The 288,358-nt window shown below is 41.4% G+C and overlaps 5 protein-coding genes, 1 long non-coding RNA gene and 1 pseudogene across 16 annotated transcripts in view; 4 read left to right on the top strand and 3 right to left on the bottom strand.

The window, feature by feature from the left end:
* Nucleotides 1-4,574: 4,574 nt before the first annotated feature.
* RIPPLY3 (ripply transcriptional repressor 3) lies at nucleotides 4,575-9,477 on the top strand. The gene is made up of 4 exons (XM_087817827.1): nucleotides 4,575-4,678; nucleotides 5,564-5,630; nucleotides 7,916-7,983; nucleotides 9,165-9,477. The coding sequence occupies exons 1-4, from the start codon at nucleotides 4,575-4,577 to the stop codon at nucleotides 9,475-9,477; spliced, it is 552 nt and encodes a 183-aa protein (XP_087673953.1).
* Nucleotides 9,478-28,384: 18,907 nt separating this feature from the next.
* Nucleotides 28,385-34,355, bottom strand: PIGP (phosphatidylinositol glycan anchor biosynthesis class P). Of its 3 annotated transcripts, none has more exons than XM_087818408.1 (5): nucleotides 34,207-34,355; nucleotides 33,579-33,683; nucleotides 31,091-31,163; nucleotides 29,692-29,810; nucleotides 28,385-28,627 (listed from the first exon to the last, which is right to left on the bottom strand). In XM_087818408.1, the coding sequence occupies exons 2-5, from the start codon at nucleotides 33,658-33,660 to the stop codon at nucleotides 28,497-28,499; spliced, it is 405 nt and encodes a 134-aa protein (XP_087674534.1). In that variant the 5' UTR covers nucleotides 33,661-33,683; nucleotides 34,207-34,355; the 3' UTR covers nucleotides 28,385-28,496. The 3 variants fall into 3 exon arrangements, with proteins under 3 accessions (XP_087674534.1, XP_087674533.1, XP_016076184.2); XM_087818407.1 differs by having other exon boundaries at nucleotides 34,130-34,355; XM_016220698.2 differs by lacking the exon at nucleotides 34,207-34,355 and adding an exon at nucleotides 33,825-33,862.
* A 183-nt stretch (nucleotides 34,356-34,538) lies between these two features.
* Nucleotides 34,539-130,665, top strand: TTC3 (tetratricopeptide repeat domain 3). 6 transcript variants are annotated; one of them, XM_087818406.1, is made up of 46 exons: nucleotides 34,623-34,705; nucleotides 46,885-47,039; nucleotides 47,976-48,018; nucleotides 48,337-48,487; nucleotides 48,934-49,021; nucleotides 49,888-49,941; nucleotides 50,899-51,019; nucleotides 52,738-52,823; nucleotides 53,840-53,934; nucleotides 55,034-55,096; nucleotides 65,583-65,637; nucleotides 73,967-74,129; nucleotides 74,963-75,008; nucleotides 78,446-78,566; nucleotides 79,661-79,724; nucleotides 81,932-81,989; nucleotides 82,303-82,387; nucleotides 82,663-82,797; nucleotides 83,433-83,513; nucleotides 85,383-85,495; nucleotides 87,632-87,752; nucleotides 89,843-89,965; nucleotides 90,721-90,822; nucleotides 92,419-92,511; nucleotides 93,176-93,240; nucleotides 94,249-94,385; nucleotides 96,193-96,519; nucleotides 97,937-98,188; nucleotides 100,915-100,961; nucleotides 101,865-101,921; nucleotides 102,832-102,905; nucleotides 104,500-104,664; nucleotides 106,331-107,396; nucleotides 108,355-108,420; nucleotides 109,481-109,630; nucleotides 113,578-113,717; nucleotides 116,744-116,812; nucleotides 117,773-117,869; nucleotides 118,172-118,272; nucleotides 120,264-120,354; nucleotides 120,783-120,884; nucleotides 124,007-124,377; nucleotides 125,847-125,973; nucleotides 126,146-126,280; nucleotides 127,797-127,889; nucleotides 129,182-130,665. In XM_087818406.1, exons 2-46 carry the CDS (start codon nucleotides 46,896-46,898, stop codon nucleotides 129,254-129,256), a joined length of 6,012 nt encoding a protein of 2,003 aa, XP_087674532.1. In that variant the 5' UTR covers nucleotides 34,623-34,705; nucleotides 46,885-46,895; the 3' UTR covers nucleotides 129,257-130,665. The 6 variants fall into 6 exon arrangements, with proteins under 6 accessions (XP_087674531.1, XP_087674530.1, XP_087674532.1 ...); XM_016220677.2 differs by lacking the exon at nucleotides 126,146-126,280; XM_087818404.1 differs by lacking the exons at nucleotides 34,623-34,705; nucleotides 127,797-127,889; nucleotides 129,182-130,665 and adding an exon at nucleotides 34,542-34,596 and having other exon boundaries at nucleotides 126,146-126,382.
* An 18,236-nt stretch (nucleotides 130,666-148,901) lies between these two features.
* Nucleotides 148,902-179,805, bottom strand: VPS26C (VPS26 endosomal protein sorting factor C). Of its 2 annotated transcripts, XM_016220710.2 has the most exons (8): nucleotides 179,553-179,724; nucleotides 163,438-163,581; nucleotides 161,864-162,013; nucleotides 157,155-157,235; nucleotides 154,956-155,030; nucleotides 151,163-151,313; nucleotides 150,799-150,951; nucleotides 148,902-149,353 (listed from the first exon to the last, which is right to left on the bottom strand). In XM_016220710.2, exons 1-8 carry the CDS (start codon nucleotides 179,607-179,609, stop codon nucleotides 149,271-149,273), a joined length of 894 nt encoding a protein of 297 aa, XP_016076196.2. In that variant the 5' UTR covers nucleotides 179,610-179,724; the 3' UTR covers nucleotides 148,902-149,270. The 2 variants fall into 2 exon arrangements, with proteins under 2 accessions (XP_016076196.2, XP_016076200.2); XM_016220714.2 differs by lacking the exon at nucleotides 161,864-162,013 and having other exon boundaries at nucleotides 179,553-179,805.
* Nucleotides 179,806-179,967: 162 nt separating this feature from the next.
* On the top strand, nucleotides 179,968-196,039 carry LOC107543247 (uncharacterized). The gene is made up of 3 exons (XR_015714699.1): nucleotides 179,968-180,022; nucleotides 187,860-188,014; nucleotides 194,058-196,039. It is a non-coding gene; the product is annotated as an uncharacterized LOC107543247 (long non-coding RNA).
* A 17,629-nt stretch (nucleotides 196,040-213,668) lies between these two features.
* LOC107543517 (large ribosomal subunit protein uL30 pseudogene) lies at nucleotides 213,669-214,198 on the bottom strand (annotated as a pseudogene).
* Nucleotides 214,199-227,176: 12,978 nt separating this feature from the next.
* The window catches only part of DYRK1A (dual specificity tyrosine phosphorylation regulated kinase 1A), a 124,725-nt gene continuing 63,543 nt past the window's right edge, over nucleotides 227,177-288,358 (top strand). For all 3 annotated transcript variants that reach the window (XM_087818412.1, XM_087818410.1, XM_087818411.1), the window contains exons 1-2: nucleotides 227,177-227,284; nucleotides 267,628-267,713. Coding sequence is in view for 2 of the 3 variants with exons in the window: in XM_087818410.1 (XP_087674536.1) it covers nucleotides 267,704-267,713 (10 nt within the window). In the remaining variant the exon portion in view is untranslated. The remainder of the gene's footprint in view (nucleotides 227,285-267,627; nucleotides 267,714-288,358) is intronic.

Genomic DNA, 288,358 nt, shown 5'->3' on the forward strand with positions numbered 1-288,358 from the left:
GGAGATCTGCAGTTGCAGAGAGCAGTTTGGTTAGAAACGTTTACAGCAACCCCTCTTTCACACCTTGAATACAAATTTCATATTGGAAAGGTTTATTTCCAAAAGCAAATTCAGGCCTTAAAGTAATTATTCAAAACCAAATATGTGTAAATCTAGCAATTTGACTTCTGAGTATATACTCAAAAGTACTGAAAGCAGGGACTTATATGAGTGCTGTTCATAACAGCTCTATTCACAGGAGGCAGAAAGTAAAAGCAACCCTAGTGTCCCTCAACAGATGAATGGATAAACAAAACGTGGTACATGCACACAGCGGAATATTAGTCAGCCTTGAAAAGGAAGGCAATTCTGGTCCATGTACAACATGAATGAACCTTGAGGACATTATGCTAAGTGAAATTAGCCATTCACAAAAAAACAAATACTGTATATTTTACTTATATGAGGTCCCTAGAATAATCAAATTCATAGAACAGAAAGTAAAATAGAGGTGACCAGGGGCGGAGGGAGGGAGAAATGGGGGTTGTTTGTTGGGTACAGTCCAGTTTAGGGAGATGGGAAAGTTCTGAAGGTGGATGGTGGTGAGGGCTGCACAACCAGGTGAATGTACTTAATTCCCCGACCTGTACACGTGAAACTACTTCAAAACGGTTAAAATGGAAATTTTATTGTTTGTATCATACCACAATTTTTAAAAATAAAAATAAGTTAACAAAAATTTTATTGATGGATTTTAGAGAGCGAGAGAAACATGGATTTGTTGTTCCACTTATTTATGCATTCGTTGTTTGATTCTTGTATGTGCCCTGACCCAGGATCGAACCCGCAACCTTGGTATATTGGGACGATACTCTAACCAACTGAACTACCTGGCCAGGGCAAAATAAATTCTTCAAAAAAAAAAATCTTTGTTGATTTCAGGGAGAGGGAGGGAGGGAGAGAGAGAGACAGAAACATCAATGATGAGAGAGTCATTGACCCGCTGCCTCCTGCTGGGGATCAAGCCCACAACCCGGGCCTGTGCCCTGACCGGGAATCAAACCATCTCCTGGATCCCAGGTCGATGTTCAACCGCTGAGCCACTCCGGCCGGGCCAAAATAAATTCTTAAAAAACAAAATACCACCCTGGGCTGTGTAGTCAGTTGGTTGGGCGTCGCCCCGTACACCAAGAGGTTGCGGGTTCAATTCCCGGTCAGGCCACATGCCTGGGTTTCAGGCTCAATGCCCGGTGTGGGGCATGCAGGAGGCAACTGGGCGATGTTGTGCTCTCACATCAATCTCTCTTCCTCTCTCTCTAAAAATAAAAAATAAACAACAAGAACCAAAATAAAAATGTATCTTATTCCCATGGATCAAATGCACTTTTTTCATCTATAAAAAGTCTTTCAGCAAATAACAATAGCAACAGCCATAACAACATCTTGTAGCCTCTGACTCAGCTCTGGGAGCCTGCAGGGTGCTCGGGGGAGCGGGTAACAGGAAGCAGGGTCTGCCTAACCCAAGGAAAGGAAATGGGCTTCCCTGCTTGTCTTCAGCAGTGTTTATGTAAAAATATTCTGCCCTCGGAGATGTTTTGACTTTTGGGATCCTTCTCCTAGGCAAGCCGGAAACCCTGAGAGTTAACAATCTCTACTCTTTGTTTCTAAGCAATGACTGAGAGTCAGCATAAGAAAAAGAATTTTTAATTAAAGGGAGCAGAGCAAGACATAGAACCTCAATTGTATCTGTTTCCCACATCACCTCCCAGGCAGGAATGCACACACTTGAGGTTATGCGGTTTTTCCCAGCTTATAAAGCATGGGCCTAATGAAAAGTTCCTTAAGATTTCTATACCCTTTGCCAAATTACTTCCTCTCATAAAGATCTTCCTTGGACCCCAAAATGTTTAAGATTAAAATGTAATTATAACACAAAAGTCCACTGAATTCCCAACTGTCTCAACAACAGTGTGTTTCTTTTATTGCATTTCAATTATTCTAACTGCAGAAAGAACTCTGGAAAAGAAGACCCCACAATACTTTTATTCTATATTGCCAACAAATTTATTTTTCATTAAATTCATTTTCACCAAAAACACACATAGTTAATGATGTTCGTGATGGTTTGTGGAGTTAGACTACAACAACTCCTTGAGTGTAGAGCATCTACATAAATTATTTGGGACTCTTCTGTAAAGGAGACGTGCCTCTTCCCCCCACTTACTCATTTCTTCAATATTTATTGATATCAGTAAGAGCGCATTGATATTCAGTTTACGCTTTGGGTTAAATCCATGCTACTTTACTTTGTTGCTCAGATTGTCCCAGTTTTGGCCATTGTGACCTTACACGTACTTGGCAGAAGAAAACAAAACACACAAACAAAAAGACGAAACTGAACGTACAGCTGCTGCGTTGGGTTCTTTCCCCCTTTAAATTTATTCTGAGTGGCATCCAGTTTCCAAAGCCCACGCACCCGAGGGACATCAGTGCTGACTCTCTAACGAGATGGGGACTTTGTCTGATGTCTCTGAACCCGTTTCTTCATCTGTAAAATGAAGATCATGCCTGTTCACGGGGCTGAGGTGAGGATGACATGGATAGTTTATATTAATAATATGTGGCCCACAAAGGGACGGATGACTCCAGTTATATGAAGAAGCTGGGAGTCCAGTCCAGAGAGACGGAAAGTAGACTGCTGGCTACCAGGGGCAGGGGGGAGGGGGAATGGGTGTGGAGTTTCCAAAGTTCTGGAAATGGACGGTGGTGATAGTTGCAAACAACGTAGGTGTACTTCATGCCGCTGAGCTGTATTTGAAAACGGTCAGTTTTATGTTATGTATATTTTACCACAATAAAAAAGAAATGTATGCTTGTTGTTGAAAAGTTAGAAAACATGTTTTGCTTTACCTTGAATAATCCCAGTACTCAGTGGCCGCTCGTTTTGACACATGCATCCTCTGCGTACATTTTGGCTCCTACTCATACAATTTTGTTCTTCTAACGTCGTATCATGTATATTTTCCCACGCTGTCCAAAACTCAGTAAACGCTTTTATTCGTTGCATGATAGCCCACCATTATTTATTACCAATCATTGCCATATTTTTAGATGAATTTTTCAACATTATAAATAGCGCTATAATGAACACCTCTCTGTGATTAAATACATCTTGTTCCCACTTCAAAATACATCTTTTGGGGTATACTTTTTGGTATAGATAAGGAAGTAGAATTACTGGGTCCAGAGGCGACCATTTTTAAGGCACAGGGCATAAGCTGTCCCACCTCCTCAGAAAGGGATGCTGATTACATTGTCCCCAGCTACCTGGAAGACACTCATTTCTAGGCACCGGCACGGGCGGTCCGCTCTTCCTTCATAAAATCTTTCCCACCTGGGTGGAGTAAATACAGTATCTCATTGTGGCAATGTTGCCTCTGCGTGAGTGTCTTTTAAAGTCATTTGTATAAAATTTTACGTAGAAAGGTTATTATCTTCCCCCCTCTTTGCCTTTAGTTAAATTTATTTACTGTCCGAATCCGTTGCTCGTCAAAGAAACAGTGGAAAATGTTAATGTTTTAAGTTTTTCTTTTTTTAACCCATTAATTTAAATGACATCAGGTGAGCTTCCGTTAGCGGCCGCAGGGTGCGTGGGGCGCTGAGCTCGGAGGGAGGGCCCGAGGCCAAGCGCCCGGCCCTGGGCGCCAGCGCTGCGCCCCCGACCCGACCCGACCCGACCCGACGCCGCGCTCCCGCGCCCCGGGGGAGCCCGCGGCCGGGGGAGGGCCGCCCCCTGCCGTCTAAGCCGGGACGCGGGCTGACCCGAGGAAAACCCACATTCTTTCCCCAGGCGCCCAGGGGTGGGAAGGGTGCTCTGCGCATCCGGCTCTCCTCTCCTCCGCTTTCCCCCCTCCCAGTTCGAGCGACGCCGTCGGGGCGCCCCGGGCGCCCGCGGTCCACACCGAAGGCAGCAGCCCTCAAAACCCCGAGGCCGCTTTAAAGTGGTGGAACTGAGATTCCCCTAAATCTGGGGCCCAAGATGCTCGCGCAGGAACCAGAACCCCGAGGCCTTCGGGGAACCCCACAGGGGTGGGAAGACGTCGGAGACCCTCTTCTCCCACACCTGGCGGGGGAGGACCCTCCGCGAGCACCCACCACCCCCAACCCCGGCGGGGGGGGCCCCGACGGAAACGCCCCCGCCCCGCCCCCACGTGTCCTCCTCCCCGAGTTTCCCGTCTCACTTCCCGCCGTCCCCTCCCGGAGTTTCCTCGTCCCCGCGCCTGGCGACCCTCCCTGGGTTTCCTTTGTCCCCTCCCCACACAAGCCCCGGGCTTTCCGAGCCCCCTCCTGGATACCCACCTCCCCACCCCCGTCTGGTCGCGCGCTCCCTTCAGGACCTTCTCTTGTCCCCTCCCCCTCTCCGGCTTCCCCTCTACCCTCCCGGAGCATCTCCCGCGCCCTCCCCGCCCCCTCCCGGTTTCCCGTGTCCCCTCCCCTCTCCACCCCCGTTTTTAAACCTGGCGCCCTCGCTTGAACGGTTACAGGCGCGGCCGAGTCGCTGGCGCCGCTGGAGGGGCGCAGGCTCCGCGGGCACCATGAGACCCGAGGCGGCGGCTGGAGCCCCGGAGGCGCGGGGTCGCGTCTGTCACTGCCCCGCGGATGGTCCCCGGAGGCCGCCGTCACCGCGCGGCCCCGAGAGGTGAGGGAGGCCCCGCGGCCCGGCTGGGCGCGCGCGAGGCGCACGGCGCGTGGTGGCCGGGAGCGCGATGCTCCGGCGCTCAGTCCCCGAATCCACCGCGACGCCAGGCACGGTCCTTAGCCGGAGGCTGGGGCGCGGAGTCGTCTCCGCTCCCGCGCACAGTCCTGACGCGCGGAGGTCCAGGAGGTTTCCGCAAGGGCAGGGGCCACCGCTTCCGTATATAGATCTGAAATTTACAGGGCTGGGAACGTTGGTGTCGCCGGGCCCCCGCGACGAGCTTTGCAGGGGGATCCTCTCACGTTGACTGTCACCGTCTTGGTGACAGTCTTTGTTTTCGCTGTGTTTGGGGCTCAACGATCGCTGCCCCATGCACCAGCCCTTTTCAAAGTAGTACATTTTAAGGAAATAAAATAAGCCGGGAATTGTGGAAGGGGCTGGGTGGCCAGGCGGCCAGAGGGGAGAAACCCATTCCCCCTTTGTGCATCGTAGAACTCTGCAGAACCATCTCTGTGGAGTCAAGATCCTTCAGTAATCGAGGTGGTGCGGTTGGTATTAGCAACAAAGTAGCCAGTATGGGAGGGAATCTGAATTGAAGAGCCGACCCAGGTCTGGAGAAAAAAATCTTCAACTAATGTGTCCCCTGATAATTGTATGGGATTTGGGACTTCTCAAAGCCCGGTGATGGCAGTGAACTGGGAATGAGGCAGGAGGAAAAAACACACATCGCATTGTGTATCCACAGACGAGAACATGAGAGGACATTCTGGGGGTCCAGTGACTCCTTTTTCAGGCACACAGTAGAAATGATAAGAATGGTAACTCTTACGACATAATTTTAAAAGAGCAGAAGATGCTGGATTTCACTCCTGGTCCCTTCCGTTCCAGCCCCACACCGTGGAGACCTTGGATCCTGACACCCCGAGATGCTGGGCAGACCAGAACTAGAAGCCGGGTAAGGTGAAGTGTGGGCATTGTAGGTACCCATCAGTTCACCCAGAAAAAGGCACCATCTCGGCCTACGCCTCCCCTCGTCATCTAAGGTAGAAGTGGTCTGGAGTAGGAGCCTGGTGAGCGATGTTGATCAGACCTGAGTCACAGTGGATTGGGCTCCTGCTTGCTTCTTTCTTAAAAAGCAAAGTCACTCCAGTATAGCTGTTTCCTGAGCATTGTAAGAGATTTTTTTCCAAGTTACTTCCCCCTCCCACACACCCTTCCTGCAAATCAACAGGTAGAGAGAAGAAAGGAGAAGGCTGCCTCCGTGTCCCCTTGCCCTAGAAGAAAGCCGAGCGTGCCATTAGCACTGGACGGGTGCCACAGTGCAAATAAGGGTAGAGATCAGTCTGGGGTGCCCAGAAGGTGTGGTTAAAAGCCGGAACGCTGTCTGGCCCTTTCTGAAGCACTTTCAACCCTGTCTGCAAGCACTCGTCAGGTAACTCCTGTTGGCTGAGCAAATACACTCCGGTGGAGGGCTTTGTGGACCAAGATTAATGGCCACCACTATTCTTTTGTTTCCTCCAGTGATAACTAAATTGCTTTATACTTAACGAAGTAATGACTTGCTTTCTTGGAATTTACCTTTCCTTGTTATAGTTTAAAATATAAATGGATGGCTTTTTTTTTTTTTTTTAATGCTGAAGTTAATTAGGCTAGAAAAGACCAGGTATTTAATGTACATAACACATGTGGCATATGGCTTAGTGAGCAGTTATTTGTAGTATGGTAAGAAACTCAGGTGCAGGAAAACAGACTTAGACTACTGTATTAAATTAGTGTGAATAGTGGGAGTTTTAATTCAGTTACTATTTAAAGAATGAAGCAAGAAAAAATCAAATTAACAAGGGATAGGGATCTGATTTTGTAGCCCAAATTATTATTAAATACATGCGATATCTAAATAATGAAAAAAATTCCTTCTTTTTCATTCAATTTAAGTTCTTAAACATAAGACTTAAAAGTCCTTGGGAGAGAGAGAATATAGAAGTTTACAATTATGCACTTTTCTTTTAAAGGAAATGTATATGGAGCCTATCAGTCGTGAGAATAAAAATACTATAAGCGTACTTCCTAATGTAAGCCTGGCAGGTGGGTTTTTTATCCCTAGTGTGATGAGAAGGCCATTGGTAAGAAAAGAGAAGATTGCAGGAAAAAATGTTATGTTGTAGCAACTTTCTAGTTGATCGTCAGCATGGCTTACTGGATAAAGGAGTTGTGTCCATGGATTTTTTTTTTTTTTTAATGTGTCTTTTTTGATTTCAGAGAGAGGAAGGGAGAGAGGGAGAGAGAGAGAGAAACATCAATGATGAGAGAGTCATTGATCAGCCGCCTCCTACACGCCCCCCACGGGGGATAGAGCCCGCAACCTGGGCATGTGCCCCAACCGGGAACCGCAATCTCCTGGATCATAGGTCAATGCTCAGTCGCTGAGCCACGCAGGCCAGGCTCCATGGATTTTTTTGGGGGGGAGGGGAAGGGTGGGTGTTCCGTGGGCTGCAGCGCTCGCTGCCCTACTTTCCCCGGGCCAGCTCTTTGCAGAGCTCAGTTGGTGGGGCGCAGCGGCCAGCGGCGGGCAGGTGTCCCGCGCTGTTCCCCAAACCCCAGCCACGCGAGTGCGGGAAGGGAACGCTTCTTGCTCAACAGCGCCCTCTCCCGACAGAGCAGGATAATTCCTCGGCTCCAGAGCCCTGTTGTCCGTTTCTAGAGAAATTCCAGGGAAGGCTTCGAGAAAGCCCTGCCCTGAGTGGAGTCACCCTCACCCATCTGCTGCCCCTAAGTCCCCTTGGGACCTGTCTCCCTCCCCTGCCTGGGAAAAATGAATGACAGCCTAAACCTTTGTTGGCCTCTGTTCCATTTCCCTCCTGGCCACTTGCAAAGGAGGCAATTTCCTGGAAGGAGACGTCAGGACTGTGTTCTTCTGGTCCCCTCCTCTCATCTCCCAGGCCTCCCACCCCTTTGCTGGAGTCAGAGACATGTGTGTCTCTCCCCATTAGCTTTAAACGCCTGAACAGAGGGACTGTGTGGGACTCACCTGTCTATCTTTGAATCCCTCACAGTGCCCTGGACATTACTGAAAACAGTAAGAGGAAGACGGGCTTACCTAGTACTGCTAAGGTGGTTAAACTGTCTCCAAAATCGCTACTGATACTAACAAGTGCAGGCGACTTAGATTTTGTTTTTTTTTAAATTTCAGGATGCGACTTCAGAGGCTCCTTGACTGTGTGTTTGTGTCTGTTTTTACAGCTTGAGCCTGGGGGTGACCGACAAACTTCTGGATCAAAGGGGGCCTTTGGGTTTCAGCATCCTGTAAGGTAACATAACTTCACAGCGAGAAATGCACGATTTCCTTTTAATATAAGCATTAATACACTTTTGTGCCTTCTACTGCGTACGTTTTTAACAAAGTGGAAAAAAATTCAGTATTCTCCAATATTATTTAGTTACTATTATCCCAAGGAACTTTAAGGATATTTTGTGGGATTTCTGTGATCCATTCATTTATTCATTGTTTCATTTGCAAGTTGGAATTGGCCTCTCTTTCCTTCATACCTTTTTAAAAATATATATATATGTTTTTATTGATTTCAGAGAGAGGAAGGGAGAGGGGGAGGGAGAGAGAGAGAGAGAGAGAGAGAGAGAGGGAAACATCAATGATGAGAGAGTCATTGATCAGCTGCCTCCTGCACGCCCCCAACTGGGCATCGAGCCTGAAACCCGGGCATGTGCCCTGACTGGGAATGGAACCCCGATCGCCTGGTTCGTAGGTTGACTCTCAACCACTGAGCCATGACAGCCAGGCCATACCCTTGGTTTAATACCTCTTATTACATATTATGTCTTCTGTTAAATTTAATTGAATATGAATTGTATAAGCATATCTATTTATATTTATATTATCAAAAGGTCCCCAGAGTGGAGTCTTTCTTTCATTCTCCTTTCCCCTTCCCCTTCCACTTTCACTTTCTCTCTCTTCCTTCTGACAAATAGCCATTTTCTATTCTGGAAAAGTCAGGGACCCATCCATATTGCTTCTCTATGGCAACATTCAGAAAGATTAGCTGCTTTTCATCCAGACCAAGGTTTCAGAGTCAAGTTTCCTCTAGATCCCCAAGGGCCGCAGCTCTCCCCATGCTTGGGGGCCTCCCCTGCATAGGACCAGGATGGGTCAGGCCATCATCAGGGTGAGCCTCTTAGTCTTGAATGAAAACTCAGTGTCTTCACTTACTTTTACCTCCATGGGAGCGCACCCTCTTCCCCAAATAGGTTTGCTCTCCCAGCTTATAGCTCGCTTCTGTACCAGTGTGGGGTCCCCTAGCGGGTCCCACCCTCTGCCCACAGTTGCGTTCCGGTGACTGTACCAGACGCTGCGTGCAGCGGAGGCAGAAGCAGAGAGGGAGGTGGGGAGTTAGCTGCTTGTAGGGAGAAGGACCCTCCAGGTGGAGTTCAGGACCGGTTCGCGCTGGCTAATGCTTATTTGTTTCTTAAATGTTAGACTTTACTTGCCCATTTCAAAGCGCCAGGAGTACCTGCAGAGTTCTGGGGAGAGGGTGCTGGCCAGCTTCCCGGTGCAAGCCACCATCCACTTCTACAACGATGAATCCGACTCAGAGGATGGAGGGCCCGAGGAGGAAGCCCGGCTCCTTCCCCGGGAGGCCGAAGGCCCGGGAACCGGCCCCGGCCCCCGCGGCGGAGACCCGCAGGCACGCTGGGCACCGGCATCTGCAGGGCACGGGCGCCCCAGCGGGCAGGGCCGGCTCCCGCTCGGGGACTGTCCGGGGGGCGCCCAGTGCTCCTCATCCAAATAAGCGGGGTGTCCCTCCCGCCACCCCTGCCTCACACGCACTCTTGGAGACAGCTGTGCCTGGACACTCTGCGTGTCCCCCGGGTGCACAGGGGGGCAGGGGCTGCCTGGCTGTCTCTGGCCAGCACTCCACTCATGGCGAGATCTCACAGCTTTCCCTTTCCTTGTGGGGACTCTTCCTCGGGGCACTCATGCGTGCCCCTGAGAAAGGCTTCTAGGCCCGAGAGAAGGTTTGTGTCAACACGGGTTCTTATCAGGGAGGGCGACTTCCAGAGCACAGTCAGCAGGGTCACTCTGCCGGTCAAGTGACAGACACTCCGACAGAGGTCAATAACCCACCCAGGCCTCTCTCAACCCGAGACCCCTTGTTGAGCTGTTTGTGCTTTTGTAAAAAAGATATTGGCCAATGTGGTTGCTTAGTGGCATTCTGAAAAAGTTATTTATGACAACAGACAAAACACAATAAAATTCCTGTAAGAATCATGGAGATAAAAAGATACAGATTTTTAGGAGACATTTCTGGATAAAAATCTTCAGGACTGCTGTCTAAGGGCTGTGTGTATGCAGAAAGAGGGGAGCTTTAACTCGAGTTGGGGACTGCTTTGGGCTTGTTACTTGAATAGAATAACATTGCTTTCAAAGTATTGAATGTAAAATTATTTTAACTTTTTTATATTTGAATGACCAAATGAGTGTATTCCTCAAGGTATTTTACTTAACTATCTTACATGTGGTTTTCTTTCTATATATAGTACATCATATAAGATTCTACTTGAAATAAATATTTTGAAAGAAAAAAATGTTTGATAATAGTCTTTTTTGTTTAAGACATTTTTAGATTTAATTAGTTCCTACATTAGTTGTTAAAAGTTTACCAGGATGTTTTTATATTTAACTCTTTAAATGATGTATTTTTTCAAGAATGCAGAAAAAGTCTAACAAAGGAAACAAAATGGTTTACAACTTCAATGCTCAGATAATGCATTAATATTTAAAAAATAGAAGGACTACTTGCAAATATTTTAACAGTCCAAATAATATAGAAAAATATACATTGCAAAGTAAACATCACCCTCTCCTGTACTCCCCTTTCTTATCCAAAGGTAACCAACATCAATTGCTTTCATTGCTCTACCTTTTAAAAAATTAAATTTTCCTTTTTGGTCTTCTTTTTTCTTTTAAAAAAAACTTGTTATTTTTGGTTTATTTTAATCTTTTTAAAAGTATGTATTTTATTGTTTCTTTTAGTTGTTTAAAGTACTTTTTTTCCTAACTTTAAAACAATTTTACTTGGGTTTATTTCAAAAAGGATGTCAGATGGCCTCCTATTTGCTTGGGTTTTAGCAGGAAAATTCTAGAAGTCTTATTCTTACTTTCCTATCATGTGAAGCTTGGGATGAAATGGAAGTCATCATAGTTGCCTTTGTTCAGTTGTCTTAATAAATCAGTTTTACTGATAAAAAAGATCTGGCCCAATCACGTTTACAATTAAGAAACCAAGCCTAGTCTGCATGCTGATGGCACCAGAATTTTAAATGTGCTGCATGGTACACGTTCCTTAAATTACTTAGATTTGGCCAGTTTAGTGCAAATAAGGAAACCAAGGCACTTTAGAATGGCCAGTGCGGGGATCCCAGGTACTGCAGATGTGGTATTTGTGAGGGAGCCGGTGAGCTCGGGGCTCCTCCACTCTCACGGCTTTTGTGGTTTGCTGGGTTGGCTACACACAGGCCCAAACCTGCACAAGCCGCACACAATTTTTGTTGTTGCTGTTAATCTTCACCCCAGGATATTTTTTCCACTGATTTTTAGAGAAAGTGGAAGGGAGTGAGAGAGAGAGAAACACTGATGTGCGAGAGACACATCAACTGGTTAGTTCCCGCACACGCCCTGACCAGGGCCTTGGCCGGAATTGAACCATGAATCCTTCAGTCTGAGGGCTGATGCTCTAACCACTGAGCCAAACCAGCCAGGGCTAATTCTTAAATTCTTAATAAAGTTTTTCCATTACTTTATTTTGGACCTTGAACTGTCAACTGAAGTCACAGAGGTTTTATTGTTTGTTTGAGCAACTTGTTCTTATCACTTTTTTTTTTCTGTGCTAGGAAGATATTTCTAAACAAGAGGAAAATTGCCCTTATCAAACACCAGGGGGAGAATTTCCTACTTTCCTGCAGGGCGTGAATCACTCCTGCATGACTCATTTTTGCAGAATTGGCCGGAGAAAGACAAAGGCAGAAATAGGTGCTCTTTTATGATGATCATGAAAACGGTGGATGCTTATACCTTAGCAGTTGCTGGGTAAATCTAAAATACAACATTATTTTAATATTCTATTATATCATTACATAGTAATCCTTACAAGCAGATTTCATTTTATAGTTGCAGATATTTCAAAAAGATGCTCAACGTCCTTAGTCCTTACAGAAATGCAAATTAAAACCACAGTGAGACACTGTCATGCACCTACTAGAATGATTACCATTTTTTTTTTATATATATCTTTATTGATTTCAGAGAAAGGAAAGAAGAGCAAGAGAGAGAGATAGAAACATCAATGATGAGAGACTCATTGATCGAGCCCGCAACCCGGGCCTGTGCCCTGACCGGGAATCGAACCCCGATCGCCTGGATCCTAGGTCTACGCTCAACTGCTGAGCCATGCCTGGCCGGGCAGAATGGTTACAATTTTAAAAGACAGGTGATAACAGGATTGGCAGGGATGTGGAGAAACCGGAACATCACTGGTGTGAATGTAAAATGCTAAAGAGTTTGGAAAAGGGTTTGCTGTTTCATTAAAAAATTAAACAAAAAATTTACCATACAACCCAGCAGTTCTACTCCTAGGACTCTCCCCAGGAGAAATGAAAACATTTGTTCACAAAAAGACATACACAAATGTTCACAGCAGCTTGATTCAAAATAACCGCACAGTGGAAACAATCCAAATGGGCATCAACTGGTAAATGGATGAATAGAATGTGGTCTACCCATGCAATGGGATATATTCAGCAATAAAATGGGGTGAAATGAAGTATTATTACATGCTAAAACATGAATGGACCTTGAAAACAAGCTAAGTGAGTGAAGCCGGAAGCAACAGACTACAAGGTGAGATTCCATTTATATGAAATGTCAACAAAAGGCAAGTTGATAGCAACAGAAAGCAGAACCGTGGTTGCTTTGTGCTGGGAGTGGGGGCAGGGATTAACTGTAAATGGGCCCAAGGAAACCTTGGGGTGATGGACATGTTCTAAAACTGGATGGTGGTGATTGTCATACAATTCTATAAACTTACTAAGTCACTGAATCACACAGTTCCAATGGGTAAATATATGGTATATAAATTACACCACAACACAAGCTGTTTTAAAAGCTTAAATTCTTCTGTTAAAACAATATCTGTAGCCCTTGCCGGGTAGCTCAGTCTGTTAGAGCATCGTTCCAATACGCCAAGGTTGAGGGTTCAATCCCCAGTCAGGGCACATACAAGAAGCAGTCAATGAATGCATAAATAAGTGGAACAACAAATCGAAGTCTCTCTTTCCCTCCCTTCCTCTCTTCCCCCCTCTCTCTCAAATATGGCAAAAAACCCCAACAACCCACAATATGTGTATCTTTCTGTTTAGCCACTGAGTCACTACAGGAATAATACAATCTTTTTGTGGCATGACAAAAACTTAAAATTTAAAAGCAACCCGAAGGAAAAAGTTCCAGAGAAATCCTTTGGTTTCTTCCCTGACACTCGTAGTTTCTGACTCTCCTGGGTCTATGAAGGGTCCGTCTTGTGCGCACTTGCAGTGACCTCTGAGACATCCATCCATCACAGAAGGGGACCAGGTGTACTTTTAGGATAATGACTTCAGTTCCAAAGTAACACATGAAGGGAAGGCCAATTGCTGTAATCCAGGTCATCACTAGGCTTGACATTTTTGTGAACATCTTACATTAATTACTCTGCATCCCAAGATTATGTTGTTAAACAATGTGGTAGGGCCAATACCCCGGTTTGGGTTAGGTGTAAGTAAGGCTCAGGGCTTCAGTTACTCACAGTACCAAAAAACAGTGGTCACCAACTGTCATAGCCGGGGCTCTCTCCAGTTACATCAAACACTACAAGGCAAACTAGGAAGTTTCATGTAGCTTTCCACAATATACCCGTCCATAACAATTGTTACAGCTGCCATTGATACCATTAAAAGAGATTTAAACAAATTTATTCAAAAATACATTTCTTATTGACACACAGCAGATACAGAAAAGTGAGCAAACCATAAGTGCTTGATGAATTTTAAAAGATAACATAGTCTCATACACCCGAAACTAATATAATGCTGTATGTCAACTATACTTCAATTAAAAAAAAAAAAAAAAAAAGAGAAAGGGAGGAGAGAGAGAGGGAGAGAGAGAGAAGGTACTGCGCCTTTTGAAAAACCAGCCAGCTTAACAAACAGCTTACGATCACCCCGGAAGCCCCTCTCATGCCCCCCACTTACCACACCCACTCTCTTCCCCAAGGACAACCACTGTTTTGACTTCTAATACTGTGCATTCATTTTGCCCAGTTTTGAACTTTACATAAATGGAATCATACAGTGTGTGCTCATTTGTGTCTGGTTCTTTCATTCAACAGTGTGTACGTAAGTCACCGACTGTTCTATGGTATTCTATTGTAGGAATATATTCCTGTTTATTTTTCCATTCTGTGGCTGATGGGCATTTGGACTGCTTCCAGTTTTGGGCTATTATGAAGAATGCTCTACGAACATTTTTGAATATGCCTTTTGTGCACGTGTGTGTACATTTCTGTCGAGCAGATAACTAGGAGTGGTTGCTAGGCCACAGGGTATGTGTATGGTTAGCTTTAGTATAAATCATTTTATTTTGCTAAAATCTAGAAAGCCACTTGAAGTGATTTAACAGTAAACATACCTAAATGCAGAAATTTCCTAAATATAAACACACATTCATTCTTCTTCAGAGCTGACTTGTGCAAACACTGTCGTAGGCAGGACAATTGAATATCAGTCACAGAGTTGCTGGAGTGTGATGTCTCACAAACATAACTTCTGAAGACACCACTGCCTGTGGGTTACGATGTGAACTTCCTGGCACTCATTCCTGTAAGCTGCCGGGGCCAAGTCTGGATGAGTGTGGCTGGGTTTTGATCCAAAAGAAAGCATTAAGTTTGTTCAATTTGTTCAATTTCCCCCTACGGTCTGGAGATCAATCTAGTTGTTGTTTTGTTGTTTTAACCAGTTTTCATCCATCCATGCCGCCACTCATTTTTTTAAAAGTGGCTTTATTGAAATAGAATTCACACACACTGTAATTCACTCATTTAAAGAGTACAATTCAAGGAGCCAGAAACACACAATGGAACAAAGATAGTCTCTTCAATAAGTGGTGCTGGGAAAACTGGAAAGCCACATGCAAAAGAATGAAACTGGAATACAGTTTGTACCCATGTACAAAAATTAATTCAAAATGGATCAAAAACCTAAATATAAAACCAGAAACAATAAGTGACATAGAAGAAAACATAGGTACCAAAGTTATGGGTCTTGGTTGTAGAGAACATTTTATGAACTTGACCCCAAAGTCAAGGGAAGTAAAGGCAAAAATAAATGAATGAGACTGTATCAGACTAAAAAGGTTCTGCACAGCAAAAGAAACTGACAATAAAACAAACAGGCAGCCAACCAGATGGGAGGTGATATTTGCAAACAGTAGCTCCGACAAAGGTTTAATTTCCAAAATATATGAAGAACTCATAAAACTCGACACCAAACAAACAACCCAATCAAAAAGTGGGCAGAGGACCTGGACAGACACCTCTCCCAAGAAGACATATAAACAGGCAATAGATATATGAAAAGATGTCCAACCTCACTAGCAATTAGGGAAATGCAAATCAAAACTACTATGAGATACCCCCTCACACCTGTTAGAGTGGCTGTCCTCAGCAAGTAACAAATGTTGGCGAGGCTGTGGAGAGAAGGGAGCCCTCATTCACTGCTGGTGGGCATGCAGACTGGTACAACCACCATGGAAAGCAGTCTGGCGATTCCTCAAAAAATTAAGATTAGGGCTACCATACAACCCAGCAATCCCTCTCCTGGGTTATACCCAGAAAACTAGAAAACATGGATTCTCAAAGATATGTGCACCCCTTTGTTCACTGCAGCATTGTTCACTGGGGCCAAGACATGGAGACAACCAAAGTGCGCTGCGATAGAGGACTGAGGAAAGATGTGGGACATGTGCACAGTGGAATACTACTCAGCCATGAGAAAGGGGGAAATGCTGCCATTTGTGACAATATGGATGGGCCTTGAGAATATTATGCTAAGTGAAATAAGTCAGTCAGAAAAAGCTAAGAACCATATGATCTCACTCATATGTGGGATATAAAACTGAAACTCGTGGACACAAACAGCAGTGTGGGGGCTGCGAGAGAGAAGGGGGTGGAGGGTGAAGGGGGCCTAATATATGGTGATGGGGGAATATTTAACTTTGGGTGGTGGGCACACAGTACAATATACAGATCTTGTAACATAGAAACCCATCCCTGAAACCTATATGATCATATTAACTAATGTCACCCCAATAAATTTAATTAAAAAAAAATAAATGTGCAGAAAAACAAACCCAAAATGAAGTGTACAATTCCGTGTTTTTAGTATATTCACAGATATGTGCAACCATTACCACAGTCAGTTTTAAAACATTTTATCATCTCAAAAAGAAATAGCACACTCTTATCTATCAACCCCCCACTCTCCCTCACCAGCCCTAAGCAGCCCCAAATCTACGTTTGGCCTCCATAGATGTCCCTATTCTAGACTTTCATGTGAATGGAATCATAATACGTGGACTTTTGTAACTGGCTTCTTTCACTTAGTACACTGTTTTCAAGGTTCATCTGGGTTTTAACATGTACACCTACTTGATTCCTTTTTATGGCTGAATAATACTCCCTTGTGTGGATAGGCTCACTTTGTTTATCCCTTTATTTGTTCATGATCACTTGGGTCGTTTCTCTAGGTGGCTTCTCAAAGTTCATCGTCGCCTCGCCACCCTGTTGTTCCTCAACATGAGACCGTCCTCTCCCAGAGTGGCACAGACTCAGCGAGAGGTCTGTTGTGGTATGCTTACTTGGCTTTTGCCAAAGAAAAGCATCCTGGCGGGAAATCTGTTTAATAAACTCAGAAGATTCTAATGCTTACTTAAGTTTGATAACCCTGTCTTAGATTTATTATTTATTATATGGATATAATTTGAAATTTTACAGCTTTCCTACCTGATGATGGGAGGAGTTCCTGAGAGAGAAGCTGTACTGATAAAAGCCTTTCAGTTTCCATTGTTCGGACTGTTTTCCCTGAAGGAAATACTGAAGATTACAAACAAAGAACACAGCTATTTTCTTATATAACCTCCAGTATCCAGCTCTCGCAATGTTATTTTAGTTGAAGTATATGAATAAAATCTGTCCTCACACAAATACATAGTTGGAAAGTAGAGGGCATTCTAATAGAGAAGAAAAAAAAAAGAAAGAAAAGCATCCTGGCCCAACATGAGAAGCTCTGTGAATTCCTTTTCTAATTGTTGAATCCTAAATAGAAAAAAATGGCACCTATCCCCTCGGTTAAAGAACTGATAAAACCATGACCCTTTCTCCCCCTTCCATTTGCTCTTCTGCTAGCTCTTTGAAATAAAAATAAAGTAGGAGATGCATGGAAGTTTCCCTTAATCGGCCAAGAAAATGAGTACAATTATTTTCTGCACACGAGCGAAAGGCACGAAGCTCATGGTCATGTGTTTCCTTTGCCGATTATTTTACTCACCTAGAGTATTTTCTGGATGATCTGACCTTTGCCAAGCACGTCACTTCAGAAAAAAACCCATCACCTTAGGCTTTTTTATCTTTATCTCATACATTCACCAAACTATTTAAAATGTGGTGAGAAGATAACAGTAGATACAGTAAAAGTAACAAAAAAATCTCAAAAGAGTTTCTAAATAGTCAAGGCGTGCAGGAGTGGTGGCCCTGCCAGGGGATGTGCTAGAGGACGCTGAGGGAGGGACCCCACAACCATGGATTCGCCTGAGGGAGGCCCCCAAAGGGGGAACAAGAACGTGCCCTTTTGTCTCCAGGTGAATGAGCGTTTCTCCCAGGTCAGCTTTAGTGTCCCTGTTCTTTCCTACTGTCACCCCCCAGACTGACGTCAGTGGGGAGGACAGGGAGGATCTGGAACCAGAGAGGGGTGCAGGTTACAGCTGCTCCCACATCAGGCAGGGGTGGCGCCTCCAGGACAGGAGGAGGGGGCTGGGCAGTGAGTGTTAGGCTGAGCGGGGACACCAGGGTAGGAAGAAAACGACCCAGTAATCAATTAAAACCAGCACAGACTTAAATTTCATACCGTGCTGACCCAGCACACTGGTGGCTAAGTTTACCCGGCTGTGACCACAGCGAAGTTGCGGGGGGCCCGCTTGTCCCGAGGCCCTGGAGACTGAGACGGAACCAGAGCACCTGGAGGCTGAGCCTGGAGGGCTGGGACGTGCAGACTGCCTTTCTTTGCTCATCTGTGCCAGTTCCCCTTGTCACTGTCCCTTTGCCCTCTGCTCTGGGGACGCAGCCACCTTCCCTCCTGGAAGCTCCACTCCACACCCAGGGCTGCAGAGGAGGAAGTCCAGCTCCCAGCTCCCCGCTGCCTTCTGTCCTGTCTGGGAACCAAACAGCAGGAGGAACCATGCGACGTGGCAGGTATTTGACCATTGGACCAAAATGGCACTTTCACATGGGTCAACCTAAACACTGGCCTTTTATTCTTCAAACATCTTACAGCTAATTGTGATAGGAAGATAAACAGAATAAACAAATGAAAATATTGGGCACATAATAGATTCCCTAGAGCTTGTGCAGGATAGTTTCCCGGCCGGGTCTGCCTTTCCCAGGGCCCCTTATCAATGCTGAGTTTTGAGGACATCTCTGAAGGTTCCCGGACAGCTCTGCTCAGGCTGCAGCAGGGCAGGCCGCCCGTGGACTTCCCCTCCTGCACCCTCGCTCCTCTGCCAGCCCCTCTCTCCTGCCCGCTCCTCTGCCAGCCCCTCTCTCCTGCCCGCACCTCTGCCTGCCCTCTTCTCTCCTGCCCACACCTCTGCCTGCCCTCTTCTCTCCTGCCCGCTCCTCTGCCAGCCCCTTCTCTCCTGCCCACACCTCTGCCTGCCCTCTTCTCTCCTGCCCGCTCCTCTGCCAGCCCCTTCTCTCCTGCCCGCTCCTCTGCCAGCCCCTTCTCTCCTGCCCGCTCCTCTGCCAGCCCTCTTCTCTCCTGCCCGCTCCTCTGCCAGCCCCTTCTCTCCTGCCCGCTCCTCTGCCAGCCCCTTCTCTCCTGCCCGCTCCTCTGCCAGCCCTTTCTCTCCTGCACGCTCCTCTGCCAGCCCCTTCTCTCCTGCCCGCTCCTCTGCCAGCCCCTTCTCTCCTGCCCGCTCCTCTGCCAGCCCCTTCTCTCTCCTGCCCGCACCTCTGCCAGCCCCTTCTCTCCTGCCCGCTCCTCTGCCAGCCCCTCTCTCCTGCCCGCTCCTCTGCCTGCCCCCTTCTCTCCTGCCCGCTCCTCTGCCAGCCCCTTCTCTCCTGCCCGCTCCTCTGCCAGCCCCTTCTCTCCTGCCCGCTGCCTTTTCATTCGGCAGCTGCCTCTTTGTCCTGCCCTGGCCCCGCCCCCACAGGAAAGAGTCCTCACTGCAAGCCTTCCTGTCTGACCCTGCGGTCACCTCTTCCCCGTGCTGTGGGGGCCCCTGGGTGCAGCCCCCTCCCCTTGCCCATTTCTCTCTGTCCTGTGTGTTTTGCCCACAACATATCTCCTGGTCAGGCTGATAAGTCCAGGAAAGTTCAGTTCCCTTATCTCCAGTGTGGGTTCATGACTGAGCCTGCTCTCTCTTGAAGTCACCTGTCTCCAAACAGCAGCGGCGAATCTTTGGAAGCCCACCAGGCTTGACTCAGGGCCCCCAGTGTCCTTTGGCCACCACCTGCCCCACCCGGGCCCTGCAGATTCTGTCTGTTTCAGTCCTGACTCCCCGCTGGCCTCTCTCTGGGACCCTGTGTCCAGGTTTAGGTACCACTCGCTAGCAGAGAACTGATGACCCCAGCCCAGTCCACCTAAACCTGACTCCCTGCAGGTTCTCTGAATCCTTCCTCAGGGAGCTCCGCACCCCTACCCAGGTCGTGTCAGCAGACCTCAGGCTTCCAGAGTTTCCACCCAGGGTCCTCACCGGGAGTCTGGTCAGAGACCAGAGGGGCCACAGTGAGAGCCTGGGGCCGGCTGAGCCGCGCTGCTGTGGATGAAACCAGCTGCTGCACTGCAGCGCCGCATCCCGCCTCTCCTGACCTCCACGGGCCTGGCCAGCGAGAGTGCTGCCCCCTCACCCCTGGGCCCCTGCTGGGCCCCATGATGCCTGCAGACTTCACCCCTGCACCCAGCCACTTGGCCAACAGCGACCAAGCCAGGCAAACTGCCCAGCAGACCCCTCTTTGCTACACAATCTTTACTAGTGACTGGTTGTTCCTGCAACCACTCAAGTCATTCAGTAGAAAGGTATGTAACACCTACTACCTCCCAGGTACCATTCTAGCCTTAGGGACATGTGAATAAGACAGATAAGGTCTCTCCTCCAGGCAGCTTACAGTCTAGTGGGGACAAACCAGTGATTATCACAGTGGGGTCTGTGGACTAGGGCTGGGCCACAACCTGTGTGTCACCAGGCTGAGCACAAGGCAGCGCAGAAGTTGAGAGAAGTGTTTCTAAGCTCCTATAGCAATTTGACAGAGTGACTTTATGTTTGTTGAGTTTAGAGGGGGGAAAAAGAAAGAAAAAAGAAATCAGGCTTCTGCTGTTTGTCTTTTTTCCCATCTCATTTTTCTAATAATCCATTTTTATGATATTTTGAAAAAGCACAGATCTATAATGGATTGGAAACTTAGAAAAACCCATCCTCCACCTTAGGAACTCTGAGAAGCATTGTTCTAAACTACAGATTGCAACCTGTGCCATTAAAAACACGGAGAACTGGGACAAACCTGTTCTAAGGAGGGTGGTGTTTGATGCACCTGGAGCGCAAGGAAGAACCAGTCATGCAAAAAGTGAGGAAGGAGCTTCCCAGGCAAGGGAACAGCCTGTGCAAAGGCCCTGAGGTGAGCGAGAAGCTTGAGGGCTGACAGAAAGGAAGCCAGCAGAGCTGGAGCCCAAGGAGCAAGGGGGCGTGGTGGCAGGGTGGGAAGGCAGGCAGAGGCTGGATCCTGGGGGTGCATTCTGAGGGCAAGGGGAAGACACTGAAACACTCTAAATGGACACATGTGGCATCAGCATTTCCTATTTGCCCCTTTCTGGTAACACAGGCAAAGGGCAACCTCATCCTGGACTCTCTGGGAGGGCTTTCTTGTAGGATCCAGAAGGACATTGTGACAGCAGTACCTCAACTAAAGTCCAATCCAGAGACAGGGGTTTTCAAGATCAGCTTTCCTGTAAAGGACCAGCACGCAAACCCCTTTAAAGAAACCTCTGTGCCCTGGGCACTTACTGACAGACAAGATATTGCTGAGATGGAATTTGACTGAAAGAAAGATTTCCTCAAAGATAATATATTTTGTAACTAGGGGAAAAAGCTAAAAATGGAAAAGAGAATTCATAATTTTTCTGAGAAATAAGAGTAGGGACTGGATAATAAAGTTGGTTGATCTGGCCTTTTATCAACAACTGAGCAATGATGGGTGCTTTTGACAATGACGCTAAGGCTCTACACATTTCTGAAGTATCTTGTTAATTTTTAAAAGGGAATTACATGATTGAAACATAATTTTAGAACTGGTTTTTCTGTATTCTCTTTTTAACAATGTGGTAAGCTGCAATTGAGGCCTATTTAACAGGGTGGTCTATAAGTCTTCAATAACTTGCATATGCCTATAATCAGATCACTGTGTATCTTCTCCTTGCATTCTGCTGCTTACAACAGAAGAGCTCGCTGGCCACTTTCATTGAGGCTGAAAGTCTTTATATATCATAGAAAGTTGCTGCAAATTGTTCATGAAACATGCCTTAGGCAGGTTTAATTTTTCAACCAGCCCCATAATTATTTTTATTCTGGCAAAATAATTACTTTGCATATGAAGGGAATTTTCTGAAGGGGTTTGAAGTGATTTCTGCCTCCAGGGGCTGCTAGGAAGCTCTTGATGCAAGTTTGTATATTAAATAAGTCTCAGTAAATTCCTGCTAGCTACCCAAACCATTCTTAATGTCTTTGAACTTGTTATTCTGAAAATGATCGTGGAGGATCCACTATCACTTTCTTGAATAACTAAAGCTTACTATGCATATTAGATAAAGAGGTTATCAATTCATGATGTTGAGTAGCTAGCAGTCATGCTTTGCTGGTGAAAAAGTGTAAAACTGAGTCTACCTTCCAGGGCAACTTGGCAATAGGTAATGAGTGCTTTTAGAAATTTTATATCCCTAACCCTTCTAGAAATATTTCCTAAAGATATAATCAGAAATAAGGACAAATATTTTTATACAAGAATATTTGTTATAATAATATTTATAAAAACGAAAACTTAGAGTCATCCTACAATCCAATGACAGGAAATTTGTGAAATTATGGTACAGCTATATAATTTTATACAGTTGTTAAATGCTCACTATATAACGTTATTTGAAAAATAAGGCAAAATTATATTTACCGTGTGACTTTGTTGTTGTTGTTAAACACACATGCTTAGAAGGGCTTATATAAAACTGTTAAGATTATCTTGGGGTGATGGATTATAGTAATTTTATCTTTTGTTGTTTTCTATAGTTTTAAAATGCTCTACAATGCATTTGTATTACTTTAAAAATAAGTGATACTTATTAAAAACAACAATGAAAATATTAAAACATCAGTCCTTATAGACCATTTTATATTCATTATTAATGTAGATTTAAAATTCTATAATCATGAAATAACATTAGCCACAATCTTATAGGCTTTTAATCAAGGGTATTTCTGAAACTTTCTATTATTGATCCACAGAATGTGTGGTTGATGGACTCACCAATACCTTTCAATCACATAGTTATTTGGCTCAAGGCATTTTCATGATTTATCCAACGGGAAAAATCTGATTTAGCCCAATGCACGAATCTTATTGGTGACAAGAAGCTCCTGATATGGATGCACTGGAGAAGTGAAAACCAGGGCAAATTTGGGATTTACCTTCACTGAAACCATTTTCTTTGAGGGATTGGGTATCTGATCTGATTTCATTTCCGTCAGATCTTTGAACAAATCACTACACAGGTATGTTTGGGAGAGAAGGGGTTAAGTCTAGGTGCAGTGCTTGATTTAAGATTTGTTTTGGAATCACTTATCTCTTGGGTTGCTGACAGCAATAAACATTTTTTAAATACCTAAAGGAATGAAAGTAGATTGTCTTCCAGTAAGAACGTGGCAGATGAAACCTGGTTATTTTTCTGTCTTCATTCAGATGAATGTTTGAGTTAAAAAAGAAAAAACAACCCAAACCAAAACAAAACAGATCAAAGTTACCTTTTAAATTTGTCATGCATCTGTACCTGGTGTGTGGCCCTCTCTAACTGCCAAGATGACCTAAGAAAGATATTTATTTTGTAAAATAAAGTTCAAAAAGGCAAAGCCATCATTGACTTAGACCAAACACCCAATAACTCCTGCAGATGGATGGTCAATAGGCATTGACATACATTCCTTATTTTGACCAGGAAGGGATAGAGTTATTCTCAAGGTTAAGTAAAGGTCATCTCTCTCTGCCAACTGCCACTCAGTGGTGATGGAAAAGCAAAGGCTGAGGTTGGGTGCCTGGAAATTTCACTTAAGAAACAAATGGCCCCAGTCTGTCTGTTCACTCAGGTCATTTCTGTTAGTTTTCCCATAATTGTACTAGATCAGTAGTCAAGTGAAACGACAGATTCATCACTGATAGAATCTCTGTCCCCGGCTGACAATTCTTTAATTTGTGTGCCTTTGTGGCCAGAGCCATTATTTCTAATTGCCTTTTGATCCTGAGGCAGGTCATCTATCTTTCAAAACATTAAATTTAATCTTTATGTTAGATGCTGATGGGGAATTTGTTCTGGAGTAACTATTGGACTAGTTTCACAAACTTTAGTAACTTCGGAAAAAAAAAATCTTAAAACACTCATCAGAATGGAAAGTAGAAAGCAAATAATGATGTCTTTCTAGTAACATAAGGTTGTTACAAGATGTCCAGTGATAATTCTGATTATTTAGGTCCTTCAGTGATTTGACTCCTTAAAATATGAAAAGTTTGCATCTTCCAAACAATTTAATTGTAAACATTTCTGATGACTTCAGACAGGAGCCTCTGAACTTTTTTCCATTCACCAATTATATAACTAGCTCCTCTGTACTAGGAACTGGGGACCAAAGATGAATCAGGGTTTTCCAGGGAAACAGAAGCACTAGGATCTATAAAGATAGCTGAGAGATTTAGTATGGATTTACTGGCTCATGTGATTATGGAGGCCAAGAAGAGCCACATCCTGTCATCTCTAAGCTGGAGAATAAAGAAGCAGCAGGTATAACTCAGTCTGAGTCCGAGGGTCTGAGCAGGAGCTTCAATCCCAGGTCAGGCCCTTCCACTGCCTCTGTTCTATCTGGGCCTTTAGCCAGTTGGACTGGATGACGCCCACCCCACTCTGGGAGAGCAGACCTTGCTTACACTGCCGACTGATTCAAATGCTAACACCCTCACTGGCACACCCAGAAATCATGTTTCACCAGCTCTCTGGGCATCCCTTAGCCCAGTCAAGCTGACACATAAAACTAATCATCACACCAGTATAAGGGTAGTACCCAATGCTAGTGAGCTATAGGGAGTGTCTAAATTGATAGAACCTTTTTAGAGATCAGTCTGGAATCATATATTAAGTGTCTTAAAAATGTTCAAGTCCTTTGATCCTGTAATAATTCCAATGTAAGGAACTTATCTCAGGAACACAATTTCACAAAGATGATTTTACCCATAAAGGTGTTCGCTGTCTTGATTATTTAAAGCCAGGGAAAGCAGACAGCTGAAGTAGCCAGTGAAAGGGAACCATCATCTTTTTCCTCATGTTTCTGTCTCAGTGATTGAAACCTTCTGCCTTCTTGGGGAAGGAGTGGGGGAGACACTTCAACCATTCTCTCTACCCCATACTCCTTACACTCAGGGGAGACATGTGTCTTATCAGATGGGTGAAAATGGGCAAAGGTGACTGACTGCACATGAGTTGTCTGCTATCTGCCTGGACCTCCCAGGCTGCAGCCCACCACAATCTCTGTGCATGCAGCTGGTGGGGCCAAGTCTCTAGATCAGCAGGCACAGGCTCCTTATGCCAGATTTAGGGAAGAGAGCCTGGTTTTGGCTTCCAGAGCATACCACCCATGGTGCATTAACTGAGAAGAGTTTGTGCTAGAAACCAGTGTAAGAGAGCCGAACGGGGCCTCTTGAAGCCGCCTCAGCAGCTGACGGAGGCTGACTCACAGCTGCTTCTAATATTCGGGAGCCATGGAAACAGGCTTTACAACTCAAGTGGGTCATCCTGGCTGAGTATGGTGAGATCAGTGTGACATCTGAGTCACTGTGAGGCTTGGTGTCATCCAACCCTCGCCATGTGACACTGTGACTATGATGTATACATGCAGAGCTTGGGCACTGTTGCAGAAAAAGCCTGAGGCAGATATTTTATTATTGAATAGGGTTTCCCCTGTATCATGTGAAACAGATATAAATCTTGGCCCACGCACACACTTGTTTGAGAATAATAAATGCATTTTCTATAACGCCATCAGTTTTGATTTCATGGCTCCTTTGGTCCCTGAGGTTTCCATCACATCTCTGGCACAGTGGGAATTCTGTGGTGACAAGGTATGGAGAGAGAGAACATTTGGTCCTCGATCATGAGCCCGTACAGGTGACCACTGAGAAATCAGCTATCTGGGGCCCATTCAGATTTGTGGCTATCTCAAAGCGCTGTCCTTTGAAAAACGAGCTTCTGTCATGTTTTGACTTAGACTATCCTGATTAGAAAAGGTGGGATAAGAAAATTCCTGCCCATTCCAAAGTAATAAATAGCACCCCAGTTAACCCAAGGAGTGTTATGCGGAGTTGCTGAGAATCTTGACAACTGCCCCAGCCCCACCCACCTGTATGCCAGGAAGAAAAATAAAAAAACTTTCCATTTTCTGCCTCCTTTGCCCCCACGTCCCATCCAGTCTGCACGTTGGGGACTGGCTAGTGTAGGGTCTGTGCTGTCCAATGCTCTGCCTTCTGAGACAACCGCTGTAGTGGTTTCGTGGGACTTTCTAAGTTCTGTGGGCATGCGGCTGGTAATATATTGTGTGTCCTAGTGACTCTTTGAAAAAGTGGGACATACAAGAAATTTTGGGTTGGATCCATTTGCTTAGGGAGTGACACCCGTTCTAAGAGCCTAGGCAGCAGCTTCTTGAGGAAACCCAGGCACCTGACTGAGATGCTTCTGACTCAAACAGAGCAGGTCAAGAAATTAGGGGGGGCAGAATTTTGAATTTGAATTCTGTTGGCTTTTCACTTAGGTGAGTTCACATTCTCACTGAGAATCTAATGAGTTAATACTACTATTCCAATGTTTATCACCATAGATTGGTTTTTCCTGATTTTGAACTTTCTATAACTAGAATCAGATGGTAGAGAATCTTTTATGTTTGACTCTTCCCCTGACATTATATCTGGTACTCATTCGTGTTGTTAGGTAGAGCAGTAATTCATTATTGTTTGCAGCTCTGTGTAGTTTTCACAGAATAAACTGACCACAATTTATTTCCCATTCTATCCCTGACGGAGTTGACTGTTTTTAAGTGTGGTGATGTGTTCTTACTGTAAAATAATACAGGACCTGGGACACACTAGGGAACAGGAACAGCAGAGTCATGTCACCTATCTCATGCTTACTGAGCAGACATATGGCTATTGAAATGGAAGTCCTAGTTTTCCCAACTATTTACAATTATTGGCCCTGGCTGGGTAGCTCATTTGGTCAGAGTGTCGTCCCTTTACACCAAGGTGACAGGTTTGATCCATTGTCAGGGCACATACAAGAATTAACCAGTGACTGCATAAATAAGTGGAACAACAAATGATGTTTCTGTCTTTCTCCCCCCTCCCTTCTTCTCTCTCTAAAAATCAATAAATAAAATAATTAATTTCTTTTTCTTACAGGAGGTGTAGTTAAGTTTGCATATGTTAAAATGTGTGACTCCACTCATTTAGGGTGTCAAAAGTTAGAAGGCCTTGAATACTAGGTGAGTTTAGATTTGGTCCTGCTGGTCAAATGTGAGTGTACTCTTGCAAAGGTATCTGTGATTTGTTTTTTAAAACTTATTTCTATCTAAGCTTCTTACTCTTACATGAGACACATCCAGGTATTTATAGGTAATGTCCCTCTGATTCATGTAACAAGTCTTCCAACCCCCTCAATGCACTTCTCCAAATACTGTCTGATTCAGTAAAAGGCACAACCATCTACTCAGTTCCTTATCCAAAAAAACCTAGGAATAACCCTTGATTGCTTCTCTCAGTAGCCTCTTCACCCTGCACAACCAGATCCATCTAGCCAGTCCGTCACCTGTCTCCACAAAGGCTGCAAAGCTGGCCACTCCTCCCAGCCCCATGCTACCACTCTGCTCTAAGGGGCGTTTCCTGCCTGCACTAATACAACAGCCTCCTGACTGGTTGCCTTACCTCCACACTCTTGTCCATCCCTCAATACCCTTTCATCCACCGGCTTTTTAAAGTCATAAATCAGCCTATGTCATTCCTTTTCTTTCTTTTTTTGAAAAATAAATAGATCTTTATTGATTTCAGAGAGAGGAAGGGAGAGGGAGAGAGAGACAGAAACATCAATGATGATAGTCACTGATTGGTTGCCTCCTGCACACCCCCTACTGGGGATGGAGCCCACAACCTGGGCATGTCCCCTGCAGGAATCGAACTGCAATCTCCTGGATCCTAGGTCAATCCCCAGCTGGCTGTCATTCCTTTCCTTAAGGCTCCCAATAGCTTAGTATCTTAAGTGTCTCAAATTCGTCTCATCACACTTCAACCTAGACTCCCTATAATGGCCAACTTAGCCATTCTGGGTCAGGGCTGGGTCTCTCTAGGCCCACCCCAGACCACCTGCCCTCCAGCAGCATGCTCCAGGCCCCCTGCAGGCCTTCTGTCTTTAGGACACACCCAGCTCCTTTCCACTTGAAAGTTTGTGCCCTAGCTGCTTGGAAGGTCACCCTGCCCCGCCAGTCTTTATATGACTGGCTTCTGTTCTCACTAATCAAATCTCAGCCTCAGCTGCTTCTCACTGAGCAGCCTACCTGACCACTCAATCTAAAGCAGTCACTTTCTAGAACATTATACTATCTTAATTCTCTGCATAACACCCATCACAAAGAATATTTTCTTATTTATTTGCTTGGTCTATCTCCATCTGCCTCTGAAATGTAGGCTCTTTGAGAATCTTACTGCAGCATCCCACTGCCCAGAAAAATACCTGGTCCATAGTGAACACTGAATAAATATTTGTGTCGTAGACGTGAATCTGATGGCAAGGACACATACAGTAGGTGAACCCTTCCCCCAAATCGGAGTCTGAATTCTGGGTCTCTAAGAACAAACAGCAGAAAAGACACAATTGCTCTTTGAAAATGACAACAGGAATGACTCTCTGGAGGAACTTTCTGCTTCTACTGATCCTTATATTTTAAAACGTCTACTATATGGTAATGCAGTGTTTTATTTACCCTGTCCATTAATAACTAATATTTGAGAACATTTACAATATTAATGGAGCTTAATCTAAGAGAAGTTCAACTTTCATTTTTCAAAGTATTTTAATATCAGGTATTAATAAGAGAGATAATTATGGTCAAAATTATTATGTTGAAACTTTAATAATAAACGTTTGATGGCAATGTACACACAGTTCAGCTTTTGGTGTAAGGCTCTTTGGCTGTAAGAAAGAACATCTGGTTTACTTCACTAATAGGAATATCTCTTAGTGCTGGGATGGCCTCTTCTTGGTATTTCTTCTGCTGCTGATTTTTAGCATAGTTATCTGCAAGAAGAGGGCACAGGCTCTGATTCCCCACAATTCCTCCTACCGTCCCTGTGGTTTATGGAGACCCACTATATATAACTTATTAGGCTAGTGCTCGGATAATGACAAATACCACATTCAAATATAATTAAAAGATTACTTGAATTCTCTCTTTAGAAGAAATGTCCCAGTTAGAATAGAAATTAGCAAAGTACTTTTTCACATCTCTAAGTTGGATAAGAAATTAATATTTCGTTCATCGGTATGATGATGATTAAAGTCTCATTTGCCCATTTTTCATAGGAACAGAATTCTATTCAGGCTTAGACAACATATTTAAATCAACACCCAAAAACTATTAAGTCATTTGGTACAATCATTCATACCAACGTAACACTTTTCCCTCTCTGCACAAATTGTTATTTCCAGTCAAGAATACGGGGAATACGATAGGTTATCAGAAAAAAATATAAAAATACTATAATTGATTTTCAAAATACATTGTATAGGCTCACAGAAAAAGGTTTTAAAAACTTAAAAATCATACTTGGAAACTTAAGAAGTACTCCACTTCCTACAATCTAAGAAAGCTTAGGAGTCTGCTTAATTTATTTCGATATTTAGACTTGGGAAAAAAAACTTTAAAAAAAAAAGCAAACTGCAAAAATGTGCCGTGGGTCATCTATCCCCTTACTAGAGTCAGGTATATACAGGGATCCTGAGGACAACCCCACCCCAAAGTCCCTCCTTTTGGACAAGCCCTGGAAAGACCTATGTGCCACCCTTCCATCAACACTGCCTGTTTAGGATAAAGAAGTTTCTATCAGGCAAAGTTGAGGAACATATTATACTTGTGGTTTTTATGGGAAAATACACCTGTTAACTAGTGCTATGAACAGCATATTTATCAGAACTTATTTCCCATGTAAACATGCCTGTGGGGTAACTGCATTACTTCTCCTAAGTTCTTTTTACTGTGCTGAGGTGTCATTATTGCAGCCTGTTCTTGGTTACTTTTCTTGATAAAAGCACCAATATCCTACTCCTCTGCCCCCCAGCACTTCCCATGGGTATAAATTTACCTGTGATTGTATGAATGGAGTTGAGCGGTGAGGTACTCATCATGTTTACTCCAAATAAGAGTACATACCCGATTACTATAGTAATGAGGAGGTAGACGGGCAATGCAACTGCCCAATACCTGCAGGAGAGAAAGCTCAGTAGGTAACAGACTTCCCCAAAAGTTGTAACTCTTACAAATAATTTAATTTTATTAAAGTAATACATGTACATAAAAGACAGTCAAACAGTTCTACAAGGCCTGTAATGAAAAGCTGCAACCTGCATCTGGCCCATCCCAACCCTGGAACCTTATCTCCTAAAAGGGGTGTTTGTGCCTCAGCTATTTCTTCTGGTATTTACCTCTACATCTGTACACAAGGTACTCATATTATAATTGCTTGTGTTTTTTCCAACTTTCAGACATTTTCTCTGCACTTCCTAACACGGAGATGAGCAACTGAGCTCTTTCACTCTCTCACCTTCCTCTTGTCCTTAGTATACTTACTTCACAATTTCTGGTCATATTCAGGTTTTTAATATTGTGAGTGTATAAATAATGCTTGCAACTGAGCACCTTGGTAGTATTATATGTTTTCTGATACAATTCTTTGCTTTTCCTGGAAGTAGAATTTCATCTTTTTGTGTGTTTGCTTATGTTCCATGCACGTATCAGTCCTCGATTCTCCAACACGACTCCAATATGCTTCTCAATGCAGCTTAGCACATTGGGTGACTGCAGGTTTGAACTGGGTGCATTGTTTCTTTAGACATTTTTTTCCTACTGTTTTCTCTTTCTGGAACTTCTAAGAGGTAAGGTTTTTTTCATCGTTACACTTTCCTCATTTTTTCTCTATGTTCCATTTTGCGTCTTTTGTTCTACTTTCTGGAGATTACCTCTGGTTTATCTTCTAACCCATCAATTAAAATTTCTATTTTTGCTATATTTATAATTTCCAAAAACAGTAGTAATTTTCTGTAAACATTCCGTTTTTTATAGCATTCTGTTCTTGTTTCATAGTTATCTGGTTCTGTTCCTTCCATAGCTCCATTCCCTTCAAGTTCCCTTTTCTTTCTTTTGCATTTTAGAGGCTTTTAAAAAATGTCTGATAAGTTATGGTTGTCCACTCACATTTAAAAATGAAGTGCTAACAAGGTAATTGGAAGCACTGTATATATGTGGGCCAGGATGGCCAACTGGCAAGTCTCACTGTAGGAGACTTGGACATTTCACTGGGGGACCTCCGGATGTCAGAGATTACAGACCCTTTCCCCTGAGCTGAGCTTTAAATTTCTATATGCCTATTTATGGATTTTAAGAAAATAAATACTTAAAATTTGAGTAGTCTTAAGGAAAAAATCTGATCCTTCAAAACAGCATTAATATACTCTTATTTTATTTAAGCAATATATAAAACTTACTTTTGAGGCCAATAGGTTAAGCTTAAGGCGTTTAGCCAAGACTCAGGAACAAAAGCCCACATGAGATACAGTACTGTAAAGAAAGAAGGAAAGGTCAGTGAGCATGTATCTCATCTACTGAGGGTCACATCAAACAAAAAGCTGTCGTGAAGCTTCCCCGATTCACTCAGAAATGATTTTTCCCTCCTTTCAATATCTGAAGGGAGGGAGGTTTAGAAGACGTCATGAGGATGGGGCCCCCGTGATGGGATTGGTGTCCTTTTAAGAAAGAGACCAGAGCTTCCCTATGTTCTCTCTCTCTCTCCACTATGTGAGGACAGGGAGAAGGTGGCTGTCTGCAAGCCAGGAGGAGGGACTTCACCAAGAACCAAACCATCCTGGCATCCTGATCTTGCACTTCCAGCTTCCAGGCTGTGAGAAAAAAATGTTTACTATTTAAGCCACCAGTCTATGGTATTTTGTTAGAGCAGCCTGAGCAGGCTAAGACAATTACCTTATTTTTAAATCAGGGACTATTTTAATGTAGAGAGAATTATGACACCCTCCTGCACCTCCCACCTAGATTTATCATAACTGTTGGGTACTGACCTGTGACCTTCTCTATCTACTTTCTGCCTCGCTTTCTTAGGCTTCAACCTTCCTAACCTCCATCTGTTCCCTGAACCCACAGGCATGCTTCTTCCTAAGGGCTTCTATACTGGCTATTCTGTGCCTGGGAGGCTCTTTCTCCAGGTCACCACATGGCTAATTCGCACTTTTCACGCCTGTGCTTAACCCTCACCACACAGTGGGACACTTCCAGGCTGCTGTACTTCAAACAGCAGTCTCCTTCCACTTTGCATCCTTCCTTGCTTAATTTCTCCCCACGGTACATTACCACCAGACACTGCGTATGTTACATTTACTTCATTTGTCCGCTGGCTTTCTTGCCCCACTAGAATGAAAACTCTATGAAAGCAGATTTTGGCTGCTTGTTCCTCCTTTGCCCATAGCAGTGCTCTCAAAAAAATCGTTGAATTAAATTTTGTTGTGGGTATTATTGAGTTTAAGTCTTAAAGTTATTGCTTTTATTATTTATTTGTATAGTTTCTAATCCTCCAAATATACTATAGAACACAAATTTTAAAAAGTGATATTGATTATGATAATAATAGTAACAGCAGCTAACATTTATTAGCAGTTATTGTCCCTATGCATTGTTTTAAGTGCTCTGCATAAATTATGGCAATTGATCCTCACAACAGCTGTAAGAGGCAGCAAAGTGAAGCCAACACAGTGTCTGGGTTCTTTTTTTTTCTTCTTTTTTTAAATTAATTAATTTTTTAAAAAAATTTTATTTTTGTTTAAAGTATTACAGATGTCCCTTTTTCTCCCCAATGACCAGTTCTCCCCCGCCCCCCGTTCCTTCCCCTTCCCCAGTCTATGCTAAGTGAAATAAGCCAGGCAGTGAAAGAAAAATATCACATGATCTCACTTATATGTGGAATCTAAAGTGTCTGGGTTCTGATCCTAGCTCTATCAGTTACTGGCTGCATGACCTTGGGCACGTTATGTAAACCCATGTCTCAGTATTCTCGCCAGTAAAATGGGAACAATAACAACATCTACATCACAGGATTTTCTCGTGAACGATAAGCACTGGATAACATTATCACCAGGTTTTTACACATGAAGAACCTGAAGGCCCAAAGAGGTTAAGCAAACAGCTAATCTGTGGAAGAGTTGACCTCTGAACTCAAGTTATAACTTCACTCCATAGACTCCCCTACCCAACAGCTTGGCTGGTTCTACTGATGCAATTAAAATTCACACCCCCACCTCCCTACTTTGCACAAAAATCCTAAAAAGTTGGATCATGGGTACCCAATTTTCTCCCTCTTGTCCCCTCATAATTCTCAAATCCTTTCGGGGAAAAGATGTAGGGCCTGCTGTGTGACTTGGGCGATTAGTGTCTCTGTGAGCATCAGTTTCTTTATCTGCACAATGGGATGTTACAGGGATTGAGTGAGATCCATGATGTAAAGCACACCTGACTTCTCCAGCCTAATTCCCTTCACTCCCCAGCTCCCACAGCTAGCACAGCAGCCTCTCCCAAATCCTCACTGCAGGCCTTCCCACTTCCTCCTCCTTACTGCTGGGAAGAAAGCTACCTGATGTCCCAGTCTGTCTCTCCACGGGGCTCTCAGGGCACATCACACTGAGTATTAATTGTAGATTGACTTGTCCGTCTTGTCCATAAGACCATGACCACTGGGACCAAGTTTTATTCACTTTGCAATCCTGCCTGGTGTTGTATAAGTCTTTTAGGCTAGTACCTCACATATAGAACACTCTGAACAAACATGAGTCCCCTTCACATTTTCCTAAAAAGAGCTATAGGTAGAAAGAATGACGGTTCATGTGTCACGTTCTAATAACAAATGCAATAATTTCCTTGTCCTTGAACACCAGAAAAAGGCCGCGGCCATCCATCAGGAAAAGTACTTACTGAAGCCAAATTGGGAGCTTAAGAAAAGAACAAAGCCATAAATCGCTCTTTCTGGCAATGGCGACGGTGAATTTTCCACCATGTTCCCTGTGGATTTGAGACAATCTGTGGGAAGGAAACACAATCACCGTTAGCGACGGACTCCCCTCATTGGTCTGTTGTAAGCTCGTCGCTCTGCTGCGGGCACAGCCTCTGCGGCGTTTTTTGCAGCCCACATCACTGCGAACTGCCATCCCGCGCACACACCTCCAGCCCACGCCCGCTGGCACGCGAGCACACCAGCACCCGCGCCCGGCCCGCACGCGCACGCCGGCCGCCAACCCTCGCGTGCGCACGCGCACAGGCGCCAGAGCGCGCACACCCCGCGGCGGAGGGGGCGGGGGGCGGGGGGCGGGGGGCGGCCGGGGAAGGAGGGGAGGGAAGAGACTGACGCCCCTCCATCTCGGCAGGCGTCGCCTCCCTGCCGGAAGGGACGAGCTGGGCAGCGCGGCGGCCAGGGCCCCCGCGGCCTCCCCGAGTCAGGGCCGAGGTGCCCAGGACCCAGCACTTGCCCTCTCGGATGGCGGGGGAACGGGAGCTACTGTGTCACATTCTCGGTCAAGGTGGCCCTCGACCTTCAAGCACCCACTTGGGCCCCTCCTGACAGCTTGGCCGCTTCAGCGCGGAGTCCCCTGCGCAAGCGCCGACCGGGGAGCCGCAGCGGAGCGAGAGAAGAAAAATCGAGCGAGAAGCCGAGGGGCGACAGCGCCCCCCGCCTGGGCGCAGGCGCACCAGCACCCCCGTCGGGCAGGGGCTCGCGAGCGCCGGGGGTCCGCCGAATCGCTCGCTCGCTCGCAGCTGCGGAAGAGGGGGCGGCGCGGCGCGACTGCGCATGTGCGCTGTGGCCCACGTGACGCTCCGCCGCCTGCGCTGCCGCCCGCTCCAGCCCGCGCTGGCTGACGTGGAGAGCCCGAGGCGGCCGCGGCGGCGGCGGTGGCGTCGGCGGCCCGCGTCCGAGGCTCGCGGGCAGCGGGCCCGGGTGAGTGCACACCTGGCGCGTGGCAGGGCTCCTGGATGTGTCACCTTGTCCCGCTGCAGCCGAGATGCCCGGGGAGAGGGGCCCTCCACACCCCCTCCGTGGGTGTGTGGTGAGTGTGGGTGTGTGTGCGTCGCTCGCTGTGGTGCCTGTGGTGTGTCTGCGTGGGATGGGGGTGCCCGTGGGGGTGGGGCCGCGGTTGTCGCCACAGTGGGTGTGTCCCTTTTGTCTGGCGCCCCCCCTTATGCAAGAGTGGGTCCCTCCGAGTGTCTGTCTGAGGGTGGGAGTAGCCCCTTTGTGTGCGCATCTCGTTGGCCGCCGCGCACCCTCGTCTTGAGTTGACACCGCCTGCGAGGCGAGGGGTTTGCGGCCTCAGCGCGCGGGCACGCGCCCGTGTGTTGTCTTCCGGCCCCTTTGTGTCCGCGCGGGTTCTTCCCAGTGACGGCGTGGGCGTCCCGGGCCAGTGTGAGTAGCCCTTCTTCGTGTCACTGCCCCTCTCCGAGGGGTGCGCGTCCCCTGCGCGCGTGGCCGCATCTCCTACAGTGGTGACCCCTCCCCCGCCTGCAGCGTCGCCCCCCCCCCGTGCGCGTGCCGCGCCTGGGTCCTGTCGAGTGCGTGATCAGTGTGCGGGTGTTTGTGAGCGTTCGTGCACGCCCCGTCCTCAGTTTTGTGCATCCTACGTCTGCGCCACCTGTTTTCCTGAGACAGTCAGCGGAGACGGGGCGGTCCCCTCCCGTCCCCAATGAGGGGCGCGGGGGAGGGAAATTAATCTTGCGCTCCCCCCGCCGTTGTTAACGTGGTGGTTTGGGCTGGGCGGGGGGCAGCGGCGGGTCTAGCCAGCTGCTGCGTAGTGTTTATGACGACCGGTGTGGCCTGTTGAGCCAGCCTGTTTGTAAGGGGGGCCAGGGACCAAAAATCGGGCTGAGGCTTAGGTGAATTTGGGCTGGTGTCAGTGCGTGCCTTTTCCAGAGGCGCCCTAAATGCCGAGGCCCTTCGATTGCAGACTTTTTCCAAATTTTACAAAATCAGTACATTCTAGCCGATCCTGGCGTTCTCAGTAATACCTGACGGCTCATTCAGTGTTTTATGGCGTACACATAAATTATGTCTCTTGATTCTGCCCAACATCCTGGCGAGGGAAACAAGATACATGTTTTACAGATTTTACATCTCCTCCGGGAGCAGCTTCCTCATAGTTACAGCTCTAGCTAGGACATTTTTTTATTATAAGAAATTTGCATTTTATCCTAAGGGAAATGGGACGCACAGGGAAAGAAACTTCAAATCCATTAGGGACCTAACTACTATTGTGCAAAGGTTCGTGTTCTGCACTGAAGGGCTGCATTTGGGTGTGTTTCTCTGTTCTTTTGCTTGATTGTCTTATTCTTGCCTAATTTTTCTTTTTAATTTCTGGCATATTTCATATATGCAATACTAAGGGGAATCTAACCAATCCATGACTCAGATTTACAGATGTAATAATTTTGTCAAATTTACTTCAGATCCTTTTTTTCTTTAAAGAAATAAAATTTTAGGTATTGGAGGTGGTCTCAGTTCCTCCCCCTCCTTCCCTAGAGGTAGCCACCATGTTTAGGTTTGTGTATATCATTCCCTTGCATATTTTATATTTGGATGACAGTGAACCTATAATCATGTAGTGTTGTGTTTTAAAACTTTAATGGTATGAAAAAATGTCTTTTTGCAACTTGCTTTTTTTCAAAAAGCATTACATTTTGATACTGATAAATAAATTGGAAAATTGTGTTATCTTTGGTTTGTTCATTTTAATTGCTGGTATAGAATACCATTGTATGAATATACCATTATTTATTGATCCATTTCTCTATTGATGGACTTTGAGGTTGTTTCTGGTTTTTGACTCTAAAAACAAACCCGCAATAAACATCTTTGTACTTGTTTGCTTGTGCACAAATTTGGAAATTTCTCTAGGAAATACACCCAGTAGTAGATTTGCTGGATAGTAGGATATGTGCATCTTCAACTTAAACAAGTATCACAAGCTCTCAAAATGGTTGTACTAATTTTGACTCTATCACTGGTATTGAGTGAGGACATTCATTTTCTCACATCCTTGCTAACAGTTTATGTTATCAGACTTTTACATTTTTGCTTTCTTTTTACTGATCAGCTTCCTTATAACTTTGGCTTTATGCTAAATTTGGCTTTTGCTCTAGTCGGGTGTCAGCCTATGGGGCTTATCTCTCACAACTAACTGGCTCATGTGATCCTTATAAGATTAATCACAATAAACATTTATTTTGTACCTAATGTATGTCAGTTCCTGTGGTTGATGTAAAGGTAGTAATTTCCATGATATATGTACCTCTCTAGTGGCAGGTGAGGTGATTTAATGAAATACTTTTTTTATATGATCAATTGTTTTTAGAAATCTTTTTTTTTTATTTAATGTAATATTTGATAAATTCAAAATATATGTAACCTATTTAAGTTGTGAAGAAAACAATAAAATGAATACCTCTTAAGCCACTCATTCCAAGAAACAAAATGACCAGCATTGAATGTGCTCACCTCCAGAGTGACTACTCTCCTGAATTGTGTGTCATTCATTGCTTTTTGAAAATAATTTTATCAGATATGTATACATCCCTCAACAATGTATGATTTCTGATGTTTTTGAGTTAAAAAAAGAGACTACTGGATACAGTTTACCTGGACTTGCTTATTTCACTCAATGTTATGTTTCTAAGGGTCACTGGTACCAAGTATAGATTTAAATCTTTAATTTTCTTTGCTGTGTAATATTCCAAGGGTGAATATAACACAGTGTATGCATTCTTCTGTTGATGGACATTTTGGTTCTAGTTTTGCTATTAATGAAGATTCTCGTACATATCTTCTGATACACAGTATGCAAGAATTTCTCTAATTTTCCCACTGGGTATATTACTCCCAGGGGAATGATGAAGATTTTCCTAGGGATTATAAGTGATGTTTATGAATCAGCTTACAGATAAAAGTTTCATGTGTAGTCTTCCAAAATTGGTAATGCTTGAGGCCCATCATAGAGGCCTCCCTCCTTCTAGTTCTAGTTTTCCACCTTCCCTTTCACAGTAGCACACTTCTACCTTAGATAAGGAAGGCATACCACTCACCCACATGGAATCTTCCTAGGACATTGCCTCAAGTGGGAAAACTCCACAGAAAACAAAGGGGACAATTTAAAATACAATGTTTAATGTTAGGGAAATCTTTCAATTCAGACACTTCCCATCTCAAGAACGGCATTCCAAAAATATTTAACTTTATATTTAATTGTCAGTATATATAATTTTAAAAAATCAAATCTGCTATAATAATTATAACAATTTAAACCAATGATAATGTCACTTATTTTAAAATGTCACTGTGATACTCCAGAAATTCATCCTTTGCAATTATTTAAATTTAGGCTAAAATTCAGTGTATTTTAAAGGGTGAAGAGTATGTAATTTTTACAAGCATCTTGGTGATGTCAGTAAAAAGGGTTGGATTAACCGCTGGTAAGCTATTTGCTAGAAGTAGAATTGCTGGGTTATGGGTTATGAATGTTCAACTTACAAAATGATACCAAATTGTTTTCTGAAGTGTTTGTACCAGCTTATACTTTGGCCAGCAGTTTTGTCAAATTACATACTTTGATTAGCAGTGTGTAAGAGTTCTAGTGGATCTATATCCTCTCCAACACTTGTTATTGTCAGACTTAATTGCCAATCAAATGGGTATGAAGTGATGTATCTTTGTGGTTTTACTTTGCATTTCTCTGATTGTTAATGAGTTTGAGCAGCTTTTCATATGTTTATGAACCTTCTGATTTCCTTTTGTGAAATATCTGGCATATCTCTTACCCATTTTTCTGTTTGGTTGACTTTTAAAATTAATAAACTGTAACACTAGTCCTTTATTGATTATATGCACTGTAAATATCTTCTGTGGCCTGTCTTTTCATTCTTTATGGTGTGTTCTGGTGAACAGAAGTTCTTAATGTAATCTAATTGGAAACTTTTTCTAGCCCTGGAATTGTAGAGACATTCTCCTGTTTTTTTAAAGAAGTTTTAAAATGGTACCTTCCACATTTCAGTTCATAATCCATCTGGTATTGGTTTTTGTGTATGGTGTAGGGCAGTGATGCACATTTCATTCCCCGCCCCCCCCCCAGTGGCTACCGTTGTCCTCATACCATCTATTGAAATGACCCTCTGCTCACCAGTGATCTGCTGAACCACCTCTTTTTCATGTTTACTCTCTCTGTGCATGGGTTTGTTTCTGTCTCGCCTTTCTGTGCCACTTGTCCACTTTTCTATCTCTGTGTTGGTACCACTGCCATAATTATTAATGCTATAGTTTACCAGAAATCTTGGTATCTGGGGGGAACTTGAGTCTCAGCTGTTCTTGGATCTTTGTTCTTGTTTTAAGAATCAGCTTGTCACATGACATGAAAAACTCTTTGGGAATGAATTGGAATTGATTAAATCTGTTTGGGGGAGAATTGAAATCTTTAAGATTTTGAACCTTCCTGTCTGAGGATCTGGTATGTATTTCTATTTATTTAGGTTTTTTAATGTCTCTTGATAGAGTTTTGTAATTTTTTCCATACACATCTAAAATTTTTAAAATGTTGATTCCAATGTTTCTAGTAGTTTTGTTGCTATTATAAATGGTATTGTTTTTTAAAATTCTGTTTCCTGACTATTGTTCATAAATAGAAATTTAATGAATTTTTAAATATTGATCTTATCCATCCACTTGATAAACTCTTATTATTTCTAATATATTTTCTGTAATCCTGGTTTATAAATTACATTATTTATAAATGGTCACACTTTTGGTTCTTTCAATTTTTCCTTTTTTCCCTTAATATGCTGGCATGCTTTTAGATATAAGCTCAATGAAAGTGGTTATGGTTTATTAGGAAGTGATGATAGTGGACATACATGTCTCATTTCTGGTTTTAAAGCGAATGTTACCTCATTAAAACTAATGTTTGTTACCAGTTTTTATAATCTTTATTAAGTTTGGGAAGTCTGTGATTTTTGTCACATGCTTTTCTGCATCTGTTGAGAATATCTTGAGTTTTTTCTCCTTTAATCTGTTAAATGTACTGAATTCTAATGAACACATTTTAAAATTCTTAATTCTTACTTTCTTTCCTGAGATAAACCCAAACTGATATTGGTGAGTTGTCTTTTGTGAACTACTGGATTGAGGTTACTACTGTTTTACTTAGGATTTTTGTATCTGTTTATTAGTGAAATCATCTGTCATTTTTCTTTATTGACTGTCTTGTCTGATTTTGATAATAAGATTGCATGTGCCTTATACCATTTAGAGAGTAGGTCCTCTTTTTCTCTTTCCTGGGCCACTTTGAATTGGAGTAATTTGTTTCTTGAAAGTTTGGTGGAATTTACCTGCAAGAGCTAATATTTTTGTGTGTGGAAGTATTGTAAATTGATAATAACTTAGTAGAAATTAGCAATTGAATAATAATAGGACTTCAGATTTTCTGTTTAGTCAGTTTGGTAAGTTTTAGAAATTTGTCCTTTCAACAAAAATTTCAAGTTTTTTCGCATCAAGTTCATGTTACTATCTTACTTCCCTTTTAAATCTGGTTTATCTGTAGTTATGTTTCCTTTTCTCATTTTGATTATTATTTGTATGCAACTTCTTTTCTTGATTAGTCTTGCAAAAAGTTTGTCTATTTTATTAATCTTGGCAAGGATTAATTTTTGGCCTAAGTAGTCCTTTCTATTATATTTTTGTTTTTTAGTTCATTGATATCTTTTCTTTTTTACTTATTTTCTTTCCTTTTCTATCTCTGGGTTTATTCTTATATTATTTTTTTCTAACTTAAATTGCATGCTTATTAATTTTCAGCCATTGCTTTTTCCCAGTATAAATATGTAAAGCTATAAACTTCTTCAAAGTTCATTTTTGTTTTATTTAACAGGTTTAATTTCTAGTGTTTTTATTAACTTTCAAACCTTAAGTATTTTTAAAAAAATATGTTTTTATTGATTTCAGAGAGAGGGAGGAAGGGGGAGAGAGAGAAACATCAATGGTGAGAGAGAGTCAATAATCTGCTGCCTCCTGCACACCCCCTACTGGGGATGGAGCCTGCAACCAGGACATGTGCCCTGACCGGGAATCAAACCGTGACCTCCTGATTTGTAGTTCGATGCTCAACCACTGAGCCATGCCGGCCGGGCTAAATCTAAGTATTTTTAAAATTTCCATTTTGGTTTTCTTCTTTGACTTACATGTTTTTAAATTTTTAAAAATATTTATACATTTTCAGACTTATCTACATTAAACTTTTTTCTTTTTACTCATTTCTTAATTGTTGTCAGAGGACATAATGTGTATTTTGTCTTTTTAAAAAACACATTTGTTTGCCCTTGCTTTTTATGGTCTTGCACGTAGTGAATATGATCGTTCTGTGTGTACTTGTGAAGAGGATGTATTCTCCAGCTGTGTGTACCCATATGTCAAGGTTGTAAATTGTGGTGTTCAGACTGTCTTTTTAAATTTTTGTTTGTTTCACCTGTGATTAATTGAGAGATATGTTGTGGTGTCGCACTGTTACCTTCTAAGAGACTTCCTGTAGTTCTGACATTTTTTCTTTTTATGTATTTTGAGGCTATTTTATTAGATACATGCAACCTTAATGTTTCCTAGCGGATTTAACCTTTTCTATTATGTTGTGATCTTCTCCATTCCTAATTTTGCTTTCTGTCCTTAGGGTCTGTTTTGTCTATACCACCTTTCTTTTGGTGATAATTTACCTGGAATATCCTTTTCCTTAATTTTACTGTCACTTTTTAAAAAATATCTTTATATGTTGTCTCTTATAAGGAACATATTACTGGATTTTTCTTTTAATTTTCTCAGACAGTTTATGTCTTTTATTTGGTATTTTTAAGATGTTAGTTCAGGTTTTTTGGTGGTCAACTCAGTTTTTATCTAAAACACTTTTATTTTACCCTTGTTTCTGAGAGATTGTTTTGATGGGTATACAGTTCTAGGTTGATAGTTTATTATCTGTCTGTATAGTGAAGATATTTTACATGCAAAGTCTGCTGCCAGTTTTATTTATGCCTTTTTGAAGAAAATACTCTTTCTTTTGGCTCCATTGGATGTTCTGTCTTTGACATAACCTTTCACCTCTAAGTCTAGATGGAGATTACTTTTTATTCATCCTCTTTTGGATACCTGTGTTTCCTGATACTGAATTTTATCTTCATAAGGTGCAGCAGATTCTGAGCCCAATGTTCTGTAAATATTGTATCTCCTTGATTTTACCTATTCTCTTCTTCTGGAAGGTTTACTGGATACATATGTATTAGACTGTTTACAGATCACGTACTTCTTATCTTTCATATTATTATTTCCTTGTCTCTTTACCAGAATTTACAGTGCTGGGTAATTTAATCAGGCACATCTTCTAGATCATTAATTTTTTCTTTAACTGTGCCTAATCTCTCTACCCCAGCCATTTTTTCTTTTACTTTTAATAACTACATTTTAAATTTCTAAAAGTTTCACTTAGTTCTTTTTAAGATATAACCAGTCAATTTTTATAGTCTAATGTTGCTTGTTCCATTTTTTGAATCCGTGGATATTCTGTAGACTGTATCTGGCAATCCCAATGTCTGATGTACTTAGGGGTCTGAATTTATTCTTTGTTTTTTCTGTTGTGTCTCCCCCATGGTGGATTGTCACCTCCTGTGCCTGGTGATCTTTGGTTATGAACTTCTATCTGATCTTTCTCTGGGAATCTTGAGAGTCTGATAGGAGACTACTTTCCTTATGTTAGGATTTGGATCAGCTTTGGCTGAGGTCAGGGCTTGGATCAGCTTCGGCTGGAGTCAAGGAGTTTTCGTGGGACCACTTTCAGTTCCCTCACTTTGCTTCTGGTCCAGTGCTCAGTGCGTCCTGATTCAACTACCGCTCTTGGCATTACTACATGTAGCTCTTGACCACAGGTTTAGTTCTAGCAAGAGGTTTGTTGCTTTTGTGGGGAAAGGGTGGCTTTGAATGTTCCCTATTTCTATGAACTCAGCAAAATTTAATACATTTTAAAACTAGGACCCACTTTTTTTTTTGCAGTGATAGAGCCCCCCCATTAGTTTATAACTGATGGGATTAGAAGTCATTTACTTTAATATTTAATTTTATTAGTATGTTTAGTTTGTATTAGAAAAGAATTCTATCCTACCACAGGTAAAATTTCTTGGTAAAAGTTGAGTTATTTTAAAGAAAAATATCAAATAACAGTACAGGTGGTAGGTGATTTGGCAAAGTTTTCTGCTTCAGAGAATGTGAATAAAAAAATTGGGAAACACTGAGCTAGGGAGTCAAGATTGGTAGGACACAGTTGTACCTTCCAGACCCATAGTGAACCTACAGAGATAAACCTGTGATGACCAGACTGTGAAAACTGCTGTCAAAGGATATGGGCAAGGTGCTCTGGACTTCTAGAGAACAGATGCAGAGATAAACTTGGTGGTAGCAAGATCAGGAAATGCTCCCTGGAAATCTAGTATTATGGTAGGCATTATGTGCTTGCAGAATAAGGTTTGTTTAGGAATGCAGGCAGTTGTTGAATATGATTGGCTTGTAAGTTGAGTTTCATGGAGTGACTGGAGACAAAAGCAGAAACAGGATCACAGAAGACGTTCTGTGCTATAGTAGCGAATTTGGACTTTATCCTGAAGATGAAGAGAAGCTGTTGAATGATTTTAAGCAGTAAAATGTTATCATTTTAGAGGATTCCAAGAGTGAAGGCAAGTTATCAGTTAGGAGACTGCTTGTTGAATTTGTTCAGAGGAGAAAGATGAAGCTACAACTAAGGCAGTGGCCCTGGGCATGAAGAGGTGTATGTGTGCTAATTTTAGATTTCTTAGGAGACCAGAAATGACAAGACTTTGTGGTTGGTTAAGTAGAAATGTTGAAGGAAACTGGGGAGTCCAGAATGACCCTCAGGTTTCTGGTTTGGGTAAAGCAGGTGACATGTAGAGCAATTAACTGATGATACACAGAAAGAGAAAAGAACTTGCTTTTTTTTTTTTTTTTTTTTTTTGAGGAAAAAGATTTTTGTTTTTGAACTTACTGAATCTGAGAGGCTTGTGGGACATGTTGGCTAAATCCAGTAGCAGTTGAGAGGGTCTAGAAGTCATGAGATGCAACCCAGTTTGGAGAGCTTCGAGAGTCTTGAGTATTTGGACATTTCAGCCATCATGTGCTAGAGTATAGTATAAACAGTGGTTTATAAACACTTTTTTGAATAGTTAGGAATTTGATGTGTATGAAAAGCATACATTGTACATCAAACCTATGACATCATGGATTATCACTTAGGCCGAGTGAGACCAATAAAAAAAATACCAAGTAAATAAAAATACATGTGATAATGTGGAAATGGCAAAAATCATGGTGAAGCTATGCAAATGATGGAAGTTCAGAAAGTACTGTTTTAAGCCATGGGTATGGTGGATAAGATCACCCAAGGAGAGAGTGAGTGTGAAAAGAAAAGAGAGTTGACATTTGGGTGGCGGGGAATGGAGACGAAGAGCCCATGGCAACTGAGGAAGCGCAGCCAGAAGAATAGGAGGAGAACCAGAAGATGGTCTCTGGAGTCCAGATGAAGAGTTCTGAAAAAGAGGAAGTGTTCATCAGCGTCAAGTAAGTTGTAAGCTGAAAAGTGCTCTTTGCACTTAGCAATTAAGGTAGATTATTTAGCTGGAAGCATCCAAACAATGGATTTTAAAAATACTCATCTAATAGTAATTTTAATGATAGTTGATATTTATAGCAGTTCCTATATGCCATGTACTATTCTAAGCACTTTAAATGTGTTAACTGATTAGTCAGGTAGTACTGCTATCTTCATTTGATACTTGAGGAAATTGAAGAACAGAGGAGAGGTTAAGTAACTTGCCCAAGATCACACACTCAGGAAGTGGGAGAGCCAGGATTCAAGCCCGAGCAGTCTGATTCCAGAGTCCCTGCTCGTAACCACTATGCCACATTGCCTCTCTGGTTAAAACAAAATAGAAAATAAAAATTATACCAGTCTTCTAATTACAGCATAGTTGGTATAGGGTGTGGTATTAGTGAGATCTGCCAGGCTGTTATGTCACGGTGGCTCAGTCTGCCAGAAGTGAGCCCATTAATTGTATCACATTCGATGCCATCATGGCGATGTGTGGGCTGTGACAGACGGTTCTTGGCTTTCTCTGTGTTTACATACAAAAAAAATTTGTAAGACAAACAAGTTTAAAAGTGTATGTATTTCCAAGGATAGCATAGATTCCATATTATATGCCATACTTTGGGTGCTAAAATGTCTTTTTATTTTTTCCAGTAATTTTCCACTTTTGGAGTTAAATTCTAAACTCTGGAAATATTGATGATCTAGAACAGGTCAGGCTGCAGACATTGTATTTAATCAATCTGTTGTAGAAGGTCACTAATGACCTTATTAAAAGTGGAAACCCAATTGTAGAAACAAAGTAAATGAGAATGGAGGATTTGAATGGGAGAGATGGGAAGGAGAGCCCTTGATGAGGTTGCAGAATGTCTGGGTAGGAGGTAGGAGAGACTAGAGCTAGAATGACTTAGTTGTGATCAGAGGAGCTAATCAGAGTTAGATTTAAAAACCAGTCAGACCTGGGCAGTGATCTGGCGTATGGCCTTGGGAAGGAAGAGCCTAGGTGAAGTGTGGGCAGTGAAGGAGGTAGTTAAACTGCAAGGCCAGGGTCTTGAAGGGGTCATCTTTATCGGCCTCTGTGTGTCTGGGATGATGATAGAATTTGGAGGAGAGGGGAACAGTCTGAACTAGTCAGTGTTCTTAAGCATGACAACAACCAGGAGGTAACTAGCTGGCAATGACAAGAAAAAGTAGCTATAGTAGAATGTAGTGTTTGAGAGGGGAGACTGGAATCAGAGAACCAAGGATTGAATCCTTCCTAGCTTGGTGACCTTGAGCAAATTACTTAATTTTACCCAGAATGTTTCCCATTGTACAGTACAGGTGATGGTAATTGAACCTGAGAAGACTTGCTGTGAGAGTTGAGGGGATGCATGTGAAACCCTTGGAACATGTGACAGACAGTACAGAGAGTTTGTTAGGAAGATTGTTCTTTGCTTCTGATTCTTTGAGGTTTTCATACAGCAAATTGGACCTAATGAGAAGGGTTAATTAAAGAAACAGATTTGTGTTTCAAGACATAATAGTGGTCTTGCTTAGGAAAACAAAGTTGGTTTGTCCTAACAATAGTGAGAAAATAGTAGTGAAGCAAAAAGGTGTAAAAAAAAAATGGTGGTGATGGTGTTGATGATGATAGGAAAAGAAAGCCGTTATTTGGGCAAGAGTTAGAAGTAATAAAATGCTGCATTTTTCGGAGGTGGGTAGGTTGTGTAACTTTTCTTTGAAAGCTATAAATCTTTATTATTGAACTTTCCTCAGAGAAAAAAACCTTAGTTTGAAACTCTAGCCCTAAGTCTCTTTTTTCCCCATTGAAATAATTATTTTTAAATTGTGATTGTTGTTAATGAGAAGGTTTTTGCCTACCTTGCAATCTAGCTGTTGTAGTTGTGAGAGTGTTGGAGCAGTGACTGTAAGGAAGGAGAGGGAAGGTCTGGATGCGGCTGTGGGGAATTAAGAGATCGACAGACTCACCCTGTGCCACTTTGGCTGTGCCCCTTTGCCTGAGACATAAACACACTGACACTGAGGGATGGATAGGAGAATATGAGCAGCTGATAGGAAACTGTTTTCTCAGTGGAGTCAGGATTTAGTTCTGGCAGGAGGTTGAGAATGTAGCAGTTTGTGTGTTGTGAAAGAATGTGTTTCACAGGATACAGTAAAAGCAGATGGCATAAAAGGACAGCAGTGGAAAGATGTCTTGTTCACTCAGCAAACACTTATTTGAGGGACTTACCAGGTGCTAGGCACATAACAAAGATGAGTAAGATGCCCTTAATTTTCCTCCATCTAAAGGAGACATGTAAACAAATCAATTCAGAGTAGAGATCGGTGACTCTGAATTTGAGGAAAAGAGGAAATAGATTAAACTGATATTTGAAGAGACTCAGGGGGAGAGAATTGCAGAATGAGAACAAGAATCTTCCAGAGAGTTTAGTGTTCTTTTGGAGTAGTTCCTTGGGACATAAGTTCCAAGTGTTTTTCTAAAATATCATAGAAGCCAGGAAAACTGCTGCTCAGATCTCAACGTGATTTAATCACTGATTTGGGTTTGTGTTTTTCCTTAGGATGGTGCACCATGGACGATTTTGCCCTGGAAGATTGCACTGTAGCAGATTATGCCTGCTTAGAAGATGGCCCTTATGTGGACGATTGTGTCTTTGCTCCCGAATTTATGTCTAATGATTATGTTCGTGTGACTCAACTTTACTGTGATGGGGTGGTAAGTAGATTAGTTATCTTTTTGTTTTTAACATTGTGTCTTCCTAAAGGTTTTTATTTATTTTTATTTTATTTTTTTAAGATGGTAATAGGAAAGTCTTTTTTTTTTTTGTTAAATATATCTTTATTGATTTCAGGGAGAGAGAGAGAAACAACGATGAGAGAGTTGTCATTGATCGGCTGCCTCCTGCATGCCCCCTGCTGGGATTCGGGCCCACAACCTGGGCATGTGCCCTTGACTGGGAATTGAACCTGAGACTTTTCAGTGCACGGGCTGATGCTCTAACCACTGAGCAACTCCAGTCAGGGCGTTACAATTGTTTGTTTCTTGTGATGAGAATTTTTGAGATTTACCTCTTACAAGATTTTTCATTTAGAACTGTCTGAATATAGGTATTTTTGTGCTGAGTTTTTACAGGGAGTTATACATGCTTTTGAAGAGGTGATTTCTGAAGGGAAAGTAAAGCAGTGCCTAAACAGCAAGAATGTGTAGTGCCAGAGAAAGTGATGAAAGTGTGTTTCTGCCTGAGATTAGAAAAGCTCTCAGGGGCCCTGCCAGGTGTGGCTCAGCGGTTGAGCGTCCACCTAGAATCCAGGTGAGCTGGGTTCGATTCCTGGTTAGGGCCCATGCCCAGTCGGGGGCGTGCAGGAAGCAGCCGATCAATGACTCATCATTGATGTTTCTATCTCTCTGTCTCTCTCCTTTCCTGTCTCTGAAATCAATAAAGATATATTTTAAAAAAAAGCTCTCAGGGAAACTGGGAAAAAGGCCGAGACATTTTGGTTGAAGATGCTGTATTCAAAGTGTATAAATAAAATGTGCACTGAAATTTTTTAGTTTAGTATTAATAATCCTAATATTAAAAATCAAGAACTGTACTTTTGCATCTTATCAGACACAAATCAAAAGTGTTTGTTTTCTGTTGTGTTTTTTTAGGGTAGGCAGTATAAAGATTATGCCAAAAGTGAGAGAAACTTAGGTGAGTACACTAGTATTTTAACTTTAATTGGTTGAAAGACTATCAAGGGAAGTTCATCCTTTCACATCAATATAACAGGCTTACATAGCTCTTAAAAATTTATTCTTGCCATTCTTTTTGTCTAGAAACTAAAACCTTTCTTTTTTTAAAATAGAGTTTTAGCTGACACTTAAATATTCTTGATATCTAACAGGTTGCAATATTTTATCCATTCATTTCTTACTTTTCCATAACCATTTTTTGCTTTTTCCCTTTTAACACTGTTGATTGATTCCAAAATGAGGCACACAATATTAATTTACTTTTTTTTAAATTAAGAATTCGACATCTGCAGTATGTGGTGTAGTAAACCAATTTCTGTCCTGCGAGATTACTGTGATGCCATCAAAATACACATCTTCTGGCCACTTCTGTTTCAACATCAGCACAGTTCTGTAATATCACGGTTGTATCCCTGTGTGGAGGCCGCGTAAGTTACTGCATTAGTCATTTTGTATAAACATGGTAAGCGTGTCACCCAGTACTGAGGAGCGCCAAGTACGATGGAAGGCTATGTCTTATGCATGTATACTCTTCAACTTTACTCTTGTTTATAGAGTGGGGAAAGTTAATACTTGGGATTTGGACGTGAATGAATAGTCATGGTACCATTACATGTAATGAATGAAATTCTGAAGAGCATTAAATGTTAAATTTGAAACTGAGTAAGAAAAGTTAATATGCTTGTTTATAAATATTAGCATTGTATACAAGAAAGGAAAAGGGATAGTATTTTATCCACTTACTAACCAACTTATTGTTACCTAGAACAAAGAAACCAGAGTACTTAGAGGTGTAACATGCAGTTAAGTGTAAAGTTTAATGAATTTTTATATATGAGAACCTAATCTTTTAAAAAATAAATTTGTCTTTAAGTAGTTCTCATGCTTCTGAGATAAGTTTGAAGAAATTACAATATCTTGAGTTGATGGAAGATATTGTGGATTTGGCAAAGAAAGTTGCGGTAAGTGGTAGAGCATGGCTTTTTCCTCTTCTATTTAAAGGATATAAGTATTTATATTGTGTCAGGCTTATGTTACTAATTTATAATGGTTAACAGGTTTAGTTTTGGTTAACCTGAGATTATTCTGCTATCCATGAGTTTGTGCTATGTATTTGGCAGATCAGGTAGATGACTCTTTTCATGGTTCTAAAATGACATGCTAAGAACCAGACCTGCTCACTGTCATTAAAGGATAGAAATTGGAATTTGTCTCAACTGAAAGTGTGCTCCTGGTTCACAAAAACCTTTGTCCCAGGTTCTGAAAGTGAGGGATTCTGCCTTGTAACATAAAATCACGCCACTGCCACCACTAACACAACAAATATTTTTTCCTTGGGGTAACCTTAACATGTCATATTGAGGAGGTGTCCTTGTATTGCACTGAGGGTTTTTTTCATTTAGAGTCACTTGATAATTTTTTGTATTTCAATTGATTATGGAGCCAAGTGGTTTTTTTGGTTATTACTCTGATTGCAAACTTAAATTTAGAAAGGGCATTTGATGTTGATTTCCTGCTGATCATCCTTCGTAGTGACTTATATCAGCCAGTGTATTTTTATGAAAAATCTAGGTATAATTAACTTTAAAATTCATACATCTAGAAGTGACGCTGAACCATTTTATCATTAGAACCCAATGTAAGACTATTTCTGAATTCTTGTTTTAGGGTCCTTGAGAGGTAAACTGAGCATGAAAGTGCTTGTGGGATGTGGACTACTATGTATATATGTGTTCTTAAAATGTAGGGTTTTGTTGTGTATTGAAAACTTCAAGTATAATTGACTGAATAAGGTAAAAAACTGTTTTGTACTTTTTTTTTCCTCCAGAATGACTCATTCTTTATTGGGGGTTTACTGAAGATTGGTTATAAAATAGAAAATGTAAGTGTTAAACATAGGAATCCAGCACAACCACTGTGAGTAAATGGCTGTTGCCTCACTGCTCCTTGCCCATGTCTGGGTCCACGTAGTGCGTGTTTTGTGTGGAGTGTTTGGTAGTATTGATTTCTATATTTTGCTTAAGCTCTCTGCTTATTTTAGGAGTTTACATAATTTTCATTATTTCCCCCTATACCTAGTATCATTTTGAGCCTCTTTTACATTCTTTTTGATTCTTTTTTCTCTTTTAGATGATTTACCTGGCATATGTTCTCCCAAATGAAATTATTAGGTCCCTGGTATGAACATGTTTTGCTCTATAATTACTAGATAATCTTCACATACAATGATAAACCAGTTTTTAATGGTGTTGGTAACATAAACTTCTACATGTTCCCCTTAGCCTAACATCAGCATCAATAACACCACTATTTAATTTCTGAAGTCATTTCAGACCCTAGAAGTACAAATAATGGTTCTGTGAAGATCATTGCACTGAGTGCTCATTTGCCCAGCCACATCCTCCTCTCATTTATCTCCTATTCTTCTGTTTGCCAGACCATTTAAATACATAATCCCTTTAGTGAACCTAATCTATACCTTTAACTTTGAGGTAAGGATGGAAGTCCTAGTATAGATGAGATCTCAGACCTGATGTTCATCTTGTATTATTGCACTCTTCTGCTACCCTGGGCTGCCTCTAGGTGGGTTGTAGACCTCAACTGTCAGGTCTGTAATCATTGCAGAAGCATCTTGAGATCTGAGGGTAGCCCAAGGTTGCCTGAAGATGTAACATACATGGGTCCAGCTAGTCTAGGTTCTGTGTTAGAGTAATGAAACTATGAGGTTACAAGTTTCATATTAAGAATCTGAAATACTATATAAGATAAATTTATAATGCCACATGCAAATTTAGAATTAATATAGAAATCACATTCTACATCCCTCTTTTTGAAACAGAAAATATTGGTAATGGAAGAAGCTTTGAATTGGGTGAAATACACAGGCGATGTAACAATTCTACCTAAATTAGGAGCAGTTGACAATTGTTGGCCTATGTTAAGTATTTTCTTTACTGAATGTAAGTATAAATGCTTTAAATTGTTACTTTAACTCAGTTTTTAAAGGTATTATTTGGGAACATGGAATGTATAGTTGTGATTTCTTATTTATCTTAGGATTTTAGAAAATGTTTTTCTCTGAGTAAGAGAAAAGCCTGCATAAGAGAATTTTAACCTTGTACTTAGTTTTATTCTGTATTTCCTGTCTTAATGATTTCTATGACATGTTTTAAATGTTTTGCCAGATAGATATCATAAGTTATTATATATAATATCCAAAGAAAGAGACCACAGCTAGGGCTCATATATTCTCACTAGTAAGAGAAATAAGCGATAGAGCTAATATTATAATTTTTATTTCCCTGATGAATCTTATTCTTATGTATGATGAAACTGCCTTATATATTTTTTTTTTACTTAGTGAAATACTTTTCTCTAAAGCATTTGAATGTTAGCAGTGTTTTTATAGTCCAGTTATAGGAATCTTGGAACAGGAATTATTTGGCTCTTCAGTAGATAATGATAAGAATTTGCCATCTCCAGTGAGAAGAGGGCAGATTTTGTATTATTGATCTAAATATTGGAGAAAATTAAGCTTAAACATGAAGACAGGTTCTTCTGATAGGTTTAGTAGACATTGGGCTGTATTCAAGTGGGCCTCTCTGTTATTGAGGCCTTCAATTATAGTCTAGATTTTAGGATAGAAGTAGAGGACCAGTATCATGTATTGGGCACCCATGTGGGCTCACTTTTGACTCTCTGTCTCTGTTCTTTCTTCTTTATAATATCTCTGCAAGGTGGCTGTGGTTATCCCTACTTTAGAAATGAGCCAACTAAGACTTCGAGAGGTTAAGTGATATTTCTGCAGTCTAGTAAGTAGTGGAACCTAGATGAGAAGTCAGGTCTCTGATCTTAAAGCCCAGGTTTCATCCTTCAGTCTTGCTCTGTTTCTTAGTGTTACTTTACTTCATTTGGTGACTTACCCAAATCCTTTCTTGAATCTTAAGTTTTAGGTACTCCTTTTGCCATTGAAATGATTGTGTTTATCTAGAGGTGTAACTAACTACAGTTTTGTTGCGATAAAATTATTATTATTTACCCCTTTAGAAAAATCTTACTTTAGAACAGTTTAGAATACAAAAAATGAGGTCTGGCAAACTTTTAATGTAAATTTTGGTTACTACCTATAGCATTTTAATTAGTTTATTAAATTTATATAAGAATAGTCTTTCAAGTAAAGTCTCATTTTAACATTTCATTCAGGAGAGTCAGATGTTGAATTAAGACTTAAAATTTTTCCTTTTGCCATATTAAATACTTCTTAGAAAGTGATTTTACAAGATATTTTCAGACATTTTTGTTGAACATTGTACCAGGTACAGCATAGATGCTCAGATATTATTTGTTGAATTGACTTAAATAATTATGAAGCCCATTTGGAATATGTTACAATAGAGCATTTGTTGTAGCTATAATTAGAACTAATGTAATAATAAAGTGTTTTCTTAATGCTAGAAATCAGATTGATTAGATTCATAGCATTAATGAATCTAATGTTATGAGTTATTTTTAAATATATTATTTGATACATGTAAAAGATTACAAGAAACATGTTATTTAGAAAGTATAATAACATAATGAACTTCATGGACTCACATAACCTAAGAATTAGAACATTAACAATGCCATTTTTTTTAAAACAAATGTTCTCTCACTTTCTCCTAAAAATAAAATACAGACAAGTATCACATAACAAAAGTTGTAACAGAAAACTGCAATATGCTTGAAGAATTTAAAAGGCAAAATTGTGCGGAGTGTATAGAGGTGAGAAAAAATATTTACTTGTAAGTATATTTTAAGATTTGCTTGTTAGAACTTTTATTAACGCTCAGAGAAAGTTCAATAAAACTGCTATCTGACAATATATAAGGAGCTACTATAAAATTCAATAACATGTTTGAGGGAAATTTTAATAAATTTTTATTGGAATATTTATTTTTTGGAAGAGGAAAACATCTTGAGAATTTTCTAATGTAGACTTTAAAAGAGTTAATCAAAAATTAAAATTTGATTTTTTTAAAATTAAAAGGCTCTTAATTAGATTTTCTTTGGTAACAGCATTATTGAGATGTAATTCACATACCATACAGTTCACTCATAAGAAAGACGATTTTAGCTAAGTTTTTAAAATAGCACTTAGAAGAATATTTAATGTTCTATTTAATTTGCTAACTGAAGCCATTGATGTGATCCAGTTTATTTTAGTTAATTTATTTTGAAAATTTGAGTGTTTGAAGTCAGTTTTAGTTCTATCTGGAGCATCTTTGATTTCCATTTGATTTCATTCTTCCTAACTCTGTTGCCTCTTTTTCTGGCAGTTAATCTAATCAACATTGCCTGTATGTGTTATTGGTTTATATATTGCTTTGTAAGCACCCAGGTTTATTGAACAATATCACACTTTCTAACCTAAAATTAAAGGTCTACCTTGCATCTGTTTTTACCCTGCCATATGGCAGGCTTACTAAGTATATATAAACGTGGACCTGCTAAGTACTGTGCACAAGCAGATCGACTGTTAAAGATACCTATAATGTGATGATTTTGTTTACTTTTTCATATTCTTTTAACAAAGTTAGCAATCAGTCATTTGAGACAGATTTCTTTAAATATACATACCAAAATATTGAGTTTTGCATTTTCATTTTCTACATAAATAACCCCTCAGGGTTATTTCTGATAGCAAAGACAGAAACCCAGGTCCCATTTTTCCTACGTATGGGTGTTCTTGATTGTCTTTGCAGTTAATTGATAAGTCTTCTTTCACCTTGGTTTCTCAGCAAGGAGAACTAATGAAAATGAGAGGAAATGAAGAGTTTTCCAAAGAAAGATTTGATGTAGCTATTATCTACTACAGCAGAGCCATTGAATATAGGTAAGAGCTAAACAGAACAATGAAATCCATTTTATGTGACAGATCAAATTCGAATGCTAGTGAGGGGAAATAAAAGATGAGGATTTGGAGAATATCTTCAACTTACTATGCAGAGTAGTTTCTCCTCATAGGCATTAGAAGCATTAGAGATAGTCTGAGTATATGAACTTAATCCAATAGTATAACTCAAGTCAGGCAAAATTGTGAATTCAGTTCTGCCTGCCTCTGTTTTCTTTCAAGCTGTCTATACAGACTCATATGTTCTTGCTTGCTTTCATTTCGCCTTCAGCTGATTTCTTCCAAATTATTAACTGATCAGAAAGGGTTAGTTACTAGTAATTATGATATCACCCATTCATGGATTTTTGTTTTCTAAGGGAACTTTTAAAGGATAATGGTTGGAATTGTTGAGAGAATGCACGTGTTCCCCACCTTGTCTTCCATTTGCTCAGCTGCTAGAATTTGGTAGCATTTCTGCAAGTGTGTCTCCCTGGCTCCTGTGACATCTTAGCTGCTCCATCTAATATTGTGGCAGCCTTGGGAGGATGTGCTGTAGACAGCTCCTTTCTTTCCTGCCTTGCCAGTCTCCACAGGGAACGAGTGAATCAGGGCTGCTCAGTTCTTCTGAGGAGGTAGAGGGAAAAGGAAGTAAGTTCCAAAATGCGTAGCCGGATAAGACTAAAGGGCAGAATTTGAAGTGAAGCTATTAAATTAGCGTTATACAGACTCCTTTGAGCTCTTTGTCAGCGTGGTAGAGTCCTGACTTACATGTATAATTCTGTCCTCTGCAATTCCAGCATTACCTGTAGCTCTAGCTTTTTAATATGTCTCATTTGATCTTCACAACAGCTCTATGAACTAAGCAGAGAAGTAGAAATCTTTATTTCAAATTCAGGGAAGTTGGGGATCATTTAAATGGCTACTCAGGGAGGAAGTGAAGGAACCAGTTAGCCAGTTGGGACTTCAGATCCTGTATTCTTTCTGCTCTGCCACACAGATGTAAAGTTTTTGAAAAAATTTTCATGCCTTACGTTTTCTGTGTGATTTTTGTGTTTCATATGTAATTAGCTTTACTGACTAAACATTATTTCTTTTAAAGTCCTGAAAATCACCTTCTCTATGGTAACCGAGCTCTTTGTTTTCTTCGCACTGGACAGTTCAGGTAAGTTGGTTAGAGTACCGCAATCACTGAACTATTATACTAAACACCCGTATTTGAGAAGTACTTCTGTTTTGCAGGTATGCAAGAAAATCCTTCAATAGTTCTTTGGCAGAAATAGTTCACTTGTTAAAAGAGGGCTTTCTGTAAACTATATATATATAATAACAGTTTCAGCAGTAACTATTCTGATTGAGTGGATAACATGTTATGCGTTATTTTAAGTACTTTACATACATTATTTAATTCTCACAATGCCCTTAAGAGGTAAGGTAATGTTATGCTCCACATTTACATTTGGACAGACTGCCGCTAGTAAGTAGTGATGCCAAGATTTGAACACAGATCTTATCTGATGATGTCAGAGTCTTTGTTTATAACACTTTTGATAAATTACCTTCTTTTGCTTTATTTATATAGTTCTGGAAGAAGAATTTTTGTTGTTTATTTCCTCTACCCTGGTATGGAATAATTAAGTAAATATCTTTCATAAGTGAAAAGGAAAAGAAATTTAATGGTTTCAACTATGAGAGTGAGGGAAATCATAATGAATTCTTAGTTCCTAATGTTGAACTTAGTTTTTATTAATTGAGAAAGATTGTTGACACGACATCATGATCTTGTTGTCCCTCAGTTTAAAAACCTAAGGACATAAATTATAAGCACTAATATTGAGTAGGGTAGGCTCTTCTATTTAATCATGTCCTGCTTTAACTGTAAGGGTTTCGGGTGGCTTCAAGAATACAGCCACTCAGTAGAAGAATATTAAAAACAAAACAAACTAAAAGACCAGGTTAGAGCCTGGGATCCTCATAATAGAGCAGCATAGGCATGAAGTCCTGCTTAGTTATTAATTATAATCCATATTTCCTGTAAAGAGAAAATTTGACAAGTTACATAATTCTCCCTGTCCATGAGGAATGAGGACAGGGGTTGCTTGGGGGAAATGGCTTTCTTCTGGTGTTAGTTCTGGGAGAAACTTCTTATGTGGCTTACAAGTGATACGAGTTGAGTGATGGAGTAAAGAAGAACCTCAGCAATGTCCTGTTCATTGGAAAAACTCCCCGAAAGTGCTGTTTGGGGTTCCACAGTTTCTGTGACGTTTTCTCATGAAAGCAGAGTCAATGTCAGTTTTTTTGGTGAAAGCGCTGATGTTGGGAGGTGGGAGAGTGGGAGTGGGGAAGACATATATTCCAAGTTTGTAGCTTTAAAAATAACATTTATTATGTTTTTCTTTTATCATAAACAGAAAACATTCTCATGGTAGAAAATTTGGAAAATACAAGAGTTTAAAAAGAAGAAAATAAAAATCACCAGTAATCCAACCACCTTGGAGAATATCGCTGTATTACGTTATGCAGCTGTTAGATGGCTTAAGCCGTGGATAAGCCGAGGCTATCTAGACTAGAGGAATGGATGGGCTTGACACAGTCTTCCATCAATATCACTGTTCTCAACTGTTCTTACAAGGAATGAGCTGGAAATGTCTTTAGGTTATTGCCTCTGGCCAGGTCCAGAATTGCAGATATCCTATGCTATTTGAAGGTGAATCTGTATACTTTCAACATGAATAGATTAGCAGCTTGGCTACCTCTTGTGAAAATCAAGGTGCCTCATCTAAAACTTTGAGTGGGCGGGAGGTCATTCACTTTGCATAGGGGACCTCAGAGAGCTGATGAGCAGTAGGCTGGGTGTTTTCTGCCCTCTTTCATGAGTTGAATGCCAGGTACTCAAGTAGGGTTCTCCTAAAGCTCCGCTGCAAAGGAGGTGCATCAAATACAAATACAGGAGGCAGGTAGCCTGGTGAGGTCAAGGTCAAGAGCAGGGTAGTGCATCCATCCTTGTGCCTCCTTCCTGACAGTTCAACTTTTGTGGTTCAGCACCATTGAGGTTTTCACTGGAAGCGGGTTAGCAGCACTTTCTTCCTAGCCGATCACCAGTGTGTACTAGATGTCTCTTTAATGTCAGAGTCCTTATGCCACACTGGTTTTGCTTGTGTTTCCCACCTTCTTGCACATTGTTTATATGACTGGCTCAGTAATGTAGGCATGATGTTTTCTGAGTCCATAGTACATGAGAGTAGATCAAGAGAGTAGATGCGACTTCAGAAAAGAACATGTTGCCAGGAGTGCCATTGACATAGGAGGGGACATATCCTTTAGCTGAGTTACTAAGTTTGGGATATTCTGAAGCTCTCACATGTGGAGGTTGGTAGATCTATCATGGGAATCTGGCTGAGCAGCTCTGGGGACAGATGGGGTGAAGCATCCCCCCTCTGGCACTGTTCTGAACACTTGACATACTGTTAACTCACAAAATCCTTACACCCCATGAGAGGTAGGTGCTGCTGTCTTTGTAAGTGAGAGGCCTGGGGGGTCAGCATACTGTCCTCGGACACTAGGTGGTTGTGATGAAGCCAGAGTTTGAACCCAGACAGCCTGGATATAGAGTTTCTAGTCATCACCACAGAAAGGTGGTGATAGAACCAAAGGGCAATGTGAAGTGTGGAAGAAGAAAAAAATGGTCCAAATAGTCAATAAATATGATTATCCTTACAGGACATGTAGGATAAAAACTATTGAGTTTTTTTTCATACCCATCAGATTGGCAAAAATGTATAAAAAATTCATTATACCAAGTGTTTGAGAGGATGTGGAACAAAGGGAACTTGCATACCGGCTGGAAAAAGTGTAAATTGGTGCCACCACGTTGGAGAGCAGTTTGGCAAGGTGAAGATGTGCGTCCTCTGCAGCCCCCGACAAACTTTCAGACGTGTACCCAAGAAGACCACAAAGCTTCATTATAGCATTATTTGTAAGAGTAAAGAATGGAAACAACCTAAATGTCCATCAGTAGGGGAATGGATAAATCAGTTTTGGTATATGGTATATTCATACAATGGAATCCTATGCATTTGGTAAATGAATGCAATGTTGAGTGAAAACGCAAGTTGCAGAATGATTTGTATGGTCTAATACCTTTTGTATAATGCTTAAAAACGTGCAAAATGATATACATCTCCATGTTTAGTATGTGTTAAAAATGTTTTTAAATGCATGGGCACTTTAAACACCAGGGAAGTGGCTGTCTCTTGGGAAGGAGAGAACAGAGTTACAGATGGAAGGAGGGGTGGGTACACAGGGTATGTCAAGTGTGACAGACTTCTGCCAAAAGATCTGAAGCAAACTCAGCAAAATGTTAAGATCTTGCTAAGCTGGTACCTGGGTGTTCATTGTATTAATGTTGTTTACTTTTATGTGTACTTGAAATATTTGCTAAAAAGCAACATGGTGTAATTTAAAATGCACATGTTAAGATGAAAAAAAGAAAAAAACAGCAATCACTGAACATCAGTGATGAAACAACTGAAAACTAATCTTGAAAGGAGAGAGATATAAGGAAGACCATTGGCGGGGAGCCTGAGGTGAGGAATGTGTGGGGAAAATGCTTCATTCCAAAATGGTCAAAGTGGTGGTGGTGGTGGTTTTAAATGCTAGATAGTCGCACAGTTTGAAAATCAGACCACCTTCAGGTGAACATAGGTGAGATCGGGAGCCAGTCAGAACCGGTGTCACGCTTCCACGTCTGCAGAGGTTGCACTTGGGAATGCAGGGAATCGGGTTGAAGTGAGGGAGGGGTGGGTCGAAATATGCTGTCTCCTGTCTCAGCTTGTCCCTGCTGAATCCTGCAGCCTGAGGGATGTGTGCCATGTGTCCTAGAACCTGTGGCTTGGATGACGTGTCCTATTCTGGTCTTCTGGAAGTTCACTTTTCAAGTGCAGCTTGGTAATTAAAGGGCATTTTTAGAATGGTAGTTGTAACGGAAGTAATTCAACATTTTCAGTTCAGAGGAACAGTTAGGAAAAGGAATTAGAGTAGGTACATCTATAGCTTCCAAAGTTAAAATAGTAATGCAAGGTGTGAGATTAGGATTTGCCTGCTTACTGTTCAGTTCATTCTTGTGGAAATCGTGGAAAAATCGAATCTTTTGTGGGATGTGATCAACTGTAAGGGGAAATGTAATTGGGGAAAGGTAAAGCTTAGCCTTGGATGTTTTTGAATTTGGAAAATTAAGGAGTTTTAAAACTTGATATTTACTTTGACCTTTTGGTACTTAATTTCCCATCATGTAATATTTCCTTTTATTAATTAGATCCCAGTTTGTGATTAATAGCAGGCAGGTAGAGTCTAAATGACCCCTCTCATCTGAATTTCTCTGAGGCCAGAGTTATAAGTCAACTCAATTGTATGTACTGTGAGATTTTTAAAAATCCTAGTGTGTGTGGGGAGCTTTAGCGTGTGTTTGGTGAATTATTTCTCACTTTGCTCTCTTACCTGTGTGGTCTATTTTCACTTACAAGCTGCTGAATTTGCTTTTGAAGAAAATGATTTTTCAGCCTTCCTTGGAGTGCACCCACTTTTTAAAAAGCAGTTATTAACAAGTGCAGATTGGAAAAAGTTAAGAGTGCAAAAGGATAAACTGAGAACTCTTCCAACTCAAGCCCCTGCCCTGATTACTCTCTTCAGATCCTTCTGTATTTCTACATTTTATGCCCATACAAGCATTAAGTTGAACCAATCGAAGTTGCCATTTTTATATGCCAATATAGGTAATTCCATTTGGTTCAGTGTAAAGTATGTATATGTCTTTTTTAAACATGGGTAGGAGCATACTGTGCACACTATTGTACATCTTGCTTTTTATATTTAAATCTTGGAGCTGGTTCCATGTCAGTACATAAAGATCTACCCTTGTTCTTATTCGTGGCTGCACAGTCCTTTACTCAATAGATTATGTACATTATAGTTTGCATTAAAATATAGATTTCCTCAGTTAAAAAAATGACAGATAGCTCTGTAATGATCCTTTTGTGTTCTATACATAGGTGCAAGTATATCTGTAGGATAAGTTCCTGATAAATTTCTTCTGCTTGGATGAAACAGCATGTATAATTTTAATTCCAGACACTAACTTTTGATGTAACGTGTTTATTCAGCTGATGATATTAGTCAGTGCACATTTGGCAGTGACTGACCATTATTACATCTGACTCCTGCTTTTGCTGTGTTGTAAGAGCTAGAACCTTGGGGAGTAGTACTGTTATTTTTTTGTTGGTCTGGTCAGGCCCTGAAAGTGATGCTTTGCATTAGGGGGGAAGAGTGGCGACAACCTTATTATGGCTTGTAAAAAGACAGGCACATGGTGATCCCTCACCACCATTGCTGAAACAGTTGTTGGGGAACTGGGCCTGAAGTCTGATAGCCAGGAGACTTGTTACCAGTTCACCTGTGGCCGCAGACAACCAGGCAACAGGGACCCTTGTGAACTTTAAACTTGGAAGAAGAGGGAATCTAGTGTTAGGTCAGTGTTTAAGATAAGATCCCAAAGTGAGAAAGAAGAGGCTAAGCTGCATGTGATTAATGCCCCTCCCCCACCATTTAACCCCCTGGGGAAAGTTAGGGATGAGGAGAGGAGAGAGATTAATCTAGCAAATCCACATTGAAGCCAGAAGGAGGGGAAGTAAGTTCTAACATTTTAGGGCAAAATGGAGCATATTGTTTATGAGGAAGTAGGTGCCGGGGTTGGAGAAATAGCACTTTCCAGTGAAATATAGTAAATTGGAGCATCTGTGCTAAACTGTTTCTAACCCTCTGTTCACCCCTTTTACCACTAGGTCACACACAGCCTTGTGAGTTTTACGATTTTCATAGATATTCTGTGCAGGGTACTGCTGCTGCTAAAGTCACTTGCACAGGTCCCAGGCTGCAGTGGCATGCACACCATGCAGTGTAGTACACCTACTTTGCTTTAGTAGTACAATGTGGTCATATGCTAAGCAGTGTGAGAATATGTTAGTATTAATACACATTTATGTATTAAACTGGGATATTTCTAATGTGATTATAACTAATATGCTGGTTATAGATATTGCATATTATAATAAATAGAAACTATAATATAAACATTCAACAGATATTATTGGGGTTCAGTTTACATATAGGTCAGAAATGAGCAAAACCCGACAGTACCTGTGTTCTAGACAGTGGGCCAGCAGTGTGAAGGCCTGTGGTGGGAGGGAGCATGTTGTGTTCATGGGGTTAATAGTGTGCCAGGTGGGAGGGGAAAGGTGGTCGGAGGCTAGACCAAGGAGGGTCTTGTGGGCTACATTAAAGCTGTCAGTCTTTAAGAGAAGAAGAGGATTTTAAACAGGAAATGGCATGATTAGTACCTTAAGAGAAGTCAATCTGGCTGCAGCAGGGGAGAGTGTGGAGGGGATGCAGCATGAATGTGGGTTACGAGGCTGCTGCAGTACTCTAGGCCAGTGATAATGGTGGCTTGGAGAGGGTAATGCCGTGGGGAATGGAGAAGTGGAAGGATTTGAAGTATTTTGGAGGTAAAATCAAGTTGATTCTGGTTTGGTGTTTCGAACTATTCTGAGGATTCTGCCTTTGGCAGTGTCATGGGTTATAGGCCCACTCCCTCACACAGGTCACTGAAAGAAATCTATAGGAAGTAGAACTTGACTTCACTCTTGGACATACTGAGTTGAAGTACCCCTGGATCCAAATTGGAACGTTATGGAGGCAGTGAGTTATGTGGGTCTGTGCTCAAAGGAGAGGCTGAGACAGAAGACAAATGTGTGGTGTAGTGAACCTAGATGGAGTTGGAGATGTGGGTGAAATTGCTTACAGAAGTGATTCTCAGCATTGACCGCACATTGGAATCACTTGAGTGTTGAAGAAGTAATCTGCTTCCCCCCACACTGTGATTTAATTAATTGGGCGTTGGGCTTTTAGAAGCCCCCCAGATAGTACTGATATGCAGCCAAGAATTGAGACCTGCTGGTCCAGAGAGCATAAGCTGAGATTGGGAAAGGGGCTAGGACTGAACTTTGAGGTACACAAGTAGTGGCCAGTTAAGGAAGGATAAACCTGCATAGGAGACTATTTCCTGCTGCTAGAGAGGTGGCAGGAAAACTGTCAGTGTGGTTTCATGGAGGTAACTGACCAGCAGTGCCTCTTGCTGAGAAGCCAAATGGAATTTGGATTTAGCAGTGTGGACATGGTTTGGTTACTGGAGGGGTAGGTGTTAGTGAAAAGTGTGGAACAGAAGCTGGTTTAGAGCAGGTTGAAAAATGAGGGAGGAAATGGAGACCGCATAGGCGGCTGTTAAAGGTATTTGGGAGGAGGCAGTAAGGAGCAGAAAAGGGATGCCATTGTATTAGGATGTTTTTGTTACAAATAACAGAAAACTGATTCAATGGGTTTAAATGATGAAGAAAACTTAACCTTATTCAAGAGTTCCAGAAGAAAGTGGTTCTGCAGCATCATCAAAGACCTGGGCTTTTTCCAGCCCACTGAGTGACTTGGACCTCCATCTGCCAACTGAGGATGTCAGGGTGCTACTGTAACTCAGACATCAAACTGGATAGCACAGTCCAGCAGAAGGATGACTTTGTTGTAATCTTAAAAAAAGAAAACCTACTGAAAAGTGTACAGTTTATAAGTGTGTAGGTTGAATTTCAGAAACCGAACAACCGTAATCAGCACCCAGATCACAAACTCAGTATCCCAGAAATCCCCTTGTTCCTCCTCACTACCCACCTCCCCCAGGACAACTGCTATTCTGACTTCTAAAACCATTGGTTATTTTTGCCTGTTTTTGTGCAATGTAAACAATCATATAGTATGTATATAGTATGTGCTCTTTTGTGTTCGGCTTTCAACATCGCTTTTGAGATCCATATTGTTGCATGTGAAGTTGTAAAGTGTTCACCTATTGCATGAATATACCACATTTTATCCATTCTATTGTTGATGGGCATTTGGGTAGTTTCTAGTATTTGGCTTCTATAGTGTGTCATTGTGAACATATGTACTCATTTCTGTTGAGTGTATAATCAGGATCAGGGTATGCTTATATTCAGCTTTAGTGCATAATTTCCAGTGTGGTTGTATGATTTTACATTCCTACCAGCAGCATATGAGAGTTTCAGTTCCACGTCTTCACTGACACTATTTTGTGTCATTTCATTTGGTGGGTGTGTAATTATGTAGTGTTGTGTTTTAATTTGCATTTCCTTAAGTTGATTAATGATATTTAAGTTGAATATCTTTTCATATGCTTATTGACTATTTGGATTTTCTCTTGTGAAGTGCCTGTTTGAGTTTTGAGTTGAATGTATTTAGTAGCGTTTTGGTTTTTTTAAATTTTGAATATGCGTCATTGTCAAATACATGAATTACAAATATCTTCTCACTCTGGCTTGCCTTTCTACTCTTGATATTTTCACAAACTGAAGTTAATAATTTTAATATAGTACAGTTTGCCAATTGTTTCCTTTATGGTAAGCGTTTTTGTGTTTTGTTTCTAGTCTTTGCCAGCTCAGATGTCACCAAAATGTATGTTTCTTCTAAAATCTTGACTGTTTAACTTTGGTATTTAGATCTGTAGTTCATCTGCGGGTGGTGCCTGTATTTAGTGTGAGGTGGGGTTCAAGATTCATATGGGTGTCCAGTTGACACAGCACCATTTCTTAGAGTACATTTTCTCCATGCACTGTGGTGTTACCTTTGTCATATAGATCAGGTGACTATAGGTAAGGATCTGTTTCTGATTTCTATATCCTGTTCTGTTGGTCAGCTCATCTATCTTTAGATAGCTTTTTCTTTTTAAAAATATAAGTTACCTAGTTTTGTTCATGTAATCTCTTTTTGAGTGATGAGTCAGTCCCCTCAGGTCTCATTTGCCAGCACTGGGTCACATAACTACCCCTAAGCCAGTCAGTGGAAAGGAGAGCGGCTGCTGCCATGATTGGCTTAAACTGATTAAGATTTATCTCTCAGTCTTGTAACAGTGAGGTAGACCCTCACAACAAAGGTCTAGTAATCAGGTGGAGGAGGATAGCTGTTGGGTAGGCTACCAACAGTTTTTTCTTAAGGTTTAAGACATATATTTTTTTATTTGTTTTTTAAAGATGAGAGAGTTCTGAGCATATTAAACATTGATGGGAGGTTGTACATTAAGTACAATATGAATGTACCTAATGCCACTGAACTGTACATTTGAAATGGTTCAAATGGTGAATTGTATGTTACGTAAATTCACCATAATATGGAATGGATTTTTGAGAGGGAATAGTTAATATATGGGTGGGAGAAGAGATCATTGAAACTGTGAGGATGAGGAATTACATAGCCCGGGTGGAGAAATTGGCCAGGTCAAGAGGAGGAATATCTCCATTGCACCAGTAAAGGAGAAGAGGTAGGGCTAGGTATGGGCTTGTCTGTTTGGTCGCAGGAAATTGAGAGTTCGCTTTGACATCTCCAGCTTGCTCTTTGAACAAGGAGCAGAGATCCACTAAGAGAGAAGGGAGTTTGAAGTTTGAGAACAGGACACAAGATCTGAAGTGATCGTTTTACAGAGCTGGAGAATGATTTGATCTAGAACGATGGCCTAACAATGTTGAAGGCCCCTTTGGGTTTTAATCATGAATAATAGTGCTAACTGTGTACTCTGGTGTGTAATTTCCTCCAGCAATACTTGATTCCCTAGATACAGGTGTGGAGAAAGCCGAAAGTAGGTTTGATTTAGAGTTGGGGTTTTGCCATAGAGCCAGATGTGAACACAGGTACAAAGGAGTATAAAGAAGTAGGAAGCATGTGAATATGAAATGATGGATCTGACACTCAAGCTAGCTAAGGAAGTAAAAAACCAAACTGGGTAAGTCATTGAGTTGGGAACCCTGAGGAGATAGTAGGAATAGTTGAACAAGATGGAAGGAACCAGGTTATAGGGGAGAGTGGGATGCCTGAATTAGTGATTTTTGAAGTTTGAACAGTTTTGAGTGGTGATAAGTTTTGGGGGAGGGTAGCAGTGGTGGGTGTCTGAGCTGGGGTAGAGGAGGAGGTGATAGAAGATAAGCCAGGAAACTGTTAGTACTTAACAGTTTACAAAGTACTAAACAGGAAGAACAGAATTATCCCGTTTTCGATGAGAAAGCAGGCCCTGAGAGGTTAATAACTTTCTAACAGCCCCAAGGAGAATTAGCATTTGACTGGACTTCACTGTTTCATGTCCCAACTTTCACGCTCTGTCCACTATAACCTAGTGGAGGTCTGTGAAAGATCTGGGAGTTATATTTCTGGAGCTCAGGAGTCTTGCTGACATGCAAAAAATAGTGCAAAAAAAATACAACTAATAAGTTGGGAATAGATTAAGATGTAAATAAGATGTGTAGGAATTACTCCAGAAATACGAAAAGTAGTTATTCCTGGGTAGTTGTGATCATGACTCTGGATGACTTTTTTCCTTTGTTTTACTTTTCTGTATTTTCCAAATTTCCTATAATGGACATATATGAATTCTTAAAAACCAAAGCATAATTTTTTCACTAGGTTATACATGGAAAATTCAAAAATTACAAATAGAAATGCAATATGGCACAATACCTTTACTAAAATAAAAATATGAATATTTCTTTTTTTAGAAATGCACTTGGTGATGGAAAGAGAGCCATTATTCTGAAGAACAATTGGACAAAGGTAGGTTTCTTTTATATTTTACCTTGGGCAAATAATGCCATACAACTTGGTGAAAAATCTTTTTATAGGCTGTACATTTGTATGTAAAAGCACTGGGTAAAATAGGCAGAGCTCAAGAATATGACGAAATCTTCAGTCCCATAGTCAGAAAGGAGGTGGAGCACAGCAGTAAGGCTGTGTGTGTCTGAGGGGAACAGGTCAGCCGTGGGATTCTTGAGGACCTCAAGGGAGCCTTAGCCATTGAGATAACATCTGCACATTCCAGATAGGTTAAAGACCTACAGAAAAATGAAATTTGAAGCTTAGAAGCTTCAAATTTGAAGCTTTGAACATATGTACAATTCAGTGAGAAAACATAAATTTGACTATATCAAACTTAAAAACTTCTATGTCAAAACACATCATGAATGAAATCGTCTGAGAGGAGATAATTTTTTATATACATATATATAACTGATAGGATTTATATTCAGAATATGCAAAGAACTAAAATTAAAAAACCAGTACAAATGGGCTAATAAACAAGCATTTCACAGAAGAGGAATTCTGAATGGGCAATAGAAATAAACAGCTCTGTTTCCCAGTAATTAAAATTGTACAGAGACAGCAAAATGAAACCAAGAGAGCAGAATAGAGAGCCTCAAACAGACCCACCTGTACATGACCAAATAAAACAATGTGATACTGTTTGGGTCCTTCACGTCGGCAAAAATTAACAAGACCAATAGCCCTGAGTATTGGTGAGTGTGTGTACCAACAGAAACCCTCGATAAACCAGTGTAGTTGAATTGGTTACAGCCACCTTGGAGAACACTCTGATGTGCATACACAATAATTGTTTCTAAGCGTGTATATTGCACGTTAGTGCACATATGTACATGGTGAGAAGTACAGAGTTGGTCCTTGCAGCATTGTGTTAATGGCACAGAGCTGCAAATACCTAAATATCCCTTAATAAAGCAGTGGATATATGTGTTTTTTTCACTTGATTAAAGTCGTTACTATGGTCTATCTGATCTGTCCCTTGTCCCGTTATTTCTCGGACCTCACACCTTCTGCTCTCCCCTTTTTTCATTCCCTTGTTCACTCTGTGTTGCCCCATTGGCCTCCTCAGGGTTTCCTAAACATGCCAGGCCCACTCCCAGCTTGTACTCGCTCTTCCCTGTGCCTGGAATGAGAGTGCCTTTCCCCAGAGCATGAGCTAGCTCCCTTTATTTCCTTTCGTTGTTCACTGAAAGCCCTCTTCTCAGTGAAATCCTTGGCCACAGTACTACAGTGCCAAACCTGCTCTTTCCTAGACATTGGCTATCCTCTTTCCCTTCTTATTTTGTTTCCTCTTGGCATTTATCATTATTAAATATACTATATATACTATTTATGGTATGTTTATGGTGTGTCTCCAGAACAATGTGAGCTCCAAGAGGACAGTTTTTTTTCGTTTGGTTCATTTAAAAAAAAAAAAAATGTTTTGATTGATTTCAGAGAGAGGAAGGGAGAGGGGGAGAGATAGAAACATCAGTGATGAAAGTAACATCAATGATGATCAGCTGCCTCCTGTACACCCCCTACTGGGGATCGAGCCCACAACCCAGGCATGTGCCAGACCTGGAATCGAACTGACCTCCTGGTTCATGGGTTGATGTTCAACCACCGAGCCATCCATTGAGCCACGCCAGCCAGGCTGTTTGGTTCATTCTTTTTTTTTTTTTTTAAATATATCTTTATTGATTTCAGAGAGAGGAAGGAAGAGGGAGAGACAGAGATAGAAACATCAATGATGAGAGAGTCATTGATTGAGGCCGCAACCCGGGCATGTGCCCTTACAGGAAATCCAACCCCGATCGACTGGATCCTAGCTCGACACTCAACCGCTGAGCCACGCCCGGCCGGGTTGTTTGGTTCATTCTTGAATCCGGACTGCCTGACAAGTTGCCTGGCACATAGTAGGCATTCATTAATAAATATTGTTGACATAGTTAATGAACGAATTGTATACTGGATTGCAGTTGAAATGAGTTAACTGGCTTATCAACACTTATAGATTTAAAAAACAGTCTTGAATAAACAAAGCAGTAAAAGCGTAATATAGGCTAGAAAAATACTTATCAAATTCATCATAGAGTTTGCTTCTGGTGAGAGGCAGAAAGATTAGAGAGGTTACAAAGGAGAGTTCAGCCATATTTGTATAGTTTTATTTCTTTAATTAAAAAATCTGAAGCAAATATAACAAAATGTTAACAGTTAATTCTGGGTGTGTGTTACAGTAATCTCTTTATTTTCCTAAATACAAAAATACCTGAATTTTTCTTTTTTAAGTAGAGCTTCATTAAGACACAGACATGTTTCAGACCTTATTCCTGGCTTTTCATAATTTGTTTTTAGACCAGAGTGAGTAGAACCATAGAATATTAGAGCTCCCAAATTGTGATTCAGGTGGTATTGAAGTATAAAATCTGGGATTGTAAAATTCCCCAGGTGGACTTCTGCATCCAAGTTTTAGGGTCACTTTTTAAATACCTTATTTTGCAGAGGAAGAAGTGAAGTTTCAGAGAGGTAAAGTGTCTTTTACAAGGTGTCATTACATGTATACTTTGAGGACTTTTATTTAGAATGTTTATTTCTGGATTAATTTATCAAAGAAAATATTTACTCTTCTTTTTAAGACTTTGTTTTTTAGAGCAGTTTTAGGTTCACAGCAACATTAAGAAGAAGGAAGGTACAGATATTTCCCATAATCCTGCTACCCCCACATGTATACCCCCCCATTATCAGCATCCACTAACAGAGTGGTACGTTTGTGAAAATTGATGAACCTCCATGGACATATCATAATCTCCCAAAGTCCACAGTTTACCTTAGGGTTCACTGCCTAGGTGTTGTACATTCTGTGAGTTCGGACAAATTTATAATGATATGTATCCACCATTATGGTTCATACAGATTCTTTTTGTTGCCCTAAAAACCCTCTGCTCTGCCTATCCATCCTTCCCCCCAAAATCTTGGCAACTGTTGATCCTTTTACTCTCTCCATAGTTTGGCTTTTTACAGAATATCATAGTTGGAATCAGCATGTAACCTTTTCAGATTGGCTTCTTTCAGTTAGTAATATGCGTTTGTTTCCTCAGCAGTTTTTTCATGACTTGGTAACTGTTTCTTTTTAGTGCTGAATAATATTCCATTGTCTGTATCTACTATATATATCCATTCACCTGCTGAAGGACATCTTGGTTGCTTCCAAGTTTTGGCAGTTATGAATAAAGCAGCTAGAAACACCCCTGTGCAGGTTTTGCACGGATATAAGTTTGCAACTCCTTTGGGTAAATACCAAGGAGTGTGATTGCTGGATCATGTGATAAGAATATGTTTTGTTTTGTTTTTAAGAAACTGCCAAAATATCTTCCAGAGTGGCTGTACCATTTTGCATTCCTACCAACGACTGAGAGTTGTTGCTCCACATCTTCCTCAGATGGTTGGTGTTGTAAGTGTCTTAGTTTTGGTTATTCTGCTGGTGCGCCGTGGTACCTCCTTGTTATAATTTGCATTTCCCTGGAGACAGATGATGTGGAGCATCTTTTAATATGCTTACTTGCTACTGTGTATCTTCTTTGATGAGGTGCCTTTTGAAGTCTTTGACCCATTTTTTAATCAGTTGTTTTTCTTATTGTTGAATTTTAAGAGTTCTTTGTCGATTTTCAGTAACAGTTCTTTATCAGATGTGCCTTCTGCAAATATTTTCTTCTGGACTGTGGCTTGTCTTCTCATTTTCTTAACATTATCTTTCACAGAGCAGTTTTTTATTTTAATCAAGTCCACCTTATCATTTCTTTCTTTCATGGATCATGCCTTTGGTGTTGCATCTGAAAAGTCATCACCATACCCAAGGTCATCTAGGTTTTCCCCCATAGTATCATCTAGGAGTTTTAGAGTTTCGCATTTTACATTTGGGTCTGTGATCCATTTTGAGTTCATTTTTGTGGAGGATGTACAGTCTGGATTTATTTTTTGAATGTAGATGTCCATTTGTTCCAGCACCATTTGTTGAAAAGACTACCTTTGCTCCATAGTATTGCCTTTGCTCCATTGTCAAAGATAAGTGGACTATATTTATGTGGTTCACTCTTTTTTTAAATTAGGATGTTTTGTGCTGATTGCAAAAATATCTGTGTAGCTGAAAAACACAACTCCTAGTAAGTATTCAAAAATTTTGGTACTATATATATCTAGGTCATTTTTCATTTTATTTCACCAGAAAGGAATGCTCCTTGAAGGATGGTTTAAATTTCAAAAGCAAAGGTAGATTGTTCAAGGTGCATTCCTTACTTGTATAAGAACCCTTTTACCTTGAAATTGTGACCCTGCATTTACTGAGTCATGTCTCTAGGATATAAGCCTATATAGGAAGGTGCTCTGTAGATTTCTGTGTGAGGGTGGGCCACTTTTTCTTCTTTTCTAGATAGAGAAGACTGGTACAGTGTCAGCTGTCCTAAACATGATTTCAGGCTTTAGAGAGGGTGACTCATTGTATTGTAAAGAATGAGAATTTTTATGATAGACTTGACAGATACCTATGTTTGCATTAATTTGTAGGGATGTATTTGGACTCTCTTGTTTGTGAGTGACAAAACCTAACGCAGATTTGGCTTTAGCAGAAGGGGGAATTTATTGGCTTGTGTAATTGAAAATTCTAGGGATTAGCTGCAGGCATGGTTGGATCCAGATCTGCACACACTTTTCTTTGTGTTTCTTAGCTGTGCTTCCCTGTTTATTAGCTTTATTTTCAGTCTTTTCTCTGTTTCAGTTTTCCTAGGTTCTATTGCTTTGTCCTCAAGTTCACTGATCTTTTCTTCTGCAGTATCTAATCTACTTTTATTTCCGTTAATGTATTTTTATCTTATATAGCTTTCACCTCTAGAATTTCAATTTGAGTATTTTTTATGTATTGCATGTCTTTATTTTATATGTAAAATCTTTCTTTTAGCTTCCTGAATGTATGGAATATATTTATAATAACTTTTTATGTTCTTATCTACTAATTCTATCACCGGTGTCATTTCTGGGTTGTTTTTGATTGACTGATTTTTCTCTTCATTATAGATCACATTTTCCGTTTTTGCATACTTAGTAGTTTTTAAAAAAATTCTCACCTGAGGATAATTTTTCCATTGCTTTTTAGAGAGTGGAAAGGGGGGGAAGAGAGAGAGTGAGAGAGAGGAAGGGTATCAGTGTGAGAGACACATAGATTGGTTGCCTCCCACACACACCTTGGCTGGGACCAGGGATCAAGCCTGCAACTGAGGTACATGCCCTTGACTGGAATTGAACCCAAGACCCTTCAGTCTGTGGTCTGACTGCCTAACCACAGAGGAAAACCCACTAGGGCATATCTAGTAATTTTTAATTGGATGCCAGGCATTGTGATTTTACCTGATATTTTTGTATTTCTGTAAATGTTTTTTAGCTTTGTTTTTGGATGCCATAGTTAATTGGAAACAGTTTAATTATTCGGAGTCTTGTTTTAAGCTTTGTTAGATGGGAGCATAGTGGCATTTGGTCTAGGGCTAATTTTTTCTCCATAACTGAAGCAAAACTTCTGAGTACTCTACTTGATACTCCATGAATTATAATGTTTTCCACTCTGGTTGGTGGGAAGAGCAAGTATTCCTGGCCATGTGTGAGTGCTGACTGTTACTCCCTTTTAGCTTTTCAGGTGGTCTTTCGCTGGCTTGGGTAGTTGCCCCACATGCAAGTACTGATTTAGTACGCAGCCACACTCAAGGGGGTCCTCTGAAGATCTCTGGAGTTCTCTGTGCAGCCCTTTCCTCCCTGGTCCTCTGTCCTGTGAACTTAAGCTGCCTTGTTTTTCCTGGACTCCTGGGCTCTGTCATCTTAACAGACTTCCATCTCTGCCTGGGTTTTTCTCTCTCTGCTGTGGCTTATAGACTCCACTCAGCAAGCTGGGGCAAGCACAGGGCTTACTTTGTGTGTTTCTCATCCATCTGGGTCACTCTCTGTTGTTGCCTGATGTCCAGTGTCTTGCAACCTTTCGTTTCATATATGTTGTTCCTGTATGTTCATTTTAGGCAAGAGGGTAAGTCCAATCCCTACTACTCCATCTTGATCAGAAGTGGTAGAGTGTGGGCTCTCTCTGCTTCATTTTGAAAAAGAACCAAACTGATGTCCTCAATAGCTGTTAATTCTGGTGGAAAAAGAACATCTTTAGTATCTATATAGTATACCCGAGGGATGCCTCACACTTATCCTCACTGAGCCATGTGCCCACCTGTGGACCCATCACTGTTACCAGGGAAATGGTGCATTTCAATGGGGCTGTTTTCTGGGTCATAGCTACGCTTCTACCCTACCATCATTGTTGAGATGGGGCACTAAAGTTGATAGTCCTGCCATTACTCTCTGGAGAAGGGACATGGTGGAACTCAGAAGGAGGGGATGCTGGGCAGATGAACAGTAGGGAATTTCTCATGTATGTGATAGAGAATCAGATAGTGTCAAATAAGAGCAAGACTTTCTGTTGTAATTGGGTTCAAGAAACTCTGAAATACCTTTAAGTTTCATTCAAACTACTTCAGCAAAGAGATCTGAATAAACTCCTTTCTAGCTGGTAGAAATTATACTTCAAATGGCGTGAAGAGAGAGTAGAGTGTCTTTTACAAATTTAAGCAGGTATGGTTTATGAGCTATCATAATTTTCTGTGCTGTGATGTTTTTTAAATGCAGTTATGTAAGCTTTAAAGTTGACATATACCTGGGGGGTAGGATTTTGGTCTTGTAGCAAACCTGAGAGATCTCTTTTATCTTCTTATGCCTTTTAAGGTAAAGCAGAGTTTAACCAAATGCAATCTGAGTTGAATCTCTGATCTGAGCCTAAATAGTCTGGCTAAAAAAGTTCTCCAGAACTCACAGGTTGGGTTGGAGCACGAGAGCAGAATTATACATGCACGGGAAGGTGGAAACAGAGGTCCTCACAGTTGTTTCTGGCTTGTCTTAATGAAAAGCCCATCTTTCTTAAAAAGTTCACTTATTCCTGATTTTTTAAAAAATGAAACGACAGTTTTCTTTTATTCCATTAGTATTTTTTATATTCTTTTTTACTGAATTTATTGGGATGACGGTTCATAAAATTATGTAGGTTTTAGGTGTACAGTTCTATAATACATCAACTATAATGTGTTCACTACTGCAAGTCAAGTACGTCGTCTTCTGTCACCATTTATCCCCCCTTTGCCCTCTTTTGCCTCCCCCCACCTTCGCCTCTGGTAATCACCATACTGTTGCATGTGTCTATGAGGTTTTGTTTGTTTGTTTTTATCTCATAGAACCAGAATGTTCTTTGTAAAATGTTTAGTAAAGAGGAAAGAGTTCTGGACCCAGAGTCATAAGACCAGGGTTCTTTGGTTTGTCTCTAAGTAAGTGGCATTAGGCAAGTTCCTAGCCCCTTTCACTTGGAAATCGCTTCTCAAGTTGGAAATACTGTACCTAAAATGGGAGTTTGGTTTTGTGAGTAGCTAGTGAGGGGAGAGAGTGGTTGAGTTAGCCTGGGTTTGGTAATGTTAGCATTCTGGATTAAAATGCTCATGCTTGATATAGAAGATTTCCCAAAGTGTGAAAATGGGGCCAGCCAGGACTGTGGTTCTGTGGCAGAAACAAAAACAGAACAAAAAACCTGATGATTGGAATAAAGAGTAAAGCAATGATTTTTGGACATTTTCTTTCTTAAAGCCAAGAATTACACTTAGAGATAAAAGAATTAAAAGCTGATTAAGAGAGAGATGGATGGAAGATCTAGCTTAGGTTTACCCCTTATCTGTACCCATGCTCCTCTTTAGAGAGGTTGGAAAATTGCTATGCAAGCTGACTGTCCTTCTAGCTCTAAAACTCTGTTGATTTCCAAAGTGTAAGGAATGTAATGACTTGGGGACTATTACTGCCTTGAAGTATTGTGTAAAAAGTTTAAGTTATTTATATGAATGATTTTTATACTTTATTTGGCATAAAAATTATTTCACTCTTTAGTAAAGTATAATTAAGGTTGAATTTTTTTCTTTGGGGGTACAAAATCTCTTAAGCAAAAATATTGATCTCTGGTCAGTTGTTAAAAATTATTACGAATATTGTTCATAGTTTTTCACTTAGCTCATTTTAGGTAATTTTATATCCTGAGAGTTATTAACATTTTTTAAAAATTTTTCATTGGGTTCTAATCTAACATTTTAAGTAACTAATCAGATTTCAAGCAAAATATTTTTCCTTCTCTATTTCCTTTAACTTAAGCATATTTTTGAGAAAAATTAAATTTATCTTTTTGGAACAGGGTCATTATCGTTATTGTGCTGCTCTTTCTATGCTGGGGGAATATGACTGGGCCCTGCAAGCAAACAGTAAAGCTCAAAAACTCTGTAAAAATGACCCTGAGGGAATCAAGGATCTAATTCAGCAGCATATAAAGTTACAAAATCAAATAGAAGACCTGCAAGGTATTTCACCTAAGATTCTTTCGGTTTTAGTCGAATTCCCTTTAAAACTTTCGAAGGTGGGTTTCTTAGATTAATGGAGGACCGTAAATCAGTTCTCACATGATTTGTACTTACTTTGTTATCTTGGTCGAGTCACTTAAGTTTTCTATTTCTATCTGTATAGAATTATTAGTTATATTCCATTAGGTAATTATAAATTATTTGTATTTTATTTGAAATATTTAGCAATGAATTATTATATACCCTTGCATAGAAAATATGCCTTCTTGAAATTTTGAAATTAAGTAAATCCTTTTGAAACAGAATTGTTTTAAGATTATCTCCTTTACTATTGTAGTTATTTCCTGAAGAGGGGTCCCTTTAATAGCATTGTTTGTTGTTTGTGGTTGGTGTTATACATATATCAGAAATTTGCTGTGCAGGCTAGGAATTCTACAATTCCTTACTCTACACTTTCTGTATAGGTCTTTCCTGTATTTCCTTCCGTGGGTATTTAGTGTCTTACAAAGCTGAGCTGAGTGATTCTATTTCACTAGCAGAAGTCATCCAACATAACATGATTATAAGATTGTGAGCTCTTTGAAGACAGGTACCATCGACAGGTACCATCTCCAAGTCACATTTCTATCTTGCTGCACCTAGGCAATGATCACATCGAATGGGATGTCAAATAAAGTCTGTGTAACATTTTGTTGACACAATCATCAAACTGAAACCACCTTGAAATATAAAATTGCTTAGGCTTACTTTCCAGTTCTCTGAATTTGAAAATCTTTTAAAGTTGTGTTGCCAATGCAGTGATTACTAAGTGTGCGTGTGATTGATTTTTATAGGTGGAACATCAGCTAGGAATCCAATTAAAGCCTTTTATGAAAGCAGGTAAGTTAATATTGATCTGATCAGTAGGTGTTACCTGGAATGGTGTTGCCCTATGAGTTGAAGAGTCACTGCGTTTGATGCTTTAGTAGCTTATAGCAACCACAGTAAAGTTGGGGGAGGAGAGGTGATAGGTGGTTTTTATTGTTTTTCCCCTTTGAAATATTCTTACATCTTACTCCTTTTTTAAAAAAATTATCTTTATTGTTGAAAGTATTACAGGTGTCCCATTTTTTTCCCCCATCGACCCCTCTACTTCACTCCCACCCTCTCCCCAGGCCTTCACTCTATTATTGTCTGTGTCCATGGGTGATGCATGTATAAACAGAACTTCTTTGGTTAATCTCTTCACACCCCCAAACCCCTTTACTCTTCCATTTGAGATATGACCCTCTGTTGCATGCTTCATTGTCTCGGTCTATTTTGTTTGTCAGATTCTTTTGTTCATTAGCTTCTTCTTAAAAAAGACCCTTCAACATTCCATGTAATATGGGTTTGGTGGTGATGAACTCCTTTAGCTTTTTCTTATTTATGAAGTTCTTTATCTGACCTTCAGTTTTAAATGGTAGCTTTGCTGGGTAGAATAATCTTAGTTGTAGGTTCTTGCTTTTCATCACTTTGAATATTTCTTGCCACTCCCTCTGGCCTGCAAAGTTTTTGTTGAGAAATCAGCTGACAGTCTTATGCGTGCTCCCTTGTAGGTTACTAACTGCTTTTCTCTTGCTGCTTTTAAGATTCTCTCTTTGCCTTAACTTTTGGCATTTTAATTATCTTGGTGTAGGCCTCTTTGGGTTCCTCTTGTTTGGGACTCTCTGTGCTTCCTGGACTTTTAAGTCTGTTCCTTTCCCCAGGTAGGGGACATTTTCTGTCATCATTTTTAAAAATAGGTTTTCAATTTCTTGCTCTCTTTCTTCTCCTTCTGGTATTCCCATAATGCGAATGTTGGGCCGCTTGAAGTTGTCCCAGAGACTCCGTATATTATCTTGACATTTCTGGATTCTTTTTTCTTTTTGCTCTTCTGGTTGGGTGTTTTTCCCCCCTCATATTCCACATTGCCGATTTGATTCTCAGCATCCTCTACTCTACTGTTGATTCCCTGTAAATTATTCTTCATTTCTTTTGGTGTAAACTTCATTCCTGATTGGCACTTTATTATGTCATCGATGTTTTCACTAGTTTCCTTAATAGTCTTACTAAGATCCTTGAGCATCCTTATAACCATTATTTTGAACTCTGTATCTAGTAGCTTGCTTGGCTCCACTTCATTTAGTTCTTTTCCTGGTGGTTTCTTCTGTTCTTTCCTTTGTGACATGTTTCTTTGCCTCCGCATTTTGCTGCTTCCTGATGTTTGTTTCTGTGTATTAGGAAGAGCTGCTGTGTCTCCTGGAATTGGTAGAGTGGCTTTGTGTAGTAGGTGTCTGGTAGGGTGCAGTGACTCAGCCTCCTCAGTCACCTGAGCTGGGCCTTCTAGGTGCCCCCCTCTGTGGGCTGAGTGCACTGTCCTGTTGTAGTTGAGCCTTGGTTGCTATTAGCATCACTGGGAGGAATTAATCTCCAGGCCAGTTAGCTGTGAGGACCAGCTGCAACTACAGCCAAGAGCTGCTGTGCTGGAGACACCTCTGTGGAGAAGCAGGATTTACTTCAGTGGCGCTTTGGTGTTCACCGAGTCTGCCCCTTGAGTGTGTCACTAGTGGATGTGGTAGGGTTGTAATCCAGCGTGGTTGAAGCTGACCACCAGGTGCACTGTCTCTGGGGCCTCATGGGAGGTGCAAAGTCAGCCTCTGCCTATGTCTTGCCCAGGGCCACCCAGTATGAGCTACACAGCAATTTGGGCTTGGAGGTGTCCAGTAGAGGCCAAACTATGAATCAAATGCAGGGTGCTGCTAGTGCCAGGCCTGGGATCACTTATTGAGTGGTATGGGGCATGTGGACACTAGCTGCTGCTTGTTTGAGAGATTTTAGGAAAGTCCTAAGCATGAGGCTCGAGAGGCCAATTGCATAGAAAAGCCCCTGGAAATGGCTTGGATGAAGCTTGCAAGTAGGGAGGGGCGGGGGTCTCGGGGAATCACCGGGGCGGGGCCAAAGGTGTGAGTCAGATTCAGAGAAGTTGCCTGCCTGCTGGCTCTTTCGGGGGAACGCTGGTCAAAGGAGCAGTGGCCTCTGCCAGCTCTTCTGTCTGGAAGAAAGCTGCCCCTCCAGCTCTCACCCTGATCCCAGGCAAGTTAGTTCCTCCCTGAATTTCTCAGGTTCCTTTCAAGCTGCTGCCAGGCGCTGGGGCTGAGGGAGCGCATCTGAGCAAGTTCGTGCGTGGGCCCTTTAAGAGGAAAGCCTGGGGCTCCCGCATCCTCCCCATCCCTCAACCTCAATCCCCTTCAGTTTTCACAGCCCAAAGTTGTGGGACTTCTCTGGAGCCCTGGGCTGGGAGCCTGATATGGGGCTGGGACCCTCGCTCCTCCAGGAAACCTCCACCGCTGAGATGTCCTCCTGGTTTTAAACTGCGGCACCTGGGTGTGGGTCTGCAGCTTTGCAATCCAGCCCGGATTCTGTCCCGTGTCTCTACCCCTCCTACTGGTCTCAATGCTTCTTCATTTCCCTGGTTATAGGACTTCTGTTCAGCTAGATTTTAGGAGGTTCTGAATAATGGTTGTTGTGTATTTTAATTGTAAGTTTGATGTGGTTGTGGGAGACGGCAGGTACTGCGGTGACCTATGCTGCCTCCTTGTCTCCATTGGTGCTTTTTAAAGTGTCCCTGCATAAGATCAGGAGACTGGGGAATTGCCAGATTTGTTTTGCTAACTGTTTAACTGAGCTATTTGCATATGTATATATTGGAGATCAGTAGCCTAAAGCTATGGAGAAAGGGGTGGAATGTTAATAGAATGTTACTGTGTTTGAATGGGACCAGTTTTTGCCCTCAGGGTTCTAGAGCAGAGAGCAGAGGCACAGTCCATCCCTTTTAACCCTTCACCTCTGTACTCAAAACATCTGCCTCTAAACTCCCGGTATTTTTTCAAAGGCTAAGGTGCTTTCTGATTAGAATAAGCAGCAGACAGAGTTGCATATGCTTGCAGTATAGCCAGAAGCACCCAGGGCTCTGCATTTGCTGCTTGGCGATTAAAGAAGATTAAGCTTTTTCCCACATGCCTAAGATACTGAAGTTGTTAAATTTAAAACAAAGAGACTTACTTATTTTAATACTACAAACCAGAATACACTTCTTGAGCTGTTCTTAATCTCTTTTGAGTTTTTAATAGCAAATGTAAAATAATACTTATGTATCAAGCCCATTGTCAGAGGTAGAGATCCTTTTTAAGACAATCTTATCTTACTTTCAAGGAAAAAAGGCTGTAATTGCTGAAACCTGTTTCTTTGAAGGTTAACATTTTAAAAATGCATACTACTCTTTAGAAATAAAATGATTATTCCTTTTATCCCCTCAGAGCCTACACACCTAATTCATCAGCACCTGCATTTAGTGCTTCACTTAACTTTGTAGAGACTGAAAGAGATTCCAGAAAAACCAACCACGAAATGGCAAACGGTGGTAATCAGAATCTAAAGGTAAGCTCAGTTAAAAACTAAAAATTATTTCCTGTATAGTCAGTCTCATATTTTTGCAATAATATTTGGTGATAATGGAAACTAAATATTTTGTTGATACAAACTTTTTTTGGCCTATGGATATGAAGAGAATGATTCTGTCTTTTAATAAATAATTGGGCTACCTCTTATAACTACATACAAATAATATTTCATTGTCACAGAATATTTTTTGCAATCACTTTTGTATCTTTTCAAACTTTTTTTCTAAATTTCGTTTTATACTTGGATGGTTATCTTTGTATGCTCTCAATCAGTTACTTGGGAATGAGTGATAGTGTTGTCTGGTGGCCAGTTTACACCACCCTTTACAATGTTTTGGGTTTTTCTTTTCCTCTCTTTTCTTTTTTGCAATCTTTGTGGCTTCCTGGCATTGCACCAGCCCATCCACCCAATTTGTGCCAAGCCATGCTGAACCTGGGGGCACCCACCTCATCCCTGTATCTGCCCAAGGTGTTTCTGATGCCTCTGCTGCTCCTCCTGGTGGCCCAAGCCCTTGATTCATTGCTGTGCTCAGCTGAACCTTTGTCTGATGGCTTCTTAGGGCACCGCTAGGACTCCAGTCTGGCTTTGGGATCAGGGTCCCAGACCATTTGTATCTGAGTTTTTCTCTGAACTAGAGTGTACTCAAAACTGAGCAGATGCCACCAAGTCCACATTTATATTCCTCCCTGGGGGGAAAAGGAAATGGTGTTTTGGGTTAGATGGGTAGTAGACATTGGAGGGAACTTCTCAACCACCTTATAGTTCTTTTGTTGTTAATAATGAAAATCTCTAAGAGGCCGTGTTCAGTGAGGGGGAGAGGAGCCTACAGAAAGATGTGAAAGAATTGATTCAGTGCAGACACTCACTAAATAGCTGCCCTGTCTGCCCTCAGGCTAACTGGTCATCATCTCAGCGTTAGTTACTTTGTTTATTCATTTAGGTTTAGTAACCACCTAGGTGTTTTAGGCGCTTGAACACATTCTGTTATAGTCTATTTTATTATTTAGCTTTTAAATTCTTCATGGCTCTTTTTTTTTGAAACTTCTCACTAATTTTATTTTCGTGGGTAGGTGGTAGATGAAGCTTTGAAGGTAGATGATTGTGACTGTCATCCTGAATTTCTACCACCGTCAGGTGAGTGCTTTCCTTTCGTAAACTGTTGCTGAGTCAGTGTAGTGTTGTCTGCACTTCTGTGTCCCAAGTTCGCACAAGCCTCACTCTCCCTTGTTCTCCGTTTACTTGTCAGGGCTTCTGTGTTCAAACATTGTTTTTTTCAAATCAATACACAAGTCTCTTCATGGCATTTAATAAATCTGATTTTGGAACTCCAAATAAAAGTACTGGAAAGGAAAGATGAAACTCTTCTTGGTTTGCTATCTAATTTCCATTAGGCCAGTGTTTTTCAACTTTTATATCATTATCTCCCCCCAGCCAAGCAGCTTTTTTAGACCTTTTTTCCCTAATTGCCTCCCCATGAAATTTATTACCACAGATAATATATATCTGTTCGTGTACTGTATGTACATCTCTGCTTTATATACAGGATGAGGCAAAAGTTGGTTTACAGTTCGTATGGAAAATACAATAATAAATAATAATACAAGAATAGGCTCTGTTTTGTGTACTCAGAACTGTAAACCTACTTTTGCCTCGCTCTGTTGAAAAGGTAGATTTTTTTTCATTTCCCAATAACCACTTTTTACCCTGTTGGGGGTGATGGCACCTCTGCTGAGAATGGGTGCTTTAGGCTAATCCTAGTGTATTTTAAATTGTCTGCTTAGTGCATGTGTTTGTGTAGCAAGCAGGCAGACACAGCAGCACCTCACTGATTTGGCATTTGGGAAAGGAAGGGCCCAGAGAAGCATGAATATTCACTCTTCATTTACTTGTCAGTCTCCCTTAATACTACCAGATTTTGATGGAAATCATTTGAAAGTGGATTACATGATTCCCTGCCTTTTAAGCATTGTTTAAGAAAGTACAGAATTTCATGATGACTCAAGATGGTTGTTGTTATACACAAGTTTTTTTATCTCCATCTTTCATGTGTTCCTTCTAGGGTTCTTACAGGGAGATTGTGACCTAGTTAGTGATCCTGGTGCCGTCTTTTCAGTGTTTTGCTTCTGACAGCCATTTCTGTCATCTGTTGCTTGCAGTTCTGTCTTCTCTCAGAGTCCCATGCCACATATCCAACCACTTCCTACTGGGCATTTCCATTTGGTTAGCACATCGGCAAAATTATAAAGATGGGAAGCTCAGGTGACTGTCTTTACCCGATGTAACTCTAATAGCACATGAAAAATCTCTGATCATAAAACTTCTTTTTGGAAAACAGCTTTTAATTTATTGCTATTTCTTAGGCCATTATCATCACACAGTACATTTAAATAAATAATTTAAATACCATCCACACTTGAGCATCTACATTTGGTAGAAGAAATTGAGGTCCCTGGGTCAGGGTTCAGGAGTTCTGCTTCAGGTCACACAGCAGAAATCAAACTAGAATCCTTCTGCTTTTTTAGAAGCCTCTTCTGCTTTCTGAGACCACCAGAACCAGCTCAGGCTCTCATCCCGTCCTTAACATATGGCCTCTAACTTGCCTCTGCTGTCTCTCCCCAAAGCTTCCATCAAATCCACCTGTCCCTATTGCTCTGTTCTTCTCTGCACAGCTTTGCACATCTGTCCCCTGCCCAGAAGTGCACATGGGCTCCCTCCTCCCAGGAGACAAAGGCTGAGCTCACAGAGCTGGAGAAGTGAGTGGAAGCACGGGGCCCATAACACTCTTCCCAGCCTGCCCTAGCTGCCCTTTTCCAACCTGTCCTTTCTAAACTTGTCAGTTCACACAGGTTTACTTGGTGCTTCTTAAAATGAACTCTGCTCTTGGGTTTGGCCCATTCTATCTGACTCTTACTTGTTCTTAAAGCCAAACACAAATGCTGCATCCCCACTAATGCTCTTCCTAGCCACTTCCCAGTGATTTCTCCCTTCTGTCAATAACAGCACAGTATCTTCTTTTCTTCTTACTGGGGATTGTTTAATTATTGCAGTGACTATTTCTTCCCATCTGATTGTGAACTACCTGAGAATATAAACTATAGCCTGTATCTCTGTATATATTCTAGGCCTGCATAATAATAATAATTATAATTTATAATAACTTTATAGCACACATAGACAGACATCATCAGTAGGTTCTTTTTTCGCTTACCTGTTTGTAGTTACGCTCACAATATGGAGGCTTCCTTGCTTTATTATTCAATTTACATATTTTTATTATTTTACTTTCAGGCTCATAGATTTTTATATCCAGATTTCAGGAACAAATAACTTTGTATTCGCAGGTCAGCCTTCAAAACATAAAGGAAAACAAAAATCTCGAAACAATGAATTGGAGCTCAGGTATGTTTTTTATCTAAGGCTTTTTGTTCTTCCCCGCTAATGTCTTCCTTCCAAGAAAAAAAGAAAAAAATCTCTTTCATTATGTTGAGTACTAAAATCCCTTTCAGATATCAAAGGCATGTTTTTTTGAGAGGGTCATTTTTGACTAAAGAATTATGAATTTGGGGAGAAACGGTATATAGTAATATTTCAGTTCAGGAGCTTGTGACTCTCCATTTACTCCGTGTGTAAAATGATCTTCGGTAAATGTATTCTTTTCTTTACATAAGCAGACTTTTATTTTTAAATAATTCAAAACACTTTTCTCTTTTAGTTCTGGTTCACAAGGGAGTTTACCAGCAGATTTGAAAAGCATCTTGGAGAAACAGTTTTCTAAATCTTCCAGAGCTGCACACCAGGTAAAGGAAAGGCTTTTCTGATGGAAAAAGCAAACGAAACAAAACATTTTTCACAAAACTAATCATGTACAGCTCTAAGATTTGTTTTTTCATAACTTTATTTGTGGACATATAATTTAATATGTTATTGCTAAGAAACCAAACTATCACTAATTTAGATACTAACTTTTCAGTTATGTTAACCAGAGATTTAAGTGGTGGTTGACACTGCAGAATTGTTTGCTTCCTAAAGGTTTAACAGGAAGGTGTGGTTTTCGTTTTGTTTGTTTTTGCAGGATTTTGCTAATATAATGAAAATGCTGAGGAGCTTGATCCAGGACGGTTACACAGCTCTGCTGGAGCAGCGGTGCCGGAGTGCTGCCCAGGCCTTCTCGGAGCTGCTTAACGGCTTAGATCCTCAGAAAATAAAGGTAGGATTGCCGTCCCCTAACCTGTTCATCAGTGCTGATGCGCCTGTCTGCTAACTTGGCTGTCTTGTGTGCTGTTGCTCTCCAGATGCATGTGGAAGAGAACCAGGGTTTTAACTTCACTGTTATCAGTGCCCCTTTGACCTTGCCGAGATGGCCTGAATCTGGCAGGTTACACTCAATATGTGACCCAGGGTCAGACTTCTTTGCTCTCTAGTTGGTGTTCATTTGAACTTCTGGCCTTTTCTCTTGATAAAGTACTAAATCAAGGATTTGGACTAGTTTTAGTCACATCTTTTTGTTCAGAAAGAAAGTATGAGCTAGGTAAATAGTTCATGCACGGTTCTGAGAGCAAATGTCTCCAGTTGTCACTATTACCCACTTACATGCAAAAGAGAATAACTTTAGTTATTCTCATCTGTTACAAACCACACCTTTAAGAAACTCTGAGACAGTGAGTCTGTGTTTTAAATACCTGACAGCAGTATATCTTTGCAAAATATATTTTCTAATTCTGTTTGGCCTTTATCCCTGTCATAGTGATTAGTGAGATTTTATTACACCTTTTCTGTTGTGGCTGTGATGCAAATTGGGCAGAATTATCTTCAGATTTTTAACTGCTACGTTTTTCTTGACAGCAATTGAACCTGGCCATGATTAACTATGTCTTAGTGGTCTACGGACTTGCTATTTCTCTCCTTGGGATAGGACAGCCTGAGGTAAGATTTGTAACAGAAATAATAACTTAAATATGCCATTGATTTTAGAAGATTTGTAAACATAGTTGTTTCTCCTTATGGGCTTATTTCCATCTGCATACTTTCTGGTTATTTTTTTCTGAAATACTTGTTTAGTTTGTATTGTTGTTTTAAAAGAAAATTTAGTTTGTGTTCCCATTAGAAAAAAGTTATGTCAGACAACCAGTGGAAATCTACTTTTTATTTGTATAGAAAATAAAGGATCTAATGATAGATTTCAGAAACATGTTGAGGGAAAAGGGCAAGTTGGAGACCATAAACATTGTAGTACCACTTATGTACTATTTGGAAAACATACATCAAAATAGTGTGTATTGCTTATGGGTGTCTGTGCATCTTGTAAAAGTTACAAGCATGGACTAAGCCCTACATCGAATTTAAAATAATGGTTGCATTTAGTGATGGAAAAAAGGAAGTTAGCAGAGAGACTTTATTTCTTTAAAAAAACTAAAAAAACGATAATATCTCTTTGTTCTGGGTGGTATTTTCTTATTTTCTTGACTTTAGTGTTTCCGTAACCACATAGTTATATGTTGCTTTCCACGGTTTTAAGTTTTTGATAAAGGTTGAAATGGCTTTAGAATTACCTCAGGTGTAATATATCCTTGAATAATTATAAAGGCAGTGTTTATTAAAATACATTTCATTTTCAAAATTGAGCTATCAGCTATTAAAGTGTGTATACATTTTTGGGAGGATACCCTGTACTTTTTAGATTGTTCGAGATGAAGTTCATAACCCGAATTCTTTTATTCTTGGCAAAGTAATAATAAATACCTTGTCTTTTACTTTATTGGAATTGAAGAGATAGTTTATTATATTTGTGATTTACTTTGAAGTAGTGAGCCTGTGTTGCTCAGTGGTTGAGCGTCCACCTAGGAACCAAGAGGTCATAGTACAATTTCCGGTCAGGGCACATGCCCTTGTTGTGGGCTCGATCCCCAGTGGGGCATTCAGGAGGCAGCTGATTGATGATATTTCTCTCCCATCGATGTTTCTATCTCTCTATCCCTCTTCCTTCCTCTCTAAAAATCAATAAAACCATATTTAAAAAAAAAAAAGAAAAGAAAAAAACTGTTATGATAGAAATTGAATCTTAAAAAGAATTTCTTTCAGAGTAACTCTAGAAGGAAGCGATATTTACTCCAGTACAGCCCTTGCTTAAAACATGTTTGGAATGCCCCCTTTGCAACTGGCCTCAAAGCTTCTCCATTTTGTAGTGACATTTCTTTTTTCACCCACGATGGGGTTAGCAGTATTGCCTAGAGCTTAGGTCTTTGGATTTTTTTCAAAAAAAAAAAAAGTATGGAAGGCACAGATTTTTCCACAGTTGAGAATATTCAAAAGAACATATTTAAGCTCTGAGAAGCTATTGCTAAAGAGCTGGTTTTAAGGTTGAGCATTTGTCTTATGCCACAAAGCATGTGGCAACATCACTGGCATGCCTGTGCTCCCAAGGGGGCAGCACTCAACCAGGATATATGCACGGTGTCTTTGCATCCAAATCAGTCTTTTCACCATGAAGTCACACTATGTGGTGTTCGCCAGCACCCCGGGCCCTCTGTGTGTGTTAGTAAATGCTCATCTGGTTGGTGGTCTGGTGTGTTCATTGCTGCTTTTCATTCTGGAGCTGGGTCACTATGGATGTAAAATATTGTCACAATTTATACAATTGCTAAGAAAATGAAATCTAGAAGGTGTAATTTTGCCAAAGAAATTTTGGACAGATAGTTCTTTCTAATGTTGCACAAAAAGAATCAGCCTTCAGGTAAAATCACTTCCAGCATTTCTTTTTTCTGTAAGTGATCATTGTTTTTATTGCTATTGAAGGAATTATCTGAAGCTGAAAACCAATTTAAGAGGATGATTGAACACTACCCCAATGAGGGACTTGATTGCTTGGCCTACTGTGGAATTGGAAAAGTATACCTTAAAAAAAACAGGTTAGTAGAAACCATCTCGTTTACGCTCTAGGCTGGTAACTCATTCAAAGTCTAAAGTGTGATGATCCCTTTTCTGGAATTATTTTGTTATCCTTTCTGTGACACACTATTATAATTGTGTTCACTTTGAGGACTGGCATTGAATATCGATATTAAAGTAAGGGCATTCACATCAGTTCCTAACACTTCCTAATTTTGAATCTAGTAAGAAATTCAATAACAGAGTAATTTGACACAAAGTGTTTTTTATTTTATCTTTTGGTATCTGTTATTTGAAATGGTCGCTGAATTGATATAAATTAATGCTTTACAAGTCTGATTGTTTAATTTTTTGGGTTAAATATCTATTTCCCAAAAAAACTGTTTGAAGATGGTCTTAATGCAAGGTACATATATGTTCAAAAACACCATGAGTTAGGAATAAAAATCTCTTCTCTGAATTTATTATTACAGTTGTAGTTCTTACTCAAAGTTTAGTATGTTGCTGTTCCCCAAATTGCCATATGAACCTTAGGGGATAGGATTATGCCTTGAGCTTTAAAAAAGTATCTCCCTATTTCTGGCCCTCGTACCCAGTATGATGTAGGTATGTTAGATTATAAAGAAATAATGGTTGAATGATTATCATTTATAACTTTTAGTTATCTTAAGTTTTCATCTAGTTTTTTAGAGGAAATTTTATCAGACCATTGGTACTCTTGGGAATCCAGTCTTAGAGTGTGCCTAGAACCTTTTTTATAGATTCGTAAAGATTGAAGAAAGTTCTTTTACTTCCTGCAGTTACTGTCTGGCCAGGCTAACCTATATTAAGAATCAGGTGAGATAGGAGAAGTAAGGGTTTAGTATTCTGTGAAGCAATAGTAAATGAAGTTAATTTCAGTGTTTAGCGTCAACTGTATAGGGCATACCTGGGTAATGCAGTGGTCACACACAGATAGTCTTAAGGTCTAGAAAAATAGCATAAATGTGTGAAGTCATTGGTATTGTGATAAATTAAAAAGTCTGCCATGTTGAAAGGCATTTACATTTTAATTTAAAAATAATATGGTATGGGGTTCAGTGTCTAATGTGTTGTTTTTTGCCATTATAATGTGCAGTTTCTGGTTTAATGTCCCGCTGTTTATAACTGTCTAGATGGTAGGTGGTGATGAGTATCACAGGCAAAAATAAGTTTTTAAATTGGGAAATCATGTTAAGATTGGAGAAAACAGGAAAAACCCTCTTTTGTCTCTAGTCTGAAGAGAAGAAGAAAGACTTGGTTAACTTTATAATCCAGTATTTTCGTATCTTTTGTTTAATGGACTGTGAGAATCCATTGACGTTATTTTTTTAAAACCATAAATCAGATTAGATTAAAACATTTCATATTTATAGTTAAAACAATTTACATACATATTTGTTCTGTTAAAAAAATTCACTGCCTTATGGTTGAAGAAAGATACCCAGAATACACTATCTCTTTAAAAATTTTTCAGCAGGGCGATTTTTACTTATAGATGTCCTAATAAAGTCAAGTTTATTTTTTTTAATTATTATTTTTTAATATATCTTTATTGATTTCAGAGAGAGGAAAAGAGAGGGAGAGAGAGAGAGAGAAACATCAATGATGAGAGAGTCATTGATCGAGCCCGCAACCCGGGCATGTGCCCTGACTGGGAATCGAACCCCAATCGTCTGGATCCCAGGTTGACACTCAATCGCTGAGCCACGCCCGGCTGGGCATAAAGTCAAGTTTAAAAAAAAAGAATTTTCCTATTTATGGTTAATGAGTTGAAGTGGAGGGTTGCCGTTTCTCTACAAGAATCTAGTTTAATTAGCTTAGTAGATGATACATAAAAATGGAACAAGATTGTTCTATTTTTGTTCTAATTGTTGGAAACTTTAAAAAAATAAGTTACAACTTTAAAAGAACTAGTGTACACCTACCATAATAAAGCCAGTACCCAGGCAGATTTGTGTTTAATTTATATTACTTTTAATAAGCAAACAACAGTAAAGAAATACAGGTTACATTGACTATTTCTATGCAGTGATTTATTAGACGTACTCTTACAATTTAGCTTGAAATCTCTGACTTTTATTGTGAGAATGAAAATTCATGTCACATCTTTTAATACTTTTCATAATTATGACTAGGTTTCTAGAAGCTCTTAATCACTTTGAGAAAGCAAGAACCTTGATTTTTCGACTACCTGGAGTGTTAACTTGGCCCACAAGTAATGTGGTTATTGAAGAGACTCAGCCAGGGAAAATAAAGGTAACCATTTATTTCTGCAGAAAGCTTCTTACTAACTATAAAAGCCCATCTGCACTGACTGACTCTAGTGTCAGAAGACAGAGAGGAGCATTCTGTCTTTGACTCCCCCACAGGCATTTCCCCTTTAAAGACTAGTGAGAATTACTGACATTTACTAAATGTTTTCTATGTGCCAGTCACACACCTGCCATATGGTATTACCTTTAATCCTCACAGAAGTCCTACCGGATGAGTACTATGATTTCTCCCATGTTATGGAGGGGGGATTAAGTTTAGAGAGGTTAAGTAATGAACTCAAGGTTAAAGAGCTAGGAAACGGTGGAGCTGGGACTTGAATCAAGCATTCTGACTTCAGTGTGCATTATTAAGCAGAGGGTATGCTGGCCTTCAGAAAGGCACATCAGCGTTTCATAGTTGCTATAGTTACTGACATGGTATTTGAAGACTGAGAAAGTATAAATTTAGTCTTATATCTAGAACCATAAGGTGCTTTGCTAGTTTTTGAAAGACTAAATTCTGTGTGAATTGACTGGAATATAGGCCTTTAGTTGTGGTGAACCCTGTCATGTACTCAGAACTTGCTTTTGACCAAAACTTTTTAAAAGCACAGGGATCAACTCTTACAACTCAATAATAAAAAGACAACTAATCTAATTAAAAAGTAGCCAAAGGATGTGAATAGACATGTCTGTCAAGAAGTTATACAAATAGCCAGTGAGTATGTGAGTGGTGTTCAACAACATTAGCTGTCAGAGAAATACAAATTAAAACCAAGTGAGATACTACTTCACATTCACTAGTATGGTTATCATAAAAAAGGCAGCGAATAACAAGTGTTGACAAGGATGTGGAGAAATCAGAACCCTCGTACATTGGTGGTGGGCATTTAAAGTGGTGCGGCTGCTTTGGAAAATAATTTTGTCTGGCACTTCCTCAGTGAGTTAAAGAATGAGTTACCATGTGGCCCAGCAATTCCACTCCTAGATCTATACAGAGAAAGAAGTCACATGTTCTCACGAAAACTTGTACATGAATGTTCATAGCAATGTTACAGTAGTCAAAAAGTGTCCATCACCTGATGAATGGTTAAATAAAATGTGGTCTGCTTATACAACTGAATGTTAGTCACAGAAAGGAATGAAGTACTGACACATGCTAAACATGAATGAACCTCGAAAGCATTATTCTAAGTAAAAGAAGCTAAACACAAAAGGCTACAAATTGTAGGATTCCATTTATATGGAATCTCTGGAATAGGCAAATCTACATAAAGAAAGAAAGTAGACTAGTGGTTGTGAGGAGCTAGGGATTGGGAAATAGGGAGGGATTGCTAATGGTTATGGGGTTTTTTCTTGGGTGATGAAAATGTTGTAAATTTAGATTGTGGTAATGGTTGTGCAACCCTGTGAATATACTAAAAACACACTTTAAATATGTGAAGTGTATGGTATGTGAATGATATCTCACTGAAGCTGGTATTAAAAAAATAAAACATGAGTAGCTGTGTTTTCCTCTTTATACTAGATTGGGATGGAGGCATGGGAACTATTGATAACAAAACCCAACTCTGGGTGTGGGGCATGAGTCTCTTGGAGGCTGAGAAGCAGTGGGATAATTCTTCAGGGAAAGAACAAGCACAGGTGGCAGGGATTCTGGGAGTAGGTGCATGAGCATGCTGGGGTCCTAGGTGAAGTGCCGTTGGGAAGCAGGAGAATAGTAGCATCCTAAGTAAGGGTTTTTCTACTTTATTTAACTCCCTCAGAGTGCTTAAAGGAGATTTCTAAGAGCTATATATTATAAAATGAGGTTTGATGGTTGTAACAGGATAAGAGTTTGATTCTGACTTTGAAATTCTAAATTTTTTTTTTAGTCTTTGCACTCCCCCCCCGCCATCCCATTCTCTCTTGACATGTCTCTGTATTAACCTCCATTAAAAAGTGGTATGTAATTTGTTCTTGGCTACAAAACATTTAGTTATTCCTAGGCTGAAAATATTTTGACAGCAAGAGGTTATTGAAATCACAAGCATTTTGATTGATGAATTAGTTAATATAGCAGTATTTTTTTGTGTTTTTTTTGTTTTGTTTTAGAGTGTCTTAGAGAAATTTATTGAAGAATGCAGGTTCCCTCCTGTGCCAGATGCTGTTTGTTGCTATCAGAAGTGCCATGGATATTCCAAAATCCAGATATACATAACAGATCCAGACTTTAAGGTAAATAATGAATGCACATTAGGACAGTAACTTGCACAGTTGAGCTTTAAAGTGAATTCAGAACAAATCCTGTAATTAAAGGCACCCAAGTTCTCTAGCTTGCCCGTATTTTAATATCCTGTTGGCTACTCCTTCCCCTGGACTTCTTTAGGTCCGCATCATTTCACATGGGAACCCAGAGCCGCTGAAATTAACACCAAGGGCAGGGTGGTGACCTGAGAAGGCAGGCTGCCTAATTCCCTTTCCCCTTTCTAGCCACTGTGTCAAAAACTGCCTGTTCCTAGGAGATCAGGAAACAAAATGAGGTTATTTCCTCTGATTAGTTGCAGTTCTAATCTCTTGTAAAATCTGACTCCAAGAATCTAAAGGCCATTGTGATCACTGAATTGGCTCTCCGAAACCTAAGCTTGAGACCAAGTCTGCATTTAAGTGAGTGAATAAGTTACTGAGCCTTAGTTTATTCAAGAAGATAATGGCTGCCCATTGTGGCACTGTCCCTGATCAGAGCAGATGAAATAATGTTTATAAAATATTTTATACATCGTAAAGGACAGTGCAACTGTAAGCTGTGAAAATGAGTATGTCAGTCAAGCTCTCGCACTGGGCATTCTGGGGTACAGAAGGGAATGTGACGTCTAGTTATGTCTGCCAGGTGAATGTACACATTGGGAGTGAGAGAATGTTTGTGAGAAAGAGAAGGGGGGTGGGGAGAAGATGCCTTAAAATGTGAATTAAAAAAATTTTTAAACCCCCAGGGTTTTATACGAATCAGCTGTTGCCAGTACTGCAAAATAGAATTTCACATGAACTGTTGGAAGAAGTTAAAAACAACCACCTTTAATGATAAAATTGACAAGGTAAGGCTAATAAGATTGTCTGGATTTTTTGTTTTAACATGTTTCTGTTGATTTCAGAGAGAAGGGAGAGAGAGAGAAATATCAGTGGTAAGAGAGAGTCATTGATCTTTAATGCCCCCTGTGGGGATTGAACCAGCAACCAGGTATGTACCATAACTGGAATGGAACTGTGACCTCCAGGTTCATGGGTCGACACTCAACCACTGAGCCACACTGCTGGCCTGTCTGGATTTTTTAGTATGCTTATTGTATGTTAATTTTTTCCCCCCTGAGACACTTAAGAGAATGTCTTAAATGAATATAAATTTCTTCTTGTGCATTCTAGACATAATCAGAAAGTTTTAAATTAAAACTTCAGTAGTAAAGCGGAAAATCAGTTTTTGTTTTTATTTAGTACAAGTATAAGGGCAATAACCATAAATATCTTCAACATATTATTTAACCAACTTTTTCATTGGAATGTTATGATCAAAAATAAAAATTTTAATGTCTAATTGTAAAATTTAGGTCTTAAATTATGCACTGACAATTTTAGTCCTTCAGGGATCTTTCATTTACTTCAAAGTTATGATGTAGATTTGGGGTCTCAAATTTTTTTTTCTACCAAAATTTGATGAGATAATTTGTACTAAGGAATCAAGTTAAATTTTATACTGCCACTTCTCATTGGGGTTTCTCTTAATTAGCAAGATAATGATGTTAATTATCATTAGCTAGGTATACTTTCTGAGAAGGCACAGTTTTAAAATCTTACTTGTATTCATAGAATTTGTTTGTGATTCATATAAGTAGGGACTTAAAAAGAAAAAAAAAGGCACCTTTTTCTACACTGCATAGCCTCATGTAAACCCCTATCTTTATTGGGGGGAAAATAAGGTGGTGTGCTCGATGCCTGTTAGCAATAGGAATTATACAGGTTTGGTAGAGACAAATTCTCACATTTTATACCTTTTCTTGACATAGTTAACTGGAGATATCATGATATGACCAAATAGCTATTGCTGTTGTCACTTCTGCTATGTTTTTGACTTACCTTAATTGAATTTCTCCGTGCACATTCCCTTAGTGGTCTTAACCATTCCCATGGGTTGAGATATGCCCTCTGTAAATTAGCTTTCACCAGGATATATGAAGGAATATACAACCCAAATATCTCATGACTACAATGAGAGAGTTTCATCTTGCTTATATCACTTCCCTGAAGTTCTGCAGCTGTTGGCCAGGATTGGGTTGTAGCCGCTCTAGTCTCTGTGGCTGTGTTTTTGTATCTGAATTGAGGTTGCCTGGAACATGTTCTTGTGGCAGAGGGTAAAAATCAAGGGCCAGTCCATTCAGTGTTTCTTAAAGCTTTTGCTGGGACATAGTATACATCGTGTCAGCTCTCCTTGGGTTGACCGAAACAAGTCATGTGGTCAACCCTATAGCAGATACTGCTTCTGTAGGGAGGCTCTGAAAATCACATGGCAATGAGCAGGGGCTTTCAGTGCCTCCCTGAAGGAGGTTTTTGACCATATTTTAACTGATCCTGATGGTTAAAATGGTATACGTGTATAGACTTATTCTGATATATAGCACTTTTTTTTTTCAATCAAATAGGATTTTCTACAAGGAATTTGTCTTACACCTGACTGTGAAGGTATCATTTCTAAGATTATCATCTTCAGCAGTGGTGGTCAAGTTAAATGTGAAGTAAGTATCTAAGGGGAAATCTTATTAAATTGATAATGAGAATGCTTATACCTTTTAAAGCATGATTTAAATTTCTGGAAGTTGTACAGTTTGGATCTTGTCTTTTCCAGGAAACAAACAGTTACTTCATTTCAGACAGTATAGGAGCTATTAGGATGGGAGAATGCCTCTTTGCAATGAAGGATTCTTACATTCTTTTATTTCCTAACAAGTAAAGGAGGCTTTTACATTTTCGTTTTACTGTTGTTACTCTTTTTATAATGTTGTTTTCTTTACCCCCAGTAAACTTCTGGGTATTTGTGGGGTGGGGATCCTTAGGGAGGTGAAGAGGGTCTTGAGGGTCTTGAACAGTTACATTTAACTGTTCAATATGGAGGTGGCAGGAGTGGATTGTTGTAATGATATTTGTAGTTTATTTGATCTCTGCTTGCTTTTAATTTTAAAAAAATTTCTTGCTAAAGTGCATCTACTCTCTTGTTCCTCTTTTCAGTAAATTGTTTTGCTAAAGTTTTCTGGGCTTTTGTCTGGGTCAGAACATCATCACTGTTCTTTGACAGATTGACCATTGACTGTGTGTGCTTGTGAAATGCTTGTTGCTTGTGGTTTTGTGCTTTATGTCATGGGCGTATGAGACAAATTTTGGATGTCTTTGTTTTATTTAAAGTTTGAACACAAGGTCGTAAAAGAAAAGGTTCCTTCAAGACCTATTCTGAAACAGAAATGTTCTAGGTAAGATTTTTAACAATGAGTAGCTTAATGATGTCTTTTACAATATAATTCTGTTAAATGCAGGTTTCTAAATCATGCTATTTTTTGAATTGACTGTGCACACATGTCCAAATAAGTGGTTTTAAAATGATTTTTATGGATTTTTAAAACTTAAAGAGAACTAGCCTGAAATGATTAAATACTGAAAACTTGAATCAGAAGCCTTATTTAGTGGTTGAATTTATAAGTAAACTTATGACATTTGATGCCGTGAAATGACTTTTGATTAGTAGATTTGTCAGGTAAAAATTGTATACTTAGTTGTTTAATTCCAAAAGCACTTTTTAAAATCTCTCTTCAGCAAACATTTTGAACCAATGACTTATTTCTCACCCTGAAATACGTAGTGTACTGTCAAGATTATTCCCTTCTTTGTATCTTTTTGTTCAGATGAAATAATTTCAATGCTTCTTGCTTTTCTTTTTGGTCCTGCCTCTTGTTTTCCATTCTAATAAGTGATTTTTTTCATCATTGGTGACCAAGAAAAAGCAAAAGGAAAGATGAACAGACTTATTTGTTGAAGAGAATTCATTGTAACCATATCAACCAAATTCTGGGGTTGTGGGCCATTATTGGGATGTGGAAATAATAGTTTACTGTGGGACCTGTTTTTGAAATGAGTGTTTACATGTATTATCTTGTGGAGTAATTTTTGTTATTCCTCTTCACCCTAAGCAGTAACTTAAAAACATGGCAATAATATCTGTATAGTTGGTACATGGCATCCTTAGAGAAAAGTCACCCAGTCACTGAGGTTCCTGTTTTTATGAAACAAGTACCTTTAGTTTGACTGAATTGACCACGTGTCAACAGTTTTTGACACTGAACAGAAGATACAGGCTAAGTTCTAACTAAAAAGGAACACTTATAACTTACTGCTTAGAGAATGGTTTCTATAGTAGGCAAAGGAAAATAGTTAATTGAGTTTATAACAAAGGTGAATTATCACTAATTAACAATGTTTATCAGCCTAGAGAAACTAAAACTGAAAGAAGACAAAAAATTGAAGAGAAAGATCCAAAAACAGGAAGCAAAAAAATTAGCACAAGAGAGAATGGAAGAAGACTTAAGGGAAAGTAACCCACCCAAAAACGAAGAGCAGAAAGGTAAGCTGGAGTCCAAGGCATGATAAAAATGCCCAATTCCTACTTAAACTACAAGTATAAATATTCCTCTGACTGGGCCTTATGTTAGTTGTTACTGAATTGAAATCTGGATTTCGGTTAATATTTTAATACTGTCTTGGGAGCAGGTGCTATAAAGGGCACTGATATTGGAAGCAGTGCATGGGGATTCAGAACACTCCCTGCCACTACTGTAAGGTTCCTTATCCCTGAACCAAAGGTGGAGATAATACCCACCATGAGTATTGCATGTTTGACAATGGTGTGTAGTCTCTGCTAGGAGCATTTAAGTTCTAAAAGAGTGAACTATAAATTGACTAATAATTATGCTGAGTTCAAAGGTTGCCTAGTCCAGCCTTTTGTTTTATGCTTATCTTGTCGTCATTCCGTGATCAACATGGGAATGTATCTGGTATGTCACTGTTGCTGTGGGTGTGTTGGTCTGTGTGTTTACTTCTAGATGCATTGAAGTAAGTTACTCTTATTTTGTGTAACTACGGCCGTCTATCAAAAGAAATATTTCCTCTTGCTGTATTTTTCATCTAGTATTCCATCAACGTTTCACAAATCAACCAAAATGATCTTTCTTACTGAAAAGTTTTCAGTGAATGTTGGTATTTTGACTTTGCATGCTTCAAGAGGCTAAGTGGCCATCCATTAGGGAGATGAATGGGTGGGAAGATGAACTTCTGAGATATTTTCCGACTTGTAGTCAGTGAGTCCACAGGTCTGCAATTTAGGATCCAACAATAAGATGAATAATATAACAAAAACTACTAAATACTAATTGAACCCGTAACTGAATAAATGATCCCTTTAACTCCAAAAAACCCCCTTTGTATTCTTAATGACTAAACATGTTTATTCGATATAAATTTTAGGTAGTTGATGAGGCTTGGTTAGAATGGTTGAGGGAAGTAACCTTATTTTAGAGGAACTAAAATTTTGGATGTTACATGAGTAGTACAGAGTGAAGGAGATAACGGTACTTCTGATATGTTTTATTTAACGTGAACTTTCATATTTTTTCAAAGGTATTGTTAAATAAGAGATGGGGCAAAAGCAGGTGTACACTTGTGAGTAAGTGAAACAGAGTTTATTCTTGTATAACTTTTTTTTTAAAATATTTTTTTTATTGATTTCAGAGAGAGAAAGGGAGAGAGAGAGATAGAAACATGAATGATGAGTCATTGATCAGCTGCCTTCTGCACGCCCCCTGCTGGGGATCGAGCCCACAACCCGGGCATGTGCCCTGCCCGGGAATCAAACCTCAATTTCCTGGATCCTAGGTCGATGCTTATTTATTGCATTAAATAATGCAATAATTATTACTATTAATTATTGTGTTATTTTCCATACAAGCAACTATAAATGTACTTTTGCCCCATTCTGTATTTATATTCATAATTTAGAATTTTTTAAAAAAATATATCTTTATTGATTTCAGAGAGAGGAAGGGAGAGAGAGAGTTAAAACATCAGTGATGAGAGAGGCGTTATTGATCGGCTGCCTCCTGCACACCCCCGGCTGGGGACTGAACCTACAACCTGGGCATGTGCCCTGACTGGGAATCGAACCATAATCTCCTGGCTCCTAGGTCGATGCTCAGCCACTGAGCCACACCTGGCCAGGCTAGAATTTCTTGAGTTGTTTATTTAAAACAACATGAAGAGTCCATCTGAGCCATATTTATATTATTCTGTAATGTTACATCATCTTTTTCTGAGTTTCTATCTTTGCAAGTTGGTACTATTTCTCACTGTAACTGACCACCATGGTTTATCCTTAGAAACTGTAGCCAGTGTTGAGAGTTGCCAGTTCCTGGATGACAGGATTCTGCAGTGCATCAAGCAGTACGCCGACAAGATTAAATCCGGTGTGCTGAATACATCTAAGCTCCTCAAAGAGTTGCTCTCGTGGAAGGTTTTAAGCACAGAAGACTACACATCCTGCTTTTCCAGCAGAAATTTTCTAAGTGAAGCAGTGGACTATGTCATTCGTCACTTGATTCAAGAAAAGAATAGAGTCAAAACAAGGATATTCCTGCATATTTTGAGTGAGCTTAAAGAAGTGGAGCCAAAATTAGCCACCTGGATCCAGAAACTTAATAGCTTTGGTATGTCATTTCCTTCTGGAGATGCAGTGTAGTAGGAAGGATAAATATGGGCTCTGAGGCTTTTTTCATTTTCTTATCATTTATGAGTTTTTAAAATATAGAATTGAAAATTGATATGGTTAAAAATACTATTTTCCCAACTCACAATTTTTAGCTTATTTTATAGAAAGGTTATTACAGTATACTTTTTCAAAAGATGTAAACACAAGAAAGTTCAGTCAAAAAATCTGGTCCCATGTTATGCTAAAGTATTTGTAAATGTGTAAAACATAAGTACTATAAATAGCAGGCCTAGCCATGGGTACATAGCAGCCCCTGGAGTCAGCTGTCTGTGCCCTCTGTGGTTGCCTTGGCAGGGCCAGAGTAAATGATTTTGCTGGCCGTATAAGGCCTTGGGCTGGACATTCCCTACCCCTGGTGGAGTCACATCATTTGCACGTTTAAGCAGAAAGAGGGATGGGGACAAGGGTGAGGGGTGGGTAGGGGGAAATTAACATTTCAGTACTAGCTGTGATCTGCCTCCCCTCACTGAGCACATGCTGTGATCTGAGCCTTAAATGGGGGGTGTGAATGTGGTATTTCTTCATAGGCAGTTTCCTTAATCCTTGTATGAGTATTTTATATGGTCCCTGGTTTTGGTGTTTAAAGGTAGTAATTTTTCATGCAGCAAGACCTCTGCCTGCTAACTATTTCATCTGGAAGAAACATTGTGTAGGGGAATTCTGGTTCAGCAGTTTGCTGGCTGAGAGCCTATGGCCCCTGTAGGAGGTAACTGTGCTGTATGAGAGGCATGTGGGAGAGAGGGCAGAACTAATCTTTGCCTTTCAGTGGCTGTGTTAGTAAGTAGCAAGTGTTCACCATACTTTCAGTAATAGTGCATGGAGTTACAGTCATCCTTTTTCTGATTTGGACAAAGCGGATAAAGTGGGAATGATGAGCGCCTTGACTTCTGTGAGGAGTGTTAGGAGCCATGATATTTGGGGGAATATGGAGCAGTTCTTGGAGGTGTTGGGAGGAGTTTACCCATATACTGTTTTAAAGGCATTTGTAAATTAAAAGCGTTATAAAATCTTGTTGGTTTGTACTAATTGGAATGAAAGTCATGAATTAGTGAAAAGGTTATTGCTATATTTTTAAAGGAATTTAATGCCTTTTCCTAAGTCTAATAAAAACAATAATAGAAGCCTTTGACCCACCTTATTCAACTAATAGATAAGAATCACTGTAATTAGCATATCCATGTTGAATGGTGTCTCTGAAATGTACAATAGCTTAAACAAGATTGCTCTCGAGTACATGTTTTCACTACGATTGTAAGCAGACTGTCCTGAAACCATTTTCAAAGGTATGAAGGTGAATGTGATTGTACAGTAAGTGATTTCCCTCCTCCTGATATGGGCTTTGTTTTTAATCACAGGCTTAGATGCCACAGGATCTTTTTTCTCTCGTTACGGAGCGTCTCTTAAGGATCTTGATTTCAGCATCATGACTTTTCTCTGGAATGAGAAGTATGGTCACAAACTAAACTCTATAGAAGGAAAGCAACTGGACTATTTCTGTGAGCCAACATCATTGAAGGAAGCCCGGTGTTTGATATGGCTGCTAGAAGATCACAGAGACAAGTTCCCGGCGCTGCATAATGCTTTAGATGAATTCTTCGATATCATGGGTATGTGGGCTTAGTTTCAGTTTATATTATACCTAATCTTAGGAAACAAAATATGTGGAGGACCTAATTTATTTAAATACTTCACAAAGAAAATAGTGAAAATTATTATGGTAAAACCAGCTTAGTTGGGGAGGTTGGTGATTAGGAATAGTAATTTTTTTCGTATCATAAAACCTTTTTACTCTATGGAAATAAGTGTTGTAGAGATACTCAGATGGATACATTATACTGAATATACCATCACTGTTCTCATCTTAGATATTTTGCATCATGGCAAAGATCGCATGTTAAATTGACAGGATTTATTAAGAAATGATTTTATTTGTAGCAGTCAGGAAAACTTGCAGGAGTAGGTGATGTTTGGGGATTCTAGAGCAGACAGCACATCTGCTGTGGTGGGAGGAGCTGGAACTGTGAGTCAGGGAAAGTGGGCTGTGGCTCAGCTTCTTCCCTCATTCATTTCATTAAAAAGCTCATTTTTACTGCTGCCTCAAGGCCTATGCTAGGAGTTAACAAGGAATTCAGAAATGCTTACGCTAGTCCCTGCCCTCAAGGGCCCTATTTAAGCTCTACAGAAGCGAGTAAAATGAGTATACATGTGATGTGGGGGTAAGCTCAGTGAGAGAGGACCAGAGGAGCAGCTTCAGAGGAAGGACTGAGCATGTGCATTCTCCTAGCAAGAGGAGAGCCTGGTGTGTGGATGGGGTCCAAGGTGGAGGTGGAATTGCACAGGGTGACCTCTAGGCTCAGAGAGGATGGAGGGCAACGGGGGCCTGGGTAAGGGCTCAGAGTCCAGTTTGACAGAATAGGACAGCTACTAGTCAACTCCTTAGCTGCTCTCCATCGTTAGTTTCTTCATCTTTAAAATAGAGAATTTGGAGATCTGTGTGGGCCCATTTTGCTTAAATGCTAAGATTTTAGATTCTAAATTAATTTGAATTTTTTATTTTTGCTACTACATGTATATTTTATAATGCCCCTCCCCTTTCCCTCAGCATCAGAAGTTGACTTTATTGTTAGACATTAGACTTTTAAATTTCATGCTCTTTGTTTTAAAGTGTATGTTAAAAGGTCCGTCTCTGTACAAAAGTGTCACATGTTACCAAGGTCAGATGCAGTATAAGGAACCAAAAGGGCTTACTTTTGTTGTGATTCTTAGGAAAGAGCACACTCACATATAGATGGCTTTATTTTTCCAGGACACTGCTTCATGACTGGAGGTGACATGCCACTTGACAGCCTGAATTTATTGCCATCAGTTTGCTGCTGCTGGTAATAAAATGCTGTCTTGACTGAGCTTATACAACCCGATGCATGTTTGGATCACATAACAAGACAGCTAAAATGACACAGTTCCTGCTGTGTGCATTTTTCCTGATTCTGGTGTTCTGTACCTAAAATATGCAGTCTGTCTGGCTGTGACTCTTTCTCTGCTCTCAGTCATAGAGTCAGAAGCCACCAGCCAAATGACTGGCCAAACAGATATTTAAATCCCATAGTTCTGGCTCTTACCTTTACCCCAGACATTTTAAATTTTATCTTTCATTAGAATTACTTACATTTCTTTAAAGTTTAAAAAGTCCATTGATCTTGTAAGTAAAGCTATTCACTAATGTCACCAATGCTGTGATAATTGGGAGCCCCAGCCTCCCTCCTGAAGTCTGTATGCACATTTCCCTATTGGAATTTCTGTGTAGAAACCCAAGAGGCCGGCCCCTTAAGAGCAATGTGGCTGAACCCGTTTATATCCCACTTACTGAATTTATCTCACTTAATAACATTGTTGTATATCTTGTTTTTTAAACAAGAAACCTAGAATTAGCCTCAATTCTTCCTTTTCCCTATTACCCCATACCTAGTTTGTCAGCAGTCCAAATGAGCTTTATCTTGGATCTGTCCTTTTCTTTCCATCTCCACTTCCCTCGGCCAGGACCCTAGTGATCTTTCCATGATCTGACTATTGCAGTAGGCTCCAAACTGGTCTCCATGCCTCTAGACCCTTTCGCTCCAAATCTTCCTCTTAATATTGCCTCTAGTGATTCTTGAGGCACACCTGTTTGATCCTATAACTTCTGCTGCTTCATTTTGCCTACAGATTAAATTCACATCACATATCTGGGCTCATCATCACTCTGCCCATCTGCCTTCTGAATAAACACCCCTCCAGTTACTGTGCCGCAGCCCACCCTGTGCTTTCCTGCCTCCTGTCTTTGCTCCTTCAGTTCCTCCAGCCACGTCCCACCTCCTTGCTTGTTTATGTCAAGCTCCATCCTCCCCAAAGCCCTTCCTGATCCCCCCCTTGGGCCTCTCCCCTTGAAGACTTTATTATTCCATCAGCTTTATTGACATTATCTTTATTGTGGCAGTTAGCACACTGGGTGGCAGGCATTTGCCTATCTGGCTGTTTCGTAGCACACAGGCCTGTGGATGGCAGGGACTGTTCTATGCATCTCTGTATTCCCAGCACCTGGCATAGAGTTTGGCACCAGAAGGCACTCACATTATGATGAAATGGATTGAAATTTTGTTGTTCTTGGTAGTTGGTTTCCCATTTAGTTAGCCATTTCACCTTGGTTTCTAAACTAGATTTGTGTCAAAGCCAAATGAGGCATAGAACATAGCCTGTGTCAGTGTATCTGGGGTGTTTTCCTTTGAGGCTTTAGTGTATATTGTATGGTGATGTTTATGTTCCATTTGCTCACAAAACCATCTGTGTCTTCCTGCAGACAGCCGCTGCACTGTGTTGAGGAAACAAGACAGTGGTGATGTGCCAGTAAGTTATTTGGCCACTTTAAATGTTATGCTCAAGTTTGTGTTAGCCAAAGGAAGAGGGGAGGGCCCTGGCCAGTGTATTACATCGCAGGTGGCACTCCAGAACCAAAGCTGGAGGGCTTCTGATAACATGTACTATTTCCCTAGAAAGTTAACCCCAACTTACTATTGGAATTGGAGCTACTAGTAGTCTTAGAAATAGGAAGACAGTTCTTGAGTCGTCTGGCATGAAAATGAAAAGTTATCTGTAATGGTGAAATTCTGATGTTTTCCTCTTTAAGAAAAACCAAGGGACTTGGTTTTGAATGACTCCAAATTTAGTTGAACTGAAAATAATTCCAGAGTTGTCTTTGTTCATAGGTAGTGGCAGTTTTCAAACAGGAAATTGCTTGTTTACTGACTTTTTAGGATCAAGTCATCAATACTTGAAGTTTTATCGTAATCCATTCTATCAAATATTGCCCAGCTACATATGGAAACACAGCTAACATACCCCATGAGAAGTTAAATGCTGCTTCTAAATTCAGTGTTTGTGCCCCAGTGTCTGGCCAGGTGCAAATGTCTAGTTTGCCTTAGTAAAAGGAAAATTGTTAAAATACTATTAGCATATAACCAGAATTACTTTAAAAGTCTGATTAATTACTTGAAATGACACAAACCTTGTTGAAAATGAGTTCAAAATGTTGAAACAATGTAATTTTAGTTATAAGGCATCATTAAACTTTTTCTTAATTTCTGTTATAAATCATAATGCTAGGGGGCTAACACACTATATAGTGCTATTTTTTGTTAAACATTTTCTGTAATTCAACTTATGACCAGTCTGTGAAAATTAGCATGTTTGTAATATATGGTAGCTTCATAATGCTGTTATTTGTTCAGTGATTTCCTCCTCACTTTTTAGTTTAATTCTACCAAGATAAAAAACAAAGGCAAGAAGAAGAAGCCAAAAGATTCAAAGGTATGGAGTATTTTCTGTATAAATTCTTCTCTAAAATATTGAGCATGTAAATTAGAATTAACCGATTCTTGGGATATTTGAAGCATTTTGTTGAGATGACATCTCAGGCTTTAAGGACATTTTGGCAGCCCTCTACATTTGAGGAAGTTTAGGTTCATGTTGTATCTAAGGAACTTTTTGAAGAGACTTTTATCTTTATTGTCCTTTCATTTTCTGAAAACTTCTGAGTAAAACAACTGTCATAATGTCGAATTTTGCATTGGTAGTCTCAGAGCAGGGTGACCAAGGGAGCTTGGGGTCAGATAGACCTGAGTTTATAACAAGGCTCTTGACCAATTATTTTTATTGCTGTTTTTATTTTCTGCATTACCTTGGGCAAACTGTTTGACTTCCCTGTGCCCTAGTGTTATCATCTGTGGGATAAGAGGTATTACCTGTTATCAGTAACTAAACACTCAAAATAAAGGTGGTGAATACTAATCATTATAACAGAATCACAGAATTGATAGGCTCCCTTCCTTCCTCTCATGCAAGGCTCTGCTCCAGGCCCATGAGATTACTAGGGTGGGCTCTTCGTGGCTGTTATGTATTTGAAAGTGGCAGGATCAGAAAGGGGCAGGGGTGGAAAAAGTAACCAAATATTAGGGGAGGATGCGAGCAGTCAGTAAAACTGATGGGAACTTAAACTGAGTGACATTTAAATTTTTTTGGCGTGTAAGAAATCAGCTAAATGTTAATGGACCTATTTATGGTTGTTGAAACTTTTATTATTATGTGTTCCTATTCACAAAATAATTTAGATAAGTCTCATATATTGTCAGTTTGCATACATATTTATGTAAGCATTCATCACCTTTAATGGTAATTTTAAGGTAGAAAATGATTGACATTTCCCCGTCTTTTAAACCAGCCTATGTTAGTTGGGTCTGGAACAACTTCAGTAACACCTAATAATGAGACCATAGCTTCAGGCGAAGACCGCAAGTAAGTACATTTTTAAAATTTTTGCTTCATTTTAACTCAAGTGTTTTAACGTAGTAAGTGATGTTAACTTAATGTACTTTAAATTTGTGTTTTCCCTAATTTCTTTGTCTGAAGATATGCATCTATAATGACAACCTCATGTGACCCATCTTGGTTGAATTTATAGCATGGCTTGTCAACGTTAAGAATTCATACAAACTGCATTAAAATCACACGGCTCCCCTGGCTGGGTGACTTAGTTGGTTGGAGTGTTGTCCCATACACCAAAAGGTTTTGAGTTCCATTCTTGGTCAGGTTACATACCAAAAGGTTGCGGGTTTGATCTCTGGTCAGGGTGCATATGGGAGGCAACCGATTCATGTTTCTCTCATATCGATGTTTCTCTCTCTCTCTAATCAAGTAAAAAACAAAACAAAATATATCCTCAGGTAAGGCAATAAAAAAAGTAAAAAATAAAATCACAAGACTGATAATACTCACTTGATAAACTTGAGAACCTACTATGTGCAAGATACTGGGGTACAAGTCAAGGAAATGTTCTTTAAAATGTTCATTTGCTAAAGTAGGAGAGACGGAGATGTTTTGGAAGTTATATATGATGTAATAGCTTAACCTTAGATGTTAGTGATTTTTATAATAGCATCTGGTTGTTGAAGCTAAGTTTTCAAGAAACAAATAGACCTAAGAAGAAATAAAACTAGTGAGCAGCATATTCCTTTATGGGCCAAAAAACACAAAAAATGTTTGGGGTTTTTCCTACATTTATTAAAGGAGTTGTAATACTGTTGTTTTGCACAGTCATTTTCATGGATTCTTTAAATGGAGAAATTGTTTTAAGTTAATATAATAATAGCCTATATACTTAGATAACAATTATGTAATAGGCACTATTTTAAGAGCTTTATATATAGTATAAGCTATTTAACCTACTCTTTTACCTTAAGAGATAACTGTTGTTATTATTATGTTCATTTTATATATAAGGGAACTAACACAGTGGAGTGCCCAAGAACACAAGCTTGTCAACAGCAGAGCAGAATTTAAACCCAGCAATTTGGTTCAGAGCCCACATTCAAACTATATCTTTTTAGAGAATCATACCTCTTTTTTGAAAAAAAAATAAAAATTAAGTACTTTTCACCAGTCTTGATTGCACTTTAATAGCAGTTATAATACAATTTTTCATTTTTCTCTTTAACAAGGTACAATCAATGCAACATTGATTTTTTATTTTTTAAACTAGGAGTTTTAAAAATTTTGCTGTTGTTGGCAAAAGTAGTTAATTAAAAGTACTCAGTAATCAAGTACATATATTTCTTGACTGTAACTTTCTCTATTAAATTCTCTGCTAGTGGTTTTTTTTTGGCATCATAATGCTGAGTAATATGTTACTATCTTTATGTTTATTCCAATTTAAATATGGGTGGGACAAAAGTAGGTTTACAGTTGTTAGTACGTGAAACAGTTTATTTTTGTAATATTTATTAGTTATTGTATTTTCCATATGAACAACTGTAAACCTACATTTGCCCCACCTTGTATTATTCTGGGTCACCTGAGGCTTATTATTCACAAAATTGTTTTTTTTTAACAGCAGACGCAATTCAAATTTCACAGGCCCGTTTGTAGTGCCTGACCATCTTCGGCAAGATGTAGAAGAATTCGAAGCTCTCTATGAACAGCACAGCAATGAATATGTTGTCCGTAATAAGAAGCTGTGGGACATTAACCCAAAACAAAAATGTTCAACTCTATATGAGTAAGTAGAACATTCTACAACTATTTTATACCAAGGCCACCAGTTAAATACCTTAAGTTGTTTAGTTTGTGTCATGTGATTATTAAAGGGATCATTTACTGGCTTGTAAATTCTGGGAAGAAGAGTATTTTTATAGCTTTTGTTCAGTATTACACAAATATAGCTGAGGATTTTTAATCATTAAATTTAGAATCCTAACAATTATTTGGTCAGTTTGAGCTGCTGACATAGATACTTGCTACTTCCAAAACTGTCCTGATATGTCCTGATAGGACTGATAAAGTTTCCAGCCATAATCGTTTCATCATGAATTTCAAGGTCTACATTTGACAAGGAGTAGTATGATTATGTGATCTCATTGTCTTTATGTTGATGGATGCATCTGTTTGGCATCTCGTACGTCGAGTTGATAGCTTGGTGAAGTGTTACCCTTTACTGGGGAAAGAATGCCTGGATCTTGTTATCGTTCTACCGAATGATGATGGTTCAGCTGGATGATAGTGCACGTAGAGAACCCTGTGTCTCTGTATTGTATTGGAGACTTGACTTCCTGACATTGGTCTAATAAAAGAAAAGAAAAACTGCCTTTCCTTTTGAAGTAACCTTGGATGTGAGTTACTTTTGGATTGAAAATGTGAATGTGAAATTCACACTTAAGGCAAGTCTGAGTGTGGTGTAAGAGTTCAGGAAAATCTAGGAATTACCATTTTGAGCTTGGCATTAATAAACAGTGCATGATGCTTTCCTTAGGAAATGGAGGGCTAAGATCTGCAATAGAAAATTAATTCAAAAGCTAACTGTTCTCCTGAAAAACCTGTTGCTCATCCATAATTTGGTCATTTCTTCTATTTTCCTCAGTTGCAGCATTTCTGTTCAGCCTGGTTATATGCTCTTGGGTTCCTCTTGATGGTTTTTCTCTAGAATTGAAGTGCTGAGAAATTCATATTTCCAGAGAACTCCTGGATGACAACATGGGAACAGCTATAAAAATACACTAGTATTTTAAAAAATGTGTAGACTTTGCTTCAGGCATCCAGAACTGAAGCCAGACTGTGTAGTTTTCAGGAGCTTGCTTCTTACAGAATTTATTACCATTATTAGTGGGAAGAAGTAAACAACTTGAGGAAAGAGTCATTGATTGACTGCTTCCTGCACACCCCCTACTGGGGGTTGAGCCTGCAACCCGGGCATGTGCCCTGACCGGGAATCAAACTGTGACCTCCTGGTTCATAGGTCGACGCTCAACCACTGAACTTTGCCAGCTGGGCACCAGTTGGATTTTTTTGAAATTTTATTTTCTCTTTTCATTTGATATTCTTCTTGTTATATTCTGGGTATTTTTTTCTTGAATAAATTTTCTTTTAATTGCTTTATATTAAAATTTATAAAGTAGCTTTCTATTCCCCCCTTTTTTTCTAAAAAAAATTGATTATATTTTGAGGGGTAAAAAAATTTTATTTATAGGATCACTGATTGCATTTAGCCTTTCTCATTTACTATGAGTATAGAGTTTAATTTAATATGAGTATAATTGTTGGGGAGGAGATGAGATCAGCTAGAAGTGAAATAGTATTTGCTTTGGGAGAATTTTTTGGGAAGTATAATTTTTTAATGAATATGTACAAGTACGTATAATCACTTAATGTAAATGCAAATTTTCCCCCAGTTATTTCTCTCAGTTGTTGGAAGAACACGGCCCCTTGGATATGAGTAACAAGATGTTCTCTGAAGAATATGAATTCTTCCCAGAAGAAACTCGGCAGATACTAGAAAAAGCGGGAGGTTTGAAATCTTTCCTCCTGGGATGTCCGCGTTTTGTTGTGATTGACAACTGTATTGCTTTGAAGAAAGTTGCATCACGGCTCAAGAAAAAGAGAAAGAAGAAAAACATCAAGACAAAGGTAGAAGAAATGTCAAAAACAGGCGAGTATTTACGAGTTAAACTGCCACTGAATCCAACTGCTAGAGAATTTAAACCAGATGTAAAGTCCAAACCAGTGTCCAATTTATCCTCAGCACCAGCTTCTGAGGATGTGAAGCCCAAACCTGGATCTGCTGATTCTCCCAATCCAGCCTGTGAAGCCGAGAAGCCGAAACCAGTATCCGAGAATTCTCTCAGATCAGTTCCTGAGGATGAGAAGCCCAAGGAGGTCTCTCCTGATTCTCCCAAACCAGTCTCTGAGGATACAAGTCACCAACGAGCCTCCTCTAATTCTCGCAAACCAGTTCCTGAGGAGGTGAAAGCAACCTATTGGACTCAAGCCCATTTGGTCACAGGATACTGTACATACCTTCCCTTTAGGGCATTCGACATTACCCCGCCACCACCAACATACATAAGCGTGGTACCGACTTTGCCCCAGTACACTAACATTTACACACCTCTGGCCACCATTTCTCCTGAATATCAGCTGCAAACATCAATAGCAGTGGTGCCATCTTTTGTAGCCAATGACAGACCAGATCAAAGTGCTGCTGTGTATTTTGAGGGTCCTCATTTGAATATTGAGCATGCCCCTGGTAACCAGATTGCTTCAGAAACACAGATCCTTCAGGACTCTTTGGAGATACCAGTAAAGTCACAGTGTGGCATGGGTGGTGCTGATCCAGGCCAGGGTGAGCCCAGCAGAAATGATGGTCACTGTGAAAATTCTGCCCACAAGCGGGAAGCAAACCCAGAAAAGAGCAATGAAGCAATGAACATTCCATACGCACAAGTAGTAGCCATACAGGTAAGACTTAAATAGGAAAAAGTCGTCTTAATACCAAAATTAATTTTTTAAAGAACTTTTCATTGCCATTATATTTACTAAAATTCTTTAAAATGATTGATTGTATAGTGCTTACTAATGCTGTCACCTGAAAATGTTTTAAAAATATCCCTTTTATAGGACATAATAGGTAGTCTTGTGAGAAAGAATTTTGGGGGCTAGTAAATAGTACCCTTGTTTTCTACCCCAGTTTTGCACCAGTTGAGAAATAAGATAGAGGAATCAGTAGATGAGATGAAGCCAAAACATTACTTTAGTAATTATTACAGGCACAGTAGGAAGATGTGGCTCTTCTGTGGAGAGTGCATGTCCTAACAGGAACCCCCAACACAACAGCTTACCCCCAATTACAGCAGTGCTGGACCAGGAGGTTCCCAGTGTGGGTGCCTGCCTCATAAAACTGAATACAGAAGGAGGGAAGATGTGCTTTCTGCACATGCAGCTCCCAAGAGGAAGGAAAAAGAGAGCCTTGAGTTACGCATGCCCAGTTTCTCCTACCAAAACTAGGGAGGAGTCAGGGAAGTAAGAGCCAACCAGATGGAGAGAAACAAGAGGGAGGTGAGTAAAAGTTCCTTCTTAACAAGCATGAGAATAAACTTAGGTTCCTCTGTAGTTAACTTCATAGGGCATGAATTCATTAAACCCTGATTGGATTATCCTCTACTCACTAAGTTTTCTGTTTTCTAGAAAGCTTTGAAAAAATACGTTAAGAGTAATGAGTCAAAATCACTTTCATTTTTACTAATTGCAAATGCTAGCTCTTTTCTAATATAAGTATCTCTAGAAAGCACAGAATGTTATCTAAAAAAAACAAACTTGCAAAAATTGTGAGCATGCTTTTAAATGGTATTACATAATGAATCTGTTTTACTAGAGCAATCGAGATAGACTGGATTTGAGTGTTTGTTTTACCCCAAAGGTATCTGGGAGTACAGCACATCAAGAAGTCAATACTGAGCCATATGATCCTTTTGAGGCACAACTGGTGAGTCAGAATTGTGTAGCCTGTTTAAAAGTTCTAATTTCATTAATTTAACTAGATGGGAATGACTGACTAGAACTATTTTGGAGCCATCTAATTCCATATGAAACATTATGGAATAAGCTTTAGAACATAACCAAAAAATTTACTGTTTTGTTTTTATTGTTGGAATTTGGAAAGAAAAGGCAGAGGAAAAGGTAAGTTTTTCTTCTAGCTTATATATTTTATAGTATAATGGTTTCATTGTTTAACTGGTATAATGAGCCTGTATTAATTTATAAGTAGTGCTTATTCACATGAATGATACAGAAAGTATTATAAAGCCCTTCACTTTTTAAAGAATGATTGAATAAATCTATTAATTTATTTTAACTTGTTTTTTTTTAAATAATCAGCAACTACCCATTTAAAACACTTAAAAGTAGGGCCAAAGTTAAAACGTTCTGTTTATGTCTAAAATATGATATAATATATGCAGCTTTTTAAATCTAAAAAGTAGTTCTTGTTAATTGTGGAGAATGACTTTCAAATTCAAACTGTTGGTATAATAGTGAACCTTCTAAACCAAGTGAATATTCAGAACTAAGTTATAGTACTGATCAAAAAGCTTCACTATGAATTTCAGTAATACTAATACCTTTATTTTAAAAAGAGCTGGCTTTGCTGAACAGCATTCAGGGATTTTTAATTCTTGAATCATTATGACATTTCCCTTGAAAATTTTCATCTGCCTTTTATTTTATTCTCTTTAGTTTATTTTAAAAGACAGTCCAGAACAAAATCAGAAATAAGCGTTGTTAACTATTTTATTTTATTTATCTTTTAAATATATCTTTATTGATTTCAGAGAGAGGAAGGGAGAGAGAGAGCAACATCAATGATGAGAGAGTCATTGATCAGCTGCCTCCTGCACACCCCCTGCTGGGGATTGAGCCTGCAACCTGGGCATGTGCCCTGACCAAGAATTGAGCCCAGGTCTCCTGGATCATAGATTAATACTCAGCAGCTGAGCCATACTGGCCTGGCTTTAACTACTTTAGATAACTTTGTAATTTACTTTTAGGGGGATATTTCACAGATTGAAAAGGAGTACCAGGTTTTACAAGAGCAGCTTAAGGAAGCATGTGAGAATTACGAGCAGAGAAAACTCAAGGGCGCAGAAGAGACCAGGGACCTGGAAGAAAAGTTGAAAAGGAACCTGGAAGAAAACAAGGTAATTCTGTCTGAAGCCTCTCTTTAATAGCATGTGGCATACTTAGGAGAATTATGCTCATGCGGCTCAATTAGCTGAGCTTCTGCATTGGCTAAGTAATGGATTCTTTCCCAGTATTGCTTATTTCAAATTTCTCTATGACATGTTAAAGTGACAGTGGTTTTTTGCAGTGTTTAGAACCTCTGCAAGCTACCATATAAAAAAGGGGCTGAAAATAGGGGTTTTCATTTACCTATAATTCATTTTGCTTGATTAACCAACACTATTTTCTGGTGACTAAGTTTCAAGTTAAATTCTTGTTTATATTGAGAGGCAGTGTAGCATTAGTGGTTAAGAGTGTGGGACCTGGAGTCAGACTGGCTGGGTTCAGATCCAGACTTGGTTCTATCCCAGTTCTGATCTTGGGCAAGTTACTTAACTTCTCCATGCTTTAGCTCCTTATCTGGAAAATTTGGGTAATAATAGCTCTCATTTTGTGGGGTTAGATTAATACTTATAAATTATTTAAAACTTCCTGGTGCATAGGAAGGGCTCTGTAAGTGTTGGCTGCCACTGTTACTTCTCTTATCATCTTCACTTGATTCCTAAGGAAGGGTGAGCAGAACACACAGAGCTTATGTGCAGCAGAACTGTAAAGCCACTGCTCTTGTTTGAGTCTACTGATCTTGAGTTATGCTGGCTAAGATTGATTATCAGTTACATGTAACTGCTGTTGGAGTAATACTAATTAGTGGCAAAGCCAGATTGAATTGAGGTATCAGACAGTGTGTGCTTGAGCCCCTGAAGAACTGCGCTTAGTGACTGAGTCTTCATACTCTGTGTCAGCCTACATCAAAGGATGTCAGGCCTACACATGCTGTGACGATTGTGGCTTCATTTATTGCTAGTATGTGGTTGAGGGTATTACCCCTTCTCACATTTAACAGACATTTATAGAATGATCCCCTTGGTACCAGGCTCTGTGCTGGTCTTCTGGGACTTGTATGCAGTATCCTTTTTCTGAGGCCCTAAGCAGTGGATTCTCTCTGCTTTCACTCCCTGGGCTTCTCTGTGCAGTGGGCTTGTTTTTATTTTGTCGATACTGAATTATATAGCTCACTGCTGTTTCTCTTGGACTTTGTCTGCCAGAAAGTTTTAATGCTGTTTCTAAAGAATGGTTCACACCTCATGCCATTTATTTTTATATTACTTTCACTTCTGGTTTTATTTTATCATTCTTGTCTTTTTATTCTATTTTCTTTATCTACTTAGAAATTATATATGTTATTGAAGATACCACAAATAATTATTTTGGAACAAAGTCAAGGTTTTAAAAGAAGAGGTATAGAAACCAAATTTTCTCTAATTGAGAAAAAGATTACCAGAAAGTGTTTATAATTATATCTCTAAACTGGTGCATGTAGAGGATGCAGTTGTCTGTGGGCTGTTCCTTCTTTTGTTCTAAAGCTTGAAAGAAAAGGATTCAGATCATTCTCGCTTGTGGAGTCAGACAAGTTCACGATAGCTAACCTGGTTAGCATTTTGAGGCCGCTGTGTCATTGAAAGGTGGTCAGTACAAACAGCAGATTAACTCATGTAGCATTCTGTGTGCTTGAGCTATAAGAGTGTGTGTCTGTAATACTTAGTGCATTTCAATACCTGGATTCCTTTAGGTGCTTATTGCTAAGTCGGTTCTTATGCTCCAGTATAACCTTTGGTTGCACATCATTTCCCGGCCAAAGGGTTGAATCAGAGGTGAAATCATTGACTTAAAATAGAAGCACAAGATAGGCAAGAAACAAGGTTGGCCTGGTTGCCAGCAGCAAGGCATGTGTAGAGACCTTGGTCATAGTAGTAGAAGTAGTCCAAGTAGGATAAGGATTTTGTAAGTGGAGTGAGTATGGTGGTCATCTCAGTCATTGTAGTGACTCGGCGAATTCAGGGTCAACAAGGTTGCAGCAAGGAAAATGTGAGTAGAACATTCCCTATGCTAGAGGGGGTCCTGCTGGACTGTCATTGAACCTTTGCTGCCCAAGAACAGTTCGCCTGTCCACCTGAAGGCCACTGGAATCAGCCCTACCACTGCAGTAGGACTCGGACGTCTTTAAGGACCTGCACTGGCTAGCAAGTCTGCCATTGAAAACCAAGTGCTGGCAGGGAGACGGGAGGCTGGTGATGATCGGCATGAATCTTTTCAAAACTGTCTCTCCGAGGAAATTCTTAGATTTTCCTCCTCGTCTTCCTTGCACCACAGATCTCTGCTCCCAGAGCCCCAGCTAAGACTGTTTCTTCTACAATCAGACTCTCGGGGCCTAGGAACTTGCCCTCTTAATACTTGAGGCCTCATTTTAATCATTTTGCTGCTGAAACCATGAGTTTCTTGAAAGAGAAGTGTTAGACATTTAGCTGATGTTTCTAACAAGGCTTTTCATGGGGAAATATATTCCAAGTTGTAACCAATCACTGTGTAAATCGACTTCTGGTTTGTAGTGTATTAATAGGGTGAGAGCTCCCCATATTGGAAAGAGTTGTTTTGGGGAGCAAAAGAGAACTGAATTGGGCTGTGCTGGTCAGTGCTAGAATAGCCTGGTAACTTGAAGTATCTATAGTGTGTAGACAAACAGGACTTAAAAGTATGTTGTTCCTTTCTAAGTGGTTATGTGGAAAGAATTCAGTATTAGTCCTTAGCTTTGTAGTCTTTGTCAAATACTTGTAAATCTCCATCCCATCCATCAAAATAATTACACGGTCAAAATTGTTCTTATATATGTATTATTGTTTATTCATAGATTTATTTTATTTGTACATGCATATCTAGGTTAATTTCCCTGCTTCCCATGCCTTCTAGTCAGTACATCTTTTGTATTTTCCTTTTTTGTTACTGAGATTTTAGTTATTCATCCCAAGGTAGACACTTACTTAATCCAGTCATCTTCTGCTTTACATCTTATACCCGCTGGACTCGTGGCCTTATCCATTCTCATCTTCTAAAGCGTCCTTGTGTCTGTGTATCATTCCTGCTGTCATCTCTGTCATTGTCGTCTCTCACCCTGGATATTGCACTGAGACCGATTATGAGAGATTTTTCCCTCCCTCTTATCTAGAGTTTTTAACATTAAGGGTTTAACCGATAATGGGCAATGAAATCAGTTAATTGATGGTGACTGGAATTGTTTTTAACAATAAAATAAAATAGAAATATTAGAAATCTGAGACAGTAAGGGCAGTTTTTTTCAGAATGTGTGTATGCACGTGCGCTAGCACTATGGGTCATTATTAAAATGTATTTGTTATCATAGGTCATAGTCAAGAAAATGTGAAGGCCAGTGCTCTGCTCTAACACTTTCATGTACCCTTTTACCCATCCCTAAGCCATCTCTGTGTCCTTCAGAGTTATTTTTCCAAAATAAGAACCTCATCATCTCACTGCCCTGCTTAAGAGCCTTCTTTGGCTTCCTGCTCTCTGCAGGATGAAGTCCACACTCAGCATGACTTACAAGGCCGTTTGTGATTCAAACTATAAAGATGCCTCGGGTGCTATTTCTCCCTGCCCTGCCTCTTCCATACGTCCACCTTGTACTCCAGCCGCCCCTCGCCTCTTGCTTTTGTCCAGACATGCCTTATCTTACCCTTCTGCTTGAATCCGTGCTTGAAGTGGCAGTCTCATCTTTGAAGACCGAGATCAGATATCAGTGAATCTGAGAAGCTCTCAGCACCAGAAACCCTGTCATGCCCTTGTCTGTTCTTGGTTTGTTTTCATGACGGCCTCCCCTCCTGCCTGATTCCATGAGAGCAGGTGAGGGCTGAGGCCCAGTATTGGAGAATATTGCATGCCAAGCTCAGCCAGGGTAACAGACAGCTGTGATGTGTTCTGCTGAACTGGAGTCAGGGATTAGGCCGGGACACTACCCCAGTTCTCTTTCAGGCTCTTTCACTTTTTAAAGTAAATCTTTCTAAAATGTTTTTAGATCTCAAAGACAGAATTAGATTGGTTCCTCGAAGATTTGAAAAAGGAAATTAAAAAATGGCAACAGGAGAAAAAAGAAATGCAAGAAAGACTAAAAGCACTGAAGAAGAAAATGAAAAGTGTTTCAGATGCCACTGAAACGTAAGTAACAATGAAAAGGCAATGATTTTCATTATGTTTTTAATTGGGGTGGGGGTTTTTGTTGTTACTTTAACATTTAAAAAAACAACAACGTTTCTGTTGATTTTTTTAAGAAAGAGGAAGGGAGAGGGAGAGAGAGAAACATCAATCAGTTGCCTGTCGACCAGGGATGGAAACTGCCACCTGGGCATGTGCCCTGACCCAGCATCAAACCTCTTACCTTTCAATGGTTCAACCAACTGAGCCACATGGGCCAGGGTCCCTGTTACTTGAACATTTTTGATAGTGAGTTTCAAACTATGTCAACTGAAGTGAAAATTTTAGATACTGTGCCATCTCATTTTAAAGAACATTTTTTGAGAAATTATGTCACCTGAAACTTTTTCTAAACCTGCCATGTTTGCAAGTAAAGTGGAACTATGAATTAACAAAGAAGGATTCCTTCTAGTCTGAACACTCCCTCTACTGTGAACATGACCTTAGACCTTTTTCCGTATCTGAAATGAGCAGGCTAGTCTAGATCTTTAGCTCCTCAGCACTAAGATTCTGTGATGATTATTCTGTTTATGATTACTTTCATCCTGAATCCTGAAATCATTAAGTTTGGTCCTGTAGTATGAAAGATTTGGAAATACATATAGGCACTATAATTGTCAGATGGGTCAAGTTGGTTTTAAGATTCTCCATGATCGATTCCTTACCCTTCCCTTCCCTAAACAGTGATGATGTGCGATTTGCTTAGCTCAATTGTTACCTACCACTGTGTAACAAAACACCCAAAACTCTGCAGCTTAAATTAACAGTCATTTTATCTGATTGTGATCTTACAGTCTGGGATGAGTTCAGGTAGGCCATTCTTCCCTGGTCTTGCTAGTGGTTCCTCGTCTGGCTGCAGTTAGCTGGGGCTCTGCTCAGCCAGGATGCTGTGGTGTCGTGTTCTCTTTTTCTCCATGTAGTTTCAGAGCTTCTCCCTCTCCATGTGGCCTCTTCCTGTGACTTTTATCTACATGGCCTCTCCATCTGGTCTCCAGCTTGGTAGCCAGCTGGGGGCTTCTGGGAGTGTAGAAGTGGAAGCTTCCAGGCTCTGAAGGTCTGCACCCAGAGCTGTCAGAGCACCCTCCCACCACACTCTCTTGTTTCAGGCAGGGTGCAGGCCTCATCCAGAGGGAAGAACATGAACCAATGGGAGGCACAGGTCACCGGGGACCACACTCACATTTCAGGGCATTTATGCGTTTCCCATTTGCCGTACGTACCATGTGATCAGATGGCTTTCATTTTGAGTTGCTAGCATCACATTTGGACAGTTTCTAGGCGCAGTCCTTAAAGGAATGGTGAAGCATAAAACACTGCCTCTGTCATGTCATAGTTTCACCAGAACACATTTGCAGAAGTGATAATGTCTGTAAAGCTTTTCTCTTAATATTTGAGGTCTAGTCTTAATTGTTAAGTTATCCAAAAATTCAGGAATATTTACATTTAATATTTTTATGTGCTCAATTTAGACATACTGTCAAACTCGACAAAATAAATTAATATGTTGATAAGAATGTTTTTTTCTCTGCTAGCATAAAAATTAACCATTTCTGCTGGGAAATAAACTTTGTACTGGGCTTTTTTTCTCTTCATTAATGTATGTATTTCTTTGCCTTTCTTGGTCACTATTTAAAGATAAGCCATAGGCTTCTCTGTGTTTTTTACATTTTCCAAATAAATGCTTTATATTTAGCTTTTAAAGTAAAATCTTAAAACTTTTTAGATCTCCTAAAGAAGCTCAAAGGATATAAGAAACGACTTGGTTTTTCTACACCTTAGGTCACACTTAGTATTAAAAATGGCTGGGACATAGGGAACTCCTGGTTGTACAATGGGACAAACCAATGGCAGCTCTATGACACAGGTTCTATGAAAGAGCAACACAGAATTGAATACTTAGAAGGAGTTTACAAAAAAGGAGGAATGGCATTTAAACCAATTCTTAGTGGAAACTGTGGGTTTTTAGCAAGTAGAGACTAAAAAGGTGTGTAAGAGAGCATGAAGAGGGAGAGAACTTACTTTCTGCAGGGCATTGCTTAGGAATCAGATTGATGCTTTGTTTTGAAGGGTTGTCAGACTGCGTATGTGTGAGTGCACATGAGTGTGTGTGCGTGTGTATTGGATTTTAAGTTCTGTTTCAAAGAATAGAGGCTGGTGCTAGCCGAGTGGCTCACTTGATTGGAGTGTTGTCTTGTACACCAAAAGGTTGCAGGTTCGATTCCCTGTCAGGGCACATACCTAGGTTGTGAGTTCAAGTCCTGATTAGGGCACTTACAGGAGGCAACCGATCGATGTTTCTCTCTCACATCCGTGTCTCTCTCTCTGTTCCCCTTCCTCTCTAAAAAATCAATAAAAACATATCCTCGGCTGAGGATTTAAAAAAACCCACACACAACAGAGGCTGTTTGCCTTTTGAATGAGAACAACTGTTCATTCTGTACTCCTGTGTCACCTGTTGAACCACCCAGAGGTGCTCCTTGAAGTGTACTGAGGTATGGTGACGTTACTTGGCAAGCTTATAATTTAGTGATCAAATAAAATGGCTGAAATCTGTGATACGCCCTCCAAGTATAAAAGGAAAACTTCCAAAAAGGAAAATCACCCGAATCCTTTGCCTGCTTTGAAGATATTAGAAATGAAACAAAATGTAAAAACTTAAAAAGAATTAAATAATTTTTGCGTGGATATGGGTAGAATTTACTCATGGATCAGTGGTTGTTTTTCAATAACTTTTGTTACAGGCTGCTTTTTTAAATAAATTTTTGTTGACTTTAGAGAGAGAGGAAGGGAGAGGGAGAGAGAAAGAGAAACATGGACGTGAGGGAGAAACATTAAGCAGTTGCCTCTGCAGGTGCCAGGAATCAAAACCAGCGACCTTTTGGTGCATGGGATGATGCTCAGCCAGCTGAGCCATGCCAGCCAGGGATGGCATCGGGTTTTTTCAGGAATCTTGGAAAATTAATTAAAATTTGGTGATTGTGCTTTCATAGGTACACCCAGAAAAATGATGGGCAGGAAAAGGAACATGAATTCCTTCTGGACCAGTCTTCTGAAATCAGGCAAATTAAGCTTAAATTTCTTTTTATATCGTATTATACTTTTAACACCAGAGACACAGGCACACTGGACTTCTAAATATGTTGTTGCTTGTCTGTGTCTTAAATGATTGTTTCTTTTTTCTTTATTTTCTATTTTATCTTTAATAGTTAAGTAAATTTATTCTTTAAGTACTTTTGTTATGATGTTCCTACTTTTATTTCACATTGTCAGTTTTAAAAAATCTGAATTTATTGTTGATTACACCTCTTGTCCTTTGAGTTAACATGAACCTAAATATATATTTAAAAAATTTTTCTTTTGTGTTACTTGAAATACTAGTCTCAACCATATTATGGTAGTTTGTTGCTCTGTGATTATAGGTTCATTGGAAGATTTTCATTATGAACCCATGAAAAGTTTCCTTTTAACCTTTATTAACGGAAACAATGTTTTCACCTACTGGTAACCAGTCTACTCAGTAGTAAGCAGTTGTATTCTGCTTTTCTCATATATTGTTTCATATACACATTTCCATTCACTTATGGTTCATGACCACCTTGTTTTAGCAGTTAAAAATGTATTGCCACGAACAACTTTGTATATATATTATTTTGTCCTTTGGGTTATTTCCTTATAATATGTGTCAAGATAGAATTTCTGACTCAAAGGATGAGGGATGTTCTATAAAGTTTATTAATAGAGCAGATTATACTCCACCTGTGCTCATAAAAATGATGAACCAGTTTCTCGGCATTCCCACCAATTTCTCACTTTTAATTTCCTATCTTTCTTTGATCATTTGTGAAGCGCAAAGAGCACATGTGAGTCTATATTACATAGTAAAATATTAGGCAAGAAGTTACTCTGGAAGACATTATGTGTCTTTTTGTGGCATGACTTCAGTGTTAACCTGGCTTTAGTCTTTGTAATCTCACTGGTTAAATTTTTTTCAAAAAGTGTTTTTTCTTTGCTATTTGCAGTAATACATTTACAAATGAGAAAATGAAAATAGAAGAGCAAATAAAGAAAGGGAAAGAGCAATATGAAGAGATTCTTCAAAGAGCTGTGGCTGCAGAGGTGAGCCCAGTTCCACGGGGTGACCAACAGTAGGACAGGAGTCCTTGTTTGCTTGTGTTTAATTGCAAATGAAGCATAACAGCATTTATTGCCATTTTTGTTATTCTAGTTTTAAATACAAAAGTTTTAATTCATGTTCACCCAAGTGACATTACAACATAACCAAGTTCCTGTGATTCTGTCCTTGTGTGTCATTTAGGAAGAAACTTCAAAGTGGTTTAGAATGTTTAAGTTTCAACAATTTAAAATAGTTTCAGATTTTCAGTTTTAAAATACTTAAATGTTCTCTAATCTAATGGTAGGTATCTGTGCTTGAAAACGGGAGGGAGATGGAAGTGTATAAGTTACGGATCATGGAATCACAGGCAGAAGGGTATCTGAAGACCCTGAAGCAGTTGAGCAGGTACTGTGTGGCATTATGGGTGTATTTCCCAGCATGCAATTTAGCAAATAAAAGTTACAGATGATTTGAGAAAAAAATTTATAGTGGGCAGGACCATTTTATTTTTAATAGTTATACAATTAATACATGTTCAGTTGTAGAAAAATCAAAACACAAACAAATGATAAAAATTATCCATAATTCTAAGTTGAGGTATAAGTAATTAATATTTTGGAATAAATTCATTAACTAATTGAAAAAAATGAAAATTTGTATATCTTTTTCACTAAGTAGTATAGGAAACTTCCTTTCACATCAGTAATTAACTTTCTCCAGCCTAATTTTTTTTTTTTTTTAATATATCTTTATTGATTTCAGAGAGAGGAAAGGAGAGGGAGAGAGAGAGAGAGAAACATCAGTGGTGAGAGAGTCATTGATTGAGCCCCCAACCCGGGCATGTGCCCTGACCGGGAATCGAATCCTGATCGCCTGGATCCTAGGTCGACGCTCAGTGGCTGAGCCACGCCCGGTCGGGCTCCAGCCTAATTTTGAAAGGAAGTTTCCAGCATACACAGATGATGCATCCTGATGGGTCAGACATCACTGCGGTGGGGTAGTGGTGGTGTTTGCACATGTTGTTAATAAAAGCAGCACTACAGCAGGTATCCTTGCAGCTAAATTTTTATGCACATTATTAATCATTTCCATGCAATAAATTTCTGGAATGAAAATCACATTTTCAAAGCTTTTAAACATTTTGCCAAATTGCCTTCCCTAAGCACAGTTACTTAATCCTTGTAGTAGAGCATGGTAGTGTCACTTCAGAGGATATTCATGGCTCTTCACTTTTTCAACTCTCCTTAACCTTTACCTGTATTGCTTTGTTTTTAGAATACGGTTTACCTGGGACTCCTCAAGGGTCTCTTGCAGTCTAGCACTTAGCACTTTTCTATATGGATTTTTACACCTGAGATTACTTTTCCTCTGTTTTTTTACTGTGTTCCACACACACAGGTTTTAGTTTTTTAACCCCAGGTTTTTCATCCTTTCTACTGCTTTTTTACTTAATTTCAACCCTTCCACACTGAACCAGAGTTTCTGTGGGTCATGGAAAACAGTTTTAATGGCTAGCTCTTTATTTCTTCATTTTCATGATTTAGTTTTTTTTACATGCGAAGACCTTTCTGATTGAAGGTAAACTAATCTGAATCAGATTACAGGACTAGTACAGCTGAGGTAGAGACCACGTGGTGTTCAAATGCAGTGTTGAGCACTCGCCATGCGCTGTGCCGTGTGGGCATCTACGAAACAGACATGTCTCCAACCTCATTTTATCTAGTAGTGTCCACTTCCTTAGTGTGCCTCAGAGTACACCAACTTCTTTCTTAGGAATTCTGCGCCAACTCTGCCCATTCCACCAGAGAACACAGAAGGCATCAAAGGGATGTCCTGGGTTTTCTTCACAATGTCTCATGAGAACTGAGTCACGGATTGGTAGTGTTTCTGATGTTCTCTATTGAGGAGCAGGAAGCATGTGTCTCTCAGTAGACCAAGTTCGTGAGGCCCTGAGGTCATACATCTGTTGGAGACTTCAGGTCCCACCCTTTATCTTACACTAAGGTGGGAATCAGGGCTTTATTGGAATGTTTTAAGTGTCCCAGACTGCTGTTCTGTTTAATGCACAAACAGCCTTTAATGTTAAACACGGGCATCAGAATGAAGGCAGCCAAACACTCAAATTTGGGGGGAAATGAAAATTCAGGAGAATACTTGCTCTCTGTGCACCAGTTTTGGGGCTTGGGTTAGATCAATCATTAAAGTTTTCTAAAGTGTCTCTAGAGGTGTTTGTAAGATACACAGTTCTTTAAAAACAGTTGCATTTTTGTGCATGATCATGTGAAATGTATCTTTCATGTTTAAATGTTTATTTTCATTTGTACTTTAGTGCTTTCAATTTTTAAAAATATTTTAAAGTGGACATTAAGCAGTTTCATGTTTTTCTCCTTTTTCAGTGATTCTGCAGCATATCCTGACCTGGAGTCTGACGTACATTCATGGGAATCATTTCTTTCTGATGTTAGAAAAGAAATTGACAAAGCTGAGGTAAGTTGTAAAATATTTTATAATTCTGCCAAAGTCTATATAATAGTTATAATTTCCAAGCAGCTAGAGTCAAATTGAAATGGTTCCTTTTTTGAGCTGTTAAAAAGAATAAATACCTTTGTTGAAATTTTAAGGATTTTTCCATGAAAGTAATGATATTTTCTTAATTGTCTTAAACTCTGCCCTTGATTGCTAAGATTAGAGCAGTTATTTTTGATCAGGCTGCAGAGCATCTGGTTAATGAGCTCTTATTTTGAACTTCTTTCCTTACAAGAAATAATTGTTTTAATACCTTGTGTTTCAGTTATGTTTCTTCGAAAATTGTTGACCATTTTTAATGTATAGTAAGAAATATAGTATTCATTGTCGATTGTGGTTTTCCCTTGGAATTTGTTAGAAAAACTTAACCCCTTTTCTTCTACCTACAGTCTCAGTTTGAAGAACAAATTAAGGCAATTAAAAATGGTTCTCGGCTCAGTGAGCTTCCTAAAGTGCAGATTTCTGAGCTTTCACGTCCTGCCTATAGCACAGTAAGTCTGTCATCTTCTTTTCGAAGGAACGCAAACAGAACATAATGAGCCACATTTCTTTCTTAATTGGCCAGGGTAGCTGGTGGTGTTTTCTGGGAGTGGGGATGGGATGGATTTATAATTGCCTCAATGTTTTCATTATTGGTGCTACTGACTAACCTTTTAAGCATTATGATGAACGTTCTTAAATAAATAGAAGACATTCTTTCTACATTAGGGTCTAAGGAGAGGACTAAGGTAAACACACTGCTGGTACATCTCCCCTTTCCTTTCTGGATGCTGGTGTGTGTGTGTGTGTTTCCCTGCATTTGAACAAATACTCCAGGTGTAGCAGGTGCCTATGATTCAGAAATAGGTTATTCCTCGATGTGTAGAGAAAGGCATAAGACCACAGTCTGGAAATTAAGATTTGTTTTCTTGTTAAATACGAGAAAAACTGGCATATCACATTTCACTGCTGGTTTGAGGTATATGCTGAATCTTCTGAATAACAGTGATTGCCAAACCTTGTCTTGTTGTTTTAAAATATGCAGCACAGTAAAGAAAAGCATTAATTTTACTTTATGGACTTTAAAATATGGCTAAACCTAGTATTCCTTTATTCTGGCATATATATTTTTTATTTGGACATACCAAATGCTCAGTAAATACTAAATTGGAAATCAGTTAAGCCCAGGGGAGATGGGACCATAAGAATTTAAAGAAGGACTCTATTCAAGAGCCCTGGCTGGGTGACTCAGTTGGTTAGAGCATCATCCCAATATGCTAAGGTTTTGGGTTCGATCTCTGGTCAGGGCACATACAAGAATCAACCAATGAATATATCAGTAAGCGGAACAACAAATCGATGTTTCTCTCCCTCCCCATCTCTCTATTTCCCTCTTTCCTCTCTCTCTCAAATCAATAAATAAATAAAAATTTTTAGAGTTGATTAGAGATAGGTTTCGGGATGTTTTGACACAACGTTGAAATCTTCCAATTCTGAAATAGTATATATTTCACCATCCTGCTACTGCCAGATCTTTGCTTGGCTGTTGCCCAACCTGGGACACCGTCCTCACTCTCTGCATCCTGCTTTCCCCTGAAGCCTGGTTGGGGCTGCCCTCATTTGCCCCACCCCATGACCTTCTACTGTATGCATTCATCTCCTTAACTTACATGGCAGGCTCCCTGCAGTCAGGAGCCTGATCTCAAATGTCTTCTCATCAGAACATTGCACATTAAACATTCAAACTTAATGAATTCATCTTGGGGAAAAAACAACTATTTTTAAAACATTAGAACAGCCAGCTTGAACCGAGTAAAATATTCTTTTGAGATCCAAAGATTTTCCTCCACTGAAAGTTTTTTCTCTCCATTGAAATGTGTAAGAAATAGAGTTTTATTTAGAAGTAAATTAAAGATCACTTACCATTTACAGTTTTTCCAAGTTCTGATAGCAGATATGGAGGGGGAAAGAGATATCAGTAGAATATTTTGCTATTAACTTTTAATTCTAGTTTATGTAATTTTATAAATACTCAAAAGAATTTTAACATCCAGAACCCTGGGAACTCTCATTGTGCCAAGTGCTTGAACAATAAAGTATCCCTAAAAATCATTTCCTCTGTGTCATCCCTCCCCCATTCATCCGTTGGGCATTTAGTGGTGATCAAGATTAGTCTGTGCCCTCAGAGTGCCTATGGGTTTGGAGTCGGAGTGCACCAAGGGTTTTCGTAGGCTCACAGAATTTTGTAGCAGTATAAATAAGGGACACTAACCTAAGCTAGAGGTCTAGGCCTCTGCAGAAGCTTCCCGGTTGGAGGTCTCAGTGAGTCCGAGATCCAGAAGAGGAATTAACCAGGGAGGACGTGGTGGGTGGGCCTGTGAGGAAGGCTGGATTAATGATGTCTAGAGGGCCAGAGCGTCTCAACTGGAAGAAAACCATATTTGGAGGCTGTAAAAAAGAGAGTGAATACACCGCTTTCGTGTGTAAAAGAAGTTTAGTGTGACAGCGGGGCGAGAGTAAGGAGAGGAAGATTATCAAGTACCCAGGACCATAACGCACACGCAGCCTCACTCTGTGCGGCGGGGCCAGCAGCATAGACTTTTCCTCAGGTCCCTAGTGGGAACTCGTGTGGGTTTCAAGTAAGGGGATGACACCGGCTTTGCACTTGATGACGGTCAGCCTGACTACAACGTGGGGAAGTGGGAGAGGGCCCGAGGTATTCCTGGTGACCAGTTATTAGCTCATTGCCACCAGCCAGGGAATGGTGGTGGGGGTGGGGCAGGAGAACAGATCCAAGAGGCTGGAGATACAGTTGAAAGAGCTGTGCTGCCCATGAGATTGGGGCTCAGTGTGCACGTGTTGGAAAGTCAAGGACAAATGCGGATTCCTGTTGGTGACGACGCGGGTACTAGATGAAGAGAAGCAGAGTGAGGATACTGTGCTGAGTCTAGTTTTGAAGACATTGAGTTTGAGTGGCCCAGCAACCACCCAAGTGGATTTGTCCATTAGAAGTTTGGATTTGTAGAGTTGGGTCTCAGGAAAATATTCTAGACTGGAATCTTTAAAAAGGGGGCATCAGCAGCAGCAAGCACACAGTCACTGAGGCCTGAGAGAATGGAGATGGGTAACTTGAGGCAGAGATCAGGCCATCACGAGGAGTTTCAACACTTAGGCCTGCAGGGAGCTGAGAAGAGAGGTGGGAGGGAGGCCAGCAGCATCTAGGTGTCCCTGGGGCTTAGTGATGGAGACTATTGGTGGCCTGGGCAAGGGCAGTTTTGGGGAGTGTTAGAACAGCTGTTTGGTTTGTCAGCCACAAAGGGTAGCTGGGAAGGGAGTGGGATTCCATTAGAGGTGAAGGGGGAAAGTGGGTAGGTGCAGTGTTCTTTTTCAGGCAATGTTTCTGATTTTACAGAGAAGGTAAGAAGTATAAAGGGTCATATAGGAGTCAGAGTCCATCCCTTTCTAACAGCTAACAGGTTATGTTACAATCAGTAATTTTTTTTAAACAAAAACAATTTATTGTATTCAAGTTTTCTATGCAGTTGAGCACCCTGGTTTTATCATAGTCATGCTTAGTTATCAGTCTTTGTCCATGGATGTTTCTCTAAGTACTACTATGGTGTATTCCTCACAGATTCGCCCAAAGTCACTTCCTGAGACTTCAGGTCACGATGATCAGGGTCCTCAGGATCCCTCAACTTCTGCAAGTCATGGGACCAGAAACCACACAGCGGTTCCCAAGGATTTAAGTCTGGTCTCTGCCAATGATCACCCAGTGGGGGCTTCCTCTCCACCGCTGCCAGCATCCCCCTCCAGTCAGCTGGAAGTCGCCCAGCTGCCAGAGTGTGAGAGTGCTGGCAAGGCAGCTCAGTCAAAACAAAGCCTCATGGCTGATCAGAAACTGCCTGTTCCTCCAGGACCCACTACCCGTCTAAGCCAGTCTCCAAAAAAGCCGTTCAATAGTATCATCGAGCACCTGTCAGTGGTGTTCCCCTGTTACAACAGGTACAGATGTAGAATGTTAGTGACTCTGTTAAGTACTTTTATTAAACTGTTTCCTGGTCAGATGTAATTATGGCCAATTAGGGACTGATATGGAAAGGATTGCATAATTGTTTTATTCAGAAAGAAAAGTGCTATATTTTCTTTTGTAAGCATAGAGTTTAGCGTTTTCAAATACATTTTTAATGTGCATATGTAGGTTGAGAACTCTGAACACTAATCAGAATCATGGCAGTTTACTAAGATTTTGATGATACCAGTAACATGCTCCAACACCGGTTGAACTACTGAGTGAACCGCACATCACTGGTTTTATATAATTCGGGAAAACTTGAGGCATATAAATTAAGGTAGCAGCAGTTCACCTTGTGGGACAACACCTCTGACTGTCAGAGGTGTGAGGTTGAAAAGACTGGGTTTAATTTGGTGGTGAATCAGGTGTGTGGGCAGGTTACAAAGGGAATCCTTGTGTGGAGGGGGAAGGGGGGCTGCTTTTACCTGAGTTCTCAATCTGCGCGTCAGTAGGGCTTCTCCTTGAGCTTGGCCTTGCTCCCCAGGTTGGTGTGAGGAGGCAGAGATGCTCCTTGTCTCAGATGAGGTAGACAGAATATCTCCAGAATAAAGCTAGGAAGAAAGGATTCCGCATCCAGGATGGACCCTCTCCACCTCCCATGTTATTTCTGTCTTTGATACAATATTAATTACAGTCCCTGAATTTATATATTTGAAACAAAGTAGTCATTAAATTGTGACTGGCCAGAATTGATGTTTTGCATCTACGGGAACAGCCCTGCCCATTGGAAAGGGAGTGTTCAGTCTGCACTTGGGGTCTTTAGCCCCATGGGCCACAGTGTGAGAAGAGTGGTAGGTTCTCTCAAGAGCAGTTGCCCTGCCAGTTGTAAAAATATTCAAGTTGAAACTACTAAAAGTACTTCACAAATGAAATTGTTTGCAGTCCTGGCTAAATTTGGCAAAGTTAACCTAATAGAAATGCATCTTAATTTTCTGAAAGTTAAACCATTTAGGCTACTAGTGATACAATATCAAGTTCCTGTCGATTATTCACCGTCAGTCACCATCCACTGTGTGCTTGTGAAACATTCAGGCTGTGAAAACCTCATGGGTTAGATCTTTAAGGGAGGGAGTCGGGAAAGCTGGTTTCCTCTGTCAAGTCAGAGCCAGTGGTGTCTGGTCGTTAGGGATGGTGCATAATAGATGCATAAAGCCAGGTGTCTGAGTGGGACGGCTCCCCCATCTGTGAAATTCTGTTGCAGTAAGCATATAGACACAGTATTGGAATTTTCATAAAATAACTCTGCTATTTTATGTACAGTTATTACTATTATCTGCCTGTTCATTTTGTTTATGTGTATTTGTTTCTCTTAGCTGTTGGGCTGATACTGGCACATAATACTTCTCAGCAGTAGAAAATTTTGACTTTCTGCTGTCATTTCTCCCTACTTTTCCTTCAGCACCGAGCTTGCTGGATTTATTAAAAAAGTGCGAAACAAAAGCAAGAATTCGCTCTCAGGACTGAGCATTGATGAAATTGTCCAGAGGGTGACAAAACACATTCTAGATGAACAAAAAAACCTACAGGTCAGTGTTCCATCCAGATACAGTAAAATGTCCCACTTTATCCATGTCTGGGTATAAAATGTGAGAATTACAAAAACAAAAACAGGCTTCAACCAAAATGTGAGCAATTTACTAAAGACAGCAGAAACTTTGGGTACCTGAACCTTCTTCCACACCTGCATTATCTCCGTAGCCAAGTCCAGGACAGGACAGGAGGCCATCTGAGCCCAGCTCTGCTGCTGCCATGACTAGAGCCACCCAGGGCCCTCCCTCTGTGATTGCTGGACCGTCACCCAAAACCCAGGGGCAGAGGGCAGACAGCGTCTCTGTGAGTGGTTTATATATGACTAGTCAGCTGTGTTTTAATGAAGAGCATTGTGAATCCATGATTCAGCCTTATTTTTCTCAGTTTTAGACCTAATTCATTATCCTATTAGGACATCAGTGAACGGCGGGGTCATTGTCTCTGCTTTTTTGGGTGCCTTGGGGTGCTGCAGAGAGAAGCCCCTGCCCAAGGGACAAGCAGAGCTCCGTCTGAGCTTGCTGCAGGCCCTGGCCCTGCAAGCAGGCAGACAAGTCAGTCTTTTATCAAGTGTGGCATTTTGAATATCTAGGAAGACTGATTTTTGGATAACTTTCTTTTGTGTGACCAGGGGCTTTGGAATCACACACTCGGTTCCATCACTTTGGAACCTGAGCTCGAATCTTATCTGCTGTTTAGTTGTGGTTGGGATGAAGCTGCCACAGAATCACTGGATACCTTATCAGCAACTCAGGCCTTCAGATCTGCCCCACTCCCTGACTTTGATCCCACTGCCAGGGCTGCATTCATTCACCCCCTGCACATTTTATGGGGCACCGTTTCGGGGCCACAGTTCCTTGTCATCTGCTAAGGACAGATGAACAAGGCTCGTTTCCTGCCTTCAGGGTGATCAGTGAAGAGGGGGGGTGAGGGTGGAAATTAATGATGCCGTGTGGGGCAGGGCTGTGAGCTGGAGGACTTCATGCCAGTGCCTTTGGGTGGCACTTGGGCTCTGCTGTCACATGGAGACCCTGTCTGTGCTCACGCGGCTGTGATCTGCTGCAGCCCACACCCTCCCATTCATCTCTGTCCCCACACCCACACTGGCCCTGACCACGAGTGTTTGCTGACAGGGATATGCTGAGTGAGCCGTTTGTTTTGTTTGATTTGCACAAGTATTCCACATTCATAGAAACTTAAGAAAATAGCAGAGAGAAAAAGTAAACCTCTTTTAACCAACAGTAACTACAGTTACCATTTTACATCTTTCCAGACTCCTTTCTAGGCATCACTGTATACACATTCTCTGTTTTTAAAAAAATGAGTTGTATGGTCATATGATGCTTACTGTTGTAATCTGCTTTTATTCAGAGAGCTGTTGTGACCAGCTTTTTATGTCGGGATTATGGACTTCCCTAGAGTTTAATGGGCCACAGTAGTCTGTAGCATGAATGTATTAGAACTTACATTCATGTTCCCAGCTGCTGAGAATTAGCTGCATGACCAGTTTGTGATTTTCAGCTAGTCCCATACTTAAGTGTGGGGTGGGATGAACAGACAGACACTTGGGTATTTTACCAGGAAATCCGTTAACCATATAAAACATTCTTTTCTCTGAGAAAATGAGAATTTTAAAAGTTTTCTTTTGTACATTTGTTTTTTCCTGGGAAATGCTGTTTAAAAATAAGTTGTCTACTTAGCTGTGAATGGGAATAATTTGCCACTAATAAGAGCAAAAGCATTTGAAGGCCACTTGTAGAAAGAGTTTATGTAGTAGAAAGGAATTTAATGATTTATTATTCAGCTACATTTGTTTCCACAGACACTGAGTGCACTTTCCTGTGAAATATGCCATGAGGTGTTCAAATCCAAAAATGTGCGTGTGCTGAAATGTGGACACAAGTTTCACCGAGGGGTAAGCATTTGTTCTAGCCATCCTCATATCACGCATTTAGACTCTGAAGTGTTTTGAAAACAAAAGAGATTTCTTTTTCCTGGGTATCAATATGTCCTGTTTTTAAAGTACTTCCCCTGTAACCTCCTGTGTAGTGTCACTGCCCCTGTTTCTAGTACTGGTGCTGTGGGAAGGGGACAGGCCTCCTAAGCCCTGGGCTGTGCAGCTTGCACCGCCCTTCCCACCCTCAGTCTCTGGGCACAATGGGATCTGTGGGCAAGGTTGGTGCTGACATTGAGAGCAGTGTCAGCGCCTTGACAGGTGATTTCTTATACACACGAAACTACACACTACTCACTAGGCAAGGTTAACATTTCACAGGAGAAAAACAACCTAACTGGTACGTTGGGCCTGGGCCTGGCATATTCTGGCTTATACCCTTCTGGGATTTGTGCGTAACTGTTTTGGCATTTGGGGTGCTATGAGCATTTGTCCTATACCCCTGATGCTGGGTTAGAAGAGATCAGAGCTCTGCTCCATCAGCTTATGAATCCCTGAGAAGGGGAAGAAGTACAGTCAGGAGGGGTGCAATCTGGCGCGTGGCACATGGCCTGCCTCCGTTGGGCGTAGGGCTGTCGTGCTTGGGCTCAGACTTCACACGCACCCAGCTCTGTGGTGGCGGCAGGCCAGCAATGGGACCACGGTGAGTAGACAGGCTTTAGTCAAGACTGCGGGTATGCCTGGCCAGGCGTGGCTCGGCGGTTGAGCGTCGACCTAGGATCCGGGCGATCGGGGTTCGATTCCTGGTCAGGGCATATGCCTGGTTGCAGGCTTGATCAATGATTCTCTCATCATCGATGTTTCTCTCTCTCTCTCTCCCCCTCTCCCTTCCTCTCTCTGAAATCAATAAAGATATATTTTTTAAAAAAAGACTGCAGGTATGCAGGCTGGTGGGGTGTACGGGGACCAAGGTCAGGCAGATAGGGAATGGATGAGTCCAAGGGCCATGAAAATGCCAGCTCTAGAAGGGGGCAGCTAAAGCACCAAGACTGGAGCTGGGGTAGGGCGGGGGAGGAGGCAGGAGGCCATCCCCTGAGGTCAGGTCAGAGCCCCAGAGTTCATGGGCAGATCCTGAGGCGGGGCTGTTCCCTGGGGCTTGGCCACTGTCCCAGCCTGAGCAGCGCAGTGTCCCTGTTGGGCAGCTCTAGGCCCCCTCACTCAGAGGTGAAGTTCGCCATGTCTGCTGAGGAGCAGCACGGAGCTCGGGCCCCATGCGCTCCCGAAGGCACTGACTGACTTCCTTTCCCTTCCAGTGCATGAAGCAGTGTCTGAAAGGCCAGAGCACCTGCCCGGCCTGTGGCGACCACGGCCTCCCGTCAGAAGAGTAGCCCAGCCTCTGGAAGAGGCTGCCGGTGCCCTAGGCAGTCACAGCCCACCCAGGGTCACACACCGGTGTGTTGAAACAGAAGAGTAACAATATACACCTTTGGTATAAAAGGCAAACATTTGAAGATTCTTTGCACTATCCAGCACTAATAAGTGGGAATCTTTAACATAGTTGATAGTAATTTCCCCTCTGATGAAACACATGGGTAACAGTGAGATGGTGGCCGACAGAAGTGAGAGTGGCCACACTCACGTAGGCTGGGCTGCGGCGCCACTCTGAGGCACAGGCTCCTTCGGGAAGTCAAGAGCGCCTCGGAGCTGAACTTGAATTCTTGACCTGTTCAAGTACCCAGCTTAAAGTTTCCCCAAGAGTCAGTATTCCTGAAAATATGCCAGAATTTTTCCTCAAAGATTCTGCATTTTAAAAATGGGCTTAAGCAAACCACATTTTAATCATTTGTAGTTAATGTTAAAATATTGGCTGAATTAGACCAAAAGATTCAAATCTCATGTGAAACGTGTGATTTTGACTATTCATTTCATTATTTCATTTCCCAAAAGTAGATTTGTAAAGTGCTTATTTGTTGTCTTGTGAAAATATAAGCTGAGTTTTGAAAATTTATTACAAAACACTTTCTGATATCAGCCAAGACTTTTTGCCCCTGGCACCGAGGCTCCATAGTCTCCGTTGCCCAGCCTCCCCCTCGGAAGCTACTTTCTGGCTCCCTCACCCTTCTCCGTAGTGGCAACTGCCCTGCTTCAGGATAGACAGCTAGTGTCTAGGCGTCTCCCCATAGCTCACAGCAGGCACTGTGGGGATCACCGTCGTTCCCCTTCCCTGCCCCACCACCAAAAAGAGAGTCGTATGTGAATGACAGTCCCAAGGTGTCCCTGCTGCACTCATCCCGTGTTTGCCGTTTGTGTGAGAAATGCATGCACTCTTGTACTAACCCTAGTAGAAACTGTTTAAAATTAGTTCTCTTTAGTGACCTATGGACAGTGGTAAATGTAGAAACATGAATTCTGGATGCATTCCATTTCTCTCGACAGGAAGGATCAATAGATTTTCCAGTGTATTATTTGTTCCCTGAGAAGCTCAGTCCCAAGTTCATGAGCTGGTCTGTCGCCCTCCTCTGCCTTGCTCCTTGAGTTTTGATGTCTCGGTGGATTAGGCATAGACACTTATTCCCTGTTTTGGAACAGATTCTCCACGTGGGTCCCTAACACATTGTCTGCATGTTCCTAATGGCCGAGAGCTGTAGATGGATATGGAGGGACCAGTGTGCAGCAGCAGGTACAGAGGAAAAGCAGAGCAGCTGGGAAGTGAGGGAGCGTGTTTTGTACAGAGCTTCAGACTTGTGTGAACATGCCTTACACGTCCTGTGTCAATAAAGAGCATTTTAAAATGGCATCAGTCCACTAGCGTGCTGATTCGTTTGTAATCAGATGGTGTGGGAAAGCGTTCTCCTCGAAAATTCAAGACACCTGTGTTCTGCTCACATTTTAACCGTGACTTCATCAGGAGAGAAGAGCCATGCTTGTCTGAGGAGTCTAACCAAGGGCCTTGGAACGTTTTAGAGTCTGGATCAAAACCTTTCTTTGTGCCCAAGTAAAGGTTTACAAGATTGGCTATTTAAATTTATGAATGGGAAGTTTACACACCAGTGATAGAAAGTTTACTGTTTAGGCAACAGTAAGAGATTTTTCATATGAACACATATAAGAATATTGAATTTAATCAAGCTGCATTCCTCAGCACTGATTTTTTTGTGAGGCACGTGTGGATCTGTGGACTCCTGAGGCTGATCAGTAGGGTTTCCCTTTGTGAGGACTTTCTGGGTATGCTGAGCACTATTGTACGTTTTTAATCTGGTAGCATTTAAATTCAGAATAATGTGTAACTTAAAGCAATGGCTATTCCTAAGAGTTTAGATTATTTTCCCTGCCGAACAGCTTAATCTACGCTATAAATAATGGATAACCCAACATAAAATGAAATTGCGCCCTAGCAATACAAAGTGTTACTACACTTTTAAGGTAATTTCAAAGCCTATGTAGTGGAGGCAGGTGTGCAAAGTGATCACCACCACAAAACTGAAGCAATGGAACTATTTTAGGTAGTTTTTAAATCAGACTACCCTCTCTGGAGAAATGGGTGAAAGGAAATAGAAGAGACAGTAACAAGGATGGAAATTTCTTTCGACAAGATACTTGCTGGTAAGGCTGGTGGAAAGCACAGGCAGTGACGTGGATAAGATGGGCTTGTCAGAACCAGCACCCAAACACCTGCAGCACGACCCTTCGTGAAAGAAACGGGAAGTGTGTTTAGGTTTTAAACTATTAAAATTTAATAAAACTTTATTAAAACAATAATTACAAAGAATCGATAATCAGTCACATCTAAGGTCTTATTTTCTCTTCGCTCTGACTCGATCCACCAAGGGGAGATGTCCGCCTTGTGTCACCATCTGCCTTAAGTGCTTTGCCCAGAACCATGGGCAAAGCCTGGAAACTGAAAACAAGTATGTGTAGAGTACCTACTACGTGCGCTGGACTAGATGTTTTGATACAGCAGTGAACAGAGAGACAAGGACCCCCTGAGACTTATCTTCCCGTTGAGTAGACAGTGACAAATATAGTTTCACGTGGTGAGAAGGGCTTTCCTTGAAGCAGCAGCAAGGGAGGGAAGGAGATTAATAGTAAAATTTGTACCAAGTGTTCAGTGTCGTGATGAAGGGATTATATGCTAGTGATTGTGGTCCAGCCTGGGCCTGAGTTGCACGGGAGGGGTCTGGTGGCCCCGTGTGAGGCTGGAGTCGATTCGGAAGTGGATCAGTGTAGCCCGGACAAGTGTGATCCAGTGGAGGAAAGAACAAGAAGAAACTAAGTCTCCTTGGAGATTCTGAGAAATAAGTTTGTCCCTGAAATCTCCTTGAGGTGACTTGGGGACATTATAATTCTACAGCAAAGGATAACTGCATCTGTGGCGAGCAGTTTTGAGGCAGCTTTTCAGTCCGTTTGGGTTAGGTCCCCAGCTGTGTGGTTGGCTCGGGGGGGGGGGGGGATTGTACTGGAGCGTGTTGTGGAAAAGGCGAGAGCCCAGCTCCCCAGGTTGGGGTGAGAACTGTCTGTCACTCCAGTGTTGCTCCAGGTTATACTGCCTCTTCCCATCTCCCCTTTAAAAGTGGCAGAAAAGGAAAAACCAAAACCAAAACGTTATCAGGAACTAAATAGCACTAGTAAACGACAAAACCCTAAGGAGACAGCCATCAGTAATCTGAAAAAAAGCTTTTAACTACACTAAGAGTAATAGTTTGGAATGTACAAATGGAAAAAAATGAACCTCAACCTCCCTTCATACATAAACATGAGCTCCAAACGGATCCTGGTCTTAACTATGAAAAGTAAAGTAATAAAGTTCTACAGAGAACAGTCTTCCTGGCCTTGGAACCGGCAAAGGTTGGTTAGGATGCAAAAGGCACTACCTGTAAGGATAAAAGTCTGATAAATTGTCATTACAGTGGAGAATTCTAAGTCAAGTTACCGTTGACTGAAAAGCCCGGCCAGGAAGTGGAAGAAATCCAGCGAAGGATTCCCAAAACAACTGTCACATTCCTGTAAGAAAAAGATAATTGTTTAGAAATGAGCAAAAGATTTGGTTAGGCACTTCACAAATATTCAGATGGTTTATTGGCATTTTGATAGCCAAGTTTGCTCAGTATCCATCATGAGGGACATACAAATTAAAGCCACAGTGAGATACCACCAGATGTCCACCAGGATGGCTGAAATCATAAAAGACTGACCGTACCAAGCGTTAGGATGTGGAGCACTGGACTTCCATCTGCTGGTGGCTGCGGGGACTGGTACGGCCGTGGTGGGAGCATTTACTAAAGCTGATACTGTAGTGCCTGTGACGGGGCCTCTCTGCCACGCATGCGTGTGGTGTGCAGGTATCTTCATACCGGCTTCAGCCTCCCACTAGAAACAACCCGTGTCCGTCCACAGGGGAATGGGCAGGTTGGTGCGGCCATCGTACAATGGGACGCTGCTACACCCAGCACCACTGGCGCACAAACGCGGCGGGGCCAAAGCAGCGAAGTGCGGGTCTATTTATGCCAACTTCAAGAACAGGAAACTGGTGGGAGAGGTCGGAGTCGTGGTTGCCTCAGGTGAGGCTCCAGGCGAGGCAGGGCTCGAGGCTGCCCACGGAGCTCTGGCAGTGTCTGTAGCCCAGTGACAGACACTGATAGACACCTGGGTCCAGGAGGCATATTGGTTACCATGGGCCCTGGGCAAAGCTGGACCTGTGCACAGCCCTCAGCTGTGAGCCCGGATTCCCACTGGAGGGAGGGAGGCCTGGAGCGGCCCTAACGCCCCACCGCAGAACAGGTCTTCCTCCCAGCAGTGACCTCAGCGGTTCTTCAGGAAGCTGCTCTGTAGGGTAGCAAAGAATGAGATGCCAAACTTTCTATTGCTGCCAAACCCAGAGAGAAAGCCAAAGACTGCACCTTGGCGGGCGGGTGGTCCAAGCTGTCCTGGAGTTGCCTGGTACTGGCAAGTGGACATCTACGTCACAAGGACCGGTTTGACCACGTCTGGGCCCAGGTGAGGTCTGGGCTGCTGGAGTAGGCTCTGCTGGCCCCAGGAACAAGAGCCAGCTATTCAGCTTTCAGGAATTTTGCTAGCTGGCTGTTCAACACAACTATTAAAAATTGAATTATATAAACACGATTAAATAAATTCTATAAAAAGCAAAGGCAGCTGTTTCCTGTTACAGTATTATTGCCTGTGCTCGGGGTTATTGATGCATAATGGTACCTGGGTGGTGGAAATGCTGTATAGTGGGATTCTGTGCCTCTCCTCCCACCTCTGCGCAATGGAGGGAGTCTGCACCACAGAAGCTGACAAATCTCCCTGTTCAGGCTTCTCCCCCACCACTGCCCTCCACCCCGGAGAATCTGATGGCACTGGAGGTGCCTTTTACGCCTTTCTCATTTCACGTGTGACATGGTGATTAGGGGACTTGAACACCTGAAACCACCTGAGATGATTTCTGCTGAGCGAGCTCCACCCTACTGCTCTATTTGACAAGGATCCTCCTCTCGCTGCCATGGGTGCCTTTGCTCTCCCTGGGCCTGGGCCCCATCCTGCTGGGTCTGGTTCCCTTTCACTGCCATCCTGGGAAGAAGACACTGCGGTGCCCGGGGCATCCTGGCCCAGGAAGTCTGCCTCCTAGTAGTTCCTGCTCGGCCCCTCCCAGCAGCAGCCTTGTGCCCCTCACCCCTGGCCCCACTGCAGGTCCTCTGCTGCAAACCGAAAACCACCGGAGGCGCGGAGGCTTGGCCTGCCTGCCTCCCTCCAGGCCCTGCCTCAGCAGCGAGCAGGTAAGTCCAGAGCGGGTGTGCCTCAGGTGCCAAACAGGCGTGAGGATGCCACCAAGCCAGAGGCCACTGTTACCTCTGGAGGGAGGACGGGCTGGAGATTGGGCCAGCCCTGGGCTTACCCCAGCCTCACCTGGGGCGGCGGGGTGGGGGGTGGGGAGGGGGCGTTATTACTGCCTCTGGCAGGCACTTCAAAGGGAAAGGCTTGCTCTTTCTAACTGGTGTTCCTGTGTCAGACAGAGGTGTCATTGTTTCCGCAGAGACCTCGGGACCGGGTGAATAAGCGCCATTCTGTTTCCTAACTTTTCTCTCCACTCTCCAGAAGTTATGTGTGAAGGCATTTTGCCTAATTCCTCCGGCACTCCCTCAGCTTCTGTTTATTTGGCGTGATCGAAAGGGCTTAATTTAGATCTCCCTGCCCCCAGTTCCAAGAAATCTGCCACCAGCTCCCGCTCCGTGTCCTGAAGTGCCACCCCATTCCAGCGGGGTGAGCCAACAGCCTCCGAAAAAAGAAAGCGATTGAACAGATTGACATTGTGCTTCCAGACGCCGGCTGCTGCCCCAGCGCCAGCAGGACTCCGGCCTCTGCTGGGGCCTCGGGGCCGAGTTGCTTCTGCTGCCAGTTTCAGAGGCCAGACCTTTGCAGGCTGAGGCTTAGCACTCGCTGCAATGCTTTCTTGTGAGATGTGGCCGCCAGGCCGTTTCCTGGGCCTTGAGGAGACTGCTGAGCCTACATCTCCTTGCCCTCCTTGGCCCCAGTGGGGACTTCCAGGGCAGAGGGACCCCCCCACTACCTTCCCGCCTCCCCGGGAGCCTCAGTGACCCCAGCTGTGCTGTGCTGGGATGAGCCACATGGCCCTGGTCGTTCGAAGGGCCTTTGTGTGTTCAGCAATGCACCGCCTCTTAACATCCACAGGCGGCACTGCTCGGGCTGGAGCACGGAACAGGAGATGCGAGGCCCATCCTCAAGTCCTCAGCTTTCCACAGGGGAGACCGCCACCGACTACCCTAGTCAGATACAGGGCATGTCAGCGGGGACGGAAGGAAAAGGGAACAGGAAAGGGAAGAGGGAGTGTGGGGGGAGGCCGGGGAAGGCAGCATTGGAGCCCAGCCCTGGAGGAGGCAGGAGGCACCTGCGGGGGGAGGGGCAGGCTGGAGGCCCAGGCAGAGTGAAAGCAAGGACAGGGCGTGCCAGGGGCAGAGCAAGGAGGCCAGTGTTACCCTTGATCAGGTGAACTGTGCAGAGGTAGGGGGTCGCCAGGGCAGGGACAGGGCACTCCAGGACAGGACAGCGGGCGAGGCCTTGGGCCTGAGACCAGCTGATGTGGAAGCACATCAACACCTGGCCGCAGTACAGCTGGCTGGAGAGCCTTGTAAATGTTTGTTCTGCTGTGGGCTTGGAGTCGCAGGGACTGGCCTGGGGGGCAGCAAGTGGGCATTTCTGATGCAGTTTCAACTGGTTTGCATCAGCCTCCTCACTGAACCTGTGCTTCCACTTGACGACACTCCCATTCTGCAGTCACCTGGAATCTTGGACTCACGCCCCGCAGACCCACCTCAGTGGACCTGCCCTACAGGGCAGCGGGGACACCAGTGAGCCCCTGTATCACTACCACCCCCAGCCCAGGTCATCGGCCTCATTCTCACTTCACTTCCTCACACCTGGCCTTGCTGTAGCCCAGACCTGCCCTGGCCTGCAAAAGCCGCCCCTTCCGGCGTTCCTACTGGGGCCAAGATACCCCCATTTCCCCTCTCACCCTGACAGGTCCCTGCTCCCTGCATTCCTTTAGCAGTGCGGTCTTGGTAAATCATTTAATGTCTTAGAGCCTCAGTTTCCATGTCCACACAACAGGGTTAAGTGAGTGTGCCTTGCATATAGTAGCTGCTCAATAAACAGATTACTTTTACCCTGTTTTACAGACAAGGAAACAATCTAAAAGGTTAAAGAACTTCCCCAAGGTCACATAGCTAGAAAGTGGATTTAACCTACCCTTGCCTGAGTCAGAGGCCTGAGAAGTCCTGCTGACACCTCTGTTCCATGTATATTCCCTGAAGCACCTAACGGGGCCTCCTGCTTAGAAAACAAGAACTTACCATCCCAACATAATGAATAAGTGGGGGAAGTGTGTGTCCTCACTTCCAAGACCAATGAATATTTTCCTCTGTGTTTCTGCAATTTTTTTCCTCAAGCGGGCAAAGATTTTAGATTTGTTTGAACTTCTGATACCCAGCTCTCTGCTATCCTAGCATGTTCTCCCCGTGCCACACTTTGAGAGGCAGGCCTCTTCTGCCCCAAGAGGCCCTGCCAGCCCACCTGAGGCAGGTCAGCGAGCCTTCTGGAGTGGCTGCCCTGCAGGACAAAGACACGAGCCTGTGCCCCTGGCAGATGGCCTGGGGAGGCCAGGGGGCGGGCAGGGGAGGGAAGGAAAGTGACTGTGCAGAATGGAATCCGCTGCTTGGCTCCAAGTTCCTGCTGCTCCGACCCAAAGCCTTTCAGGCTCTGCCAGCCTGCGGACCAAGTCCCATAAAGTAGAGCCCAAGAGCTCCTAATATGGCAGTCCCACCTCTGGGCTAGCGCAGGGGGGGGGGGGGGCGCTCCCTGGGGCGCAGCCCTGCCGCTCTGGGGCCTGCCTTTTCCTCTGCACTTCTCAGCTCCTCCCTCCCTCCCTCCTTCCCTCCATTCCTCCCAGCCTCCCCCCTCCCTGCCCGGGCCTCTGGATGGGAGCTGCGCTGTGGGCAGTGGGGGGGCCTGTGGAGCAGCCCCAAGTCTGCTCATCTGAGGAGCCCCAGGGTGTGAGGATGAGGGGCCTGCCAAGCACTGGCCCTGATGGCATAAAAGGGGACAGCACAGGACCCAGGGGAGCCCGGGGCTCAGAGCAATGCCAGAAACTCCTGCCTCTTGCCAGTGTCACCTCACTGACCCCAAAACAGCCTCTAATGCTGAGGAAGCACCAGAGGAGAACCTGACTGTGGTTATGTCTTGCGTGTTTGTTCCACTGACTGTGGGACGCTCCTTGGTTCTTGTGTTTGTTCCACTGACTGTGGGACGCTCCTTGGTTCTTGTGTTTGTTCCACTGACTGTGGGACGCTCCTTGGTTCTCGTGATGTGTTTGTGGGTGTGGAGGAAGCAGGAGGCGGCGAGGTCATCGCGAGGTCCCCACCAAACGGCCCTGGGTGGGTACACACCCAAAGGAACTTGAAATGCGTCAACTCCTGGCTCAGCGTGGGGAGTATTGCTCACCTCGCTTCCCCACGGCCTGACCCACAACAGGCAGAAGGGGAAGAGCCTGACTGGGACCCGAGTGGAGGGGGCTGAACACTCGCCCCATGGGCCTGTTCAGGGAGCACCACTCCGGCCTGGGCTGGTCCCAGGCCCATGCCCGCGGGGACATGCCTGAACTAGAACTCCCCTGTGGGGCACTTCCTCCAGAGGACAGGACCCTCGGGGATATCCAGAGATGTCCGCACTCGCTGGGAGTTTGCCGCCCGTGCTTGTGTTCCTCGGCTCACACACAGGCTGGGGCCCGTCCTGGCTCAGTGGTTCTCAGCCGTGACGACACCAGAACCTCTGGAAGCATTTAAGTAACTACAACCAGGGCCCCCGGACCAGCTGAGTCAGACCTCAGGGCGAGACCCTCATTACGGACTGAATGGTGTTTCCCCCACATTCATCTGTGCGGCCTTCACCCCGGTGTGACTGTATTAGGAAGTAGGGCCTTCGAGGTAATTTAGGTTAAACGAGGTCGTCAGCGTGGGGCCCGATCCAACAGGACTGTGGTATTTTGTTATGGCAGCCCGAGCAAACTCAGTCCAGCATCAGCACATTTCCTTTTTAAAAATAACTCGGGCTAGTCTAGGTTTCTTGCATCTCCAAATACAATTCAGAAGCAGGTTGTCGTTTTTCTACATAAAGCCTGCTGGGGGCTTTGAGATTGCATTGAATCTATGGGTCAATTTTGGAAGAATCGACGGCGTTGATTATTGTAATTTCTGAACATGATTTCTCTCCATTTATTTACATCATTTTGAATTTCATCAGTGTTTTATAGTTTTCACTTGGTCTTTCATATCTTTCATTAAATGTAATCCTAAGTATCCTATTATTTTGATACTACTGAAAATGCTATCTTTTTAAACTTTATTTTCCAAGTGTTTTTGCTGATACACAGAAATACAAGTTTCATATATTGACCTCGTATTCTGCAATCTTGATAAATGTTATTGTTTTTTATTCCTTAGATGCTTCTATGTAGATGATCATGTCTGCAAATAGAGACAATTACACTTCTTTCCTCCCAATCTTGTGCCTTATTAGTTTTTTAATACACTGGCCAGGATCTCCAGTAACAGACACTCTGACCCTATTCCCAGTTTTGGGGAAAATAATTTAGCTTTTCACCACTAAGTCTGAAGCTGCCTAGAGGTTTTCATAGGTGCCCTTTATCCAGGTAAGAAAGTTTCCTAGTTTGTCGACAGTTTTTAAAAATTAATAATAGCCTGGTCATGCGTGGCTCAGCGGTTGAGCGTCGACCTAGGATCCAGGCAATCGGGGTTTGATTCCCGGTCAGGGCACATGCCCGGGTTGCGGGCTCGATCCCCAGTCGGGGGCGTGCAGGAGGCAGCCAATCAATGACTCTCTCATCATTGATGTTTCTCTCTCCCCCGCCCTCTCCTTTCCTCTCTCTGAAATCAGTAAAGATATATTTTAAAAATAAATAAAATTATTAATAGATGTTGAATTTCATTGATTTTTTTATTCTGTTAATGTGGTAAATCACATTGATTTTCAGATGTTGACCTTTCAATAAACCCTATTTGTTTATGATGTATATTTATATATTGCTGTGTTATATTTGATAATATTCTCTTGAAGAGTTTTCCATCTATGTTCACAAGGGACTCGCAATTTCTTTGTTGGAATGCCTTCGTCAGGATGTGGCATCAGGGTTTTGTTGACTTCATGAAATGAGGTGTAAAATGTTCCCTTTATTTTTATGTTTTATTATTATTTTTAAAAATACATCTTTATTGATTTCAGAGAGAGGAAAGGAGAGAGATAGACAGAAGCATCAATGATGAGAGAGTCACTGGGGATCGAGCCCACAACCCGGGCATGTGCCCTGACCAGGAATTGAACCTCGATCTCCTGGATCCTAGGTCGATGCTCGACTGCTGAGCCACACCCGGCCAGGCCTTTTCTTTTTTAAAAAAATATCTTCATTGATTTCAGAGAGAGAGGAAGGGGGGCGGGGAGAAAAACATCAGTGATGAGAGTCACTGAGCGGCTGTCTCCTGCACGCCCCCTGCTGGGGATCGAGCTCGCAACCCGGGCGTGTGCCCTGACTGGGAATCGAGCCCCGATCACCTGGATCCTAGGTCAACACTCGACCACTGAGCCACGCTGGCTGGGCTAAAACGTTCCCTTTTCTGAAGGAGTTTGTGAGTGTTGGTACTATTTCTTCAGTATGTTTGATAATTTCAATTATTCTCCTTGGACAAGCTTTTTATAATGAATATGTTTCATACATATAGGACCATTCCAATTTTTCATGTCTTCTTGAGTCAGTTATGATAATTTGTGTGCTTCAAAGAATTTTTCCAGTTCATCTAAATTGTTGAATTTGTTGAAATAAAATTGTTTCAGTATTTTATTATCCTTTTACTATCTGAAGAACCTGTAGATATTTATTCATTTCTACTATTGGTTATTTGTATTTTCTTATACGTTAGGATGGTCAGTTTAACAATTTCACCAATCTTTTCAAAGAACCAACTTTTGGCTTTGCTATTTTTTCTGCTGTTTGTTGCTATACTTTTTCTAGCTGCTTAGTTAGATCACTGGTTTTAAATTTATTGTCTTTTCTTTATATGCATTTAAGTTATAAATTTTCCTCTAAAGTGTGTTTAAGCTGCATCTTACTACTATTATTTAGGAGCGTGTTTAATTTCCAGTAACTGGAGTTTTTCTAAATATCTTACTGTGATTTATTGCTTAATTACGTTGAATTATTGTGGTCTAATATAATTCCATTGTGATCTGAGAACATACTTTGTATGGTTTGAATCCTTTCAAATGTATTGAGATTTGTTTTATGGTGCAGCTTATGAATTAGCTTGGTGAATATACTAAGTGGCTTGAGTCTGTGTGACCAGAGGGGGATCTGAAACATTGTCAAAGAGGAAGGTAGGGACACACCTGCGCCCAAGGAGCTCAGGGCTGCTGAAGCCTGGAGCGTGAGGCTGGGAGGGGGGCGGGCCCTTGGGCGAGGAGGTAGGAGCCTCATCCTGTCGGAAACGTGGTGCTGTCCCCCCCAGAACGGGTGTTTTAAAGATAGATGAAGGTGGTTTTGGTTGTTATGACGACTGGGAGTCAGGTGGTGAGGGCCAGGGACATGAGACACTGTGCCGTGAGCCAGGTGATTCCCGAGTGACGGCTGGTCCCTCGCCCAGTAAGACTGCCCAAGGTCCCACCAGACTCAGTCCGCAATCAGCGCTGCCATCCAAGGACACAAGTCACGTGTCACACGTCACATTTAAAATTTTCTAGTAGCTACATTAAAAAAGTGAAAAATATAATTATATCCAAAATATTATTTTAACATATACTCAAAATAAACATTATTAATGAGATTACCTATTTTTTAATAATTCTAAGTCCAATCTACAGCATCCAGAGTAGCCACGTGGCTAGTGGCTGTGGCTACCGAATTGGACAGTACAGGCTGAGACCTCACTTCATTTTTGTATAAACACCAGGCCTCTTTTGAATTTTATGTATTTGGATTTTCCAGGAATGCTGTTACTGTGCAAACAGAGGGTTGAGGTTTGCCTGTACTGTTTTTTCTGGAACTTGACCAAGAGTTGTTCACCATTTGGGGAAGTGATGTCATCCCGCAGCACCACCGTTCCTGCTCTTCGAGTCAGCGCAGCCTACACTGGCATCATGTGACAGCAACGTGGCTGTCACGTTCATGGTGATTCTACCTGTGGCCACAGGCACTGCGGTTTCCCTCCTGAGGCTTCTAGTTGTGTCGAGCATATTACTCTTTAGCACGTTACTTTTGTTTCTTCTTTGTATTATAGCTGAGCATTGTTGATTTTTTAAAAACGAGTGTAGGTAGCTTGTGTATGTACATTTCTTATCAGGTTTACTAGAGGAGATAGTGAAACATTCAACTAATATTAAACTGCTAATCATGAAAATATTGGCTATAAGTAAAATTATAAAAAATACTAGTTATAAAAAGGGATTTTTGGGTCCCCACAGTAGAGCAGGGGCCCCCATTTAGGTTTCTGTCATCTCTCCCTGTCTGGAAGCAAAATGGAAACCAGAACTAGTCTCTTCATAGGGATGGGAAAAGGCAGACAACTTGCTTTATTTGCTTTATATATGAGAGTCACACCAGAACCTGCGGATCGCAGAAAACTCCATGATGCCATCAGATCATTTTACAAGGTAAAGAGCTCTTCCCAGAAAATAAGTCCTGTCATGTAAAATGACTTTGTAAATGCCACTTTTTTCTTACTAAGCCAAATATTTACTTTAAAATGGCATTCCCTCCTTTCACCCCTCTTGTTGGAGTCCATTTCCTGGTCTTAATCTAATTGCAGCCCCGCGTATCCCGAGTCCCGCCGAGACCTCCCCCGGGCCTCACAGCTGGCGGGCAGTCCGTGGTCAGCTGAAGAGCGAGATTAGCCGACCAAGTCACAGCGTTCTCTGTAGGAAAACACATTTTCTGCTTTTACATTTTTCTCAATGGCAGCAAAAAGACCACTCACTAGCACAGATGTAGTAACGAGTTGGATCGCATGAAAATTTATTTTTAGAATGTTACCAACATAGTTCAGAAATTCTCAGGCCCTTCCATGTTGGCTTCTAGTCTGTTTTCCCCTAAAGTGATTTCAGGGGCCATGAAGACGGGCTGTCGGCTCGACAGGGTCCTGGTCACCAGCACAATGCCTGCCCCACAGTGGTGCGTGAGCGGTGATCGTTGACTAAGTGGCTCTCTTTGTATCTGCCTCCGTTTCACATTTTGAAGGAATAATAATACTGGTCACCATTTACCCAGCACTTTTTATGGACCAACCTGGTGCCAGGTGTTTGGATCTTCGCGGGCGGGAACTGCTGTCCATGTTTTACAGGTGGGGAAAGGTCTGAAGCACCTATTTGCTAGAGGCGGGCCTGGGACTTACACGAAGTCTAAGTAAATGCGGGTTGAGCTCATTTAGGTTTTGACTCATCGCTTCTTCTAAACAACGGCCAACAGGCTGTGTAACCGCAGGTTGATGACCTCACCGGTTCTTCCTGGGCAGCTTCGCCTTGTTCAATAAACATTTGGAGAGTACCTGCCCCCTGCAAGGCCAGGACACTTACAGAAGTTTCCCATGCTCGCCGTGGGCCCAGGGGCAGGGCTGGGCAGCTCGTTCCCCACAGATGGCTGCTCCATGTCTGGGGGAAGTTAGACAGCTGTCAGAACGGAGTCCTCGGTGAGTGACACTCCTCGGTGAGTGACGCTTCAGGCCCCAGCACACGCCCAGGTCCTCCCCCGGCCCAGCTTCGGGTGGGCTCTCTCCGTGGTGATTGACTGTGGCCCCCTGGACTTTTAAAAGCCAAGGTCGAGAACCAGGGTACCCCTGGGGTAAGGTGCTGCAATTAATCACATGCAAATCAGGCCCGGAGGGGCTTTCCTGAGAAGCACCTGGTTACCCCCCTCCCTGCAGTTTGGGGCTGTTTGGGGAGTCACAGTGGCTGAGAGTACGAGCTCCAGCACTTACCACTAGGTGACCTTTCCACGCCTCAGTCTCCTCAGGACCACACAGAGTAATGTGTTTCTTGTGTCTGTAGCTATTTATCTGTGGCCATGTACCTTGATTATAAGATACAAGTGTCATATGGCAGCTTCTAGAAACCTTCCTTAATAGAGCCGGCACCTGGCCTCGGCCCTTTTTTCTGCCTTCCTTTCCCCCATCCTGCTAGAATTCGATGTGGTGGCTGGAACTGGCTCTCTCAGGCCAAGACAAGGGCCACACCCTAGAAAAGGAGGCACAGTGAACTGGAGGTCGCGCGGATTGCTGAGGGCATCCTGGCTCCGAGCTGCTCTGCCAGCTCTGGGCTATCACTGGACGTTTATGTGAGTCTTGTTGAAGCCACTCTAACTTTGGCTCTCCCTTACTCACAGCTAATCCTAATCCCAACTGATACGTCAGGTTTCGACATCAGGGCTAAAGTGGCTTCATAAAATCAGTTGGGAGGCTTTCCATGCTTCTCCATGGCCTGCACCAGTTTTAACAGCAGAGCAGCTGTTTGCCCCCTAGAGCTTTGAAAGAAACCTGCTGTAAAACCATCTGGGTTGGTACCTTTGGTTTTTTGTTTTTTCCCCAATTTCTTCCATAGCCTATCATTTTATTCAGGTAACCTACCTTTGTTTGAGTTACTATGCACTTTATTGAAGTTTGCAAATCTTTTGGCAGGAAAGGTACATGATTTAATATTATAACTTTTTTTGGTTTTTGTTTGCTGCAAAAAGCTTTATTGTTTCCATCTGGTCCCATGCATGGGCGAGGGCTCCAGGGTGGTTAAAAGGAGGCCTGGCGGTGTCAGGGGCAGGCTCAGGCAGGTGTCGCCCGTCGTCTCGATGAGTTTCACCTGCTCACCCAGGAAGCGGTTCTCCAGGAGCCGCGGAGCTGAGGGCCTGTGGGGGCAGAGCCCAGGGTGCAGGCTCTTCCCCAGGGCCACCTCATGCTGGTCTTGCACCTTCAAGAGACTCCCACGCCCTTGACTTCTCGGCCAAGTCAGGGAAGAAGTGACACACCCTCCATGACGTCAGGGTGGAAACAAGCCCAGAGAGGTAGGTGTGGGACCAGGCGGTTCACGGCGTCTCTGCCTCGGTGTAGTGATTCTGACGAATCTGGGAGCTCTTGGTCAGCAATCAGGAGTTAAGCTCAGAAAACGTGTCGGCTGGTCTCAGGATGGCTGAGGTGGTTCCGAAGGTGGTGGCTGGAAAAGAGGTTGGAGGGTGGTCGGAGGCCCTGGGTCTGTTCCATCCAAACGCTGCTGAAGCAAGAGACAGATCCTGGGGACAGCCAAGGGCACTGCTAATATTAGAATTCTGATTGGGCTCCTTTTAATCTGGTTGTTCCTAGTGTTATGTATTTTTTATTTTGTTTGGTTAAAGATACTCCAATTGAATTAGTCTTTTCAAAGTACCAACTGATGGACTTATTTATAAATTCTCCTATAGTGTTTTTGCTTTCAAATGAATTCTTCCTTTTATCATTATTCTTTCCTCTCAATTTTTTCCCCCGACATTTAGTCTGAATGCCTGACTCATTAGTTCTTGTTTTCTCTGGTGTAGTGAGAACATTTAAGGCTATGGATTTGGCTCTGGCTGCAGCGCTGGCCATAGTGCAAAGCTGTCCCCGTACAGTCCGCTCGTTTTCACTAGGTTTAAAAGGGCCTGTAAAAGTTGTTTTGGTTTCCTCCTTGATGAATGTTCTATAATTTACAAGTGCTTAAACTGAATTTGATTTTCCTTTTGGTATTAATTTCTAATTTTATTGCACTACAGGGGAGTATATGGCTTGGGCAATTTCTACTTGTTAAAATTTTATTGAGATTTTCTTTCTTTGTGGCAAAAATACATAATTCCTGAAAATTTTCTATGGATTAAAAAAATATGTATTTTCCGTAAGATATAAAGGAACATGGTAGTGAAAACTTTAGGAAGTCAATGCTCATTTCTTAAATTTGATCTTTTTTATGTATTGGGTTTTGAATTTGGGTTTTCTTAATGCATACTGATGCGGAAACTCTTTCTTTAAATAAGTATTAAAGATTTTATTTTTCTGCTCCTTTCCACTGTGAAGTCTGAGAGCACCCTTTTCTCGGTGTCTCGGGCAGCAGTATGTTTGGGCTACTGGCCCCGCCTCCCCAGGTGGCCCCATCAGTGGCTGCACATCTGCACACAGAAAAGCTTGTCCTTGCCTGGCCGGGCGTGGCTCAGCGGTTGAGCGTTGACCTGGGATCCAGGCGATCAGGGTTCGATTCCTGGTCAGGGCACAGGCCCGGGTTGCGGCCTCGATCAATGACTCTCTCATCATTGATGTTTCTCTCTCTCTCCCTCTCCTTTCCTCTTTCTGAAATCAATAAAGATATATTTAAAAAAAGAAGAAAAAAAAAAAAAGCTTGTCCTATTCCTGTCACTTAGGACCCAGAAGCTGTGATCTTGAAGCGCTCGTCCTCCACCAAGGTGGGAGACGGGGACCCTGAGAAAGGAGTGACATCCCACCTCGTGGGGCCCTGGTCACCAGCCCTGCGTCTCAGGAGCCCTCCTCTCTCGAGCTGCTGCTCCACAGCTGTCACACCGAGCCTCCCACCACAGCAGGGCCTTGTCGAGGGGACCGAACACAGGCCTCTTCTTGGGAGAAGACAGCCAGTGCAGGTCACAGGCAAACCAAGCGTCTTGGTGTCCTCTGCAGCCCTCGTCTTGGTCAAGCAGGTGCTCCCCCCAAATCTGGTGAGAGTCTTGAAGGAACAAATTATGTCTTTGCAGTCTCCCAAGTAACTAACTGAAAACCCAAAGTGTGTTTTCTGTATGTTACACAGAAAGCTTCAGTGGGACTGGCTGGGTTTGGGGATGAAACACCCGTCAGAATCCTGCCTACGGGCGGGGCCAAGGCATTCCTCTTTCACCAGGACAGTCACAGGAAAGCACAGGGGGGTATCCGGATCCTTGCTGAGTTGTCAATCCTCTTTGCCTTTCCCTCTTTCTTTGGAATGATGTGCTCTAGTGATGACCGCATTTCGTGTTAAGCGCAGTTGGATCAGCTTTGATTCTACAAATTAGGGGCCCTTCAGTTTCTGAGTAAAGTCGCATTCTCCAAATAAGCACTTGGAGAGTCTCAGACAATAGCTTTTGGTGGGCAGAGTGCAGAACACACAGGCCTGGGACCTACTCTCACCTCCAACTCAGACCCTCATGCGTGATTTTTTCCTACTCAGGTGGCTCATTTTGACAGCCTTGTGGTACAGAATTATTTATATTCAAAGATGGCCTTCCCTTCAGAGAGCATTTTCCAGGCATTTGTTCTGCTTTGCAATTTTTCATCTCCTCTTATTTGAAGTCCCAATGTAAGTGACCTTGGACAAGCTTTACCATGGAAACAGTTACCTTCACAAGTTTTCTTCCACCTTTTTGAAAACCAATTGGGAATTATGGAGAGTGGCTGGTGAAGACTGGCTCAGGACAGGCCCCCATGAACAAGATCACATGCATACCTTGGCTGTGGCTACCTGTTTCAGTTCCCCCTGTTCCTGGTCCATTTGTGGGATGGGGTCCTGCCTCCAGCGGCTATATCCACCCTGTAACATGACTGCACCTAGCTGCAAGGGAGTCAGAAATAAGTCCCTAGACAAGCGAGTGTAGGTTATGGCAACACAACCCTGTTTCTGAACAAGGAGGGGGAACAGGAGGGATTGTGGGAGAGCCTGGTAATCTGCTACAGCCCAATCACCACTGGCACATAGGGGTAAGTCAGCCTTAAAGTTTTTAAAGGGTAAGTCAGACTCAAGACTCAGGACTTATGAGACCCAATGGGGAAAACTGTCAGGGATCCACCTCCCACCAGCTATCAGAACAGGTGGGCTTGGGACAGGGACTCTGGACAAACTCGGGCATGATGCTTTGGCTCTTTTACATTTTTTAATTTTTTTAAAGAAAATCTTATTTTTATTGGTAAATGCAATAATATGTATAAATTTAAAAATCCCAGAGTTTGGCAATGATTCTTCTTTGGATGTGTGTGTGTGTGTGTGTGTGTATTCTTTTACATTTTATTTCTGATTTACCTCACCATTTTCTCTGGAACTCACAACATGGCTGAGAACTGGAGCCAGGCCCTGTTTCTGCTGGAGCTCTGATGGCCAAAATGTGTTCCTGCCTAAATGGACATTCCCAAAATAATAAACTCATAGTTCAGATTCTCCTTCAACTCCCCTCCTCTCCTCTTGCTCAAATGGGAGAACCTGACAACCCTGAGCCTCCAATAGTAGACACCCCAGTTCCAGCCAAGGCAGTAGCAGGATGGCTGCTGTCCAAGACACCCAAACATCTGAGTTTCCCTTACAACCACCAGTGCAGGTGTCTGGCCAAGATAGGGGAGGGAATGTCCAGCCTGAGGCGCTTGCCTGAGCCCCTCAGGATTGAAGGCAATGATAGAGGTGGCTGGGCTGTGGCTCCTCTTCAGGCAATAGTTACTCCCTAAGGAGAATACTGGTCGTAGTTTATATATCCACAAAATGGGTTTAATAAAGAAATTATATAGCAATACACATCTCAAACCACTTATCAAAATTCTCATTTAGTTTTCTTCATTAAAAATTATCTCTACCTTTGAAATGTCCCAAAAAGCACAGCCTCTTTTTCTGCTACGTTGAAAACATCAAAAGCAGGTCCTTGTTCATGTCACGTGAGCATGAAGAGATCTATGAACTAGGGTGGGTCCTGTGGGAACCAACCTCTCAGTGACTGAGTAAGCCGTCTCCCTTTCCCTGGTGAAGCCCTGGGATGAAGCCCTGCCTGAGTGGGCTGTTTGCCCCCAGCCTCACACCACCAGACACTGTCTGGGGACGATGGCTATCAGCCTGAGCAAGCCTTGCCCAAGCCAGTCCAGGCAGAGACTGGCAGGGAAGGCCAGGTAGCACGCAAAGCACAGGGCTTATTTCTGAGGACGTGTTAACTGGACCAATGGCAATGGCAGGACTGGAAGGAAGAAATGGGCTGTAACAGGCTCACCACACACAGTGAACCACAAAGGGGGAGGGGCTAAGGAGAACGTGGCTTCCGGCACGGACTCTGGCTGGAACACAGGTCCCTGGTGGGTCGGAGAGAAGCCAAGTTCATCAAGTCCAGGGCACTGTCCTGCACTGGCCAGTGTAGACAGGTCTTCACCTACCATCCTGGGTATGAGCCTTCTACTGACGGGAACCCACCCAACACTAGGCACGGACATTTGTGCCCCATGACATAAGCTGGCACTGAAGTGCATTCTGGGAATATGGCGGCACATGATTTTACACCAGGTCCTGAGACTTCAGAAATACTTCAGCCGTTGTCACCAAATCGCCTCACTCCTATGGGACACTCTTCCAGTTTTCTAAAAGTTTTAAAGTTATCATGAAAATGCAAGAGAGCCACAGAGCAGAATGGAATAAATGCCCCATACCTGCAGTGGAGGCCACTGGACACTCCTCCTCGGAGGGCATCGGGCATCTGCAGGCGCCACCAGCAAGGAGCTCCCTGCTGTCCCCAGGACCCCACTTTCCAGCAAGGCTCAAACTGCTGTTACAAGTGTCCGCTCCTAAAGAGCAGCCGGGAAGCGTAAGAAATTTTGCTTTCTGAAATGATCTTGCCAACATTAGGAAATCCCGATGAATTTCGAGGAAAAGGTCTGAAGAGAGGTGCCTGCCGGGAGCAGGAGTCTCGAGGAAACGAGGAGGAAGGTGACTGTGATCTGAGGGCCAGGCCCATGTCTGGTGCAGTCACTGAGAAAGGTGGTCTGTGCAGGCAGCTCCCGGGAAGGGTGCCTGCAGCTGCACCTCCACCCGAGGCTCCCTCCAGGGCTCCCTCTTGGGCTACATCCTGCAGAGCTTCAGCGGGAAGTTCTCCGTGATGAGGTGGTCGCCGTGAAGCAGCACAACGATGTTAACCTCAAATTCTGAGAAGACAAAGGGCAGGCTTCAGCTCACGCCCTGAGCTGCAGACACCAAATGCCAAGCCCTCCGCAGGCCCAGCGCTCTGAGCAGCAAGGGCGCTGGTGCTGTGGGGCTCCTGTATTCCTGTCACCTGTCCATCACCGTGAGCTCCCCCGAGAACCCAGGAGACGGCTGCACTGGAGTCTGACGCCTCCAGCACTTGCTTCTCACCTGGAAACAGGAAGGTATTGGTTTCCCCAACCACTTCCCTAGAATCTTCTGGAACCCTTTCAATGCACTTGCGTACACTCCTTTGCTTTCACATTCCCTACAGTTCTTAATGGAGTGGACTCCAGACCGGCCTACAGCTGTTTGGGTACTTGTGGAAACAACGGTCGGCAAGGCACTCGGTTTACTTGTACCTCTGGATGTTGTGACTTATCTGAAACACCTGCTCGAACATTTGTCTCTGACCTGTCAGCAGACAGGGTCCCTTCTCCACCAGCTCCTTAGCGGCTACAGGTGAGCTTTGTGGATGAAGGGCAGAACCTGAGCGCCGAGGGCACCACCCTGCTCTCCAGGCCCCTGGTGCCTCTGGATTTTGCTCTGTGGGCATATATTACCTATTCCATAATCATAATACGTTTTTTGAGAAAAATCGTGGTACCTTGGCTGGGATGAAATTTGACCAACATCATCTTTCAGGCATTTCTGATGACGTACTCAAGGGGCTCCACATCAAATTGTGCTCTGAGCCCCCCGGCAAGCTGAGCTCCAGGACCCATACCGCACGGAGGCACACAAAGGTCCAGGAAGTGCTCAACTTTGGTGATGAACTGTACTTACTTAAACTTAAATTCCATTATTTGGAACTGTTTATAGTAAAACCAATTATTTTCTCTGGACTAAAAATAACATACCTTAAAAGACTGAGGGGGAATATGACATTAATACAACGCACTGGCTTTAGGGACTGACTCTCCATTTCTCAGAGAATCCGGCCTCACAGCAGAAGCTACCAAACCTCATTACTCTGCTCTACCAGTGAGCCTTGGCCACGACGCCGAAGCTTGTCCCCAACAAGCCCGGGATTCAGGATGACTGATGCTCACAGGGACTGTCACATGTGTGGGTCTCCAACGTGACCTCCATGCACAGCATGGCTTGTCCCTTGCTGTGCTAGTTCCCTTCAGTTTACCGTCCCCTGCCCTAGCCCACACTGACATGGTTACTGGCATTTTCCTGGGTAACACCACAAGTGCCTTCAGAGCTGGGACTGCTCGCTGCAGACACCCCACCCCAGCCTGGCAGCTTCTCAAGGAGCTTTCATGGAGTGGCTAAAGGACGAGTGCTGTGAGCTGTGCCTGACCCAAGCAGATCATGTGTCTGTCCCAGGCACCGGTGGCCCTTTCTGTAGGCCATGGCCATCACACAGCCCCGGGCTGTGAGGGCTGGAGCCAGCACTTACCCACTTTGAAGTTGGTGGTCTCCAGTGTAGGGCAGGTGAACAGCCGGGGGAAGACCATGTATATTGGGACTGAGAGGCTCCGGCAAACATCGCCATCGGCAATCTGAATGTTCTGAATCTCTGTGGCATCGCGGGCATACCCTTCTGCGCACCCTGGGGAGGGAGAGAGCACCATGCAGTCAGAAAATAGGAAAACATCCAACAAGCAGATCAGGATGCTTTGTGACTCTGAGAGCCTGCATCGAAGCACTCCCCACTCCCCCTGCTGCTCTCCAGGACTCCTGAGAGACCCCTTCCCTCCACAGCTCCCTGTCCTCAGTCATTTATTGGGCTCCCACAGGAGGGCAGCGGGTAGGGCCCTTACCACAGGTCTCCACGCGGACCAGCTGCAGCTCTATGCTCTTGACGGCTGCCTCTGAGCTCTCCACCACCAGCTCTCCCGTGAGTGGCTGTGTGATGACGCAGTTGGTCGAGTTCAGATGTCCTCTGATGAGAAATTTGGGAAGCAAAGCTCTCTAAAACCAGACAGACAAAGATATCAGGACTGGAAATGACTCGACAGCCATGTAGGTACAAATAATGTCTGAAGAAGCATTTAAGGACAACTAGTCACACACATGCAAAAAAGTTTTTAAAAGATAGTCAACGTAGAAATGTTCTCAATAATACAATTTTGAAAAGTCGACACATTCATTTTACTTCAAGGAAGTGTAGAGAGAGCAGTGCTCTTCAATGCTTGACTGGAAACCTATGGCCTTTTCCCTGTGGACAGAGGCGACTGGTCCCGGGTGAGGGAGGATGTGAACTTAGGCAACTGCTCTGGGAGCCTTCACCTCTCGCTTGTCCCAGTCACTGAAGACAATTCAGAGTTTAGACCACCACTGTCCAGCAGAAACATAACGCAAGCCAGAAATGTGAACCACATATGTAATTTAATTTTTCCAATAGCCACATTTTAAAAATTAAAAGGAAACAGGTAAAATTAGCCAGTATATCCAAAATATTATCACTTCCCCATATAACCAATATTTAAAATTACAATGTCTACATTCTCTTTCTCATGCTGAGTCTTTGACACCCAGACCTTATGCTGCTCACAGCTCATCTCAGTTCAGACCAGCCGTATCTCAGTGCCAGTGGTCCCAAGTGGCCGGTGGCAGCCCTACTGGACAGCGCTGGTCTGGAACTGAAGAGCAGGGAGCTCTGGACCAGGGGGTCCGGAAGGTAGAGAGCTCAAAGAGTCTTCATTCAAGACAGAGTTCTAAAAATAACTAAAAGTAAAAGCAGCTACTTGTTTAGAAAAGTAGGCAGGAGCAGCAGTCTACATTAAAATCTTTTAAGCAAACGATCAAAAAGCTCTCCAGATCCATCTGAAGACACTCACCAAGCATCCCCTCTCCTCACACCAACATGTTAACACACATAAGTACAAATAACTCTTTCCTGGCAGAGCTATGGACCGCCACCTGAGGCCACCCCAGTGAGACATTTCTGAGACTAGGTGACTGACAACCACGCTCACCAGAGTTCACGGAATGCATCCTACAGCTGGCAGAGCTCTGAAAGCAAGTGTTCCTAGCAGGCCCTGGGCACTGCATCAGTCAGACCAGAGGTGGGGGTGCCCAGGGAAGGGGCAGTTGGTGAGCGCTCACAAGTAATGCATCAGAGGGTGGGAAACTGGCCGGGTGTGGCCTCTGGAGTTAGCGCTTATCCCAGGTGGCCCTTGGCTTCCTTCAAGGGGGACTTTCCACCAAGAAGACTTCCAAAGCACGCTGGGCAAGTGTCTCACGTCATTTATGGCCACAGTGTAGGAGTCCCTAGACCCAGAAGACAAGCTACCTGCATACCCTACCCTAAAAGAAAGCCTACAGGGCCAAGGCCGCCTCCTCCTGTACAGCAGTCCAAGTAAGGCTCCTCTGGTCAGAGTGTGTGTTTATACTCAGAACAGATTGTCATTTGGGCTAAGGACAGAGTCTAGTTAACAAGACCTAGATCCTCATATATAAACATAAACTAGTAACCAAGAATCAGTAAACACTTGAGGAAAATAAAAGCAGAAATGGAGGCACTCACTCTATAAACAGAAGACCCACCCCCTAAGCAGCAGCTTCAATACAGGAGACAGAGATGACAGGTGCTGTGTCCACAATAAAAGAAGGGGCCATCTTGAACAAGGAGTCATGCTTAGAAATGAATCTCAGTGTTGTTGAATAAACAATCCAATAGAAGGGCCAAATATTCCCTGACGAGCAAATCAGTGAGCTGGAAGACTGAGCTAAGAGCTTCTCCTGTGCTGCATCCAAGAAATGATAACAGGGAAGTTCCCAGGGCTGAAGGAAGGTTCAGCCTTCAAAATGAATGAGACCACCAATGCCAGGCACACGGACTAAAGCAAGACCCAAACCTGGGCAAGTGCTTTGAAATTTTAGAGCACTAAGGAGGGGAAATGTTGGAAGTTTTGTGGGGGAGGAGGGGTAAGGGAGAGGGAAAAGAAACAGATCAGCTCCCACAAATCTGAGGGCCAGATTGCAGTCAGTATCACTGAGTACTAGAAAACCAGGGAACTATTTTTCAAAGTTCTAAGAGCAAATGATATTAGAACTGGAATTTTCTAGCTAGACTAGGATTCAAGTGTGGGAGCAAAGTAAGATATTTTCCAGACATTCAAGGATTTATGTTCATTCCTCACCCTTTCTGAAAGAATGACTCTAGGATGTATTACAGCTAAACAAAAAATAAATTGAAAAAAGGAGAAAACATAAGCGAGTAGAATCAATGGTGAGCAATGACCATGGTAAAACTTACAGTTAAAGCTAAGGACTGTGACTGTGATGCTTCAGGGCCTTTGAGGAACTGGTTTGTAAGCCAATAAAGACTTAACATTAGGAAAAATAAAACTGATGACAAGCTGGAACTTAGATTTCAAACATAACAAACAAGGCGGTGTGATGGGAAGAAAATGCAAAAATGTTGCAAATCTTCTGCCAGAAAGTGCTTATTCTCAATGCTGTTATTTAAATTTATTTCTGTCCATGCATGTTTGAACACTTACAGGTAACAAGTAGAAATGTACAGATAGAATTTTAGAGAAAAAAGGAGCAAACAACACTAAGAACAGAAAAGAAACAAACCCTCACAACCTTAATAAATGAGACTAAAGATGGGAAAAAGAAACAATAAAGTACACCAGAGGGTACAGAACAAGATGTAAGGAATAAAATGTGACAGCTTTCAAAATGAAAAGAATGGGTTACATTCCTCTACTAGAGAGACTGTATTTCAGCAGATCCGGCGAGATGCTGTTTACCAGGGATACCTGCAGTAGCCTGTACCTCTCTGCTCAACGCCTCTTCCTCACTCCAGCTCTCTTACCAGTTTTGTATCATTTAGATTCTTCAGAACTAAGAAATATAAACTTATTCTAAACAACTTAAGAAAAAGTGGGTCTAATTGGGATGCCACTAGGGAGTTCTCAGGGCAAGGTGAGGTCTCAGCAGCAGAGTTGGGGCCCATCTCTACCCACCCACTGTCCCTGTGAGCTTCTCCACTCAAGGTTCAGGTTCCTGCAGGAGAAGAGTCTGATTGGCCCACGGGAGTTGTGTACGCTCCAGAAACTGGAGAAGGCAGGGATGGTAAATGAACTTTCTGAAAGGCTGCCTATGACACAGCCCTGCCTCAGCTGTGGCTCCGAGGGACGAGGCCAGCATCATTCACGTGCCCCAGTCCCAAGCTTGCCTTCAACCCGACTCATCAAGAGCGTCTAGAGAGCAGAATGCGGGCCAGGGCAAGGAAGAAATGCTGTGTGCGTGGATGAGAAGAGGCAGGTGGCCGAGCATAGGTGGTGGGGACTGGTGCTCAGGGAAGAGAGTCTCTAACCACAGTGCAAAACTAGGAGAAGGTGTAAGAAATGAAAAATATTACCAGGTATATAAATATTTCTCAGGTATATCCTGAGAAACCTTTCAAAGGTAGTAGTCTCCTAAGTAGTTTCTGAGTTTAAAAAGAAATCAAAAGAGAAAACCCAGACTATTTGGGTATAGACGATAACCAGGAATTTCCTCTCGATACCCAAGCAAAGAACAATCAGGCAACAGTCTGTCCGTGGGATCCAACTGCTAAGAAAACATCCCTGGCACTCGGGTGTGAAGACACGTTACCTCTTTGACATTCTGCAAGGTTTCAGGGGTTATGGTGAAGTCCACGGGACTCGGAGTCAGTTTCCCCTTCTGAGGCTGAAACAGGAGGTAAAACCAAAATCAGTGGCCTGAGGGCAAGAGTTCTGCAGGTCAGACTTCTCCTTCCCTTTTACAGAAAAGAAGGGCAGCATATGAATCAGGAGAACCTGGTATGAAGTCAGTATACTGGGGTTCTGAACACAGTTCTGCCAAAAAACAGTGTTGTGTTCTATGTCTAAGTTCTTCCTCCCTGTGACTCAGTTTCCTCATCTGTAAACCGAGGGGACAGACTTCTTAATCTCAAAGGCTCTTGCAGGTCCAGAATTTAAAATCAGGTTTAAGAAACAGAGTGGTATTACTGGGAGATATTTTAGACCTCTTTCTCAGAATTAGAGCCAACACCAGTGTATTTATGATATGCCACTAAATCTACTGGTGACCCTACAGGGTACTGTAGCTGTCACTGGCCCCACTTCAGACAGGACAGTGAGGCACAGAGAACGTCAGTGGCAGAGCCAAGGTGCAAACCCAGGCTGTTGGGCTCCAACGCCAGTATTGTCAGCCACTCGGCTGTACAACTGTCTACCTAGAGGACTCAATCCTATAAAATAACTATAAATATTACCATAATTAACAGTGATCATCTCCACACTACAGAGCCACAGAATCCACCAACACAGCCAAGCTTCAGAAGGGCCTGCCTGGCGTCCTTCACTCAGGGCCTGGGACCCAAACTCCAGTCACGCCCAGGTGGCAGGGGAGCCACATGGAGGAAGGCACTGACCAATCTGCCAAGTTTACTCATTTAACAAAAGCTCATTCTAGGGCATATTCTTCTTGAATATATTCTTTTTATTAACAGGGTCACGAATATATTCTTTAGTGAATATACTCTTCATCACAGGACATAAAAGGACATTTAACTTGTCAACTACAGGTCACATGACCTACAAGGCTGCACACAACTCTTGAAGGACACGCAGTGAGAAAAAGCTGGGGGCGGGGAGGAGCCCAGACAGCTCGGCCATTGCTGACCACTCTCAGGGGACCAAGGACAAGGCTCTGCAGTAAGGAGTGGGCCAGGGGGCCTCACTCCGGGCAGGGTGCTGATTTGGGCTCATTCTTCACAAAGTTGGAGGCTCCTTTTATTAAGGACATAAAGGGTATATGTCTTTTTTGGGGCATAATCTGCATTTAACAAATTTTTGTTTTGTTTCAATTTAAAGACACAAAAAAGGGAAATATCCATCTAAATAACTTTAAAAATACTGTAATCATATTTTATACAAATGCATACATTTTATCACTAATGGAGGCACTTAACCACTGTGATAATTAAAAATTTACAAAGAAGAAACTACAGAGGTTGGAAGTCCTAAAAAGTAAAGAAAATGATGCCAATGAAGGATATAAGGGATTTTGCCAACCTTGTGCATGAAATACTTAAGTCTTACATTTTAACTTAAGTCACTATTAAAGTACCCATGCACATTTCATAATACTGTAAAAGAAATGCAATTTCAAATTCTCCCCAGGGAATCTAGGACTATGAGCATGACTCTCTGCTACCATGTGTCACCCTGAGGGCAGGCACTGCCAGTCACTGCCAGGTTCTGCAGGACCAAGGCCTAGCACAGCTGGGCTGCAGAGGACTCCCGAGAATTTACAGTCGCCTGGTCAGGGAGGAGGATCTGCTTCCCTAAGTTGACAGGTGAAAGGAATTTTTAAAGAACATTACATCACTGCAAACTATCAGCAGAAGGCGTTAGGACAATCCGCCCTGGCCCTCAGTGTCCCTGTGTGTGCCTGCTGTGTCGGCCGAGGAGGTAAGGCCATGGCTGCTCTTTACCAGGCTGGGCCATCCGAGCTGTTTGCCGTGCAGCCTTGAGGGCCGAGGCGAGTTCCTCCCAGGACAGAGTCAGCATGCTCACTGATGCTAAAGGTGGGTCCCTGGCTGGCACTCCGCAACAGGGGCACAAACCCCTCAGGTGCAGCACCATGTGGGCCCCTGGTGCCGCCCCATGGAACTCTGGGGGCAGGGAATGACACCCACACGGATGCTCATACTGCTGGCTGTGCCAGAAGGTCCCTAGCCTCTGGCCCAGGAGCCGCAGTGAAACAGTAAGAGGCTGACTCATCAGCCGGGAAGCAGTGAAAGCCCAGAGCCCTCGGGCAGCTTACCGCAGAGTGCACGATGAACTCGCAGGTCTTCATCAAGTCCTTGGCCAGCAGAGACCGTTTCATGTCACAGCGCAGGGTGTACTAGATGGAAAAGGCGGAGAGGAAAATGTCACTTTAGTGTAACTTGCTTTCATCTTGGAATTAGACTCAAGGGACAAGTCAGTATTTTAGGGAAACTTAGTCTAATTAATGTGCCTATGAAATCAATATACATAGTAGAGGGAATTAATGTTCACAAAGGCATGTCTATATTTAAAAAACACATTCCCACAGCCATACTGTGGCAGGAGCCACTGGAACAGGGGTGCAGGGTCCCACCCGCAGCACAGAGGAAGGCTGGAGTGGAGCAAAAGAAAGAGCAGGCACTGAGAACAGAAGCTAGTTCACATCCAGTTATTTGTCCTACAAACAGCACAACTTCTCTGAGCTTCAGCTTGCTGTTCTGTGAAATGGGGATCACCACCCACCTTCAGCGAGAACGAGGAGAGATACCGTGTGCTGAACACGGAGTACGGGCCTGGCACAGGGCTCTCGGACATGCAGCTCTTTTGTAGGAAGGGACAGAAACATGCAGCGAGGATGAGCAGCCCTGGAACAGCTCCAACACTTCAGGGACTAGTGAGCTGCTGCGCACTCACTGTCCCAGCAAGATCAGTGTCGCCCTGCTCGTGGGAGGGTGTGGTTCCCTGAAGAGAAGGTATGTGTAGGAACAATGAATAAAGCCCTGGGACTCTAGCTCTTTATATTTTAACCTGAAGGAGGAATAAAGAAGGGAAAGACTTTCTAAACTTTTATTTTGGAAATTTCAAACATCTACAAAAGCAAAGAGAAGAATGGAAGGAAGCCCCACATATCCATCAGCTTCCAGAGCTGTCAAGAATGATCAGCTCATGGCTGATGTTCCTGGACTGCTCTTCCCTGCAGCTTGCAAAGGATGCGGGCAGGAGAGGAATGGAACCCCGCTCTGGCAAATACATACTTGGGATATTCTTCGTGCCAGGCTCTATGCTAACTAAGCACTTCAAGACAAGACTTCATTAATCCCCTAGGAGGAAAAGTCACGAAGGCTGCTGGGGTCACAGAGGTGGGATCTGAATTTACACCTGCCCGTTGCCAAAATCCACACTCTGAACCTTTACAATACTGTGGTTCGATGTCTGAATTGTCTGCTAAAAAGCCCTGGATCTTTTCACTTTATCATGATCTTTCCCAATTACTAAGGAGAGATCCAGGTGTTATGAGCTACAGGAGGTCAGAGGGGGTTAGACTTGAGCAGGACACCAAAAGAAGGTGCAATATTCAATCTTTTGGGGGGGCCAGGTATGGGGTAGAGAGGGTTAAAGGGGGAAAAAGGGGGACATCTGTAACACTATAAATAATAAAGATATATTTTAAAAGAAGATTCAATCTTTTTTGACTATCAGTAAACACATCAATAGGCAAGAAGAAAGATGCTTGTCTACAGACTGAAAGCAGACTCCTAGAATGGGTATTCTTTTTAAAATTTAATATGTTTTTATTGATTTCAGAGAGAGGAAGGGACAGGGAGAGAGAAACATCAATGATGAGTCACTGATTGGCTGTCTCCTGCATGTCCCCTATTGGGGATCTAGCCCAAAACCTGGGCATGTGTCCTGACCAGGAATCTAACTGTGACTTCCTGGTTCATAGTTCAGTGCTCAACCAACCACTGTACCACACTGGCTGAGCTAGAATGGGTGGTTTTTTTTTAACATTAAAAAAATTTTTTTAAAAATATCTTTATTGATTTCAGAGAGAGGAAGGAAGAGAGAGAGAGAGATAAAAACATCAAAGATGAGAGAGTCATTGATCGGCTGTCTCCTGCACACCTCCTACTGGGGATTGAGCCCGCAACCCGGGCATGTGCCCTGACCAGGAATCGAACCGCAATCTCCTGGATCCTAGGTCGATGCTCATCTGCTGAGCTAGGCCGGCTGGGCAGAATGGATATTTTTAACTGTGAAAAAGGATGGCTAGAATCTCTGTGAATTAATTCTGAACACAGTTTCAGCAGACACGTTGGTACTGCTGTATTTTGTGCCACAGGATAAGCCTTGCTAGGGTGGTCACTAGAGATTCTTGTATGCACTACCTAACATAAAGGTGAGAGAGGAACACAGTGGGATGGAGGAGCAGAGTAAGAGCAAATACCATCAAGCCCTCCCCCTAAGAAGCAATAAGTAACCCAGCCCCTGCAGGCTGGGGGTTTAATACTGGCTACTTTTAAATCCTTTATTCTGTCTTATAATCTTTACTATTTTTACATTATGTTACTACAGCACAATTCAAATTTAAGTGTAAAATTTCTTTGTGCCTATATAATTTGAGAAAAATGTTATTAGAGTTGAACAACACTTTCTATCTAAAGCAATGCACCTGTGAATCGCCAGTTTGTGCAGCGAGCAATGGGCATGAGGAAGGGGGACATCTCTGGCCCTATGTGGAGGCTGCCTGTGTGACCAGTGGTCACTGTCCTCTCTGGGTGGCACTTGCTATCCTGTAAAACAAGGAGGCTAGAAAAAGACCCATCTAGAAACTGAAGGAATTAATTGGTGAATGAAAAAGAGATTAAAAACCCCATAATTCTAGTTTCTCTCAAGAAGTGTATTTTCCCAAAGGAGCAATGATGAATTTGAATATGAATTGGGAATTAGATGATATTTGAGAATTTTTGTTCACTTTGGTAACTGTAATTATTTGGGAGGATGTCCCCATTTTTGGAGATGGATATTTAAGTATTTCAAGATGAAGTGTTAACTAACTTTGAAATAATTCAGGAAAAATAAACCCAGATGAAAAAAAGATGGCAAAATACTAATAAATGTTGAGTCTTATAAATACAAGATTAAGAAGAAATCACTTTTAGAAATTTGTGAGACATTTGGGGAGGTACAGAATTCTGTGTTGTAGCACTCTAGGGTGTAAGAACTGGTGACCAAAATAAAGGGGAGCAGGGTGATTATTAGCCTAACTGAAGAATTTACCATGTTAACTCTCCTTCTGAATTCACCTAGTTTCCAATTACACACAGCTGTGCAGAAACACAGGCACATAGTTTTGTATCAAGATCTGAGTGTCTTTTTTGGCAGTATTAGGAAAAGAATGAAATTTCCAATTTTATTTTATTTTATTTTTTTTTTAAAAAAAAATATCTTTATTGATTTCAGAGAGAGGAGAGGAGAGGGAGAGAGAGAGATAGAAACATCAATGATGAGAGAGTCATTGATCGACCGCAGCCTGCAAACCGGGCATGTGCCCTGACCGGGAATCGAACCCTGATCGCCTGGATCCTAGGTCGATGCTTAACCGCTGAGCCACGCCCGGCCGGGCCAATTTTATTTTAAACAAATCAATCCTTTAACAAGAATAATACACATAGGAGAAAGTAACAAGAAGTATGACCAGTGGAAATTTCATGTTACTCTACTCAGTTTCTAATGAACATATCCTTACATGATTAAATAAACAGTATTAAAGAGCTGTGTGGGGAAAGCAGGTTGATGCCGATTCAAGAAAGAGAACAAAAATAATTTGCAAAATGAAATAGTCATGATATTTTCAGTCTTGCTAAAAAGGCATTTTTCGTTTACTTTCTTTCATGGTGAAAGTATTCCCAAGCCAGAAAGCTGGCCAGAGGACTCATGTCTATAGACCAGCCATCTGGATGTCTATACAGGCAGCCTGTTTGAATCTAGACGCCCCTCCAATCATTACTGTTAATTCCTAGGGGTTTTCCAAAGCCTTTAGTATATAAACTGCCTAGAACAGATGCACCACTAACAACGGATGAGAAACATCTCTTCTTCACAGAACGGTATTTATTCCAAGAGAGCACACTGCAGACTGCATGTGCTGCTTCTCCACAGGTTCTTTAGGCAATTCACAAAACTCACATGCACTTTGGTTAGACTCACAAGTGTTTTGAGGATTTTTATTTTAAAACTGCTATATATTAAGCAGGAAAATGGTCTCTACCAAGACCGAATTATCAGCTAAAACTTTAATAATAAATCAAAAAATTCCTAACTTTCAGCCCTCTTGCACATGCATGAGACAAAATAGTGTCTGTTGTCTCATCTAGGAAGGGGGACCGCAGCAAGACACATCACAAAAGTACCTTTCTTCCCACTGAATGAAGGACAGGCTCGCTCGCTCTGAGTCATGCCTCCAAACTCGAGACAACAATGGCAACTGTGAAAGACATCCTGAACCAGGGGTGGACAGGAAGTCATAAATTCACTTCCTCCCATTTATAAGGTTTGTTCAATAGAGAATACAAGCCTATGTTAAAGTAGTAGCCTTTGGGTATTAAACAAAGAGATATTTATGCGAACAAAAACAGACAAGTTAGTGCAGTGCCAGAGAGAAGTGAGGGCATATCTATTACCAAACAATAAAAGCACCCTTCACAGTGTCAGTGTGGCCTGAACGGAGCTCAAAGAAACAAAGGAGTTTTGAAGCAGCAGCTACAGCATGGGTCCTCTAGGATTCCTATCAAAAAGAATGGCCGGACATAAAATGTGTTCCTCAGGGCAAAATGAGAAATGAATATAGAACATACCTGGTAGGCCACGGAAATAAACCCAGTATTACAGTCTTGGGTCTGTCTACTAATTTTTAGGGAAAGGAAGGCCAGGCTGTTTTGCAGGAGAAAGATGAAGTTGACTGCATGGGACTGGGAAACTCACCTGGATGTTGACAAACACGCCATGGTAGGTCTCGTACAAAACTTTGTTCCCCTTCACGTGCAGAGGGAATTCAAAGGGAATTTCAGTTTTGCCGCTGGGGAACTTTCCTGGCTTCACCATTTCAATGGTGCTGTTGATAATCTGGATGGGCTGTAAAGAGAAATCCACTCATGCGCGGCCGGGCGTGGCTGGGCATTGACCTAGGATCCAGGAGATCATGGTTTGATTCGGGGTCAGGGCACATGCCCAGGCTGCGGGCTCAATCCCCAGTTGGGGGCGTGCAGGAGGCAGCTGATCCACGACTCTCTCATCACTGATGTTTCTCTCTCTCTCCCTCTCCCTTCCTCTCTCTGAAATCAATAAAGACATATTTAAAAAAATAAATAAATGGATTTGGTGTTTACCACCATATATTTAAAAAAAAAAAAGAAAAGAAATCCACTCAGTCCAGCACATGAACTTTCTGAGCACCTTCCAGTCTTGGTGTTTCTCATTCAGCTGAGAGACACAGCCCGAGCCCTCGATGCCACCGTCCTGGCATCCAGGCAGCACAGTGCTGCGACTAGAGATGCGCAGAGTCAGTTCAAGTCTTTGGCACAACAATGGTTCGTGTACAGGACACTCAGGTGTTTCATGCACAGGAGGAAATGAACCGCTACTCCCCTCTCCTCCCCCAAATCTCTCAGTTAACCACCCTAAGAACCCTCCTGGCAGGCACCGTCTTCAGGATGCAGCAGCAGAAGCGGCACAGTTGGGGATTTGTCAGAGGGCTGCCATCTGCGCCCAGGGCTCATCCTGCCCAGCCTGTGCGCCACAGTCGACCAGACTCCTCAGGGCCTTCAGCCACCGGCCATGTGGGAGGAGCAGGGCCTTGCCTGAGCCCTGTGCTCCTGTGCAATGCTTCCAGGGGGACTCGGGTACTAACGTTTAGAGCCTGCCTAAAGGCAGGTATGACACCTTAACCAGCTAAGATATTCTAAGCTTTGGTTTGGAATCACTTTGAGAAAATCCACAACTTTTGAAGTGAATTTCTAAGAGCTACTGAAGGAAAATAAGAAAATTGTAGAAAACATGGGAAGGCCCTGAATGGGAATACAGTTAGTGAGCCCTTCTTTCCTCTTAACTTTTTCCCCTCACAACTGAAGGAGTTAATATATCCCTCAGGAAAAGGACACCATAAATACAGAAAAGGAGTTTACACTCCGTTATATAGAATTCCACCCTAAATGACACAGAAACAGCCACTGCTCTTACCTGAATGCCAAATCCAACAGCAGCCATAACAGTTAATGTGCAGTTTTGTTTGAGGAAGATGAGGGCCAGAATCCACAGCACAACTTCCCAGAAGAGCTCTGGCTTTGTCATGGCTGGGTCAGAATTTATAGTTCTCCTGTCCTATCTAATAGGAACAAAAGCCAGCGGGCTTCCAAGAACAGGATCTATTCAGAATCAACATATCTATTTTTCCAGTTTGATTAGTAAGTATTAAAAGTGTAACTATCACTACATTACTTGCCAAATAACCACAAGCACTCGAATAGTGAGCTAATAATGTGCAACCTGAGCATTCTTACCTTCACCGAGTTGTAGAAAGCTTCGAACACACCCACACTCTTGGCACTGAGCTGGAGGTTCACGGTTCCTTCCACGGTCAGAGAGACGCCCTGGTGCTGGACAGAATCCTTCCCGCATATGACCACCACACCCGAGAGCATTTCCTAGGAAAGGAGGCAGTCACCAGTCAAATGAGGTGGTCTCTTCATTCACCTTATTTATGAGCAAAAGCCAGCCTCCTTCACAATCAATTTGTCTGAAGATGCAGACATTCACTCAGCACTTATTACAGACCAGGCACCTGTAATAAGGAGGCCAGGGTGAGAAGGAAGGGCCTCGGGTGGGGTGGGGGTGGGTACTGATAATTACAGGGCAGGCTGGATACACACTGATGGGTAAGGAGTCTCATCCCATCTCAGCCTTCCACACATCATTCCAGGCTGGGAGAGTCGCAAATGTCTGGATTCAAAAGGGCAGAGGAGGGCCTGGGGTGAATGGTAGAGTCCTGGCCACATGAATGGAGGCGATCTCTTCAGAAGGAATGCAATAAAATAAAACCCTTGTCTTGAGGTTCTCTCTCCAGTATGCTGAGGAAAGTGACTGCACTTTTCACATGTATGAGTAATGAACACAACTGTTAGCCCAGGGAGCCCGCTGGAGAGGTCTAGAGGTTGGGAATACAGCATGGGAAGGCAACGCAGCCTTTGCACTGAAGAACTTCCTGGCCCACCCACGTCCTGGTTCATCTGGCCAACGTTCAAGTCCAGATGTCCCTGGTTCACAAATCATTTAAGATCATCTATTCATTTATCTGAAGATAATTACTAAGTAAGATGATATGGACATTAACTACATTCTTTCTTGGATGGCAGTTTCTTCCTGTCATCACAGAACTTGATAGTTTTAATTTGCTACGGGGTGGGGTGGGGGCATGGAGAGGAAAAGGAAGTTAAGGAGATTAAATAGCAGAAAGAGATTCTACAATAAATACAAAACAACGAGTTTCTTAAATGACCTTCAGAAACGTGGCATGACTGTTGCCAAATGGTAGAAAATTGTTAACAAGACCCAAAAAAAGAGGTAAAATATCAAAAATTTAAAAATGACCTGTAGATCAAAGCATTAAAAAAAAATTAAAAAATCTGTCCTATTGGTGTTTAAATCTGTTTACTCTTTATTTCCTCTAGTCATCTACTGAAAAAACACAATGAGTCCTTCCCTTAGGTGGAACTCTGGGGACCGGGCCTCAGTGCCTGCCACTGCTGCAGAGCATTAAATGTGGGAAGTATTTTGTCTTCCCCACCTCTATTCCAAAGCCTGAAGTCTGAATTCAAACAAACACTATCATCTCCATTTTATGCAGAATCCCAGGAGTACAAGTCCTTTTGTTCTTAAGGTAAAAAGCTCATCAGCGAATTTAAATGAAAATTCCTCTGAAATAACTTTTCTATTTAATTAAAATTAATTCTATTAATTTTTGTACAACCCAAATGGAACAGAAATCTAATTTTAAAAAATTTAATCCACCAGTATATTTTTAAAAATACACTTCATTTATTCCCCAAAATAAAATGAGATAAAATAACTTCATAAATGTTGTCAGTTAAACAAAACAGTAGCACTTGAGAAAAGTTCAGCTTCTATTTAATCAGAACATTTTCAGTTAGTCCCCTGGGACCAGATCTGGGCTGACCACTGGCTGGCATGTGATAATCAGGATGTCGGTAGAACCTTCCCTTCCTTGATCCCTACTACATAAGAAGGAAAAAGCAGTGAAGTACCTTGGAAGTAAGCAGAGTAAATATTTTATGACCCAAGGGACTCTTTTGTCATTCTTTGATTTTAATTAAGAAAGAATATAGTGGAGAGAATACAAAATTAATAAAGTATTTGTAGATAAATTAGACATTCTAACAATATATAGGCCTATTCAACTCCTACCAACAAAAGGAGGGCATAGAATTAGTCCAAACAAAGCCCAAGGAGTCAAGAATTTTTGGAACAGAAGATATCTCAAGTTAAGACTCATGGTAATGAGAAAACCATCTCTGTGCTTGTTTTATTTTTTAAATTGAGCTATAACTGATATGTGACATTGTGTTAGTTTTAGGTATACGAGACAATTCTTGATTAATCCTGGCAAAGGATAGAATGAACTTGAATAATTAAAATTTAAGGGAGCCCGGCCAGCGTGGCTCAACGGTTGAGCATCAACCTAGGATCCAGGAGATCGCGGTTCAGTTCCCGGTCAGGGCACATGCCTGGTTGCAGGCTTGATCCCCAGCAGGGGTGTGCAGGAGGCAGCCGATCAATGATTCTCATCATTGATGTTTCAATTCTCTCCCTCTCCTTCTCCCTTCCTCTCTCTGCAATCAATAAAGATGTATTAAAAAAGAAGAAATTAAGGGAAACCCCGGGTGTCACAGAGAACTTACTGCGCACTCTTGACAAGGAGAAAACAAGGTTATGGCTCTGGATACTGCCTATACCTCACCCAACATAATAATCGGAGGTTCATCAACTGAGGGCCATGACTTGAAAGAGAGGCCACACACAGACTTATGGATGGCAATGAACCCCAGAAATGATGTACAAAATCATGCACATGTGTGATATTTTTTAGGGAGAAGAGCCATAGCTTTTGGCCTGTTACCAAGGAGGCCTTTGATCTGAAAGGTTAAGAAACACAGATGAGCCCAGCTGGCTTGGCTCAGCTGTGGGGCATCAACCTACGATCAAGAAGATCTCGATTCAATTCCCAGTGAGGGCACATGCCTGGGTTGTGGGCTTGATCCCCAGCAGGGGGCATGCAGGAGGCAGCCGATTAATGATTCTCTCTCATCATTGGTGTTTCTAGCTCTCTCCCCCTCTCCCTTCCTCTCTCTGAAATCAATAAAAATATATTTTAAAAAAACAACAACACAGATGAGAGATGCAGGCGCTACACTTATGTGCGTGTGACAGCTGTGTGCATGGCAGCACACAAAGTAACAGAAGGGAGAGGGACAGAGATATAGAAACATCAATGATGAGAGAGAGTCATTGATCGGCTGCCTCCTGCACACCCCCTGCTGGGGATCCCAGTCTGTGCTTTCCACTGCACATCTTGACCCTTAACAGGGCCTTGGCCCTGTGCTATCCGTCAGTGTGGGTCACCAAGACATCTGGGATCCCACCAGCACTGTGAAATCTTACCCCTCTGGCAAGGTGATGCATTTAAGGGAACCATACCACATGGAGCCTGCTGCAAATCAGCCGAAGTCTGTCCTGAAGGAGCCAAGTCTAGAGAAAGGCCCCAATCAGCCATCTTCAACCATAAACCAAAAGATAGGCTGGGAACAAGGCGTTCAGAGGCTACTGGTCGCGCCTGGCCTTCACAGCCACACTGCTTTCTCAGCAGAAACCACTACCCTAAGGGTGGTAAAAGGGAGGCCTTTTCTAACTTTGTCTTCTCTAAATGTAAAAGGCCACTATCAAACTGCACACATTTTTTCTTTCTTGTTCTCAGGAATTAAATACCAAACCCATAATTAGGACTCTGGGTTTGAAGATGGTGACATCAAGTCAGCATCCCCCCAGCTTCCTGGAAATCACCCAAAAGGATCAGAAACAAAACCACAAACTCCATTTTTGGTGAAGCAAGGAGACAGTTAAATGCAATGAAATAGGTGGAAGAGCTGCTAAAAAGAGTGAAGACCAAAGATTAGGGGGCACATGCAGTAAAAAGCCCATACACAGCCCCATGGCTGTAGAAATTTGCTTCTCAAAGGCAAGGGCACACTGGGGGAACGGATCAGCTTCTAAGGAGCAGAGGAGGCAGAGCCCAATGAGGAATCCTACAGATGCGCCCAGGCAGGAAGCAGGAAGCAGTTTTCCGTCTCTGCAGCAGTGGGAGGCACTGAGGCCCTCTGCACAGTGAGAACCTCCCCAGCTGCTTATCTCACAGGCACAAGAAAAGTAGAGGTTAAAGGAAATCACACAGAACCTCAGTCAGCTTGGTCTAGGAATAAATTCATTTCCTACAAGAAGGTGATATTAAAAAAACCAGCAGAGCCCTGTACGGTTAACTCAGTTGGCTCGAGTGTTATCCAGAGATGCCAAGGTTCTGGGTTTGATCCCCAGTCAGGGCACATACAAGAATCAATCAATAAATGGGTAAATAAGTGGAATAACATATCAGTGTTTCTCTCTCCCTTCCTCTCCCTCTAAAGATTAAAAAAAAGAACCAGCACAGAAGCACAGGACATGTAATGGATTTGGGGGGGAATCCACGTGGCTGAGGACGCATACACAAGAGACCGGCAAGTCACTTCTACTTAAAGGAACTCTACAGAGGCTCCCATCTCACTGAGTAAATAAAGCCAAGTCCATTCCGATGGCCTACAAAGGAGGCTGTGCCCCTCGTCCCGATGGGTCTGACCTCTACTCTTAACACTCTCCCACATCACTCAGGCTCACCCCTCACTGGTGCCCTTGCAAATCCTTTAACCTGCCTGCACATTCCAGCCGCAGGGCATTTGCACATGCTCTTCCCTCCACCTGGATGCTCATCCTCCAGACACCCACAAGGCTTGTGACAAACATTCTCTCCTTGACCAAACTCTACTCAGCCTCCTCTGAGCTCTTTCAACTAGGCCTTGATCTTTTTATTTCCTTGTTCATTTCTTCATCATCCAATTTCAGCAAGACCTGTCAGTCAGTTCAGCCATCCCCCATGTCTGATCGCCTCCGCCTGGGTTCCGCATCCACCAGCCCCAAATGATGTCTGTTCACACTGGCCTGCCTTCAGCAAGTCCAGCTAGGTCAGTTTAGCCAGAAGCCCTCATACCCCTAATGCTTCCCCTCAATAATTTTCCACCCACTGACACCCACCCTGCTCCTTGGCTATCAGTTCCCACTTGCCCATGCTCTACTCCAAGTGGAGCCCAATCTCTTCCCAGCTGCAAGACCCCATGCAGTGGTCCCTACGCCTATCACAAGAGTTTCCCCTTAAATAAAGTCTGCCTTACTGTCTTTAACAAGTGTCATGAATAATTTTTTTCTTTAACACTTGCACCCTTATCTCCATCAATGAAGTCATTGCTCAGGTGACACCGTTTTAGTGAGGCTTCCTCGACCATCCCTCCCCAACACTAGCTTACCAGGCATCCATGATTGCTCTGTAGCACGTCACCTTCTAAAATAAGTACGTATCTATTTTATTATCTGTATCCCTAAATGTAAACTCCAGGATAGAGGTGATCACAATAGTAAGCATTAGAATGTTAACTGGATGACCCGCCTTTTACTGCCTCAGCCATCCTCTCTCCAATGTCTCGCTTTCTGATAGTCCCAGCAGTGTGATGAGCCAAGACAGCCATTGCTGTTCCCAGGAGTCCTCTGCATATCTGAGCAAGTCCTTCCTTCCTCACGTTTCAGAAACACTTAGAACCACATGGGATTCTTACTCCACACTGGGTCTAGAGAACCTTGTACATCAATAGTGAGCTGCCCTTTCATTTACCGAGGGAATCTAATGCGTTAATTAACCAACATTTTTTTTAAAACCATAAAGTAAGCCACTGAGGTAGGTAGGAAAACACAAGTTAGACAAGTAATGGCTTGTTGAAACACTCCAGTGTTTCTAGTAGCACTAGAGACCCATTTTAGTTAGAAAACGGAAATCAGAAACATTAAAGATATTTCAGCTTGTTAGGTATCCCCAGCTCCACGATTCTGTATAAAAACTGTTTTTCTTCGTTTGAAAAATACACAATCACCAGATATTTCTCCACAGGGTACATAATGGCCAATATTACATGGTGCAGACTAAACCTCTAGAAAGGAGAGTTTTGAAGAGAATGCATTGTCTCCGATCTATCATTAAAACAGGGAATGCTACCTAGCAATCCCATTTCTAGATTTCACTCAAGTGAAGTGAAAGATGATGTTCACACAAAAATCTGTTCACTGATGTCTCTAGTAGCTTTATTCACAATCACCCAAATTCACAGTGAATGGATAAACTGTGATACAGCCATACAAGATAAGATAGCTCAGCATTAAAAAGGAACACACTGCTGTTACACACAGCAATATGAATGAATCTCAAAGCATTATGCTAAGTGACAAAGCCAGGTTCAAAAGCCTACATATCATATAATCATATTTATGCCACTTATGACATTCTTGAAAACTATAGGCATCAGTGCTTGGAGGGCATAGCGAATTTTGGGAGGTGGCAGAACTGTTCCACATCGTGATTGTAATGATAGTTACAGTGTCAAAGAACTGTGCACTGAAAAGAATGACCTATTGTATGCGAAACACCTCAACTACAAAAACCCCCAGAGATAATCAAATTAGAAGGAAATACACTTATACTACTTTCTTGAAACAGGGTCATATTCTAAAAGTGATTAAGCCATTGCAGCCACTTTGGGATTTGAGGAAGAGTTGGAGGGCAGGAAGGGAATCACTGTTTCTCTCCCCATGGATATGCTCTGTTTTTGTCTGCTTATAAAACAAACTATTTTATATAATTAATTAATCAAATTTATTTTAATCCTCACATGAGGATATTTTTTCCATTGCTTTTCAGAGAGAGTGGAAGGGAGGGAGGAGGAGAGAGGGAGACATCAATGTGAGAGAGACACACTGGCTGCCTCTCGCAAGCGCCCTGACTGGGGTGGGGGATCGAGCCTGCAAGGAGGTACCCACCCTTGACCGGGAATGGAAGCCGAGACCCTTCAGTCTATGCTCTAACCACTGAGCCAAACCGGCCAGGGCTAAGACAAACTATTTTAATAAGTATTAGCATTATAAAAATTGACATATTTGAATTCTGTATAAGAGTTCATTTCAGAAGAGTTTCATTGCTTAAAAATATTTTTGGAAAATCTATCTTAAACAAACAATATCGTTCATTTTCTTGAGCAGTTTGTGAGGAAACACTTGCTTTTTTGATTGAGATGAAAAGTAAGTTACATTTTCCATTACCTTGAGAAAGGCACCATTTCTGAGCCTGAACTGCCTTCCACCTACGCGTGAGAGAACAGACTGTCCCCTCAATACACTGTGGGTGGTTCTGGTTCCAGATGTCCGCAATAAAGTGAGTATCACAATACAGCCAATCACATACACTTTTTGCTTTTCCAGTGCATATGAAAGTTATGTTTACACTATAGTCTATTAAGTGTGATAACATTATGTCTAAAGAAACAATGTACAGATCTTAATTTAAAATACATAATTGCTAAAAAATGCTCACTGTCACCTGAGCCTTCAGCGAGTCCTAATCTTTGCTGAGGGAGGGTCTTGCCTTGATGCTGATGGCTGTGACTGCAGAAGGCTGGGGTGGCCGTGGCAATTTCTTAGAAGATAACAGTGAAGCTTTGCCACATAGAATGATTCCTCTTTCACAAACGATTTCTCTGTGGCATGAGGATCAGTGTGGTGACGTTTTACCCACAGAACCTCTTTCAAAACTGGAGTCGATCCTCTCAAGCTCTAGAGGGCATCTCCTTCCAGTAGGAGGTTGTTTCCTCTACTTTGCAAACCTGTTGTTCAGTGGAGCCACCTTCATTAGTTATCGTAGCTGACCTTCTGGGTAGCCTGCTGAGGCTTCTACACAAGCCAGCACTCACTACTTCACCCGCACCGTTATGTTGTGGAGACGGCTTCTTTCCTTAAACCTCATGAACCGACCTCAGCCCGCTTCACACTTTCTTCTGCAGCTTCCTCCCTCTCTCAGCCTTCACAGACTTGAAGAGTCAGGGCCTTGCTCTGGATTAGGCTTTGGCTTATGGCACTGCTGTGGCTGGTTTGATCTACCCAGCCCACTAAAGCTTTCTCCGTATCAGCAGTAAGGCTGTTTTTCTTCCTCATGGATTCACAGGAGTAGCACTGCTAATTTCCTTCATGTACATTTCCTTTGCATTCACAACTTGGCTGTTTGGTGCAAGAGGCCTGCCTAGCTTTTGCTTCTCTTGGGTTTCAACAAGCTTTTCTCACTAAGCTTCATCATCACTAAGCTTCTAGCTTTTGATTTCAAGTGAGAGACAGTGACTCTTTCACTTGAACACTTAGAGGTCACTGTAGGCTTATTAACTGGCCTAATTTCAATATTGTGTCTCAGGGAATAGGGAAGCCCGAGGACAGGGAGAGAGATGGGAGAACAGCCAGTTGGTGGAGCAGTCAGAACACCCACATTTACCAATTAAGTTCACCATCTTATATGGGTGTGGTTCCTGGTGCCCTGAAACAGTTCCAATAGTAACATCACAGATTCCTGATCACAGATCACCATGACAAATATAGTGAGTTTGAAATATTGCAAGAATTACCAAAATGTGACACAGGGATACAAAGTGAGCATATGCTGTTGGAAAATGTGCTCAAAGGTTTGTCTGATGCAGGGTGGCCAGAAACCTTGAAGTTGTAAATAACACAGCATCTGCAAAGCACAATGAAGACAAGTGGGATGAAATGTATTCCTGAAAAGACGACGAAAGACTGTGAGCCGGGCACACACTGGTCCCCATCTGCACACAGGGAGCGTGAGCAGCCTGAAGCAAGTAGCTGCATCTACTGGCCTCTCCCGAAACTTCCATCCAAGTAGGGCAGAGTTCTTTCCACGCTCTGGACCGCTCTACTTTTCTCGCTGGTGGATTCATGTCAGTTGTTGATGTTAACAAAGCTCTTCTGACAGTCTGGCCTCAGTGTGCTCACGGGGAGGGCAGCTCAGCCAGCTGATGGCTGGGAAGTAGGTTTATTTTATGAGCAGCAGTTGAAGCCTAGAAAACTAAGTGGGGATGGGGTGGTGTCAGATTTGTCTAGTAAAAGAACTGCAGTAATATATGACAACTACCTGATTAAAAACATTGAATGACATGAAGAGGTCTTCAGAGCTAGGGGGTTAAAAACTCCCAAAGCACAGGTGACGTCAAATGAAAAGCGGATGGAAAACCAGCTTCAAGTGACACTTTCCTGGAATGTGCCTGTGCTAAAGGGCAGACGGCAGAGGAGCCAGTGTGAGAGAGGCTGCAGAGATGGGGAACAGAGGTATAGAGTGATGGGAGTGAGAAGGGCCAAGGAGGGGTCAGCTTGGCCTGAAGGACAGTGGGGAGTGGGAGGGCACACAGTTCAGAGGGACAGGAGGACCAGGGACAGGCAACATGGGGTGACAGCAGTGACCAGCTATAGAACAGACAGCAGGGCTCTGCTGACTCAGGTTGGGAGTAGAGGGAAAGGGGATGAGGGGGAATTACAGGAGGAAGAGCGGGGCCATCTCTGCACAACCAGCCTGTGCTGCTGTTGTCCAGCCCAGGGCAGCACAGCCGGGAGTCAGTGCTGGGGACAGTCACCACAGGAATCGGGCAGAAGGCAAAGGCTGCCACATAGGGCTGAACCCAGGATGATGCAGGGTCAGGAGCTCTGGACTGGTGACTCAAGGTCAAGAGGTCTGGACTGGTGACTTGGCATCAAGAGGAAGGCAGAGAAAAATCCAACTACCCTGCCAAAGTCTGGAGCCTGCCAGGGTCAAGAGTGTCCGTGATGTGCTAAGACTTGTCCAGAGGCTGCAAAGTCTAGAAACTGACACACCACAGTGGCCAGGCCGGCTTTCCCAATTCAGTCCAGCACAAAAGCTGCGGCACCAGACACCAAATGGAGAGCTACATGAGTAATGAGTAATTTTATTGCATCCCAGTTTTCCAACAGGCTTGGATAATTCTGAAAGTACCTCTCATGCATGATATAAGGGTTAGGGTATGATTTAGGAGACAAACCTTTTCAGGACTATTATATTTTGAGTGAGAAGAGAGACCCACTTCAAATTTAGATGACTGTGTTTTCTAAAGGTTTACACCTCCTACAAAATGAGATCCCCCCTAGCTCAAAGATCTGTATTTTTAAATTTATTTTATTGATTTGAGAAACACTGAATTGTTGTTCCACTTATTTATGCATTCATTGGTTGATTCTTGTATGTGCCCTGACTGGGGACTGAACCCGCAACCTTGGCATACTGGGACAACACTCTAGCCAACTGAACTACCTGGCCGGGGCCTCAAAGATCTGTATTTTTATACCCTAAGTTCTTCCCACAGCAGTCACTATAAATGACCACTCACGTATCAAGAATCCAGTAATACAATGTAAAATAGTTAGGCTTTTTTTTCCCATACCATTCTAGCTTTGCAATTTTTCTTCATAATGACGAACTGTTGTGTAGAGGATTTTTCCTGTGGCGACAGCAATGAGCCCTCTGTGCATAAACCCCTTGTCACTGTAACCAGCTATGCTGGGTAGTACATCTCTTATTTATGTTTTCACACCCACAATATTTAAGTGTCATTTTCATGAGTATGTCTGCCAGGATTAAAGAATGTTAAACACGCTGAATTTATAAAAACAAATGAATTATATTTACATTACAAAAAGATTCACTGCAGGGTTCTTCTAACTAATCAGCTCCTCTAGCGCGATGAAAATATAACAAAATTTACAATGCATCTGAGTCAAACTCTTTGGTCAAGAACACATCTACTGCACCAAGCAAAGTACACAGCAATACCAAAACCACAGTCAGCTTTCAGCGCCAGAAATGCTGTCATCTATCTGATCTCCTAGGTCACTGGCCCTCCTTCCTCCAAGTCCACCATGAAGTGACATCCAAAAATCTGTAAAGCATCTGATAAGCTCTTACTGTGCCATCTGCAAGGTGTACTAACAACTTAATTAACACTGGGGCAGACAGACCAATTCTAAGTGTGAAGAGACATCGTGGAAAAGCTTAACGGTACCTTTACTACCTACCATTTTAGTCAGAACCTATAAAAAATGTCTTTTAAAAATAAGATTTTTCAATTACAGTTGATATACAATATTGTATTAGTTTCAGGTGTACAATATAGTGATTAGGCATTTATATACCTTACAAAGTGATCACCCTGGTAAGTCTAGTACCCACCTGGCACCACACTTAGTTATTACAATATTATTTATATTCCCCATGCTGTACTTTACATCCCTGTGACTATTTTATAACTGGCAATTTGTGCTTTATAATAAATGTCTTAAAACACTATCTCAACCGGCCGGGCGTGGCTCAGTGGTTGAGCACTGACCTAGGATCCAAGAGATCGGGGTTCGATTCCTGGTCGGGGCACATGCCCGGGTTGCGGGCTAGGCAGCCGATTAATGACTCTCTCATCATTGATGTTTCTATCTCTCTCTCTGAAATCAATAAAGGTATGTTAAAAAAACAAACAAACAAACAAAAGCACTATCTCATTTAATCCTCACAACAAATCCTCTGAGTGGGTATCAACTCCATCCTACAGATGAGAATTCAGATCCAGAGAAGGCACACAGAGTCCTGGACTTTGGAATAAAAGGACACAATTTCAAATATTTGCTCTTATCAATGCTCTTGGTATGCCACTGAATTCTCTGAGCCTCAGTCTTTTCAACCATAAAGTGAGGGGAAAATGCCACCTCTTCAGTATTCGTGAGGATTAAAGCACTATGAGTCGGAAAGGGCTATGCTAGTTTACGTTATTATACAACAATATTAAGTCCTCTCATTGGGAAATTACAACTTTGGCTGGAAATAGGGAATTAGGGAATTTTTATCACATTCCTGATTGTGTCATTCCATCCATGGGGCTTTGGAAACACAAGTCAGTTTTCTGGACTCAATGGGAGGAACTCTCAGGGAGAAGGTGGCATGACATCACAGGTGTATGTTACACACAAATTACAGGTACTGTGCTTGCCACCGAGGAGCCAAATAGTAACTGGGTCTCTACCAATGCTGCTGAGATGTAACTTAGATTTCAAAACTAGATTCAAACCGGGCCATGTCAATGAAGCCCCAGCTCTCTTTCCCTCAAAATGACTACACCTGCTTAGTGCCTCTCACATACCACACATGTACTTTATCACCTCTTCTTTCTGTATTTACCTCTTTCTCTATGACCTGTAGGCCCCATGAGATCAGTAGACATCGGCTGAAGGAATTTAAGTTACAGTCTAAAAAAGAATAAGGTGGGTGAAGATGTGATAAGTAAAGGTATCCAGGACCAAAACAGACACACTGTTAAGCAAAAAGAACAAGTTGTGTGTGTTTGTGCACATGTGCACCTGTTATGCATAAGAAATGTCTGGGACAGTATACAAGCTTCAGTGGATACCTCCAGGGACAGAAAAGAGAGTCAACAAGAGGGAGAAAGATTTCCAGTCCTCTGTATTTTTAATTGTTAATTGTTAATTTGGCACATACTATCTATATCCTTAAACATTATTCAATTGAGATTTAAAAAAACCATCATTTTGTCAATGAGCATATTTTTTTTCTAGGAAAACACCCAAATGTCACTATTAAATTCAAGCATAACTTAGGTTCTCTGGTGACAAAAAGAATCAAAGCCATTTTCAAATGCTTCCACAACTAAGATACTCTGAAACACAGTAACAGAATCATCTGAGTAGAAGTCATAGCAGTTTTTTAAGTTGAATTATTACAATGCTATTTATAGCACTCTTAGGAAATTAATAACAACTTCTACGCTAAAATTTTCTCCATAAAAATAGCCACTCTTAAGGAAGAGATATAATAGTGTTGGATGGACACACTCTGAAATCTGAATGACCTGTGCTGACATCCAGACTTTCATTAGTTGGATGATCTTGAGCAAATTACTCAACCTGTGTAGGCCTCAGTTTCCTCATTAGTAAAATGGGAGTGATGCTGACAATGGCCCACACCAGTGTTTGCCAGGTCCTCAGTAGAACATAAGACTGTTTTATATGGTTACATGGACAAACATAGTTTGCTTCAATAACAATCACTCATGGCCTAAGGAACAGGCCAACATAGGTGGCAGCCACCTCAAGCAAACCATGAGAGTTACAGGTACTGTGCTTGCCACCAATGAGTCAAATCTTTAGTAAGTGCATCTTTACCAGTGCTGTTGAGATGCACAAAGAAAAATTGAAAACGTGTATGTTATTAGTTCCACCTGCAGCCAGCTATGAGTAGGGAGGGTGGGACAGAGAGGCCATGCCTTGTACAACCATGGTGCAAACTACACTAGAAACATGCACTGTCCAAAGGCATTGAGACCTCATCAACGGTCCTCCCACCTACTCCACCTATCCTGAATCATGGATCATGGAGTCTCTAACATATGAGTCAGAGGCCTATATGTCCAGGAGTATATTTTTGTCAACTCATCATATTGATTAGTTTAACAACTTTTTTGGGGGGGCTTTTTAAAAAAGATATAGCAACCATCTATTTAGAAGTTTATTAGTTTTTCTTTTACAATCACCATATAAGGTCACCTTTAAAATGTATTTTGTGTGGACTGGCCGGTGTTGCTCAGTGGTTGAGCATCAACCTATGAACCACGAGGTCACAGTTCGATTCCCAGTCAGGGCACATGCTCGGGTTGCAGGCCTGATCCCCAGTAGGATGCGTGCAGGAGGCAACCGATCAATGACTCTCATCATTCATGTTTCTATCTCTCCCTTCCTCTCTCTGAAATCAATAAAAACATATTTTAAATAAATAATTTTTTTTAAATGTATTTAGTGTAATTGCATTAGGTCAAACACATCAAGCGTAAAAGTGACTGAAGATTGAGAAACACTGCCATAGCTAATAACTGGAGATTCTGATCCTGAAAATGGCACCAAAGAATGTGCACCAGATGGACACAGCTGACACCACCTTCAACTCCCCACCCACAGGCGCAGTCTTAGCTGGGTAAGATTTTCGGCTGGGTCAATTTCACGATTCCATTTCTTGCATCTTTTCTAACTGTGCTTTTTATTACTTGTACCATATTTTAAACCATAGAAAACATCTCAGCATCTCAGCTGGAGTAACATCTCTGAATGGAATGTGCTAACTTGTTAAAGAATAAGTATTAAAGTAAAATGTATATAGTCTCCTGTCACTGCCACCCCCAATTCTCATTTTGATATTTCCAAGCTACAGGAAAGTTATGAGAATACAAAGTAAAGGAGAAACTGGCACCTGCATACACTGCTGGTGGAGCGTAAAGTGGTACAGGTACTTTAGGAAAGTTTGGTGGGTCTTCAAAGAGTTAAACATAAAGTTACCATATCACCCAGCGATTCTACTCCTCAGTATCTATCCAAGAGAAATGAAAATGTATGTTCACACCAAAACTTGTACTAGAATGTTCATAGCAGCAGTATTCACAGTAGCCAAAAAGTGAAGACAACCCAAAGGCCCATCATCAGATGAATGGATAAATAAAATGTGGTATTTCCACACAACGTAATAGTATTCGGCCATCAAAAGGAATGAGGAACTGATACGTGCTAAGTGAAAGGAGCCAGGCACAAAGGCCACATATGGTAGGATTCTATTTACATGAAATGTCCAGAATAGGCAAATCCATAGAGACAGCACCGCTGTGATTGGCAGTGGATGACAGGGAGGGGGAATGATGACTGCTAATAGTTTCTTTTGGGGGTAATGATGGTTGCACAACTCTGTGAATATGTTGAAACCACTGAATTCTATACTCTGAAAGGGTACATTTTATGGTATTTGAATTAGATCTCAATAAAGATGTTATTTTTAATAAGAAAACAAAGTAGACCCATATAGCTTTCAACTGGAGTTACTAGCAATATTTTGCCCCATTTGCTTTCTCTTTTCTCGTCACACGTGGGAGTGTTTGCGTGCACGCACAGTTTATGGCTGGACCATTTAAAATTTAGTAACTGTGACACTTGACCTCTATATACTTCAGTATTCTCCTACATAACAAAAATGTGAATGTCACATTCAGAAAATTTAATACTAAAAGTATTATTTAATATAGTCCATATTCAAATTTATTTATCAAAAATTATGCATTGTATTTGGTTATCCTATCCCCTTAGTCTCTTAATCTAGAAAAATTCCCCTTTTTATGACATTGACATTTTTGAAGAATCTGGACCAATTATTTCATAGAATGTTCCTAATTTTTGTTATGTCCGATTGTTTCCTTATGAGCAGCTTTAGGCTAGACATTTTTGGCAGGAATGCTGCACAGGTGAGCTGCGGCCTCGGCGCATCCATCGTGCCGGAACCTTCTATTATTCCACCAGAACATGTCAGTCCCATCGGTGGCGGTGGTAAGGGGGTGGTCACTGTTGGTCTTGGTTAGGGTGGTGACTACCAGATTCTTCCGTTATAAAGGTAGCTGTTTCCCTTTGCATTTACGGTGACTAGTTGAGTTTGTGTAAGTATCAGGTTTCCGCAATAATCTTGCGCCCAAAGCTTTTAGTATCCATTCACGATCTTTGCCTGGGACGCCATCCCTTTCGAGACCTCGCTGCAGTCACGTGACTACGCACCACTCCCAGTCTTATGCCACAGGGAGAGCACCTGTGATTCCAACCCTGGCTGCACGATGGAATCACTGGCACCCCTGCGGGGGGACCTGCTCAATCACATTTTAAAATCCCCCAAGGTGACTGATTCAGACGAAGACTAAGAGCTGATATTCCCTGAGCTGGAGTGAGAGGAACCTTGCAACAGTTTCATTTTGCAAATAAGGAAACGGAGGACCGAGGAGGTTAAGCGGCCAGGGGCATAAAACTTGTTAGTGTCATAGTTAAGATTTTTTTTGGGGGGGACCCGCATCTTGCATTTTAATATGCCATTCCTTCGTTATGTTACTCAAAAATTAAAACCAGAGAAATGAGTAACTTCTGTATGGTGTTAGAGGTGGCCCAGTTTGAAGTGCGTATTTCGGTTCTGAAGGTGAATTCTGCCTTCCGAGCGAGGGAACGGGTCGCTCGGTCATGCCCTCAGGGCACCGCGACAGCTCGAGCCCCGGAACCGAGGCGGGGTCGGGTGTTCGAGGAGCCAAGCTGTTAGCACTGCAGCCCCGGCGCCGGCCCCGCGGTCCCGCACGCCCCCCGGACGTGGCGGCGACTCCTTCGAGGACCTCTGGGCTGGGCAGCCGACCGCGCGCGGGATGCACCTGACGGGGACGCACCAGACGGGGACGCACCTGACAGGGACGCACCCGGCGGCGCGCCCCTGCCCCGCCCACGGGCACCCAGACGGGCGTGGAATCCTGGGAACGACGCGACCTGCAGACCCGCCCACTCCACTTACCCCTGCATGATAAACCTTGTTCGCTCTTTTAATCTTAATGTCCAGGGAGGTCCCCATCTCGAAAACTCCGTTGCAGGAGCCACTTCCTGTCACTCGTGACCCGAGGAGATGGAGGGATGACCCGTCCCCCCGACGCGGGCAGTTGCGTCACGTGACCGCGCGCCCACCGCCAGATAGACTCCCCTGCCTTTCTCCTTCCGGTGCAGGGGCCGGTCGATGGGAGGGGCTATCACTCTTCGTCACGCCCCCGCCGGCGTGAGGGGCGGGACCAGGAGAGCCCCACCCCTTCCGTAAAAAGAGTCCGAACACCGGAAATGCCCTCCCTCTCGCCCGTTTACTGCAGGGAGGGGTAAGTCGGCTCTCCCGGCGTGCGCCGCGGCGGGGGCGGTGCCGGAGGCCCGTCTCGGGTACAGCCCGCGCTGGGAAGCTGATTCTCCCGTCAGGCTGTGCGGCGCGAAGCCGCTGCACTAGTGAGTTGGCTTTAAGGCGGCGACGGCTGGGGAATGCGTCCCCTCCCCGTCTCCTTCTCGTCCTCTCCCGTCCTCCCGCACTTTCTCCTGGGGATTCTGAGGTCCGGCGCCCCGGGGTCCAGCCCGCACTCAAGGCCTACACAGCGCCGGTTGACGGGCGGCGCAGCTGCCCCCAGCCTCCGCCGAGCCCCGCGCCAAGGTCTCGGGGAGCGCGGTGACCTCGTCCGGCTCGAGCCGCGGCGGCCGGGCGCGGGGCGCGGGGGCTTGTGGGTACTCCGCCGGCGCGCGCGGCAGACCGGGTGTTGAATATTCACGTGCGTGCGCAGGGCGCGGGGAGGTGCGGCGCGCGGGCCTGCGCCCCGGCGGCGTGGAGGTGGGAGCTGGAGCTGAGCGGGGCGGCCTCGTCTCCCCGTCATTCCGCAGCAGGAGCTACTCGAACTAGACGCCAGCCGCACACGGTTTTGGGGGGAGCAGCCCCTCAGGCGGGGCAGCAGTGCAGTGTTAGGCAACGCACTACGCTTGCGGAAATAAAACCTCGTGTGAGTGCTTTAAACGAGGACGTCTCCAGTAAGCAGAGAGGTAAAAATTAAGTACTTTCGGTTTCTTTGAACTCCTTGATGCCGATGTTTTTAAAAACTGCATTACTTATGCGATTCCATGAGACATTTTCTGTAAGACGATTTAGTGAGTCAGTTTCGCGAGCGCCTCCCTCTCGAGACTGAGGGATTTCACAGGCCGGCGGCGGCGCAGTTGCTTCTGAAGGCGGTTCCGGGGCGCTCCCCGCGCTCGGCTCCCCTCTGCCCCGGGGCTCCCGTCTCCCTCTCGGATGTCCTCCTGGCACCTCCAGCTCGGCGGTTCTGAAGCAGCTCCTCAGGGACTTGGTAACCCCAGGCTGGCCATTCAAGAAGCGGGCCCCTGTCCACCGGGCTCGCCCGTCCTTCCCGACGCCTAGAAGATCGGCCGCCGTCGACAAGGCGGAAACGGGAAGGAACACGGGGGCCCACGCTGGAGCCGTTGGCTCCGGCGACCTGCGCTCTGCGTATTACACGGCGGAACATTTCTTGTTCCTCGAGGACACGTGCACCGCGTTTTCCTCCTCTTCGCGGGCTGCGCCCAGTCTCGATGGAGGCTGGGGCAGCGCCAAGGGCTTTAGTTCCAGTGGGGTCAGTTCGCTGAGCCGTCTCGGTGCGATGGCTTCCAAACATGGAACAGTGCGGTTGTTTCGTCCCATCACTGCTGTTTTTCACCCCTTAACGACACCCAAGGGGATACTGGAACCTTCTGGTCAGTTTCAGTTACTAAGAATCAGAACATGTCAAAGCGTCAGTCCCTTGCCTCGAGTGGGACCCCAGGTCCTTAGCGAGGGTGGGGAGGCGCGAGTCGCGGTTCGGGCTCTCAGACGCTCCCTCCGGGTCTTCTTCGAGGCCTGGCTTCTGTGCTGAGGCACGTGGCTCGCACCTGGCCGGTGCTGGAGCTCTCTTAGCTGATTCTGGTTTCTCCGGGTAGCTGACCCTTGTTTGAAACTGTTCTCATGGGGCACGTGTAAGAAGGCCTGGTGACCCTTCTCGCCACGTTTCCATGGGAGGTCCATGCCCAGCTTGGTCTTCGCTGTCATCCCACTGCCGGCACCCAGCAGTACTGTACCCAGTCTCCTGGGCCAGGGCCCAACAAGACCATTTGTTTTCCACAGAGTCCACCTGACTCACGAGAAATACACATCCTTTCCACACAAAAGGGCTGGCTGGAGGATGCCCCAGAGCTTCTCCTCTCCCTTCTGCCTGCCATATGTCTTTAATCTTCCTGCTCCCTCCTGAAATAAATCAGCGAGAATGCCGGCTAGAAAGATTTGCAAGTAGGGACTGGAACACCAGCCTCTCCTTCCACGGGGTCCCACTGCTACTGAGGAGAGAATATTTTACAGCCTCCCCCTCTGCATCACTCCCTGCCAGAAACACTGTCCTCTCACCAAGGCCAGCCACCTCCTCTTGTTCCTTTCCCTGCGTCCTTGTATAGACTGAAAAGGAGAGGGTTGGGGAAATACTTGGTGGAAGCAGGGCTAGATCTGCATCTTATTAAGCCCTGGGGACAGTCAGTTGTAGGCACCTTTCATTAGAAGATGGGGTGCTATGCTTGTTGTTTCCAGCTGAGCCTAGTGCTCATTCTGGGACGATAGAAGACGTCCCACTAAATATCTTTTGGTGGATGCTGCGATAATCTTCCCAGACCTTTATTTCAGGACTGAAGGACATGTTCCTGAGCTGCTCAGAGTTTGGTCTCAACAGCTTCCAGCTAAGTCTTTCTTCAAAAACTTGCCCTCAACTGAAGAGAACTGCTTTGCCCAAAGTCGTGGTCCCTTCTAGAGGAGCAGGCCACATCTAATGAGTAGCCAGCCTAAAGACCTCTCTCACCTCAATTTGGAACAACTCTGAAGGACAATTCCAGCTCTAAAGTTCCCTAATTAGTGCATAGCAAATTACCCTAACAATTAGTAGTTGAAAACAAAACATCATCTGTGGGTCAGGAAATTATTGTGGCTTTACTGGGATTCTGGCTCTTGGTCTCAGCTGGTTACCATCAAGATGTTAGGGCCACAGACATGTGAAGGCTTGGCTGGGGCTATAGGGCCCAGTTCCAAGATGACGGCTGGAGGCTTCAGTTCCTCACCATGCGGGACTCTCCATAGGCTGCTCCAGAGTCCTCACAGCATGGCAGCTGACTTCTCCAGACCAGGTGATCCGAGGGAGGGCGAGCAGGGAGCTGCAGTGCCTTGTATGGCCCAGGCTCTGACTTTCACATTCCCTTTTCTTCTGTTCATTGGAAGGGAACAGAATTAAAGTGTGGCCATAAGTCCAGGCCACACATAAGGGAAGAGAAATTTGGCTTTACCGTTGGAAGGGAGCATCAAAACTTTGTGGACATATTTTGAACCACTCTGCTCCCATTGGGGAACCTTGTGATTACATCACAGTTCAACTTTTCCTTCTGCCCAACTAATACAGCTTCCTTCACCCCCACCCCTCCACACCTGTTGATCTGGAGAGCACCCCTAATGTACTTCCTACACATGGATCTCCATCTCAGAGCGTGCCTCCTGGCAGCCCAACCTGCAGCAATCCTGTCACTAGCTTCCTGACTTGACTTCTCTGAGCCTCAGTTTCCCTCATCTGTAAAATGATCTTATAATGCCTCCATTACAGGGAAGTTGACGGGATTCATAACAGCTCATGTATTTATCAGCTACTTGCTATGGGCCAGGCACTGTTCTAAGCCCTTTAAATGTTTTAATTTATTCCATTCTCACAGCAGTCTTATAATTACAATTCCCTTACCTTGCAAAAAGAAAAAACTGAGGCACAGAAAGATTACTGTACTCGTCCAAGGCATTGTAGCAACTAAGTGGCAGCCACCCATGTTGATTCCAGAGCTCACATATGCTGTAAGTAGTCACTGTGCTGCACCTGTGTGCACAACACACCTGGGCTTACAGCAAGGGCCATGGGGTCTTAATTAAAAAACTAGCCAAAGGACTGCCAATCAAATGTGAAAATCAAGCAGGAGTACAATGTTACAGTCAAGTGATTTTTAGAAAAGGAACCGAGGTCATTTTATCAATTGATAATGAAGATACATTGCCTAAACCATAGCAGAACAGTATAGTGTATTAGTGTACTTGGGCTGCTGTAACAGGGTAGCACCAACTGGGCAGCTTAGAACAACCATTCTCTCACAGTCCTGGAGAATAAAGTCTGAAACGAGGTGTCAGCAGGGTTGGTTTGCTCTGAAGGCTATGAGGGCAGGTTCTGGGCCAGCCCTCTCTCCTCGGCCTGCTGATGGCCATCTTCTCCTGTCTCTTTACATTGTCTTCTTTTTATGTGTCTTCATCTTTACATGGCCTCCCTGTATGTGTGTCTGCCTGCAGATGTTCCCATTCTATAACGACATCAGTCATATTTATTAGGGCCACCCAAATGACTTCATTTTAAATTGATTACTTCGGCAAAGACCCTGTTTCCAAATACTGACACATTCTGAGGTACTGGGATTAGAACTTAAACATATGAATTTGGCAGTGATAGTAAATTAAACCTGTAACACATAGCAACAAAATATATACACCAAAATAGACATAAAAATAATGGACAGATACAGTTAGTAGAAAATTTTAACACAATACAGCCTATCAGAGATTGAGTGGATAAAAAAATGAAGACTCAGAGGACTTTAACAAAATAATTGATGTATAATTAACAAATAAGATAGAATCATAGGCAAGTCACCTTTTCAAGTGTCCATGATGCATTTATAAGCATTAATTGCATACAAGTCACAAAGAATATCTCATATTCAATTAACTAAATACAATTCAGACACTGTAACCACCCAAAATTTTAAGTACTTGGAAACTAAGACATACTTTTCCAAATACATTAGGTCCAGGACCAAATAAAAATACAGTAACCAAAATAAAGTGTGAATGCTTCATGCCAAAACACATGGGACACAAGCAAAGGAAGAGTCCTCTGAAAAGTTACTAGAAAAAGAGTTTGAAATTTTGGCCAGAGTGAAATGACATGCTATCTGGGGTTCGCTTTAAAATAATTGGAGGAGGAGGGGAGGAGATGTGGTTGGGGCACGGCATAGGCACAACAGATGTAGGAAATTTTTTAAGCTGGCTGATGGGGACATGGAGCTATCTCGTGCTATCTCTCTGCTTTGTGTGGATGGATGTTTGGATTCCATAATGGGAGATGAGATAAATGTAGGCAGTAGGATAATATTTTTTTAAAATTAGCTAGAGTATTTTTTCATGCCTTGCAATTCCCAGTAGATTCCCCCAACTCCCTGTTCATCAGATTTATATCCTGAATCACAAAATGTGTGATAAAGAGCAATTTTCAAGATAAGAAATGTGTCCAGTCTAGAGGAAGGGGTATAAAAGGAGAATAGAGCCTGGGGTGGGGTCTGCCTGCTTGTCCTCTGGTGTCAGCACCCCACTTGGGGGTGGGGATGGACAGGGCTACAGAAAATGATAGAAAACTCAGAGACTGGAGGAGCAGAGGCGCAGAGCGAGTTGCTGACCCAGCCGGGAATGGGGAGCTGAACCCTCCGGGGCGCTGCCTGTGGGGTGCGGGAATGCACTGCACGTTGCTCCAGCTGGGACCCTGGCCAAGGGACATGGCGTTTTTGAACCAAACGCCTCTCCCGTCCCAGGCAGACTACTTCAGGGAGAAGGAGGGTGGGGAGGTGAAAAGGGGAAGTAAAACACAATCAGCTAAGTTCCAACTGAATGGGAAGACTGAGCCCCGAACCCCCCAGCAGAAACGGCTGCTGGAAAGCTAAACTGGGTGAATTTATAGAAAATGAAGGCCGTTACTTCTTTGGCCATTTATGTGTTGTGCCCGTAAATTTTAAAACAGCTACATATACAAAAATCAATACACATTTTTATTTAACAGCAATAACCAGTTAGAAAATAAAATGAAAATAGGGATTGTATTCTCAATAGCAATAAAAATATAAAATACTTGGAGTAATTTGAATTTAATATAAGTTTGAGTTACATGAATAAAGCTATAAGGCTGAATTAAGAAATATGAAAATGGAGATGTGTAGCGTTTTTTTAAGTGGAAATCTAAATACTTTTAAATGCCCAGTCTTACCAAATTAATTTTTAGGCTTAATTTTCATAATTTTGAATGAGGAAATTTAATGAAATTATGTTAAAATTCTGAAAAAATAATACAATGTTAAAAAGATATGTCTTTTAAAAATGTTATTTATAGGGAAAAGAGCCCTCCTAAGCATAAAACAGTGAAGTTGTAAGAGTTAATATAACACATTCTGGCATAAGGTCAATTGGACAAGATAGGACAGATGCCATGTATTAGTGTATAAGATTTTAATATATGATATGAGTTATAAAGAGTTATATCTATAGAGAACAGGATTATTCAGTAAATAATAGATTAAATAAGCTTGATATTTAGAAGAAAAATTCATTTAGGTTTTGCTGTCATACCACAAGTCACCCACTTCCTTCCCCCTCAAAAATTAGTTGGATTAAAGAGTTCAGGAAATAATAAAACAAGTTAAGCATAGACTTAATGGGAAATGTGAAAACCCTGTGTGAGAAAATTTATTTTTAAACATACCGGTAGATTTGAATGGAAGGAAAAGCATACCATATGCCTGGATGGGAAGGTTCAACATCATCAAAATATTCTCTCTCACTTAAGTTATGCATTTAAAGCAATGCCAATAAAAATACCATCTTCTCTTTATTCCTGAAGCCAGGAAGGTTGATTATGAAGTTTATTTGGAATAATCAGCAAGAATAGCCAGAAAAAGTCCCAACAAGAAATGAACCAGTGGGGAGGAAGGGGCTGGGGCTATGTCATACAGATATTAGCACATGTGACTCTCTTTAACCAAAAGCAAGAGGTGGGAGTTCTGGTCCTGAGCTTTAAAAAGGCCTGGAACCATCTGCTTTTGTACAAGGAGCTCCCAGGCTCGAAGACCAGCTGTCCTGCCATCCCCTCCCAGGACCTGACACGTGAATGAAGCCACCTTGGAGATTCCACCCCACTGCCATCTGACTGCAGCCACTGAATGACACAAAGTGAGACCAGCAGATGAACCACTCAGCTGAGCCTCAGTAAACCCACAGAAATGTGAGAAGTAATAAAATAGCTACTGAAAAATAGAGAATTTTATGATTATAGTTGTGAAAACTGGCAAACAAAACATATACAACACACACACAGAAGAAGAACTGCCCAGAAGTATTAACAGTATCTGTTCTGTGGTGATGAGGACTGTGGGTACCTTTTGTTCTTTTTTGCTCTTCTCACAAATATGTGTTATTTCAAAAATACCATAAAATTTAAAGTATTTACTATTAAAGTTTAAAAATATATTTACCACTAAATTTTTTTTTTAAAGAGTGAAAAGGAATCCGTAAGAACAGAGTTGGGATTCTTTCAGCTACAAGAACCAGAAACCAAAAACCAATTTAAATGATTTTAAGCAAACAGATATAGTGATTTTTGTCATGTCCAAGACAGTTGTTTTAAGTTATATACAAGATTAAGTTATTTGTTTCTGAACTTTCTTACAGAAGATCCTTACCATTCATAGGAGAGACACTTAAAATATCTCTCAAATAAAGAAGTCAATACTGCATTATAAACTGGGTATTAAAATGGCAATACCATATAATCTGTCTCCTACATTAATGTCATTCTCAGAGGCCCCTGATTATTCAAACTGTGTAGAGATAACATTTGGTGCCACGCACCTGTTTTCCTGGTTGTGTTGTTTACTTTTCCTTTACCTGCCACGGTGTAGAGTGTGGTTCACCGTGGAGAGACTGCCTACAGCATATCAACTATGGACCCTTGTGCCCTGGCTGTTTGTGCACTGCAGTTCCTCAAAGTTCTAAAGTGTAAATCCACTAAGGGAAAATTTGTATAAGTGTAGCCAGAACTTATGCAAAATAAGCCCCAAAACTGTGTACCATGGGGTAAAGTTGATAATTCTGAAAAGAATAGGCAGAGCCTTTGTGAAAGACGTCACCTTGGCGAAAATCCCTGAAATTACCTTGGTGTCCTGCCACTGCGCGTGAGTGCCCAGGAACATGTCAGGGCCCGCTCCAGCCGCCGCGTCCGCCGGCCCTGCAGCAAGGAGGGGCAGCAGAGGACGGGCTGAGAGCAGCCCCAGTCTCCTTATCTGCCAGCCCTTGGCCAGCTGCCTGAGCTGTATCCGTTTTGACTGCATCAAATCTCTTTTTTTCAATCACTCCCAACAGCTCATTAGCCTGGGCTTCTGTTTCCTTCAGGGACTACTGGGTTGTCCTGATACTCGAGGAGGGCCGGGTGTCAAGGAGATGGCAGGTGCTACCACAGTTGTGTAGGGAAGTTCCACATCTTCGTCCACCCTCTCTGACCCTGACCACGCGTGGGACACGCTGCCGGCCACTGGCTCCTTGTCCAGGTGAGATGTCCTTTGTTCCATTTCAGATATGGCCCCATTAATTTCTCTCCCCCATTATCACGGAGCTTTTCTTGGCAGTTTCTTTATTAATCTTAAGCTGAGGGCAAAATGTATTAGACCAGCGATGTTCAACTGCTGTGCCACAAGAATTTTTAAAACACACAACACCTGACCATTTAGTCAGAGACACCTCTTTTCCCTTAGATTGTCAAATTAAAAAAATGACAACAGCCAACACAACAGCCAACAGTGTGAGTGAATAAAAATTTACCTTTTTTTTGTCAGATCATCAAAAAATATATTTTTTGGTGTGTCTCCAAATTTGAGTAATTGTTTATGTGTGCTATGAGCTGAAAAAGGTTGAAAATCACTGTTTTAGATAATTTCTGCTAAATATATACCTACAGTGAAAATTGGTAAGAATCTGAAGTAAGGGGAATCCTGGATAACTCTCCAGAGCTCCACTTTTAAAATTCCAGTTTTAAAGTTCTAAATCCACATGATCATTGCATTAGCATAAAGGGCCAGGGGTCTGACTTTTAGGCATATTCACAGTTGGCTGTCCCAGGACTATCTGCTAAACCAAACAGGCGTGTTGGCTAGGTACCTCGAGGACATCTATAATTCAAAACTCAGTCAAATAGGAGAAACTGGCAGATGGACAGATATGAGAGAAAGCAAATATAGCAGATCTATAAAGTAGTGGTATCTGTTCACTGTACAACTTTTCAGCTTCTCAATATGTTGGAAAGTTTTAAAATAGTAAAAGTTGGGGATGAAAATGGAAATACAGATACTATACAATATACAGGAAAAATATGTTACTCATGAAACTAATAATATTGAATGTCAACTGTAATTGGGAAAAATTTATTTTTTAAAAATATATTTTATTGATTTCAGAGAGAGGAAAGGAGAGAGAGAGAGAGAGAGAAACATCAATGATGAGAGAGTCATTGATCGGCTGCCTAGCCCACAACCCGGGCATGTGCCCTGAGCGGGAATTGAACCCTGATCACCTGGATCCTAGGTTGACGCTCAACCGCTGAGCCACGCCCGGTCGGGCGGGAAAAATTTTTTAAAGAAAATATATCATTCATTTGATCAGTTCTTTTACATCTATTTGCCGGGTTCCAATGATATATTACGCTAAATGCTGAGGACGCGTTGGGAACAAAACAGTCATAGCCTTCCCTTCATGTAGCTTATATCCTAGAAAGGAAGAGAGATGGCGGAACAAGTAATTCCAGTAGAGTGTGACCTCATTTTACCTTGATTACCTCTGTAAAGACCTTATCTCCAAATAAGGTCACATTCTGAAGTGCTGGGGGTTAGGACTCTAACATCCTTTTCGGAGGTTACAGTTCAACCTATGACGTGAGGTGATCAGCTTTGCGTTTGAGACAGATCCTTCTGGCTGCAGTATGCAGTGTATATTGCAGAGTAACCTCTCACTAAACATCTCCGTTAGGAAGTGTTTGTAGTAATCACAGCAAGAGACAATACTAACTGGACAATGATCGTGGTGATAATACAGGGTGGAAAGAAGTGGGCCGATAGAGAACATTTTAGGAGCTCGTCCTGGTGTGACTTGGTTATTGCGCTGGGACAGTGAGAAGGGTCCTACCTGTGGATGAGGGCCTAGGGCCCCATGTGTCACCCAAACCCCTGTTCCCACCAGGTGTGCCCATGCGGCCTTCATGAAACACAGCACAGGGAAGAGTGCCCCCTTCCTGGCTCCCCATACCTGCAGCCTCACTTCCAGTGCGAGCTGCACCTCCCGTAGCTGCCACACCCCCGTCCAGTAAGAGCTCAAAGTGCCCTTCACTGATAATTCAATCACTCTGTATGCTCTAAGCTTCTGGAGAAAAAACTCCTGTGCTTATATCTGGAACCATTAAGCTTCCATTCTGTGCTCTTCTTCCCTGGAAGTTATTTATATAAATGTCTCTGGTTATTTGTTTTTTTAAAAACATTGGTTGGGGTGCCACGTGGAAGATGCTTGCTGCATTACTCCGAAGGTCTGCATGAGACTAGTAGTTAATTCACTTGCTTGTGAATTAAAGTCATTCTCTGGAAGTGTGCACATAATTTTAGGGGTTTAGTCAGGAACTCTGGAGGGAATGCTAGATGTCCCCCAGTGGATATCCCCCCTTCCTCTGCCTTAGTAGAAACCCCAGTGCTTTAGCTGAGCGTGTGGCTGCCCAGAGTAACTCCTATGCTTTTAAGTCAACCTTGCAGCCAGGTGCGGCCATGTGACTAAGTTTGGCCCATGGGATGTTAATGGAAGCCAAGTGTGCAACTTCTGGGACGTATCCTTAAAGGGAGTGGCAAGTCCTTTCTTTCCCCTTCCCCCACACTACTGGTTAAAATTTGGGTGTGTTGGCCCAGCCTGCCTGGTTCAGCAGTTGAGCATCCACCTAGGATCCAGGAGATCGCAGTTCGATTCCCAGTCAGGGCACATGCCTGGGCTGCAGGCCTGATCCCCAGTGGGGGGCATGCAGGAGGCAGCTGATCAATGACTCTGTCATTATTGATGTTTCTACCTCTCTCTCTCCCTCTCCCTTCCTCTCTCCAAAATCAATAAAGATGTATTAAAAAAAAAAAAAATAGAAGGCATACTACCTGTTGACCAAGGCTGAGCATTAGGAAAAAATGGTTGGAAAATTTCAGAATCTGGGGCAAGTTCAGCTGCTTCCTGCCGCTTCCTACAAAGTCCAAGACAGAAGTGAACTTGGGGAGAAGCCAGCAGTCTGTAAACAGAATGGGGAACATTGCTCTGCCAAGAAAGCCCTCTCTGCCTGGAGCCTACAATATAATTTGACTGATAAACTGGTAATTTGTGGTCTTGCTGGATCAAATAACCCATTGCTTTCCTACCCCAAGCAAAGGCAGCCTGAGCAGATGGTATTACTGACATCTCAAAGGTTTACAAAGAACTTTGTATTTCAATTTCTCTGCCAGACAGTCCAGAGGCAAACGTCATGTTAGGGTGTTACCTTCCTAGTCGAACCCTTCATTTCATAAGGCTGGAAGGTAGTGACCATTAAATTGAAGAGGAGGAGCTGGGGGAGCACAGAGACCAGCAGCTAAATGACGGGTGACGTCAGGAAAAAAACACACAACTGTCTGGGCTCTGGTTCTTGAAAGTGGAATAGGGCTGCCAACTAAAACACAGGCCGCCCAATTAAATTTGGATTTCAGAGAAACAACAAATTATTTTTTAGGATAAGTATGTCTCAAATATTTTAATTCTCAAGTGTTATTCATCATTTATCTGAAATTCAGGTTTGACTGGGAATTCGGTGTTTCCTGTTTTTCAGTTTGCTAAATCTGGTGAGGGCAGTAATCATGATGTTAAAGAAACCACAAGCTGGCCTTCTAGCACAGGTGACTGAACAACCCATAAAGCAACGGCTAGGCCCGTGCACCTGTTCAGTTTCCAAGAAGGGTAAACCCTCTGGTGGTCACTTCTGATGTGGCTTTCAAAGACGGTGGGCAAGGTGGTCCTCCTGCAGGGCGGCGCAGGGAGGATAGTGAGCAAGAGACTGTTCCAGAGCCGAAGGACTCCGATGGGCTGACCACGAAATCGACTCTGTTGCCAAGAAGGGGCCCTCGCTGTTCCCATAGGATTCGATTCCTGCGACAGGCCAAGGACTGCGGGGTCTTTCCCATGAACCTTCTTTTCCAAATGGGAGTTTTCATTTTAGCTGCTCTTTTCCTACTGTGTGGTATATTGCTCATTTTAAGGTAGACACTGTTTCTTTTTTAAATTTTTTTTTTTTTTTAAATATCTTTATTGATTTCAGAGAGAGGAAGGGAGAGGAGGAGAGAGAGATAGAAGCATCAATAATGAGAGAGTCACTGATTGGTTGCCTCCTGCATGCCCCCTGCTAGGGATCGAGCCCACAACCTGGGCATGTGCCCTGACCAGGAATCGAACCTAGATTTCCTGGATCACAGATCAATGCTCAATCACTGAGCCATGCCTGGCCAAGCAGATACCTTTTCTTTTAGTTCATGGGTTCCCAGACTTGGAGGAGCCCCTCTGGACCGATGAAGTGCACTGTACACTGCCCAAGATGCTGGTTTTTGAGCTGGAGGATGTGCCTGCATGGGACCTTGCAGGTGTTGCTCTTGGGAGAGGTATGACTCTGTACTACAGGTGGGAAGAAAGGCGTGGGGATATCTGGGTGGCCAAAAGGACAAGTTTGCTCTGGGGGCAGTTTGCTGTTCTCTCCTCTCTTCTGTAGCAGAATATCTTTTATCGCAGCATGCTGGGATGTCATGAATAAATTGTGTTAGTTCAGCTATTGGTATCTTCGTCTTGGGGGCAGGCAGATAAGTCCTGTAGCACATAGAGCCTCTGGCCACAAGCAGCGTTGTCCTTTTGTCCCACTGTGTTATTGTCAGGAAATAGTTGGGATGCTATGAGTTAGAGTGAGCACAGTCTACACAAAACCACTCTCACTTCTGAGACCAATTACAAGTTCAGGGGATTCCCCAAACCACCCTCAGTTTCAATAATTTGCTGGAAAGTCTCACAAAACTCATTCAAGACGGTTGCGCCCAGAGTTATCATTTATTGCAGCAGAAGGATACAGATTAAAATCAGCCAAGGAAAGAAATAACATAGGGCAGAGTCCAGGAAAGTTTCCAGCGTGGAGCTTCCATTGACCTCATTGTGGAATCATGGACAGCATTACTCTCCTGCTAACCAGGAAAGCTCCCCCAACCTTGGAGCCCAGATTTTTATTGGGGCTCCATCTTGTCATAATGTTCATTTCCCAAGATGGCTGATCTCAGTCTTAAGCCCCTCTTGTAGCTGAACTAATACCACAGATCACTCTAAGTCACATAGACTCTGCCATGGCCAGCCTCCAATCTAAACAATGACACCTATCAAGCATGGCAACCTATCAGAAGCTAAAGGCAAAGTCCGGACTACTCCTTGGGCAAGGTTAAATTCCTTACTACACAAATGCATTCATCTACAATAATAGAGCCCCAATTTTTAACTGAGCACAAAACACTCGGAATCAAGAGCCCCAACCTCCCATGCATCTTGTTGTGACTGTGTGACTAAATTCTAGGCCATAAGATGTAGTGGAGGTGGTATTTGCCACATCTGGGAAGTGTTCTTAAATGGAGGGGACTTGTTCCCCCTTCTTTCTTCTTGCTGTCTAGAGAGGGCTTGAGGAGCTGTCTTGGCCTGTAAGGTGAAGTTTCGTGTTCAGGATGACAAGCAACAAGGTAGCAGGAGCCTGGGTTCCTGTTGATTGAGGCACCTATCATACGGCTGTTCAGAAAAAACAAATCATGTTTAAGCCGCTGTTTCTTTGGATTTTCTGTCCTTTGCAGCAGGATCTAATTTCAACATTTGTTTCAAACTTACTTTTATATTGCTTACATCCAGATTTGCAAAACTCTGCTAACTGATCACTGGATTCTATCTTTAATCTAACACACCCATATGCTATCAGACCCTTCCTGGTCTTTGTCTCTCTCAGTAACTCTTGCCTCGCTAGAACACTGGCCTTTGTCCAAAGACCTTACACATCCAGGCATTTTACTTTCCATTTTCAGCTGAGGCATGATGACAGGAAGGGCTGTTTTATGATTACATAAGCATCCTATTTTCCAGTGGCTAACTGATTGGAGATTTGACTGAACTTTATACTTAAGCTTTATATCTATACCTTCAGGTCAATTTTCTTGACTTACCTTTTTTAAATTGACAAACAGATATTTATTTAATAAGAATAAAGATTTATAGATCTTTCTAAGATCTGATATTTGAATTTTATCCACATTTTATCAAAATGTACCAGAGTTCCTTATGCCTAATTGCTTCAGAAAACAGGATAAACAGTAAATCTTTTATTTTTATGTTTTTGATGTTTTGTCATCTTCTATTCTTCATAAAAACTTTACCACAGCTTTTGTAAATATCTAAGAAATTAATCATTACAATATAAAGGATGAGCAAATACTACTTTTTACATTAGGAAGATAGTGATCTTATCCTTTCTTCACTTAACAGCAACAGGACATCATGTGACCTCTGTCACCACCTTCCTGGTTTATCAGTGTTGGAATTGGAGGCTGGAAGAGAGTGAAAGAAATGACACTAAAACCCAAAAGTCTTACTTCTAATTTGCCTTCCTTAATGACTTGATTTCTCATTTTCATGGTACAATATATATTAAATATATGTATATTTATATGTCTGTTAAAAATATGAAAGTTCATTTTCTCATTGCACAGTCAAAACCAATGTTTAAAACATAATATGTATCAATGATGTGTTTCTTTGTTTTATTACAAACCCATGAAAAGAAAAACTGTATAACACCTGAAGCATGGAAAAGTCAAAGTTTTAGGAGGGTAACTTAATAGTAACTGTTAGACAAGGGCTGGCCAGGGATTTGTGTCTCCAGTGAAAAAGGCCTCATGGAATTTTCTCACTGAAAGGACCCTAAGAACTTATTAACACGAGGGTCTTCCTTTTCCAAATGGAATAACTGAGTCCTGGGGAAATCAAAGTAATGTTAAAGGTCACCCAGCTACTTAGCAGCAAAGCCAGAATCCACCCAGGTTGTTCTGGCTTTGGGTCAGGCTCTTTCAGAACATCCCGTGTCCCCTCTATGACGGGCACAGAAGTTTCTTATCATCAAGGTTAAAATGAAAAACCTCATAAGCTGAAGACCGATTTCGACACTCGCTTAGAAAACAGTTGGATCCAACTAGCACGTGCTCTTCTGATTGGATGGAAACTTGTAGCCTGATGAAGCAGGGGATTTCTACCTCCAAAATAAAGCCAAAGTGATTTTTCTGAGACCAAAGGAAGAACATGGAGGTTTCCAAAGCTCATCAGCAGACACAAACCACCTAAAGGATATCACCATTCATGTCCCTTTTAGGTCGGATGTTCCTCGAGGATGAGAATTACTCAGCTGTGTATCCTGCACCCAGCACACAGTCGTTGCAGACATTTCTTGTTAATGAATGAGGCATCTAAATCATTGTTTTATACCCTGGCATTGGGCCCTTTTCAAAAAGCACTTAACAAACATGTGTCGAATTTCCTGTGCTGTCAGAAATATTGTTTAATCATAGTGTTAAAAATAAAGAACTCCAGGGCTCACTGAATTAAATTCTCCAACCACTAGATGCTCTTTCCTCTTTGGGCCACTCAGCTGTGCAGCCGGAAATGGATGGTGGGAGAGGAGCTGAGGCTCATCTGCAAAGACCCCGGAATGTTGGCTATGTTGGGAAGTGTTTGGAGAATGCCTCGGGAGCTGAGGAAGTATTTCCAAAGCAATACATGCACAGAGATATCTGAGCTAGAGAATATGCACTCCAAAATAGATGTGTGGAGCACATTCACAGAATACCACATTTTCACCAGGTTTAGGTGCTCAGCCCACTGTGAACCCAAGAATTCAGGTAGCTGCAAAATATGTGTGCTACAGGCTGGTATGCTTGTAATAGGTCACATACTTCTACACTGATCTTCTGGTAAAATACATATAAAATTGTGATTATTTGATAAATTACACTGGCATCTTTCAAAAAACAAACAAACACAACCCCGCATAAACAATTATATCTTTTTAAAAAGACATGCAATGATTTTTTTTTTCATTGAAAAATAGGTATCGGTTGAAATCTAAGAACAAGAGCTGATTGTTGAACCAACACTAAGAAAATTATCCTCTCGTCTTGTCCCTCAGCCTACACAGTGGGAAAGATGGGCAGGTTTCCTCTCAACTGCCAGTGCAGAGACTGCAAGAAGTCGTCTAGGTTTGCGGTTTCTAGTCATAGGAAAGTTCCAACCATCCAAGGGGAAAACATTGTGTTTCAGAGAGTAAGGAGAGCAAACCAACCCTGGCGGGGTGGCTCAGCTGGTCAGAACGCCATCCTGTACACCAAAAGGTTATGTGTTGGATTCCCAGTCAGGGTGCATGCGGGAGGCAGCCAATCGATGTATCTCTCTCTCTCTCTCAAATCAATAATAAAACATATCTTTGGGTGAGGATTGAAAAAAGAGAGAGGGCAATCAAGACAGTAAAAGGATCCACCCAGTGGACCGCTACTCGGCTAGAGAAAGGAATGAACTGCCGATGCACACAACAGCCTGAGAAACATTTACTAAGTGAAAGTAGCCGGACACAAAGACTACACAGGGACTGATTCCATTAATAGGAAGTTTCTAGACAAGCCAAAACTGCTTGGGGCTGCAGGTGAAAGCAGGGAGTGACTGCAAATGGACAAAGGGAGATTTTGGGGTGAATGGAAGCACTGGGAAACTGAATTAATTCATAATGTTTACATAAATATATAAGTTGACTAAAACTCATTGTACCATTGCAACGGGTGAGTTTATAGTATATAAGTTATACCTCAATAAAATTGTTTAAGCTCAAGTTTCCCTATCTTTATTTTTTTAAATATTTTTAATTTTATTTTTTAATTACAGTTTACATTCAGTATTATTTTGTAGTGGTTTCAGGTGTACAGCATACTGGTTAGACAATCATATACTTTACAAAGTGATCCCCCCAATATTTCCAGTACCCACCTGGCACCGTATGTAGTTACTACAGTATTATTGACTATGTTCCCTGTGCTGTACTTTACATCCCTGCAACTATTCTGTAACTATCAATTTGTATTTCTTTCTTTTTAAAATATATTTTTATTGATTTCAGAGAGAGGAAGGGAGACGGAGAGAGAGAGAGAAACATCAATGGTGAGAGTCATTGACTGGCTGCCTCCTGCACGCCCCCCACTGGGAATCGAGCCCCCAACCTGGGCATGTGCCCTGACTGGGAATTGAACTGAAATCTCCTGGATCCTAGTTCAACACTCAACTGCTGAGCCACACTGGCTGGGCTCAATTTGTATTTCTTAATCTTTTTCCACCCATCCCCCTCTCTCCCTCCCCTCTGGCAATCATCAGCCTCTTCTGTATCTATGAATTTGTTTCTATTTTGTTTGTTTGTTGATTTTACTCTTTAGATTCCACATATAAGTGAAATCATATGGTATTTGTCTTTCTCTACCTGACTGTTTCACTTAGCATAGTACCCTCTAGGTTCATCCATGCCGTCGCAAAAGGTAAGGTTTCATTCTTTTTATGATCAAGTAATATTCCATTGTATTTATGTACCACAGCTTTCTTATCCACTTATTTATTGACAGGTGCTTGGGTTGCTTCCATCTCTTGGCTATTGTAAATAACGCTGTAATGAACATAGGGGTGCACATATCCTTTCAAATTAGTGTTTTGGATTTCTTTGGATATAATAAAGCTTTTTTAAAAAAAAAAAAGAAAGAAAGAAAGAAATGAAAAGAAATGGTTCTTCCAGGACCAGCCCAAGATAGCTTTGCACAAGGAGCTGCCTTGCCTGTCTTATTTGTGGTAGCCATTACACCTTACTGATGCGGAGCCTCTCCCCTGCAGGGTGCTTTGATGTACAAATCTAGATACGGTTATAGTAAACCAGACTTGCTGATGTTTCAAAAATTAGAACTTACAATTTCTAGACAAAACTATTATTATATTAGTCAACTCAGGGCACCAATGCTGTGTTCAAGAATATGAGTCCAGCCCGGCCGGGCTTGGCTCAGCGGTTGAGCATCGACCTAGGATCCAGGTGATCGAGGGTCAATTTCTGGTCAGGGCACATGCCCGGGTTTCGGGCTCGAGCCCCAGCAGGGGGCGTGCAGGAGGCAGCCGATCATTGACTCATCATTGATGTTTCTCTCTCTTTCTCTCTCTCCATTCCTCTCTCTGAATCAATAAAGATATATTTAAAAAAAAGAAAAGAAAAGAATATTAGTTCATTATATTGAGGGAAACAAGCTGCTTCCCTAATTTGGAGAGATGGTGGTGTGCCTGGGAGCCCAGGAGAGCTTCGTGAGCTTTTCTTGAACCAGGCAGCTGTTTGGAGCAGTTCCCGGGGCAGGAGGAAGGGTATTTAGGGTGTAGACTTAAATGCCTTCACTAACAACTGTGGTATGTTGGCTACACACAGCTCCATCACCACAGAAATGTGGGGAAATTATATTAGGAAAATTCATCTTGCTCAAAGGCGAAAGAATGAACAGAACATTCAGGGGTCAACTTGACTACTGTTTCTGTTGAAGTGGTTCTCAAACTTGGGTGTGCATCAAAATCTCCTGACTTGTTAAAAAAGCAGGTTCCCAGGCCAGGCTTCGAGGCTGCAGAACTGAATCTCTGGGAACAAGGGCCAGAACCTGAATCTTTCAGGAGCCACCCAGGTGATTGGTATATTAACCGTCCTCAAAACAGGGTTTCTGGTACTCTGGATAAAGAAGTGGGGGGTGGGGTTGTTTGTTGAGAATGAGAGAGAGAGAGAAGGAAAGGGAAGGAAGGAAGGAAGGAAGGAAGGAAGGAAGGAAGGAAGGAAGGGAGGGAGGGAGGGAGGGAGGGAGGGAGGGAGGGAGGGAGGGAGGGAGGGAGGGAGGGAGGGAGGGAGGGAGGGAGGGAAGAGAAAGGCGCACCAGGGAAGATACCTAGTCCGCTAGGCCTTGTTTTAGGCACCTCAGCAAAATTGTTTAAATTCCTTCTAAACCCCTGACTTTTTCCATACCCGCATCTCACCCTCGGCCTTCACCCGCGCCTGCCCCTTAGCCTGGCTTTCATGTAGAGGAGCCCACCTGTGGCACACTGGAGACACGCAGTTTTTCAAGGGTCTTTTCTTGCACACCCCCACCCGCCGGGAGACAAGACTGACCTGGAGGAAGGGGAAGCCTCTGCTCCCTGGCCTGGCGGGTGCTTCTCACTTTGGGATCCCGGAGAGGAGCCTGCAGGGGATTCTTTGTTCTAAAGCTCTGCTCGGGGAAGGGGGTGTGGAGAGGGAAGCACCGAGTTGGTTGAATTGACAGCCCAGCTCAGGACAGAACGCTTTCCCTAGCGAGGGCATCCATTCCATTGTCACGTGGGGGGACGGAAGTGTCCTCCTGCGTGTGAAACCATAAGGCATAAGGCAGTCCACTGCTGATTCCCTAGCTCTAGAGATGCTTCTCCTTTCCACTCACCTTGGCAACAACCCAGCGGGTGAGCAGTGGCCCTTGGCTTTCTCTGGGGGGTCCTGCCCACCCACCAGACCCCATGGGTAAGCCATTGGCAGCCGTGTCTACAACATGGGGCCCACCCCCTCGGTCACTGGACCGAGAGTGGACATTTAACCCAATCTGGCCCCACCAGAGCCCCCTTTCCTGGAAACGTGCAATTATACTAAGATCTTCCCATCCTGGCATGGGCTAGTTTCTCATACGGAGAAGTAGAAAAAATGCAGAGACTTTAGCATGGCTTTTCTCTACTCACGGGAATAAATAGCCTTGAAACCGGGGTGCGAGGGCAGAGCGTGCAATGGAGAGGGCACCCCTGGAGTGACTGCGCTCCATTCCCAGGTCAGTCCCCTTCTCAGGCCCGGCTGCCTTCCTGAGCTGCAGTTCCATGAGGCCCTCCAGTACTGATGGATTAAAAGGTCCTTTTATGGTTGTTTAATCCTGCTCCAGCCTGCGGTCACAGTCCCCTTTGCCCATCTCTGCCCTTGTTTTACCTCTCACCCCTCCTTCTGTAGACAGGAAGCAGGACACACTGTCCTCCTTATGGTGCAAATTGGCTTTCTTCAAAAACTGATTTGGTTCGAGTTACTGACTCATATAATATGTTGACTATATTAGAAATTACAAAATTTTATTAATTTTTAGGTACAAAAGTGGGACTATGGGTATGTCATGTTTAAGAGTCCTTGTGTTTTAGAGTGACATATTGAAATATTTACAACTGAAATGATACGATGCCAGGACTTGCTCCTGAACAGTCCTGGAGGGCTGGAAGCGAGTGAGGGCGGGACAAAGCTGACCTTGGGTTGATAACTGTGTAATCTGAATGACTGCGGTTCATTGTTCTAGGCTGTCTACTTTGCTTTATCTATAAAATTTTCCATAATAAGAAATTGTAAAAATACCGATGGGAATTTTTGCAGGGGAATCCCTCTGAAATAACGTGAAACTGCCAACATTAAAAAGTAAAAAGGTTTTTAAAAGACCTTGAAAAGGCAGTCACCCCTAATGGGAGTGGGTCCCGCTCGTGTAGCCTGTGGCTGGCGTGTGAACAAAAACATGCCAAGTGTGCGTGTCCCCCCTTTCTCCTGAATGAAAATAGCAGATTGGGGTGTGTGTTAAATTCCCCTCTGATGGTACAACCCCAAAGAAAATACCCTAAGACCTATAGCTTTCTTTTAAATTAAAACAACAGCAACAAACATTTAACAAGCTACTTAGTAGTTTTTATTTTATTACAAATTATTTGGTAGAATTAAGAATAAGAAACATTTTCCTGGCTCTGGCCAGAGTGAGTCAGTGGTTGGAGTGTTATCTGGTGCACCAAAGGGTCTCGGGTTCAATTTCCGGTCAGGGCACATACCCAGGTTGTGGGTTCAATCCCTGGTTGGGGCGCATGGGTGAGGCCTCCTGCCCTCCCTCCATCTCTCTCTCTCCCCACCTTTCTCTCTCTCTAGAGTCAATAAAAGCATATCCTCGGGTGAAGATTAAAAACAGAAAGAGCAAGAAACTTTGCCTCCAAGTAGAACATTTTCCTAATAGGTCGCAAGCATGTGTGTCAGAGAGGAAAGCATCTTGGGAGCTCTCCAGCAGCTCCCAGAGCTCCCCGTATCCGTGCAGGCCATCCCGTTTAGAGGAAGGAGAGGCGGATGCTGCCGAGTGTCCTGGAGCATTGGAGTCCATCCTTTACACATTCGTTATAGTAACGGGGGGTCGTCATCGCAAGTGTGGATTTGGGGAGAAATAGTAAAAGTTTTCCTTTTAAGTTGTGATTGTCCATTTCACCTCTGTTCCTACTCATTTTCAAGGTGGCCAAAGCCTGTGCTCTGTAGGAGGACCCAAGGGAACCATCTGCTGCTTGTGTGGCCCATCGCTGTCCCACTTTTGTGCTTACTCTCACGTTTCGGGGCTCACCTCTGAGACCAGGGGTCTCTGACTGCCTTTTCAGTGTCCGAGTGTCCATTTCTTTTCATCGGCGCCTTTGCTCCATTGGCCCATTGGCCCCTTCCTTCCATTCACACAGCTTCCCAGGTTGAGGCTGCTGTTTGCGTGGTTGGACTTTGCGACACCCCACTCCTGACTGGTCTTTCTACTGGAGCGTTTTGCCCTTAAAACACATGTCTACCCAAAGCCATGCAGCCTGCTGTGTAAGTGGCGGCTCCTTTGTTTCCAAGGACTAGGACCCGCTCTCTACCCATGGAAACGGGAATTCATTGCAAGAATATTTGCCGTCAAAACACACTAGGAACCAAAAAGAACAGCAAAACCCATTTCTCCTCTCAAGGGCCCAGTGACCCCTCCCTCGCATCTCCGGGTGTTCATGAATTAAGTAAGGCCAAAGGTTTAGAACTACAAAGAGAGCATTTAAAAAATTTTTTGTGTGATATGAAATATTTACACCACAAAAACAATAAAGCAAATAATAGAGCTGAGTTAATGAACCAATTAACAGTTGACGTCATTTTCCATGGAACCATGTTCTTTTATAGAAGAGATGATATTAATAAGAAGTAAAACCTAGATCAGGCCTCTCATCACTACATCCCCAACCCAACCTAAATTTTTAAAAATATGTTTTTACTGACTTTAGAGAGAGGAAGGGAGAGGGAGGAGAGAGAGAAACATTGATCCGTTGCCTCCCGTACCCACCCGAACTGGGGCTCGAACCCTCAACTCAGGCATGTGCCCTGACCAAGAATCGAACAGGAGACCTTTTGGTGCACCGACTAAGCCACACCAGCCAGGGCCCAACCTAAATTTTAAAGTGCAAATTTCAGACCTTAAAATAATGTTTAATCTAAAATATTTTAAAGAAAAATGCAAAGACCTTTCAAACCACTATTTCTTCTGTGGATTATATTTCTACAGATGTGACTATGAAACAAAGTATAATACAATTATATATAATATACTATAATTAAGACTAAGTAAAATTACTTAAGGTCACACGTAAGAAGAATTTTGTTGAACCTATTTGGTATGTTTAGATAATAACTTCAGATATTAGATAAATGGCTTTGAATATTTTTGTCTAGAACCCTCAGGAAAAGAATATGTTTTATATAGCAATACAGTAAACCCTAATGTAAAAGTTACACAAAACAGTATTTCACTTCTTACCTAAATATTTTTATATTTTCCTTTGTATTCTCTTTTTTTTTTTCTTAAGGTTTTGTTATGAGCCACAAAGCTTATTTTACAAACCACTTCTGCAAAGTGGCCTGCAGTTTGGAAAACAGTGCTTTATTAACAAATAATGACACAGAATATTTAGTGATTTAAAAAAACCCAAACCCATGTAGCCACCAGCCACATGGCTTTGAAAAATTGTAACATTTTGCCATATCTGCTGTAGATTCTTTTTTTAAAACGTAGCTAGAATCAAAGGCTCCTGTGTACCAAGGTCCAGCACATCTCCTCCTTCCCAGAGGCAAGAACTATCCCAAATTTGGTGGTTCTTGTCCCCATGCCTGTTTTTATATAATTACTAAAAATGTATGGATCCATAGCCTCCAGCAATGCAAGGGCACACTTAGTAAGGTTCCCTTGCTATGGACTGAATGTTCCTATCCCCCAAATTCATATGTTGAAGCCTAGTTCCCGGGTAATGATATTTGGAGGTGGAAAGCCTACTGTGGGTAGTTAAGTGATGAGGAAGGAGCCTCTATGAATGGGATCCGTGCCCCTGTAGGAAGAGACGCCCTCTCCCCCCCCCCCCCCCCCCCGTACCACATGAGGCCACGACCACAGCCCTTACCAGGCTCCAGGTCTGCTGGCACCTTGATCTTGGACTTCTAGCTTCCAGAACCATGAGAAATAAGTGTCTGTTGTTTAAGTCACTCGGCCTATGGTACTTTGTTACAGCTTAAAGCAGCCCACACCGACTAAGGCACCCATCATGCGAGTTGGAGTGGCCAGTGAGGAACGCCGGCTATGATATCAGCAAGCTGATTAACTGTGGACTTGGCTGTTTAGTGTCTGTTTTTGGTACAGAGACCCTTTCCTCTCCCCCCGCCCCCACAGCTTTATGGAGCTATAATTGATGAACAGTATTTAAATTAAATTGCAAATATTTAAAGTGTAAATTTTGGTTAGTTTTAACATAAAAATTAATTTAAGGTCTTTAATCAATAAAATAACATTTGTGATCGTACTTCCTTGCCTCCATTGAATCTACCAAGTATAGTTTAGTCTTTAAATTGATGGAGTCATATACTCTTCATGGTTTTATTATTTGCCCAATAAATAGAAGTGACCCTTGAACAATGCAGGGGTAAAGGGCACTGACACCTCCCCCTAACCCCTATACAGCTGCTCATCCATCTATAACTTTCCACTCCCCCAGAACTAATGGCCCACTGTTGGTTGGAAGCCTTACTGATAACAAAAACAGTTGACATGTTATTATATACTGTATTCTTACAATAAGTAAGCTATTTATGAGAATGCTATTTTAAAAATTATAATTGCAATATTTATTGAAAAACAATCCACAAACAGTGGACCTGCACTGTTGAAATCCATGTTGTTCAAGGGTCAACTGTATATAGATAGATGTGTGACAGGACTGAATCTATTCTGATGTGGAACATAGCTTTAGAACATTTTTTTGCAAACAAACCCTTTATAATATTTATTGATTTCCTATTTGTTTCCCTTCTAAATATAAAATGTGTTGTTTTTAGAAGTCAATGAAAACATTTCCCAATGAAGTCATGTGAGATGTCCACCACTTCTAGCATTATTTGAAATTACTTTGAAAGTTCCAACCAAAGCAAAAAAAAAAAAAGTATATGAGGAGAAAAGAAATTATTATTTGTGTGTGATAGTGTTATCTACCCAGAAAATCTGAAAGAATAAACTAAATATTTATTGGAACCAGTGGTAGAAGTCACTGAGGCAACCAGCTACTAGAGAAATACTCCCCGTACTAACTACTAAGAGAAAAAATTCTCTACTTTGTTAAAGGTAATATTTATCTATACTAGCAGAAACCAATTAGAAAATATTCTTTTCATTAAATATTTTTAATTTTAATTTTTAAAAAATATATATCTTTATTGATTTCAGAGCAAGCAAGGGAGAAGGAAAGAGAGAGTTGAAACATCAATGATGAGAGAGTCGTTGATCCGCTGCCCCCTGCACACCCCCTTCTGGGGATCGAGCCCACAACCCGGGCATGTGCCCTGACCGGGAATCAAACTGCAATCTCTGGATCCTAGGTCGATGCTCAACTGCTGAGCCACACCTGGCCAGGCTATATTTTTAATTTTTAAATTACAGCTGACGTATAATATTATATGAGTTTCAGGTGTACAACCCTGTGATTAGACATTTGTATAACTTACAAAGTGATCATGCTGATAAATCTAGTACCCATCTGACACCATATATAGTAATTACAATATTATTGACTATATTCTCTGTGCTGTACTTTATTTATATCCCTGTGACTATTCTGTGACTACCAATTTGTACTTCTAAATCCCTTCACCTTTTTCAACGAGTCCCCCCAGCCCCCCCTCATCTGGCAACTGTCAAAATGTTCTCTATATCTATGAGTTTGTTTCTGTTCTACTTGTTTGGTTATTTTGTTTTTTAGATTCTACATATAAGTGAAATCATCTGGCATTCGTCTTTCTCTGTCTGACTTATTTCACTCAGCACAATACCCCCTAGGCCTATCCCCATTATTGTTAGACTTAAAAAATGCCTATAACAGGAAGGACCCAACAATTCCACTTCTGGGTATTTATCCAAAGAAACCCAAAACACTAAATCGAAAAGACATATACATCCATATGTTTATTGCAGTATTATTTACAATAGCCAAGATTTGGAAGCAACCTAAGTGTCCATCAATAGATGAAGGGATAAAGAAGAAATGGTGTATATAAACAATGGAGTTCGACTCAGCCATAAAATAGAAAATATTCTTTTTTAAAAAAAATATGTCTTTATTAATTTCAGAGAGAGGAAAGGAGAGGGAGAGAGAGATAGAAACATCAACGATGAGAGTCATTGATCAGCTGCCTCCTGCACGCCCCCTGCTGGGGATCAAGCCCACAACCCGGGCATGTGCCCTGACCGGGAATTGAACCCTGATCACCTGGATCCTAGGTCTACGCTCAACAGCTGAGCTATGCCTGGCCAGACGAAAATATTCTTAAAACGAAAAAATTCCATTCCCAATAACAACAAAAAGCTAAAAAAATAGTAAAAGTTCAACAGAAAATGTCTGAGACTCCTTTGAAGAAAACTGTGACCCTCACTGAAAGACATTCTCAGTATAAAACCAAGGTGTATATCTGTTCTTGAATCTAAGGGTGACATTTATTGAGCACTTATTATGTGGCAAGCACTGTGCTACTCATTGTATATGTGTTATTGTATTTAATTCTCATAATAACCCCATGACATGGGTATCTGTTTTAAAATAAATTGAAGTTCATGAGATTAACGAACTTGCCAAAGTAGAAGAGCTGTCTTTGTCTAGTGCCTGTTTAATCATCACTGCATCATGCTGCTTTGTCATTTGTCCCCAGAAGGTTATTGATTCCATGCATACTTTATTCATATTTAGGTTTTGTCAAATGTCCTTTATCTGTTCCAGGATACCACATTACCTTTAGGCTCCTCTTGACTGTGACAGCTTCTTAATCCTTCCCTATTTTTGATAACTTTGACAATTTTGAAAAGATGGCTGTTAATTTTAATTCCTTTTAAACACGCTTTTCTACAAGAGTGTTTTAGAATAAGTCAGTATCGCTTTTTCCTCTGGAATAAGAGACAAGCTTAAGCATCTCATGTTTTATAGCAATAATCTGAAATCGTAGTTCCAGTTTATCATTAAATATATTTTTGTTCCTGGTGATGTTGGCTCTCAGTTCTTGAGTTTGGCCAACAACTCTAGCACAAGAAGAAGTTTGTTTAGCATGCAAAGTGAAAGTGCACTTGAAGAGAAGATTCCAGTGGGCTGCTCAGAGAGCTGTCCTGGTCTTTTAGAAAGAAAGTCAGAGGCAGAAGAAGTGAGCCAGCTGGGCTGAGTGGACTCAGGAAACAAGTTACCAAGGCAAAAGAAGGGCCCTTGGAGACAGGTTCAGGGAGTGAGCCCAGGACGAGCTGCCACTGCCTGCTGCTCCCCTGGTTGCAAGTCTCGAGGACCCTAAGGGAAAGAAAGCAAAGATACAAGCCTGAAGAAAGAAGGCATGGGAGTGCTCTAGAGAGAGAGCATAGGCTGGGTCCTTTGTCTTAAGGGTTTTTACCTGTTTTCTAAAGCTGGAGTTTTAAAGGAGATCTCTGGAGGATCTCAATGGAATATTCATCAGTTCTTCAGGTGTGTCCTTTAATATGCCAATGCATCAAAGTGAGCATATAGGGCATTCTCCAGTCAGTTTAACCTTTAACGAATGTCACCTAAGAGGGGCCTGGACAAGGTGGGTCTGCCCTAGCATGGCCTGGAATGTGTAAGATAAGACCTTGTGATTTATTATCTGGCTGTAAATTGCTCTGCCAGTTTGTTCAGGTGTCTGTCTCCTTTTCCCAATTCCACTTGCCAAGGAATTTTCCTAGCTTCTTACTATTCTGCCTCATTTTTCCATTTTATTTTTAAAAACCTTTTCTTAAATGTCTTAACCTTGATGTTTACATATAAATTTTACTAGTTTATTTTCTTTCCACTTTTGCAAGCTTTTGAAATCTTTTCTGAAAGAATGAATAGGCGATAAATTTGATTCCCTTATGCTCATGCCTTTTTCATCTGCAAAATGGAGATGATACGTATCTCATAGAGTTGTTTACCATTAAACAAGGCGAGAGTTTTAAGCTTTTAGCAGAGTGCCTGGCACCTTATAAGCAATTAATAAATGTTAGTTCTTGTTACCGTTGTAATAAGCAAGGATTATTTTGTATGTATAAAGAAATATACACAAAGACATATGCAAATGATGACCAATAATGGCAAGGATGGTTACAATAAAGAGATTTTACAGAACCATAGAACAGGGGACATAACCCCTATGATCAACTCGATAAATATGGAAAAGGCTGAGCATTCTTGCCAACCATTTAAACCTGGGTTATGCCGTCATCCATAATCCAGAGAGCCACGTGGGTGTTCAAAGCCACAAAGCCCATCTGTCTCCTCAGAGGTCACTGGAGTTTATCAGCTGTTCTGTACCCTTAGCATGAGTCAGGAGGGTTCTGGAGAAATGTCTTCCTAGTTACGAGGACGGGCAATTTAGTTCAAAGATTAATAAACACAAAATAACACTTGAGAAGCATATGTCATGTCGAATGCAGAATGTATCTTCCAGAGGGAGGAGTAAAGCATCAGAGTATTCCTCACACAGACCAAGTTTCTCCAGCTGCTTTTTTGTTACTCATGGGCCAGGAGAGGGGACAAATTGTTGTGCCTGACACCAGATTTCAGGACTGGAAGTTTGGGGTGTGATTCATGTAGCTATATTTAATATTTGCAGAGTCACAGAGTAAGTACTACCAAGTCCAAGGAAGCCTTCACCCAGGGGGACCCTTTCTCTCCCAGATACCTGCTTACAGGCCCTTTCTTATAGGATGGTCTTGGTACCACAGATCGATTCACTGCACCCTTTGAATGGTGGTCCTGTGATTCTATAAAGACCAGTGCTGGCAAAACACATGCAGGTCTTTGGCATCAACTTAAGAATGTGTTGCTGCTATAAAGATAGGCATTTACTGCTCTTGACCTTGTGAAAGGTCTGTGACCAGTTCGGAGTTTTTAATTCCAGGGCCTCAGTTTCCTGTGCTCAAAAGGGTGGAATCCTGGAACCTGATATACATGAAAAAAAGGGGGGAAAGTCAGATTACTAAATATGTGTGGGTTTGTGATCATTAGGGTAGGATATTGTTTTTAAATCTTCTTATAATGTACTTGTAAACGTTGATGGCATAATATTTCAATAACAGATGACGTGACTTCATCAATTTCTACTTTAAAAGCTTTCACAGGAAAGAGATAAAGGGTAATGTGGCTAATAAAGGAAATGCTGATAAAGTACTAAAAAGAACAGAACACTTCTGATGGCTTCTCACTCCAACCGGGAGCATGGGAAATGAGCGAACACAAAATAAAACAGCTGGGTGGGCTCAAAGGAAATAAGAAAAGGTTTCTCCTCCCCCTGCATTCCCCCAAATAGAAACTAAGAGGAAAAATAAAACTGCTCAAATCATGATAGGGGAGCATTTAAGAATTCTAATATTGTAAATAGACATTCAGGCTGAGTTTTCCCTGCAAAGTGAGGACAGGAAATAAATCCTTAAGAATCAACTAAGAGACTAATAAAGCAAAAGGATATTTCCAGAGGTTTAAAGTAAATCGTTAAAAAACAAACAAAAAAACAACATAATGAAGACATTTTGTCAGACCTCATGTATGACAACAGATATACATACCAGGCTCTTCCCAAGATCAAATGAAATATAAAAACATCAGGACTCTTCTCCCTTTTCCCATCCCCCCCCCTTTTTTTACATTTACCTTCAAATGCAAGTTTGTTTATTTCTCTCCAATAAATCTGAGGGCTGCCTAATATAAAAGGAAACACACAAAATTAGACTTTTCTGTTTCTTAGTGTCAGTTGTAAAAAGCTTTGTCGTCTTGGTTATCATTTAAAAATTGTTTTGAAAAATTTCAAACGGATAGAAAGTTAGAAAGAAGTGTATTAGGAACGTGCTTACCCCCCTCTCTTCAGCGCTTACTAGCGCCTGGCAGCCTTTTTCCATCCATAGCCCCTGCCCACTCCCCCCACTCAGATTATCATGATGCAGATGCCAGACATCAGCTTCATTTCAGTTAGAATGCCTCAAAGATTAGAAACTTTTCAAAAAGTACATGAACCTTAATATCATTATGGCCTCTTCAAAGGAGAATAGTTCTTTAATTTCACCAGAATCCTGTCAATGGTCCATTTCCTTGATCTATAACTTTTTTTAGCAAGTTAGAATCAGGATCCAAAACCGGCCCATTCGCTGTGATTGATTTATTGATTGATGTGTCTCCAAAGACTCCTAAAATCTATGGGCACTGCCATGAGGGCCCCCTCTCTGGTCTTCCCTCTCTCTCCACCCTTCCCTCTGTCCCCCCCCCCCTCCCCCCACACCTCCCACCCGCCAAGGTCGGACCCAGGAACAGGTGCCTCCTCACCTTGCTCTCTCCTGTTCTCTCCAGGCTCTCCTGGCTCTGAGCATCTAGAAAAGATTTCAGGATCTAGGAGTGAATGGGAAAACTTTCTGAAGAGCCCCTCCAACAGGACTGAGGACCCACTTTCCCTTACTCCCCACTAGAGCCGGCACTGCCCACGGTGTAAGACATGTGAGGGACACTCTAGTGGGAAATTCCGTGTACATCTCAAGTAGCAGTGCGGGCCGTGCCATCGGTGCAGGACGCGTGGGAGCGGGCTTCGTGCGGGGAGTACAAGCAAAACTCAACCGCGAGCGGTTCATGCGATTACCTCCAGGGCGGCCGTAGGTTAAACCAGATCCTCCTTCACAGGCTCAGAAAGCTCTGCGACCAGAAGCCACGGCTGTGAAGCTAAGAAAGAACAAGCCGGATGTTCCTCTGCACCATTTCAAAGAGGAAAGCCACCGGGGAGCAGGCCATGTCAGTAAAGAGATGGAGGGACGACAGCAAGTCGGTATCCAGCCTGATGGCCAGCATGACGCCAGGACAGACACATCAGTGTCCCCTGTTCCTCAAGCTCAGGGGCCGGCTCACAGAGTTTGAGAGGGGCCTCCACCCGCCGCCTCCCCGCCCCACTCATCTCGTGGCGAGAAAGTGGCGGCCTGGGGGGCGCGGGGCTGGGCCCAAAGTCGGGGAATCGGTGGCCTGCGGTGCGTGGGAAGGCACAGGCCACCTGGCCGGTTCCAGGCCGGCCGGCCCCTGCCTGCCTTCCAGCAGGCCTGAGAGAGGCTTCGCGAAGTGTTTGTGGCGATCGGGAGGAAGTAACAGCAGCAAGAAAGGTCACCTGGTGTCAGCACCAGGCTGAACCTGGAGATGGCCCTGCAGGGGAGAAGGGCCTTTCCCTCTTCCCTCCTGGGTCCGCTGGCCGGGTCTGCGGAATAAACCGACAACAGGCAGCCTCCCGGAGAAGGGGTTCAGGTTTATTCATCTTTAATAGTTGTACGTGGCAATATCACAAGAAAAAAGTGAATAATAAACTGGCAAGATTTAAGAGCTCATATATCCTCCTAAAGGGGCAAGGGTAGGGTAGTGAGTTTAGGGGAGAGTAAATTTTAGGAGAGGTGAAGGGGACTTTGGAGGACTAGATGGGAGCTATCACAGCTTGTGACAGAGTTAGTGAGGGTGTGGTGCCGACGCCCAGTCTCCCATGGTAAGAGTCGCCTTCCCTGGGCAATGACATTCCTGGGGTGGCGGGCGATTTATGACAACTGAGTTCTTTTAGGAGGATCTGGCTTTAGGCAGATGCAGGGAATTCAGGGTAAGCCTCTCCCTGCATTTGCTGTTTTTCTAGTGCCTTCAGCTCAAAATAATCAATGTACCCAGGGTTGCATGTCCCGAAGTCCTTCACCATTAAATTCATTAAACATTTGTTAAGTACTTCTGTGTCACAAGAATACTTGGAGATTTCTTTTGCATTTAAATTAGACTTGCGTCTCAGACTATTTTCATTATCAACTCGTCTACCCTCCTCTTTTTATAGATAAGAACACTGGAGCCTAGAGAGGCGGAGGGCTCTCTCAGGGTCACCAGGGGTGGCAGTGGCAGATCGGGCACAGAACCCGCATGCCCGCAGTGCTCTGTCTTGACTTTATCACTCAGGAGAATCGGTTCTGTTCAGCTACCCAGGGATTTGTGCAGGAACAACTTCCATTTGTGGTTCAGATCACTGCCACAAGAATTCTCGGTAACAGGATTTCTTGGGCAGATGAGGGAAAGAGTCCCCACTGGGAACACATTTTAAGTGAAAATGTATGCCTCTCTGAGAAAAGGTGTTTAACCTGCTTCCTGGAGTGACTCGTGTGAGGAACACTTAGCAAGCACACGCTGACCCAATTAACAGGGGAAGGCATCCGCCTTCCACCCGGGCGGCCTGAGAGGGAAAGCAGCGACTTTTTAATAAGTACAAACAAATGCCAGCTCCATGTTTTGTTTGTTTGTTTATAAAGTTATACATGCCCATAGGAACAGTTTCAGGGGAACCTTCATGTAACCACGAGGTAATGTCTAGCACGTGAGCCATTCCATGGGACAATTGGAGCCTCATCTTCAAAACACTCAGTGTCTTAGAAAACAAAGCAAGGCCTGGTGGGGCAGGGACTCTTCTGGAATTTAAAACAACCAAATGCAAACTGAAATCTGATTAAGTCCTGAATGGAAAAAAAGATATCTAAGCAACATTTGGGGAACTGTTGAGGAAATTTGACTGTGGGTTGTATATCGATCCACATAGGGGATTATAGGGGATTATTATTAATTTCCTTAGGTATGATGTTGATATTCAGAGTATGGAGGAGAATGCCTTTGTTCTCAAGAGACATCAGCTGGAGTATTTATGAATGAAACATTGTGATGTTTTCAACTCACTTTAAGAGGTTCACACAAATAATAAGGGAAAATGTTACGCTAAGGTGGAATCCAGGTTGAGAGTATATGGGTATCCATTGTACTGTTCTTTCACTTTTATACAGATTTAGATTTTTTCAAAATACTAGTAAGGGGGAAAAGTCTAGCGGGGAAAATCTCATTACGAAGAACATGTGGTGTCCTGTTTCACGCACTTCCTGTTTCCCAGGGTATCTGCTTTCAATGTGTTTAGTTGCTTGTCCTGGTCTTTACCTCCAAATTTAAAAATAAAGGCGATACTGCTATTCGTCGACTCTATAATTTGAGATCTAACTAACAACTTTCTAGTCGAGTGGGTGACAGTTTTAGCTCTTTTGTGTTGAAATCCATATTCAACCTTTTCACTGTTATAACGAAACCATATAGGGCCATATGGTTAACAAAAGAGTATACAATGATTACAATTCCTGAATTGTAAAACTTACCTTTTTTATTGGACATGATGGCGTTAGTTCTTCAGTTGCTTTGTTTTTAATGAACTATTGTTAAAATGTTTTCTTCCCTAAAAATAACAGCTTTCTAAAATCCCACCCAATGCCATCTTCCCCTAAGTAATTTCCACCAGGCCCGTGTTCTTTCCTAGAACACCTCATGTGAAGCTCTCTGAAGGCCTGTTTGGGGCTGGACCACATGCTCCCCAGGTTTGTTGCACAAGTACTGTCTCACCTGGAACTTTCCTCCAGCCCTGCCCTGGGAATTCCCACTGCACCTCTCCTGTGTGGATCCCGGGTTCCTGGATCCCACTGTTTTCTGTCCTTGCTTTTCCTTATAGCTGTCTGTGTTTTGTTGAGGAGTTGAATTCCATTCCAATTCCTGACTGTGTGTGAGACCTTTTCCTCTCTAAAAACTCTTAGGCTATTTTCTTCTATGTGATGCCCTGACGTTGCACCACGTATTACTGGTTTATACACGCATTAGTCTTTTGTGTTTTCCATTATTTATCTCTTTAGTGCTTCCCAATGTTTCTGGCAGTTCTAGTCTCCTGTCAGCGATCCCTTTTCTTCAATTTCAAAAGTTCCTGTGGTATTTCATTGAGTACAGATCTGATGACGACAGAGTCTCCCAGTTTTTGTTTGCCTGTAAATGCTTTTATTTTGCTTTCATTTCTGAGGTGTATTTTCACTAGGCATAGAATTCTATGCTGTGAGGGTTTTTTTTGTTTGTTTTTTCCTTTTAGCACTCTACAGATGCAGTTCCATTATTTTATGGCTTCCATAGTTTCATTGAAAAATTAGCCATCTAATTGTAGCTTTTTAAAGATGTGTTTTTTTACTCTGTCTTTTTCTCTTTGTTTTTGGTTTTCAGCAGTCACAACATGATAAAATTAAACCTCAACCTAAATGCTGCTTCAAGTTTAATGAGAATGCTCAAAGGATTGTTATTTATGTCAGGAAAAAGATAAAGATGCCCTGTATCATAACTATTACTTGAGAGTTTTCTGAGGGTACAGGTTTATATAATTTTTATTTGCAGATGATATGATTATTTACACAGAAAGCCCAAAAGGATTGAATGAATTTCCTTGTATGTATTCTGCTTGCAGTTTGCTAAGCTTCTTGAATCTGTAGTTTCATGCGTTTCATTCCTGGCCACTATCTCTTCAACCCTGGCTTCTGCCCTTGTCTCTTTCTCTTTCCACCTAGGAGACCTTCTGCTATGTTCCACAAGTCTCTTATGTCAAGTTCTGTTCTTTTTTTCTCAGTGAGCTTCAGTTCGGATATTTTCCTACTGATCTTTAATTTTATGATTTTTATCTTTTATCCAGTTTTCTGTTTAATTCTTCCCATAAGTTCTTTATTTTCTTTTCATTTTGAAAGCAGTCACTGTTTATTTCTAATAACCATGGTAGATACCTATAGTTCATCCTTCTAATAAGCCTGTCAATCAAGTCTTCCCTGTTGCCAGCATCTCCACCTCCTATGAAATGGGTGGCCTTTTCCTTCATCCCACTTCATGGAGAAGATAAATTGAAGGGCCCCAAGAAGTTGTTTGCTTCTTTGAAGCATTTTCTAACAGTATAGATCTCAGGAACCAGATCCTCCATGCAGAGATGCCATGTTTACCAAGAGATCAAGAAATCAACGTGCTGTCTGTAAGGGCAATTCGCCTTTTGTTGATTATGCTTATGGGTCAATTCATTTATGGGCTTCAGGTTTGGGTACCCCCATGCAATATGTGGTTCCACAATCCGCAGTGTGTTAGTTGAAGCCTAATTGAGCTTAACAAAGATGCCACTGAAGAGCCAGTGAAGGCACAGAAGCTGCAGCACCTTGCAGACCTTTGGGCTCACACCTCTAATCCTGGTGACAAATGACAATTTGGGTTCCGCAGGTCCATAGAAGTCCCAGCTCTTCTTGCCGTCCTAGCCATGCTTGTCTCAGTTCTGTACGTCGCCCGTATTCCTTGTGACAGTGCTTAGCTTTGTCGTAGATGAGCTTCCCCCATGCCTTTCGAAGCATCTTTTGGGCCAACTTCTTTCTCAGGTGCGTGACCTTCAGCTCGGCGACATGCCTTCAGTTTCACTGAAGGGTTTCTGCACAGCGGCACCTCCTCCTCTGCACCCACATGGTCCCAGCCAGAAGACTCTTCCCGTAAGTCCTTAATATCAGTCATTACATTTTTTATCTCAAGGTTGTGCATGTTTCCTTTTATAGATTTCATCTATAAATGAGTTTTATATTGAAAAATACCGTGAAAAATAAGAGAATCCTTTTTATATAAATTGTGTGACATATATAATAAAAGATAAATACATTTTTAAAAAGACTATGTAATTAATAATCAATGAAAATGTGAATAAAGGATAGAAGCAGACCAACAAGTAATTCAGATACTGGAATTAGCGGACAAGGACTTTGACTATGAATACCATGTAAAGGTAGATGGGGGAGAAGACGAACAAATTAAGTGACAAGTGGAGAGTTTCAAGTAGCAGTGCGGGCCGTGCCATCGGTGCAGGACGCGTGGGAGCGGGCTTCGTGCGGGGAGTACAAGCAAAACTCAACCGCGAGCGGTTCATGCGATTACCTCCAGGGCGGCCGTAGGTTAAACCAGATCCTCCTTCACAGGCTCAGAAAGCTCTGCGACCAGAAGCCACGGCTGTGAAGCTAAGAAAGAACAAGCCGGATGTTCCTCTGCACCATTTCAAAGAGGAAAGCCACCGGGGAGCAGGCCATGTCAGTAAAGAGATGGAGGGACGACAGCAAGTCGGTATCCAGCCTGATGGCCAGCATGACGCCAGGACAGACACATCAGTGTCCCCTGTTCCTCAAGCTCAGGGGCCGGCTCACAGAGTTTGAGAGGGGCCTCCACCCGCCGCCTCCCCGCCCCACTCATCTCGTGGCGAGAAAGTGGCGGCCTGGGGGGCGCGGGGCTGGGCCCAAAGTCGGGGAATCGGTGGCCTGCGGTGCGTGGGAAGGCACAGGCCACCTGGCCGGTTCCAGGCCGGCCGTCCCCTGCCTGCCTTCCAGCAGGCCTGAGAGAGGCTTCGCGAAGTGTTTGCGGCGATCGGGAGGAAGTAACAGCAGCAAGAAAGGTCACCTGGTGTCAGCACCAGGCTGAACCTGGAGATGGCCCTGCAGGGGAGAAGGGCCTTTCCCTCTTCCCTCCTGGGTCCGCTGGCCGGGTCTGCGGAATAAACCGACAACAGGCAGCTTCCCGGAGAAGGGATTCAGGTTTATTCATCTTTAATAGCATGTACACAGGGCATACTAGGGGAAAAAAGTGAATCCTCCAATAGGGGTGAGATTTGAGAGCTTGTAGACCATTTTACTAGGGAAGGGATGAGGGGATCTATCCAATTCAAGGGAGAGCAAGTAGCTTTAGTTTGAAACAAAATTTGCCTGGGTGTGGCTTCCTCTCCTGCGATGAGTCTTCGGGGGGTGGGAGGGGGATTTCAGACAACTGAGCTCCTTTAGAAGGGCCTGGTTTTGGGCAGATGAGGGGAGTTCAGGGTAGCCTCTCCCTACATTGGCTGTTTCTCTAGTGCTTCAGCTCAAAATCATCAATGCACCAAAGCAGCATTTTGGAATGACATGTCCTGAACTTTCATGAGAAACAGCCTTTACACAGACTATCTCCTCCTCTTTTAACTCTCATCTCCAGCTCAGGCTCCCAAAGGTGCCCAGGCCCCACAAAAGCTCCACAGTAGAGGCCTCCGTCTGCCAACATGAGGATGGCAGGACTGGTGTGACCCCCTGGGCTGCTGTTCACATGGAGCTGGTGTCCTCCTGTGCTCTTTGTACAAATAAACCTGAGACAGGATCTGTCAAAAAAAACCCAAAACACAAACAAAAAAACCCTGGACAAGCTAGAGGTACACCAAGTGTCATTTGAAATATGTGACAGAAATCAAGCCGTAGGAATTAGGCGAGAGAAAGTCGAATGAGAAGGGATGGTGAGAGTGGTTCTCGAGGACTTTGGGAAGGAAGGACGGACCCAGGTTCTTGCTGGACGTCCATTAGGCTCCTGGTACTCCCGGGTTACTGCTGCATGTTTGCTTATGAACTGAGAAGTGGGAGGAAACCTGTTTTGTGATATTTCAAAGATTTAGGACCTGGATAATTAGAGAGAAACTATAGGGACTTAGGGTCTGTTTGTTGCCCTGATTACCTATAATTTATTGTAGAAAATTTGAGAAAAGGTACAAAGAAGGTAAATATCACCTATAATTGTACCACCCAGGACTAAACCTTATGCAAATTAATTTTAATATATATTGTTTATTTACAAAATTGATGTCACAGAAAATCCACTACTTTAAAACTTCTTTTATCATCAAACTGTGATCGTTTTTCTTATGCCTTGAAATATATATGTTTTGGAGAGAAAGAAGAAGGGAGAAAGAGGGAGAGAGAGAAATCAACTTGCTATTCCCCTTTATTTATGCATTTGTTGGTTGATTCTTGTATGTGTTTGAGAATGTGGAAGTAGTCACTAATTTTTTTGTTTTCTTGGAAGGAGAATGACTCTTGGGAGAGGCTTCAAAAGTGAAAATTTGAATACAGTCCTCTTATTATTTCTATCAGGGCCCCATATTTATACAGTGATCTGCAGTTCATAAAGATGATAATGAATCCCCTTTTAAAATGAGGAAACATTCAAAGAAGTTAAGTAAACCACCCAAGTTCCTACAGGTAGGAGGTAGTTGAGACTAGATAGATCTCTGTATTCTTGGTCCTCACAACCGCTTTTTTCCAGCTGCTATGATGACTATTCAGGTCACCAATCCCTTCTAGAAAGTCCAGACTCACAGAACATCGGCTATGCCTTCCTTCATTGCAAGAAAATGAAAATGTTCCTAATGACTAATGTGAACAAAATGTCACCATATATTTAACAGGTAAGGTATCCTGTGTGTCATCGCTACCCCACAGCAGTGACTCCGTGATTAGGATTTTGACAGGTAAGGGTGGGGCTCCTTCCCACTCTGACATCCTGTGACTCTGTGGTGTCTCAGGTGGCATCTGCTCAGGACAGGGCTCCCTTTCTTAGCAGTCTGAATTAATACACCGCACATTTGGGCTCATTGCCTCATGTATACTTTTGGCTCCATCAACTCGCAACTGTGGCTTCGACCCTCCGCTCTCCCCGTCTAGCTGCAAAACACATTGCCTAGGAATTTATTCCTGTTTCCGGCACCCACCCTGAATCCTTGCCTTTAGCCTGGTCCTTTGGGGCTGGACAATGCAGAAGGGAATGTCAAGGTCTCCTTTTGGCTACAGGACAGCCCAGCACCATCTTCAGGGGACCAGCTGCCTGCTTCCAGCCAGAGCAAGTCGAGGGGCCTGTGATGCCGACCGGCCGAAAGGCGCCGGGATTCAACCCCCGACTAGAGGCACTGTGGCCCCTCCCCCGTTGCAGCCTGCCCCCCAGGCGCCCCCCGGCTTCAGGAAGCCTGCGCCCTTGCTGAGGGAGAGGAGAGGAAGGCCGGAAGCAGATGGCCATCCCCTTTCAGCCCGTGAAGCCTATTCCTCTTGCTTTTAACCGTTTCCTGGTTTTCTTCGCTTGCCTACTGGAGCCGGGTCTTGCTGTTTAGCAATCCTGTGGTAGCTCCATTCTTTCGAAAACATTTATTTGGTGCCCAGTATATGCTAAGGACTAGGGGTAAAAAACAAAAAAGCAAAAAGCCAAGCCAAGTGAGGGAAGTCTCTGCCCTTGTAGAGCTTCTTTTTCTCCTGGCGATGGAGAGGAAATCTGCAATGAAGATGCAGCGAGGTAGAGGCTTTGAGGAGAGAATGAGGCCTCGAGGGTGGAACAGCCGCCTGGAAGGATCCAGGGGGTCCTGTGTGCTCACAGCCTCAACTGGGAAGCCCCAGCGCAGAAGGCCTGCTGGAGGGGCCAGTCACGAAGGGCTCCCAGGACACACTACCAAGTAGGAGTGCTATCCCCAAAGCAGTGAGGAGTCCTCCAGGTTGCAGCAGGCAGTGATGTGATCCTGAACTTGAGACTCTCCTGCAGCCTGGAGGAGGGGGAAGGGAGATAAGGAGGCTGGGAGTGGCTTTCAGTCTATTATTATTTTCTGTTCTTTTTGGGTTTTCCAAGCCATGTACTTGGATTGGTTTTATTTGAAAAATAAACAGTGCTTATCTGGGCAATGAGAGTAGTGGCGCCTTTTGTCTTATATGCTTTATGTTATAGATTTAAAAAGGTAATGTAATAATTTTTGATCTTATTAATTTTTCCCGGATTTATTCAGATATAATTGACAAACAACACTGCATAAGTTCACGGTGCACAGCATGCTGATTTGACTTGCATATATTGTGAAATGGCCACCACAATGTTAACATCCATTACCTCATAGAGTTAAAAAACAATAAAAAAAGAAAATAAATGCTTTTTTTTTTTCCTTGTGATGAGAACCCTTAGGATTTAAGCTCTTAACAACTTTCGTACAGGGTGGGGTGAAAGTAGGTTTACAGTTGTTCGTATGGAAAATAATACAATAAGTAATAAATAATAATGTAAGAATAAACTCTCACATACTTACAACTGTAAACCTGCTTCTGCCCACCGTGTATATACCATACAGCAGCGTTTACTATAGTCATCATCACGGTGTACATTACGTCTCTAGTATTACATCTTAAAACTGGAAGTTTGTACCTTTTGACCTCCTTCATTCAATTTCCCCTACCCCCAGCCAACTTTTGCGTTTAAAAATTTGTGAGTAAGTTTAGACATGGGAATGCACAGACATGCCCGCTGTCCTTCATAAATATACTTTGGCTCCTCGACCTTGCCCTTAAGCTGTTAACAGTGCATGCAGGTAGAAGGCTATTATTTCTGCATTTGGGACCGTGAACCCTGGGAAAGAAGATTCTTACTAAGAAGGGCTGTGGTTAACTGGGCTCAAATGATAAACAAACAAGAACAACAGAGCCTAGCACCTATTTCTACACAGGGGCCTCTCATGGAAACTGCATCTCAGGGAGAAGCCTGCACTAAACCACCTGTCTCTGCACCTTTCTGCCAGGAGCCAGCCCTTATAGAGGGGTCCCTGGGATCCTATCTCAACCAATGGGAGTGAGACTGTCCCCATCCAATCAGAGCTGTGCAGCTATATCCCCCCCCATCAACATCTTCATGGGCCAATCAGAGCAGCTCATTTCTGACCAATCAGGACAGTGCCTTTTGGGCCAATCAAACTTTGACAATTTGAAGTCCTCATTTGCATGAGGCCAGAGCAATCAGGGACCAGAAGCAGGGACTCCCGGCTAAGCCAGCTCCCCTGTGGCCCTGAGAGTGCCCTTCCCCTTCCCGCGGAGACTGGAGGCTGCGTTTTGCGGGCAGAGCTGAACCGCCCAAGGTGTAGCCCCTGAGCGGAGTGGAGAGACTGGAAGGGAACAGACCGGACCAGCACGGAGCAGAGCTGTCTAGCTGGAGAGGGGCTTGGCCCCAGGACTGCCTCACAGCCTTGCTCTATCACAATTACTCTGTTTTGCACTTAATAAAGTTTCCTTCTTCACTGTACCCCAAATTGGGGCGATTCCTGTTCGCATTGAATTGGCGCCTACATAAGTTGACAGGATGTAGAAGTTAATAGACTTGTCCACACAAAGGTCCTGCCCAAATCCAACAAGAATGCCCATATCCATGTAGTTTCTCAAGCCCGAGGTACCCGGGGTGAGCTGAGGACTGTGCGGGGACACTGGTTTAAGAAACACTGCTGTAATAGAACTAACTAGCTACGAGGTGATCGCTAACATTACTGAATCTCTTCAGTGGAACTCTCTTCTTCCACCTTTGCTGACAGATTGCAATAATCTGTCCTTGTCTTAGAGAAACTCCATCCGTTTTAAGATCAGAAGAGAACATTTCCCGCTTCTATAAAGTCACTGGACAGCCTCCGCTAAAGTCGTATGATTGCCAAAAACCTCATATGGGATGGAGGAAAACTGGAAGAAAATAGCAGGCGCTCATCATTCATTTAAAAAGTACAAAACAATATTTAAGGCATGTCAGATATGGTGCTAGGGACACAAACATGAACATACAAGATCCTTGCCCTAAAAGCACTTATAGTTGAGAAACAGGCATGCAAATACAATATAATAAAGTAATACCACTACTGTGACCACATAAATATCTTTTGAACTGAATCAAAGTAAAATAGGAAATATGTTGGAGACAGTAGCAGTTAATGCACATATCAATACTATAGGAATAGTAAATGTGTCTATACACACCTAGGAGATAAAAGCCTAGGAGATAAGCCAAAATTCTCAAGAACTGTTAAGTAAACTTTGTAGATTTCTGTGCCTCCTAGGTAATTTTATTTATTATTTATTTATTATTATTTATTTATTTATTTTTATTTATTTATTTATTTATTTATTTATTTATTTATTTATTTATTTATTATTTCAAAGCATCATTTTATTCACAACAGCCAAAAACAGGAAGCAATCCAAACGTCCATCCACAGGTTAATAATAAAAAAACGTGATACATTCACACACTGGAACACTGCTCAGCAATAAAAAGAAGTAACAATTTAATATTGATACATGCTATGACATAGATTAGCCTCAAAAACGCTATACTAAGTGAAAGGTAGACACAAAATATTGTATATTGCATAATCCCATTTATATGAAGTGTACAGAAATGGCAAATTTATATAGATGGAAGTAGATCAGTGGTTGCCTGGGCTAACTTTGGGAATGGGGATGGACTGTAAAGGAGCACAAAGCACTTTTTGGGGTGATGGAAATGCTCTAAATCTGGATTGTTGTGGTAGCTGCAGGACAATAAATTTACTAAAAATAATTGAATTGTATACTAACAACGGGTGAATTTTATGGCATATACAGGGAACCTCAATAAAGCTTTTTTTTTTTTTTTTAAAGAATCATAGCCCTGGCTAGCGTGGCTCAGTTGGTTGGGCATCATCCTATGCACCAAAATGTTGCTGGTTGGATTCTCAGTGATGCCATGTGCCTGGGGGACAACTGATTGGTTTCACTCTCACATCGATGTTTCTCTCTCTCCCCCTTCCCCTCTCTCTAAAAATCAATTTAAAAAAGAAAAAAAGAATCATAGGTACAGGGATCACAATATTGAGATATTTTAGGGACATTTTATTATTCCAGCTGGGGGTAAATCTGCAATAGGTTCAAGTCTGAGTGCTGTATCCAAGTCTCTACCTGTGGTAGGCTGGGTAATGGCCCCCAAAGATGCCTCCTACCTAATTTTAAATTCCAGGTACTTAACTGTTTTTCACAGTTTCATTAGGACATTTTCCCCCAACCTGTTAATTTCAAGGAAGCTAGGATATATGGATGAATCAATATATTAAAGTGTATTTCTTTTCAATTCTTGCCAAAATGTTGCAAAATACTGTTTCAAGATATTCCAAAACGGTGTCAAATATACTTTAACAATTTTACATTTTCTATTTAACCTTTAAGTTGATGTCACAAAAAAGGAAAATGTTAATGATAATTCATGAAATAAAATTAGTAAACGTTCTTACATGATAGGAAAGTAATGAATACAGTCCTCCTTTTTAAAGACGGCACCATTAAGAACCACATCTGTCCTAAAACCACCTTGTGAGCAACCATATGATGCTGGGAGCCTGGGGGCAGAGCACCTGGTCCAGGTCAGAGGAGCTGGGGAGCGTGAGGGCAGTGAGGCTGAGCGGGGAAGGCCTGGGCCAGATGCCCCTGGACATGGTTAGGGGTGGAGATAAACTGGGGTGATGGGTGTCTGGTGTTGGGACCATACATTAGCCTAACAACAGCAGCCTTCCTTTTTTCTTTCTTTTGCAGTAAAAATTGGAAAAAGAAATCAATAAAAAAAAAGTAATATCTCTTCCCCCTCCCCTAAATGAGCATGGGATATACACAGGCAGGGCACAAACAGCCAAAAAACATATGTACAAAAAGAAGACATTAAATGGGCAAAGAAATGCAGATTAAAACAAGAGTGGGAAAAAGTCTTTCTCGCATACGATTTTCAGGAGTGCAAACTGGTGGAATCATTTCTGAGGGAGAGTTTGGCAACATGAATCAAAGATCTTCAGGGATTTATGCTCTTATCCCAGGAATAACTGGACAGGTATGTAAAATGTATATACGCAATGTCTACGCAGCTTTATAACAACAAAAGGGAGAAAAACTCCCCTTAAAAATAGAGGGGCAATTAAATGAATTATGGCCCATTCAATTGATGGAATACTTGTACCTGTTAAAATAATCATCTAAGTTTCAGCCGATTAACACAAAAATCTGTTCATAATTGTAAGTTTAAAAAAGGCATAAAAGGTACCTATGGGTGTTGGGCGTGTCTGTGCCTGTTCTCGTCCGCCTAAGAAAGTCAGGAGGATATGTGCCAACAGGCAGGCATTGGTAAGGCTTATCTCTGGGCGGTATCTTTGTTTTTCCATATTGTAAAACTGTTTCTAATGACCATATATTTCTTTCATATTTTTTGTGTTTGGGCCTCGGGTGTAGAGAATTGAGTATTAACTTCTTGATTCATAGCATACTATCATGATGTCTGTTTAAATAAGGCCCCTCTTTATTTTAACTTAGTTTCTTTTTAATCTGTTTGATATACATGACTTTAAAAAAATACTTTAATTGCTTTATAGAGAGAGAGAAACATCCATGTGAAAGAGGGACATTGATCGGCTGCCTCCTGCACGCCCCCCGCCTGGGATCGAGCCGGCAACCTGGCCATGAGCCCTGACTGGGAATCGAACCAGCCACCTTTGGGTGTATGGGACAACGCCCAACCGAACGAGCCACACCAGCCAGGGCTACATGAGTAACTTTTAAAATCACACCCCAAAACAAAGCTTGTACAAGGGGGAGCAATCAAGGACCTTCCCCCCGAGTCTGCAGGAAGCGCAGCCGCGTCCGGTTCTGGCCCCCCGTCCAGGGATGAGCTGTGAGCGGTCGTCGGCCTGCTCACCTGGTGTCACCGCAGCCACAGGAATGTTTCGGCCGTAACTCCCAGCGGGGTGGGCTCCTGACCTTTCGGGCTTAGTGCAGTACACCACCAAGAGCAGTCACGACCCCGCGTGGATCCAAGCAAACCCCCACCATGGCTTGGATCGGTGTGTTGCTTTGCTAGGGCTGATATAACAAAGCACCGCAAAGCAGGTGGCTTCAACCACATCAATTTACTGTCTCAGAGCTCTGGAGTCTAGAAGTCCAAGAGCAAGGCGTTGGGGACGTCGATTCCTTCTGAGGACTGTGAGGGTGAATCTATTTCATCTTCTCTCCCAGCCTCCGCCAGCCTCGGGCGTTCCTCGGCTTATAGATGGCCATCTCCTTGTCTCCACATTGTCTTCCCTGCGTGAATATGTTTCTGTCTAAATTCCCCTTCATAAGGACACTAGTCATATTGGATTAGGGCTCACTCTGACATGTTAATTACCTCTATAATGACCTCATCTCCAAGTAATCGTGGATCAACTTGGTGTGGTGGAGACAGGCTTTGCAATTATGCCTTGGGTTTGAATCTCAGCATTACCACTTTATTGGTGGTGTGATCTGGGGGAAGTTACTCAGGACTTGTTTCCTCATCCGTATAATGGGGATGTAATGTTGCTGTGAGGATTAGAGATACCCTAGAATGCACTGGACAAGTGCTGGCTGTTATTATGGGTGAGTTGAGGGTCAGTGCATGTGATGAAGAGATTCTTAAATGAGAGCAAGAATTTAATTGCTGAACCTGGTCAACACTAAACTGGCATCTGTACCTGAGTCCTTCCTGCCTACGTGCTCACTTGTTCATAATTTACAGTTTACTTTTTAGGTAAAGCCTATATAAAACTATTTTACAACATTCCAATCTGGACACAACAACGGGGACAGTTCATTGATCAATGCCGAGTAAGGCTCTCACACCGGGGGTGGGGGGTGGAGTATGGTGGAGGGAAGGGCGCGGCCTTCTAGACACGAAGGCCAGCAATGCCTTCTATTACTGCGTGATTATAAGCTCAAGATTTTGCCTCACTCTTATAATCTAGATTGATTTGACTGAAGACAAGGACACATTTCTTTATAAGGACTAGTATCCTTATAAAGGGGAATTTAGAGAGAAGCATATACACGCAGGGAAGACAATGTGAAGACAGGAAGATTGCCATCTATAAGCCAAGGAATGCCTGAGGCTGGCAGAAGCTGGGAGGGAGGAAGGGATAGATTCCCCCTGTCATATCCTCTCCAGGTTACCTAGAAGATTAATTATGCAAGCTGCCTTCATTTTCAGCAACAAAAATTTGACTGACATTTAACTTAGTGTTAAATGTTGCCAATACTCAAGTGTTCCCACAGAAGTGAAACTGGCCAAGGGGGTGGGGGTGGGGAAGGGAGAGAAGCAGGAGGAAAGAGTTGTACAGGTGGAAGTGTGAGTTTGGGGGGAATTAAGGTAGTCATCTCTCACCTCAATAGGGACACTCTTGGCCACTTCCTTCAAAACAGTCTAGTTGAGTGTGGACTTTAATTACATTAGCAGGGTGATTTTGAAAAAGTCAGCAATCCAAAAGAACTTTGACAGTCACGACAAATTTTGGTAACACGGAGAATCAGTCTTTATGGTAGTAAGCTATTTGCTTGACTACTTTTTGCATAATTTATTTTAGGTTTAGTCTGGTTTCTTTCAGGGCCTGTTAATTTGAATGGTTGCCTTAGTGTATCAATGATTTAATTACTGAAGGGGGTAAACATTTGTTGGAAACCGTTTTAAAGCAACTATCTTTCCTTGAGTCACATAGGATAGACACTAGTATTTATTGCAGGGTTTTCTTTATGCCTATAAGATTGTATCTGTTGCTACTGTATTTGTGAGCAGTTTTAGCTTAAAAAATGGTATGGGCACTGTCATATGATGGCAAAACCAAGCTTAGAAATCAATAAATTAGTGATTTGGTGTAACATAATATCTGTATTATCCTTTTAAGCATAACATTTAAGTTTCATTTTATTAGGTTTGGTACCAAATACAGTTTTTAGCGATTGGCGGTCTGCTGATTACAAAGTAGCCAGCACAGCATGGCTACTAGTATAGCTAGGTTTTAATACCTGAGAAGCACACCTAGCAACATTCATGCAGAAAGGGGGAGATATAACAAAAATAAATGAAAGCTAGAATGTTAATAAAGAATTGTGGGCGAATTCAGAATCTGGAAACTGAGATGGTGCATGAAAAAGAAAAAGAGGGTGTTGGGCGACAAAAATACGGTCATAGCGACAGGATTAATTTAAGCGGTATTCCGACAGAGAAGGCTGCCTTCGGAAAGGTGGGTAGCGTTTGAAATAGGTGGAAAACCTGGGAGTGTGCACAGCCTAAAAGTTTTTATGATGGCTCCGTCCATAATTCCTGAACGTTGGCACTGGCTGCTGCACAAACCGAGCGGCATGGTTTAATCAAGGTGTCAGCCGCAGGGGCATCCCGGATTCCGGCGAAGCGTCCGGAATTCCTGAGATGTCTGAAACGCGGAGGCGGCCTCTTCCCCAACCCCCGCCGCGGCCTCCGTGGGCATTTTCCGGCGAGGGGGGCACGCCAGCCCTTCCAAGAACAGTTTAAACGCGCGGACGTGCGCCCCCGGGCCACCTTCCCGCGGCCGGCGCGCTCCCCGGGGATGAAGGTGAGAGCCCGGGGCTCGGGCGCGCGGGGGTGGGCTTCCCGGGTCCCCGCGCGGCCGCAGAGCCCGGCCCCCTCCCCCCGGCGCGGGCGGGGCTGCGGGCGCAGGACGCGGAAGCGCGGGGCTCCGGGGGCGGAGGCGCAGAGGCCGCGCGCGCTCCCCGGGCCGCAGTCGGCGCGGGCGCGGGGCGCGGCCAGGCAGCCCGGGAGGCGGCGGGCTCTCGCGAACAGGCCGGGCCGCCGCCTCGCCCCCCCTTCCTCTACCCTTCCCCTTCCCTCCCTCTGCCCGGCCGTCCCCCTCCTCTCCCCTCCCCGGAGCAAATCACGCGCCCTCCTCTGACACTCGTAGCGGGCCCGAGCTCCGAATTTATCCTTCACGTGACCTGAGGGGGTTGGGTGGTTGGTTGGCGACCCAGGGGGAGATGGAAAGGAGGGAACGGAATCTGCCGTTGCCCGAGCAACAGGCCCCGCCCACCGGCTTGGGCCGGGGGGCGGGAGGAGGACGTCAGCACGTCAGCCGGGGTTTTGCGTTTTGATTGACAGTTGCTATAGCGACCGGGTCGGTCCGTCGCCATTTTGTTGGTTGGTTTTTTTTTAAACCCTTTCGCTTCCCGCCCGAATAATAATAAAAAACCCCATTGGAGTGAGGCGGGGGTGGTGGCGGCAAGAGCGGCGGGGGGATCCGGGGAGACTGCTGCCGTCGCTGCTGCTGATCGCGGCTCAGGTCGGGCTCAGGGAGCGGACACCCCGAGCGGGGGGTGCGGGCGCCGCCGCCGCCGCCGCTTCTGCTGCTGCTGTTCCTGCTGCTGCTGTTGGTGCCGCTGCCGCCGCCGCCGCCGCCGGCGAGCGGGCGGGACCGGTGTGAGTGTGAGAGTGTGTGTGTGTGAGTGAGGGTGTGCGAGGGCGAGTGTGCGTGCGTGTGTGTGTGAGTGTGTGTGTGTGTGTCTGTCTGTGCGGGGGACTCGGGGGCGGGCGGTTCGGGCTCTCCTGGCGGAGGAGCTGCCGCCGCCGCCGCCGCTCCCGCCGCCGCCGCTCGCCCCGGCGCTTCTCGCTGCGCAGGTTTGGAGCGCGCGCCATTTTGTGAGATTTATAAAATCCTCTTCGGGAAGAAGCCGCCGGGAGCGGCCGCGACTCGGCGCCCGGCCTCGCCGCCGCCGCCCTCCGCGCCGGGCCGGGCCGCGCGGCCCCGCCGCCGGGAGTCGGGGTCCGGGGACTGCGGTATTTGCCGGGGAGGGGGCTGTCGCCTCCCCGGCCCCGGGCGCCGCTGGAACCGCGAGCCGGACAGAGACTGAGAAGGCTGCGGCTCGGGAGCGCCGGGAGCGCCGCGGGCGGAGAGAGGCGGCCCGGCGGCGCTGGCTGCGGAGGCCGCGGGAGCGCAGCGGCGGGAGCCCGAGGCTGAGACTCACCGGAGGGAGCGGCGCGAGCGCCCCGCCATCATCCCGGTGAGTGTCCGGCCTGGCCGCGGCCCCGCCCGGCCCGGCGCCCGGCTCCCCCCGCGGCCTGCAGCCGGGCCCGCGCCGAGGCCAGCCGGGCGGAGGGAGGGACCTGCCATTTTAGGAGGAGGCGCCGGGGCCCGGGGCTGGCCGCCGGGGGAGGGAGCCGACTGGCCGGGTCCCGGAGGAGAGGCGGGTGCGAGCGGAGGGAAAGTTGCGGAGGGTGGGAGCAGGGGCCTCCCGGGAGCCAGGGCCTGGGGGCCCGAGAAAGCGCCAGACCTTCACTGGTCGCCCGAGCGAAGGGGAGGAGGTTGTCTTCCTCCTCCTCCTCTTCCTCCTCATCCTCTTCCCCCAGCTCCTCCCTCGTCCCTCCTCTCGGCCCCCTCCAGTGTGGGAACCGCCGGGGTTCTCCGCAAGGACAATGCACGGGTTAAGAAAATGGGGCTGGCTGCTGGGCGAGGCGCCGGGAAGGTCGGGAGCCCGGTCCCCCCGCGGCCCTGCGGGGTGTGTGCGGAGCGAGGGCGCTCGGCGTGCTCTGAAGTTGTGCACTGAGCGCGGCGATCCGGCCCCTCGAGATGGAGCGATGACCCGTTCAGCAGCCGAGGAGCTGGGGGCTGAGAATGTGACCATTATAATCGATACCTGGGTATTGCAGCAGAACTTCCCAAGTCTGTTCACAGACCCTAACCTGCTCTCGCTCAGACCCACGGAAACTGCTGAATATCCTAACACTTAACGAAAGGCCCCTCCCTAGTCTGAAATGGTTAAAAATGGCAAAATGAGTGAGGGATTGCCTCCGACTACTTGGCTATGCCTTTCATCCAACCCTAGGTTATATGAATTTTATAACCTAGGTGCAGCGCTTGAATGCCAGCGCCATTTGGTCCCTGAATTCCGACCAAGTTGTCAGAAATAATACACCTAAAACGTGTTCACACTGATTTAAAGATTAGGACGAAAAGTGCTACGCACTCTTCCCGGGGCTTTACGTGTATCTACTCTTACCCTACTGGTAGAAACTGTTACCCATTTCACAGATGAGGAAACTGAGGCGTGACTCATCCAAGGTCGCGCAGCTGTAACTCTAGGAGCCAGTAGTCTGGCTCCTAATCACTAGGTTATAATTCATTATTAGAAATACTGGCAAATTTTGAAGCGATCTGTGTGTAATGACTCAGGGTTCTAACTAGAGCTTGTGTCCGTGTATATGTTGAGCGTGGTATTAACTTTGTGGTTTGCTGAAAGTGAAAAGGAAAGGTTGAGATGAGGCCCTCTTAATGAAACGTACCAGTCCCCCACTCCACCCGGAGAACCATGTAGGCAATTTTCCAAGGGAAGGAATTAAGAAATATTCTTTGGTACGTTTTGTTCTTCACACTTAGTTTTAATTATAGGCATCGTTTAAGTATTGATGAGTCATAAGAAAGTTTTTTGTAAAGTTATGTTTAGTCATTTTTTTATCTTTGAATACATAGATTTCTTCTGTGACCCCTTATATTTTACATATGTATTGTTTAAGAGTGGATATATTTAATATTTTGATTTTAGGGTGTTTAATAATTCAGTGGAATTTTCTTTAGCTTTTGTTCTCTTAAATTTCTCATTTTAATTGTTTAGCTACATTAAGAGTATTTTCAGATAGACTATAAATGTGAAACTAGAATTAAAATTTCATATGCTGATTTTAATCTGAAGAAGTTAGTTTCAAAGAAATTGTAGATTCTGTGAAAAAAGTTTCCTTGGCGACTATTAAGATTTTTAGTATACATAAGATTTTCACTTAAAATACCCCAGTGCTTTTGGAGGATTTGCCTTGCTATAGCAGAGGTGGTTTTGGTGGCTGTCCAGATTCATTTAGACTTCAAACCTTGCTAGCAAGTTAAGGACTCCTGTCAATGTCTCCACCAAGTTCTGTTGTAAAACCTGAGTATAAAAAGTTCATAAGAGACGTTAAGTTTAGAAAGGAAGGGTCACCCCTGTCAATAAAAGGTGAAGGTACACTTATTTAAAATATAAAAATGATTTCAGATTTGAAGAAATAGATTTGAATGAGTGCATGGTCATCATTAGTAAGAGTGGGAGATGGACTGAGTGATCTAGTAAGATTTTTTTATTATTAGGAATTTGGAATTTAGGTCTAAGATGGTTTCTTAAACATATTAAAGACATTGTGGTGGAACCTATTAGAAACTTAAATACAAAATTACTGTGTTGGGGATTAAAAAATTAATGGTTTAGTCCAGTCTTTTAGGGGGACTAACATTCAAAATAAACAAAAATATTCCATTTTAATGCACTGTCCTGTTTGGGGAAGGTGGATAAAAAAAAAAAAAAAAAAAAGAGCCTTGGTTAGATTTTTTTACCCCCTTCTAGATTATTGTCCAATGTCTGCCTCTTAGTTTTATTTATGAAGAGTTACTGTGTTTATGACTTAGAGTTATGAGAGTGGGGAGTGGTAAGTGTAGCAACTAGTAATTCATATAGGTTTTTATAATGTTATGAATGTTTATCTGCAAAAGCAAAATGTAAGGTAACTTATTATAACAGATGGTATAGAATGACCTTGGGTATGCATTTTGTTTTGAAACTACAAAGAAAGAAAGGCTAATTTGTATTGATTTTTGGGTACTACTTGAACACAATCAAAAAAAGAAAAAGAAAAAAGTAGTTTAGAAATCTAGTCCACCCAGGATGTTTTATATGCATGTTTATTGTTGGCAAGTGTCTAGTTATGGGAAGAAAATTTGGATAGAAGTAACTTTATTATGAGTGAGAAGAGAATTGCCTTATATATGACATTAAATATAAGATTGATAGAACCAGGGGGCTTTATTTGTGACTTGGTGTTTGTTATAAGGCGTGTGTCTATTTTTCTTTGCTTTAGCATTTACTCTTCTCTATTTCAAAGAGTTTGCACGTTCCCCTCCCCCTCCAATCCCTCCAAGCAATTTCTCTTTCTCTCTCAAGGAAAAACTTGAACCATCTGAGCCCACCGACACCCAAAACCTGGCAGAAAGAGTCTTTAGAAAGAACTCATCTCTTCTCCACAGATGTAGTCTTTAAATTTGTTACATTCCTTACCATTAATTTAAACGGTGAGCTGAGTATTTGTGTTGAGTGTTTTGGTGGTTTTACCTCCAGAAACTCGCAGATATTTTCCTTTTAGAAGTAAAGATATTACTTGAAACTATAAAACACGATCACCTGAAACTTGACAGTAGCACAGTTTGCCCTGTCAAAGTGTGTTGCAGAACTTGTTTTATAAGAGCACCTTATATACGTAGTGATTATGCCATTTAAAAGACTTCTTACCATATATTATTTTGACCATTGGGCAATGTTTTGATAGCTAGAGAAAATTCGGCAATTCATAACCCAAGGCTTGCACAATTTTGGATTAAAAATTTGGGTAGTTAAAACTTGTGTTTAATTACTTGAAAAATAATCAAATTATTTTAAATTACCTAAAATTTCTCTTCAGTTGCCCCTAAATGAAGAAATCTTTTGAGATCTTGCCTTATGTCAGTTCTGTGTCAAGCTAGAGCTGTAAAGTTTACCATTGGTTATGTGAAAGTGAAATATTGATTTCACATGACTAAAATAATTAAGGTTCACATTAGGTAGTAAAAGACAAGTCTTGTTTCCTGACCTAATGGCTACAGGCAGCTTTAGGTTCATTTTTTGGTGTATGAAAATAATTTTGGAAATGCTGATTTGTATAAACCAGCTAAATGTTTTTTAATTATGCTACTGATTTGAAATCCTATTTCTAGAGTTGTATAATGAATTAAAATTCTTTATTGATGATAACTTACAGAACGTCTAAAACGATGTGGTTCCTAGTAGTCATACTTTTTGCTAATAGAGAATCATTTTGGCTTCTTGGCAATTAAGTCCTCTACCAGAGCTGTGTACCCTCTTTTCTACAAGATTATCATAAAAAGTTTGTATTACTCTTAAAGTTTTAACAAGACATATACATATTTTTGTTTGTTTAAAGGACTTGTGAATATACAACAGGGTGTCCCCCCAAAATACTTAATAGCTGATAGCTTAATTTTGAAAATGAAATGTATCTCAATAAACACTGCCTTTATAATTATTCAGAGTGTGGGTATACATTTTTTGGGACACCCTATATATGCAAATAATGTATAGTGCATGATAGCTTAAAACGTATATTTTTAATTGAATTGTTTTGAGCTTTATCTCCCCATGATTGAAATGCTTATTTAAACCGATTTTGTATGTGTCCGGCGCGGGGATTAGTGAGCTGGTTTAACATAGAATGAAACTGATTTTCAGCATCACTTCTATTTTATTTTATTTTTATATTTTATTTTAATTTATCATTTTATTTTATTTTAAATATATTTTTATTGATTTCCGAGAGAGGAAGGAGAGGGAGAGAGAGAGAGGAGACATCAATGATGAGAGAGGCATTGATCAGCTGCCTCCTGCACGCCCCCTGCTGGGGATTGAGCCCGCAACCCGGGCATGTGCCCCAACCAGAAATCGAACCCCAATTGCCTGGATCCTAGGTCGATGCTCAACCGCTGAGCCACGCCCGGCTGGGCAGCATCACTTCTATTTTAGATAACATCCCTGTTCATTAAATAACTCCCTAATTTTTCTAAGTATATATGTAAAATATCCAATGACAAGAGTTGATTTTTGGTTTTGTTTTGTTTGGTTTGTGGATATTTGTGGTTAAGGTTGGCATCTTAGCACATACATTTGGGTAAAAACACGCTGGAATTGTGACATCTATTTGAAATCTGCTTGTTACTAGTTCTTTAACTAGCAGTTGAGGCAGTATGATACTGAGGAGAGAGGAGAGAGCTGGCCTGTGAGGTGGTGCCTGGTGGAGGCGAGGCTCCAGTCGGGTGAGTCTGGAATCTCAACAGGACCTTCCATTCACTGCAGTGTGACCTTTAGCACAGTGAGTTCACTAAGCATCTTCAGCTGTAAAATGGGGTCAGTGGTACTTACCTTAATGTTCTTGTGAAGATTGATAATGTGTATAAATTTCTTAATAGCCTTCTTTTCCTCTTCCTCCCTCCCTCCCTCTTACTCATTCATACTCATCCTTATGGTCTCAACATAAATGCTATTTCAGAAAGGCCTTCCCCATACCCCAGTCCAGGTAAGGGTCCTTGGCCAGGTGTTCTTACAGGACTCTGCTTTTTTTCATAGCCCTTGTTGCAAATAGCTATGTAATAATTCATATGCATTCATGTATATATGCTTACTCATTTAATGTCTGTCCCGCCCTCTCTGTTAGATCATAAGGTGCATCTGGGCAGGAATAATTCTCTTGATCCCACCTGTAACTAATGCCTGGCATGTAGTAGGGGTATATAAATGTATATCTACACAGAATGATGGAATGAGGAACCTATATTCTGAATCCTCTCTGAGTACCAGTCCTTAGTAGTGCAATCTTGGACAAAATAGCTTCTCTGAGCTTCAGTATCCTATATGCCAAATGTGCATAGCTACCAGCTGCCCTGCCTAGGATTTTGAGAATGTGAAATGAGATACTGTAATGAGGTGCTTTGCAAAAGTTTTAAATGCCATATAAATATATGCTGGTACAGTAGCAATAATTTCAGTAGTGGAGTTACCCAAGAATTTATAATTCGTTCCAGTTTTACTGAGTTGTTAAGTAGCTATTATTTAACATTTATTACAAATTTAAACTTTCTGTATACATTAGTTAGAACACGAGATTGTGCCTACATTCTGACTAAATACAGTGGCTTAGACAAGAAGTTCATGTTACAAATAAGTGTAGTCTAAGGCTGATGTGGTTCCATGGTATAGCGACCTTGGATTCTTCTGTCTTGTTGCTTTCCCATGCTTAAGGAGACATCCTTTACTATATAGCACAAGATGGCCCAGCACAATCCACATTGCAGGAACAGGATGTGGGGAAGGCACACTCCTCCCTCCCTCCCCCCTTTAAAGACAAACCTGGGCGCTGGCTAGGTAGCTCAGTTGGTTAGAGCATTGTCCCAGCACACCACGGTGGTTGTGGGTTTGACCCTGGTCAAAACGTATACAGGAATCAACCAATGACTGCATAAATAAGTGGAACAACAAATTGATATTTCTTTCTCGCTCCCTCCATCTCCCTCTCCTTCCCTCCCCTTTCCTTCCCTCCCCCTTCCTTCCCTCCTTCCTCTCTCACAAATCAATAATAATAATATTAATAACAAAAGACAAACCTGGAAGTTTACACTGGTTTACAGTTTTGTTTACACCTTTTGGCTGGAACTTAGGTGGCCACATTTAGCTGCAAAGGAGGCTGGGATATGTGATCTTTGGAAGTTGTTTGGCTGAAAATCTGTTCCAACTGAAGAAGAGGAGAATGGGGCTTATGAAACATTGCCTGTTACACTTCCAGATGTTTGGGAGAAACTTGTAGAAATAAACTTTTGAGGAGACAACACATTGCACTAATTAATATGTTTTATTTTTCTTATTTGGTCATTAATCTTTTAAACTATGGTGTGCAGTTTCAAATAGCTCATCAGTATGAGCATATGCAGTTTATACATATATAAGTCAGATTAGAAAAAATGTAGCAAAACACTGAATAGTGAAGGAATTTTGAGTCTAGTAGCACATTATTTTATTGACAGCATTTTTTGACAGAAACATGATTCTTGATTGCTGTGACTATACTGTATGTAAACAGTATTTGGAATCTTAGCTTTTGGATTTCATTTTGATAATCTCAGCTAGACTGTGTGTTCCTGCTGATAGCCTCGGCAAACAATACTAGAATAACACCTGCATCTTGTCAAGGTTTTGGTAAATGTTTGCCACTGAAGTTGCAAGGAGGGTGTTAGCAGTGATGTTTAAAAATGCATTTACTGTCTAATATCGTCCTCTTTAATCTCTGCGGGTTTGAAAAACGAGGAAGGTATAGGATTCCTTTGAACTCTGGAGAATTATTAGATCTAGTAGAGATCTTAGAAAACTAACAGTTCTCAGTCTTCTGGAGGACTTGTCCAAGCAGGATTCCCAAGTCGTGTACTTCTCTCTGCAGGTCGCGTCTGCTTTTGTAATTAGGGCTCCAGGTGCTCCTGATGCTCTGGAAACATTGATGTAGTTCATGTCTCCTAGAGAAGGAAATAGATGCGAAGAAACCAAATTGCTATCTAGTGCCTCAGACTAAGCAGGTTTGGGAGTAGCGTATGTTTTCCTGACCCCTGGTTCTTTGTTCTTTTTACAAAAGGGACACAGTACCAACTGCATTGGGGTTTTATTGGGATACCTGTTATTCTCAAATATGCTGCTTTTTATGTATGAGCTCATTGGTAGTGAATGGTTGACTCACTTGTGAGCATCTTAGACAAATAGTCCGAGTTAGTCAAATGAATATTTAAATGTGGGAAGTTGAGGTTGTAAATAAGGTATTGTTAGTGTTAATTCTGTGGCCGATAGGGTAGTGTATCTACAGGGTAGATTATGACTTGCAATCTTTTTCATCTCATGGCACACATAAACTAATTACTAAAATTCTGTGATACGCCAAAAAATACGTATATTTTGCAGATCCGACCAAAAAAATAGGTGTGATTTTGATTCAGTCACGCCTAGGCGGCTATTGTGTTGGCTGTCGTCATTTTTTTATTTGACAATCTAAGGGAAAAGAAGTCAGTGCCTCTGACTGAATTTTCAGGTATTGCATATTTTAATAATTCTTGTGGCACAGTAGTTGAAGATTGCTAGGGTAGACGATAGGGAGCTGCTTCCTTGGCATGATTAGAAGGAACAAAGGTAGGTCTTGTTCCCAAATTATTACTTTCATTTTCATGTGGTTTGCTTGCAATTCTCACTGTTGAATTTATTCTTTTAGGTTGATATAAGAATTGGATTCCCTAATTTAAAATGGAAATACTCCCAGAGGAATATTCTTTATCTGTTATCAGTTAAAACTTAATTTTTATCAATTAGCTAGCTGTCATTTATAAAAATTGGAGATTAGTACCTGCACTAATGAGAAAGCTTTTTTGGAAGAGGAAGGAAGAGTAGCACACATGTGCCCTTGCCCTAGGGAAGTGAAGGGCAGGTTTGAGAAATGTCAGTTTGTGGTGTAATCCTGGAAAAGTTCATGGAGCCTTCTTTGGTGGCCAGAGGTTGGTAGCATTAGACTGGAACTTGCTGGCCTCCTGCCACAGAGAGTGTTGGTAATGGGACTGAATAAGTTTGCTGGGGACCCACTGGCTTTACTGTGTATCTACTGGAGTAGAATGACCTTTTTTTCTTAGTGTTTTACCATCTGTTTAGGGCTCCTCCCATGTGAGCAGTCTTACAGCATATCAAGCATATAAAGTATTGTTCTGATGACCTAGGGGATTTTACTTTTTAAACTAGTAGTATATACTTATGGTTTAAAAAAAAGATCAGGTGGCTTGGTTGGTTGGAGCATCGTGCCATGCCCCACGAGGTTGCTGGTTCCATTCCTGGTCAGGGCACATGCCTAGGTTGCAGGTTTGATCCCTGGCCGGCGTGTGTATGGATTGATGTGAGGATATTTCTCTCTCACATCGGTGTATTTCTCTTTCTTTCTCTTCCTCTCTCTAAAATCAATAAAAACATATCCTTGGGTGAGGATTAAAAAATAAAAAAGCCCCTCCTCAGTGCTCCACAGGTAGCAGCTGTTCAGTTTTCCCCACCAGAAGTGTCCTATGCATTTATCTAAATTATATATGTTAAACAATATTTGTGTGTTTGTTACAAAGCTGTGTGTTTAGTATGGTTCTCATTTCTTTTTTCTAAAGTGCACAGACGTTATGGGGTGATGTGTATGTACACACTTATACAGTGTCTGTGTACTTAAAAATCTCAAGCAAATGGGATCATGCTAATCAGTTTTGCAGTTTCAGCCTTCTTAGAGATATTCCCATATCACCTGCTTTTCTAGTGATTGAGATGTATTCTATGTTGTGGATGTAAAACAGCTTAGTCAATCTCCATTAAAGAGCACTTAAATTGTTTTCATATTTTTGCTGTTTTAAACAGTGCCGTAGTATACATCCTTGTACATGTAACGATGAGTCTTAGCTATAGGATATCTATTTATAAGGGAAATTGCTGGTTCACTGGGTATATGAACATTTGAATATGTATTGCCAAGTTGTCTTCCAAAAAGCAGCACCAGTTTGTGCTTCATCAGCACTGAGAGTACATAGTTTTCCAAATCTCCCCAACATTGTTGTTATCAAAATTTTAAATCTTTGTCAGTTTAATAGATGAGTAATGATGTTTAGTTGTTTGGATTTTCATTTTCATTTATTTTTATTTTTTTAATCCACTTGTGAGGACATGTTTTCATTGATTTTAGAGAGAGAGGAAGAGGGAGGAGAGAGACACAGAAACGTCAGTGTGAGAAAGAAACATCGATCGGTTACCTCCTGTATATACCCCAATGGGGAATTGAACCCCAGACCCTTTGGTGCATGGGATGACCCTCTAACCAGTTGAGCCACCCGGCCAGGGCTGGATTTTCATTTCTTTAATTTGAGTGACTTTGAACATTTTAAGTTATACTATAAGTCTTGTACTTTAAAAAATAAAAATATTCATTTTTGTCAGATATAGTTAAAAATATTTCCTGATTTTTCTGTATTCTGTTGGATGAAGAACTGGTATTTTGATAATTATAATTATAAATCTTTGACAAATTGTAAAGGGGATTCTTACTCCTTTTCAGTTGAGTAAACTGTCCTCTATATGTGAATTATGGTGGTATAAGCTTTTACAGAAGTGAACAAGATTTGGTTTCCTCTGCTGTTAGTGTTGAGATAGTTATGTGTATCCAGGCAAAATTAACAAGACCTTGGCTGCTACCAAGTAGAGGTATTGACATATGAAGGACTAGAAGAACACAAGCAAGACAATGCTGAGAATTTGAGCATGCCTTGTAGAGGTGGGACTGGACCTTGGTATGGAAGAATGGCTGGGCTTGTTACAGTAGAACTGAGGAATTGACAGCCCTCTGGAGGAGGTCATGTGGGCAGCTTATGGTGGTGGGGGAAGTGAAGGGTGACAGCCTGTAGAGTGTGTGTGTGGGGGGGTAGGATATGTTGGGGGAGGGATAGGAACAACTGCAGTGAGAAATGAGAGTGATGGGTCATATATTATGAGGAATTTGAATTTGGGGCAATTGAAGGTTTTCGGCAGGGCAATGATGACATACCTGTGTCTTTAGGGAGATGGCACCGTAAGGAGGAAGGCTTGGGAGGCAGGCTCGTTTTAGCTGTACAGGCATGAGGAATAAGAGGAAGTAAAGTAGAAGACAGATGGGAGAGCCAAGTTTGGAACACCTTAAAAATTTCTTAATTATTTAGTTTTCAACCGACCAAAGTGAATATTTCGGAATTTAAACAGCAGTGTCACCAAGTTTTTGGACATAGGAGAGAATTAAACTTGGTGGCAGTATAGTAAAATGCTGTATGGGTGGAATGATTGGTTTAATGTGGGGGTGGGGAACGTCCCGGTCTGGCCCTGCCAAGGCAACCGAAGGCGGGACTCGAGATTCAATAAATCTAGGAGCTTTTTTCATAGCTAATTTTTAAGTTGGTAATTTTGTATAGCCCACGAATGATGTTATAAATATCCAAATGGCCATTGGCTGAAAAGACGTTCCCCACTCCTGGTTTAATGGGACAGTTGATAATATTTTCTACTGAGGACCTGAAGTAACTGTTGAAGAACAGAAGATGGAGTTGTTGTAGTTCAAACTGTCCATTAGGGACAGGTGGAAATAATTTGTAGCATTGTTAAAGATGAGCTAAACAGTGGAACAGTGGCAGAAGGCAATGTTAGAAGCTGTGAATCTGGAAAGGAAAAGGTTATATCATAATTCAAAGTTTGAAAAGTACAGAGTAGCTGAACATGTGAGTTTAATTTATTCTGAACGTCTTAGTATTTTCATGAAAAATGTTATATTCTGTTTATTTTCACTTGTATCCTTATTGGGAGACGATCATTTAAACATCATTTATCTTTTGAGGTACATAAAATTATTTATTGAGTCCTGCTAGTGCCAGACATGGAACTGGGGCCTGGAACCAAGGGTACAGTGTCTATACCATCATGGAAGTTATGCTCTGGTGGGGATCTTGAATAGTCTCTAGAGTAGGCTTAAGGACCTGGTCTAGAGAATATATATGTTTTTATTAAAGGGAACACAGGGTCAATGAAATTGAATAATTTTTTATGTTGCTTTTTGAAGGTCAAAATTTTGGTCTTATTTTAGAGTCCTTTTGACAGTTAATTTCGAGTTAACTTTTATTTGGATCTGAATAGGACTCTAGTCTTTGAGACAAATACTGTCTACTGAAAAATTTGTTCTGATGTGATTATTTCCCCTTGAAAAGATCTGCAAGTGTCATCACAGTGGTGTTTCTTACCTTCATTATGCCAAATACGTTCATTATTGGGAGACATTTCTATGGTACAAAAGAGCGTTTCGTAAAAGTTTTTCAAAACAGCAATGGTAAGAAGATTATTAGGATCTCATTGCGTATTTTACAATCTAATTTTACTTTTTGAATTTTCCTATAATGGTTCTATGGTACAGCTCAGAACTTCAGTAAAGCTGGGTAAATTTACTTAACAGTTGCCCTGAAGGCCCACAGTTACTCAGCAGTATTAGTTATCGAGAAGGGAGGACTTGAAGACAGGAGCCTTAGGGTTCAGCTGCTGGGAGGAAGGCTAGTTGCTGACTAAGACAAGATACAGATACCTGAAGTAAAGTGTGTGGGCATATAGGGAAGGCCAAGGAATAAGGAACATTCTGTATAATGGGCAGAAATCGAAGAGGGGTTTGAGCAAGAGGATGAACAAGTTCTCTGTCCTTTAGAAAAAAACCTCTTTAATGATTTATTGGGACTTCTAGGGTAAAGACCAAATTAGTCACAGGACCCCCTACCTGGAGGATCTGTCCCCTGCTTACTTATGCAATCTTATGTCCCAGGTCTCTGGATCCCTGTCTTTGCATGTGCTGCTTCCTTAGCCAGCCATCATCTCTTTGTTTTAAACTTTTCCTACTTCAGTTTCAGCTCAGATGTCACTTTGTAAGGGAAAGCAGTGGCCTCCCATCCCAGTCACCTCTTTTTTTTTTAATATCCCATGTGCCCCTGTACTTACCTTTCATAGTGCTTATCCCAGTTGGTAATTTTTCAGTTCTTATTTGAATAATGCCCTCCCATGAACAGGGGCAGTGGTATTTTGCTCCCTTTTGCATTCTGAGGGATTGTCGAGTATTTGGCACATGGTGAACACTAAATAAACATTTGTTGAATGTTTTGATCTTTACTACGTGGTGTCAGGGACCAAAGGATTATATCGGGGTGCATTTGGAATAAGAGCTGGACAGTGAATATGGGAGCCTTGAGGAAAAAGAAAAAGGTGAATCCTATGTGTTTAAAGATAGGATTGGAAAGCTTTTTGTAGCCAGGAAAAAGACAAAATTATTTACTCATGGATTAATAACTGCATATGAAATATCTACTATATGTTAGAAGCTAGATTATGGGGTGGAAAGATTGTGCCTTTTTTTTTTTTTTTTTTAAGGACTACATAATTTTAGTGGTTTGCTGAAATAGATACAGTCCTTAGTGGTCATTTGGAGTGGTTTTAAGTTGTGGATATTCTTCATGATTCCTAGCCAACAAAGTGATGTTCATTCAACGATTATATCTGGAATGTCAACCCAGCATTTGTAGTAGTTGTCAGGTTCACATTTGAAAAAAGCTCTAACTTTTACTTTATTTAAAAAAATGAATAACATGGTTTGTTTGGATGCTTTTTGGCTTTACCTTCTTCAGGTTTGGATGAGAGAACAAGAATGATTGAGGGGGAAGTTTCATGGTATGGATGGATTTTCAAAAGAATGAATCTTGTAGTTAGAAATTATTGAAGCTGTTGATCTTGCCAGGAGAATGAACTTTTAAAAAGTTCATAAGTGATTTGTTTTAAAATACTTCTGAAACCTTTCTCAGTGAGTAGTTTCTGTAGTAAATTTTTAGAAAGGCAAATATTCAGATTTTATGGAAGGTCTCTGCCTGGCTCCATGCTAGGCTCTTGGGACATAGAGCAAGTCCCATGAACATAAATGGTCCCTCCCCTCAGAAAGTTTTTCAGTATAGTCAGAGCTCACTGGCAAGAAATGTAAAGGAAACATGGCTTGTGGTCAGGGTGAGCTGTCCTTCCATCCTTCCACTGACCCACCCATTTATCTGTTTATTTATGTATGTATGTATGTATGTATGTATTTATTTATTGAACTTAGTTTTGGTGGCAACGTGTTAGACTTTAAGCTACTTGTTGCTTTATCTCTGGTAACAGAGATAACAATTATAATACAGTACTAAGGTAAAATACAAACTTGGATCTTCAACCTTTTGGCATGTTTATAAAAAAGATATTTGTGTAAATTAGTGAGTTTCTTTTCTTAAAAAATAAGCTACCATTTAGTAATAGTAGCAATAGCAATAGTAATAATAGTAGCAATATTAATTGATTGCCTGCTATGGGCCAGGCACTGTACATACTCATTATTAGTTATTTTAATATTGTCAGCAACCCTACAAGGTGATTAGTAGTATCTTTTGTTTTGTAAGTTAGAAAACTGAGATGCATGGAAATTAATTGGCTTAAGGTTAATTGTTGTAGATTGCATATGCTGCCTCTAGATAATAAAAAACCCAGTGAACAGTTAACTGCCCTAAAGTTAAACACTTAGAGCGAAAAGAAAGAGAAAAATAGAGCTTTTATAACTCATTAATTAAAAAAATAGATAAAAGTTCTGGTATGCTGGGATTGATGCCTTGTGCTTTGGTTTGTTACTCTTTTGGATGATAAACAAGAACATTTAACAGCTTTCAATATTGGGGGAATTTTTTACCTTAATAGTTTTGGTGGGCCCTGCCTTGTGTGGCTCAGTTGTTGAGTGTTGCCCCATTCACTGAGAGGTTGCCAGTTTGAGTCCTGGTTGGGGCACATGCCCGGGTTGCAGGCTTGATCCTCGGTAGGGGGGCATGCAGGAGGCAGCTGACCGATATTTTTCTCTCTCTAAAATCAATAAAATCATTAAAAAAAAGAATCTTGGTGGGAGGTAGAAATACTCCATTATGAAAGCCAATTGCTCACTTTCTCTGCATCTTTTGGAGTTGGGATGCAATCATGTAACCTTCACTGCACTCCCTCAGAAGCCTGAGATTTGCAGTGCAGGGGGGATCACAGCTATACTTGTTCTCCAGATGCTGGCAGTGACAGAGATCCAGCTGTACCATTTAGTTCCCGATATCATTGGGATCTGTACAAGTTGCAGTGACTGAATCCTTTGTTGTCTCCACTGAACCAGATCTGTGGTTTGAATTTTGGCTGTTCTTGATTATGTAGCCTTCAAACCAGGCCCTCTTGGAGTTTTCTGTGAGTTGTCTAATATACTTTAATAACTTCCTTTTCAGTTTCAACAAAGCCAGTTAGTTTCTTTTGTTTGCAACTAAGAACCTTTAGTTAGCTAATTAAGATAATAGACAATTCTAAGGAACTCTCGAGAGTCAGTGTTACCTTCGTCTGGATCAGAATTTACTAATGAGAAGAGTTCACACTATATATTAAGTGAAATACTTCTAAAACAGTTTGCTTATTGATTTAATGAATTTACTGAATTTGAGTACCCGGTGGGACGCAGGAGTGATAAGGTAGACAAGATCCCTGCGCTCACAGGGTTTAGATTCTATTGTGAAATGACGAATAAGCAGTAAAGCAAATTAGACACAATGACAAAGTGGTATATGCAACAATAAAAATAAAGATGGGAAAATCTGGTAATGTATGTATGTGTGTATTTAGGAGTTGTATCTTATAAAACATTTCCTTTAAAATCAGTGTCAGGAGTCATGACTTTTGCTTTTCATTATAACATTTTGAGTTTACCCTCCATCATAAACAGCTAGAAAACTGGACAAAATACATGGAACACCCATTTTCAGATATTGAACAATAGGCAGCGCAGAACTGTGATCTCTGACAGATGGAAAATGAATGAGGTGAGCCCTATTATGGCCCAGCTTTCTGGCTGGAGGCAGTTTTTCAGATCTCAGTGCAGTGAGGGGTTCCTAGATAGAGGCATGTGGCCTCACTGAATTGAGGAAACATAGATTGGAGATGGGGGGAGTCCAAGATGGTTCTAATTTGAGGAGCTGAGTTCTGGAGAGAAGGGAGCTATGCAGAGAGTTCAATAAATCTTAGTAGTCCCTTTAAATGTTTGAATGAATACCAATCTGCTGTGCATATGTAGGGTACAGTTTCATAAAGGAACACTTTTTTTGGGAAGGAATTCATTGGGAAGCTATAAGCAGAACAAGTCTCAGAGCTCTCACACAGGGCTGGGAAATACTTTAATATCTTTTGGGCATAGTAGATAGATCTTGTTATAGGCTGTGCTCATTGAGACTCATCGAGGGTCATGTCTTAGTAGTGGGGCTAATAAACTAGCTCTGAATAAAGTAAAGGATACTCTAGCTCTGTCTGAAAAAAACTTAAAAGTGTACCTTGAAAAGAGCAAACTCATCTGGAAGTAATATAATTGCCTGCCATTGCAAAGTGTAACACTCTTTAAAGAAATATAACAAAACCCCCATCACTCAACAATGTAAAATGTTCAGCATCCAATAAGAAATTACTAAGTATGCAAATGAGTAGGTTAATGTGACTTATAATTAGTATATTTATCCATTAAAACCAGCCCAGAACTGACAGATATTAGAATTAACAGGCAAAGACATTAAAGCAGTAATGACTGTATTCCATATATTCAAAAAATTAGGTAGAGACTTGAAAGGTATAAAAAAGACCCAAATAAAACTTTTAGTGGTGAAAACTAATATAAGAGATGAAAAATGCAGTGTATGGCATTACTGGCAGATTAGACATTACAGAAGAAAAGATTAGTGAATTTGAAGACAGAACAGAAAAAAATCAGTAGAAACAGACATAAATGACAGAAATGGTGCGATTAGCTGACAAGGTTGTTAAAATGGCTACTGTAAAATGTAGGATGAGGTTGTGGTTAATGTTAACAATTTGGTATACGAGTTTTGCTAAGAGAACAATTATGATGGCTACCTGAAGATGGCTTGATGTTTAGTTGAGAGTAATTCAAAATCAGTATTTCAGCAAAGTACCAGGGGATGTGGAAGAACTTTATTAAGCAGCAGTGTGTTATTTCTTGATACATAACAATGTTACCACAGAGTTAGAAGCTTAAAACACATTTATGATCTCACAGTTTCTGTGGGTCAGATTTCTGGGTACCACTTAGCTGGGTCCTCTGCTTTAGGGCCTCAGTGGGCTGTAGTCAAGATGGTGGCTGGGCTACTGTCTCATTTAAGGCTTGACTGGGGAAATATTTCTTCTAAGCTCTTATAGTTATTGAGTGGAATTCAATTCCTTATATACTATTGCACTGAGGGCCTCAGTTTCTTGCTGCCTATTGGCAGGCATCTGCCCTCAGTTCCCTGCTCTGTGGTCCTTCCAACATGGCCACTTACTTTCTCAAAGACAGTGAAGGGGAGAGGAGCACCTTCTTGTAAAACAAAGGTAGACTTACGTATATCCACAGAAGTGACATTCCATCATCTTTCCTGTGTTCTCTTAGTTAAAAGCAAATCAGAAGTCCTAGGTGAAGGGGAGATGTCTGCAGAAGGGCATGAACAGCAGGAAGCTGTGTCAGGAGAACCACCTTTAGAGTCTGTCTATCACAAACAATTATTATGTAATGGTAAAGAGTACATTCTGTGGAGTCTGCTCTAGATATCTGGCTTCGAATCCTGGCCCTGCCTTTTCCTAATTATGTAAACTTCTCAGAGCCTCAGTTTCCCTGTCTCTGTAATGGGGATAGTATGTACTTATTATTTATAGTGTTAATGAAGAATAAGTGATGTGCTGAGGACTTTGTCCTACTAACTCCTACTCATCTTTTTGGTTTCAATTTGAAGGTCATATATTCAGGGGGCTTCCCAGAGTTCTCTCTGATCCCCCCTCTCTCCATTCTAAGTTAGGTTTCCAAACACACTGAATTTTTTCTTCTCATAGCCTCCCACTCGTTCCACCTGAATTTGATAGCTATTAAAGGTGTATGTGCTTGTGCGCATATGCATATGTGTTTGCGTGTATGCTTACTTTAGACTAAGCTGCTTAAGAGCATTGCATCTGTTTTGTTTATTGTTGTATCCTAGGGCCCTGGCATGTGGAAGACTCTGTGTTTGCTGAATGACTAAAAGAATGAGGTTAAAATGCATGCTTTGTTTCTTTGAGAAAGCATTTTTATTGTTACCATACTGTGTTTTTCTAGGTACTTGAGTAATTAGTCTAAAAGATATTCCCTCTGTTTCTGAGATGGTCAGGGTCTAGCAGGCGGACCAAGGCATAATAGTCTTATAACTGATTATAAAGGTTTGCAGAGTGGATGGTAAGTAGTGGTTTAAAAAATTAAGTAGCTGATGATATGAGGACACAGTAATAAAAATCATTCCTAGTGACTTAGAAGCAGGATAACCAGTAGGGAGTTTCTCTTTGCCATATATGTGCTCTGCAGACCACTCCCTGGGATGGTGTGGTATGAAGGAAATAAACTTGGAGAAAATGACCTTCTCGGAGAGTCAGTGTACATTAGCATATTGTAGGAAGCCACCTCCTCACCTGTTAACATAGTAAGGGCAGTCTTTATTAAGCTTGAACACTTTATAAAAAACATAATACTCCAGCTTTGTAAGGTATTATTTTCATTTAACTGATGAAATTTAGGCTTAGGCTTAATTAGAGGTAAAGTAATTTTTTCTGGTGGTTGGTAAGATAGGATTCAAAAGCAGACTCAGCTCTCAGTTATTCTGTATTGCTTTTGTGGGATATGGTTTTGCAAATACTAGATTAATTTCATGAGAGCAGGAACCATGTTGTTTTGAGCATTGTGTGTCTAGGACTAGAATTTTGCTTAACCCTTAACACATGATTGAATGAAGGATTTCTGGTGTTAATTTATACTGTATCTTAGCTTCTTGAGTTGAATTACTTGTAAAACTTGAAGAGACTTTGGTAGATAGCATCAAGTATAAGCCAACCAGTGCAATGCACAACAAAAAGTCATTTTGTGTTTTGCCTTTGTGATTGAGTGACCTCCCCAAAGAAGAAACATCTGTGTAGCCTTTGATTCCTTGTAACTGTTCCTCTCCTGTTACTTTCAAGTCTACTCTATTACCCATCCCTCTTGAATTTTGTTTCTGAAAGAGCCTTCAATTAAGTTGTTTATATTATTGTTAATGACCCCTCTTACAGATCACATCTTTAGTCCCTTTTGCTTACTGCAGTAATTTTTTTTAAAGAATTTTTTAGTTTTAACATGCATATACTCAAAACTGAATACCACTGACAGGCTGATAATGAAAAAAGCAGTCCCCAGGTACACCCTCACTACTCCTAGTCCTGCTCCCAGGATCACTGCTTCCCAAACTTTTTCAGCCCAGGGTCTGCATGGATAAAATAGAAGAGGCTTTGGGTGTCCTGAGGTCTTGAGAGGATCTTGGCAAATCCAGAACACTAGTGGCACTGTGGCCATGCCCATTAGTTGGGAAGCTCTGCCCCACAAGCAATCACTTTTATGTCTTAGCTGTTTCTTCCTGCCATTTCTAAGTAATATGTTTATTGTATCACTTAGGCTGCTTTTGGATGCCAATATTGAGACCCTGACCCAAACTGGCTTCAAATAAAAGAATTAAAAAAAAATACATTTTATTGATTTCAGAGAGAGGAAGGGGGGGAGAGATATAGAAACATCAGTGATGAGAGAGAGTCACTGATCGGCTGCCTCCTTTATGCCCCCCACTGGGGATTGAGCCTGAAACCCCAGGCATGTGCCCTGACCGGGAATCAAACCACGATCTCCTGGATCATAGGTTGATGCTCAACCGCTGAACCACACCAGGCTGGGCTGAATAAGAGAATTTAACTCACAGTTGGAAGTCCAGGACAGGATGGGCTTTAGGGCTAATTGATTAGGCAGCACTATCATGTCTAAAGGGCGCCAGGTTTTTCTTCTTCCGCTTTTAAGTTACTGGCTCGCCACACCCTCAGATTAGTAAGATGGCTACAGCAGTTTCAGGAGTTGTATCTAGCACAACGTCCAGAGAGAGAAGAGGAACATATTTCCTGTGGCTATAAAAGAATGTGACACTTTGCCTAGAACCTCTTTGGCAGATTTATCTCTTGGGTTCTTCGCTTGTTTATGAAACATTCACTAGAAAGGGAAATGGCATTACATTTAGGCCAATTAGACACACTCCTGGAACTGGAGATGCTTTTTCCTCAGCATGTGCCTAAATGGGTAGGTGTGCAAATGGATTCTGAAAAAAAATTAGCTTTTGTGACAAGGAAAGAAGGGGTTCGGTAGGTATCCCTGACCCTGTGCTGCTTGTATTTGATTTAAAATTTAAGACACTATTGACTTTCTATTAAGGTAGATGAGTATTTAACTTTAAACCACCAGCCTTAGACTTGTCTTTTTCCACCTACCCATTACAGTTATATATATTTTTTGTTAGACATATTTAGTGTTTAATTATGACTATGGGAGTCTTGTTCATCATGATTACATTTCCCTACTTGTATGATTATGTTTTTCTTGGAATTAACAGTTGTCTTGGATTTTTGTTTTGTTTTCTAAGTACTTGTGACTGAGTTTTCTTAGACCTTCCAATAGCCTGTCAATATAGTTTTCTGCACAAATATATCAGAGAATTAGTTGTCCTGTTTCCCTTTTCCCCTTTAACTTCCTTAGGGGACCCTCCATCAAACTACTACTCTATGAAATTCCCTATTTGTAGTCCTAATACAGTGCCTTTGCATATCTCCAACGGGTTTGGATCTCCTGTTTCCTTGTTCTCTGACCTTTCTATTTCCTGTTTTTATCTTTCATTTTCCTGGCTCACAACTTTCAGTATTTCCTGAGAAAGGGTGCATCAGAGTTTTTTTAATCCTCACTCGAGGATGGTACTTTCCATTGCTTTTCAGAGAGAGTGCAGTGGGGGGAGACAGACAGACAGATGGACATTTATTAGTTGCCTCTTGCACATGCTCCAACTGGGGTTGGGAATTGAGCCTGCAACCGAGATATATGTCCTTGGCCGGAATCGAACCCAGGACCCTTCTTCCGAAGGCCAATGCTCTAATCACTGAGCAAAACCAGCTAGGGTGAGAGCTTTTTTTTTTTTTTTTACTTTTTTTTTTTAATTGACCAGTAATGGAATCTGCTGCCTATTGGTGTACGGAGGATGCTCCAACCAACTGAGCCACCTTACCAGTCAGGGCGAGAGAGTTTAATTTTTTGAGACATTGTCTGAAAATACCTTTAATTTGCTTTCCCTCATGATTAAAAGTTTTGACTGGGTACAGAATTGCAGTTTGAATGTAATTTTTACTGAGAACTCTGAATACATTGCTTCATGGTGTTCCAGCTTCATATAGCAGATATAATTTGTATTTTGTATTCCATTAAAAATATCCAGAAGTATGGAATAGTTAGAGAACATAATGAACTTCCATGTACTCATCACCCAACTTCAACATTTATCAACTCATGCCCACTTTAAAAACTGTATACCTGTCTCCCCCTCTTCCCTGTGAGTTTTTGCAAGCAAACCCAGATACATAATTTCACTTGTATTTCAGTATGTATCTCTGAGGACTGGTTTCTAAACTATAACCCCAATGCCATTATCATACCTTTAAAAGATGAATAATTCTTTAAATATCCAATAAGAGGTCAAATTGCCTTGTTTGCCCCATAATTATTTTTCAACAGTTTATTCAAATCAGGATCTAAGTAAGGTCCATAAATTGTCATTGATTGACAGGTCTCTTTAAGTCTTTTAATCTGTGCTTCCCCTCTGTATCTTTTTCTCCTTTGACTTTAATTGTTGAAGAAACTGTGCCATGTGTCTTTTGTTTCCTACAGCCTGGATGTTGTTGAATGAATCTCTGTGATGTCGTTGACATGTTCCCTATCCCTTGCATTTCCTGATACTTGGTAGTAAGATGCAGAAGCTTGATAAAATTCCATTTTTTCTTTTTCTCTTTTTTTGGGGGTGGGAGGCATTGGTGGTGAGTGGTTAGAATACTGCATGAATACAGGAAGCCAGAAATACCTGACTCTGTGCTGTTGCGTAGATTCACTAATTTATTAGTAGGTTTTGGTTCTTTTTATGTGACACCTCACCCTCCCTCACCCTAGAAGTTGTAAGGTTCTGTTCTTTATATCTGGTGTTCTGACATTTTGTAGTGGTTTGCTTTGGCATGGATGTTTTCCTTGTGTTGGGTCCATCCTTTTACTCAGATGCACATCCTTTAGATCTGGGAAATTTTCTGTATAATTTTCTTGATCATTTCTTCTCTTTTGTCTTCTCAAGTGACGTGTGATTTTATCATCTTCTCCATTTTCTATTTATTTTTTTACCCTTCTTGAGAGAGATTTTTCAACTTTTATCTTCCATCAGGGTATTTTTGTTTGTACTTCACGGATACATATATTCTTTTACTTCATCCAGCACATTCATGCTATAGTTAAAATTTTTCAAAAATTTTTCCTTCATGGCATTGTCTCAGTTTCCTCTGGGTTTCTGTTTTTCTGCTTGTTTTGATTTGTCTTTGATGTTGGCAGCTTTCCTCAGATATTTGGCCATCTCTGGGCTGGTGGCTTGTATTTAAAAGTAAGGCACAATAAAACCGATGAAAGATTTGTGAAGGTGAGGTTTGTTCACTGAAGGCTTAGTACAGTGATGGAGTGACCCAGGAATATGAGTATCCCTAGAGATTTTACTCCGGGGGCTCTCCGTGTCCCCTGCTGGAAACTGTAAACCCCCAGCCTGGGGAGAAGTGCACATTCCTGTTCTGCAAGCAGGACTGGGGAAGGGGCCTGGAGTCCACAGTTCTGTATAGACGGCTTTGTCTTGTGTCTCAAACCTGCTCTCTGCTTTGCTTGATATCTCCAAGTATAGAGCTTCTGTTCATTTTCCCCAGAGAACATGCCTCTGTGCTCTTTGGGGACAAGGTGGTCGCCAGCCTGGATGGGGTTTGATCTGCAATTTAGGGTCTACTTTATTTTATTATTTATTGAAATGAACTCATAAAAGTTGCAGTATAATACAAATAACCTACTTCATGAGCTATTTGAAAGTTGTTGACATGTCTCTTTTGAATATTGTAGTGCATAATCCCTACGAACGGGCAGAACAGCAATACAACCATCAAAGACAGGAATTTAACATTGATTCATTATAGCTGCCTCTGATCCTTAAGACTCCACATTTCTGCAGTTGATCCAGTAGTGTTCTTTATAGGAAAAGGGTACAGTCTAGGATCACTTACACATTTTGTCCTCATGTGTTTTCAGCTCCTGATCCAGAACAGTTCCTCAGCTGTCTTTCATGATGTGGATATTTTTGAAGAATACAAGCCAGTTATTTTATAGTGATCCTCAATATGAGTTTGACTTCTCTTCATATTGGATCTAGGTTAGGCAACTTTGCAGGAATATCATAAAAGTGATGCTATATTTTTCTCTTTATAGTTCAGAAGTCCAAAATGGATCTCAACTGGGCCCAAATCAAGGTGTCAGCAGGGTTGCATTTCTTTTGGAGGTTCTACAAGAAAATGTCTTTCCTTGCCTTTTCCAGCTTTTAGAGGCTGCCTGCATTCTTCCCTTATGGCTATCTGTCTTCAATTTCAAAGTCAGCAACTTTGGGTCTAGTCTATCTCATGCAGCCATTTCTCTCTCCCTCTTCTTTCCCTGTCTTTTATTTTTAAGGACCCTTCAGATTACATTTGGCCCACCAGGATAATCCAGAATAACCTCTCTATTTTATTTTATTTTTATTATTTTAAATATATCTTTATTGATTTCAGAGAGAGGAAGGGAGAGGGGGAGGGGGGGAGAGAGAGAGAGAGAGAGAAAGAAACATCAATGATGAGTCATTAATCAGCTGCCTTCTGCATGCCCCCTACTGGGGATTGAGCCTGCAACCCAGGCATGTGCCCTGACTGGGAATCAAACTGTGATCTCCTGAATCCTAGGTCAATGCTCAACTGCTGAGCCACGCTGGCCCGGCCTTTACTGTAATTATTTATTTTGATGCTTCAGTTGTCCAAGATTTTTCTAGTGGAATCTCTTTCAAGTGGCTTTTATGTCCTTTTGGCACATCTCCATTTTTTTGCCCCCAGAACTTTCCAGGCTTATCTTGAACTACTTTTGTCTAGCCTTGGAATTGGAATTGGTCTTGGTCATTTTTCCAAGGAGCACTGGCTTTTTCCCCCTTTTCTTTTAATCCTTTTTTTTGAAATAATAGACTCACAGGAAGATGCAACAATAGTATAAAGTCCCATGTACTTCCTTCACCTAACTTTTCCCAATGGTGAAGTTTTTCTTAAAATAATTTTTTATTTTTCAATTACAGTTGATATACAGTATTACATTAGTTTCAGATGTACACATAGCAATTAGACATTTATATAACTTAGGAAGTAACCATCCAAATAAAATTAGTATCCATCTGATAATATACAGTTATTACAATATTATTGTCTATATTCTAACATTTATTTTTTATATATCTTTATTGATTTCAGAGAGAGGAAAGGAGAGGGAGGGAGAGAGAGAGAGATAGAAACATCAATGATGAGAGAGTCATTGATCGAGCCCACAACCTGGGCATGTGCCCTGACCGGGAATCGAACCCTGATCGCCTGGATCCTAGGTCGACGCTCAACTGCTGAGCCACGCCTGGCCGGGCTATTGTCTATATTCTATATGCTATAGTTTACATCCCCCAAACTATTCTGTAACTACCAATTTGTACTTCTTAATCCCTTTACTTTTTTAATCCATTCCCCCCTCCCGCCCTGTCCCATCTGGCAGCCATCAGAATGTTCTCTTTATGCGTCTGTTTCTGTTCTGCTTGTTTGTTTTGTTTTTTAGATTCCACATATAAGTAAAATCATATGGTAGTTGTCTTTGACTGACTTATTTCACTTAGCGTAGTACCCTCTGTGTTCATCCATGTTGTGGCAACTAGTAAAATTCTGTCTGTCTGTCTGTCTATCTGTTGTTAATCCTCACATGAGGATATTTTTTCCATTGCCTTTCAGAGAGTGGAAGGGAGGAAGAAGGGTGGGGAGAGAGAGAAAGAGAGAAAGAAACATTGATGTGAGAGACACACATTGATTGGTTGCCTCCCACATGTGCCCCGACTGGGGGGTGGGGATTGAACTGCAACTGTGGTACGTGCCCTTGACCAGGAATTGAATCTGAGACCCTTCGGTGCTCAGGCCAGTGCTCTAACCACTGAGCCATGCCAGCCAGGGCAGATTTCATTCTTTTTTATGGATGAATAATATTCCATTGTATATATGTACGTCAGCTTTTTTATCCAGTTGTCTATTGATGGGCACTTGGGTTGCTTCAATATCTTGGCTATTGTAAAAATAATGCTGCAGTGAACATAGGGATGCGTATATTCTTTCAGATTAGTGTTTTGGGTTTCTTTGGATAAATACCCAGATTGGAATTACATAAGGCAGTTTCATTTTTAATTTTTTTTCTATAGTGGCTGCACCAGTCTACATTCCCGCCAACAGTGCATGAGGGTTTTCTTTTCTCTGCATCCTTGCTAACACTTGCTGTTTGTGAATTTATTGACAACCATTCTGACAGGTGTGAGGTGGTATCTCATTGTGGTTTTAAGTTGTATTTCTCTGACAGTGACATTGAGCGTCTTTTATATGTCTGTTGGCCATCTTTTTGTCCTCTTTGGAGAAGTGTCTGTTTAGGTCTTCTCCCCATTTTTAAATTGGATTATTTGTGTGTTTGGTGTTGAGTTCTATTTGTTTTTTATAAGTTTTGGATATTAACCCCTTATTAGATGTATCATTGGTGAATATGTTCTCCCATGCAGTGGGTTGCCATTTCATTTTGTTTATGGTTTTCTTTGCTGTGCAAAAACTTCTTAGTTTGATTAGTCCCATATGTTTATTTTTTCTTTTGTTTCCCTTGCCTGATGAGCTATATCAGAAAAAATATTGCTAAGTAAATGTCAGCGATCTTACTGTCTATGCTTCTTTTAGGAGTTTTATGGTTTTGAGTCTTACATTTAAGTCTTTCATCCATTTTGAGTTTATTCTTGTGTGTGTTGTGAGAACGTAGCTTTGTTTTATTTTTTGACATGTACCTGTCCAGTTTTCCCAGTGCCATTTATTAAATAGACTGCCTTCACTCCATTGTTATGTTCTTGCCTCCTTTGTCAAATATTAATTGGCCATATAGGTCTGGGTTTATTTTGGACTCTCTGATCCATTGATCTATATGTTCCATTGATCTATTTATTCTGTTCCATTGATCTGTATGTCTGTTTTTATGCCAGTACCATGCTGTTTTGATTACTATGGCCTTGTAGTATAGTTTGATATTAGGTAGTGTGATACCTCCAACTTCTTTTTTTTGAAATTCCTGTGGCTATTTTGGGGTCTTTTGTGGTTCCATATAAATTTTTGTTTTAATTCTGTTAAATCTGCCATTGGTATTTTGATAGGAATTGTGTTGAATATATAGATTGTTTTGGGTAGTATGGATTTTTTAATGATGTTAATTCTTCCTATCCATGAACACAGTTTATGCTTTCATTTATTTGTAACTTCCTCAGTTTCTTTATTCAGTGTCTTATAATTTTCCAAGTACAGGTCTTTTCTATCCTTGGTTAAATTTATTCCTAGGTATTTTATTTTATATTTAATTTAATTTTTATTTAATATTTTATTTTACTTTATTATTATTATTATTTTGATGTAATTGTAAGTGAGATTGTTTTCTTAGTTTCCCTTTCTGATAGTTCATTATTGGTATATAAAAATGCAACTGATTTATGGATATTTATTTTGTATCCTGCTACTTTAGTGAATCATCTATCAGTTCTAATAGTACTTTCGTGGAATCTTTAGGGTTATCTATATATACAGTATTATGTCATCTGCAAATAATGACAGTTTTCATTCTTCCTTTCCAATTTGGATGCCTTTTATTTCTTCATCTTCTCTTATTGCTGTGGCTAGGACTTCAGTACTATGTTGAATAAGAGTGGTGAAAGAGGATATCGCTGTCTTGTTCTGTCTTAAGGTAAATGCTTTTAGATTTTTTTGTTGAGTATGATATTAGCTGTGGGTGTGTCATATAAGGCCTTTATTATGCTGAGATATGTTTTATTTCTACTTTGCTGAGAATTTTTTTAATCATAAATGTTGAATTTTTCAAATATTTTTCTGCATCTGTTGATATGGTCATATAATTTTTATTCTCTTCATTTACATGGTGTATCATGCTAATTGATTTGTGTCCTCCGATTTGTAACTATCACAGGTGGGTTTGGGACCAGCCTGTTTTGTGTCTCTGCCCCTCCTACCAATTTTGATGTGGCTTCTTTATATTTTTGATGATTGGACTTCTGTTCAGCTAGATTTCAGGTGGCTCTCAATGATGGGTATTCTGTAGTTTAGTTGTTATTTTGATGTAGCCTTGGGAGGATGCCAGTACTGCTGCATTTACCTACTCCACCATCTTGACCGTACCCTGGAAACTAACATATCTGGTACATTTTTTGTTAACGAGACTATAGACCTTATTCAGTTCTCATTGTTTCTTTTTTTTAAAATATATTTTTAAAATTGATTTCAGAGAGAGGAAGGGAGAGGGAGAGAGATAGAAACATCAATGATGAGAGAAAGTCATTGATTAGCTGTCTCATGCATTCCCCCTACTAGGGATTGAGACTGCAGCCTGGGCACGTGCTCTGACTGGGAATCGAACAGTTTCCTCCTGGTTCATGGGTCAGTGCTCAACCATTGAGACACGCCAGTCAGGCCTCATTGTTTCTTAAACCTGCCTTCGCGTGTGTTCTTTGTAACTTTATTTAATGTATAGATTTGTGTACCTACCCCTACAATCAAGATAACATAGGTGTTTCATTTAAAAGAACTTTCTTTTGCTACCTTTTTGTATTGTCAACCTCACCCTTGCAATCACTAGGTTATTTTCTGTGTCTATAGTTTTGTCATTTCAATATGATGTATGAATGGAATCATACAGTATGTAACCTTTTGAGATCAACTTTTTTCACTAAGTGGAATGCCCTTGAGGTGCATTTGATGTGTGTATCAGTAGTTAATTTCTTTTTATTGTTGAATAGTATTCCATTGTATTGATGTACCAGGTTTGTCCAACTATTCACGCATTGAAGGACATTTAGGTTGTTTCCAATATTTTGTATAATATCTTGAATATAACTAATTTGAACATTTGAGTATAAGTTTTTGTGTAAACATTGAGTTTTTCATTTTTTCGGGTAGATGGCTAAGACTGTGATTGTTGGGTCATAATGGTAAGTGCATGTTTAATTTTGTAAGCAACTGCCTATTTTCCAGAGTGTCTGTACTACTTTATGTTCTCACTAGCAATGTAGAAGGATCCACTTTCTCAGCATCCTCCTAATCACTGTTTTTTTAATTTAGCTGTTCTTAAAGGTGTAGTGATACCCTGTTGTGGTTTTAGTTTACATTTCCCTAATGACGTAATGATGTTGAATATTTTTTTATGTGCTTCTTTGCCGTCTATCTACTTTTTGGATGAAATTTCTGTTAATACCTTTTGCTCATTTTCTGATTAGATTGTTTGTTTTTCCCCCCACTGTTGAGTTATGAGGGTTCTTTATATATTCTGGATACAAGGTCTTTGGTTATGTGGTTTGCAAATACTTTCTTCTAGTTAGTAGCTTGTCTATAAACTTGAGGGTCTAAAATTTTATTATCAACAATTAGAAATGTCCTCCACTGATGCAGTTGTGAGAGAGAATTAGTTCCAGTTGTAATGGGTAGTGTATTAGGATTCACAGTTAAACTGCTGTAACTGAGAGCCAGCAATTCTAAGACTCCAAAACATTATCTCAAGGTGAATGTCCAGATTGGTGGTGGTGGTGGTGGTGGTGGGGTGTATGTGTGGATGTGACTGCCTCAGATGGTCATTCAGAGACACATTTTAAAATCTAGTTTCACCATACCCTAGAGGATGGTCTTCATCCTTGTTGTTCCTGCCCTGGCTCACAGGAAGGTGAAGATACAGAGTAGTGTTCACTGCATGTCTTAAGGCCCAAAAGTGGCATGCCACACTTTTTCCCCCACATTCTGTTCATGAGAACTTAGTCACATGGCCATTCCTAGCCACAAGGGAGGCTGGGGTTTATCACCTAGTTGGGCAGTTACGTGCTTGACTGCAGTTACTGTGGAAGAAGAGCTGTCTCTGCCACAAATACTATAGGTGTAGCTTTTTAATTTTCCTAGTACACATTTGAGGGAAGGTTTTTACTTAACATTTTTGTTTAGCAAAAATTAATGCAATTAATACAAAGGTAAATTATTTGGCAAGTGATATGTTAAAATGCCAAATCAATTATGTCAAAAGACAAGTTTTAAAATGAGTTAATCAGATTACTGATTATTTGTCTCCTCGGAATTACAAGCCAGGTAAGAGTTGTTTAATGGTTGCCGAATTCTGTGTTCTTAGAAACATTGAGGTACGCATTCCGGTGATGTCTCTTTTCCAGAGAAGCAGCCCATAGTTCACTAGGTAAACTCGTCCAATAAAAGGAAGCTCCTTCTTAAATATCATCAGGCCTCTTGGGCTCTGAATTCTTAGCATAAGTTCCTAAATTTGAACTTGTCTCAAAATCGCCTGAGGCCCTTGTTCAAAATGTAGAATCAGGCCCTACCCTCTGGAGGTTCTGATGGTTATGATTATGAATCTGAATTTTTAACAAGCCCTTGAGGGTGATTCTGATGCAGCTGTCAGTGGTATGGGAACCACTGCCGTAGTTAGTCTACATTTCAGTTGCCTCACGTTCGAAGGTGCAAAATTATACTCTTACACCCTTTCGACTTCCCCTAGGGTTTGGAGAGTGTAGAATGAATTGTATATCAAATTGTTTCATGAATTAAAAAGTACTCTAAAAATGTTAGGTGTTGTTATAAGTCAAGTCTGTGCCAGGTATTGTGCTAATCTTTCTGGACATTTTTCTGTGTATTTTCATTTATAAATAAGTATGCCAATGTTCTTGTTATGCACATATATTTGTGCATACTTCTGTGTAGCAATGGAGTTTGCTCAATTACAATATCAATTTGTTTGGTAATCAGATTTTTTCAATGCTTATTTGACTTTCAGGTTAGTCATGAGTAAAGAACATGACTTCTAGACCTCAGTTTCCACATCTTCTAAAGGATTGCTTTGAATGAAATGAAATGAAAGATTCCTTAGCTCTAAATTCAGGATTATATGATTTATCTGTATTAGGCATGAACGATGTGGCATTCTGCTTAATAAGAAGTAGGAAGATAAAAAATCAAAACTGACTTTGGGTAGCAAAAGGAAATTTGGGGAGAGGTTAAATGTTCAGGTTTTTTCCTCCAAGAGTGACTACAGAAGATGAGCTTTTGAAACGAGTAGTGGGATCTCTCTCTTGTGGACTTCGGCACTGGGGAGTTTGCTCCTTACTGATTCCGCTAAGCTAGCTAATGACGTCCTAAAGGGAATTTCCCTCCAACTCCCTGAATTTTCACGTCACGCTGTACATTTATTAACACAGTGAATGCCCTGGAAATTTTTTTATAGACACCAAAGCTTAACATAGGTAAATCTGTGTTAGTGATTTATTTAAAAACAACTTTTTGTGGAAAATAGTTTCCCAAGCTATTTTAACCACCTTCCTCCTCCTCTTCCCAAAGAGAAACAAACAAAAGAGTAAGAACACAGAGTTTGCGCAATCATGGTATGTTTGTAAGCTCTCTTGTCATAAATGTATTGAATCCTTAGGTTTCTTGTAAATTAGCTTCTTTTGTCAAGTGACTCACTTATTTTATAGTTTCATCCGGTGTCCCATGGCACACTTGTGTGCCGCAAGAATTTTTAAAACGTGCAACACCTGACTAGTCGGGGCACTGACCTCTTCTCCCTTAGCTTGTCAAATACAATGACAACAGCCAACATAATAATAGCTGTCCAGTGTGAATGAATCAAAATTATACCAATTTTTATTGTCAGATCAGCAAAAAATAGATTTTTTTGGTGTGCCACAGAATTTTAATAATTAGTTTATATGAGCCTTGAGATGAAAAAGATTGAAAATCGCTGGTTTAAATGTATAGTTTAAATAATACATTTCAAATTCTTTAAAAAATATCAGTTTAGTTTTTTAAAAAACTTTTATTATGGAAAGCGTCAAACATACACAAAAATGGAGAGAATAATGAAATGCGCTCCCATGTCCCTGCTTTGGCAGGTGTCAATATTTTGCCCACCTGGTTTCTAACATTTTTAATATAAGTAATACCAAATTTAAAAATACTGATTTTAGAAAAAAAGGGTTTTTAACAGGAAAAAATCCCAACTCAGTCTCTGCTCAAGTGTTATCTTATTATGGCTATTTATATAGAGTTGATAATTATTTATAATAGTTTTAGCTCATATAATGTACTAGATTCTGTGCCTTTTGCATTGAAACGAGTTATAGAGCTAAACCATGGCAAACTCATTTTTTCCATTATTAGATTGCAGGTATCACTGTGCTTAATATTAATATCTCCTCTTAAACATTTAAAAATTTTAAGTCATTTGTTTCAACAAAGCAACCAAAAGCAGATGTTTTAGGAGATGAGTTGGTTTGATGATTATGGTTTTCCTTCTCTGCTGGGCTATAGTTGAGGAAGCTGGCCATCCTGGAGGGTGAGATGAACAAGGCTTTCCCACTTTCTGGGGCTAGATGGTGATGTACATACAGTTATTTACCTACAGTTCAAGGCAGAGTGGGGTTAGGGCTGCAATAATGGTATATAAATGCTGCTATGGTAGGATTGGGGAGGGAGTGTCTGTAGGGGGTGCTGGTGGGAGACTTTCTGGGGGGAGAAAGCATTGGTGTTGGGCTTCCAGAATGGTGTTGACAGGCATAGATGGATAAGGAAGGCTCATAGAGTAGCCTGAGTAAAAAAGTGGTATTTGGGAAATGGGCTTTGTCTTTTGTGGCTCTAGTGTAGATTTGGGGAAAATGTGTAGTAGGAGATAAGACTGGAAAGGTGGAGGTAGTGACAATATGTAATATTACTGTATAAAGAAGTGAATTTGTGTTGAACACTTACTGTGCAGTGGTTTAAATGCTTTATGTGTGCTATGTCATTGATAATACAACAGTTTTATGGGATTATCCTCACTGTGTAGATGAGAACACGGTCACTTAGGAGTTTTAGAACTTTGCTTGAAGCCACCCAGTAAGTTGAGCCAGGGGTTAAAAGAGGGCAGGCTGACTGGAGCCCAGTGGGTTAGGGCCTTGAATGCCCGGGTAAGCCATGTTAAATGCTGGTTTGGGTCTTCCTGTGGACAGTGACATAGCAATATATTAACTGATTCTTAAACACAAAGATCTTCAGTAGTTTATTATCGTGAGATTTACTTCAATATGAGTTTTAAAAATTGGCTGTGCTTGCCGAGGTTGTTCTCATAGTTGTGGCCTTTAGCTAGATCCCATGATGACTTTTATGTTAAGATGGAAGCTGAATTTCTTAGACCATTTTTCTCCTGATTATAAAATGTGCTTATTTAGAAAAGTTGTGATGTACTGAAAAGTAAAAAGAAGAAAATTAAAAATCACTCAGACTTTTATTAGCCTAAGACATTCATCATTAATAACTTTTTAAAATAAATCCTCACCCGAGGGTATTTTTTCCATTGCTTTTCAAAGAGAGTGGAATTGGGGGAGAGAGAGAGCAAGAGAAAGAGACATCGATGTGAAAGAGACTCTTTGATTGGTTGCCTCTTGCATGGGCCCAACCAGGGCCAGGGATTGAGCCTGCAACAGAGATAGGAAGGACCCCTTGGCTGGAATCGAACCTGAGACCCTTCAGTCCACGGACCAGTGCTCTAACCACTGAGCCAAACTGGCTAGGGCCATCATTACTAACTTTATATTTTTTTCTTCCAGAGTTTTTTCTATGCATTTATTTTACTTTCCTGGGACTGTGCTTTGGGGAAGATTTTGAGTTCTTTCTGATAAGACTTTTTCCCTCATTTAATACAATTATTGTAAGAACAGTTAAATGATTATATAATTTATCATGTGAATGTACCATAACCTATGCCACCTTTTCTTTTTATATTGAACATTTTTGTTTCTATTTTTAAAGCATTTTTAATGGTACACTTTGTACTTTCTATCATGAAATGACTTTTTAATTTTTAAATTTGGTTATATTTAAAAATATGTTTTTATTGATTTTAGAGAGAGGAAGGGAGAGGGAGAGAAACATCAATCGGCTGCCTTCTGCCTGTCCCCTGCTGGGAATCAAGCCCAAAACCTGGGCATGTGCCCTAGCCCAGAATCGAACCAGGTGATTGCAGCATTGGACATGGAGAAGGAAAGGCATGAGCCATTTTGAAAATTGATAGGATTTAGTGAGACCACTTAGAGTAGATGAAGTCAGCAGTTTTTAGTGAAGTCACTAGAGAAATGGTGGTGCATGGGGGTAGAGCTGGGAAGGTGAGTTGTGTAAGGAAGGGGTAAGGACGTATTTTAGGGGTAGTGAGCTGTGGTAGTAATGTGACACTGTAAGTGACCCAGCAGCTTATTTGTTTAGATACTGAATGAGAAGTTAGGGTGGAGGAAAAGAGTCCAGAATAATTAGTTTTGAGTAAACATTCGAAGTACTCCTTTTGGAGAGAAAGATGTATAGGGGAATGAGTGGAGGGGCCAGAAACTGGAGGGGTAATTCCTGAGGCTGGGACTAAAAGTGAAAAAGAGGCATGGAATATACGGAGGATAATTGGTACTCTGAAATATAAGACCACACATATTAAATATTTTTGAGGAGGTAGTGAAAACAAGTAAAACTAAACTCGTTTTACTACTTTTAGTAATAGGCTTGTTGGAGGAAAATGTAAGCTGTTAATAATAGTGTGTTTTTAATTAATTCTGGGCCTTGTTATTTTTATGTATTTCTGAAAATGCAAAGATAATTAAAAGCAGTGGTTTATAAAATTACATATAATTATGTATGTATAAAAGTACATATTACCAACTAAGTATATGTGTGCATGCATTTATGTAAATTAATTATATAACATTTTATAAATAAAATTATATGTGTGTGTATGCATTATACTTTAGAGCATCGTGTTTCGAAAAATCAGTGTTATCGGAAGGAAGAGAGCATAGTGGTCTTACCTCTTAGACGCTAGTTAGGAGAAGGGTTTGGAGGCTGTTGATGAGCATTTTCTTCTGGTGTCTCCTGGCAGACCCTGCTTAGTTTATGGAATTCATGCCCAGGTGCTCGTGCCCCACATGCTCAGGTTGAGGGGGAAATGTAACCGGGGGAACACAACACTGGGTCTCATCCTTGTCTTACTCTCATTGGGCCATTCCTTTTTAGTCCCTCTTACGAAGTAGGATTGATTTGAATAATAGAAAATTTGAGTTCTTTACGTGTAGGTGATATAAAACAATATCTTAAGGCAGCACCTTAGCAGAAGAGATTGAAAAATCTTGGTGTTTTGTTCATGTTACTTTGCTCTTGATTCCATTAACAAGTGGATAAAAGCAGGTTTCTAGTTTCAAAATTTATAGTGGTGCAAAATTGGCAACAACACAAATGTCCCACAGTAAGTGTTTGCTTAAAGTAAACCTACTTCTGTACATAGTACTGTAGAACGATTTAAAATCATACAAATGTAAGTTGTTGATGTAAAGATGTAAAATTTTAAAAACGAGCAGATTTATAATTTTAGGGTGGTGAAATTTTGTATGACTTTTAGTTCTTTATTCCTAGTTTCGTAAGCAATGAGCATGTAATATTTTGTAATCAGAAAACAGTCTTATTTCAGATAAATGATGGAAAAAAACCTTGAGATTTTCAATTTTAAATGGAGAGAATATCATTGTTCAGTTCTAGCTTCTGAACAACAAAATTGCACACAATTGGGTTGGAATGGTGACAGGATTTGTTTGTAAAGCATACCATTCTGATGAGAATGGGCTGTAGTGAGTGGACTTGAGCAGGAAGTGCAAACAGAACAAGGGACCCCTAAGATAGGAACAGTACAAATGGAGTAATGAGGCCAGTTTGAAAGACTTTGGGAGGTGAAATCCAACACAAGAATTTGTGGATTGTATGTGAGGTAAGCAATAGGAAATAGGTCATAGATGATTAGGGTTTTAGTTTGGAAGATTGGGTGTGGTGGCATTCATTAACCAAGACAGAGAATACAGGAAGGAGAAGTAGGTTATTTGCTGTCCTGCCTGGTGTTTTCGCCCTTTTTTGAGCATGTTAGAAGGATGGGGAGATGGATGGTAAATTCAGTTTAACATGGAGCCTGACAGCAGCAGTTTTGAAGTCATTTTGGTTGGATTTGAATTTTTATCTCTTTACCATTAAGTCATGTGTGACTTGGGGTGACTTCACTTTACTTCTCTGGACCTTAGTTTCCTCATCTGTAAAATGGGGGTAGTAGCAGTTATTTATGGGAATTCAGTAAATTAAAGATATGGGTGTCTGTTAAAGATAAGATACCTCCTATGCAGTAATAACGGGAACAGTAATAACTGAGATATCCAAACTCAGTTCACTGGGCTCTTGGAAATGTGGACCTGAACCCTACGGGGAGAGATGAGCTAGAGGCAAGCCAGCTTAAAAAAGCCTGCTTAATTCCACATATAACTAAAAAAGTACTTAATATTGACTTTCAACCAACTATCTTAGAAATGAGCCTTCTGGAACTTAGGTCTGCTTATAGAAGGAATTTTCCTAGTATCTACATAGTAAGTAGTCACCCTCCAGTAGTGGGAGTTAGGTTCCTCTAAAGTTTTACAGTCTGAGAATTCATATTTGAGGAACTCGGAATTCAAGAGAATACATGTAAGTTTTTTGATAGACTTGACTGTTGATATAAACTTGTTCAAATCTTTATGTTTTCACACTCAACTAAAGGAAGACAAAGGATGGCAAGCAGAATAGAGTATCAGTGGTAGGGTTTGTATTTTGAATTAGTGACAGGGCACTGAACTTTATACTAGTTGATCATAACTTACCCCTAGAAAGTTTCAGTCTCCTCCAGTTTTAAAAAATATTTGTCAGTGCATTAACATGCACATGAGGATGAAGTGTTTCTCTCCTGTGTTCCTGTAATTAGTGCTGTATCCAAATATTCATATGAGAATTCTCATATGAGAATTTTGTCTCATATGAGCCTAGATACAGTCCCAGAGAGGCCAAGTAACTTGATGCTTGAGGTAGCAAAAATTTTGGGCAATATCTATTTATTCCTCTCTGCTTAGTTTTTTTTTTTTTGTTTTTAAATATCTCTTCATTAATTTCAGAGAGAGGAAAGGAGTGAGAGCGAGTTAGAAACATCAATGACGAGAGAGTCATTGATTGGCTGCCTTGAGCCCGCAACCCGGGCATGTGCCCTGACTGGGAATCGAACCCGGATCGCTGGATCCTAGTTTGACGCTCAACTGCTGAGCCACGTCCCGCTGGGCTCCGCTTAGTTTTTAGCTTTCTCTCCACTGGTTACTCATGCTTTTGTTAGTTCTTTTCATATAATTTCATGAGAAATCACATCCTTCTATCCCCTTTATTACCGAATTCAGCTACTGCCACTTCCAACACGACTTTGGAGTTGTATAATTCAAGACCCAGGTTTCTAATCCTTCATGCTATTTTATCTTGCCCAAGGCTCTAGTGCAAAAATGACTTAACTGCTATTGGTTTTTACCTTCTTTTCAGTTTGTCTCCTTAAAAAAAAAATTTTGTTGTTGTTAAGGGAATATATAACAATTTATTATATGCTGTAATCAAAATTTCTCTGCTTCCATTCTCCTAAACAGAAATGCTTTTTGCAAATTAATTTACTACTAAGAAGCCTTATTTCATGTTTGGGATGGCTGAGGTAGAAGAATGAGTTCAGGGTCTAAAATCAGGCTTAGAGACATCTAGATTCTTGCATCTTTATAATTTCCTTGTAACCATTACAGTGATCTTTACCGAGAGGCATTTTGGTGGTGTTGGAAAATAGGAACTTCGGTGTGGGACCAGGGCTCTCAAGCTGTGGCCTTAGGCCAAACCCACTAATCTGTGTGACCCTTGCTTTCCCCATTGATGAAATGGAAATTGCACTGCCTACTTGTGTGTAGGGCTATTAGGAGATTAAATGGGTCAGTGTCTATAATGTGTCTCAGCTGAGTGGTTGGTGCATAGTAAATTGTTCAGCAGATGTTCTTTCCTGTATAGTTTTACTCATAATTTTGATTTGATACCACATTCTAAAGTCTTGTGCGTTTTGCCTTTTCAATTTTTTTAAGGCTGTGACTACTTTCTAGGGGTTTTGTGGAGTCATAAATATTCTTGATTGTTAGTATTTCACTTGAAATCCCCAGTTAGTGAAAATACTTTTTATCTGTATGCCACTTGACCATCTTATTGGGAATCAGAGTTATAGATTTTTTTCCCCCTTGTGTGTTGGGTATTGAAACCGTGACATTTCTCTATTTTCTTTCCCTTTTGACTCCCGTGGCTATTATAATTTTAGAAAATTTATTTCTAAAATTATTGTATGGAAAAAGATGTTTTCTTCTGTTACTTCCTTAATCAGTCATTGTAAATGGGCAGAAATTTATAAGGAAAGCTAGTCACAGTATATAATTTAAAAAATGTTAACAGTATATTGTAATTTTTAATTCATGGAATCAAATTTTAGACCTATCAACTAAGTTTTTCTTGATTTCATTTTTTGTAGCTCTTTTTTGGGGGTAGGGGAGCTTATTCTTAATTGGCATCTTCTGAATTATTTAAATCCCATTGTACATTATATTTTATACTTTCCTGTGGGATAAAAATTTAAATTGTGAACTATACATACAAGAATATATATCTTATGTAAAATTAATGATAGTAAAAAACAACTGTGCACTTCCACCTAGCTTGAGAAATAAGACTACCTACCAGTACTTTTGAAGCTTGTATCATACTGATTTTTTTCACCTGCTGCTTGTAATGCTTCTCTACTACTTTATTTTGAAACTAGATAGGGTTTTTGTTTTTTTCCTCACAAAACATTGTGACATTAGAGAAAACATTTTACTTGCCATTTAATTCATTAACTCCTCAGTTAATCTGGATTGGCCATGTCATGCAGATGTATTCATTTCAATCACAGATTTGCCACTCTTGGTCTTTGTGGATCATTATTTTATAATCTCAATATGTCAGTGCTTTTAATTAAGTGTCTTTGATAGTCTCACCCTCCTCCCTCTCGTCGTCTCTTCCCCCCTCCTTCCTTTTACCTCATCCCTGAAGATACACTGTACATTAAGTTTTTGCAGTGGTTTTTAAACAGTTAAAAAATGGTTTGTAAGTTTAGCTTCAAAACCACCTGAGTTCAGTTCCTAGATTGTTCATCGACCATTCATTATATTTCTTTTGGCAAAATGTGAACTGAAACATATACTGTAAGAGATTCTCAGGGTTATGGAAGGTTCCTGTAAGTTAAGATAGGAGATGCTTTTAATTAGCATCTAATCTTTGCTCTATAATTTGTGAATTACTCAATTTGTGGGGGAAAAGATGAAAAAAATCACTGTAGGTTTTTCTCAGAAAAATTTAAAATATTACTGTTCTTTTCATATAATTTGGTTTTGTGTGTGTGTGTGTGTGTGTGTGTGTGTGAAAAGTGACCACTCTGGCCCTCGCTGGTGTAGCTCATTTGGTGAGGTGGCATCCCATGCACTGACAGGTTGCCAGCTCAATCCCTGGTAGGGGGCATGCAGGAGGCAGCCAATCAGTGTTTCCCTCTTACATCAGTGTTTTTCTCTCTCCTCTCTCTCCCTCCCTCTCTCTCTAAAAAATCAATAAAAAATCTTACAAAGAAAGAAAAGTGACCACCTTGAAGGATATGTGGAATAATTACTAGAATCTTTATTTAAAGCAATCCAAGGTCAATACTTAGGGAATTTATCATACTCAGTATATGACGGTTTAGTAGTTGTGTATGTCAGCAGCACATTTTGTAACTCACAGAGATACTGTACCCTTTGCTAAAGGCTGCTTTTCAAATGAGTGATTAATGGATGACTTCTAAAAGATGGCAGATTTAGGGTCAGACTATTTTTATGCTCTATAGTCAGATACATTATCTATTGTACCCCTGGCTCAACCATAGATATACCTTCAGATATTTCAGATGTTTCCGAAACAATCTGCTAATTTCTATAAACTTCTAATATGATAAAAAGAATACTAATGTCTTATTTGATTCTGCTTTTTTCTTATAAGGTGCTTTTGTAACAGTAACAGTAATACTGTCTTTTTCTATTGAAACCATTGAAGTTTTGGGGGTGTAGGTAGCATTGTAACATTTTATATGTGAATAATATGATGTTTAGAGCCTAAAGGATTTGATAATATATAGTGTATAATTAGAGATTTAATTTATATTTTCTTTTCCTATGGTTTATGCTAGAATTGAAAAGAATGATCATTTATGTGGGGAAAAAGTTGTTAGAAAACTATGTCTTTGAAATAAAAATCTTTAATGTTGATGATTACAGTAATATTTTTACAAACTATTTGGATGAGTATTTTTAATGTTTATCCATCCATCTATCCATACAACCCCCACATTGGATACTATCTAGGGTTTTACTTGTTACCATATTGGCATCTTTATTGGAAGGTGGTGGTTCTGTAGGAATGGAATCTGGAATATAGGTAATGATTTTAGACAGGGAATTCCTAATTTACAAATAATTTATACATTTAACCCCCTGTCCCTGAACTCCTCTTCCATTTGCTGCTATTTGGAATATAGACTTAAGAGTTTTTAAAGAACCTGTTAAGTTCACAAGTAAGAGAAAAATAAAAGCAGAAATATTTTGGGGCAATAAATACAGACTCAAATCTAAATCATGACCCACTTCCCTAAAAATGTTTTTCTTCACACTGCCTCAGTAGTTTTTTACTTTATATTGCAACATGTAGAATTCTACCAGTTAAGGGTTCATTTGGGCTAACTAGCATTCTTGTTGAAAATTGCAAATTTAGTTAAAGTGAATTATTGTAGTCCAGTTGATTTCTTCCTATCACATACCTGAAATGAACCACACTGAGGCAATCAAAGTGTTAGATGGCAATTTAGGAATGTATTTAGGGGAAAGGATTATTATTAAGCAGGATGATTGGGATGCCATAATGTAGAATTTAGGAAATTGCAGGCAGTAGGACTTGAGAGAGTGCTAACAGAGGAAACAACCAATTTTAGAATTTGTCCAGGTAAAGAGGATCTGGAATTGGTTAGCTTTATATGTTTGTTCTGCCGGGTCTCTAATGCCCATGACCAGTAGTATCTTGGGGATTAATAGGTTTCTTTTGGCTAGCCTGGGAACTGGACCAACATAAGCAACATTGTATCACTTTATAAAATACATTTTTAGACTGAACTCATTTGTAAGTTAGGTTTTGGCCTGTGCTTGTCTTTGTCTCGTGCTGTTATCATGTGCTCTCAGTTGATAACAACAGTGAGGTTGCTTTTGCTTTCCTGTCAGTCATTATGGAATTTGCCAGTCAATCATGACATTGTCAATGGAAGCAGTAAGTGGGAAGGACAGTAAAAGATTTAGAATAAAGTAAGAGAAGCCATTCAGAAAGCAAAAGGGCTTGTGGGCTTAGGGGGTAGTTGTGAGCAGTGTCTCAGACTTCATTTACAGCAGCATTGGTAGATTGACGTGCTATCTTTCCTATAAAGTAATTTTTATTATCTGTGATCACCTCTGATAGTAAGCCACGATGGAACGTGAACTCACATTCATATTGATTTGTGAATTGATGGAGATTACAAAATGTAGACCCCCTGATAAATTATGTAGGATGTAATATTGACTTTTATTTCATATCTAGAAATGTGTGAAGTTTTCATTGGTAGTAGGTAGATTTTAAAATATTTTTCTCCCTGACAATTGAATACTTTGTATTTTATATCTGATCCATTTTCATTAATAAAAATTATTTTCAAGTGAGCTTAAATAAATGTTCGTAATGAGCCTGAATCAGCTTTATCTGCTTGGGGTCGTAGTTACAGTAGATGCTCCTCAGTCGGGTGATTGTCTCGCATCCTTATCTCTCATCATCATCTGTTTTTCTCCACACAGTGTTATAGTTTTGCTGCTGGACTCTTCCCTCCCTTCCCCCACCCCATCAGGATGATATGAGACTTGAAAGAAGACGATGCATACAGGTGACTCAAGTTTTAAAATACAGTAAAACTATGACTGTCTGAGAGAATGTGGTATATTTTGAATGGGGGAAGCTTTCTGATAAACAGTATTAGTGGGGAGAATTATTTAGATCAGTAATGCAAAGATAGTTGGGATATTTATTTAACTTGACTTTGGGAATCAGTTTGACAGTGACTTATAGTGGTATTAATACAAATACAACTTAGTAATTGCTAGTACTTGACCTTTTAAAAAGTGGATGGTTGATTAATACTTCGAGAATTGAAGTATTTCTGTTAAAAATAAATACTTCCCTATATGGTTAAATATATGTTTCCCTCAGATCCCTGTTAGAATAGAGCAAGTCTTTTAAAGGCATAGTAGTGTATTTGAAAGTAAATTAAAGATATTACACATACGTGTATGACCCCTTTATAAAATATGATACGGGATTTTGTTTTTTCTGTCCTTGTTCCTTCACCCTGCCTTCTCTTTCATCCTTTTGTCATTTGTATTTATAGGGGAAGCAGTATGGAGTCATTTTTGAAAGAATATTTTTGATTGTTTTATAATTAATTGAGGTGTTCTTACTCATACATGGAAAAATTGAAGCTAATTCATGTTAAGGCTGTGTTCAAACTCTTGAAAGTGTAGTGTAGCTAATGGATAAAGTGTTACTAACTTGTAAACTTGTATCTTAAACCAGGTTGATTTTGAGGCATTTTGTTGAACCAAGTGGCTTATGTTTGTAGACTTTGTCAGAGATAGTCTTACTTGATTATATTTATAAATCATTTGAAAATGTAGCTTTTAACCAGAAAAGAAGTATCAACATAAATCCTGGATAGATATTTAATTACGTTATTGGTGTAGCTGTTAAAGTTTTTGTCATTGTTTTTTTCCCCCTTTTTACTTTGGAGTGGGATTTAAAGAATATATCAGGTATACCGTTTTATATGAAGAAATGTGCTTGAATATATTTGCAAATTAACTTATAGGTCAAATAATATTTGACATGCATGAGGAACTCAAAGAATATGGTGGTAAGCCTTTTTAAGTGAAAGGTGATTGAGGGATCCTTTGTAACCTGTCTCAGGCACGCACGCACATGTTTTTCTGTACATGGTAGAGGTACTCCATGCACACGTTCTGGCTGAGTGGCTGATAAAATCATGATACTGAGGCTGAATATCACTGTCATAGAGAAGTAAATAGGAAAATTTACAGAGAAAATTTTAGGATTTTATGAGAATTTTGTTGTCAGTTTAGCAGTTTGACCTTTTGGTGCAGAACAGTTTGTCAGCACTGTCCGCTCCGGGACTGCTCTGTGGGCACCGTGCTGCGCAGTGGCTGTACCGGGTAGAGGCTCACTTTCAGCTGAGGCCGGTACCGAAGCAAGGGTGTCTCAGATTGATTCATGAATATTCATTGTTTTGGAGATTTCTCCGTATGGAAGTTTGAAGAGGCAAAGTTGCTCTTTTATTTTTAGCTTAGCTTCATAAGGTATGAAGAGTTTCCAGAAAGCTCTTTCTGTTGAAAGACTTATGGATGAAATGAAATATCTCAAGAGTAAATACAGTTTATAAAGATTATCTAGTTATTTTTACGAATGCTAAAACACAGAAAATTACTACAAAGATTAGATTTATGATATAACCCAGTTTCTCTTACTTGACCTTGTAGTCTTTAAAAATTTTCACCATTTATTGGCTATAAAGGAAAAAATCCAAGTAAGGAGGACTGGCTCTCTCTAACATATGTATTAGCTGTTGGTGTATTTCCCTTTAAACAATTTGAAAGTTAATAATTGTTTTTGAACATAAAATTAACAGCTTTCATAATCATCATTAATGAATGCAGCAGTTTGCTCTTGTTTTACCATGCACACATTTATTATACTTCGGTTGGTAGAATTTTACCACAGAAAGGCTCACAACGCATTTTCAATGAAAGTTGTTTCTAGAGTGCTTATGCACTATTGAAAGAGAATATGCTTTTGTCCCCAGGCATTCATGGCACTGACTGTTGGTTAGATGTGATGATACCTCATTCTCCTGCCATTTCACTGATTAGATGCAGGCTCCGGGGTGCTCGGAAGGACGTGAAAGTAGGCACTGACTGGTCTTTCAAAAGCCAAAGCTTAATGATAAATTTTTACTGAACACCAAGCCAGAGTCAAACTTTGATGTGTCTCTAGTATATGTATCTATAGGTGTTCCTGTACTTGTTTAATTCGAGTGTCTTTTCACATATTATAATATATAGTTAGAATGTAAATGAGGTAAAATTGGATTGTTCTGTTAATTTTTGGAAGAAAAATCATTTATGACAAAACAGTTATTTGGCTAACCTTTGCTTTGTACCAGGTACTGTAATAGATACCCTGCCCACAGGATCCTTGTGCTTAGGAATCAAGGAACACATTTCACTTGGAGAAGGGGCACATATGTAAACAGTGGATGTTTATGGTAAACTTTTAAGACTTATCTGTTGAATTCAAGGCATCTAGAGTAAAAATAGAAAACACTCTCTGGTTAACAACAATCACAGTAATGGCTTCACTAGACACCTAGATACTGATGTTGTTAAAATCTATGTTTGTGTCTAACTCTTCTCTCCTGAGCTCCCTACCCATGTAACTGCCCCCTGGATGTCTCTCCTGCACACACCCCCTCATCTTACATTTATTCCTGTTAGTGACAAGTTGACACCATTCTACTCACCATCATCCTGGGAACCTAGGGAGCCACTCTTTACCCCTTTGAATTACAAGGTAACCAAATTCAGTTTATTTAGGATGTAGAATCACTTCTGAGTTAAATTTAGAAGATGTACTGCCTCAGAGATTACTGTACACATTAACATAAAGTCTCTTGCATTTTAAAAATGTATTTGATAAAAGGACCTCCCCTTTCATTTATTTTTTATTTGTACCCATTATCATTTAAGGAACATTATTTGAGAAAAGTTGTTGGATATAGCAGTTGATACCATTCTTTTATTGTTCACATGGACTTCTTTAACAACTAAAATTGTTAAACAGTAGTGTTAGGTTAGTCACTTTAAAACTTGAAATAGTTGTAGAACATACAGAACTGTAATTCTTTGAGGATGAATAGCCTTAGAAATGTATTTTAAATTATGCTAATTTATGTTGTTTTCATTTTATATATGAATTAAACTACTTAAAACCACTTAATCTGGCAGTTTTAAATTTTAACTTCTCTAACTCATTTTAAAATGTGAGTTTTGGCATGGCCAGCATGGCTCAGTGGTTGAGCATCGACCTATGATCCTGGAGATTGTGGTTCGATTCCTGGTCAGGGCACATGCCTGGGTTGCGGATTCGATTTCCAGCGGGGGCCTGCAGGAGGCAGCTGATTATTGACTCTCTCTCATCATTGATGTTTCTATCTCTCTCTCTCTCCCCCTCTCCCTTCCTCTCTTTCTAAAATAAATAAAAATATATTTTATAAAAAAGTGAGTTTTGTAGGTCCAAGTTTGCATACATTAGTGTTCATAGGAATGTGGCCTATTATTACAGAACAATTAGAAACCAGTTCTGTAAATTAAAACTTGCCACAAATTTATTAAAACCCATTCACATGCAGGGTGCATTGGGGGAATCAAAGAGTTTGTACATTTTAATATTTTGGTATATAGTGCAAATTTGCTTCCTTTTGAAATTGTTCTTCACAGGGTCCTGTGTATCTGGTCTTTTCCTGTGGTTTTCCTTTTAGCCTGCATTCATTTTTTAACCCTAAACACCTGATTTTGCTCTTAATAATTCTGTGAATTTATTACTTTTGGTGAATGGTTTGGTGAAGTTCGGTGGATTTATTTTTGCTTTAAAGTTTTTACTTTTCTCTCTGTTTATTAAGTAATATGCAGTCATTGAAAAATGTGGAAATTTATAAAAATACAGCTAAGTTGAAGGAAATATTTCTGAAGTTATGTTGTCCACTGTACTGTGGTATATTCTCTTCCAGTTTTTTGGTTTTCATGTCATTTTTGACTAATTGAGATCATCCTGAATATCCATTCAGGTTGGTGTACTTGGGTAGAATATTTTTTTATATTGTTTATATCTTCTTTTATATTGCCTACCATGATATCATAAACATCTCCCTGTGTCATCAAAAACTAATTGTGCTCTTCTGTCACTTTGAACTTGGAGCAAATATAGAGCATTCAGAACTATAACTTTCTGAGGGTGCGTTAGTTTAGAAATTTATTTTAAAGTGTGCTGACTTGAGACTGTTTTCGTTGTCTTATCATTTCTTAGGTAAGTTAGGTATCTCTTATTAGACATTGTTATTTATTTATTTTACTTTTCACTTCTTAAAATACTAATATTTGCTCATACATGTTTGGTTGTATGATAAATTATATTTTGTAATTGATTCCTAGGAGTATAAGTATTGGGTCATAGGGTTTGAAAAACTTTTAAGGCCTTAATACAACTTTTCAAAAAGGTATTCGGTAATAAAAATACTAGTTTATACTCACTAGCATTACATGAATGTGTATCTTTTAATCTATCTTTGTGAGCATTGAGTATTGTGGTTAAAAATAAAATCTCTAATTCAATAGAAGGATCTCTATTTTAGAAAATACAAAAAATGACAATGTGTAATTAGTGGGGGGAGAGGCTCAAGTGCTTTGGAAATGCATGAAGCAGGCGGCAACCTAGTGTGTGCTGGGTATTCTCCTCCCGGAACCCTTTCCTCCTAGCAAGGGGTTTTTAGTTAATGCTTTTATGGCATTTGCACATTTGCTTACCAGTTTTTTGTCCCAACTATTCAGATTCTCAAGGTCAGAGGGCTATATGGCCTGTTGTCTTTGTATGTACTATGTCTGTCTTGCAGGGTTCCTGGGACATAGAAAATGCTCAGTGAATACTTGGAAAAACCATTTTTGCTGTCGTAGTAATTCCTAAAAATCTCAGTGTCTGCTTTAATAAATTTCTTGAGGTGACTTTAAAGGTGTCTCATTTTTCATTTTCTTCTTTTTAATGTTTTATATTTTTATTAAGTTTCTAATTTTTAAGTGGAAGGAATTATAATGATTACATCATGTGTGTCTCACATAAGAGAACATTTGATATTTGCAGAAAAGATGATGGGAAACATGAAGTTAGCTACATCGGAAAGTTCAATTTCTTAGACCTTAGCACCTTTATTCAATACTCAGGGGAAAGCAAATAGATTCATATTCATTAGCTTAGATTTTAGGGATACTTACTAGATGTACCCCTAAAGAATGTTTTAGTTTGGGGAAGATGACAGTAGGGTATAATTTTTGAATATCCACAATTTTTCCTTAAAACAGACAGTAATCAGGACAGCAAAACTAAAAACTTCTGGATACCTTCTGCTAAACTAGGTGAGCAGTATCCCCACCAACCGTGATAACAAGTAGGTGGAGACAGATCTCCAATAACTACAAGACCCGTGTGTTGTCAACATTTGCACAGAAGGATGCAGAAAGAAGCATTAAGGTGTTTTTCAAGTGGACCTTAGAACAGGAGAACCCCGTGATAGCCATCAAAGAAAAGACTCCCTGGAAACTGGGAAGCAAATGTGAGACCATCGGCAGAAACTAAGAGATGGTTTTGAGTTCTCAGGATACAACGGGCTCACAGTGATTTCTGTGGGGCTGAGCTCTTTGGGACCTGTGAATTTTTAAAACTAACTACTTGAAGTTCCTTTCCTGGTGAAGGGCCATACCAAGGAGACACTGCTTGGAATAGAATCCACATTAAGCAGTTTGGAGACAATGAGGGTGCAGGAGAGGAGGTCAGATCTGAGGGGGGAAGGTGAAAGCACAGGAGGTCTCATTCTTGAGACTATATTTCAGTATCCTTGAAAACAGAAGAAGACTCTTACTGAAGCCAGAAAAGCTACTCTGGTTTCCTAAAAAGTTTATTTTACATGAAAATGAGCAGTAAACAAGAATCCCAGTCAAATTCCCATAGAGTTTTTGTAGGAAGAAAGGAGTAAGGAGCAGAGTCCCTGCAGACAGTGAGAGCGTGCGTGGAAGAAACACCTGTGAAACACGTGAGACCCGTAGCAGTGTTTCAGAACGCCCGAGAAATCGAGAGAATTTCAGTAAGCGTGTGCTAACTCCAAATAAAGAAATCTTAGAAATGTGATCACTCAGGAAAGAGAAATAAAAGAAATCATTAAAGTATGAAACCCAAACTAGGAGGAACATGAGAGTGAAAAAAACAATGGCAGTGAAACAGATGATGAATAGGAGCAAAAATGTAAACAAAAGGAAATGAAAAAAATAGATGAACATTCTAGAGAAAATGACATTTACTAAAGACAGGCAAAGAAGTTTCAACACACAAATAAAAGTCTCTGAAGAAGAACCAAAGCAATGAAAAAGTTAATAAATAGTAGTAATTATAACTCAAGTAAATTTCCTGAAATTAAAAAAAAATTGCCACCACATTTGGAAAGGGCATGTTGTATACTTGGATAAATTGATTCTGAAATGACCAACGTGTAGACATATTATTTAAAAATTACTGTACTTAAAAGAAAATTCTTAGGGTATTGGGGCAAAGAAACCAAGTGTAATTATTAAGGTGAAGAATATTAGATTATATGATTTTGATAGCATCGTTTTCTGCCAGAAGCAGTAGAGTAACTTCTAATATACTCAAGGTAAACAAATGAGAGCCAGCAGTTTTACATCCAGCTAAACTGACCAAAGTATAAAGACAGCAGACAAAATGTTATGAAGATGAGTGTGAATTTGTGGATTATTGTTTCTTTGAGCCACTTAAGGACTCCACTAGAGAATAAACTTTGGCAGGGGCATTGATATAAGGGGAACATGAAATATACTTGTAGAACATAAACTAAATGATAGTTATGAGTGATTGCAATATGTAATGGCTATGTTCTTTGCGATGAAGATACATTGTAAATAAATAAAAGAATAACTTGCTGATTCATAGTTATTAATGGGGTAAAAGATATATTACTTCAAATGAGATGTCTGGAGAAGAGGGAAGGGAGGGGGAAAGTTACTAATTAAATTTCGTTGATGTTCCTACCAGTAGGGGAGTCACTAGGTTATATTCCTTGACCTTTCTTAGACACATAATGAAAAGAAAGGAAAATAGAAGGGTCTTTTATGAGGCATTGGAATTATGCTGATTTTTCTACTCACTGGAATTATTCAGAAAGGATTTGCAGGAGCAGGGTAGATAGGGAAAAATGTGAGAGGTTAAAGAGTTTTTTTCTGGGAACCAAGTTAGCTGGAAAGTTAACATTTACCTTTTTCATAATGATGTACCTGAAATGGTTATATAACATCATTCTTACATGAGTATAGTAGAAAATATTTTGTCACAATTGTGCAGATTTATTGTTGAAATCTGAAGTACTTATCTCCTTCTTCCCCATTGAATAAAACATAACATGGTTGTCATTTTTTTCTCTGAGGGCAGGGACTTTTTCCTACTCCCTCACCTTAGAAATAAGTAGTCTGTGTGTGTGTGTGTATAAAAGTACTAAATGAATTTACTTACCCTAAAATTCATGCATTTTATGAATGAGTGTTTAGTGGATTTATACAGTTGTGCGGCTGTCACCACCACAATGCAGTTTATATATTTTTAACTAAAAATAATTCAAGTTCAGAGAGAATTTTTGTAAAGAAGGAAATAAAAGCCACCAGTATTCCTAACAACCAGAGAACATCATTGTAATTTTTTAGTGTATATATTGCCTATTATTTTATGTGTATGTGGTTTCTTCAAACAATATTTAAGAAAGAAAATTGGGGTCATATTTTACTGGTTTTTTATAGTCTTTTAAAGTTTAAACATTTATCATTAATACTCTTATAGCATTATTTTAAATGGCTAATTAGTATTCTGTAAATCAGTTGCTATTTAACCTATTCCCCATTGTTGCTAATTAGTTCATAAATAATGTTTAAGTGAACATCATTGTGGCAGTCTTTGTGTTCATCTTTGATTTATTGCCTTAGGTCCAATTCCTAGAAGTTGCAATTGTTGAGTTAGAGGATATGTATATTTTGATATGTATTTTCAAGTGTCTTTTAAAAGTACAATTTATGATTCTACTAGCAGCTATACATCATAATTTTCCCAATTGAAAATATTTGCCACTTTGATAGACAAACATAACAATATTTTAATTTGCATTTGTTTGAATATTAGTGAGATTGAATAAAGTTCCCTTGTTTGTTACTCATGTTCTGTGAATTTCCTTTCAATATTCTTTGCTGATATTTCTCTTGGATTTGTTATTTCTTGTTAATTTGTAAGAGTTCTTCATTGAACCCTTACTATATGCCAAGAACTATTGTAAATGATTTATATTTAGTAACTCACCACCCTCCCCCCCTTTTTGGTTAATCCTAACCCTAGGATATTTTTCCATTGATTTTTAGAGAGAGTAGGAGGGAGGGGGAGAAAGAGACATTGATTGGTTATCCCCCATTAGTGTCTGCAGTCGAACTTGCATCCCTTAGGTGTGCGGGCTGACACTCTAACCATTGAACAACACCCACCAGGGCTTAACTCATTTTCTCTTGATAATTCTGAGATAGATACCCAGGTTAGGTAGCCTGCCCCAGGTCACAGCTAGTAAGGGATGGAGCTAGGATGCAAACCCAGAAGCATGACTTCTGACTCTTAACCAGGATGTTCCTACTTTGTTACTTACTGCTAATACATTTTCCAGTTTACATTTGTGTTTTAATTTTGTTCATAGTATCATTTTATACAGGAGCTTTAAGTTTTTCTGTGAAGGGACTGGGTCTTATTTATTGGTATAATGCCTGGAACATAAATGATTCTCAAATATTTGTTGGACAATTAAAAACAAACAAACCATTAATCTGTTGATGGTGGTGATACTTTATTATATTTTCTCTTTTAAAGGGATTCCCAAGGGCTTCATAAATAATTTACTCTTCGGTTTTGATAAGATACAATAAGCTTATCTATATTAGCTTTTCTGGAAAGTCTGTGGAAGTAATTACTGCTTTAAAAAAGAACATGTGGCCCAGTCGACGTGGCTCAGTGGCTGAGCATCGACCTAGGATCCAAGAGATTACGGTTTGATTCCCAGTCAGGGCACATGCCCTGGTTGCGGGCTCAGTCCCTAGAAGGGGCCGTGCAGGAGGCAGCCAATCAATGACTCTCCCATCACTGATGTTTTTATCTCTCTCCCTCTCCCTTCTCTCTGAAATCAGTAAAGATATATTTTAAAAAAAGAAAAAAAGGAAATACTTTAAAAGGGACACCCAAACTAAGAAAGCTGATGTAAAAAGTTAATTGCTTACGGTTTAGATAGTGTAGATCACCTCCTCCAAAAGTGCAATTTAAGATTTTACTTTCTAGTGTTTTTCCTTTTTTTTTTTTGGTGGTTGACATCAGGCTACCTAGTGATCCCTCTTTAGTTTGGTTGAGGCTTCTATACCCTTTACGCTCATCTTTTTAAAAAGTGTAGAGACACATGGTATTAAATGGGTCTATGTTAGAGATTACATTGGAGGAAAGTGCAAATAGGTTTTACTTTCATTTTTACACACCATGCACAAAATACAGTACATGGAGTCAAGAATTAATTTATTTTTAATATATCTTTATTGATCTCAGAGAGAGGAAGGGAGAGGGAGAGAGAGAGAGATAGAAACATCAATGATGAGAGAGTCATTAATCGGCTGCAGCCCACAACCCGGGCATGTGCCCTGACCGGGAATCGAACCCTGATCGCCTGGATCCTAGGTCGATGCTTTAACCACTGAGCCACACCCGGCCGGGCTGGAGTCAAGAATTTAAAAACTCGAAAGTGTTGCTATTTATCTTGTTAATACAAAACAGCAAAAAAAAGGCTTCCCATGTTGAATGCTTGCGTTTCTGTTACCTACTGGTTACAACCAGTCTTTTTCCTTCCTACATAATTGAGTAATTAAACATTAATTACTCAGTTTTCATGAATATGTTAATAAAAATCCATTTTGGAAGTAAAAAGTGAAATACCAGTTTTCTTTTTCTACTCACACCCTTAGTGGTAAAAACCCCTTTTAATTTTTAGTTGTTATGTTCTTCCTTTGGTTACTTCTGTCGCTTAAATACAATAATGTGTTTATAGCTGTCTTATTATTTAAAAAACTAATGACTGTCCTCCCAGAAAGATGAAATCAAGTAAAACTCTTTATGCTCTCTCTTCCTGCCAATTTCTATTCCTTTTTAAAAGGTTTTCTGTTGATTATGATTAAAATTTTATGAAACTGACTTAAACCTCTCTTTCTTGACCCATCAGTTTTAGATAGTTTCTCTTGATTTCCTAAAGATATGAAATGAAGACTTTAGTACCCTTTATATTTCTCCCTGCCTCACGCCTTTACCCACCAGACAATTACTTTTACATTGTATGTAAGTGTATATACACTTGCACACCTTTCCTTAACTGTAATTGAATTACATGTTTTTTTGTGTTGAGGTGGTTTTGAAAGTTGAAAACAGAAAAGTGTACTGGAAAAACACACAGTGTATTAGGAACTATAGCGAGAGATGTAATACTGTGTCATTAAGTTTGTTCCACCCATAGGAGAAATGAAATGTGGCGCCATGTAGTAGTGATTTTAAATAATGATTTAATTGTACGATTGCGTTCAGCTGTCCATGCAGCAGATAATTACTTGACTAGTACTAATTAAGCCAACTTCGGCCCCTCCTTTTACCCCAGTTTTCCTGTTCCACCCAGGGTAGCCCCCACCCCTTCTGCTGTGGTTCCTGGTGCCAGCTTTCTGTTCGTGGTCTCTCTGACATTCATTTGATGATTGGCATGGTCCCATTGACTTTTTGTCTTGAAATCTGTCAGAATCTTTGGTTTACTGGTATGTCTGCATCTCATGCTTTAGTCAATTGATGTTATTTTTATGATTCTTGACTGAATATTTGGTGGCTGTTACGGAGGATAAGAAGGAGTGTGCCTGATCTATCGAGTGTTCGATTTCCTGTTTAGAAGTACTCTCCCTCCCCAGCTTAGGAAGCAGCTTCCAGGTGTGGTGTGGTTCCTTCTCTTGCTGGTAGTCTTAAAGGATTCTTTCAAGCACTCCTCCCGTTGTCCGGGGCTCTCTATTGACTGAACTCTGGTAGCATTATTAAGAACTAGGTGCTTTCTTGGTCTCAAAATACCTCTTTTCAGATGACATGAAAATTGACAAGAAAGTACTTACTGCAGTTTGTACAGAGGAGTATGTGTAAGAAAGACGAAGCTGTTAACTGTTTTTTTGCCTTGATAAGCACAATACAAAAAGGAATTTTAACCCCACAGTAAATTTGCAAGAATCTTTTTTGTTTTAGCAATGTGGATTAATTGTGATAACATTTATTTAAATAAAGACTTGCTCAGTCAACTTTTACATTTCCGTGACCTCTGAATGAAGGAGCAAAACTATATTTAATACACAGCAGTGAGTATTCATAATGCTCTAAGCGCAGTTTTGGTTTGGGTGGGGAAGGGGTAATGAAGGGATCCTTTCCCAAACAAGAAGTAGTTGATTCACAAGAGTACAGTCCAGAATTCTAAAATGTATGTTTATAAATCAGATTTAAATGCAGTTAACCTTCTATTTTTATAAGGAGACTTAGTGAGAAGGAGGGAAAAATGCACTAGGGTGGCTTTTCAGTTGGGGACTATAGGTATCTACTGGGCTGACTTGATCTTTGGTAAAGGATGTCCTGCTGAACAGTGTGGTGGCAGCCCCACTTACAGAATAAGGAATTACAGACGTGATCAGAGTAATCGTTCAGAATTCCAAAAATACTTTTCCAGGTTAGGTGGCTTCGGAATGAAAAAGGAAAGTACTTTTTTACCCTCTTGTCATTTTTCAAACTTTAAAACTACATCGTATTTCTCCCTAAAATACAAAACTGTTCGTGTGGTATGACTTGTCATTTGGGATAATCTTGGGTGATTTATTACTTGGCATGATATGGCCTGTTACACATTGAGAGGCTAGAGGCTATTTATATATCTCGAGCATCATTAACTTCGGACGAGAAGTTAGCAGTTATTTATTCTAAATATGTTTCTTCTTACAATATAGGAGAGAAAATGTATTTGGAATACTGTATTTTGAAAATGTTAAAGATTAATTGTATACTTAGAAAACAATTTCTTTACTAGGAATTCTAAAATACATATTTTATATAACAAACATTCTAATTTAATGAGCTATTTTTAGACATTTTAGATGTTTAATTTCTGATTCTAAAAGTAGTACTCATTTGTACTTTTTCTAAACTCCACAATATAAATAAGTAGCTTTTAAAAGCATTGAAGATCAACTGAACAACATTTAAATTTAGGCTGTTTTATCCCAGAGCATCTATCACCAGACAGAAGATGTTTCCTTGTGTTTCTAGGTCCCAAAAGAAAATAAGAGTGCCAAGGTTTTAATTTTTTTCCCCTTGAAGGATGGGCAGAATTTTGTGATACAAAGAATGTGTAAGAGGTGGACCAGGATACAGTCCTTGATTACATGGAAAATTCCTGTTTACTGCTATAGATTGGAAGATAGGGTGGGTTAGGATTGCTTTATCAATGTGGAGGGAATACGAGAAACTTGAACCTGGGAGCACTAACCAACATGTTAAAGATTTATAGGCAGGAGTGTGAATGAAATTGGCCTAAAAATCTTTCCCCTTTATTTCTCTCCTTGCCTTTAACCTTAGGAATTAAAAGGGACTTGTTAGGGTTCCAAGTAGTTCAGAACACACCAAATGACATAAATTGAGTCTTTCAGGTAATAGATTAAATGCTTTGGATTAGAGAGTTATTTTCAAGCCTTTCTGAAGCCTTGGTTAGTAGATGCTGTGGGTGATGGCATGGAGAATGATCCTGAGCTAATCTTTTACAAATATTTATATTTAAGTATATATTCATATGAAAGCAGGCCAAGAGACTTACTGATACCTGACTGATATATTGATTATTCATAGATACTCTTACAAGATAGTTTGGGAGGGCTTTAATTTCCATCTGTAGGATCTTTATCTTATGTGCTGTTTTTCTAAATGTATAGTTTTTTGGTTTATAGAATGAGAGGTTACTACTAGTAGATGATATTTAAGGTTTCTTTCATCTTTAAAGTTCAGCTATTGATCCCTCTCCTCCTAAGAAGCTGACTCCAGTTTAGTTTCATTGGACTTTAAGTGGTTTTTGTCTAGAATCTCTAAGTAGAGGGAACATGAGAAAAAATTAGGAGACAAGTGTTGGGTGGTGGGTGCTTGGAGATGATGGAAAAGTGGCTTCAGTTTTCTTAAAGTGCAAGATAATTGGCAGTGATAGAAATAGGACGACCAACATGCTGTTTTCTTTGAATGCTCGAAATCTGCTCTGTGTCTTAATTCAGTATATTTTATAAGTGCTAGAAGTTTTTTCTGGAGACATATACAGACGTTTTATGGAAAATATATCTAAAAATCACTACTACTTGGCGTGGGATGAATCTGTATTTCATTTAGAAGGAGATAATTGCTAGGATAGGTGGGACACATTGGTCTATTTTAAAATTAAATTGTATTTTATAAAGATACAATTATAAGGCACAAATGGGAACTCTGTCTCCTTGACATGTTTCAAAGCATTTCTCTGAATTTGTAAGATTAAAGAAATTCCCTCAACCACTAAGAATTGTCAGAACAAATTTATCTTTGTAGCTGTTAGTATGTACTGACAGAGTAGTTTTTTTGTTTTATTAGAAATTTTACATATGAATATATGCTTATATTGTGCCTATATCTTAGTTTAATTTGGTTCCAAGAGATGAGTATTATTTATGTGGTCTCAGTTTGTACATTCTAAGCCTTATAGGTTAATACTTAATTTGGGTTTTATTATTTTAAAATTATTTTTGAAATTATATAACATACATCATAATAAAAAACGAAATGTTATTTCTCTTCCGTCTAATACAGCTTGTTTGAACTCCCAGTGAGCCATGTGTTGTTACACCCATCTTTTATTTAGTTTTTTCATAGTAGAATAAAAATGCTTTGTAGGATTTTTCTATAATGTAATGTTTGAGAATCTATTTGAATATATAAAAAGACATTTACAGAATGGTTGCTTTGAGTCGGTGGGGGGAAAAGTTGAAATGTTGATTGTAGCTGTTAGTAAAACATGTCTATATAGTAAAAAGTTAAAATTACAACAAATGCACGACTTTAACCGTATTCTGTGTGTATTATCATTGGATTGCTTTTGGATTGGAAAGCAGAATATGATTCTAATCCTTTACAGTTGCTGTTAATTTTGCTCTAAACCTGAAAGTGTTAACAGCAACTTGAAAATGTGACAAAGCTCAATTTCATTTCTTGTTTATTGCTTGTTTTCCTATTGGACAATTGGAAGTAGCCCTGCCCTGGCAACTAAAATAGGCTATTTGCATAGCCTAGTTTGATTGGCTAGCATTCCGACTAGCAGTTCCAATCATATGGTGTAGGTTTAGTGGTAGGCTATGCTAATTAGCCGCTGTTGCTGGGGTTCAGGATGGTTTCCCTGTGCTGTTCTGCTGCATTGTGTTGCCTGGTGAGAGACATTGATAAATGAGTGTTTAATGATCTGCAGCAGTTCCCACTCACTGCGGGCAGGCGGATTTTAGAACAGAAGTGGAAATAAAGATTTAATTGCTCTGTTAAATACCTGTAACCAAAATGTGTGTATTATATTATAGAAGTTAAGTTGTATAAAATCTTTACCTAATTAAGTACTTTATAACACAAAAGGGAAGTATTTTGGCTTTGTCTCTGAAAATATAACTCAGGTAACAACACAATGTACAGGTTTTCTAAAACTCTGTTTAGTAAAATTTATCTTTTTCTTCCAGGTTAGAAATAATACCGTTGCAATAAGTAGCATATTTGATTTTTCTCATGATTTTGACCTTCTATAAAGGTACATGTTTGTTTTTAATAAATTGGTGCAAGCTTTGGGGCAGAATTTATCTTGTACTGCTCATGTGATCTAGCAAATAGCATAAACTCGAACCTGTTGGTTAGCTTCTGGTCATTGGTTGTTATTCACCACCTTCTGCTGTTACTACTTTTCACATTTAATCAGCTGTTTTAACTATTACTTGTACTGTATTGTCTTTGGTTTACAGTAAGTCTGTATTGGGTACTGGTTAGGTGGGAGATTCTGTAGGAAATACAGAGTTTGGTGCTTTGTTCAAGGAACATAAGAGGTGAAGAATAATTACATGCAAAGTTAGATAAAAATACAAGACAGCCGGATAGAAAGTGTCATAAGGATTTATCTGTAAGAGTAGGGGGAAAACTTACCAGGTGTTTTGAAGATAGGGTCATAGGAAATGGGTTGAGTACTCTGGGAAAGGCTTAAATAGGAAGCCCGTAGGGCTTGTGTTAAGGTTTTAAATATGGTTTAAGATCCACATAGCTAGAGAGTAATAGAAAGAACATTTTAATGTGAAGAATAGATGATAATTGAACACAAAAGTAATATTTCTTGTATTACTTAGTTACCCAGCACAGCAGGCAGGTGCAGTGATGAAGGCTCCCAGCCTCAGAGGCGTTTCAGTGCCTAAGCTTCTAAGTAGGCTCGTGTCATTCCTTTAAAACAGGAACTGCGGTTTTATTCTTCTCTCTCGTTCTCTTTGGCTTTTCTTCACTTGATTTTGTGGCAGCCAGTTTTCTTCACTTTTTGTGTCTGTTGGTTAATACTTTTTAACTTTTCTTCATCCCTCTCTTTTGGCCTTAAAGCATTGAAACACAGGATGGCACCAAAACTAATTCATGTGAATTAGTTTTCTAAAAAGTTTACCCATTTAATTGTCCTCTTCTTCAGTTAAGGGCCTAAGAGACAGAGACAGACAAGCTAATTGGACAGTCTTACAGCCTTGTGAAGAATGAAAACAAAATTTAAACCTTAACATTTGATTATTAATTGTACTTTCCTAGGCATATACACTGAAGATGTATTCTAAAACAAATGTATGGAAATGTTCTATTGTACCACATAGTCAGAGAGCACCACACTCAGGACATTTATAATTTAATGGAGGTGGATGAGCTCTATCTTAACTATATCACATTGTGGAATATCTATGCCACAGGAGAGGTGGAAATTCAGAAGAGGGGAGCCATCCTTTTGGATTGGGATTAGGAAAAGATTCTTGTTTAGAGTGGTATTTCACATGGTTTTAGGGAATGGGATTTTAACAGGTGATTCTGTAAGGCTGTAGGTTGTGGAAGGTGCTGTACCATTTGAAGGTGGAGGCCTATTTAGAAAACTTAGTTTGTTAAGGTTGATAGTAAAGGACTGTTGTTGAAGGCGATGAGGAGTGGAAAACAGAGACTTTGAGGTTTTTCTTCTAAAAAGTGGGGGATTTAAAAATTCTTTATAGCAGTGTTTCAATGTGTTTAGAAAAACATATCTTCTATGAATGTTTACAAATTTTAAAAGACATTACTTTTATTTTTAAAATACGAAAATGTGATACTGAATAATTTTAAGGTGTTTGGCCTAAGCAACTGGAAGGCTTGAGTTGCCATCACATGAGATGGGATATACAGTAGGAGAAGCAGATTTTTTGGGTGGGGAGCATGTACCTCTAAAAGGTAAAGTTTTGGATGGATTACTATAATTGGCATACAGTAATTTCACATATTTAAAGTGTACAGTTTGATGACTTTTGACATGTATCACCCGTAAAAAGTTTTACCGCAATCAAGATAGTGAACATATCTATCCCTCTCCCCCAAATTGCCTTGTGCTTCTTTGTAATTCTGCTTCCTGGGGTCCCCTCACCCTCCAATCCCTAGGTGACTACTGATCTGCTTTCTGTCAGTATAGATTACTTCACCTTCAGCTTTTCTAGAATTTCATATAAATAGAATCATATAATATGTTGTCTGTCTTTGGTTGTTTTCACTCAGCATAATCACTTTGAGATCACTCATGTTGTAGCACATTATTACCGAGTAGTATTTCATTGTGTGGCTATACTACAGTTTATCCACTCACTTGTTGAAAGGACATTGGGGTGGTTTACAGTTTTTGGATGTTACAAAGTTGATATGAATATTAATGTACAAGTCTTTTTGTGGATGACTTTTTATTTGTCTTGGGTAAACACCTAATAGTGGAATGATTGGACCATATGGCAGGTATATGCTTCACTTTTTAGAAGCTTGCTATTTTACATTTCTTCCAGTTGTACAGAAGAGTTATAGTTCCTCCACACCGTCCCATATTTAGTGTGGTCAGTCTTTTCATTTTAGCCATTCTAATAGATGTGCAGTGATATGTCATCGCATTTCCCTGTGATTAATGACGTTGAGCATCTTTGTGTGTGCTTATTTGCCATCTATAAGTCATCTTTGGGTATGTGTTTGTTCAAATATTTGCCCAACATTTTTCTTTTTTCTTTTCATTATTAGGTTTTTTAATTTTATTTTTTATATCTTTATTGATTTCAGGGAGAACGAGAGAGAGTGACAGAAATATCAGTGATGAGAGAGTCATTGATCGACTGCCTCCTGCATGCCCCCTACTGGGAATCGAGCCTGCAACCCAGGCATGTGCCCTGACTGGGAATTGAACTGCAGCCTCCTGGATCCTAGTTCACTGCTCAACCACAGAGCCACGCCTGGCTGAGCTCATTATTAGGCTTTGAGAATTCTTTATCTGTTTTGGATATAAGTCCTTCGTCAGATATATGATTCACAAAGATTTTTCTCCTAGTCCATGGCTTATTTTATTCTCTTAAAAGTGCCTTGAAAAACAAATGTTTTTAATTTTTATGAAGTCCAGTTTATTGATTTGTTCTTTTATAGATCATACTTTTGTGGAAACTTTTGCCCACTTGTCTCAAAGTCTAAAAGGTTTCCCATGGTTATTTTTTCCTCCAGTTTTTGTAGTTTTGGATATTACATTTAAATCTATCATCCTTTTGGAGTTGATATTTGTAAATGGTATTGCAAGGTATAACTAAAAGATCACTTTTTTGTAAATGGATATCCAGTTATTCTACAACCATTTGTTGAAAGTACTTACCATTTCTCCACTTAATTACCTTTTTATCTTTGTCAAAAATCAGTCTCCTATATATGTGCAGGTCTGTTTCTGGACTTACTTTCTGTTCTGTTTCATTAATATATTTGTGTGTCTTGATTGTCCCATACCACATTATCTTTATTACTATAGCCTTATATTAAGTATTGAAATCAGGTAGTGTTAGTTTCACATCTTTTTCAAAATTATGACTACTCTAGGTCTTTTGCAATTCCATATGAATTACCAAGTCATTTTGTCAGTTTTTACAAAAATGCCTACTGGGGTGTTGATTGGGATTGTGTTGAATGTATAGATAATTTTGGGAAGAAATGCCATCTTAATATTGATTCTTCAGAATCATGCACATGGTGTGCACATGTTACATCTCTCCTATTTAGATTTTTCTAATTAAAAACGCTTTAGTATGCTAGTCTTTCACATCTTTTGTCAGATTTATACCTATTGTATATTTTTATACTACTATGAATGGTTTTTAAATTTCAGTTTCCGATTGTAGTTGCTAGTACATAAAAAATACAGCTCATTTTTGTATATTGATCTTGTGTTCTGCAACCTTGCTAAAATCACTTATTAGCTCTAATAGCTTTTTGTAACATTTCTGAAGAACTGAAGAGGATTTATTTATGGAATTGTGCCCCAGTTCTTTCCTCCCTTCACAGTACTGCCTGTAGTACTTTGTAGCTAGTGGTTACTTGAATATATGAATGAGTGTGTCTGAGCAGACAAGTTGTAGGAATGAGGTATTTTAAGAAAGATTAATAACTTTAGGACAGTCTGGAGGCTTAGGAGGTGATTATAGTACTCCAGGCATACATTAATTTATTAGAGAAATGCTTATTGAGCCTAATTACAGAACCCTTCACTAGGTGTTATGAATAGGTACACCTGTGAAAATGTCAGAATCTGCCTCTGTTCTTATGGACCTTACTGTCTGTGAAGAGTTCCAAGGTAAAAGAACAGTGAAGATGGATATGAAAGTTTCCTAAGGAACCCTAGGCAGAACTTGGAGAGTGGTGAGTTGCATTAGGGTGGAGCATGATGTCAAGTCTGGATGAGTGGGAGAGTATTGTTAGCAGGAAAGGGAAGTCAGGCAAAGACATTCTTTTGGACGGGGCAGGGATAAATTTGTTTGTTTCTAGATAAAGTAAGTAGAAACCCTAAATAGAAATCCCAGATTGCATAAAATTCGGAAATGAATAGTGAATCGATAGGTGTTGGTCTTGCTTTACCATGAAAGGAAGAGAGGGCATGAGCAGCAGTTGGGTGGAGGGGCTGACAATAGAGTCAAGAGCAGGGCTTTCCTGGCGAGGGCTGGAGAACTGGAAGGTGATACTCTGCTGATTGTTTCTGTTTTATTAATGAGGAACCTGGGGCACAGAAAGTGAAGACAGGTGCCCAAGGACACCAGAATTCAAACCTGGGAGGTGTGGCTCCACAGTCTATGCTTTTAGGCCTATTTTATGCTTTCTCTAATATACCTTTTTTTTTTTTTAAATATATCTTTATTGACTTCAGAGAGAGGAAAGGAGAGGGAGAGAAAGATAGAAACATCAATGATGAGTCATTGATCGAACCCACTACCCGGGCATGTGCCCTGACTGGGAACTGAACCCCAATCGCCTGGATCCTAGGTCGATGCTCAACCACTTGCCACGCTTGGCCGGGGTCTCATATACTTCTTTAAATAACTCATTTAATACATTCTTTCTTTCATAAGGAGACTCTACTACTATCATAATGTTAGAACATCAGGTGGGATAAATGGTGATGGGGAAAAAGGAAAGAATAAAGAACATCAGCCTCGCTTTTCTCTTGTAGAAGGATTAGTAAAAATAAATATAGAGAAACCAAAGCAATTCTGTTAAATTTATACAACTTACAGAGTGTATATCTGAAAACAGTGGGACTACTTAAGATTAGTTAGTAACTAAGGGATAAGATATTCCGCTAGATGTTAGGTAATTTAAGATAATGATGAGATACTATGTGAGACAAGCAACAAATAATTTGTTGAGCATTTACTGTGCCCAGCATTTCCTCTTGGTGCTTGGTATATCCTCATGGATAAGACAGAATCCTTGCTCTCATGGTGCTTACAGTAGAATGGATAGGGACATACTCTAAACATCTAAACAAGTAGATGGTTGGGGAAGGTACACTTTTTCCTGGAAAGTCAGGGATGGTCTCTCCAAGGGAGTGCTTTACTTCAGTTTCATTTGACTTGTTTCAGATGAACACTTGTATCTCTGAGATATTCGGGTTTATAGTGCCAGTCACCATGATGCACAAGATCTTGCAGATCTATTTGTGTATCATGAACAAGTTAACATTTTCCCCAGTTGCTGTAGAGGAATGACAGTTGTTCATATGAAAGCCCAGGAAGCTCCATATAAAAGAGTAGTCATTTGTAATTGCTGTCCATCTTGTCACAGATACAAGGAAAAGGTGGGAGTTTAGCACCCTGTTCTTCTCAGTATTAGCAGTCTTAACTTTTTTATTATTCATTTGAGGGTAAGGGTTTTCCTGCTTTTAAAACAGTGAGTAGAATTTGCTACCAAAATGTC

The sequence above is a fragment of the Miniopterus natalensis genome, chromosome 6 (genome assembly GCF_054644295.1).
Source record: "Miniopterus natalensis isolate mMinNat1 chromosome 6, mMinNat1.hap1, whole genome shotgun sequence".
NCBI classification, from domain to species: Eukaryota; Metazoa; Chordata; class Mammalia; order Chiroptera; family Miniopteridae; genus Miniopterus; species Miniopterus natalensis.

Excerpts from the sequence above, each read along its gene's own strand:
- RIPPLY3 (XM_087817827.1), top strand. The coding sequence starts at position 4,575 with ATGAGACCCGAGGCGGCGGCTGGAGCCCCGGAGGCGCGGGGTCGCGTC. Across the intron at positions 4,679-5,563 it reads TCACCGCGCGGCCCCGAGAG|CCCCACACCGTGGAGACCTT; the intron begins GTGAGGGAGGCC and ends CTTCCGTTCCAG. Across the intron at positions 7,984-9,164 it reads GGGTTTCAGCATCCTGTAAG|ACTTTACTTGCCCATTTCAA; the intron begins GTAACATAACTT and ends CTTAAATGTTAG.
- PIGP (XM_087818408.1), bottom strand. The coding sequence starts at position 33,660 with ATGGTGGAAAATTCACCGTCGCCATTGCCAGAAAGAGCGATTTATGGC. Across the intron at positions 29,811-31,090 it reads TTAACCTATTGGCCTCAAAA|GTATTGGGCAGTTGCATTGC; the intron begins GTAAGTTTTATA and ends TCTCTCCTGCAG. Across the intron at positions 28,628-29,691 it reads CTCCATTCATACAATCACAG|ATAACTATGCTAAAAATCAG; the intron begins GTAAATTTATAC and ends CTCTTCTTGCAG.
- TTC3 (XM_087818406.1), top strand. The coding sequence starts at position 46,896 with ATGGACGATTTTGCCCTGGAAGATTGCACTGTAGCAGATTATGCCTGC. Across the intron at positions 107,397-108,354 it reads CACAAGTAGTAGCCATACAG|GTATCTGGGAGTACAGCACA; the intron begins GTAAGACTTAAA and ends TTTACCCCAAAG. Across the intron at positions 120,885-124,006 it reads CACGTCCTGCCTATAGCACA|ATTCGCCCAAAGTCACTTCC; the intron begins GTAAGTCTGTCA and ends TATTCCTCACAG.
- VPS26C (XM_016220710.2), bottom strand. The coding sequence starts at position 179,609 with ATGGGGACCTCCCTGGACATTAAGATTAAAAGAGCGAACAAGGTTTAT. Across the intron at positions 155,031-157,154 it reads AGTTCATCGTGCACTCTGCG|CCTCAGAAGGGGAAACTGAC; the intron begins GTAAGCTGCCCG and ends CTCCTGTTTCAG. Across the intron at positions 149,354-150,798 it reads GACCACCAACTTCAAAGTGG|AATTTGAGGTTAACATCGTT; the intron begins GTAAGTGCTGGC and ends TTGTCTTCTCAG.